Source organism: Ambystoma mexicanum, chromosome 2q (genome assembly GCF_040938575.1).
Source record: "Ambystoma mexicanum isolate Mex_15411 chromosome 2q, UKY_AmexF1_1, whole genome shotgun sequence".
Taxonomy (NCBI): domain Eukaryota; kingdom Metazoa; phylum Chordata; class Amphibia; order Caudata; family Ambystomatidae; genus Ambystoma; species Ambystoma mexicanum.
Window position 1 is genome coordinate 80,076,511 of NC_090924.1, and position 288,358 is coordinate 80,364,868.

The following is a 288,358-nucleotide window of genomic DNA, read 5'->3' on the forward strand; positions in this document are numbered from 1 at the left end:
CAATTCTTCTTGGAGGAGCCGAAAGGAGCTAAACTGGGCAGGATCACCTGATAGAGACGCTGACCCCCCCGTGCCCACTCCAGCACACGGGACAAAGCGCCACCCCCATCACCCCCTGGATATTGGGAGACGGGATTCGAGGACCGGACGAGCAATCTTCACGGTTTGAGGAGTGTGGTAGCTGGGGGTCAGTCCTGAGGTAGCATGTCGGCAGAAAACAAAAGCAGATCCATCAAGGGTGGGGCATTGCAAGTTGAAACATCAGGCCCTCTCATATCCATGTGGGCCACCAAGGACGCACAGGAGGGAAAGAACACCCAACAAGATGAGACATCTGAATGGATCCAATCAGACGGGTCGCAACATGCCTCCTATCTCTCCAGACAAGATCTACATCGGGTAATACTCTCCTTGCAGGACTCACTGGCAAAGACATTTCAGGACCAATTCCAGCTGGTACGGTCTGACTTAAATCAGGCCCTATCTGAGATCAAACAAGAAGTGGGTCAACTAGGCGAGAGAACGGATATGGTGGAGAGAGGCTTGCAGGAAGTGAGCAAAGATGTAAGGGAGAATAGTGAAGCAATTGATCGATTAGATACAGCAACACGGAACCTTGAGATCCGCATGGAAGATCTGGAAAACCGTTCTAGACGGATCAACATTAGACTGAAATTGTTGCCGGAGACGGTTCTAGACAAGGATCTGAAAGAGAAGGTCCAAAAACTTTTTGCAGACATCTTGGGCGAGGACTCGCCGGACAAGATTGAATTGGATAGGGTACACAGAGTGGGCCGTCTCAGCACCACCCGAAACCAACGACCGGGAGATGTACTGGCAGCCTTTTCGAGGTACGCGCAGAAAGAAGCTGTGTTGAGGGCTGCGAGGCTTAAGGAACCAGTAATGTATAATGGACAAAAGGTCGAGCTGTATCAGGATCTTGCGGGCAGCACCCTACTCAAAAGGAAGCAGATGAGCCCTGTACTAGTGAAGCTTCAGCAGCAGGGAATTAAATATAAATGGACCTTCCCTTTCGGGCTTCTGTTCGAGTGGGAGGGGTTCCAAAGGTGGATTACCTCGCTGCAGGAAGGGGCGGCTCCTCTACAGGTTGACTTGGAACAGGACCAAGAGTCGTCAGGCCCGAGGAGGATATCGGGCCTGGGAGATGGCCCCAGATCTCGGCCATGGGAGTGGTCAACTGCCGGGAAGGGAAGCGCCGAAGGCGGACCCAAAGGGACCCCACAGGTCAAGAAGGAGAGAGAGGCTCTGGTTTGGTTGAGGGGGCAGAGGCAAATATGCCCTGACAAGGAGCTAGTTCATCTAATAAGGGGTGGTAGTCTCAGGGGATGATTAAGAGGTGGAGAGGAGTGTGGAGCAAACATCATGGGATTGGTAAAGGCGTTTAGGCCTGAGGGAGGGGTTCGAGAAAGAGGGCCGGTTGGGCCGGCCTCTGGGGGATGGGGGTTGGGTTGGGATGGTTCGCTGAGGGAGGGGTGGAAGGGCAAGGGCGAAGACTCAGGGGAGGGGGGGGTTAGGGTTCAGTTCAGCCACACAGTGTTTTCTTTCTTGAGGCAAGAAATAGTGGAGGAGTATCCCTGAATTGTGGGTGGAAGGGATAGTGTTGTGGGGACATACAAAAGGAGAATTCACTAACCTTTGACATTTAAATGGATCACGCATAATGTCAGGGGGCTTAATTCCCCATTAAAGAGGAAGAAGCTTGAGATTTTCACCAAAAGATACCACCCAGATTTTTTAGGCTTGCAAGGGACGCATTTGTTGCGAGGGGACCACAATAGACTCAGATTAAGGGGCTTTGATCAGATTGTGCACGCCTCAGGAGCTACGAAATCAGGAGGGGTAGCCCTGGCAATAGGAAATTTGACCAACTTTAACATTGGAGAGATTATTAGAGACAAAGAGGGCAGATATATTGGTGCTGGGTTCGATCAGGGATGAATTCTACACGTTAGTTGTGGTCTACGCCCCTAACTTAGGGCAAGACTCCTTCCTTCGGCAATTATTACGGTTAATTGGGGAACGCACAAAGGGTCCAGTAGTTTTAATGGGGGATTTGAATATCGCTTGGGGCAGGTCAAGGAACAGGTCCGGTGGCAAAAATAGGTGTAGAATGTCAGAGATTGGCATACGGGATGTCTGGAGGGAAGTAAAAGGGGAGAAAGAGGGGTTTACTTTCTTTTCGGAAGTTCATGGAACACAATCAAGAATAGATTATTTCTGGGTGTCATCGAACTTGGTGGGGAAGGTCCAGGAGGTGGAAGTGGGCCCTATGGGCATAGCAGACCATAAGATACTCATAATGCTGCTTGATTTAGGGTTCTTGAGAAAGAGATTATGGGGCTGGAAATACCCTGACTATCTACTATGAGACCCGGTGGTTTTGGGAGATGGAGAGCAAGATCACAGAATATTTTGAGAGGAATAAAAGGGGAGAAATGGGAGAGGATGTCAGATGGGATGCATTCAAGGCCACAATGCGGGGCGAAATTATAGCTGCCAATGCACAAAAACAAAAGCAGATGGTAGCCTTAGAATCCCAGCTAGAACTAGAGGTGGAGGAAGCAAGGGGAAGTGTGGCTGAGACTCCCAGTAGACGCAATCATAGGGATTATAGAAGGGCAGTGGGCCAACTACATCTATTGCAAACTAAAAAAGCGTAAGGAGCCCTCTTATCGATTAGGCAGAAATTTTATGCTAAGGCCAATAGAACTGGCACCCTGTTGCCGCGACTTCTCCGAGGGGCGGAGTCGAGAAACACGGTCACAGCCCTACTTACGGGGAAGGGAGATAGAGTTACCCGCCTTGAGGATCTTCAAGAAACCATGACAGAGTACTATGAATCTCTTTACAGATTGCAAAACCCCCAGGAACAACATCAAGAGCGGTATTTAGACTCAATCAAGTTGCCAGTGGTTGAGAAGGAGGCCCAAGATATTTTAAATCAGGACATAACGGAAGATGAGGTTCGGGGGGTGCTAGGGAAATTGCTACGGGGCAATGCCCCCGGCCCTGACGGCTTCCCGGCCGCTTTTTATAAGCAAGTTGCCAGGTCACTGGTGCCACATCTAACCAACCTTTACAACTCTTTCAGAGAAGCCGGGGAAATACCCCTCCATGAAGGGGGCTAAAATCTCCTTGATTCGGAAGCCGGGGAAAGACCCCATGGAGAGATCCTCATATAGACCAATAAGCCTTATTAACGTTGACGCGAAGATCTACACTAAGATATTGGGGAACCGACTAGAGGGGCTTCTTCCTGATCTAATCCATCAGGATCAATCCAGCTTCATTAAGGGCAGACAAATAGCAGACAATACTAGGAGAATAGCACATTTAGTGGAAAAGGTGGGGAAGACGAGCACTCCCACGGCTCTCCTGTCACTCGACGCTGAGAAAGCGTTCGACCGGCTGGAGTGGTCATTTCTCTTCAAGGTTATGGAACGCATGGGACTGGGAGGGGCCTTTTTACAAATGGTCAAAGCCAATTACAATGGACCACGGGCTAGGGTGATGGTCAATGGGGTGGAATCCAGACTATTCTATCTGCAAAGAGGTAAGAAGCAGGGTTGCCCCCGTCCCCTTTATTATTTGCTATATATCTGGAACCTCTACTGCAAGCCATCAGGGAGTCAAGGGATATCCGGGGAATCCCATTTGGGGGTATCCAGCACAAAGTAGCAGCGTTTGCAGACTATATGCTGCTAACTCTCACGGCCCTATTCCAATCTTGTAGAGCTAGTAGATTGCTGCTCGAGAAATTTGGGGAGGGCTCGGGATTGCGCATCAACATGGGCAAATCTGAACTGATGGATCTGGGCCTGGGGAAGGAGGAGCGGCAAGAGCTCAGGAGGTCCTCTTCCTTTGCATGGCGGCCAGGGGGAATTGTGTACTTAGGGGTGAGACTTACCCCGACACTCTCTGGGTGGTTTTCAGCTAACTACCCCCCGCTAATGAAAAGCATTAGAAAAGATCTTCAAAGATGGCGAAATCTCCACGTTTCCTGGCTGGGGAGAATAGCAGCTATAAAAATGGTGATTCTGCCTCGCCTCCTGTACTTGTTCCAGCTGTTCCCCAAAGGGTACCTGAGTGCTTCTTCAAGGAGCTACAAACCTTAACGAACAACTTCATCTGGGAGGGTAAGACAGCCAGGGTCAGTAGACGGCTACTCACAGCCCCAAGGAGAGAGGGTGGACAGGCCTACCTGATTTTAGTCAGTATTACGGAGCCACGTAAATGAGGGTTATAAGGGAGTGGCTCCAACAAGGAGGAGAAAAGCACTGGGTGAAAATGGATAGGGCGGTAACTAAGCACGACCTAGATTTGGTGCTATGGCTCCCAAAACGCTTCAGACCTAACCACATGTACATGAGTTCCATTACTAAATGAATGGCTGATAACTGCGATAGATCAACCAGGCAAAGAGGTATCACTTCCTTCCCGTCTCAGTTTACGCCAATACTTGGAAATGGGGATTTCACTCCAGGGTTGGAGGGGGGGGGCCTTTAGGAAATGGAGGGAAGGGGGGTGTAGGAGGATGTGGGACATGTTTATTGGGAAGGATATGAGCTCCTTCCTCGAATGTAAAAGGGACTTTGCCCTGGTGGAGGAGGAAAGATTGCGGTACTACCAACTACGCCATTGGTTGCTGCATCCAGAGAATAGAGGGGCGGCCACTAGAGATCCTACCAAATTTGAAAAATTCTTAATGTCTAATGATGACTCAAAAGGCCTAATCTCACAGCTATATGGGATCCTTGAGGAGGCTAAACCGAAGAAAAGTTGGGCCTTCTTGGGTAATTGGGAAAAGATACTGGGAAGAGGTATAGAGAAGAAAGAATGGGGGAGGTTATGGAGATTAATCCCGAAAGTAGCACAAGCATCCCAAATTCAGGAGGCTTGGTATAAACTTATATACGGTTGGCACTACACTCCTGCACGCTTGCACAGGTTATATCCTGGGAAATCGAAGGACTGCTGGAGAGGGTGTGGAGCGGTAGGGACTGCTGAGCATATCTGGTGGGAATGTCCCCGGTTAATGCATTTCCAGCGGGAAATTCGGAAAGCTCAACAACAGGCCTTTAGTCCAGGGGAGACCAGGCCCCCGCAGCAGATCTTGCTGGGCATTCAGCACGAAGACATGGAGTATGCTTCAGGCGCTAGGGAAAGGGCACAGGTGATGCTTATCCTGGCTGGTACGATGCTGATCACCCGGAACTGGAAAAGCCCAACAGTCCCAACATTTGAGGACTGGCTCCGGGTGGTCTGGGAGATGGTTGCGGTGGAATGGGCAATGTACGCTATGAACAATGCATTACAGAGCTTTGCAAGCGAGTGGGGCGAGGTATTGGCCTTTTTTAGAGATGATTTTAGAATCGGGTGGCGCCCGCAGCGACTCAGACTGTTGGACCTTTCATGAACAAAGGGGGGGGATCATCAACTCGCTGGAGGTTTATGGGACACTGGGTTGTGGCCTGTTTGTTTTTTCAGGGGGAGGTTGGGGGGATTGTTGGGGGGATGTTTATGTTTTAAAAATGCTAATAAAAAGATGTTTTTTTAAAAAAGCCTATTACTGTCCCTCACACTTTTTAAATAAACCGAAGAAATAGTGGATCTTCTTGGTCCAGAAAAATGGCTCCCTTCTTCTGGACAACGTATCATAGTTCCATTTGACTGGTGGAAACTTGACCTCGGAGAATGACTCCCTTCTACAGGTCTTAGTTCCTTTCCAAGATGCCAAACAAAGTTCCAGCTTGTGGTGCTGTAAAGTTCTTAGTTCAAACTCAAAAGTAAAATTCCAAATCAAACATCATTCCTTATTGCCCATAGTTTTCTTCACTATTGGGTCCCTGGAGAATGTCTCAGATTGCTAGGTATCTGGTTCTTAGTATCTTCACAGTGCCAGGGGAATTATTCCCTTCCCCAGGTATTCCTTGGCTTTGCTTCACAATATGCAGCACAAGGGGATACAGCCTGGCCTTTCTTGGCTTGGAGTTCACCATAGTAGGGAGAATTGTCTCCTCTTCTCCTGACCCGTTTCATGTTCTTTAACCACAGTTTCACAAAAGTTGGGGGAATTACTTCCTTTCCTGGGCTCTCCACAGGCTCCCTTTAAAAGGTTACAGAAACTGGAGGATTGACTTCCTTCCCCTGGCCACTCTCATGCTCTTTATCAAAGTTTACAGAGGCTGGGGCATTGGCTCCCTTCCTCAGGCCCTCCTCAGGCTCTTTATCAAAGTTCACTGAGGGTGGTGGATTGACTCCCTTCCACAGGCCCTCCTCAGGCTCTTTACCAAAGTTCATGGCGGCTAGGGCATTGGCTTCTTTCCCCAGGCTCTCCTCAGGCTCTTTATCAAAGTTCACAGAAGCTGAGGGATTGACTTCCTTCCCCAGACCCTGCTCAGGCTCTTTATCAAAGTTTGCAAACACAGGGGGAATGACTCCCATCCCCGGGCCATGGTGTACCAAGAAAATGTCTCCCTTCTCTTAGCACTGTATTCTTTCACCTTGTTGTCCTGGCCGGTAGATGTGGGTCTCAGACCCTTAGGAGTCTGCTGCTTTCCTTCGGCAGACCTGGTTCACTCTCCTGCCAGGTACTGCACTGCAAAAGGGAATTTGTGATGCTCTTCTCAATTCTGTGTGGGTCCCAGACCTGTACTTCTCTAATTGCCCTGGCCAGAGGGGCTCACCCCTCTGCCAGGTACTGTGCCGAAGAAGAGGATTTGTGATGCTCTTCTCAATTGGATGCGGGTCCCAAACCTGTGTTTCTCTCTCTGACTGCTCTGGCAGTCCTGGCTCAGACCTCTGCCAGGTACTGTGTCAAAGAAGTGGATTTGTGATGCTCTTCTCAATTGGGTTTGGGTCCCAGACCTGTGTTATGTGTCTCGTGAACCCCTCCAAAGCCCCAACAAGTGTCCCCACCAATCCTGTTACCTGTGAGGGCCTTGGCTACACTCTCCCGGTGGTGTGTGGTTTTGTCATGTCTCTGGACGGATTCCTGCAGGCTTTGTGCACCTTTCTGTACACTGCAGCAGCTCCACAGCACTCTGCTCTTCACTGGCAGCGGATCTGCCTCTGACCGCATCATCTATCGTCTTCGAGGTCTGGAGGTTGGCTCCTGTAGCCTTCCGGCCGTCCAACCTCTCTGAATGGTGAATAAGCTTCCCAGCAGGTCAGTAAGCGTCCCAGACACCGTCTTTGAGTTCCTCTGCTTTCCGGCTCTCATGAGCCAGGCCCTTCCAGGGATGACTTCTCTTTGGGTTCCTCCAGGAAGCGTCCAACACTGTTTCGAGTCCCCCCTCACATGTTATGCCCATACAGTGTCCACATTGACTGGAACGCTTACTTTAGTTCTACAGGGCATTCCTCATGGCTCTGCACTTCCTCTTCATTCCAGTATCAATCTCTCTCTACTGGGTTAGTTGGATTCTTCCTCATCCCAGTGTACTTCAGGTGGGTAGTCCCTACTCCTCCTCATCTCAGTGTTTCTGACAAGCGTGTTGTTATCTACCCTACAGAAATACATGCAAGTGTGGGGAACAAGGGTGTCCTGTGTAGGGTAGGAGGATGTAGGATGTTGTGATGAAGTGTGGACATACCCTGTTCTCTCCGAATAGTCGTCCCAAGTCCCATGGGGGGATCCGTCCCCATGAGATCACCTGCTGAGTAACACTCTTAGGGGGACAATCGGGTAGCGGTTTCACCTCCCTGGCCTCACAGGAAGGGGCTCCCCTAGGGGAGAAGGAATGACATCCAAGGATTCGTCACAGTTAGTGGTATTTAAAGACAAACCACAAGATTAGAATACATTTGCATATACTTTAAGCATTATTTGTATCTACATTCTAAGCATCCTACTGGCTATTGCCAATATAAAACCGAAATCAGCAGAAATGGCCCTTTTCTAATAGGTTAGTATATTTCCCCATCTTCACTGGTTTGTGCATTTCCCCACTCCCATTGGTTAGTACAAAAACATATTACATTTTAATGTGCATCCTCAGCAGGTGACCAAATCATGAACGGTCAGCAAGAAGGGCAAAATCTTCAATCCCCAACAATAAACTATATGTAAGGCCATTCTCCTCTTTGAGACCAGATAACTTGGAATCCCGTGTCACTCCCTGCAACTCTCCCACATTAAAGCCTGTGAGTGTTGCTATTGCATTTGTGTCTTTGTATGCCAAGACCCAACCCATGATTTCATAGTGTGCTCAACTCCCTTGGAAGGATTCCATGAGAAAGTGTACAAGAGGCCTAACTCTTACAATAATAGCTGATATTTGTGCTGCCTGGCCATCCTTCCACATATTTGGTAGGTTAAAGGCTCTCTGGGATGCGGTAGAAACAAAACGTAATTCAAAATGGTAGAGACACAAAACTAAAATGGCTGAACGTTGGGAGGCCTACTCCTGGATATAATGGTTAATAAATGTGCGATTAGTTCACTCTGTTGCGTACTTGACAGTCCACAGCCTCTCTAGAGTGATGCAGAAACAAGGCCTAATTTAATCAAATGCAAAGGCCCTTTTGTTAATAGCAATCATGCAGACTGTATTTGAGGACTTTGCACCTGCATATTTACAGAGTGGAACCGGGAGGAAGTACAAGGTGAGCGAGATGCAACAACGGTGGTGGAGGAGGCAGAACGAAGGCTGTTGGAGGGTTTGTAGGGGTTGATAGAAGAGGACATATATGGTATGGCGGTGCCTTATGCATTGATTTATTCGGTAATAGGAGAAATTTGAATTTGGTCCTCTTTTGCATAGCTAGCCAGACAGCATGCTGGCAATAGGAAGATGTAAGGGTGAAGCAAGGGAGTTCAAAGAGAGTCCTGACAGCCAAATTAATAATCTTGTCAAGGGGACAGAATGAATAGCTTGGAAGACCAAAAAGGATACTGGCACAGTAGTCCAGTTTAGAGAAGATAAGAGTGGTTAGGAAATGTTTGGCAGTTTTGAAGAGAAGGGGGTGTCTGATTTTCCTCCTATTTAGGAGGTTGAGGTGAGCCACTGTTGTAGTTTTAGGAATTAAGGTAGAGAATGTGTGTGAAGGGTCGTAAATGACACCAGGGTTTCCAGCTGAAGACGAGTAGGGAAGAGTGTCAGGTGGGAACTTGATAGGCAGAGGAGGAGAAGAAAGGGAGGATTTGGCAGAAAAGAAAAGCAACGCTGTTTTGGAAGAGTTCAACATAAGAGAGTGTGACACCATCCAGTATTTAATAGCAGAGAGACAGGCCTATATTTTGGTAGATCAGTCAGCGAAGAGTTTGGGAAAGAAATAAAAGATGTGGGTGTCATCTGCAAAGAGTTGGTACGAAAAACCAAAGGAGGAAACAAGTGCCCTGAGAGCAGAAGTGTACAGTGTGAACAGGTGGGGATCCAAGAGAGGAGAGCACCTTGTGGAACATCAATAGTAAGAGGAATGAGTTGAGAGGTGCTGTTCCAAGAAACAGAGAAGTGATGAGGTGCCAGGTAGGAGTCGATCCAGAAAAGTACTTGATTATAAATCCCAAACAGAGAGTATTTAGGAGATCAGAGTGATCAATGGTATCAAAGGCAGTGGATAAGTCAAGGAGGATTAGGGTAGAGGAAAGATTGGAATGTTTAGCAGAGGCAATACAGATGGAGACATTCATGAGAGCAGTTTTAGTGGAGTGGCAGGAGCAGGACCCAGCCTGGAGGGATCAAAAATGTTCTTTGTGTCAACAAAGTTAGTAAGGCAGTTGAATACTCTTTCCAACACGTTAGAGTAGTGACACAGGTAGAACGTTTGGATCAGCAGCTTGCTTTTCAGGAGAGGGATGACCATGGCCGTTTTGAACGTAGAGGGAAACCAAGCAGAGTCGAAGGACACGTTGAAGAGATTAGTGAGGTGAGAGGCCACTAGAATGTTTGACAAATCCAAGGTATTTGTCCCTTCTATCCAGGGGGAGCCACCCCCTTTGAAGCTTGGAGGTGAGCTGGGACCTCAGCGCAGTGACTCCCCTTCTCAGGGAAAAAGCTGTGATTCCTATAAGGAATTCCCTATCAAGAATAGACTGTGTATAGGGGAATAGAAAAGACTGATGATACTTCTGTTTTGAATCCTACAAATAGTGAATTGGCTTCAACCTCTTTGGCTTCAGGTAATGCTGGATTCCCCTTGAACTCAACAGTCAAAGAGGAACGACATTCCCCTTTGAAATACGGTGGTGGAAAAAAAGAGAAGTGAAACCTTGAATGGAAGATAAAGAATCGTACGCAGAGGCGAGCCTCTGATGTGGGAACGTTCTGGAGGGGCAGAGCCGTGCTGCAGCGGTAGCCTGGAGGATGAGAGGGAGCAAGGAAGAATGCCAAAAAAGCCGGCACCGAGAGTGGCAGGCCAACTACGACCGAGATGGGGATGGAGGTACCATCTCTTCTGGTGACGTGACTATGCTGAAGCCGTGGTAGGTCTGGGGCCCGCAGAATGATGCCGAAACCAAAGCCACATGGAGGAATGAATCCTCTGCTCCGAATATGAGGAATGAGACTGCCGAAATGCGCAGGTTCCCGAGAGCACGCGCTGACATACCGGAGAAGTCTGAGAGGAGAACAAATGAAAATTGCCATGCTGAGACTATATCCCATTGGAGCAGACCCAACTGTAACAGAATACCTGGGTTGCAGAGGGCGAGAGGAAGGAAGAGAGCAAGTGTTACGCTCACCTGGTATCCACGGGGACGCCACCCAGCCCTGGTTGGATGATTTGCACTCTCGAACCCTCTCCCGGTCCCTTGGTAAGGCCTCTGGTTAAAGATGGGTCTGCAATATAGGAGAGCTGGATTCAATACTAGATTGTCTTTATGTTTTCCCACCTCCCTTGGCCTCAACTCCTTCCTCTCCCTTGGGCCTTCTCCTCACCTTAATATTGTAAAAAGGTGGATTCTCTGTCCTGCTCCTCGTGGCAGGGGCGCGTAGATGTGGGGGGCGAGCAGCGACCAAGTTACTTCACTGGTGCAAGCCCCCTGTGGGAATCCAGGCCTGCTGCGACTCCATAGGTTTGCTGTTGTTTGAAGATGAGCATGGGCCGGTAGGTGAAAGTGCGGTGTGCGCGATGCTGTCCAGTGAGTAAGGCGCGATGCGTGGCGCTGTTTCGCCTTTTATATTGCTAACCTGTGTCTTTTCTCTCCTTGCAGGTCGCAATGTTCCTCGCCGAGCGCCGTGATGTTCCAGTGATGATACTGACCGGGAGATGACTACCCAGGCAAGAATTGTGTGGCTTTCTTCGTTCGGGAGGAAACGTGAATAAACGCTTACTAATGCTGTCTTTCTTTATCCTCTTTCCAGGTTATGGTATTCCAGGATGCATGCGGTGCCGGATGATGGAGTTCGTACCTTCAGGTGAGTGGAACTGAAGTCGGCGATGGATTGAAGACCGGATACTATTCCAGGTACGTTTTGTAGTGTTCTTTCTCTCCCTGCAGGTCCTTGGTTTCAGGTAAACTGGCATCAAAGAACTGGACACGGTGACCGTTACGCTGCCCACAGCACAATAACGCGAAGCATGTTCTGCTGTTTCGGTGTGGTTTAAATAGTCTCAGGTAAAGTAGTCCAGGTAAAATAGTCCCAGGCCTGCGACACCCAAAGTAGTCCAGGTAAAGTAGTCCCCGATCTGCCACACCCAAAAGACTACACCGCATAGCTCAGTTCCTTGTAACTGAGCTATGTGTGTGCTTCCATGTTGGCTGAACCCCCCAAGTTAAATAGTCCCAACTAAATAGTCCCATTCTAATGTTGGCCTACATGGTGGCTATGAGCCTGGTGCCAAAGGCGCCAGGACTGACTCCAAGAGAGTCTTGGATGAGGTTTTAAGGCCTTTGACCTGGCCCTAACAGGAAGGCTGACTTGCCAGTTGAGGGCCAGGGGCAAGAGTCATGACATCAAGATTCTAGAATGGGTTGTGGGAGCCCTAGAAACCTGAGTCCGGAACATTGGCAATGGCCAAACATATCACCTTAGGTAGAGAATCAGAAGGGTCAGGAGAATTCTATTGAGACAAGTGACATTGTACATCATCCGAAGAGAAGCGAACCTGGGGGTTCAGACAAAAGCCAAGTGAAGAGAGCATGAAGCCAAAACAGGTTACAGGAGCCCTAGAAACATGAGTCCTGAACATTGGCCAGGGCCAAAGAGATCGCCCAAGCTAGAGAATCAAAGGAGTCAGGAGACGTTATTGAAACAAGTTATATTGTACATTATCTGAGTAGAAGCGAACCTTGAGGGTTCAAATAGGCAAAACAAAAGCCAAATGGGAACAACCAAAGTTGTGGAAAAATGGATGAAGGAAACACCCCTCCATTAAAAGGATATAAAACGCTGGATTTATATCACGACTTGCAACTTTTAATAAGGAAGTTAAAGGGAGAGTGGAAGGGTCTTCTTTGGTGAACTGATATTGAACATTTTATTTGAAACTGAGAATAATATCCCAAGAGATATTACTGAAAGGAAGGTAGAGGGGTGAACCAACTCCCTCCCTACCTGACCAAATTTCCTTGCCCTTGGTATCGAAACCTTTTTCTCAGGTTTAGGATGAATATCCTTCCAACCAGGGAAGTCCTTCGTCAGAGAAGGATTTTGGGGGTTGACCCTTCGGTTTTGTCATCAATCACCTGGTCCAGGATCGCTTCAACATCTAGTAGTCAAGTGTGGATCTCTGAAAGATCTAAGGAAGAAGTACTTCCTGGATGCTGTAGTGTCAGATGCCTCATTATCCGCACAGGAATGGTGGAATGCTTTTCTGGTTGGTGACAATAAAAAACCTATCCTAGGTATCATGACATTTTTGGAAGATGTCCTTAAACTCCCAAATAATAAGCAACTGAATGAACTCCTCCATAAGAAAAAGAGATAATTAACTGTATCCCAGAAATTGTTAGCTTTGATGTAATTCCTTATTAGATGGATGTTGAATTTGGAATCTTGAGTCTGATTTTAATTTCACTTTGATGGTGTTATGTTTAATTTTTATGTTTGTTCTTTATTTTATGGGAAATGATTGGGGATTCTAAGGCTTTATTTTAGCTTTTTGAAGAGTTGAAGATGTGCTGATTTGCTAATTTAATTATGGAGAAGTATTGATTTAATATGAAAGATTTGAAATAACCAACCATAATAAAATAAAATAAAAACATTTAAAAATAGATATTACCGAAACCTGGGATGACCAAAGCCTGAGCCAGATCCATAGTGCTTTTGTTTAATTAATTTGCTTTTTCACAGTGTTTGGGCCAGATAGCAATTGGGTTTTTGGACTGAGGACTACTTTTAATTTTGACAATATGCGAGCACCCTTGACTTAATTTTGTAGAAAGGGAAATCCTTCTTAGCAGGAGGAATAGTTAGGCATTTTCCTTTTTATTTTAATAAACACATTTGAAATGTTCTCCTTGAGTCCCACTCATTCTTCTGAGTCGCCACAAGGGGGCAATAGGTTTGACAAGCTGAGGTGCAAGAGGGTCTGATGGGCACAGGAGGGGAAACCTTCATCAGAAGTCCAAGGACTTTCTCAGTCTTGGTATGACTGAAGTGTGAGATAGAGGCACTGAACGATGGTAGTGTAGGTGGGGTAAAGAAAGTATGAGGAGGGAGTAAGAGTATGGTTAGGAGAGATTCCCTGATTTTGGAGAATTTGGTAGCAAGGTATTCAGCAACGTCACTAGCTGAAAGAGTAGAGGTAATAGTTGTGGGTTTAGGAGGAGTAAAGGGTACGCTTAGGTTGCTTTTGAATCAGCGAGGATGGTAGGAGTGCATGTCAATGAGAGAACAGTAGAAATTCTTTTTAGCACTATCAAGAGAAGACTTGAGAGAGTCATGGATAGAAAGGCATAGTTGGAGGTCCTCATGAGAGAGAGAGCACCTCCATCTGTGCAGGAGTCGTTGTATGTCAGTACGGTGACCACGTCTGCATGGGGAAACCCAAGGTTGACGACACTGGGATTTAGAGATGATAGTGAGCAGTGTGAAGTGCGACAAGAAGAAGTCATGAAGTAGGGACTGGAAGGTGGAGAAAGTAGTGTCAGGAGAGGAAGGATCTCGAGAGAAGGAGGAAAGTGGGATTTGAAAGTCAGAGAGGAAGGAAGGAATAGCAGATGGTTTACATTTTATCTTGGAAATGGGAGTGGTAGATGGGGAGGAAAGGTTAGAGGGAAGAAAAATAATGGTGGTGGATACAATGGAGTGGTCCAAAAGAGATGGCCTGACAGTAGTGTTAGTTGGTGTGAGAGAGTTTGAGATGAACAGTAGGTCAATAGATTTGCTTGTAGAGTGAGTGGGTAGGTTATGAATAGAGTGGATAGCGGGTTGATTGAGAAAAGATTGATGGTCATATTTCTTCAGAGTGTTAGGAGAAGGAAGGTTAAAGTCACCTAAGCACATCCTGTCTTGCAAGTGGCTCACCGGAGCCTGTGATTCCCTGAGCTATGTATCGGCAGCAACCCGAATTTCCCCTCCAGTTTGGATCGCGTTCGGGTTCTCCTTCTCCACGCTTTGCAGCTTCTCCCCCCGCAGTTCCTCCTCAGATGATCGTTCACACACTGCTTCACAGCTGAGTTCCTTTTGAACTCCTGCATCAGCCAGATGCATTCATTTGAGCGAATGACATCTCGAGATAAGCTAGACCACTCACTGTGCTTCTTCTGAGTGATCCTCAGACTCTCTATGATCTTTTTCTTCTTCCCATTACTTCTTTTCAACTCAGATGTAAGATACTTACTATTCTCTTGTTTTTTAACTTTTTCAAGTATATTTAGATGACTAACCTTGCAACAGAGTACATTAACCCTACCTACAGGGGGAGGCAGAGGCGTTGGCCATTGAGAAGGGATTGGATGTTTAAAGGGGGGAATACTGTGTTGCTTGTGAATAGTCGTCCCCAATCCCGTAGTGGGTTTCCTTCCCCATGTGATCCTCCCGTGGTACACCATCCCCAGGGGACTATTGTACAGTGGACGCACCACCCTGGCCCAATGGGACAGGTCTCCCCTTAGGGAAGAAGGGACGACATCCTCAGATTCGTCACACACCCCATAAATGCATATCACCATTCTGAGCAGTGTCTTTCTCTTTGGCTTTTAGGTGCTCCAACTACAACAACTGTAATGGTACAGTCAGCGAGTACCGAGAGAGGGACCAAGATGAGCAGACAAGAGGCAGAATAAACCATGCAGCAACCTGGACAAAGCAAGCTGCTATAGAATCCGCTCTCATTGAAAGAACACAGTGAGTCAGAAAACAGAGTGCTCCTGCATTTCCACCAACGAGGAGACAGCTACCTGTGCCAGCAGAACACTAGCATGAGTAAGGGCACAGAGGGCCCAGTGTGACTTGTGAATTCTTACCAGCATTGCTGGGACGAAATGTCCAGCAGATAGGATCTCCCTTCAACTGTGTTGAATCCTGCATCTTAATTAAATTATATAATTGTGGGCCCTAGGATTTGGTAGCAGAAGACAAATCTATGTATAAGCCATGTCATGACATGGTGCTCTTTGGGACCTGTGAGAAACCTGAAGGTATTCTCCCTCCTATTCCCTGTGGATCCTCTGCGCAGGTGGCCAGGGAAAGGCCATCACTCTTGGATCCCGACCCTGGGAGGGGGACAAGCGAGGGAGGAACACCTGGGTGGAGTTTCCTTGGGAATCAAGGAGAGAGTGTCTGATGGTGACATGGTATCCCCCTTTCCAAATGTAGAATCACCCTCCTTTCCCTCAGCCTTTATGGGCTATGTTCACTCAGGCCCTATCTCTCCTTATAAATGCCCAGCAAGTACCGGAAAGAGGAAGAGGCAACTAGGAGCAATGTACACTTCCCATGACCAAACATCACTCTAGTACTGAGACGAAGAAGAGAGGTGTACTTATAGGCAGTACTGAAGGCCAGCCATGTCACATTAATTGGGCTCATTATAGCCAGGCAATTCCAGTTTACAACTCACACCTGAGACCCCTTAATAGGGCTCAGGTGTATAGAAGAGGCAGAGAAGAGAAGGAGGAGAAGGAGAATCGGTGTTGGGAGAAGACCAGAGGTTGAGACACTGGCAACAATCCCGGGAGATCTGCAAGAGGGACTTTACAAGACCGAGAGCCTTAACGTTGCAAGGTAGGCAGCAAGCGCTGCCGTACAGCAGAGGAACGAGAAAATCTGTCCGCGCCCAAGGTTTAAAAGGGGACGCAGATCGCAAACAGAGCAGAAAAGCCGGTGTTTGTGCAGAGACATGCCCGACGAACTGGCGTACTGCTTCTCAGATCCAGAGAAGACAAGCGGGAACAGTGGAAGCCGCCGTAAGGAGCCGCAAAGAACCAGTGTGTGAGAGGACACTAGGGAAACATGGAGCGCTCCGAAGGGACAACAAATAAGCAACAGTCCGTAAGCCAAAGTGAGGGCGAATTCTATTGAATGCGGAACTAAATGAAAATGGCTTTTTGAATAAAAGCACATCATATTGAATATCGAACTATATAGGAACTTGTATTTGATTAAGAACAAATGATATTGAGAATCAAATGAACATTTGGAAGTTAAATTGACAAATTGTGAATGTCTAATTATTTATCAACAAGTGAACAAATACTTAAGTATTTGAATTACCACAAGGAGAAAATTAAATAAATACTTGAGTATTCGAATTACAAATGTGAGTAAGATTTGTGATCTTATGCCAAAGACTGGTGCAGAAAAGGGTTACAGTGGCCAAAAGGAAAGACAATTGTGGAAAACCCGAAGCCCAATGCAGAAGAGCCTAGGATTGTATTTATTTATTTAATTGTGCATTTGTAAGGCGCTTATGCATCAAGTAAATTGTGTTTCAAAGCGCCCACAGGGCAACAGGGACGGAGCATTGGAATGAGAGGAAAATATAATAACATTAAGAGAAATAAAGAGGCGGTCCTACTAGGCCTCGTGAGCATTCAGAACATACAAGTGCAGAGAATGAGAATGGACGAGGGTGGTGGGTAAGTGCTAGGAGAGATTTATGCTTGCGTGACCTGTAAAAGGTAGACCGTGCAGTCTGACAACTGCGCCTAGACCAGTGAACTCTCTATTATGAAGATCCCAGTCAACCTGATGCAAGCTAAGCAGCTTCCTGGTTGCGTGACCTGCAATCGGTGGATCGCGGGGTCTGAATACTGCCCCTATACCAGGGAACCTTAAATGATGACCAGCAAAGAACATTAAAAGTAAGCCACTGAGATCTGGGAACCACTTGATAAGGTCAGCCAGAAGGCCGATCAAGTGAACCTGTTGTTTTCCTACATTGAACAAACAACTTTAGAATAAGTGCCACATTGGAATTTTGGGGAAGGGAACCCTGAGATTCGAAAGAACTATGAAACTTTATCTTGGGGAAGGGAAACCTCAAGATTTTCATTTTGTGTGTACTGTATCATATTGAACTTGGGGAAGGGAACCTCAAGGCCTGGTTGGACATTGGTGAAACAAACAGCTGTTGGAACTGTATTGAGCCTGAAATAGAAGGCCCAAGCAGGACTTAAGCTGAGAGCAGCTGGGACTTTCCTTTTTAACACTATTTTGGTTAAGAAGAATCCCCCACTTTATTTCTAGATGTGAGGGCAAGCATAGGTTTTTGGACACAGACAGAACCCTGATTTGGACTTTTAGACACAGACTTCCCATAGTTTCCTTTAGGCAGGATAAATCCCTACCTTAGTTATAGGGCATGTTAGGCATTACACCAACCTGAGATTTTAATAAAGCTCTTTGAAACTTAAATTATGTTTACTGTGTCATCTCTTGATACCATGCCTGTCTCACTGACCCCACAAAGATTATATGAACCAAAACACGTAATGCTATTTTATTGTCAGCTTGGTTTCTGGTGACCCTCCTGGTCAGAGCCTCCTGTGTATTCAATGCCTGGGGGTTTCACCCAAAACTAACCATTTGGGCTCAGCCCTAGCAAAAAGCCTTCGTCATCCCTGAGAAAGGGTTGTAAGCTTCCAGCAAGCCAGGAACTGGCCCCGGGTTAGGGATGGCAGGGCAGGGAGGGGGCAGGGTGAGGGTTCAAAGACAAGGCTCTGGTAGGCCAAAGAAACTCACATCTGACTACTACTCAACAGAGACTCTTTGATGTAGGCAGACAGAGGAAGGGGGCAGTTAGAGTAGCCAAGAGGGACACATCAGACCACAGAAGGGTCCCACCATCTTGCATTCTGCAAGGTTTCCAAAGTTCCTGCAACCACTCCCCCACTTCTTGCAGACAAGGCACCCTAGGTATGACATCACCATGCAGAGAATTCTAAAACAGCGGGCTGGATTGTACTACTTACAGAAAGCTTCTAGGGAACCAATTTGCTGTAGAAAATTGTCTATATAAGGGCGTGACCCTCCGCCCCCTTAGAATGACTCATCTTTGGACACTTGAAGATTAAAGATTCATCTGGGGCCTGGTTGTGAGTACAGTCTTATACACATCCCTTTGCCATAGAGGTGAAGACCAAGATTTCCAGGAAAGAGGCAAGCTCTTTCCCCAACTAGCCCAAGGGGGGAGTCTGCTTGCAGGACAAGACATAGTGAAGCTGAGACCACTGGTATCCAGGAGCCTTCTGAGTGGAAGTAACAGAATCCTGCAAATACTCTCTAAAATCTTCCTGGCTTGCAAGCGCAGAAGAAAGGATTTACCTAGACACTAGCCAAGACCCCACAGAAACCAAAGAACTGAGAAGGTGACCCCTAGCTCTCCCTGCAGGGGTGTTGCTGTCACAGATTTCCCCCTTCTCACCTGTCTGTGTTGCCTGATGTTCTCTTTAGGCAGAGTCTTCTTTCGTATGGTTCGGGACTTAAATAAGCCCGCTCGGCCGTCCTTGGCTTCCAGATTCCGTTCAGCTTCGATGTCCAGGATCAAAGGAAAACTCAGGGAATATTCAAGAAGGAGTAGGGGGGCACGCGGAAGTGACGCAGGGATTCCGGGAAGATTGGATAAGAAGGAAGAAGTCGGGAGAAGGGAATCCAGGGACCAGGGGATAGCAAGTAGCACAAGAGAAGGTACGGAGCACACGTCCAATCACAGCTAGTAGCAGCGTTGAGATGCGTGGGGCCGCGGGGTGTGGTTTCTTTATAGAGGACGCTGCGTAGAACGTGAAGACTGGTGAGCAGCGTTCTGAGCTTGCCGCCATGTTGGTTGTATTATAGAGTGTAAGGCCCGACATGTCAGGGACTAGGAGGACCAGAAGGGGCGAGTTTGATGGTTCATGACAGCATGCCTCCTCCGGAAACTCGTTCCACTGGGTTTGCCCGGGTGTATGAGATGGAACCTTCTGAGTAACCTGGGGGTATTTAGATTTGAGATAGGTTCCCAAGTGCGTTCACTGGGGGGGGTATCCTTTCCATTCCACCAGGTACTGGAGTTTGCCATGTCTATATCTAGAATCGCAAATCCTGGAGACCTCATACTCCAGTTGGTCATTGATGAGTACTGGTTTGGGCCGAAGGTTAGTTCGAGAGGTCTTGACATATGGCTTCATTAAGGACGTGTGAAAGACTGGGTGGATTTTCTTCCAGGAGTCTGGTAACTTGAGTCGGTAGGCCACTGGGTTGATGATTTCCTTTATAAAGAATGGTCCATAATATAGAGGAGCCAATTTGTTTGGTCGCAGATGCCCTGGCAGCAGCTTTGAGGATAGCCAAACCTTATCCCCTATTGTGTAGGAGGGGTTTGGTCTTCGTTTCGAGTCCACATACAGTTTGGTCTGGGTCCTGGCCTTTTCTAATTGTTCTTTGGATTCTCTTTGAACATTAATGAGTGTTTCAATCCAGGAGTCGACTGTTGGAACTGGTGTAGGATGAGGAAGGACGGAGGGTAGAACCGAAGGGTGGAATCCTTGGCTACAGAAAAAAGGACTGGTCTTAACAGCAGAGTGGTCCGAATTATTATAGGCGAATTCAGCCACTGGTATTAAAAGGGACCAATCATCCTGGACCTTGGTAGTGAAGCAACAGAGGTATTGTTCCAAGGTTTGATTTACGAGCTCTGTGGCTCTGTTGGTTTGGGGATGATATCCTGAGGAAAGAGCGCGTTGGATTTCTAGTATTTGGCAAAGATGTTTCCAGAACTGAGAGACGTATTGGGGCCCTCTGTCCGATATAATCTTGGAAGGAAGTCCATGCAGTCGGAATATGTGTTCCAGGAAAATTCCAGCAAGTTCTGACGAGGATGGCAGTTTATACAGAGGTGTAAAATGGACCACATGAGTGAATAAATCAATGGTGACCATGATGGTTGTGCATCCCCTGGAAGGTGGTAATTGCACAATGAAGTCTGTCGCTATGAATTCCCAAGGCCTTGTTGGAAGTGGCGGTTGCTGCAATAGGCCCGCCGGTCTTTTGTTGTCATGTTTGTTTTGATTACAGACAGAGCATGCCTGAATATACAGTTGTATGTCAGCTTTCATTCCAGGCCACCAAAATTGCCTTTGTATTAATCGGAGGGTATTGGTAATACCATGATGCCTGGAGTAAAGAGTATCGTGACAGAGATTTATTATCTTTTGCTGTAGTTTTTGTGTTGGGATGACCAAGGCATTGTCTTTGAACATGTATCCATGTTTGGTCTTCAATTTCCACTGGTTCTTGTCCGAGATATCTTTCCAGAGCTCCGAGGATTGAGTCTGAATGCAGACTTCATCTAGGAGGTTGGTTGCCTGGGCTACAAATATTGTGTGGGGAAACATCTTGGGAAATGTTCGGTCTTCAGGAGGTTCATAGTCAGGGCGCAAGGAGATGATCGGTTGAACAATCACGGAGAAGGATGGTATGAACTTCCGATAGAAATTGGCCAAGCCCAGGAAAAGATTGGATCCGGTTTACGGTGGTCGGAGTTGGCCAGGATAGTATGGCCTTAACCTTGGATTGATCCATTCCTATGCCATATGGGCTAAGGACAAATCCTAGATAGTGAACAGTGGAAACATGAAAAAGGCATTTCTCGGGTTTTGCTAGAAGCTTGTGTTCACGTAGCCGTTGTAACACTGCTTTAACATGTTCTTCATGCTTGAGAGGATCCTTAGAGAATATCAAAATATCGTCCAAGTAGACGATGACGAAAAGAAATAGCATATCCGAAAACACCCAGTCCATAAAGCGTTGGAAGATTGCCGGAGCATTAGAGAGTCCAAAGGGCATGACCAAGTATTCATAATGACCAAAGGGTGTTCTGAAGGCTGTCTTCCATTCGTCTCCTTCTCTAATACGAATTTAAATGATACGCACCCCTGAGATCCAATTTGGTAAATATTACGGCTCCTCTTACGGCTTCCAGGATATCTGAGATCAAGGGTAATGGATAACGATCCTTAAGGGTGCACTGATTAAGACCTCGATAATCAAGACAAGGTCTGAGCTCCTTGGTGTCTTTTTTAGGAACAAAAAATAATGAGGCTCCAGCCGGAGACTTGGATGGGCGTATGGTGCCGTTTTCTAGGTTAGTATCTAGGTATTCACGAAGGGCCTTTTTCTCGGGTTCAGACAGAATAAACATCCTTCCAAAGGGAATCACAGCTGAAGGTTCGGTTTCAATAGCACAGTCCTTAGGCCTATGGGGTGGTAAGGCTTGGACAATAGCAGAAGAGAACACATCGGCGCATTCCTGGTAGGCCTTAGGAACCTGGATGATATTGGAGACCATAAGAGGACCTTGCTGAGTTGTTGAACGTTCTTCTGATGTTGTCGGTGAAGGATCCAGGAGCAGACAATGGGACCTGCAAAATTCGGAACCTAGGAACAGGGAACCTGCTGTCCAATTGATGTATGGGTTGTGGTTTTGTAGCCAGGGCATTCCCAATACCATTGGGTACTGGGAAGATTTTATGATGTCAAACTTTATCTTTTCTTGGTGATGGTGTATAGCAAGCTCAATTTCCTTAGTCTGAAGGGTTATGGGTCCAGAAGAAAGAGGTCTTCCATCAATTGCTTCTACAGGTTGCAAGACGTTCCGGGATCTGTAGGGAATATGATGTTTAAGGACCCCTTCCTGGTCTATGAATATTCCCATGGCCCCACAATCCACTAGTGCCAGAATGGGGTAGGATTGACGATAGGAAGGCCTGTAAGATTACCAGGGAGTTTTGTCCAGGAGAGTTCCAGAATGGTATAGATGTGGAGCCTGCATTTCTCTCCCAAAACTGAGCTCCATGTAGGAACGGGAGCTGGAGTTTCCCAAACGCCGTGGAGGGGCTAAAGGACATTCTCTGACTAAATGCTTGTCCGAGGCACAGTACATGCATAAGCCAGTATGGATCCTTCTCAACCTTTCTTTGGGGGGATATGGGTCCACGGAAGGCCCCTAGCTGCATGGGTTCGGGTTCGTTTGTAGGAACAGGAGAATCTTTGGATTTTGAAGGGCCCACCAGAGGATTTTTTTGGATGGGTGACTTGGTCTTCCTTTTCTCTGCCCTTCTTTCCTGGATGCGAAAATCAATCTGAAGAGCAAGATCCATAAGTGCCTGGTAAGAACTAGGATGTGTTACCCTGGCTAATTCATCCTTAATATCTTCATTTAGCCCTCTTCGAAAGAGGGTGAAGCAAGCTTCAGAAGGCCAACCCGCTTCTTTAGCCAATTGCTTGAATCGAGTTACGTAGGTGAGCATGTCCTGAGAGCCTTGCTGGAAATCGAGTAAACGTTCTTGAGCACTAAAGACCTGTTCTGGGCAGTCAAACATGGTTTTTAGTGCTTGAATGAATCCATCATAATCATCCAAAAGGGGATCTCCGGTGTTAACTAATGGTGTAGCCCAGGCTAAGGCATTCCCGGAAAGGTGAAAAATAATAAAGCCCACTTTAGCACTGGGGGTGGAAAAATAATAAGGTTTAAAGGTAAAGTGGACCAAACAAGAATCCAGGAATCCCCGGAAGGTTTTTGCACAGGCATCATATTTGTGAACAATGCCGCCCAATTGCACACTGTCCTTTGTGGCAGAGTCACGTGAAAGTACCAATTGTTTTAGCGTGGCGTTTTCCGCTTTCAAGTTCTGTACTTCGGTCGTCAGTTCTTGCATGCCACGCATAAGATCCTGGATGGCCGCCTCCATATCTATATCGACTTCAGTCAGGTGGCGTCTCAATCTGTCACAGATTTCCCCCCCTTCTCACCTGTCTGTGTTGCGTGATGTCCTCTTTAGGCGGAGTCTTCTTTCGTATGGTTCGGGACTTAAATAAGCCCGCTTGGCCATCCTTGGCTTCCAGATTACGTTCAGCTTCGATGTCCAGGATCAAAGGAAAACTCCGGGAATATACAAGAAGGAGTGGGGGGGCACGAGGAAGCGACGCAGGGATTCCGGGAAGATTGGATAAGAAGGAAGAAGTCAGGAGAAGGGAATCCAGGGGCCAGGGGATAGCAAGTAGCACAAGAGAAGGTACGGAGCACACGTCTACTCACAGCTAGTAGCAGCGTTGAGATGCGCAGGGCCGCAGGGGTGTGGTTTCTTTATAGGGGATGCTGCGTAGAACGTGAAGACTGGTGAGCAGCGTTCTGAGCTTGCCACCATGTTGGTAGTATTATAGAGTGTAAGGCCCGACGTGTCAAGGACCAGGAGGACCAGAAGGGGCGAGTTTGATGGTTCATGACAGTTGCTAGGTCTGGATAAGATCTGGGGCTACGCTCGCGCCTTGAAACACTTGTGTATGGGCGCGTTATAAATGTCATATCATATCATAATGTCGGAACTCTGGGCTAGCTAGCCTTTTGGTTGCAACCCCTGAGCTTCTATCTGGGACTACATCCGAAAGACCAGGAGGCAGGCCTATAGCCCCTTATGCCCCCCTTCTTAGTAACACTACATCGCTGCTGCCAAACCCTTGTTTGAACTGATAGCACCCAGACTCCCGGTTCAATACCAAAAAGCCTGCAAAGTGAAAAACAAAGGTACTGATCGTGGATTTGTTGTCTTGCCCTGCTTTAAGGACACCTGTGTTACTGCCATCTGAGTGCCTCGGGCCACCTTGCATACAGCACACATGCATTCACACAGAGAGATCCGGAGACGCGTCTGATGCTAACAAGGTCCCGGCGGCAATTGCCGTTCGGGACGTCTTTATTACTTCCGCACATGTGTGAGCCCTAACGAGGCTCGCGCATGCCTATGCACATATTACTTCACAACATCCCTCCTTTTCTTTAAACAGAAACCAAACATTCCATAACAAAACAGAGCTCAGCGTGAGCTGCACAAACTTGTCTGTTGAGGGCTCAGCTCTCCGAGTCCATGACATAGTCTCTGAATCGAGCAGGGGGTTGTCGGCCCTGTCTGCTCAGGTACCGGCTGCTCCTCCCAAAGGTCGGCAGCAGTGCTTCGTCCTCAGGTCCATTTTCCTCAGGGTCGGTGGCCTCTTTCGTGCCTTCCCCTGTTCCCGGTCGACTCGTCTCATCCGGCGGTTCATCACTTGAACTTGCATCGATCTTCTTGAAGAACGATCTGTTCCTGGTTCCCGTTCCTCGCTTGTTGGCCGCCGTAACCATTGACTCTCTCACATGAGTTACCCCAAGCAGTTGCGGCTCGTAGGTGAGCGACATTTTGCCCTCCGGATGACGGTTCTTGACCAACACTGTGTCCCCCACAGCAATGTCCTTCTCTTATAGATGTCTCCTCTCACTCTCTCTCTCATTCTGGGCCGTTCGTTCCTGTTTGACATGTGCATCATCAATTACTCCAGGTGTCCTGCACTCTAGTTCTGGGATGAGACCCCATGGACATCGTTTATATAATGCATCCGCTGGGGGAACCCCCGTGGACTGATGTGGAGTCGTCCGGTATTCTCTGAAAAATTCAAATAGGTTCCGCCTTAGTTCTCCACCACCATTTGCCGAGATCCAAAATGTCTTGTTTAGGGTCCTCATGAATCTCTCTGCCTCTCCATTGGCCCGGGGCCAGAGTGGTGTCACTTTCCTGTGCTCGATTCCCTTTTCCTCCATGTACTTTGCAAACTGACTGCCTTGGAACGGTGGGCCATTGTCCGAGCATAGGATCAGCGGAAACCCGTGGGTTGCAAATTGTCATGATGCCCGCTCCCGGGGAGCCGGTTCAAGCCCTGCGTCCCCGAAAGCGGACATCCAGTCCCCAAGGAAGGACCCAGCAACCCCATATAGGGGCCCTTTGGACAGTGTCCTGGCGCCTATGGCGCCAGGCTCATAAAAGGCATCAGTCCTGGCGCCATAGGCACCAGGCTCATTATGGGAGTGCTTGGGTGCACTTACCTGATGCAGACCATGCTGCAGGATCCCGGCCTCCTTGAGGCCTGACAGGAACTACTTTACCTGTGGGACTAATTTACCATCCGGGCGTGGTCGGGAAAGGATACATACCTGATTGGAGGAAGGATACATACCTGGAACTTCTTCCAAGGCTATTTAAACCCCACCCGAACAGCCACAAGTGCTTTGCGTTGTTCTGCATCTAGCAGCTGGACGCTCACCGTGTCTGCTCCTGCATCCTGACTTCTGCCACGCCTGCCAGCATCCTGGATCACCTGCAAAGGAAGAGAAGAAGAGAACAGAAGAAGGAAAAGTCCTTACCTGCTAAATCCGCATCCCGGAGACATCTCGCCGACAATCCTGAAAAGGAAGACTTTTATTTAAAAGCTCATCGCGTCGATCGCTGCAGCGCCGCATTCCACTCGCCTTTACAGGGCGCCTCCATGTTCAGCAGCGATCATCCGGATACTCAGTCGCGCCCCAGCGCCTAGGGAGAAAAAGACCAGAACAAAAGGTGAGAGAGAGAAGGGAATAAGGAAAGCTAAATCTCCATGTTAAGACTTACCTGTTGATTCATTCCCTCTTCATTTCGGGTCCGCGCCGCATCGTGGCATTTCCGGACCCCGGCCCCTAAGGGGAAAAAGAGACATCAGCGTTAATGAGCGAATGAAAAGACATTACCAAAAAATGCTCATTAAAGACTTACCTGATTTCTACAAGGATTTCACCTCTCATCTCGGGTCGGTGCCTGTTCCCCGGCATTCCGTACCCCGGCCCCTTTGGGGAAAAAGACACTAGCATTAGTACATTAATGCATGGACACAAGGGGAACCTCTTATCAAAAAACTTACCTGGAAGCCAACCAAGTTTGGTTCTCACCAATCCGAAAATCCAGTGAAGTAACTGGATACCAACTCGCCCCTGCATCAGAAGCAGGATGGAGAGCTCGTCCTTCCAGACCCTAATGTGAGACGCTACGAGGAATCACAGAAGGGTTTCGAGGAGGGTCAGAGGGGAAAGTGGGAGGCCGATTGCATTATCCCGCAGACAGTTAATCCCCTATTTTCGCCTACAGAAGGATACTTCTGCGAGCCAGACAAGCCAGATTTGGGGGCCCGATCCAGTCCGTCTTCCGAACCCTGCACATCCCCTTAGAAGAGGTCACAGCAGCGCGAACCAGGCCAGCGCCTCCGTGGGAGTCAGGTGAGCGTTACATAAATATCTTTTCTAGCGCAAGGATTGTGTGGTCACATGCTGTGGATTCTACCAGTTCTACTTCCGGGTACCTCGACCACTGATCAACGACCGCTAGGAAGTACATTCCCCTTCTGGTCGATCCAAAATCCACATGGACAGTCCCCTACGGTTACTCGCTTCTCTCCATGGGCTTGATTGAGGGTGGTCTTTCCGCTGGGCTCGCTGCCTGACATGGTATGCATCTCCGCACATGTTCATCTACTCTCTCCTCCAGGTCAGAAAACCAAACTTTCGGCCTCAGTCGGGCCTTTGTTTTCGCGGACCCCTGGTGTCTTGTGTGTGCAAGCTCTAGTACCGTTGCCACGAGCACCCTTGGGATCCCTATCTGGCGGCCCCGTAGGAGCAGGCCTTCCTCTGACATCGATAGCTCATGTCTCACCCTCCATAACGCTTGCATGTCCCATTGAGCCCTTGTTTCTTGCCTTACGTTGTTGCCAAGGACCTCCTTCCATTCCCCACTACATATGGCTATCTTGATGACCTGGAACACTTCGTCTTTATTTGATGCCGAGATGATGTCTTGATGAGCCAACGCCACGGGCACGGCCACATCCATTACATTGTGCACTATTTCCTGGCACGCTATGACCTCCCCTTGGTCCTGCGCCCTACCTGGGCTAGGGTGGTGGGACAGGTAATCCGCAGGGTTGTTGGTGCCTGGCCGGTACCGCAACTTCACACCATACTGAGTGACAGCATCCAGCATTCAATGCGTGTAGGGGGCTTTGAGGATGCTCTGGCCATGATGGGGATGAGAGGCTTGTGATCGGTGATCACCACCACTGGCTTTCCAAGAATATAGAGGCGGAAGTGCCGACAACCCCACAGTATCGCAAGTGCTTCTCTTTCTATTTGAGAGTATCTTTTCTCTGTCTCTGACAGCACTTTGCTTGCATAGGCGATGGGGCGCATGTTGCCTTGTGAGTTTTCCTTCAGCAGTACGGCACCCAGGCCCACAGGACTAGCATCTACCACAATCTCGGACTCTCTCAAGGGATCAAAGTAGGCCATGGTGTACTGGTCTGACGGTGCAGATTTGATGTCCTGGAATGCTTTCTGTTACCTCTTATCCCATGTCCAGGCCGCATCACATTTCGTTAGTGCTCGTAGGGGTTCTAAGAGTGAAACAAGTCCTTTGATGAAGCCACCGCAGTAGTTTACCATGCCGAGGAAACTGCGGACTTCCGCTGGTCCGCTGGTTACTCCGGGGCCGCTGCGTCGCGAATGTTGTAGACTTTGTCTGGGTCAGGAGAGATCCCATCCAGCATGAAAAATGAACCCAAAGAACTCTGTATGGTCCTTGAAGAATTTGCATTTGCTTCGTTGCAGGGTTAGCCCTAGTTTGCTCAGCCTTTGCAGGATAACTTCTAACCTCTTCATGTGTTCCATTTCAGACGAGGCAAAGACAAGAATGTCGTCACTCATGTTGAGGACCCCTTTTAAACCAGCCAGGGCTCCCCGGATGGTGTTTTGAAATACTTCTGCGGCGGACGATACACCAAAACTCAGTATCTTGAATTGATACAACCCTTTGTGGGTGGTGAAGGTTGTGATGTATCGTGATTCCGGGTGTAATTCAAGCTGGTGGTACCCGAACGCAGGTCCAATTTCGAAAATACCTTGGCTCCCTGTAGTTCACTGATGTCATCCAACATCGGGGTGATGTGACGTTCTCTTTTTATAGCGGCATTGGGCATCCGCATGTCCACACAGATGTGGACTGCACCTGGCTCTTTGGGTTTTGGTGCCACTACGATAGGTGATACCCATGGCGTGGGTCCTTCTACCTTTTCTACTATATCCATGTCTATCAGTGTTTGTAACTCTTTCTCCACCTGCGTTCTCAAATGAAACGGAATCCTCCTGTGTTTGAGAGCGGTAGGCTGCACTGTGTCATTAATGTGCAGGCGTATCGGTTCGGCTTTCAGCTTGCCTACTCCCTGAAAAAGACTTTCAAATCTCACCAGGAGCTTTTCTATGTCCGACTGGTACACAGCAAAAGTAGGCTCCGATGCGGTGCAGCTCAGGAGAGAATGTGGGCTGACGTCCGTCACAAAGAAACAAGCTTTAATCGCATTGGGTCCATGAGTAACCGGTGCAACAAAGACACCCTGTATCGGTAACAGAGTGTTGCCTCCGAATGTGTAAATTCTTGCTTGTGAATTTTCGAGTTTGGGTGGGCCAGGGAGGGCTTTGTAATGTTCAGTGGCCAGGACACATACCAACGCTCCTGTGTCGATCAAAACTGGTGTGGGGGTGCCTTTAATGTCCACAACACAGGTAGGCTGTCTCCTCTTTCTGGCCCCAGTGGCTATATTGGAGATAAAGAAAATGTCTTTCTCGTCTTCTTCTTCTTCAGCCATATTAAGTCTCTGTATGTCTTGTTCCACCGTAGCTACATTCTGTGGCCTCCTGAAGTTGCCACCACTCGCCCTCGCTGGGCCCCTTTGGGGCACCACTGGCATTGCTACTCTGCACATTCTGGCATAGTGTCATGCTGTTTTGCAACTGCCACACACTCTTTTTTTTAAAAACATGTTTATTTTAAACCAAGGGAGGACAGGTTACAAATAACATTGCATGACAACTTTGCTTGTATTTAATAGTTCCTTCAGGACCATAATCAACCCCCCCTTCCCAATTCCCAACTCTGGTCCCCTGTCTCCCTCCCCCAGTTCTCTTAGGCCACAGCTCAGCCCGCTGCCCCGCCTCTTAAGTGGTCTCCTGATCCTTCAGAGCCTATCGGGTGTTGATCGGTTTGAATGTCAAAGCGGGGAATCTCTGGACATAGTCCAGTACTGGGGCACAGATGTTCTGAAAGCGATGCAGGACCTCTGCTCTCGCTGCGGTTACCTTTTCTGCGATCAGGAAGTCCCAACCAGATGTTTTCCCCACCAGTGAGCCATGCAGGGACCGTCCGGGGACTTCCAGAAACGGGCCAGCACAGTTTTGCCTGCGAGGAGGCATTGCGTTAATAGTTTTGCTCTGTTTCCGGAGCGGGGGTAGATCCCGGGGGTCGGGACCCCCAGTAGGAAGGCGGTCCCGGTAATCTGTTCGATAGTCGACAGGCACCTAACCCAGAATTGCTGAATCTTGGGGCAGGTCCACCACATGTGAAAGAAGGAGCCAGGCTGGGCACAGCCCCTCCAGCAGGAGCAGTCCACTTGTGGGTTCATGTGGTGTAACCTGAGAGGGGGGTAGTACCATCGCAGCATGAGCTTGTATGCGTTCCTTGTTCGTGACACAGGTGGATGAGGTGTGGGTGCATGTCCAGATGTCCACCCAAGTTTGATCGTCAATCGGGTGACCTAGGTCTGCCTCCCATTGGGCCATGCATCGAGTTTTTGCCAGTAGGAAGTCCGCCTGTAAGCGTTTGTATAGGGTCGAGGTTCTGCCTCTAGCTGGTAGGTCCTTCAGCGTTAGCTCAAGGAGCATAAGGGGGCGCGTGGCTGCCTGGAGGGTCTGGGGGTGGGAGCACCAGTGGCAGAGCTGGCAGTAAGTGAATCTATGTCCCACTTGGAGTTGAAACACCTCCTTGCACTGTTTGAAGGTGCAGGGTTTGTTCCCAAAGTATAGCTGTTCCAGGGTTTCGAGGCCCCATTTATCCAGTTTTAGAAGTTACGGGGATCAGCCCCCGGCGAGAAGTTCGGGTTATGAAAAATTGGTGAGAGAGGGATTTGGCCTTTCGGCATTCCCTTTCGTTTCAGGGCCCAGTCCCAGGAGCTTAGTGTGTGTTTGGGCATCCGCAAAATGTTCCTCCAGCGCTCCCTGAGGGGGGGCTGGATATGTGGGAGGAATCGCAGGGGGAGCGGGAGTTGAGCCTGCTCCAGTTCTACCCATCTGGGGCTGGCTGTGCTATCTGCCAGGCGTGAATGTGTGCCAGCTGCGCTGCCACCCTATATGCCTGGAGATCGGGGACCCCCAGACACCCGAGCCTGGCGTTGCCAACCAGGGTCTTGTGGGGGGATTCTGGCCTTCATGCCTCTCCATATAAACTTTAGCATTTTCCTCTGTAGATCCTTAAGAGCTGGTGTTGGGATGGCTACTGCGAGGGAGGAGCAGGCATAGAGGAATCTCGGGAGCAAGTTCATTTTGGTGGCCGTGATCCGTCCCATTAGTGAGATTTCCTGCGTGGTCCAGCGCTTCAGGTCCCCCTCCAGTTCTCGAAATAGTCTGGGGAAGTTTGCCTGATAAGTGTCTTTCGGGTTTGCCGAGCTGTGAACTCCCAGGTAGGGGATGGACCCTTCCCGCCACTTGATTGGGCACAGCCTGGTTAGTGCCTCCCGTTCCTCTCATTGGAGGCCGATGACCAGGGCCACTGATTTGGAGAAGTTCACAGTGAAGCCGGTGACCTCCCCGAAATTCTTTATTTCTGCCAAGGCGTGCTTCGCTGAGGTGCTAGCCTCTGAGAGCGTCAGCAATACGTCATCGGCGTATAGTGCAGTTTTGTGTTGGGATGGGCCCACCTGTGGGCCCTTGATGAGTTTGTTCCGCCTGATCCTCTGGGCGAAGGGTTCCATTGTTAGGGCTAAGAGAAGGGGAGGCAGTGGGCAGCCATGTCTTGTCCCGCAGGTCAATGGGATCGGGGTTGAGACGGCGCCATTGATCCTCAGGATGGTTTTAGGGGCTTTGTAGTTGGCCAGAACCATGGACCGGAATGCTGGGCCGAAGCCAAAGGCCTCTAGGGTGCACTCCATGAATGACCAGTCTACCCTGTCGAAAGCTTTGGTGGCGTCTAGGGCCATCAGGGCGAGGCCTTGGGAGTTTCGGTGGGTGATGGCTACCAGGTTCAGGGTTCTCTGGATATTGTCTCCCGCGGTTCTGTGCAGAATGAAGCCCGTCTGGTCGGGGTGGATTATATCTGGAAGTATGTGTGACAGCCGGTTGGCCAGGATCTTGGAGTAAAGGTTGGCGTCTATGTTTAGTAGGGCAATAGGTCTGTACGAGGCTGGGTCTCTCGGGTCCTTCCCTGGTTTAGGAAGGAGGAAAGTTGTGGACTCCTGCATTGAAGGGGTCACCAAGCCCGTCTCCTTGAATGAGTTAAATAGTGTCACCGGTGGGGGACCAGCTGGGGTTTGAATATTTTATATAATCTCGAGGAGAACCTGTCCGGGCCCGAAGCCCGTGATTTAAGAGCTTTGATGCGTTCGTTGACCTCTTCGTCTGTTATTGGTGCCTCCAGCTTCTCTCTCGTGGGATCGGACAGGCGTGGCAAGGCAGCCCTCCGCAGGTATTCCTTTTGTTTGGACCGGTCTCGTGGGGGTGCAGTCATGACGTGGGTTAGGTGGTCCACTGCCAGTTGTTGTTTCTTTATCTCAGAATAGTGGATCACCCCTTATGGGTCTTGGAGCCCTGCGATGGTATTGGTGCGTCTCGTTTTGGCCAGCTTAGCTACCAGTAGCTTCTTAGCCTTGTTGTTCTTGGCATAATAGAATTGTCTGGTCTTGGCCAATAGTTGCGCGGTGTGCTCAGCGTAGTGGGCCTCCAGCTTCTTTCTGGCTGAGCGGAGGGCTCGTTGAGATCTGGGGGACCATCCGTTCTTCTTTTGGGCTTCTTCTGCTGTTTGCAGTTCCTCTTCTAGGGCTTGCTGGATTTGTCTCTGGTCCCGGCGGAATGCCACCCCTTGGGCTATCAGGGCTCCCCTAATCACTGCTTTCATCACGTCCCAGTTGTTAGCAGGGGAGGTGTCTATGACCGGGTTTCCTCGAAGAAGTTCCTAATGGTGGTTGCGATCTTGTCTCTAATTAGCATGTCTTTGAGGATCGGGTCGTAGAGCGACCATCTACGTGGGGTGTTGGCTTTGGGGTCCTGGATTCGAAGCTCCATTATTATAGGAGCATGATCCGATAGGATCCTTGGGCCGATGGATACCTCGTTGGTTAAGGCGAGGGTTTGTGGCGAGGATAGGAGGGGGTCAATTCTAGAGAAAGTTCGATGAACATGGGAGAAAAAGGAATAATCTTTATTGGTGGGGTGGAGCACCTGCCATGAGTCCACTACTTCCAGGGTTCTGAAAAGGCTGAGGAGGCTAAGGGCCTGCGTGAAATCACCAGGGGTGGGGGGTTGGGATTTATCTCTGCTGGGGTCTGGTACTCCGTTGAAGTCTCCTCCTATTATTGTTTGGCCTTCTATGAAGCCAGAGAGGGAGGAACCCAGCGAGTCGTAAAAGCTTGTCTGCCCCGAATTGGGGGCGTATGCTGATACAAAAGTATAAAGGTCACCCAGCAAAAAGCATTTGACAACCACGAAGCTGCCCTCTGGGCAGGTTATAGTGTCCAATATCTGGGGATTTAGGTCTTCTGCCCCCCTTCTTAGGGTCTCCCGAGGCAAAGCACTGGCGTGGGTAAATACGGGATCGTAGGCGTCCGAAGTCTGCTGGAAGGAGGTGAGTTTCTTGGAGCAACGCCACCCCGGCTTCCTCGTCTTGTAATTTCTGTAGGTTCGACTTGCGCTTGGAGGGGGCGTTCAGTCCGTTAATGGTTAGTGAAAGGCATCATAGTGTCTGATGCTCCCGGATCAACGCCTCAATTAGGCCCTGCTCCAGGGGGGGGATTGGAAGAATGCCCATTAGTTGCCATCATAGGGGCGGATTGGAAGCGTGCTGTCCTGCTCTTGGGGTTTTAACACTGGCCCCCAACGGGAGGCCAACTTTTAAACTAGCGGGGTGGGCAACTTTGTGGGTGCAGCCCAACCCCTGGCCAACAGGGCCAATTGAGACATTAAGAATAACATGTGTTTCCAAGGACCCTAAGATGGAACGAACCTTGAAATGGGCATGGGCCGTGAGTGAAGCCCGCCGCAATGGGTGACAGCAAACTTATGCAGGGCCGGAACTGATGCTTTGCATTAGCAAAGGGTTGGGCGCCTAGGCTGATAGTGCAGCAACGGGTCCTTTAGTATGACTTAAGATCTGATTACCTCCTCCTGTTGTTTCGAGATGCCCTCGACCATGAGGACCGCCTGGGTTGCGGGGGAGGGGCTGACTCGGGGTTCCCTGTTGCCTCTGGGCTCGGCGAAGCGGCATCCTTGGGGGAGGACGGTTGCATGATCTTGCTGGCATCTTCCAGGTGAATAATTCTCCGCAGAGAGCCGTTAAATGAAAATTGCAGTGCTGTTGGGAAAAGCCATCTGTACTGGACTTGTTGTTCCTGAAGGAAGAGGGCCAGGGGTTGGAGCGCCCTTCTCCTCTGGAGAGTCAGGAGTGAAAGATCCTGATAGATCTGAAGAGGCGAGCCCTGGAAGGAGAGCTCATCATGATAGCGGCTGATAGTGAAGATGGCTTCTTTTGTGGAGAAGTAATGGACTCTAGTGATGACATCTGGCGGGAAGTCCGAGTCCTCCCCCCGGCGCGGGCGCAGTCTGTGGGTACGATCCAGCAGTAAATGGGATTTGTCCAGTTGCGGGAGGGGGGTCTGGAAGAAGTCCCCCACGTATTCTAGCAGATTTTTGTCTGGGACCGAGGATGGGACTGTGCGGCAGGCTCTGTTCTCCAAGTCCTCCTGCTTGAACTTGAGGATTTCATATTTGTCTTGGAGAGCTCTTACTGCCTGTTGGATGTCCCCCAGTGTGGTTGCCTGGTCCTGGGAGTGGTCCTCGACCTCACCTAGCCTTTGTTCCACCTCAGTTACCCTGTGGTCAGTTTGCTCCAATTTGGTGGTGAGTTCAGACATGCAGGACCTAAATTCGGCTTTAATGTCTGCCATAATAGCCAATAGGTCGCCCCTGGTGGCCTGGGTATCACCCCCCTCCTGGGAAGCCTGTGGGGTGGGCTTGGCAAGATCTGTTTTTTTCCCCTTGTCTGGAGCGGTAAGCATGGTGGCAATGTCTGCGTTTTTGGTTGTTTTCGTTTGCTTGGACATAGTGCCGGCTCGTGGGGCGGAAGAGATATTGGAAAGGCTGATTTAGCGTTCAGCTACAAGGGTGCCGGTTGTGGCTTGGGGGTGCTCGTCCCGGGGACAGCCGGCATAAGGCACCCCAGTTTAGAGGGTCAGGTCCGACAGTTCTGAGGGTTCTGGGTGGAGGAAATGTCTCCCCTGTCTGGTGGGGAGAGGAGGTAAGATACCCCGCCACAGAGAGGCGACAAGTCTAATGGATCCCCACTGGAATCAGATTGGGGGAAGGAGCGTGAGTGGAAAAATGGGCCGGGGCGCCCCAGGAAGTGGGCAGCTGGAGTGATCCGCTTCTGAGCGATGTGGGGTCCGAGCCTCCTCCTTGAAGGGGAGGGGAAGGGGCCGAAGCAGGGCGACCAGTTATAGAGCACAGTCCATCTGTACCCGGGACCGAGAGCACAGCCACCGGGCTGGGGCACCAGGCGGATGGCGACGCTGCTTGGCGGGTCCGCCTACCCCCGCTGAGTGGTAACTGAAAGTTCCAGGGCTTGTGGCTGCAGTTTGAGGGGGCCGTAGGGCTAGAGACAGAGGTCTGTGGACCCCTAGCACTTGCCGGGTGGGGTCTGATGGGCACACAAGACCCCAACTTTATCCAATCAGTTGGGGGAGAAGGAGAAGAGGACCCTCCACTTCCCAGGCCAGAGGAGAGGCACAGAGTGTGGGCATGGGCATGGGCCGGGGTGCCCCAGGAATCAAGAGTGCGGGCACAGAGGTGGATGTACACTCTCCCGCTGGTGTTAATCAGGCACCGAAAGAAAACTGAAGCAAGTTCCAGGGGCCGCCGTGGGGGGGAGCTGCCTCTCTGCACCACATTGGTGCACGCACTGTAAGCTCCTCCGGTAGGGGCCCGGGAAGGGAGAGCAAAAGGCCCCCACCTCTCCCTCCAGCAGCCCTTACCTGAAGGGGCACCGATTGTGCCGTTGTCCCCTCCGCCGCCGGAGCCGACGCTGTGCTCCCGCGTAGAAGGGCGCCGCACCCCGCGGGGGCTGTGGATCGGCCCGTAGTGGGCTGCGGGGGTGCCGCGGACCTCGTTGTGTGGCCCGCCAGGGGCCGCTTGCTGTAGGGTGGTTGTGGGATGGGGATCCGGGGAGAGCACCCGCTCGGCGCCCTCGGCAGGCTCAGGATCCGAGGCCAGCCTCGCAGATGTCGGGGGCCGTCACGGGAGTCGTCAGCAAAACCTCCGGGCTCTGAGGATAGGCGCGGCTGCCATCTTGAATCTTCTGATGCCGTTCAGATCCCGGGGGTTCCGGGCGGATAACTCTGTCCCGCATGAGCGTTAAGCTCCCTTCTTCGGCCCATAGATGCCTCAGGAGTTCCGACGCCCTGGGTGTTAATTGGGCTCCTACTGGGACACAGGGAGCCACATCTTTTCCGTTTTTGCGGCGGGCTTCACACAGCTGGCCTTAGGGGAGCAGCCACATCGATGGCACTCCAAGCCACCCCTGCCACACACTCTTGATTTTGCTGGGCAGTCTTCTCAGTGCGGCAAGTCGTATCCGCAATACTGACATGATGCTGGAGTGCCCTGGGTAGAAGATGCGTCTTGCCGCTTTTGGCTCCACCGAGATTTTGATGTGGTGGCTTTCCATATGGCAAAAGCCTCTTCACTTTTGCCTGGCCGAACTGCGGCATCCATCTTTGTCCCTCTTCGTTCTGCAAGCTCATATACCCTACCAGTGTCTAGAGTCTGCGACAATGTCATTCCGGGTTCACGCAGGGTCTGCCTCCGCAACTTGCTTGAGGTGCACCCCTGTATTATCTGATTTCTCACCATCCCTTCTTCATTTTCCCATCTGCACGTGCTTGATAGTTAGCGCAACCTCGCACAAAATTGGTCGAGAGATTCGTTGTCATGTTGTTTTTCTCCACACATCACGAATCTATCATAGTCCATATTTGACAGTGGGATGAAATGGTTCTGAAGAGCTGCCTTGACTGCAGCATATGTGACTACTTGGAGATTTAATGACTCATAGATCCTGTGCACCTCCCTCAGTCCCTGCTGAGTACAGCAGCGTCGCTACCTTTGCATCATCGTCGTCTTCTCCAGTTGCTTTAAAAAACATGTCCAGTTTCTTGACCCAGACCAACCACTTGGGTCCCAGCTTGGAGGGAGGACCTGATGTGTAGAATTCTAGCATTGGTGCCAGAGTGCCTTGTTGTCGATGTGACCTTCTTATAGGGGGGCTAGCGCACCGTCTTGGTCACTCATCTTCACAGGTCGTACAGGCACCTCACTCAACCGTATGAGGCCGCAAACCTTCCCCACACAGCCTTCACTTTACTTCAGTGACCACTGACCTTCCTTGTTGTATGCAGCAACCTGTAGCAGCCACACCTCCTTGTCTGTACGCCCAAGCTGTATGATTTCTTCCAGGAATGGCACAAAATCTTGGCTTCCCAACTTGGGAAACCATGAAGGTTCCAAAAATTGTTAATGTTCTCCCACGTGGACAGCGCACGAGCACCCTCGCAGGCCGCAAATGTCACACACGAAAATTCAAGATCGCCGACCGTTGCCGTGTCTGAGTTGAGCTGCGTAATGAGAGGGAATACCACCAAATGCGTGTGTAATCTATAGTGGCTCCCGCTCCCTCACCATGTGCTTTATCCTTGTCGCCAATGTTACTGCCATCTGAGTGCCTCGGGCCGCCTTGCATACAGCACACACGCATTCACAGAGAGAGATCCGGAGACACGTCTGATGCTAACAAGGTCCCGGCGGCAACTGCCGTTAGGGACGTCTTTATTACTTCCGCACATGCGTGAGCCCGAACGAGGCTTGCGCATGCGTATGCACATATTACTTCACAACACCCTGTTGACTAGTAAGAGACCGCTCTCCAACTTTTAAACAGACATCTTCAGAGACTTTGAAAATGTTGCTGAATATAGTGTCGGTACATTCCATCTGCAAACCCAGATTGCCCCTTTATCCAAAATCTGAATTCTTTGTGTTGTCTCTTACAGGGGTCGGTCATTAGTATTTTTATTATTTTCCCATATCTTCTATATATATTTTTTTATAGAAATTGGGCTTGAGAATCTTTTATTTTGATACCCCAGTAATGTTGCTGTTTGGATTGCTTTTGTGCCAGGTCACATCCCTCTGGAAGAGTAGCCTGCCCTCTGCATGCGCTACTTCAAGAGATGAAGGAGGTGGTGTCGGGGCAGTGCCTGCCGGCTGTTTTACATTTATGATTGAGATCACAGCTGGGTTATTGTGGGGCTGAATCAAACCTTTATTCACTACTCATCCAACCAGTAGGCCTTTCATCAAACGGGTATTGAACGCGGCCATGTATTTTAAACTCATGAATCCAGCGTCTGTTAATATTGGAATGGCTTTCTAGCATTGAAGCGGTTGCAGTGCGAGTGCCTGCGGTTTCATGGTGACGCATTGTAGAGTTTCGCCCTGAGGGTTACTGTCATAATCTGTGTGGGATTGATTATGGTTATGAGTGTTGTGGTGAAGGGCGGTGATGTCACTAACATTCTAGGTGGAATGTTGGTGTGGGGATGTCACTGGGACTCTAGGTGGAATGTTGGTGTAGGTTTGATTGCAACGTTCTACTGATGGCAGTGGGACCTAAGATACTGGACCAGATGGATGTCCCAGTGCTTTCTCTACGTACTAACTAAGAGAATAAAACCTACATGTAAACTACTTACCTTCTGGTGTTCCTGATTGGTGAAGGAGGCTTAGTTTATGTCACTGGCGACGAGGATGGTTCCGGTGCTGCTGGGAAGGGGCAGCTGGTGAGAAGCGCTGCCTTCCAGGTTGACATCCATCCAGTAACGAGGAGCTGCAGGCCCGGCGGTGCAGTGGAGGTCCAGGTCGGGGTCCAGCTGAAGCAGAGGTGTCCTGCGGGCTGGAGCTGTGCAAGTGCTGGGGCATTGAAGGATTCGGGTGGCCTGTAACAGCTGTGCCAGTGGAGGAGGTGCAGCTGGTGGCGCTGTTATACCTCCGTGTGTGTTCAGCTGTATTGGCTTTTAGTTTAGCCTGAAGGGGTTGCTGTGGAGCCTGCTGGCAGGAGGCCTAGATCGAGGGGGCCAGAGGTTGCAGCCGTTGGACTGCTGGACTGTCGTCGTCGCAGCGGGGGTGTGCAAGCCCCTGGGTCCGAGGATTTTGCTGTCAGACGGGGTGGCAGGGTCCTTGGTCCGGAGCCGGAGGTCGTCTGTTTTTTGGAATTGGTGTTTCGTCAGGGTGCAGGGTCTTAACTTCCCCTGCAAACGATAGGTGGCGCTGTGGTGCGTGGCCATTAGGGGACGGAGAGCACCTGGAAATGCTTTAGAGATTTTTTTTTTTCTCTCTCAGGATGTCGGGTGCAGATATGGTGACGTCGGCAAGGGCTGGGCCAGCATCAGTGGGAGGAGCACTGGCATTACAGCAGGCCCAGCTGGAGCGCAACAACCTCTTGGAACGCAACGTCACCTTGGAACGCGACGTTGTTTGTGAGTGTCTTGCCGGCGCTGGATTAGGAAGCTATTGTTCCGAGGTGCACAGGAATAATATTGGGACATATGCCATGGATGGACACATGCCTTGTCTGGATTGTCCCGGTGTTCATGATGGTCTCGCACAACTGGAGGGCGCTGAGGTTATGCCTGCAGGAAGATGGTTGTCATTGGAGCTGGTGAGAAATGCGGGGATCGTGTTTGCTCTAACAGGAGTTTACAATGTTTATGCTGTAGTGGGTGTTTTGACACCAAGCATGGCAAAGTGGCGAGCGCTGGATCCAGACCTCTGGGGCTCGCATAGCGGGGAGGATCTGTCAGGTCCAGACCTTTTTATGTGGTAGGTGTTGGGGAGGCCCGTGTAATTATAATGCTGTTGTGTCAATGTTTGGCCTCTGGGTTTAGTACAACTATGGTTTGGTCCTGGGTTAATGTTAGCAGTTATGGCCTGTAATTTATTATGTTGTGTTTATGTATGTGGCCTGCTGTCAGGACATATCCTTGGGTTTTCAGTATGGACATGTGGGTGTGGGGTCCATGGGACTTTGTAATGTTGTTTATGCAATGTTTGCTTTGCAGGTTGGCTGAAGTGGAAATGTGGGTGGGGGTATGGCGCTGGGACTTTAGCGCCATGTCACTTCCATCAAAAAAAAAAAAAAAAAAAATTTTTTTGCAATTACAATTGCTTGTCATACATTTGGTGTTTTGCATTTCAGGGACATGTTGGGGTAGGGCGCAGGGACTTTAGCGCCATGCTTTTGATATGGTTATCGCTTACTGTGGGGTTTACATGTTGTCCTGCAGTGCTTTGTTTGTCATGTTCATAGGGGCATGTCCCCTGGTCATGTATGCATGATCCCACTGTTTATGGGTGCAGCGAGATGCTGTCTGGTCATGTTTTAGGGGACAGGTGGTGCTGTCTGGGCTATTTTTAGCGGGCAGTGAGGTGCTGTTTGGTTGTTTTTGGGGACAGTGGGGTGCTGTTTGGCGGGCAGTGTGTGCTGTCTGTGTCAATTTTGGGGCCAGTGTGGTGCTGTCTAGCGGGCAGTGAGGGCTGTCGCTCTTTTGCGGCAGTGGCGTGCTGTCTGGCTATTTTAGGGGGGGCAGTGAGGTGCTGTCTAGTGGGCAGTCAGGTGCCACTTAGCGGGCAGTCAGGTGTTACCTAGGTCACATTGGGGGCAGTGAGGTGCTGTCTGGTTGGTTTCTGGTGTGTTTGGGGGTTTTAGGGTACTGAGGTGGTATTTGTTGGGACCGTGAGGTGCGGTCTGGTTGTGTTCTGGTGTGTTAGGGACAGTCAGGTGCTGTTTGGTTGTTTTAGGGGCGGTGAGGTGCTGTCTGGTCGGTTGTGGGGGCAGTTGGGAGCTGTCTGGTTGTTGTTGGGACTGTGATATGCAATCTGGTTGTTTTGGGTGCTGCCTGGTGTATTTAGGGACCGTGAGGTGCTGCCTGGGTGTTGGTAGGGACTGTGAGGTGCAGTTAGGTGTTGTTTGGTTGTTTTAGGGGCAGGAGGTGCTGTCCACATGTTGGTAGGTGGGGTAGCGAGGTGTTATGTTGGCTTTAGGTTATTGAGGTGCAGTCTGGTGTTTTAAGGGACTGTGGGGTGCAGTTGGTGTGTTTGGGACAGTGAGGTGCTGTCTGGGTCATTTTTGGGGGCAGTATGGTGCTGTCTAGTGGGCAGTCAGGTGCCACTTAGCGGGCAGTCAGGTGTTACCTAGGTCACCTTGGGGGCAGCGAGGTGCTGTCTGGTTGTTGTCAGGGGCAGTGAGGTGCTGTCTGGTTGTTGTAGGGACTGTGAGGTGCGGTTGGTGGTTTTTGGAACAGTGAGGTGCTGTCTGGGTCATTTTAGGGACAGTGTGGTGCTGTCTGGTTGGTTTCTGGTGTATTCAGGGACAGTTCAGTGAGGTGCTGTCTGGTTGTGTTCTGTGTGTTTTGGGTGTTTTAGGGTAGTGAGGTGGTTGTAGGGACTGTGAGGTGCGGTCTGGTGTTTTTAGGGACAGTGAGGTGCTGCCTGGTGTATTTAGGGACAGTAAGGTGCTGTCTGGGTCATTTTTGGGGGCAGTGAGGTGCTGTTCATTAGGCAGTTAGGCGCTGTTTGGTGTTTTAGGGACAATCAGGTGCTGTTTGGTTGTTTTAGGGGCAGTGAGGTGCTGTCTGGTCGTTTGTAGGGGCAGTTGGGAGCTGTCTGATGTCGTTAGGGACTGTGCGGTGCAGTCTGGTTGTTTTGGGCAGTGAGGTGCTGTCTGGGTCGTTTTTGGGGACAGTGAGGTGCTGTCTGGTTGTTGGTAGGGACTGTGAGGTGCAGTTAGGTGCTGATGGTTGTTTTTGGGGCAGTAAGGGCTGTCTGGCGTTTGTAGGGATAGTGAGGTCTTATTTGGTTGTTTTCTGGTGTATTTAGGGACAGTGCGGTGGTGTTTGGTTGTTTTAGGGGCACATGCGTGTGCGCCTTGGGTGTTTTAGAGTTTAGTTAGGTGCTGTTGTTTTTTTGGGGGGACAGTGCTGTCTGGTTGTTTTTGGGGACAGTGGGGTGCTGCTTAGCGGGCAGTGAAGTACTGTCTGTGTCATTTTTTGGGGGTAGTGTGGTGCTGTCTGGTTGGTTTCTGGTGCGTTTTGGGGGTTTTAGGGCACTGAGGTGGTGTTTGTTGGGACTGTGAGGTGCGGTCTGGTTGTGTTCTGGTGTGTTAGGGACAGTCAGGTGCTTTCTGGTTGTTTCAGGGGCAGTGAGGTGCTGTCTGGTTGTGGTAGGGGCAGTTGGGAGCTGTCTGGTGTTGTTGGGGACTGTGCGGTCCAGTCTGGTTGTTTTTGGGGCAGTGAGGTGCTGTCTAGTGTTTGTAGGGATAGTGAGGTTCTTTCTGGATGCTGTCCACATGCTGGTAGGTGGGGTAGCGAGGTGTTGTGTTGGCTTTAGGTTATTGAGGTGCAGTCTGGGGGACCAGCTGGGGTTTGAATATTTTATAGAATCTCGAGGAGAACCTGTCCGGGCCCGAAGCCCGTGATTTAAGAGCTTTGATGCGTTCGTTGACCTCTTCGTCTGTTATTGGTGCCTCCAGCTTCTCTCTCGTGGGGTCGGACAGGCATGGCAAGGCAGCCCTCCGCAGGTATTCCTTTTGTTTGGACCGGTCTCGTGGGGGTGCAGTCATGACGTGGGTTAGGTGGTCCACTGCCAGTTGTTGTTTCTTTATCTCAGAATAGTGGATCACCCCTTATGGGTCTTGGAGCCCTGCGATGGTATTGGTGCGTCTTGTTTTGGCCAGCTTAGCTACCAGTAGCTTGTTAGCCTTGTTGTTCTTGGCATAATAGAATTGTCTGGTCTTGGCCAATAGTTGCGCGGTGTGCTCAGCGTAGTGGGCCTCCAGCTTCTTTCTGGCTGAGCGGAGGGCTCGTTGAGATCTGGGGGACCATCCGTTCTTCTTTTGGGCTTCTTCTGCTGTTTGCAGTTCCTCTTCTAGGGCTTGCTGGATTTGTCTCTGGTCCCGGCGGAATGCCACCCCTTGGGCTATCAGGGCTCCCCTAATCACTGCTTTCATCACGTCCCAGTTGTTAGCAGGGGAGGTGTCTATGACCGTGTTTCCTCGAAGAAGTTCCTAATGGTGGTTGCGATCTTGTCTCTAATTAGCATGTCATTGAGGATCGGGTCGTAGAGCGACCATCTACGTGGGGTGTTGGCTTTGGGGTCCTGGATTCGAAGCTCCATTATTATAGGAGCATGATCCGATAGGATCCTTGGGCCGATGGATACCTCGTTGGTTAAGGCGAGGGTTTGTGGCGAGGATAGGAGGAGGTCAATTCTAGAGAAAGTTCGATGAACATGGGAGAAAAAGGAATAATCTTTATCGGTGGGGTGGAGCACCTGCCATGAGTCCACTACTTCCAGGGTTCTGAAAAGGCTGAGGAGGCTAAGGGCCTGCGTGAAATCACCAGGGGTGGGGGGTTGGGATTTATCTCTGCTGGGGTCTGGTACTCCGTTGAAGTCTCCTCCTATTATTGTTTGGCCTTCTATGAAGCCCGAGAGGGAGGAACCCAGCGAGTCGTAAAAGCTTGTCTGCCCCGAATTGGGGGCGTATGCTGATACAAAGGTATAAAGGTCACCCAGCAAAAAGCATTTGACAACCACGAAGCTGCCCTCTGGGCAGGTTATAGTGTCCAATATCTGGGGATTTAGGTCTTGTGCCCCCCTTCTTAGGGTCTCCCGAGGCAAAGAACTGGCGTGGGTAAATACGGGATCGTAGGCGTCCGAAGTCTGCTGGAAGGAGGTGAGTTTCTTGGAGCAACGCCACCCCGGCTTCCTCGTCTTGTAATTTCTGTAGGTTCGACTTGCGCTTGGAGGGGGCGTTCAGTCCGTTAACGGTTAGTGAAAGGCATCATAGTGTCTGATGCTCCCAGATCAACGCCTCAATTAGGCCCTGCTCCGGGGGGGGGGATTGGAAGAATGCCCATTAGTTGCCATCATAGGGGCGGATTGGAAGCGTGCTGTCCTGCTCTTGGGGTTTTAACACTGGCCCCCAACGGGAGGCCAACTTTTAAACTGGCGGGGTGGGCAACTTTGTGGGTGCAGCCCAACCCCTGGCCAACAGGGCCAATTGAGACATTAAGAATAACATGTGTTTCCAAGGACCCTAAGATGGAACGAACCTTGAAATGGGCATGGGCCGTGAGTGAAGCCCGCCGCAATGGGTGACAGCAAACTTATGCAGGGCCGGAACTGATGCTTTGCATTAGCAAAGGGTTGGGCGCCTAGGCTGATAGTGCAGCAACGGGTCCTTTAGTATGACTTAAGATCTGATTACCTCCTCCTGTTGTTTCGAGATGCCCTCGACCATGAGGACCGCCTGGGTTGCGGGGGAGGGGCTGACTCGGGGTTCCCTGTTGCCTCTGGGCTCGGCGAAGCGGCCTCCTTGGGGGAGGACGGTTGCATGATCTTGCTGGCATCTTCCAGGTGAATAATTCTCTGCAGAGAGCCGTTAAATGAAAATTGCAGTGCTGTTGGGAAAAGCCATCTGTACTGGACTTGTTGTTCCTGAAGGAAGAGGGCCAGGGGTTGGAGCGCCCTTCTCCTCTGGAGAGTCAGGAGTGAAAGATCCTGATAGATCTGAAGAGGCAAGCCCTGGAAGGAGAGCTCATCATGATAGCGGCTGATAGTGAAGATGGCTTCTTTTGTGGAGAAGTAATGGACTCTAGTGATGACATCTGGCGGAAGTCCGAGTCCTCCCCCCGGCACGGGCGCAGTCTGTGGGTACGATCCAGCAGTAAATGGGATTTGTCCAGTTGCGGGAGGGGGGTCTGGAAGAAGTCCCCCACGTATTCTAGCAGATTTTTGTCTGGGACCGAGGATGGGACTCCCCGGATCTGAAGGTTGTTGCGGCAGGCTCTGTTCTCCAAGTCCTCCTGCTTGAACTTGAGGATTTCATATTTGTCTTGGAGAGCTCTTACTGCCTGTTGGATGTCCCCCAGTGTGGTTGCCTGGTCCTGGGAGTGGTCCTCGACCTCACCTAGCCTTTGTTCCACCTCAGTTACCCTGTGGTCAGTTTGCTCCAATTTGGTGGTGAGTTCAGACATGCAGGACCTAAATTCGGCTTTAATGTCTGCCATAATAGCCAATAGGTCGCCCCTGGTGGCCTGGGTATCACCCCCCTCCTGGGAAGCCTGCGGGGTGGGCTTGGCAAGATCTGTTTTTTTCCCCTTGTCTGGAGCGGTAAGCATGGTGGCAATGTCTGCGTTTTTGGTTGTTTTCGTTTGCTTGGACATAGTGCCGGCTCGTGGGGCGGAAGAGATATTGGAAAGGCTGATTTAGCGTTCAGCTACAAGGGTGCCAGTTGTGGCTTGGGGGTGCTCGTCCCGGGGACAGCCGGCATAAGGCACCCCAGTTTAGAGGGTCAGGTCCGACAGTTCTGAGGGTTCTGGGTGGAGGAAATGTCTCCCCTGTCTGGTGGGGAGAGGAGGTAAGATACCCCGCCACAGAGAGGCGACAAGTCTAATGGATCCCCACTGGAATCCGATTGGGGGAAGGAGCGTGAGTGGAAAAATGGGCTGGGGCGCCCCAGGAAGTGGGCAGCTGGAGTGATCCGCCTCTGAGCGATGTGGGGTCCGAGCCTCCTCCTTCAAGGGGAGGGGAAGGGGCCGAAGCAGGGCGACCAGTTATAGAGCACAGTCCATCTGTACCCGGGACCGAGAGCACAGCCACCGGGCTGGGGCACCAGGCGGATGGCGACGCTGCTTGGCGGGTCCGCCTACCCCCGCTGAGTGGTAACTGAAAGTTCCAGGGCTTGTGGCTGCAGGTTGAGGGGTTCCGTAGGGCTAGAGACAGAGGTCTGTGGACCCCTAGCACTTGCCGGGTGGGGTCTGATGGGCACACAAGACCCCAACTTTATCCAATCAGTTGGGGGAGAAGGAGAAGAGGACCCTTCACTTCCCAGGCCAGAGGAGAGGCACAGAGTGTGGGCATGGGCATGGGCCGGGGCGCCCCAGGAATCAAGAGTGCGGGCACAGAGGTGGATGTGCACTCTCCCGCTGGTGTTAATCAGGCACCGAAAGAAAACTGAAGCAAGTTCCAGGGGCCGCCGTGGGGGGGAGCTGCCTCTCTGCACCACATTGGTGCGCGCACTGTAAGCTCCTCCGGTAGGGGCCCGGGAAGGGAGAGCAAAAGGCCCCCACCTCTCCCTCGCCCCCCAGCAGCCCCTACCTGAAGGGGCACAGATTGTGCCGTTGTCCCCTCCGCCGCCGGAGCCGACGCTGTGCTCCCGCGTAGAAGGGCGCCGCACCCCGCGGGGGCTGTGGATCGGCCCGTAGTGGGCTGCGGGGGTGCCGCGGACCTCGTTGTGTGGCCCGCCAGGGGCCGCTTGCTGTAGGGTGGGATGGGGATCCGGGGAGAGCACCCGCTCGGCGCCCTCGGCAGGCTCAGGATCCGAGGCCAGCCTCGCAGATGTCGGGGGCCGTCACGGGAGTCGTCAGCAAAACCTCCGGGCTCTGAGGATAGGCGCGGCTGCCATCTTGAATCTTCTGATGCCGTTCAGAGCCCGGGGGTTCCGGGCGGATAACTCTGTCCCGCATGAGCGTTAAGCTCCCTTCTTCGGCCCATAGATGCCTCAGGAGTTCCGACGCCCTGGGTGTTAATTGGGCTCCTACTGGGACACAGGGAGCCACATCTTTTCCGTTTTTGCGGCGGGCTTCACACAGCTGGCCTTAGGGGAGCAGCCACATCGATGGCACTCCAAGCCACCCCTGCCACACACTCTTGATTTTGCTGGGCAGTCTTCTCAGTGCGGCAAGTCGTATCCGCAATACTGACATGATGCTGGAGTGCCCTGGGTAGAAGATGCGTCTTGCCGCTTTTGGCTCCACCGAGATTTTGATGTGGTGGCTTTCCCTATGGCAAAAGCCTCTTCACGTTTGCCTGGCCGAACTGCGGCATCCATCTTTGTCCCTCTTCGTTCTGCAAGCTCATATACCCTACCAGTGTCTAGAGTCTGCGACAATGTCATTCCGGGTTCACGCAGGGTCTGCCTCCGCAACTTGCTTGAGGTGCACCCCTGTATTATCTGATTTCTCACCATCCCTTCTTCATTTTCCCATCTGCACGTGCTTGATAGTTAGCGCAACCTCGCACAAAATTGGTCGAGAGATTCATTGTCATGTTGTTTTTCTCCACACATCACGAATCTATCATAGTCCATATTTGACAGTGGGATGAAATGGTTCTGAAGAGCTGCCTTGACTGCAGCATATGTGACTACTTGGAGATTTAATGACTCATAGATCCTGTGCACCTCCCTCAGTCCCTGCTGAGTACAGCAGCGTCGCTACCTTTGCATCATCGTCGTCTTCTCCAGTTGCTTTAAAAAACATGTCCAGTTTCTTGACCCAGACCAACCACTTCGGTCCCAGCTTGGAGGGAGGACCTGATGTGTAGAATTCTAGCATTGGTGCCAGAGTGCCTTGTTGTCGATGTGACCTTCTTATAGGGGGGCTAGCGCACCGTCTTGGTCACTCATCTTCACAGGTCGTACAGGCACCTCACTCAACCGTATGAGGCCGCAAACCTTCCCCACACAGCCTTCACTTTACTTCAGTGACCACTGACCTTCCTTGTTGTATGCAGCAACCTGTAGCAGCCACACCTCCTTGTCTGTACGCCCAAGCTGTATGATTTCTTCCAGGAATGGCACAAAATCTTGGCTTCCCAACTTGGGAAACCATGAAGGTTCCAAAAATTGTTAATGTTCTCCCACGTGGACAGCGCACGAGCACCCTCGCAGGCCGCAACTGTCACACACGAAAATTCAAGATCGCCGACCGTTGCCGTGTCTGAGTTGAGCTGCGTAATGAGAGGGAATACCACCAAATGCGGGTGTAATCTATCGTGGCTCCCGCTCCCTCACCATGTGCTTTATCCTTGTCGCCAATGTTACTGCCATCTGAGTGCCTCGGGCCGCCTTGCATACAGCACACACGCATTCACAGAGAGAGATCCGGAGACACGTCTGATGCTAACAAGGTCCCGGCGGCAACTGCCATTAGGGACGTCTTTATTACTTCCGCACATGCGTGAGCCCGAACGAGGCTTGCGCATGCGTATGCACATATTACTTCACAACACTGTGTTGACTAGTAAGAGACCGCTCTCCACCTTTTAAACAGACATCTTCGGAGACTTTGAAAATGTTGCTGAATATAGTGTCGGTACACTCCATCTGCAAACCCAGATTGCTCCTTTATCCAAAATCTGAATTCTTTGTGTTGTCTCTTACAGGGGTCGGTCATTAGTATTTTTATTATTTTCCCATATCTTCTATATATATTTTTTTATAGAAATTGGGCTTGAGAATCTTTTATTTTGATACCCCAGTAATATTGCTGTTTGGATTGCTTTTGTGCCAGGTCACATCCCTCTGGAAGAGTAGCCTGCCCTCTGCATGCGCTACTTCAAGAGATGAAGGAGGTGGTGTCGGGGCAGTGCCTGCCGGCTGTTTTACATTTATGATTGAGATCACAGCTGGGTTATTGTGGGGCTGAATCGAACCTTTATTCACTACTCATCCAACCAGTAGGCCTTTCATCAAACGGGTATTGAACGCGGCCATGTATTTTAAACTCATGAATCCAGCGTCTGTTAATATTGGAATGGCTTTCTAGCATTGAAGCGGTTACAGTGCGAGTGCCTGCGGTTTCATGGTGACGCATTGTAGAGTTTCGCCCTGAGGGTTACTGTCATAATCTGTGTGGGATTGATTATGGTTATGAGTGTTGTGGTGAAGGGCGGTGATGTCACTAATATTCTAGGTGGAATGTTGGTGTGGGGATGTCACTGGGACTCTAGGTGGAATGTTGGTGTAGGTTTGATTGCAACGTTCTACTGATGGCAGTGGGACCTAAGATACTGGACCAGATGGATGTCCCAGTGCTTTCTCTACGTACTAACTAAGAGAATAAAACCTACATGTAAACTACTTACCTTCTGGTGTTCCTGATTGGTGAAGGAGGCTTAGTTTATGTCACTGGCGACGAGGATGGTTCCGGTGCTGCTGGGAAGGGGCAGCTGGTGAGAAGCGCTGCCTTCCAGGTTGACATCCATCCAGTAACGAGGAGCTGCAGGCCGGGCGGTGCAGTGGAGGTCCAGGTCGGGGTCCAGCTGAAGCAGAGGTGTCCTGCGGGCTGGAGCTGTGCAAGTGCTGGGGCATTGAAGGATTCGGGTGGCCCGTAACAGCTGTGCCAGTGGAGGAGGTGCAGCTGGTGGCGCTGTTATACCTCCGTGTGTGTCCAGCTGTATTGGCTTTTAGTTTAGCCTGAAGGGGTTGCTGTGGAGCCTGGGGTTGCTGTGGAGCCTGCTGGCAGGAGGCCTAGATCGAGGGGGCCAGAGGTTGCAGCCGTTGGACTGCTGGACTGTCGTCGTCGCAGCGGGGGTGTGCAAGCCCCTGGGTCCGAGGATTTTGCTGTCAGACGGGGTGGCAGGGTCCTTGGTCCGGAGCCGGAGGTCGTCTGTTTTTTGGAATTGGTGTTTCGTCAGGGTGCAGGGTCTTAACTTCCCCTGCAAACGATAGGTGGCGCTGTGGTGCGCGGCCATCAGGGGACGGAGAGCACCTGGAAATGCTTTAGAGATTATTTTTTTTTTCTCTCTCAGGATGTCGGGTGCAGATATGGTGACGTCGGCAAGGGCTGGGCCAGCATCAGTGGGAGGAGCACTGGCATTACAGCAGGCCCAGCTGGAGCGCAACAACCTCTTGGAACGCAACGTCACCTTGGAACGCGACGTTGTTTGTGAGTGTCTTGCCGGCGCTGGATTAGGAAGCTATTGTTCCGAGGTGCACAGGAATAATATTTGGACATATGCCATGGATGGACACATGCCTTGTCTGGATTGTCCCGGTGTTCATGATGGTCTCGCACAACTGGAGGGCGCTGAGGTTATGCCTGCAGGAAGATGGTTGTCATTGGAGCTGGTGAGAAATGCGGGGATCGTGTTTGCTCTAACGGGAGTTTACAATGTTAATGCTGTAGTGGGTGTTTTGACACCAAGCATGGCAAAGTGGCGAGCGCTGGATCCAGACCTCTGGGGCTCGCATGGCGGGGAGGATCTGTCAGGTCCAGACCTTTTTATGTGGTAGGTGTTGGGGAGGCCCGTGTAATTATAATGCTGTTGTGTCAATGTTTGGCCTCTGGGTTTAGTACAACTATGGTTTGGTCCTGGGTTAATGTTAGCAGTTATGGCCTGTAATTTATTATGTTGTGTTTATGTATGCGGCCTGCTGTCAGGACATATCCTTGGGTTTTCAGTATGGACTTGTGGGTGTGGGGTCCATGGGACTTTGTAATGTTGTTTATGCAATGTTTGCTTTGCAGGTTGGCTGAAGTGGACATGTGGGTGGGGGTATGGCGCTGGGACTTTAGCGCCATGTCACTTCCATCAAAAAAAAAAAAAAAAATTTTTTTTTTGCAATTACAATTGCTTGTCATGCATTTGGTGTTTTGCATTTCAGGGACATGTTGGGGTAGGGCGCAGGGACTTTAGCGCCATGCTTTTGATATGGTTATCGCTTACTGTGGGGTTTACATGTTGTCCTGCAGTGCTTTGTTTGTCATGTTCGTAGGGGCATGTCCCCTGGTCATGTATGCATGATCCCACTGTTTATGGGTGCAGCGAGATGCTGTCTGGTCATGTTTTAGGGGACAGGTGGTGCTGTCTGGGCTATTTTTAGCGGGCAGTGAGGTGCTGTTTGGTTGTTTTGGGGACAGTGGGGTGCTGTTTGACGGGCAGTGTGTGCTGTCTGTGTCAATTTTGGGGCCAGTGTGGTGCTGTCTAGCGGGCAGTGAGGGCTGTCGCTCTTTTGCGGCAGTGGCGTGCTGTCTGGCTATTTTAGGGGGGGCAGTGAGGTGCTGTCTAGTGGGCAGTCAGGTGCCACTTAGCGGGCAGTCAGGTGTTACCTAGGTCACATTGGGGGCAGCGAGGTGCTGTCTGGTTGGTTTCTGGTGTGTTTGGGGGTTTTAGGGCACTGAGGTGGTATTTGTTGGAACCGTGAGGTGCGGTCTGGTTGTGTTCTGGTGTGTTAGGGACAGTCAGGTGTTGTTTGGTTGTTTTAGGGGCGGTGAGGTGCTGTCTGGTCGGTTGTGGGGGCAGTTGGGAGCTGTCTGGTTGTTGTTGGGACTGTGATATGCAGTCTGGTTGTTTTGGGTGCTGCCTGGTGTATTTAGGGACCGTGAGGTGCTGCCTGGGTGTTGGTAGGGACTGTGAGGTGCAGTTAGGTGTTGTTTGGTTGTTTTAGGGGCAGGAGGTGCTGTCCACATGTTGGTAGGTGGGGTAGCGAGGTGTTATGTTGGCTTTAGGTTATTGAGGTGCAGTCTGGTGTTTTAAGGGACTGTGGGGTGCAGTTGGTGTGTTTGGGACAGTGAGGTGCTGTCTGGGTCATTTTTGGGGGCAGTATGGTGCTGTCTAGTGGGCAGTCAGGTGCCACTTAGCGGGCAGTCAGGTGTTACCTAGGTCACCTTGGGGGAAGCGAGGTGCTGTCTGGTTGTTGTCAGGGGCAGTGAGGTGCTGTCTGGTTGTTGTAGGGACTGTGAGGTGCGGTTGGTGGTTTTTGGAACAGTGAGGTGCTGTCTGGGTCATTTTAGGGACAGTGTGGTGCTGTCTAGTTGGTTTCTGGTGTATTCAGGGACAGTTCAGTGAGGTGCTGTCTGGTTGTATTCTGTGTGTTTTGGGTTTTAGGGTAGTGAGGTGGTTGTAGGGACTGTGAGGTGCGGTCTGGTGTTTTTAGGGACAGTGAGGTGCTGCCTGGTGTATTTAGGGACAGTAAGGTGCTGTCTGGGTCATTTTTGGGGGCAGTGAGGTGCTGTTCATTAGGCAGTTAGGCGCTGTTTGGTGTTTTAGGGACAATCAGGTGCTGTTTGGTTGTTTTAGGGGCAGTGAGGTGCTGTCTGGTCGTTTGTAGGGGCAGTTGGGAGCTGTCTGATGTCGTTAGGGACTGTGCGGTGCAGTCTGGTTGTTTTGGGCAGTGAGGTGCTGTCTGGGTCGTTTTTGGGGACAGTGAGGTGCTGTCTGGTTGTTGGTAGGGACTGTGAGGTGCAGTTAGGTGCTGTCTGTTGTTTTTGTGGCAGTAAGGGCTGTCTGGCGTTTGTAGGGATAGTGAGGTCTTGTTTGGTTGTTTTCTGGTGTATTTAGGGACAGTGCGGTGGTGTTTGGTTGTTTTAGGGGCACATGCGTGTGCGCCTTGGGTGTTTTAGAGTTTAGTTAGGTGCTGTTGTTTTTTTTTGGGGACAGTGCTGTCTGGTTGTTTTTGGGGACAGTGGGGTGCTGCTTAGCGGGCAGTGAAGTACTGTCTGTGTCATTTTTTGGGGGTAGTGTGGTGCTGTCTGGTTGGTTTCTGGTGCGTTTTGGGGGTTTTAGGGCACTGAGGTGGTGTTTGTTGGGACTGTGAGGTGCGGTCTGGTTGTGTTCTGGTGTGTTAGGGACAGTCAGGTGCTTTCTGGTTGTTTCAGGGGCAGTGAGGTGCTGTCTGGTTGTGGTAGGGGCAGTTGGGAGCTGTCTGGTGTTGTTGGGGACTGTGCGGTCCAGTCTGGTTGTTTTTGGGGCAGTGAGGTGCTGTCTAGTGTTTGTAGGGATAGTGAGGTGCTTTCTGGATGCTGTCCACATGCTGGTAGGTGGGGTAGTGAGGTGTTGTGTTGGCTTTAGGTTATTGAGGTGCAGTCTGGTGTTTTAAGGGACTGTGGGGTGCAGGTGGTGTGTTTGGGACAGTGAGGTGCTGTCTGGGTCATTCCTGGGGACAGTGAGGTGCTGTCTGTTTGTTTTAGGGGCAGTAAGGTGCTGTATGGTCATTTTCGGGGGCAGTGAGGAGCTGCTGGTGTTTTGGGATAGTGAGGTGTTGTGGGTTGTTTTAGGGGCATTGAGGTGTTGCCTGGGTGTAGAGGGGGGAGTGAGGTGCTGTCCATCAGGCAGTCAGGTGCTGTCTGGTGCTTTTAGGGACAGTCAGGTGCTTTTGGTTGTCGGTTGGGCAGCGAGGTGCTGTTGTTGATTTAAGGTTTATTTAGGTGGTGTATAGGGCCTGGTTAGGAATAATTAGGGTTGTTATGGCGGTACTAAGGGGTTTTTAGATTATTTGTTTGTAGGGACTGTGAGGTGCGGTCGGGGGTTTTTGGATTATATCTATGTTTTGGGTAAGGACAGTTAGGTGAAGTCTGGTCATACAAGGGGCTGCCAGAGCCTGTTTCTAGGTTAAGGGGCAGCCAGATGATGTCATGGGGTTGTGATGTGTCAGTCCAAGGGAGGGAGACATATGTCATGACCTGTTCTGGGCCCGATTATGGCTATTAGTATTGGGTTGGTTTAGAGAGGGACACATATATGTCATAATCTGTGTGGGATGGGTTATTGCTAGGTGTGTTGTATTGGTTGAAGAGAAGGACATATGTCATAATCTGTGTGGGATTGATTATGGTTATGAGTGTTGTGGCGAAGGGCGGTGATGTCACTAACATTCTAGGTGGAATGTTGGTGTGGGGATGTCACTGGGACTCTAGGTGGAATGTTGGTGTAGGTTTGCAACATTCTACTGATGGCAGTGGGACCTAAGATACTGGACCAGATGGATGTCCCAGTGCTTTCTCTACGTACTAAGAGAATAAAACCTACATGTAAACTACTTACCTTCTGGTGTTCCTGATTGGTGAAGGAGGCTTAGTTTATGTCAGTTACGTTGTCTTTACCATGCGTGATCCTACACGCCATCCATGATAAATCGAGAACAAATGTGGATAACATCGTGAAAAGTAAAGGGCTTTTATCTTTAAAAGATACATGTCACATCCACAGAGCACACCGCCCGCACAGAATCCTTCAAAGAAGATGCTGCAAGTTGTTTTTACAGAACCGCTGTGCAAACGTCCAAAAAAAATTCTGTATGTCATGTGGGAGCCAGGGCGGCTTTGAACTTCGAGCAGCAAATACGGAAAATGTTTTATGGACATTGTACTTCACAATGCATATGAACTAAAGTGGAGAAGAAAACAAAAACCGGCAAACCCCTATCCTTGGCGAAGGATGGAAGGAGCCGGCGGCCAGGCCGTGGTGGGTGGGACGGCGGGCCCCAGAGTGGGCGTGCACCGGTGGGCCTCGGGCGGGAGTTGTGTGCAGCTTTAAGTTAAGCTAGAGGACCGGCGCGAAGCTTCCTCCCTCCGGAGAGGGTAGAGGAGGAATCCCTGAGCAGAGCGGGCCATGGTGGCTTACTTCCTCCCGCGCGGGCTGTTGCGGAGCCTCCGGGGAAGTCTGAGCCGGGCCGCGTCCGGAGAGGAGAGGCTGCTGCCGGCAGCAGCAGCCAGGAGGGCTGCCTGGTGCAGGGACTACAGCAGCGGTGAGTGCCAAGGCGAGGGGGTCGCTTGAAAGTTTTAGCTGCGGCAAACAACCGAATACTCCACAGAAATAAATAAAAAAGTCGCTTTTTACCTACCTAGGAAAAAACTGTAGATACCGCAAATGTTAACACCCGCAAGAAGAAGCTTGCAGCGGAAAACCCGCCTCCCCCTCTTTTAAGTTCGGAGTCCCCCCGCCCCCATTGGACTGCCTCATAGTTCTTGAGACATTCAGAGCCTGGACGCCTCTTTAGTAAGTTACCATTTGGCTGGTTAATGATGCATTATGCTGCGCAGTGCTATTCAGGGGCTATGCACAATAGAATTCTGTCAATAGACCGCTACGCTCGTAAAAAAAAAAAACGCGAGTTTTTTTTTTTTTGTAAATGAGGCTAACTCCACCTTCAACCCCTTCTTCCCCAGTGAACGCTCATTTAATTGAGCCTTTAGATCCCACACCAAAGGCAGCCTGCGTGGGGGCAGTTACATCGCGGGGAAGACCTATTATGACACGTGCTTTTTAGCTTCGGTTGCCCGTGTCTGCTGAGCTATGTCTGTTGTTCGGGGGGGGATGTAGTTTGACGTCTTCTGGAAAGAACCCAACCCCCCCGCCTCCTTCCACTGCCTTTCCTGTAACGTGGAGACAGGGTTTTGTGTTATCTACAGACGGGGTGTCCCCTCTTCTCCCCCTCTCTGCCGACCCCTGAGCCTTTCCCTCGCCCACGGAGAGCACGTGGGCAGAAGCTGCCACATCACTTGCAAGTCCCAGGGAGTGCTGCCTGTCACCGGATGGGTCGGGCTCGCCAGTGTTTGGACCCGCCCTGTGCAACTACATAATTCTAAGCAACCCGCGTCTAATTTACACTCTCGCGTTCCTTACCGTGGCTGATGCTTTAATGATCATTTTGCTCTGAGGCGCACATAGTAAGGTTGTGGCATACGATATAATCCAATGCGTAAAGAATCTTTGAAAGCACGCGATGGTTGTAGTTTTTTTTATTATGCCGAAAAAAAAGTTGGCCGCGTGTATCTTTATATATAAAGTTGTATGTATGTTTGTCTGTCCGGCACCGTTGAACCCACGGTTACCAGATGTTGCGTGGGATTGCTCATTTGTCTGGGGTAAGATTGTAGTTTGTTTAGATGCAAAAAATCCACTCCGTAGACACCCTCATTTACTGATGCTCACCCCAATTCACTACAGTAGGAGGCAAAATTTGGTATCTAAGCAAAACGTTCCATATATTGTTTATTCCTTTCAAATGTATTACTACTGCATACTGTTCAATACGGGCAGTACAGTGTCTTCCTAAATATCTTTAATTCTCAAGATTTCCGCCCATCCGCCTCCAACTCCCTTGGGGCCATTCACTTCACCAAGCAACGAGTTGGTGGTAGATCTTTCTTCTGCTGGGGCCTCCCTCTGGATCAACCTCCCTGCCTCTCTGAAACTTGAGGAACCATCTCCGGTTCCGGAAGCACCTTAAGACCTTCCTCTTTGCTTCTGCTTTCTCTCCTCCCCTCCTGTTCTGATCTCCTGTCTGAAACTGCACTGGTTACCTTGCAACCCTCTGATCTCGGGCCCAGGTCCCCTCCCCCGTCATCTGCACACCTGCACTGCCCCCTAGCAGCCCTTGCACTAGGGGACTGTCTCTAGGCCCCTACCATCACTTGACATCTGATGTCACTTTTTATTTAATGTTTTTATATTGTACTGTCCATTTCACCTGGTCTAGTAAGATCGTTGTCTGTCTTCTGTTCCCCCTCCCTTGCCTTGTCGCACCTTGAAACACTTGTTTGGGCGCATTAAAAATGCCTTATCGTATCAAAGCATTTTTAAAAGGAATTAAAAAAACAATTACTTTTTTTATCACCCCACTCCAAATATGGGAAATGGCAAGGTTACAGTTTAAGTTAATTTACGAGAAGAGAGCACAATCAATCTTTCTTTGATATTTTCTCAAATGTGATGAAGCCATTGAGTGACTGAAACATGGCGCACAAAAAACAAACGTCACTAGCTATGATGCTATGATGTGGCATTTATAACGTGCCTATACACAAGTGTTTCAAGGCGCAACGAGGCAAGGGAGGGGGAATAGGGGAAGACCAACAACGATCTTACTAGGCCAAGTGTCATTCAGATTGCGCAAGTGCATGGGAAGGGGAAAGGTAAAAGTGCGAGGGGGAAGGGAGAGGGGAAATTGTGGTACATGGGATAGTTGAATAATAAGATGGTAAACGGCCAGGTGGTGCCAACTGCAAGGTAAGTGCAGACAAAGTGCTGGTAGGGGGACTGTAGAGATACAGAAAACAGTCCCCAGGTGCAAGGGTTGCCAGGGAGGCAGTGCAAGTGTGCAACTGGCGGGGCCTGGGCCCGAGATCAGAGGGTGGCCAGGTAACCAGTGCAGTATCAGCCAGGAATTCAGCAGGGGAGAGGGGGAGAGAAAGCAGAAGCAAAGACAAAGGTTTTGAGGTGCTTCCAGAACCAGAGATGGTTCTCCTTGAGTTTAAGGGAGATAGGAAGGCTATACCAGAGGGAGGCCCCTGCCGACGACAGATATCTACCACCAACTCGTTGCTTGGAGAAGTGACTGACCCTGAGGGAGTTGGAGGCGGATGAGCGAAGAGCTCGAGAAGGAAGATATTTAGGAAGACAGAGTTGAAGTTATTGCGGCCCCAGGCCTTGTGGACAATCCAGAGGGTTTTCAACTTGATCCTGGCAGCCACTGGGAGCCAGTGCAGAGATTTCAGTCCTGGAGAGAGATGATCCCTGGGCTTCAGGTCAAGGACAAGTCTCGCAGTCCTGTTTTGGATAAGTTGCGGAGGGCACAGACTAGAGGCAGGGAGTTTTAGATAGAGGCTGTTACAGTAGTTCAGCCTAGAGAGAACCAGGGCTCTGGAGACAGTGAGCTTCTGGGGGAAGGAGAGGAAAGGAAGAATACCTCTAAGGAGGTGCAGCTGGTAGTGTGACTTCTTAGAGACGTCAGAGATGTGAGGAGAGAAGGAGAGGGTGGAGTCTAAGATGACCCTGAGGTTTTTAGCCTTGCAGGTGGGGGAGCGGGAAGAGGGCCATCTGATGCAAAGCGAAAATCAATATCAAGAACTTCTGAAACACCACAACAAAAAGCACAACCTGCCGACCTGGGGACAAGAGCAACTTTTTCCAGGGCAAATGAGATGCCAGAGCAAACTGAAGCAAGACTTGCTGACATGAGCACAAGAGCAACACCTTCCAGGGCACATGAGACACCACTCGATCAGGACACTGGCAGTGCCGGGTATCCCAGCTAGTGTTTTATATTTCCAAAGTAGACCATTTCTTACTGGGCGCTTTTTTTTCTTTATGGCAATCTTTTTCAAAGCATATTTTGTTTGTATTTTGTTTTTACTGACGCTTGGAAGGACTCATAGAAGGCAGTAGGTGGCGTCATAGGCATCTCTAGAGGAGGAAAAAGGGGGGTCAATGGCCACCCTATTGGTTGCCGCCCCCAACTTTAACTGCTGAGGGTTTTCCCTCCCAGTGCTGAGCCATTTTTTGGATATTTTGGTATGTTGGCATTCATTTCTTGTTACAAGTGATATCCTGGCCAAACATGTAGTTGGTCGTTACACCACCAAAGACGGTTTGTCTAATGGTGATGTTCCTAGCCCTAGTGTGTACCCAGGATGTCTATTCCTAATGTTTGCGCACACTCTTGGGGCGGATAATCGGTAAGTCTTTGTTTTGTAGTCTCGTATCTATGATATTTTATGTCGCCCTGGACATACTTTTTAAACGGTAGGTACTTCAACTAAAGGCTTGTGGCTCATGTTGCTGATAAAGTGCTTCCCCTAATTGAGCCACCTAAAGCATTCCGCTTCTCACACGGCCGCAAGCAACTTTGACCGAGTAGCTAGATTCTGCTTCAGTCACAGACCTCTATGCATGGCAAATGACCCTTCAACATAGTGTTTTCAGAAAGTATGCCATCTAGAGGCTTCCCATTGGTGATGACTGCCTTCCCTGGATCTTTCTCTCCCAAATTGGGAGCTTTACAAATTCTATCCTTTATCATTCTCGCCACATATCATTGAGCACACCATACACATTTGGTCTTTTTGAGCTGGTGGCTGAGTGATGCAGTTTTTTTTTTTTACACCTACTGAAGAACTGAGTCACACCAAGGAAAGGGTACACCTCATCCTTTCTATTTGGGCATTGGAACGTCCTTAATGCCCTTCATAGTTTCCTCTCTGGGTACCTTTTGCCAGCTATCGGATAACCCATGTATTCTACTTCGCACCCTAAACTTGCATTTGTTGGCTTTTATGGTCCACATCCTGGCCTTCAATGTACATAGTGCAGCATGTAACAGATAATCATGGTCCTGACTACTGTAAACTAGGATGCCGTCCTTGTATGCAAAGGTGAGTGAAATCCCTTGAAGGCTGTGGCTCCTTACTCTTTGGAACACTACAGCCACAGATTGCCCAGACTTTGTCCTGCGGTAGCGATGGACTAATGTGTGTATGGAAGAAAGTGATCTTCTCTCCTGCGTCAGTGGTATTTGACGATGACCAGTCATTTACACTTATTTGCACCATACATGCCTGGGACTGTCCATATATATGCCTGGGTAGGACTGTCAGTTTCCTTTCTTAGTACAGGCTTTCTTCTTGAGTAGAATGGTCTTCTTGGCTCCGGGAACATGCACTTTGGTATTGTGGCCCCAGCTGGTCACTTTAATCTTATGGCTTTTCAGTGGCTTTGATTCTATTGGACGTAGCGAGAGCAAATGACTACCACCTCACACTGATCAGATTTCCAGTTAAAATGGTTTATACTATGCCCAGCTGTGCCATAGAAAATATTGTGGAACTTTGGCTGTATGTCAAGGAGTGAAAAGTAGGACAATTGTACTTATCAATAGAATCACCCCAACCTGAAGTCATTAACCAGTTCCAGTATGCAAGTGAAATTTTCTGCATAGCAGCTAACTGGTTTCTAAAACCCCATTGATTTTTATCAACTCGTTCTAGTGTAAATGATGTATAGCTGTTGAACTGTACTGTTAATTACCACTGGGGCAAACGGGTCTGTCAGCGGTGAAGGCAGTTCCTACTTTGGGACAAGCAGGGGCTGACCAAGGACTAACAAAAATACTGAACAATCGATCGACTTATAAAGTACTAACGTGTTAAATGCACAGTTCGTGAACAATTCTGTGCACTATGAGTGATTTCAATCAGGTACACACCCAAGTCTTGTCCAGCATGTAGTGTGCAAATGAAACCCTTATTTATTTTCATCTATGTTCAATATTCTGAATGATATACCACTCCTATCACACCCTCCTGTGATATACCACTCATATCACACCCTCCTCAAAATACCCCCCAGGTTAAACTGAACCAGGAATCAGGCTAGCTGTAAAGGTAATTTGTTTATTTAGAGTTTAAAATCACAATATATCTTTAATAGGTAACAACAAAAACCAATGGGGTGACGGGAAAAATGAATAATATCTTTAATGCACTAGGAATGAAGTAATGAACACAAAAAGAATGCAGCAAAGAAAATAATACTTCAGAGTTGGTTTGGAACAGATAGCACTATGGTTAGGGGTTCCCCTTGCAACACCTATCAAACCACCAATAGGCAATTTAAATAGATATGAGGAGAGAGTAGGTATTCAGGAATAATGCAGACCAAACAGAATATCACTCCCACCTCCCCCCCCACCTTAAACTCAAGAGAAAAACGGATTTTACTTATCACTTATCAGAATGGCTTTGAAATTGGTTGAGCAAAAACACAAAATATGTTCAAAATGCTTAAATTATTATAAATTCCTACAGGAGCCGCTTTGAACAGATGCAAGCATTCACACTTGTAAAACTTTTCCAAATGTCAATTTGCGGCAAACTTTTACCTATGCGATTGATAGAACAGGTCAATCGCACTGTTTCGCAATGCGATTTTGAGTTGTAGATGTAGCAGAGGATGTTGGGTACAAGTGGGCGTTGAAATTTCTCTTCCATCCTAAAAACTGTGGGAGTTTTAGGTTTTAGTGAGAGGTGTTTTTCGAAAATAAAGACACGAATTTGAACAAGGACTTCCGTTTAGAATCAGAAAATATGGCTTATGCTTTCATTCAAGGCTAGAGTGTTCAGGCTAGGCAACCAAGTCGGGACGAAGTAAGCTCTGAGACCGATTCATGACTTCAGTAACATCCTCATCACCTTCCCCCGGCGGCACCAGTCCAAACACTCAAAGTGGGATTTATGGATCAGAGTTGCACAAATAAAGATGACTATGAAAATGGCGCTTTAACAACTAGACAGAATAAGATAGCACTAAAGATTTTTGACACTGTTACTGGTCTTTATAGAAAGGATAGTTCAGAAATATAGGTGGGACAAGATAATGCAAGGTATACAATAGTTCTCTAGCGTCCTATTAATTAACTCACAATCCACTGGGATTTAAGATTTTAGGCCAGTCAAGATTCTCGTCAATGGATTGGGTCTATCAAGGAAAGACAGCACATCAGGCACGGGACAGGATCAGCTAGGATCAGCTAGGCCAGTCGCCAGAACTGCACAGGATCTGCCCCTTTTTGTTTCTGGATATTTCTGATCAGCGGGATTGCGAGTTCATCGGGCAAGCCTTTATGGTAGCAAGCCAGATAGTTTCAGGATGCTCTCCTACACCACAGCGCTTCACTGCATTGTAAGAATTATTTTGAGGATTGAGGCCTAACTGAAAATGGTTCAGCTACTGCTTGGCCTGGTCCTTGGCATCGGGATCTGGAAGAATGTTGAATGCTGGATCAGAGTGCTTCACTGGAATCAGAAGAGTGAGTGTCTGTGTTGTCAATTGTCTCTATTTATCCTTTCAAATGACTTCACAAAAATGGGTGTATGGACCAGCTTAGCTAAACTCACCCCTGTGGATTGGGATTCGATCAGAGCCTCATCTCTGCCTTGCATCTGAGCGATTGGATCAAGGATGGATTTATGGTTTGGCTTTTACAGTCCTTAGAAACCACGCCTCGCCACTAGTATCAAAATCAAATTTTGTCCTAAATACATTTATACATTTGTAACCTCTATGAAAATTACATACAAGGATTCCATATTTTATGTAGTATCTGTTCATCAAAATCCCGCCGCTGTGGGATCTTGTTTCGCCTTTTTGCAGAATTTTGTCAATTTCTTCATGAAAACAATTTCCAGCCTTTCTCAAAATTTCCACAAATGTGTTTACCGTAGGGATGTGTGTATAAAGTTTAACAATTGCAGCATAAATACTGTTCCCATAAAATCACATATCGCCATTCTTGTTCAGAATATGCTACACAGTTCCACCACATTTTGAAATGTAGTGGCAAAATTTAGACTAAATCTGCCCTTTTAATATTTTTCACCATTTCTGATAAGTTATGAGTCTCGAAAAATTGTTCATTACATGTTCTTAGCAACAAATGATCCGCCTTTTGTCTCTCCCTGGAGCTCAAGGAGTAGCCCCCACCTTTGGGAACCTTCTGCAAGCCAAGTTTACGACCTCTTCACACGTCCATTTCCCGGCCTGGAGAATCTGCCATTGTTCAGTCTCTGGCTGCAGACAAGTCTGTCCTACCTCACAATTCTCATATGTCAGTGAGTATCTGCTGAGAGGAATGCCCTCTTTTGCAGCCCAGCCAGGCTAATTTATTCTTGCTTTCTTGACTTAAAATCCAACAGAAAACAAACTTGTTGCATCAAATGACATAGATAAATTACTTTCTTTGATTTTAACCTACGGGATCAAAAACTACTGAATCTGTGTTTCTTTCAGCAACAATCCTTTTATATTTGCTAATCCGGCAAACTTTTACTTTAAATAACTTTGAAGTTTCACCAGGAGAGCCCATTTGACAGGAACCGTCATTCACAGGCAATCCAGTTTTTTTGAAAAATGTTTTGCTCTTAACCTTTCAGGACTTTGTACATTCCCAGTGCATCCTTAGGTTAAATGAATTTTAGCCCTAAGCAAGATTTTGAGTGTTGGGAAGTGTTGTGTACAGGCATTTTGGAGTTTTAGCAGCAAAGTAAATGCCATTTACAGGCGAATTTTGGTGGAGTTTCACTCGAAAGCGCTGTTTTTCCCTCTGCACTCTGTTTGCTTGTCATGGAGCCCACGGGCACTTTTTCTGCAGCATGTGCTCTATTCCATCATACATGCACCATGGGTGGCAGGTGTTGCAGCCATCTTTGTGTGTGTTGAAACGCAGTTTTTGCCGCATAGTATAGCAGAATGGGTCAATGCATCCCACAAATATATGCTTCAACAGATGCACCTGCCCCACAGCCACCCAAGTATTTCAAAACGGGCACAGATGTGTTCACATTAACAAATGTACAAATCACTTGTACCCCCGCACATCATTTTGAAGTGAACACATCAGGAAGAGCAAAACAAGTGTCTGAACGTGATTCATGTGAGTTGCATCATCTTACAAGCCCTGCTAGTAGTACAGGATGAATTGCTAAAGACTGCGGACCAAGGGGAGCTTGCCCTCCTGGTTATTTTAGACTTATCCGCAGCCTTTGATACAGTAAATCATCAAATCCTCCTGGAACAACTACAGGAGGTAGGAAGAGTATCTGATTTAGCATTGAAATGGTTTAGGTCCTTTCTGACCAACCGTCAACAGGGGGTGAGAATGGGGGAGTTCCTGTCGGACCTTATTTGCTTGAACTGTGGGGTTCCACAGGGATCCTCCCTGTCCCCACTGTTGTTCAATTTGTATATTCGGCCATTACTTGAAATTCTGAGACGCTATGGGCTGAATTTTCATTCATATGCCGATGACACCCAGATCTTCATACGAATCGGCAAATTTCAGGAGGCGTTTAACAAACTAGGGCTTTGCCTGGAAGAAATAGGCAGCTGGATGTCCAAGAATTATTTGCAACTCAATGCTGCTAAAACTGAATTAATTCTATTTGGACCTAAAAACCGGTTGCCAGCAGCCAAGAAGCTGCCTATTCTATTACTCTTGGGCAAGAGTCTTAAATTTGTATCCAAAGTAAAAAATCTGGGTTGTATGTGGCAAGAAGACCTGGGCTGTGAAGCTCAGGTGGGAGCCAAGACTAAAGCAGTACATTTTGTCCTCCGAATGCTACGTCAAGCACTCCCCTATATACCAACCAAAGATCATGCATCTGTGGTAGGAGCTTTAACTAGTGCCCACTTAGACTATTGCAATAGTCAATTGTTGGGTAATCCTACCAAACCGCTTCAGAGGGCACAAAATGCGGCCATCAGACTAATATTTAGGTTGAGGAAAACTGATCATGTTTCACCTTTTTGCCAGAAGCTACATTGGCTATCAGTCGATGATCGTATCAAATTCAAGACAGCTTGCATTGTCTATAAATGTGTTAATGGCATTGCTCCCCTGTATTTACAAGAGCTAATACAGCCATATCAACCTATGAGACAACTGCGATATTGTGACGGACATCTCCTTACTATCCCTCACTCGGTTTTCATAACCAGAGGTGACAGAAGATTCTCCGTCTTTAGTCCCAGGTTGTGGAATTCTCTGCCGCTATCACTAAGAACTATAAGCTCACTTCAATTTTGCCAGGCACTGAAGACTTTCCTTTTTAGGTAGATGGTCCTATTTCATCTGGGATCTTTCTCTATTTTTTTAATCTACCTTTAGTTGTGTCATCTGCGCCGATATACGGTTCACTTCGTTTGGTGCGCTTTATAAATGTAAAAAGATCAAAAATCAAATCAAGTAGTGCATAGAGGCAATGGGTGCAATAACTCACTGCACCATGGCTTTGATTTTCAATACTTTAGCCCTCCCTCTCCCATCCCTTCTTCATTGATAGGTTTTCAAGGAGCATTTCCAACACACCCTTTTGACCATTCAGTAACGTCCACGTGGAAACAGTGATCTACCTTCGCCTTCCATTAATGATCTAGACATAACATTGATTTTCCAAATTGGACTCGCTGCTCACTTTGCCAAGCTCTTGCTGGCCACCTGCCAACAAAATGCTGTCACTCTTTTGCCCCCTTTTATTGGTGGGCAGAAAGTATTTGGAATTATTTTGAGAGCACGCCCCAGCTGCTTTAGTCCCCATAATGCTGTTTGTACTGCTGTTCTGCAGTTGTAATAAAAATGTACTCTTCACCTGATTGCCTTCCACCCCTTTCTTGCCTCACTTGCATTCATTTAATCGAAACCATCCTTCGCTCACACTAGAGTATCAGTCAACATGGACACACATTTTGGTTACAATGCATGCACCAGCCTAGGTTTCCAAGTGTCCAGCCAATGTTGTGATGAGGAGTCGAATGATAGGCCCCTATGCAGCCCAGGAGCTCTGTGCTAAGAGGGCCCCTGCATTCTTCATGCATGCAATCAAACCACTTGAGTGCACAGTGATTACCGTGATCATGTGGGCCCAGTTCCAGGGCATTTCCTTGAGAAAATCTGGAAATACTTGGGACACTACGAGTTTAATGGCGTAGAATATTATGAAAGTTGGTTTCAGAATGGAGGTGAGGTTGGATATAAATAGTGATGGAGTCTGAGTATTGCTGAGGGAGAGGAAAATCCTGCCGTAGTAAGGGAGTAAGAGCAGAAACAAGAGGTAGCGCAAGGGGCACAAGACGTGGCAAGGAGGTGAGCTGCGGATGTTTGGAGGGAGTGAGATAGGCGGATAGATTTGGCATGTCTGTGTATCGTTTTCAAGATGATACAAATGAGTTTATACTTTGCCCCTGTCTCATAGATAACCAGCCTAACTGACTATGGGCGGGGTGGGGGAGGTGGAAGTGGAGTGGGGAAGGTTAAAGATTGTATGGAAGGCAAAGTTGAGGACTTTGCAGAGCAGTGAAAAAGCATAATTGGGAAGGCCATAGAGGCGACTGGTATACCTTTCCTCAAGGCACTTATTTTCCATTGTTCGCCATGAGTTTACAGGCAGGTGGAAGACTACACCCCCTAGATTATATTTTCACAATGAATGTGTCTTCTGCCAGACATGGTCATCACTTTTTCCTTTCATTGTTCTTACTGATAATGTGCCTTAGTGCTATATACAGAATCTGCACACTGATGCAAGTCACCACCTCAACTGCTCCTCGCCTCCACAAGATCAATCTGCACATACATCGGTACCGCCAGAGCTATGTTCTGCTCGGATCAGATTGTCGTATACATTGGAGGTTATCCTATCCACCCACACAGCGGTCCTGCCCTTGCCACCACTGTTCAGTACATTCACCAATTGGCTTGCCAAGGTTTCTATGCAGCAATCTTTGCTTCCATGCACCATCTAATATTCCTCTGCAGCCTATGTACAAGTGACGATTTCACGTTAAATCGTGGAGTGTGTAGTCGACTGCATATGAGGAGCAAATGCATCAGCGTGATCCAGATCTTGTGTTGGACACTCCCATGCCATTAGCAGTTGCTTTCACCACGGGCACATAAGCCAGTATGATTCAAAGGGCTTGGATCCTCATTCCCATTAAAAACTTCCCCATGTGAAATAGTGGAGTCAGAATGTCACGCTTTATGGCAAAGATGGGTACAATTCAAAATGTGCATATTTTGCGAAAAGGGTTCAGTTGCTTACATGTCATGTGCATCACTGAGCGTGGCAATTGATCCAGGTCATGACTGATCTCCTTATTTGAGATAATGACTTGCCTCCCGGCGCAAGAACTAGTTGGGTCCTATCCTTTATGAACAATTCCTAAATGAGGCTTGTAGCACCTTTTTGCGATCTTTTCTCGACCTTTTAAATGTGCTTAAGACAGGGGAAAATGAACCCGATTGATTGCGTCCTGAAAGGTAAACCACTGAATGGGTGGGGGCAATTGGTTTGGGCAAAAGTTGAGGGCACAAAAAATGTCTACCAAGAGGTACCTGATGGTACAGGACTGACATTAGTGGAAATCTGCACCTCGGGTTCAGTGAGTTTTGGCAGATAGACTCAACTGAGGCTACAAATAACACTTGTTAACTTTCAACTAAATGAAGGCCAAGTAAAAATATCAGCCAGTGGCTTTCATATCCGTATCCTCCTGCGCGTTTTCAAATTGGTAGATGTCACACTACACGTAAACTTCCAACTTTGTCATGAACTGGCGCACCACACTGCACCTCCTAATTTCATGTTGGAAGCCTTTACGCCCCACTGCATATGCCTATGCATTATCCTCTAGCACGCGTTAGTGTTGCCTATGTCCCCCTTCGGTACTTGCTTTTTGCACTGCTGAGGCCCTCCCATCATTTCGAAACTGCATTCTGCCCTTTGTCACTGTATGCTTTTTAAAAACGTTTGTATTGCCGAAAAATAGTTGCAGAACGGACTCTCCTTGCCATTGGGGTAGTAGGTGAAGTCTGGGCGCACTGAAATGTAGTGGGGGGTGGGAGGGACTAGTCTTTGCTGGGTGTCGGGGTCGTCCCTTAGTCATCCAAAGCGTGAGAGGGTTTGGGATTCCGGGTCGTGATGCTTGTAGAGGGCGGGAATGCAAAACCTGACCTGGCTTATCGCTGCTGAACGAGGCCATGCACCCGCAGGAAACTGCTCTAGTTCTATGGAAGGTGTTGAATGAATCCTAACCTCGGGCATTGCTCTAGGCAACCCCCAGGCCATACTTAGCCGCATTTTCCATTCAAAGGGGAGAAACGGGCAGATGCGCTTTTGTCCCAACCCTGGAAAAACCAGTTCAGCCTGAACTGCGGGGTCACATCCACTGAAATGCTGCACTGACAGAACGTGGAAGGGGAGGGCGTGCATTGTGGAAAGCGGTGTATTAGCACATATTGGGACAATGTGAACTCTTACCCAAAATGTATATTCACTCGTGTATCTTAAATTCCATTGAACTATTTCTGGAAAAATGTGTTGTACTGACCAGTGCCCTGCCCATGAAAGAGCTGATCGTACTTGATTCAATCCAGTAAGTGTTTCTTAACTTTACCGATCATAGCACAATGCACATGGCAGGCAATAGATCCGGTGATCTCACTGTGTGTGTGATCTTAATACGGGCACCACAATGATTTATTTATTTGAAAGGTGCCGAAAGCCTGTGGGCATCGGGGCGCCCAACTGATTAAAACTGAAAGAAAAAACAAATTCCCCAAACCTCTTGCAGGGTTAATATTTCTGGTTGCAACTACTAATCAGACATGCAAGTCACTCACCCCCTGGCATAAATGCCAGTTCTCCAAAAGCACACGACACAATGTTCTCATAAGGAGCGCACCTTTTTATCTTTCCCTATTTGGATTAGAATCTGTTTAAAGCACATCAAGCCCTGTACAAACCACAGGCAGTAACTACCACGTTTCGGGTACAAATCATGTCTATTCTGGACGGACAAGCGAGTTCTCGGTTTGGGGAAAAAGAAACTGCATATATTTTTGTAGAGCTGATTAAAATGGAATTGGGTTCTTATAACACTCTTAATCCCTCTGAGCCTGTGACTGGTATTCGAACCCGTGCTGCTCGGCGTGGTCTTGCTTCCATAGCTATCCTCCCTGTCCAACATGTTTAAAAGGTAACTTCGCAATAATGTGCTTGTTTGGCTTCCTTCAGGAATAAGATTCCCACCGCTTTTGCCCTTGTCCATTCTTGTGAGGATGGTCTTTGAGGAGTGAATCGAGCAAATCCACCCTAAGGGATGTCATCTGCAGTGCTAATTGGCGATCACCATTTCAGTGTTGTAATAGGTTGGTCACCTTTGCTGCGGCAGTTGGGGGGAGGGGGGGGATAACTGCCGCCACGTTTTGGCTGAAATATTCCTTTCTGCAGGGACCAGTCATCAGCTGGTTTGTGTGATGAATCAACTTCTGAGGCACCAGTGGTCCGGAGATTAATATCCATTTCTAAACCATCGAACAGCCCCACACCCCTAGTACACCAGAAGGGATCCGAACAGATTGCAAACACAAGCAAAATATAAATCTCCTTGTGCAATTTTGGTAACGTGGACTGAACAGCAGGCTCTTTTCTGAAAGGTTGTGGATCGCTGATTATTTGCAACAAAGTGAAAATACAATTATTACCAAATGATTAAAGAGACTGTGCAGTTAGTCGTATAAAAATATCTACTTTATTATCACAGCAGACAGTTCTAGCAACACTATGAAATGCAACCCACCTTGTAAAGGAATGCAGAGGACCATTTCAAAGAAGGAAAATGGAGGCACTGGATTCCGGTATAGTAAATAATCGCAATGGTTCAAGGATGCTTGGTTTCATCACCAAGGGAGCAATGGGTCATAAAATGTTCACAATATGACAGAATCACAATGTACCCTGTGCTTGTAGGTGTTCTTGGTGCTCGGCAGGGTCGAGTCGGTTTCAGGGCACTTTGCATCTTCAGGAGACAGCTGTGGGTATCGGGCGGCAACCATTTTGGAGAGTGAGGCTGCAAGCTGGCCTACACGGTGCCTCAGGGGTCGGGAATCTTTGTCTGCGTGCTGGTTGGTGGTTCTGAAGCACTGGCTGAGGTGTCTCCGAGGTCTTCAAGTGACTGCGGCGTAACAACAGTGAGCTTTCATTCGGTTGCAACTGGAGGAACTAGACTGGCTCGAAAATGTCTTTTGCGGCAGACATTGGTAGATGCTGGTCGAGGCATTTCTCCTAGCATCCTTAGTGGGCTTGTGTCCTTTAAGGCAGACAGCCAAAAGCTGAAGTGTTGAAGGCAGCTGCCTTGGTTTGGTTCAGAGACTCTCGGACCCTTCCCACCTAATGAAGCTTTCTGCAGAATCTAGGCGGGCACGCTGTGTGCTGGCTGGGTACCGGCTGTGGAGCTGCTGGAGGGTCCTCGGGATTCGGTATCGCCCTCTTTTCCCTGGAAGATATTTAGGGGAGGGATCTTGCTTCCCTCTTGGAGGTCCTGACCTTCTTCACTGGCGGAAGATGTAAGGCAGACTGTATCTTCAGCCAGGGTCCAATGATGAGTTGCTTCTGCTTCTGATGAAGGCTTTAGATCTGCCATCTTTTAAAGTCAAATGGACCACAGGTATTGGTATAGGCTAAGCCTACCATTCCTGCGCCCCACCATACTACTCTTATCATAGACATATGCTAGCTGCTTCACGCCGCCACTGCACCTCGGTACTAAGCACTTCAACATGACCATGTTGGACTCTGTTCGGCACATCAACTCTACATCGCCACTATCTCAGCTACCTCAGTCACCTCCCTGTCTGTTCTCTGACCCACAGCACAGCCCCAATTCCATATGCTTGCAACCTACATCACTCTTTAATCCTTACCTGAATGCGCCTGCTCTTTGCCTCGAGCACTTTGCTGTCAAACCTACTCCCAATCAACCATGTGCTCTTCACATTAGAAACTCAAGATTGGGCTCCAGATTTGCCCGTCACGCTCACCACTACGCATTTGCTCTGTCCGGCAGAACTAATTACCCACACTTAGGACCACGCACTGCAGTACCATCTCCACCTCATTACACACCTACTCAAGAGTCCCAAGCCACTAACTTACATCACGCCTCCAAAATATCCCCCATCAAGGGTGCCCTTATCAATGCCAGCTCCCTCTCGACTCAAGCACTTGATATAGCGGACTTCATAACGTCTCAAGACCTAGATTTCCTAGCTATCACTGAGACCTGGCTACATGCCGCGTCAGGACCCCACCTCACTTGCCATCCCGAATGACTACACCATTATCAGATGCGACCGCATATCCAATAAGGCCAAAGGTGGTGGTGTTGCGTTTATCCATAAGAAATCACTCGGCATGAGAATCTCATCGAATCAACAAATTCCATCGGCAGAACTCCTGTCGGTTAAACTCCCTATTTCGCATAATCAAACAGTTACCTTGCACCTCATCTACAGGCCACCAGGGCCTATCACTACTTTTGCAAATGACATCACATCTTTACTTGCAGATAAAACCAAAAGTAACTCACAAATCATTCTACTAGGTGACCTTAACTTGGGCCTACTCGACCCTAATGACACTAACGCCTTAGAAATTGCTGATTCACTCACATCTTCATGCTTCACCGACCGCATTTGCGAACCTACTCATAACAAGGGTAGCACTCTCGACTGTTTAGCAGATCTTTACTGCAACATTTCCTCAGTAATAAACTCACTGTGTGCCTGGTCTGACCACCACACCATCACCTTTAACATCTACCAACGCCCTAGTCCTAATATGGCACCACCCACTAGTACTAGAAACAAGATGCATAACTAGAGACAACCTTCTTCCTCACATCATACCCACTCTGAACAAGGTACTACAATCTTGCTCAGACCCTACAGTCCTTCTTGATACCTATAACAGCATCCTCAAAGCACTGGATGCCATTGCCCCTATTAAAACCAGGAAAGCCAAACCACTCGCCCACCTAAACTCGTGGTTAACACCACATCTGAGGATCCTACGCAAAGAAAAAAAGAAACTCCGAAGCCCGTTTGAAAAGTCACCCCTCTGACTCTAACAAGGACAGCTTTCTCATAGCGTCCCTCAACTATATAGAGGCCATCTCTATATAGTTGAGAATGAGACCTATAACAAACGTATCCTTCAAGCCAAATCCAACACAAGAACTTTTCAAGATCCTCAAAGAACTTGAAACCCCTACTACTCCCCCTGACAATTGTAGCAAAGATAGCACATGGTGCTCAAACATTCAAAAAGCACTCCTCGACAAAATGACACTCCGGCCAAAATAAATGCAAAAAAAGACAGTCTCAAATCCAACTCTCATCTTAACTCGCTCCTTAATAAAACTAATCAGACCTCTCACACTTTCAAACCATTCAGCTTCTCGCCCTTCACTATCATCGAGGCAGAGTACATCAACAACCCCAAACCCTCAAACTGCCAGGGTGACACTTGTCCCGCTCCCATCATAAAGGAGGCCTCCCATGAATTAGCCCCTTTCATCACATCACTGATAAACGGCTCATTTAGCTCGGGCATTCTGCCTGACAACTTGAAAGACCCATGGGTCATCCCCCTCCTGAAAAAACCCACCCTTGACCCAAGCATAGCAACCAATTACAGGCCAATCACAAGGGTGCTGTTTTTGCTAAAAATTCTTGACCATGCGGCCTACTTACAGATTCAGGCATACCTGGAACGTAATAACCTCGTCGGCCTTAGACAATCGGGCTTTCGCCCTAAGCACAGGACGGAATCGGCCCTGCTAGACCTAAAGATGCAAATATATGACCTGAAAGATAAGGGCAAAATCGCTCTCGATCTCTCGCCACCTTCGACTTGGTGAATCACCAAATTCTATGTCGACATCTCAAAATGGCAGCCCACTTCTCAGACAACGCTTCCACTTGGATCAGATCCTTCCTGGCCAATCGATCCATGAGGGTCTTTTCCCCTTCAACCTCAGCTCCACCTTTGCCAGTACTGTGTGGAGTCCCACAAGGGTCATGTGTCTCTCCCACGCTCTACAATGTGTTTACTAAACCTCTCTTCAATATCCTTGATTATCTGGGGGTCATTTACACTAATTATGCAGATGACACCAAGATACTCATCCCTATATTGGGAGACCTTGCAGCAGACACCAAAGCGTTTAACGAGGTGTACTTGGTCATTCAGGCCTGGATGGCCCAACATGAACTTTGTCTTAATGATGACAAGACCGAGCTCCTCATCCTGGGATCCACTCATCGACTTGGCAGACTAGATCACTCATTCAAATCCTTTGTCATTGATGGCACCATCAAGGTTTTGAATTATACTAAAACATTAGGTATTTACCTTGACTCTGCCTTATCCCTCTTGAGACAAACTAATGCTGTGGTTTCAGCATCCGCGTACACATGCAAACTGATTACCGCTTGTCGACCTTTCATCAACACATCTAACTGCATTATTCTCGCTAGAGCACTAATCGTGTCTAAGCTAGACTACTGTAACACCCTCTATCTTATTCCAAGCCACTGTAACTTTAGTAAGCATCAGGGCCGTGATGAACTTCCCCAGGAACCAACATATCGGACACCCGACGTAACCTGCGCTGGCTCTCTGTTTCTCAAAGAGTTGCCCTCAAATCCCTGGCCCTCACTCACAAATGCTCGACTAACAATGCACCTCCTTACATTGCCACTCGATTCTCAAGGCAAACATTTAGCAGACCACAAAGAAAAGCCCAAACTCACTGCTTATCTATACCCAGATTTAAACTTCAGAAGTCAGGAGGGGCTAGTTTCCCGGTTCTTGCCGCAAAACTCTGGCAATCTATGCCCCTATCGCTCAGACAAGAACCTTCCTTCTAAGCCTTCAAGAGTAAATCTAAATCATGGCTAATTGACCAAGATGTACATAACTTACCTCTGCATTTCCACTGAAGCATTAACCGATACCTGCACTGTAACTGCCTCAGTCGTGTAATTACTTATTTGTACCTTTGATGTGCCTGTAATATCTTATGTTAATACTTTTCTGTATGTTTGTTTTTCTGTGTGTAACCTCAAATGTGCCCAGATGCCCATGGGCCTGGTTCGCTATATAAATAAAGAAATAATACCAACAATATCCTGTATGCTCGTGATCGGAATCGGAGTGCTTTGCAACAGGAAAGGTAAAGGGGTGAAAACATGTTGTCCCACCTATCTTCCTGTCTGTTGTGCATCAAAGGGTCCCTCTGGTTAATTGAGCTCCCTGTGGATCCTGATTAAAGTGGCAGGTCTCCCTTGAATCTGCAGCAAGACCAGACTTTATGGCTCCGGCAAACCACACTTGTACCTTTTTATGAATGGGTTCCCTTGTGGAGAACTACTGTAAACGCGCAGTCTCAGACATGACTGGTCACTATCGATACTGAGGGTGGTAGCTGGCTTCAGGTTGACTCAGTGCATATGAAAGGTTGTTGGGGTTGGGGGGTGGGGGGTTTCCTGTCTCCTTTGTTAGCCTCTGCAGCCAGCCCCCATGTCAGCCTGTTTTAATTAATCTTATTAGTATGCAAATTGTTGCCACCAGCTATAGGGCCCTACAAAAGACAGGGCGGATCCATGGAGCCTTTGATAGATAATCAGGTTGGCCATTGCAGGGGGAAGGTTTGGCCCCCAAACCCCCCTCCCCCACCCCTCAACTCCCCTCCCTTATGGAGATGCAGATGCATCGTGTGTTCCTCTCATATCCCAACCAAATGATGGGGCACGGGGGGAAAACTGTGCCTGTAGGCTCTGGCCAGACTGAGTTCACGGGTCTACGTGCATGTTGTGCGGTGAGCATAGGAAAGTGTTTGGATTAGCCCCACACTTTTTCCAGAGGTTGATCTACCATCATTCAAATTTTAAAATGAGCGCGCACCCACCGCACGGATATTTTAATTCCTCGCATTATCATTCCTCCTGAATCATTCAAGTATCCCAGTGCCAAATCGAAAACCTCCAGTTTTAAATCTGGAATAATTCGGCTCTTGCAGAGCCAGATATGGTCGATCGTGATCCTCTTTCATGAAATCTTGGATCATGGGCTCTGCACTGTGCAGAACTCTTACTACTTCTCAGAATAATTCACTGATTACAGAGATAAAGCCATTCCATAACCCGTTTCTTTGCAGCCTTGCCTTCCCTCACACCATGCCAAGATCTTGCTCGATTAGTGGTGTATAAGTGTTTGCAGATAGGCCCATTGCTGGTTGGTGTCGCCTATGAGCAGGGTGCTTTTACAAGCCCTGATTCCTTAGCTCAGTGTTCCAGCAACTGCAGTTTTACCCGGACCCTTATTCCTCTGAATCCGGGCCTGACCCTTTGGCTGACCTGCTCCACTTTGTTCTTGATTACTGCACCCCTTTCAAGCCCGAGGCCTGACTTGCTTTCTCCTTGTATCCAGTCTGAAGTTGTGATTGCAAGCTCCCGTTCTCAGTCAGAGGTCGTTTGCATGGCACTGGTATAGGTCTTCCCCAGTCTCCAATGCAGCAACACTTTCCTGTTTCCAGTTATTGGTATTGTATCAATTCAGTTCCCTGTTCTTAAGAATACCCGAGCTCCAGATAATGTGATGGCATTTTATTTTCTCATTTTGGCTGTTCTGAAAACCTTTGCTCCAGGAATAGATTTCTTTTTTTAAACTTTATTTTTGGAATTTAACACACCATACAAAAACACACCCACATTAGGGTGAACTTTAACTTTGCGCCGCCGCTTTGAGCCCTCCCAACCAAACTCTTCCCTCCCCCCCCAACCCGCCTCCCTCACCCGTTACACCCAAACAATGTTATCGAGGGGAATCCTCCTCTCACTCCTGGTCCGTGACTAGAGGAAAATTTGGTCAGGACTGAGATTGCCTCAAAGGTGTGCCGCCGGTCTCCGATGTACCAACTGAAAAGGCCTCCGCTTCGTTCATCAAGAATATTGTCAGTGGGCCCCATATGTCGGGTGGGCGTGCGTGTTGGGGAAGGAGCTTTATAAAATCTGATTCTACATCTTGGTAGTAGAGTAAGTCCTTACAGGCTGCGTAGGATGGAGGGGGACCCCGGCCCCATGCCATAGCGACTCTCCTACGGGCAGGTGTCAGCAGAATACCAGTCAACTTCTTTGATGGGGCGGATAGCAGCCTCGTCATACCTAGCAACCCTGCTGTTTGTCTCGGATGTATTGCTTCTCCTACAATCGCCGTTGTCGTGTCCAACACTCGGTTCCAAAAGGGAGCCACTTCAGGGCACTCCCAGGACAGATGGACAAAGTTTGCGGATAATAATCCGCACCTCTTGCACTCCGCTTGCGTGTCAGGGTGATGTTTGTTGATTTTTTCAGGTGTGTAATAGGTTTGGTGGAGGAAATTAAAGTGGATGAGTTTGAGACGTGAATTGAGTGCAATCTTCTGAGTCTGATTCAGGATGTAGCCCCAATCCTCCTCTGAAATGACTGTTTAGTGCCTTTTCCCATCTGGTCTTTGCCCCTGTATTGGCGGGGGTCGCACTCGGGATTAGTGCTTTGTAAATTTGCGATGCCAGTCTGCCTTCACCTCGTGCCTGAATAACGTCATGCAGCAATTGCCAGGTTGGCGGTTGACACGGGAAGTCCGGCAGAAGGGTCTGCAGAGTGTATCGAGTCCGAAAATAGAGGAATACGTCCAGTGCAGTGTTGCCCCCTTTCATTTTCGCTTGGTCTGGGGTTAGGAAGCCCTCCTCAGTAAAAAGGTCCCCTAAGGATTGTATGTGCAGCTTGTCGGCCCACTGGTGAAAGACAGTTTCTGAAGTTAGGGGGATTCCAGGAATGAACTTGGCTGGTAAGAGTGGAGAGTACCTTGTTTGCACCCCGAGTTAATGGGCTAGGGTCTTCCAGGCCTTGTACGTCACGAGTACCACATTCATCGTGGGGGAAGGCACGGGAATTCGGCCAAAGACCACTGCAGTCAGGAAGTTGGGAGTCGCCAGGGCGCGTTCCACTTGTACATGAGGGCGGACTGCTTGCGTCGCATACCAGTGGCTGAGGTATTGTGCCTGAGCTGCCCAGAAGTATTTCTCCAAGTCCGGAAGGGCTAGCCCCCCATTGGACACGGGAAGTGTCAATATTGAGTGTGCCACCCTGGCTGGTTTGCCCGCCCAGAGCAACTCAAGGGCCAAGCTTTTCAGTCTTTTCAGGAAGGTCTGCGGTATTAACAGAGGAATGTTGTTGAAGAGATACAGAAGTTTAGGCAGGACAACCATCTTAACCAGGGAGGCCCTCCCCCAGAGCGTTAGTGGAAGTGACTTCCAGCGTGAGACCTTGTCTTGAAGGGACTTGACCACTTCCTCGTAATTATAACGAAACACCTCGTACCGATCCAGAGACAGCTGCACCCCCAGGTACCGAACCCTGGCGGACCTCCATGTGAGATTGAATTAGTCTGCAAACTGCTTTGTGGCACGAGTCAGAGGAAAGACGACTGATTTAGCATGATTGATTTTTAAACCACAGGCCGCCCCAAACTTGATGACTTCCCTCATGACTGGGTTCAGGTTAACTTCAGGGTCTAGTATGAAAAGCGCCACGTCGTCAATGTATAGGGAAACGATGAGCCTGTGTGGGCCGATGATGAGACCTCTCTGTTGTCGGAGCTCACGAAGGTTGGAGGCTAGTGGTTCCATTACCAGGGCGAATATTAAAGCTGAAAGTGGGCAGCCTTGTCTTGTTCCCCGCTGCAGGGCTATTGAAGCTGATTTTGCGGTGCCTGCAATATTAGCTTGTGGCTTGGTGTACAGGAGCGAGACGAGCTTGATGAAACGGGCACCCAGTCCCATCCTGGTGAGAACCATGAACATAAAGGGCCACTCCACTGAATCGAACGCTTTTTCGGCGTCTAGCAGGACCGCAATTGCCTGATCTGTGGGGTCTAGTGCCTCGATGATTCCGAACATTCTCCGGATGCCGACGGTCGTATTGCGGCCTGGTATAAATCCGGCTTGGTCTGCTAGTGCAAGGGCAGGCTTCAGGGGCATCAACCTATTGGCTAGAACCTTGGCAAGTATTTTATTGTCGAGGTTGAGCAGGGAGATGGGGCGGTACGAAGCACAATCTTCAGGTGGTTTTCCTGGTTTATGCAAAAGGATGACATTGGCTTCACAAGAGGAGTGAGGGAGAGTCCCCACTTCCAGCGCTTCTTCGTACACAGCCGCCAGGAGAGGAACCAGGGTATCTGCAAAGGCTTTATAGAATTCACCCGTTAGGCCGTCGGGGCCCGGCGCCTTAGAAGAGGGTAGGGTCTTTATGGCCGCTCTAATCTCGTCTTGTGAGATCAGCTCATTCAGTGGTTCGCGTAGGTGTTGTTCGACCCAGTACAGCTCTGTGTCTTCTAGATATTCCAGTGGGGCATTTGAGTCTTTTGGAAGTTTAGCTCTGTAGAGATTCTGGTAGAATCGACTGAATTCCTCTGCAATCTTTTCGTCAGTGTGGAGCACCTCGCCTTGCTTGGTTCGGATCCTTCGATTTGGGACGGTTTTTTGTCGGCTCTGATTAGATTCGCCAGAAGGGCACCTGGTTTTTGGCCCTCGCCGTATTGGCGGACTTGGTTGGGGCGGCTTAAAAATTGGACCTCTCGATCTGCTGCGGCATTGAATTTTTGCAGTTCTATTTTCAGGGCTGCAGCAGACTCCGGGCCGGCCATGTTCGTGTTCTGGGTTTCAAGATGCTTTAATTTGTCTTCGCTGGTTTTGAGCTCGCTCCTTATGAGTTTGAGGATACCATTTTCTTTGGCGTGGCATACTCCTCTAATGAAACATTTTAAAGACTCCCATATGGTGCCTGCAGAGGGGACCGAGCCCAGGTTGGCCTCAAGAAACACGTCCATCTCTTCCTTCAATTCAGAGGCGAAGACTTCACGTAGCGAGCCTCCTTTAAAGCGCCAGCGTTGTAATGGCGGTGTGGGGTTGGATGGCATAAGTTTAAGGAAAAGTGGTGAGTGGTCTGAGAGCGTTCTCGGGTGGATACAACACCAGCCACATGTCAGGGGGCCGTTTTTGGAGGTGAAGAAATAGTCGATCCGGGAGCTTGTGTTGTGGACTGCAGAATGGAAGGTGAAATTTCGCAGCTCCCCATTAGAGACCCTCCATATGTCTTGGAGATCAAACGCTTAGCAAATTTCCTTTATTTGGAGCCAGGCCTTAGAGGGCGGTTGTTGTGAGGCCTTTGATCTATCTCTTGTAGGGTCCAAAGCCGTGTTCATGTCCCCACCCCAGATAATTGTTGCAGGGTCGTGAGTGGAGAGCTGAGTTAGCACCCAACCGAAATTGTCGGTGCCGTCCACATTCGGCGCGTATTTTCTGACCTGCGATGATGCCACACACTAGAATTGCTCTTCCTTCGTTGTCTTTTGCCGTATGAAGTAGCCTGAAACTGAGCCTCCTGTGTATAAGAATCGCGACTCCTCTCGAGTATGTGGAGAAGGATGAGAAGTATCTGTGACAACCCCAGCTCTTGGCCCACTGATGATCCTTCCCTGGGGTGAGATGAGTCTCTTCGATCAAAGCCACGTCCACTTCGTGGCGTCTGAGGTAATGCAGAATTTTTCTGGTTTTAGCGGGGATATTGCCGCCTCTTATATTCCACGTTAAGACATTGAATCGGGTGATTTAGTTTTTATATGGGGCCATTTTGCCATTTCAGTGGACTGCGAAGGACTAGTTATGCTCGGACTGGTGCCAGGGTCAATGCTCAAGGGTGGGGAGCCCGGCTGAGGCGACGGTGCAGATGATGGGCCAAGAGCGGGTGAGAAGCAGGATGGTCGGGATCTGGAGGCGCTGAACTTTCCCAATGAACTCTGAGGGCTAACCCCAACAGGCCCGAGACGTTACTCTCTGAAGGGTGGGCAAACCCCAGCTGGCCCACCGAGAGGTCCCTCATGAACCAACAAACAACCAAAATAACCCCTGGAGCCACCATGCCGGGTGCTCCACTTGGAACGGAACAACTTAACAGTGGCTGTGCTAGGGGCGCTCGGGGCTTCCCAAGTGACCCCAACGGTCGATGTGCTAGGGGCACCAGGGGCTTCCCTGGTGATTCAGCCCCGACTTGCGTATAGTGTATGTGATCCGGTGTATTATGCAACGTGACTATGCCTGCAATGAACCATGTGGTTCCACTGTTTTATGGAGGATTCCTGAGGTTTCTGTCCCTTTGAGGTCTTGGCCGAGCCTGGTTCTGTACTGGACAACCCAGTTGATCCAGAAAAGTATTGGCTTCTTCGGGGGAATGAAAGAAGTGAACTTTCCCCTCATGAAGTATTCTAAGCCTTGCGGGGAATAGCATTGAATAAGTTACTTGACTGTTTCTAAGTCTCTGTTTAACATTGGCGAATGTTTTCCGCTGAGCCTGGACCGCCGGGAGAAGTCGGGATAAAAGTGGATTGTGTCCCCCTCATGCAGTAGTTCGTCTTTTTCTCTGGCCAGCCGAAGGATGGAATCGCGATCCCTGTAGTTAAGAAGTCTCGCTACGATTGGCCTGGGTGGCAAGCCTGGGGCCCATCTGGACGAGGGTACCCTGTGTGCTCTCTCAATTATGAAGGTTTGGGATAGAGCGTCACGACCAAATAGGGATATGCAAAGGGACTCCACGAAGTCCTCCATTTTCCCTTGCACTTGGTGTCCTCTCACTCCCATTATCCGTAGGTTGTTCCTTCTCGATCGGCTCTCCAAATCCTCGCATTTATCAATAATAGATTTCATTTGCCTTTCAAGTTGCGAGACTTTGTTTGTCAGGGTTGAGGAGTGATCATCAAGATTAGACACCCTTTGTTCCATTTCATTCATGCGTTCAGTGTGTGAGTCCATACGATGTTGCATCAAGTCTACTTTGGAAGCTAGACCATCCATTTTGCTATTCAGGCTACCGATGCCGCTCTTCAAGTCCAGAAGAATTTCTTTGATTTCAGACGGATTAACTGATTCCTCTTCTTGGATTGGAGATGCTGAAGAGGGCGCCTGGTCTTCCTGAATGAGGAGTGCTTTTGGGGTTGAGCTGCCGTCAAAGTTTAGTTTCCTCTGGGATTTATCGTATTTTCCCATCTTGACTGAGGGTTTGGAGGGGGCTGGTGGGGCGCGGTCCGCCCTGCCCAGGGTGCTCCGGGGGCTCTTCACTAAATATGAGAGTACTGGTCCCGAGAACCAGATGGGGCGAAGAATCACCTCAAAAAACAAAGCTCTTGCTAAATTCTGTTCCCTCCTGATTGGGAAGAAAGGTGGGGGAGGGTCTCCTGGAACGGGACTCCCGTGTCAGAGGTGATGGAGTGTGCGGTCCCGGGGGGGTCCGTGCTTGTATCAGCGGGTATTTTGAAATATTTATTAAGGTTTATTTACTTGGAAGAGGATGGGGGACCCCCGATATCGCTGATTTGGTGTTCAACTCTCCATGCTGCCGTTGTCAACTGGAGCGTTGGGGCCAGGAGAAAGGTGGGCCGCCTATGGGCTGGCGAAATGCGGTCCCCTGCGGCAATCAGGCGGGCCTGCCCTCCGAGGCGCACAGGAACAGGGATGACTACGACCTCCCTCCCGCTCCTTACCTCCACACGTGGCCGTCCGCTCATACTCCGGGCTGTCCGGATCGTGTCTGCGCTTCGGCCCTCCCGGGTTTCATCGGACCGCCCTGATCGTCACCGCCTCCGACGAATCGCTGGATTCTGGTGCGTATTGTCCGATCTTTGGATGGGGGGCGTGGATGGGGCGACGGTGGCAGGTAGCCTCGCGCCCAGCCTCCCGGGCTCCGGCGACAGTGTCCTCACTGCGACCGGGTCCTGGCGGGAACACCGGATCCTTCACAGCTCTGTCGGGGGGCGTCTCTCTTACGCCTCACTTGTGGAGCACGCCAGGTCTCCGTGCAGGAAGTCTCCGGGCTTCTGTAGGGGGTGCGCCCGGTAGGCCTGCAGGACGCAGCTTGGCCTCCAGACCCTGCCGGCTGTGTAATGTCTTAGAGCGGCCGATTTTCTTCCAAATTTCGCATGCAGGCAGCTGGGGTTCGTCGTTTTACCGGGGACGTGCAAGGAATACGTGGAAACACCGAAAACAACAAGGATTATGCAGGATTGATGCGGGGCTGATCGGGAGCCTACACCAAGGTGGCCATCTTGGTTGGCCCTCTAGCGCCCTCCCAGGAATAGATTTCTAATGTTTCGTGCATCGGTTAGTGCCAATGTCTGGTATTGGACTTCCACCTCATTGTTGGTACCAGCCGGTGTGAGAGGGAGCCTGCTGTCTAAACCGGCTTCCTGCTTGCCCTTGTCTTTCCTTCTTATGCCTTCGCCCTCCTTTGTCCTGTGTTCCCAGCCCCCGACTTGAGGTTCCATTGCCCCGCCCGCTGGCTCTTGAGATCCAACACAGCTTTTCCTTGGAACTCTTGATTCATTCATAGATTTACCCTTCATAATGAGCACTTTGTCTCCTCGTCTGACTTGCCCGCTTCAGAGCACTACTGTGGCTTTTGCCATTGTTGCTAGTGAGTAGATGGTTTGTGTCAACTCTTCATGTACTGTTTATACTGCAGGTTTCCACAGATTCCAGTCACCTACACCAGCCTGATTGTTATCTTGGCCAGTACACTGGTATTGTCCAGCCTAGCTACACCATCCTTCCCACTTCATATTTATCTGCCAGTAGTGAGTCTGGTATTTCTAATTACAGGAGTGTGCAGATGGGGTGGGGGGGGTGGGGGAGGGGCCAGGACACTGAAGGGCATGCTGCTTGCTTGCAGAGACTTTCTGTCTCATGTATTGCCCAAGGTTGAGATATGGCCATAATCAACCACTGCATGTCCCAACAGAAATGGTCAATCGTTTTTTGGATTTCTCCAATTAAAAATATTCTGCAACATTATGATAACCATGCATTGGTTATAAAACCTGTCCATGTTAGTGAAACAGCTGGCATTGTTCTGCAAATCGTCATTTCCAGTCCACATTTTGTGAGTCCCCCCCCACCCCCCACACTGCCCACGTCAGACCTTTTTCAGGAAAGCATCACACAGATTCATTTACTGCTCTTAGCGCGGTATTACGTCAAGGTTCCAAAGTAGGGGTGTGCTATATTTTTCCATAGTGGCATATATCTTGTTAAGCCACACAAATGGGCTGAGGGAAATCTTTACCCGCAATCAATGTACATCTGGTTTAGAGTCCAGCTCCAAGATTTTTTGATTTGTACATTTTGATCAAGCACCTGGAGTGCATGCCATGTCCCTGTCTTGTGATTGCCACTCCAGGACAGCCTGGGTTCTAATATTCTCAAAGCGCCTCCCATGCCACCATCTGTCACCTTGGCCTTGTCTTGGTAGATTCCGAGCTTTTGCCAGTTTTTTAGACTTGTATCATTAGTACCGCAGCACGTTCTCTGTATTCAGCACTTCAAGTAATTGTCATTTGTTTATTGAAAGCACCTGTTTTCCCTGCCCAGGTTTTAGTGTCATCTTAGTCTGTCCGTTTCCATCCTAGAAACTGTGCACCTGCAGTGGCACCCAACTGCCTGGAACCACCCTATTAAGTGAATCGTATGGCCAGAGTGCGCACTCTTGGTAGGGATGTTGGGGGTATAAAATCTTTCCCAGAGCCTTTTATGTTTTCCTTGAATATCTGTTTTCCTTGCATATGTTGTGGTATGTGTGCAATGAATCAAAATCAATGAGTGGTTACCTTCACTCCCGCTATCTCGATATCTACCACTGGTCTGGTGGGACCATCCACTTCCTACTGACCCACTAATCTAGCCCTACTTGGGTCTTATGCTATTGTTCGTCATATTCCTTTTTGTCTTCTAGGAGAGCCACTGCATGACTTCTGTGATTAGGTCGAGCTTGTTAACATACCTGCACAAAATGATTATTCTTACTGCATTCGTCCCATGCTGGGCAATTCCCTGCTTGAGCTTGGTGCACTGTCACCCGAAGCCCCCTTTCAGTAAAATCTTCCTTTAATATCCGTCACCATTTTGCATCCCATTGCTGCAGGAGTTGTTTTTTTCCTAGTTGAATCCTGTACTGCACATGCACTTGTGATTTTTCTTGTTCTGCCTCTGCTCTTCTTTGGCTATGGCAGAGTTCCATGCTGTATCTGTTCTTTGCTATTTCGAACGTTTGGTCTAGCGTGGGATCTGCAGCCTGCCATGATCTCTCGAACTCTTGCTGTGTGTATGCACCGTTATCTGGTCCCTTAGTACGTGTTCTAAGAAACTCCCAAATTGCATGTTGACACAGTAATGCATAATGCTGCCACATATTCTTCCATTGATTCTGTTAGTAATAGGTATCGAATAGGTGCGTCTCCATTTCTACTTTTTGTCAAGTTATACCTGCCCATTTTTCCCTTCTCATCAAATGTTAGCATGACTGTCTGGGCTTGGAGGTAGGTGGCTACACCTTTCTTGCTCTTCTTATTCCAGAAAATGCATGAGCCTTGCTTTGCGTTTTTCAGGGTGATCTTCTAGTCTATCCATCACTTGAGCAGATGCATTAGGAATTCTTCCTTCCACCTTTTTCATAGTGCTACTGGGATGCTCGGGGTTTGGAGGAACATTGATGGTGGTTCCATATGTTGTACATTGATGCATGGTGTGATATTTTGAGTAATGGTTTCATTTATTGCTTCATTGACTGGATCATTTGGCCTCTCCACCCCTGCTATCCTCCCGTGGCATGTTCTTGCATTTCTTCTATTCCTTTAAGTGCTTGTACTACTTTCTTGAGCACGTCAGTTACGTTGTTTTGTATCTGCTGGGAGGGTGTCTGTGGTTAAGTTTAATTTCTGATTGGTGCATCCAGATCATCCCTGAGAGTGCATGTTTTTGGCGAAGCCCCTCTGTCTCTGTTTCATGCAACTACATATGGCTGCTCCTTATGCGTTAGTTTTGTTTATATGGCGAGGCTGTGGTGGTGAGTGGTGTTTGGCCTTGTGTAGCCAGTGTTTTGCTTTGCGTGGTTCGTCGAGTGGAGTTGACCTGTCAAGCTATTCGCCAATGTTTGTATCCTATAAAAGGATACTTGGAGGGGGGTGGGAGGATATGTTGCCTAATAAAACTTTTTTTCAGAGCAAATCCACTTTCCATCCATAGGCGGACTTAGCACTTGGACAAAGACCGAGCTGGTCTCCTGGGGGTCCTGGCCCACCCCCTTAATAATATCCAATTTCTGGCAGCTCAACACATCGGGGATGCCAAGAGCAGTCTTTGCGCTCTTGTGGTCCGGCTAAACATTTTGTCAGGGTTCAAGAGGGCCCTTATCAATGGAATAATTCTCTCTCCCCCTCCACCCTCACTTGCCTTTAGTGATTTTTATGGTCTATTTTGTAATTAATGTATGTTATTTCTTTGTAATGTATTAATTAGTGCAAAAGGTTTAATTCTAAAACCAAAAGCGCTTAGTTATCTATCGATGCCTTGAATATACATATCACATAAGAATCTAACCTGACAGTATATACATGTTCAAGCCAAGCAAAAAGACATTAATTATGTTTGCCACCCTGAATGCAATTTTGCAGTAGCGGCTTGCATAGGTATGTGAACCTAGAACAATCTAGTTGGGTTTTAAAAACTTTCAGCGTGTAAGAAAATGCAATAGGTCATCTGCATGAGACATATACTCCCCGTCCATTATCATCCACCATTTGCACTTCTTCCAGGACAATGACCTTTCTCTAAGTAGTCCTGGGTCATCAAGCTCTGTTTATTGAAATGCTTTGACACAAAGCTGAACCTGGTGGTGCTTGGCAAGCTATGGAAAAAGTGCGGCATTTCCCTGCACTTCTAAATGTTAGTCAGTGTGAGCTGGGAAGGCTTTGGATGACTGATCCTGCTTTAGAGAAGCAAAGTCAGGATTTACTCCTGTTCTGATCAGGCTGTTTGCAAGACACCGGGCATGGCCCATGATAAGGGGACAGTCCTCCAAAATGCAAGGTGGTTGGACACCCTAAAGACGTGCCTTGCCTGCCCTTCTCCTGGGCGTGCAGCCCACTTTGTTTAAGGTGAAAAAGGAGAACTTGTGGAAAGAGATTTTTCTCACTCCTATGTACCTTTTTGGACCACTTCAATCCAACCTCATTTGATTAGCTGCATTGTAATTGTTTCCCTGTCATTTATCTAGTGCATCCTCCTTACGTGTGTAGAAAGCATGCCATGCGCAGTGGAGCAGTTGTGACTTTTACAGTTGGGCAGCTATTCCTTTTGGCCACTTTTTTCCCCCCTTTTTTTTCCAATAGCTCTTTCCTCTTTCCTGATCTGTATGCCTACTAGATCATGTCCTGTTTCTTGTGCTTGCTCAATTTCCTTAATCCTCCTGCCTTTCTCGATGTCTGCCAAGGGTTCTTTTTCTGCACATTTTGTGCCTTCCTTCACACTCCTGTTTTCCCCCCTTGTACCCAATCACGTGCCATTTGCCTTTCTGCTCTCCAGTCGTCACTCTAGCCTCACTTCTCTCCCCTTCTCCAACCCTCCCTCACTCTTCATTTCTCCATCGCTCTTTAGACCTCCTTTACTCCATTCTCTTTAAACTCCTGGCCTACTCCCCATTTCCCCACCCTTTTTTAACCTCCCTATCCCGCATCCTCTTTCTTGTGCCCCATTCCCCCGTCCTCCATTAGGTAACGCCTGGTATTTTCTAGATTGAAAGGTGCACTTTGTGACATTCCATGACCGTGTGGAGGGGGGGTGTGGGAGGGGGGTGAGGGGGGGGGGGTAAGAACCCTGGGGCTATGCCTAAAATGGATCTGTAGAAATGATCCTGTGATGTCACCTCTTAGAATGCCCTTGTTTTTGGCTCATCTTGAAACCCATCGTTTCCAGCATTGGCTTCCGGCTTGGTCTTTCAATATTTCAAACATTGACTGCAAAACCTGGCGAGGAAGGCCCAGCTTTTTCTAGCTAGTCGAACACCTAAATACGCAACCGTAAAAAAAACACAACTTAAAAAGCATGTAGTATTTGTCCCTAAAGTTAATCAATGTGCAGCTCTGCCCACTCTAAGCTCCTCCATGACTCCCCCATTTGGGGCTCTGCCACGGCTCCCATCTCATCTGCGTCACCAACCGTCTGAACTCTGCAGTCAGATTAGAATTTTACAATCAATGGAACGTTCACATGGCGCACCCAACACTCGTGCATATGAGTAAATAAATGTACTGCATCCAATGCCTCATGTTTAATAATAATAATACTCCCCACCGTCCAATTATAACGCCAATCCAAACCGGCTCACTTTATTTTGTTTAAATAATCGTTGCTGTAGTGCCAGGTTCTCTGAAAACTGGTTCTTTTTTTTGGGTTTCTTACGTCGTCCAGGGCCCAAATATTGGTGGGATGAGCCGGGAGATTGCCGTGTGCCCCCTTTCCCACGGTCAGTTCGCTAGATGCCACCCAACACATCAAAGCAGACTTCGCTTCAATATCCCCCCTCGCCCCCCGCCCTTTTTTGAACAGTGACGTCCTCTGTAATTTTAGCCACCAGCCCATTTTATCTTAATCCTTATTTAGTCTCGTGCTGGTTTTTGTCTGTATCCAACGTCCTGTGCCTGGGGATCCGGAGAGAGATGCTGCCGATAGCCTTCTGGGGGGTGGGCATGTTCTTGTAAGACCGGAAAGAACACTTTGCAAGGGAATGTTCTTCCAGCGAAAAATGACTTCCACGTGCAAGTAGGCCACGCGGTTACTGTGGAAAGCTGCTGTTAATTGGGGGTGCTTCGATCATGGGATTGTATCGGCGTAATGGCCTAATTTGATACATGGGCGTGTATAGGTTCTTCCTTGACTTGGTCTTTTTTCCACCACCTAACCTTCATAAAGTCAATCCAGATTGGATGAACCGGTTCCCACCGTGACAGGAAACTGGTCCCGAGGCACTGCAGGGGACTGGGCGCCAATTTCATTAATTCGCTTATGATCATAGCTTGCTCTGCTTGAGGCTTCACTACAGGGATGGAACTGTCTTTTCGTCTTTTGGCTGAAAGACCAGAGGGTGGCCGAGGGGGGGCGGGAGGAGAGTAAGGGGACTACCTGTCGTAAGGATTGCTGTACTGAGGGCTCCTCTTTGGAGGTGGTTGTTAATCTGTAAGGAAGCGTTCGTAGGCCTCGGTCTGTTTGCTGCGACTTGGCACTCATTTCTGCAACTTGTTAATGCAGCCCAAAGGGCCGAGAGACCCTGTGCGGGTTGGTTTCTGTTCCCTTGAAATGTGACCACAACCTACCAGTTGGGACTGAACCCTTTGGTGCTCGGTCTAGACAGATTGGCATAGGATTTCTCTCCCCCTTCCTGCTTCCGTATGTCGAATATAAATTAAAAGCCACGCTGTGTATTTCTATTCAGGGTACTTGTGATTTACCCTTCACTTCAGCATTTCCATTCATCAGTTCTTTTTGGTTTGGTATAGAAAAGTGGGCTAACTCCACCCCGGTGGGATCCAACATTAATCCGATAAACCTGACAAAGTGCAGCTCAGCTAGATGGCGCTGGTTTGTGCTGCTAACTTTGTGGGATCTCCTTGCAGCCCAGTGTGGGGCTTTGCTCCCCGAGGTACCACTGATCCAAGCCCACCCTCTTTTAGGAATGCAGTACTTGGAGAACATGGCCTTCTGGGCTAAAGCAGCGAGATTTACTAGACGCTCTCTGGCGCCGTGTCCGAGTCCAGGGCTGCCCTTTTTCTTCATTCTGGGGTGGCGAGAGGGCGATTGCCATGCAGGGCGTAGCTTATGCTGGTGCATAACCTAATGGCATATGCGCACACTGAAAAGTGCACTGCACCAATGCAGAGATGCATTCAAGAGATGCCGGTCGGTCCTGTTTAGTTTTTTTTCTTCACATCCCGCGACTTGTAGTTTTTACACAAAGTGCCAGAATGCAAGCAACTGGCATGCTGGCCTGTGTGCTGCCTCATGGGTCTATGGCAGCCAGCCTTCTGGATTTACCCTTTAAATCGTTATTGATATACGAAGGACCCCGTTGATGCTTTGTGTTTCATTGCTTTAAATGTTGCAGCTTCAGGCAATGGGTGGTGTTGACAAGAGGATCCTAAAACGGAGGGGTGGGCATCGAGGGGGTGCAGGGGGGGATTCATATGCATGGGAAGTACCCAGAATGGTGGAGTAGTCCACTCACTTTGACCTGGACGTTCTGACCGCAGTATGGCCCCCCCTAGAGTATTTGTATAAACAAATCAATAAAGCGCCTTACACCAAGCGCTGTACAATGGAACAACATAATACATAAAAAATAAACAATATAACGGTTGAAGCAATTACAATATGAATCAATCAAAACAGTGAGAAGAGCAATTAACTGTAGGGGAAAGGGAGGAAAGTGGAGTGTGACTGGATAGGGGGGAGTGGAGGAGAAGAGTAGGGGGGGGAGGGTGGGCGGGAAGGCAGGAGAGGGGAGATAGTTGGGGGGGGGAATAAGAGGGGTAGCAGAAGGGGGAGGGGTTTCAAGGAGGAGAATGGAGGAGGAGAGATTTAAAGGAAGTGCGGAATGAAGTGAAGGTGGGGCTAGAACGGATAACAAGAGGAAGGGAGTTCCAGTGTAGAGGTGCTAGGAGTTGGAAGGAGCGGAAACAGGAGGAGGCACAAGGGGGCAGAGGTACAGTGAGAAGGAAATGGTCAGCGGACCGAAGGGAACGGGAGGGGGAGTAGAAGGAGAGAAGGGAGTAGAGATGAGGGGGGAGCGAGACCATGGAGAGAGTTGAAGACAAGGCAGAGAAATTGAAATTTAAGTTGGGAGTGAAAAGGAAGCCAGCCAAGGTAAGGGAGAGATGGAGTCACGGGAGGTAAGGAGACAGAGGGAGCAAACAGCAGAGTCGTAGATGGATTTAAGAGGGGCAAGATGAGAAGTAGGAAGTCCAAAGAGTAGGGAAGAGCAGTAGAAGAGGCGGGAGAAGATGAGGGAGGAGATTAAGAGTTTGGTAGCATGGAAAGTGAGAGGGACAGATTTTACGGATATTGAAGAGGTGGTAGCGACAGTTGCGAGGTGAGGGAGATATGTTGGGAGAAGGAGAGAGGAGTCAAAGAGCGCCTAAATTACGAGCTTGAAGAGGGATAGGAAGATTGGAGGGAGGAAAGTGAATGAATGGGGGAGGACAGGGAGGGGGAAGGGAGTTAGAGGGAAAGAATACGACTTCGGTCTTGTCGGTGTTAAGAGAGAAAAAGGGAAGACATCCAGTTCTTAATGGCAGTAAGACAGGAAGATAGTTCTCCAGCATGGGGTCTGGCATGGATTCACATGCTCATGAATATTCCCCGTCGTCAGGCTGGGAATCCTCGGTAAAGAAAAAATCAGTATCAGTTTCGTTTCTGATCTGTCTTTCGTAGTAGTAACCAATCACTGATCTCTGCGTCATACTGACCACAGCCAATGACTGCCCTCTACCTAAGCCCCGCCTCTGGCAGCCATCTTCAGATTTTTACCGCACGTTCAAGTGTTGGGATCCTCGTGCTATTGCTCTCGAGCGTTAGTGCTTTTTTTTCACGTTTTTTCTCAGAAAAATTTCTCTTTCTTTCGGTCAAAAGAGCCTCAAGCTCCACTGTTTCTTCATCCGATTAACGGGGACCCGTGTAGGATTAGTCTACGCCCCTCAAGGGTGAAGATTTCGTTGAGCCACGCTTTTGGAGGACTCCAGAAGTTTCTCAGGCCCATCTCGGCCATGGCCCAGGAGAAGGGAAGCTCGACGCCCGGAAAGCTGTTCAGGGTCTGCCCTGGATGCCAGCTTCAGAATGTCTTTAAGGAGGATGAACACTCCCTTTGCCTTTACTGCCTACATGAGGACAAGACGCATGTGGAGAAGGACTGTGCGTTTTGCGGCAATATGTCGGAGCGGACCATGAAGGACCGCCATCAACGTCTCGCCAACTGGCTGGAAGGAAAGAGCCCGTCAGGCGAGAAGAAGTCCGAGCGGTCTTCTAAGACCTTTGAGGGCGCCCCGGCGACGGGGGTCCAACAGAAGGCCAAGCACCGCGAGTCCGCTGGCACCGGGAGCGCCGAACGGTCGGGCTCTACGGGCGCCAGGCAGGGCGCATCCTCCCCGGCGCCATCAACCACGAGCCAACGCTCTGGCTCGGGTAAGAGGAAGGCCGAGCACCCGGCAAAGCTCCTGGAGAGACCCCGGTCGAGCTCGAAGGCCCCATCGGAGGGGGAGCGAGGCGGTGACCCCCCCCCCCCCCCCCCCCCCCAAGGAGAAGGCGGTGAGCGCACCTAAGGTGGTGAAAGCCTTAATCCGCTCGGCCAAGGCCTCTATCGAGACAAGTCGCGGCGGCCCTGGCTCAGCCTGTGGAGGCTACACCAGTGGTGGCGCCCTCGGGGCCCAGAGTCTCCCTGCCACCACGGAGGGAGTCCTCTTTCATGCCCATCGACAGGACCCCCGTGAAACCTCCGACGGAGAAGAAAAAGGGGGGGCAGGCGGCCTCAACCTCTGAGGAGGAGCTGATCGAAGTCTTAAGCCACGGCGTTGGCGTGGAAGACCAGCCCGTCGGGAGGGACCCCGACGTAGGAGACAACGAGAACGTCGAGGGTGCCGACGGGGCTCCTGACCGCCCGTCGGACTCCCCTCAACCAGTGCCGCAAGACAACTTGGCGGCCATTTTGTTGGCTATGCAGTCCTTATGCTCGGAGGTAAGGACGAGACTGCCGTTACCACCAACGGAGGAACCGCTCCCGAAGGAGGAACCCGGAGCCAGGCCCTTCTGGGAGCCCTCCCCCTAAGAGAAGGATTCATCCTCCACCTCCTTTTCAGCCATCGCGCCCTGTTCAGCCCTCCTCCCCGTCCACGACACGTGGGGATGATACGGGGACTGACACGGCCGCGACGGGTACAGACAACGAGGTTTACGACGAGGATCTCCCGTCGTCACCTCCCACCCGGGCTTCCCCGCCCGACGAGATTGGATCGTTTCACTCCATGATCGCCAGGGCATCCGAGCTTTTCCAGCTCTGCCCGGAAGAGAAGAAGGAAGGTTTCCTTTATCACCGGCGCGAGGCCAAGAGAAAGACGGTCCTTGCTGTACCTCTACTAGACGATATTTGGGATGAGGGCCTCGCCCTCCTCAAGAACCCATCCACGACGCCGGCTAGAAGGGATCGGTAGGAGAAGTACCGGGTCCCGGATGCGGCCCCCTTGTGCCTTCAGGCACAGCCGACCCCGGACTCAAGTCGTCTCCGCGGCGGCCAGGAATAAAGCGGGGGGGGCGCGGCTTCTAGGTCGACCTCCCCGCCGGACGGCGAGGGAAAGAAATTAGACACGATGGGACGCAGAGTCATCTCGTCGGCAGAGACGACGATTAAGGCGGCCAACGCCTTGGCTAATGTAGCCCGCTACGACAGGGAGTTGTGGTACAAACTGGCCCCCCTGCTGGACTTCCTACCAGACGACAAGAGGGCGGAAGCCCTAGAGATCTTGCAGGAAGGAGAGGTGGCGTCGGACCACGCCATTACGATGGACATCGCTGACACTGGATTTCGCCAGTTGGGCAACGGCGTGTGCCTTAGGCGGCGTGGATGGCTCAAGGCTACTGACTTCCGTCAGGACGTGCAGACTAGAGTCTTGGACATGCCGTTCGACGGAAATAACCTGTTTGGGAAAACAGTGGGCGATTCCCTTCAAGCCATCAAGGCGGACACGGAGACGGCCCGGGCTCTTGGGGTTCTCCAGCAGCGGCGGCCGCCCTTTCGGAGCGGCGGAGGCAAACAGGGTGCCTCCAAAGGTTCCAGCGGCGGATTTTCCACCTACCGTCAAGCGGCCCGTTCGTCGTCACAGGAAGCTTACAGGGGACGAGGCAAGTCAGGTGGACCCCGCCGTCGTCGCCAAGGAGGATAAGGCGGCAAAGCCTCGTCGAAGCAGGATTGAACCGGCCGTGGGGTCGGGCCCCCACCGAAGCACCCCGTCGGCGTGTGCGAGTCCATCTCTACAGACCGTTGGGTGCTGGACGCCCTAGCTCAGGGTCATGTGCTCGAGTTTCTAAAGAGGTGCCCGCGCGTCCCCCCTGTGGCCAGGAAAGAACATCACGTCCCTCAACTTCTCTTGGAGGTAAAGGAGATGCTCAAGAAGGGCGCCATCGAGCTCGTCCCAAAGAGGCTTTGGGGCTCCGGAGTTTACTCAAGATACTTCCTCGTGAAGAAGACGGGAGGATGGCGTCCCATCCTGGACTTACGACGACTGAACAAATTCATCAAGGCACAGAAGTTCCGGATGGTCACCCTCCAACACGTCCTGGGTCAACTGGAGGAGGGCGATTTCCTGTCGTCGTTGGATTTGGAGGATGCCTACTTCCATATTCCCATCCTAAAGGGACACCGAAGGTTTCTCAGGTTCGTGGTCCAAGGGCGTCACTATCAGTTCAAAGCCCTTCCCTTCGGATTGAGGTCGGCACCGAGGGTGTTCACCAAGTGCCTCGCACCGGTGGCGGCGCAGCTGCGCCGAGAGGGGATCCACGTCTACCCCTACCTGGACGACTGGCTCATCCGAGCAAAGACGACGGAGCTCGCCGTGGAGCACACGGCAAGGACCGTCCAACTACTCACGGACCTGGGATTCTCCATAAACTACGCCAAGTCCCACCTGGTGCCCGCGCAAGACGCACTGTTTCTGGGAGCGAAGCTCGACAGTGTCGCTTCTGGCCTCTCCGTCGGAAAGGACGAGGGCCATCTTGGGCAAGGTGCAGCGGATGCTGGCTGCGGACGCAGCCAGGGTGAGGTCCATCAAGTCCCTCCTCGGAATGATGTCTTCTTGCATTTATCTCATCCGCCTGTGCAGGCTCCGGATGCGCCCGTTGCTGGAGTTCCTGGACGCGCGTTGGATCTAGATGACGGGCAGCTTCGAGGAGAGGATCACACTCGACGACAGTTTCCGACGAGCGATCCGGCGGTGGGGCACCCGCGTGCATCTGACGGCGGGCATGGACTTCCAGACCCCCGGCCACCAGGAGACAGTGACCACAGATGCCTCCCTGGAAGGGTGGGGAGCGCACACCGAAAATCTGCACGCGAGAGGCCTTTGGCTTCCGACGGAGAAGTCCCTCCATATCAACGTCCTGGAGCTCTGTGCAGTGTTTTGGGCCCTCGGGTCCTTTCTTCCGTCCCTCAAGGGCAAGGTGGTGAGGATCTTCACCGACAACACCACCACCATGTTCTACATCAGGAAGCAGGGCGGGACCAGATCCCCCAGCCCTGTCCAAGGAGGCGCAGGATCTGTGGCATTGGGCCGTCGCCCAAGGGATGTTTCTGGTACCGTTTCAACTGGCAGGGATAAAAAAACACCATCGCCGACTCGCTCAGCAGAGAGCTGCACTCGTGCCACGAGTGGGAACTACGACAGGATCTAGTGGACCGCCTCTTCCGACGGTGGGGCACACCCCAGATCGATCTGTTTGCGATGGCGACGAACTCCAAGTGCCGGAGGTTCGCCAGGAGGTTTCCCCAACTGAGGAGGATGGGCGATGCTTTCTCGTTCCCCTGGGAGGGCCTGTTTCTATACGCGTTCCCTCCATTGCCATTGCTGATCCGGCTCATCAACCAGCTCAAGAGGTCACGGTGCAGGATGATCCTCGTCGCTTCAGAATGTTGCCGAGGCAGATATGGTTCCCGGACCTTCTGGACTTGTCAGCGTCCCCGTCAATCAAGCTGCCAGTGGACGCGGATCTTCTCTCCAGGGAAGGAGGCGCCATCCTCCATCACGACCCGAAGTCGCTGAACTTGCAGGCCTGGCTCCTGCAGCGTTAGAGTTTGGAGGATACGACATACCGGCCGACTGCAGAGAGGTTCTTGTAAAGGCCAGGGCGTCCTCAACTCTTAAATGCTATGGGCACAAATGGAAGAGGTTCTCTGTCTGGTGCCACGCACAGAAGATTAACCCTCTACGGATTACGGCTCCCCAGGTACTGCCGTACCTTCTGACGCTGGCCAAGGCTGGACTGGCGCACGCGTCCATCAAGATTCATCTTGCTGCGATCTCCCGATACACCAGAACCACGGGGCGGACGTCTTTGTTGTGTCATCGTCTGGTGAAAGAATTCATGAAGGGACTGTTCAGATCGATCCCGCCGGTGAAGGCTCCGGGCCCGGCGTGGGAGCTCAACGTGGTGCTGACCAAGCTCATGGGACCTCCGTTCGAGTCTCTGCACTCGGCTCCGTTGAAGTTCTTGTCGTGGAAAGCAGCGTTTCTTGTGGCCATCACCTCCGCACGAAGAGTGGGAGAGATCGAGCCCCTTTCCTGCAAGCCCCCGTACTTGACTTTTCACGACACGAGGGTAGTGCTCAGGACGCACCCCTCCTTCATGCCCAAGGTGCCGTCGGACTTCCACCTCAACGAACCCTTGGTGTTGCCTGTTTTCTTCCCGTCGCCTTCGTCGCCGGCCGAAAGGACTTTGCACTCGCTGGATGTGGCTAGAGCGCTGAAGTTCTACGTGGACCGCACAAAGAGTTTTCGGAAGACGTCACAACTTTTTGTGAACTTTGGACCTGTCAATCAGGGGAAGGCTCTCTCAAAGGCCTCCATTTCCAGATGGCTCTCCGGCTGTATCATGTACTGTCATCGGTTGGCAAACCGACCGCTGCCTGGCCGTCCGAGAGCCCATTCCACCAGAGCGATCGCAGCTACCACGGCGTTCCTATCTGGTGTGCCCTTGCTGGACATCTGCAGGGCTGCTACGTGGAGGTCGACGCACACCTTCACGAAATTCTACTGCGTCAATGGGGATTCCAGGGAGGAGTCCAGGGTCGGCCAACCAGTGCTGCGCAACCTGTTCGCCTAAGGTGAGCCTGGTGAGGAGGTAAGAATTGCTTAATGTTGAGTTTGATGTAATGCTTAATGTTGAGCCTTTGCCACCTCCCGTGGTTGTGCATGTGTGTACTGCTATGTATTCTTTATTCATGAGCATGTGAATCCATGCCAGACCCCATGCTGGAGAAGGAACAAGTTACTTACCTGTAACTGTTGTTATCCAGCATGGGTCTGGCATGGATTCACATGCGAAGCCTCCCGCCTACCCCTCTGCGGCTCTTCACTTGGTCATACTGCCACTTCACATGCTACCAAATCTGAAGATGGCTGCCACAGGCGGGGCTTAGATAGAAGGCAGTCATTGGCTGTGGTCAGTATGACGCAGAGATCAGTGATTGGTTACTACTACGAAAGACAGATCAGAAACGAAACTGATACTGATTTTTTTCTTTACCGAGGATTCCCAGCCTGACGACGGGGAATATTCATGAGCATGTGAATCCATGCCAGACCCATGCTGGAGAACAGTTACAGGTAAGTAACTTGTTCCTTGTTGGTGAAGGTCAGATGAGCAGGAGGAGAAAGAGAAAGTTGAGTGTCGTCAGCATAGAAGTGGTGGGAGATGCCAAACGAGGAGATAACGGGAGCATTGAGGGAGGTGTAAAGAGAGGAAAGGACCAAGTACCGAACCTTGGGGTACGCCGTATTCAAGAGGATAGGTAGGAGAGGACCGGCCACCCCAGGAGACGGTAAAGGAATGGGAAGAGAGGAAGAGAGGTAAGAGGATAACCAGTTGAGAACAGAGCCTTTGAAGCCAAAGGAGGAAAGAGTGTGAAGGAGGAGGGGATGATCAACTGTGTCAAAGGCTGCAGAGAGATCAAGGAGAATAAGGATAGACGATTGCTTGGGATGGTGAGCAGAAAGAAGGGAGTTAAGAATAGAGGTGAGAGCAGTTTCAGTGGAATGTTTGGGACGGAAGCCTGATTGGTAGGGTGGTAGGAGAGGAATTGGTGACAAAGGATGAGAGTTGAGAGTAGGCAAGGGGCTCGAGAAGCTTGGAGAGGAATGGGGGAAAAGAGATAGGTCTGAAGTTAGAGGTGAGAAGTGGATCAGCAGGAGGTTTCTTTAGAATAGGGATGATCGTAACATGCTTGAAAGTAGAGGGAAAGGTAGCTGAGGAGAGTACTAAATATTTGCATCCAACAATTTGCCCATGGACAAGCATATTTTTTTGCCCCTTCGAACAAATTGAAACCAGCACACGCACCTCTTTACCAGTGATCAAAATCGGCTGTAACAATTCCGTCGGGTCGATGGGTTGGAGGGGTTGGGGGGGGTCCCTCTTTGGGTGAAGTGGCTAGATCAGGTGGGGAAATTGTCAGGTGTGAAACTAGAATTGCAACAACAGGGTGAGGTTAAAACCTCCAGGGGAATGATTGCCTTCCCTAACCGTTATCAAAAACGGTCTTTTAACACATCAAAAATGGTTCTTTGAGAGAAGTAATTAGTAAGGACTTTATATGTCTAAAACAAAACTGGCTGTCCCTACTGGAAGAACACCCTGTCCCTGTCAGGAGGTCCTTGCCCTAGGTAACGGATGGTGCACCGCCTATCTAATAGGGATAGCGGGCGAAGGAGCTGTCCCTAATCGCTACTGTTCTTAATCCTCGTTTTTCTAAAACCACAAACAAGAGGACGGAGTGAGAAACTTTAAGGTTCCCCAGATGCATGGGACCTTCTAGGTACCAAACAAATTGAGCACAAGCATTATTTTTTGGAATGTTTTGATTGCAGTGGGTGAATAACACTATCTCTAAATGCCCAGCTCGCAATCTTCCATCCAATTAGTTACCCAGACAGGATTTAATAACCAGTCCTGTCTCCAAAATAGTTTTGTCCTCCCTTTTAGGTTTGTGGTTTTAGGAAAAACGAGGTTTGACAGAAATAATAACAGTAGCGATCAGGCACAGCTCCTTCGCCTGCTATCCCTATTAAATGGGCGGTGCACCATCCGTTACCTAGGGCAAGGCACTCCGGACAGGGTGTTCTTCCAGTAGGGACAGCCAGTTCTTTGTTTTAATCATATTAGTCTTGACGAATGAGTGTGAAACTAGAAACCTGAATCGGACCACTTAAGCGATCTGTGCCTTTTGTTCCTTACTCTGCTGCGTTTAGGAACTGGAATTACAAGTTTTAAATGCACACGTGTTGTTCAGAATGCCAGCAGACCTTTGACAACGTCGCAGCTTCGATTCCGAAACTATTGGTGTGTGAATAGGCTGGATGCCATCCCTCGTGCAATGGGGCGGCTCAAGCTTAATGCTGTTACAATAGAAGTGCACAAATAGCGGCATTAATTGACAAATCTGCATACTCTGCAACACAATTTGTAAAGAAATACAGAAGTGCTCCCCTTGGTAGACCATAAACTGAAAAGGGGTTCCTGTGTGTGAGACATGGGAGGGACCAGTGCAGAAAAGAGTAAGGGAAGGGCTCTGGCCATAGATTGAGATCACACCTGGTGTCTGGATTGTGGTGTCACAAACACTAAAATATTACCCGGATGGCGGATAATAATCTGTGGCCTTGATTTTTCCTGAATCTTATGTGATCTTAGATAAGATCCTAAGCTATAGGGAACATAATAGTGCATGGAAAATACCCTTCTTAAGGTGATACATGAACTGCTTGAGTCCTGTCCATCTTGGGATGGGGGAGCTTGAGGGGATGGTATAGTGCTCCCTATTAGGGAGTTTTACTTAAGACACCTTTGGTAGGACTGAAGAAGACTCACTTGGGTGTTCAATTCTTAGATTGTGGCTTGAACTGCCCAAAAGGTTTGGTAGCATTGGACGAGCAGCCGGGCTTTAGTCTAGGTGGGAGAGGGGTTGTGGGCAAGTACAAAAACTCCAGGCACAACCTATAGTCAAGAATACACTTATACACTGTAGTTTTATATAACAAAGGTTTTTTATTACAAATACTAAGGCAACTAACACAATATAGTATCACAAGTAAGGAAACTTATTTACATGTATATACAGAAAGACATTTAAGCATTACTCCAGGCAATAGTGAACTTTAGATGCATGCAGGTAAGTAGTAAGAGTAGCAAATACATTCTTATATCAAACATTTAAAGTAAGCAACATAGGTACTGTAAGTACTTTTAGGCAATTTTTACTTTAGAAAAGTCCCGCCCCATCTGAGAATGAGTGTCAGTGGGGGACACTGGGTGAACTGGGCCCCTGTGCGGAAGACCAAATAAGCAGATGCTAAATGGTCAAAATAGCAGGTTTCTTCTGTTGCAGGTAGGTAAACGGTTTATTTAAAAGGTGATTCAGGAAGGTCGGGCACACCCACCTGGGGGATTGTAGACCAAAGGACCAGTGTTCTTCGGCTGGGAGAACACAGTTGGGTTGTCCACCCCTATGTGTGTGTCTCAAAGTTCATGAGGAGTCTGATTCAACACAGCAAACATCCAGGTAAGTACCTAAGAGTGGGACGGTAACTTTTCATGAAGAAAGAAGGCTGTCGCTGGCGGGTCCCTAGGTGAGACGATAACAGCCGCTGTTCGGATACTTAGCCTGGAGGCTGAAGAAAGAACTTTTGGCAGGAGCAGATGGGCAGCTTCTTGCGATGGGGCCCCCAGCAGACGCTCTTGGCAATACTGGCTCTTTGGTATTCGACACAGGCTTCGGTTCAGTAATGGTTGTCACACGGCAAGCTTCTCGCTATTTCTTGGTCCTGGACCTGAAAGGGTAGATGTCTCAGAGCGGGAAAGAGTCGCTGTAGGCCCAGCAGGATGCCCACTAAGCTCCAGCTGAAACCGTGCTTCAGGAGATGATGCACAGCAAAATGGTCCATGTCCCAGGGTTTTGGGGAGATTTACTACCCAGGACAGTCACAGCTCTTGAAGAGACGGCTTAAAAAACAGCTTCTGTCGACTGGTTAAGCCCACCAGTCCAGGGGAGGAAGTAGTCTGGTCTTCCCTGTTGAGGTTGGAGCAGCAGGGGTTACTCGGCAGTCACTGGCGGCTGCTGGCGGTGGCTGTAGATGCCCTTCTGCCTCTGATTCTTCGTTCCATAGGTCGACTCATTCTGCTCCAGAACCCTTGCCTTTTATGCAGGAGCCCAGCCACTTGGCAGTCCTGCCACATTCAAAAGGCTTCACCATTCTGTCTGGGCATGTCCAGGGGCTTACAGCGCATTGAATGCCCATATTTGATCACTACTTGACCCACATAACGACCATAAGAGGCATAAGGGAACTGACTCTCAAACGATCCCTCAAAAAGGTTCTTGAACCTTTACTAACAAAGCGTTTGTGGGCGGTAAAACCCTAGTGAAGTGAGAGGTTCGTCGTCCAAACTTGACAACAGAAATGCGTCAGTCCAGTCTTTGTCCTATCAAAAAATACGTCTCTTATTAATTTAATGTTTAAAAAGCATACTTTTTCTCTAGCTTCATGCAGCCCTATTGAAGATTGACAGTGCAATGAAACAGACAAGTTAGTTAATGACAGAATGCAAAAACTTAAACCTCCACTAATCTCAATAAGTGTCATGTGCTGTGCAAACAAAACCAATTATACTCAAACTCACATCGGACACACCATGCTCAATTCATTTCACTCATTACAATTCATAAAAGCATTCCAAATTGGAACAGATTTCTTTCCTATTCTGATTTGACAGTGATGCCAGGAAATTCTTCAGGGTCTTCTTGTCTGAAACAGGTGTGCACTGTACAGTACACATCATGGCCACATTTGTATTAACAGTAATTTGTTTGTGTACTATTAGGGTCTTGAATACTGGTCCAATAGTCCTGTGTTTTCTTGGCCTGGAGGACGAAACCTCCCCATAAACGATGACTTTGATTCCAGTCTTTCTGAGCAACTGTCTCTCGGGCGCTTGTGATGGTGGCACACACGAGGAATGCTAAGTTGTTCGACTCGGAACTCGCAGGGTGTGGATCCAGGGGGCTTGTGAATTATCTGTGCTTGCCTTTTGGTAATCAGCGTGGTTGCGCAGAACCTTCACGGAAAATTGCGTGGTCTCAGACTTCACGCTTCCGTCGTCTGGTCTTAAGGGTTAAACTGCATTAGTATGACATCTGGGTCTGTTGCAACATTACAGGCTGTGGTGTGTTCTAAAAACTGCCTCGCCACGGTATCTTTGGGAAGGAAAATCCACTAAGTACCAGAGTTGCTGTTGCGTATTACCCATGCGGTTTGTACTGCATTGGCAGAGTACTGCTGCGTGCTAGAGTATCCCGTCTTGTCTTTTCAGTTCGCATCACTACTTGACTCACCATCAAAAAGATAACACTAGCCGGAAACCCCTGGCCGCGGTTGCCACATCACTGTGCCATCCACTGCAATGAAAGGTGAGGAGACTTGCTTCAGACTCCCTTACCTACTCTACATTTTTTTGCCCAACTTTCTTGGTACAGTATTTGCCACCTGTCTGTACAGTCCTGCTTACAGTGAGAAAACTTCATCCCTTGCTATCACTGATGGCCCACTATCTGCAACGTTTGTGCCTCATTGCACCTACTACTATGATTATTCATACCAGAGGACTGCGACCGAAGTGTTCTCCTTGGGGGTGCCCTAGTTGAACTACCTCTCAGCCTTGTGCTGTATTTATAACCAATATTGTCTGTTTTGAACTGATAGCCCTCTGCTGTATATGTAACATATCTTGTCCGCTTACTTACCTGGCCTGCCTGTTCCTGTATACCTGATGTAGCCCCCCGTAGCATGAGGCGAGGCTTTGCCAGATTATGCACTTTTCCCACCATTTATGATGAGGTAAGGTTGTGTCCTGGAACCTGCAACCCCCTTCTTTCTTTTTTCCTTTTCAGTGTGCTCTCCATGCTTCTCTGCTCTCTCCATTCCCCCTTCCCCACCCGATTCCCTCCCGCAACGTGCCCAGAGCCTCTTGATTGGGCATGGAGCCCTTTTGCTTCATCCTCCCAGGGCAGCCCCACTACCCATGCAGCCCCCTCCAGCTAAGGGCCCGGAGGCAAAGGGCAGATCCTTCAGTAGCAGCGCAAGACTGTTTGCCGGTGTTCACTGTGGGAGAATGCAGCACAGCCGTCAACCAGCAGTGACTGAACAGGTAAGGAAGGTGTGGGCAGGGGCAACTGCCATTACTGCTCCCTTTTAAACTATCTCACCTCTCAATACTTAGTCTGCTGTACAGCCTTTTATTGTGCGCACCCATACTCCACCCAAGTAACAATCCTACCCTTCTTTCTCCTTCATTGGCAATAGTTTGCTGCTCACAGCTTTTTCCAAAGGTGTGCCCATCTCCCTTTTATCATTCCCTCAACAAAATGTCCCCCAAACAATGTGTAGCCCCTCCATTTCACATCTTGCATATGCCCTTTACCTGCTGTTCCAGCGGACACGCCTTTACATCCACCCTATGCTAACCATATGTGGTCTTTCTGACTGCTGCCTTGCTCTTCCAGTTGCACGGCGAGGTGTTGCACCGAACCCATCCACACTTTGTGGTCCCAAAACAAATGGTTGGATACAGGATACAAGATGAAGGCAGGGGATCAATCCTCCCTTCAATTCGTAGACCACCTAAAAGCTGCTGCATTGAGTTACTGCTGAAAGCTAGCATTGAGTTGTAGCTAACAAAGGTTCCCTGAAGGACCGAGTATAAAGACGACAAAATGAGCTTATTATTGGATCTGGATCCAGGCTTAAACTTGTTCCCTTATATGACCAATTTGTTGTCTCTAGATGTGCCATTCAGGATGCCTCACACCCTGGCGGTCTGTTTTGACTCCCAGATCCCAGGTAACATTTTGTAAACTTGTTGAGTCAATTCCTCACGTGTACGTACATCAGTTTTGCATCAGATCAGTCTGTATCTTAGCTTGCAAAACTGCGCTTCACTACCCACTGCTGTTAACAATTCAAGGTTGTACTACTGCAACAGCCTACTTGCTGGCACGTCCAAAAGCAATTTGAAGAAGTTGCAGATGATGCAAAATGGTGCTGTAAGGGCCATTCACTGGCTAAGAAAAGATCTAACCACACTGCAGCATTCACTGCATTGGTTGCCCATGTAACACCGAATTCAGCATAAAGTAAGTTCACTGACTCCAATGTACTGTAGGAACTGGCCCTCAATTCTTGAAGGATCAACTTCACACCAAAATTCCCATGAGTACCCTACGCTCAAATGATAGTACCTAGTTTTAAACTTACCAGCTACAGAGCTACTAGCTTCAATGCTTGGGCACATTACGCATGGAATGATCTCCCTGCTGCCCTTCGCAAACTTTTCGGTTTGAGATTCAAAAAGGACTTGAAGACCTATCTTTTTCATAAAGGGATATATTACCTGTCCCACTAGTCTGGCTTGTCTGTTTTGTCTCTTGTTTTGTGAGCGCTCTGAGGCCTCTGGGTGTGTGGTTCTTTCTAAATATTGGAATAAATCAATAAAGCAGTGCACATGCTACCCCTGCCAACCCTCACACACAACACAGGCACCCCGGAATGTTAAAACACAGAATCTGCAACACTCAGATGCTCTTAACTCTGCACACTTCTCATGATCTCCCGGCCCGATCCCCTCAGATCCCTGCCTGCAACCCTCACTTGCACATTATGGCCTCCTCATCTCAGTAAAATCCCTCTTCAATCCATACAACACCCCCAGCACTGACCCCACTCAGCCCTCTCAACACATCTTTGAAAATCAATACCGCCCCATTCATCTTAATCGCCTGTGTTACCCAATGTTACCCAAGTTGCTGCCCTGCACCTTCACCAGCCCCTCTTCCCACCTGACTCCACACCCCTTACGAGGGACAATACTACAACCCCCTCACACGCACCCTTCCACCACAGCAGACTTCAACCATACACCACAGGCACATTTCTCACACACACACATTGCTTGCAGAACCCCCACAAGACGCACATCCCAAAAACCTCACCCTCCTTTCATCCCTCCCCACCGTGCACTTACTCCCTCCCCCCGCCCCCCAAACCAGGTTCTTGTCCAGGACACAGGACAGCTCCATCCCTGTGCACCCAGAAACTTTCAACTCCAATCTGATATCCACTCTCTGTTCCCCAACCCCTTCCCCACCCACCCATTTTTCCCCCAGACCTGTAATGTGGACTACCACACAGCCATGCTCTTAAACGCACCTGCTCGACTAACACTGGACCATCCACCTTCTTCCCACTGTGGAACAAGGACATAGTAACTCTGGCGCCCTGCTTGCCCACCGTCCCAATCTTCCTCTCCAGGGAGGTCTGCTCTCCATCACTCATTTTGACCTATGGCTCTCCAGTGACCCCAACTACTTGCCACCACCAGATCCTCCTCCCACAGACAAGGCTTCTACCCTAGATGGGTTCACTCCTTCTCTCAAATCCCTCAAAACACTTAACCATACTCTGGAGTACAAACGGCAGGTCCAAACCATCTCCACAGAGCTACCTACGCCAGTCAGATCAAAGCCTACAGGGAACAAATCTGGAAGGCCAAAAAATCCTTTAATGGAACCGAATCAAACGCTTGCAACACCTGCATGGAACTCGACAAGATAATCTCAGAATTGAGGGCCCCTCACTGCCTCCCTCCAACCGAATCTCTCCCAATTAACAAGCCCTCTGTGATGCCATCTCAGACCACTTTGACAACATTTCTGTGGAAAGAAACTGCACAATCAGCGTGAAACTACCAGTGCTCACCCCGCCCGCCCTCTCCTAACCCAAACTCCTGAAGCTACTCGCTAGCAGCCGCCTATCTGGATCCCCAGGAGCTCATGCCCTACTTAAGGGTATCCTTTACTCAACCTGTGCAGGCAGCATTGCTAGATCTATGGACTCTTCCCTCAACTTGGGCATTTCCCCGGTGGCTTTCATGACATCGCACATCAAACCCCTGCTCAAAAACCCTCCCTTAACCCCCACCTTCTGGCCAATTACAAACTCTTTATCTAACAGTTGCTTCGTAGCTAAACCCATACTTCACCATACCCAACCTCCTTGACCCCACCTAGTCTGGCTTCAGACTACTGAAGAATTGAATCATCCCTAATCTCCATCTAGGATTACCTCAGAAGAACCGCAGACTCAGCCGGCTGTGCTGTACTTATCCTCCTCGACCTCTGGATGGCCTTTGACATGATGGCCCACAGCATCCTTACATTCAGACTCCACTCGCTCGACATTAGGGACACAGCGTTAAAGGTGGATCTCCTCCGCCCTCGCTAACAGATCACAAATCACCCTCCACCTCATTCCGCAGCCCCCTGTCATCAACCTTGTCCCACAGGGTGATTCCCTATGCCCCCTACTCTTCAACCTCTACCTGAGCCCTGTCCCTGTTTGCTCACATGATCTAACCTGCTACAAAAACGCAAATGACACCCAGATCAAGATCTCCAAGATCTCTGCCTTCTCTCACCCCAACCCTGCCTCATAATTGATCACTGGATGACTACCACCTCCTCCTCAATTCGGATCTGTGGGATCACTGCCTCGCCCTCCCACCCCCAACCCTTGGATGTCATTCCTAGGCCCTCCCCCACTGGATCCAACTCAGTAAAGAACCTGGGATACACCATGAACGCTGATCTTACAACTCCATATCAACTGTGTCTAAATCTTGCCATCTACACCTCTGAATTCTCCGAAGCATCTCCTACCCTCAGTCATAGCAATCATGGCCATCGTCCTCTCCCGCCTAAACTACGCTAATGCCCTTTACCTAAGCACACCTACATATCCACTCAAAGCTCCAATGGGTCCAAAACACAGCAGCTAGGCCCCAGAAAGCACAGCACACCTGCCCTCCATGTGCTCCACTGGCTCCCTGTCTGGCTACGGGCCACATGTGCCACCTTTAACACAAGCGTACCTGTTACCAACCCAGCTGAAACCTGAGATCTGGCACCACGCTCCTCCTTGTGATCCCTACCTTAAAATGAACTATAGGGGGGAGCTCCCACAATCTGGAACAGAATTCACCTTAGCACCCGGTGCTTGGAGGGTCACCTTGCCTTCCAGAAGGCCCTTAAGGCCTGGCTTCCACCCCCAAACATCCTGACAAACCTATGCCACTCTTTGGATTATTAAACCACATGTCAAGTCGACTGAGGCTGCATTGACCCACTTCTGAAATCTATCGAGCAACTGGGAGAACTCCTGCAGACCACAGTACAATCTGCGCGACATCTACAAAACCAAGAAACCGTCTGGTACATGAGCACGCATCTCACTCCATGTTGATGGATGATATCCACAGACATCGCCACCTAAAATAACCCAGCGTAAGCTGGTTAGCATATCACTCAAAATACCTTTACAGCAAAGTAAAAAGAAAAAGATACAAATAACTACCACTGTATCTCGTTTGACAATAGCATGGAATTTGAAAAACAGCTACTCAGTATATTTCCCAGTTACATGGCATTGCTCTGGTCGTCTTGTATACAAAAAAATACAATATAAATGTTGGTAAGGGGGAGGGGATATTGAATACTTCACGCTTGATCTCAAAAGCGCAGATTGTGTAAATCTGCTTAACCTGAAGTACAAACCTCTTGCAGCAGTTGTAACCCCTTGCCGCTGCCCAGAGTGGTCTTGCGTGATCTTTCACATCATACGTGTGCCACTTGGCTCATCTGTGACCTGTTCAGAAGCATATCAAATGTGATATATACTTGCAAAATGACATTGTGGCGGAAGGGGTGCACAATTCCAGCCTGGCGGAAGTATTGAAAGCAATACAGGCCAGTTATAGGAACTTGTGCAGCGACAAAACTCGGTTCTTGGGTTCATTAATTGAATGCTTGGACTTCACCATATCCAGCAGGTGTTGAACCTAAATACTCCTTGAAGCCACCTGACCAGCTCCTTGACCTACTTCAAAGATCATTTGTTGATGGGCCCTACCGACTATTGCTCTGATTTGTGGTGCGGGTCATAGACTAACATCTATGTAACTGTTGTGTTTGGCTGGATGTGGATGGAATTGGTAGGTAGAGATGGAATGTAGATTGTGGAGTGTTGGGAGGGGGGGTGTATTAGAAGTTCAACATTTAGCAGTTGGCTGAGGAAGGATTTGGGGCTGCAATTACTTATTGTGGTGTTAATAAATGGTAATGTAGAAGTCTTACCGGCTCCAGCTACTTTATTTCATCTATTAAAGGTAATACTTTTCATTTGGTTGATCAATGCTAATCTACCTTTGACTCCATTAGCCACAGTACACTATCTATTTTGATAGATGCTAGTGCCCATATGTGTTGTGCTCCATATGCATCACAAACTTCATATTGGAACTAGAAAAAGAAATGTCCAGATGGTCTAGGAGGGGGGCGCAGAAGCTGCCTGTGGTGTAGGCATGCTGATTGTTCTTTGTAAACAGCACCCTAGCTGGCAATGAAGCTCGCAAAAGCTGGTGCAAGTCTGTTCTCCAGCATTGGATGGTTCATAGATTCACATGCTGTGAATGTTCATTGCCAGGCTGGGAATCCTCGATTAACCTTTTTTCCATGTCTGTGGTCTATCAGATTATCCTTGGTATGTGTGCTTTTGGTCCCCACCAATGGGACATATATGTAGCCCCTCCCCTGCAGCCTCTCTTCAGATTCTAACCACATGTCATGCTGGAAGTAGTCCTCCCTGTTTTTCTCCTCCGCTCTTCAGAACCCATTGGATTAGCAATTGTTTGTTCACAAAATGTCGTCTTCAGGAAAGGGACATCCACCTATTGCCACAGATACGTTTCTGTTGGGTGGTAAGGGTTGGAAGGGAAGAAATCCCTGTTCCGGGCCTGCTCCACATGCGGCAGTGCTCAGACATTCAGGTAAAACAGGTCCAGGCACCAAAAAGATAAGGTCTGATGAAAAGACCTAGGCTGTAGGTGGAAAAAGGCCCTAGCGTGCCATCTACCAGCCAGGCTGCACAAAGCCAGAGACCGCCGACCGTAAGTGCTCTGGGCACTGGAACTCTGCTGGCGCCAGTAAAGAAATCAGTTAAACCACTGTCCACGACAAAGCAGCCGGTCATGGCCTTGACACGCCTCCCGTCGGCACCCTCATCTACGACTCGGTTCGGCGAAGCAAACCTCAACGACCACACGCTCGTCTCACAAAGATGTTGGCACTCTTCGCTGGAGGAGAAATGGTTCCTTGTTACCGGAGGAGAAACTCTGCAGCAGTTCCCACGTCAGCACCCCCAGGAAATGGGGTGCACAAGGAATGCACAGAATCATCCACAATCCTACAAGCATCGTGCATGATTCACTGCCTGCAGCACCTGAAGAGGCCACTATACATAGAATTCAACCTGTTACTTCACCGGTTTCTCCCATTACATAATCTCATGTCATGCCAGAAGACATTTTACAGTATGAAAGGCGCAACAAAGGTGTCCCCTGTCTTTTCAGACTCTGACTCCATAATGGAGGACGCATTGCACGGGAAACCGCTGCCACTGTTGTGGTCCCCATGCCTCCAACAGCAGGCGCGCAGCATGAAGAGCACCCCTTCACAAAGCCTGCCATCGAAGGCACACTATAAAAAAAAGAAATGTAAGGCCCCGCCGAAATGCCCAGCCTGCACCTGAATTTGTGGTCTCTGCCGCAGCGAGCAGGAAAGGCCACAAACTCAGGCAAAAATGCAGTGCCACTGGAAAATAAGGGTTCAAAGCTGGGTGCCTTTGGGGAAAAAGGTGCTAACAATCTGGGCCACTATGGCGAAAGCGGCCAGCGCGTTGGCGATAATGGCCAGGTATGATGTGAAAAGTGGCACTGATTAGCTCCCATCCTACAGAACTTGCCTGAAGAGAAGCATAGCGAAGCCAGGGGCTATTCTAAAGGAGGGTGAAGAAGCCTATTGCTGTTGATTTTATAGAAACCGGGTTTAAACGGGCAATGGAGTGGTGAATACAGGCAGCCACAACGCTGAATAGGATCTTCTGGCTCCCAGATACTCAATACAAGTAGGAGGGAAGGCCACACGTCACATCCTTCAGTGACCCAACATAACTGACGCATGGATATTGCAAGTCGTTCAGCGGGAGCACCTGCTAGAATTCACCACAAAGCCAAAAAATAGCCCTCCATTAAAATGTTGAACACTACATCGAAGGGTGCTGTGGCAAGAAGTAAAGCAGATGCTGGCAAAAAACGCAATACAAAGGGTGCCAAATCATCTTCAGGGCAAAGGAGTTTACTAATGATACTTTTGTAGTAGAGAAGGCAGATGGAAAGTGGCACCCCATACATTTAACTGCAAAAATTAAATGCATCAAAAGCGTTTCAAGAACTTAATGCTGCAGCAGGTCATATGAGCAGTACAACCGCACGACTACCTGGTGTCCCTGACTTAGACACCTACTTCCATATCCTAATACATCAGAAACGTACAGTACCTGTGTTTTGTGATGGGCAACCAGCAATACAAGGTGGGCCCTTTCGGGCTGGAGACGGTGCCCCAAACATTCACCAAATGCCTAGCACCAGTTGCTGCAGCCCTCAAAGAGGCCACCACAAATCCATATTTGGGCCATTGCCTAGTACGGGTGCCAAGCATCACAGGAGCACAGCAGTCCATCTTTGAAACCCAAATTCTACTTCAGCAGCTCGGCTGTGCAATAAACTTCAAGAAGTCTTAATTGGTCATCAAGCTTAGATTTCTTTGGAGCACACTTCTCCACAGTCAGAGCTCTAGTCAGGCCCTCCCAAGAGTGAAAACGCTCACATATCTGATGGCCACTTTCAGGTCTGGAAGGTGGATGTCGGCCAGGAATTGCATGGAGCTGCTGGGGACCATGTCGTCTTTCACCATCCTCATCCCACATTGCAGGCTGCACATGAGGACCCTACAGGAGTTTCTTGCCAACAACTGGTCCCAAGTCACAGGACCCTGGGAAGACCGTACAAAGGACGCCCCAGCTCACACGCAAGCAACAATGGTGGTCACACGCACGAAGCATAACCATATTTTGCCTGTTCCAGGAACCAGTACTGCAGAATACTCGGACAGTTGCCTCACTGTCCGGCTGGGGACCACACGTGGAGTGTCTTCATGTAAAAGGGCATTGCTTACCCGGCAAAGCTGCCCTGCACATAAGTCTTCTGGGTGGGCTCTCAAATCGTTCTTGCCTGTACTCTGCAACTCCTCAGTCCCGAGTCCTCACAGACAACACCACAACAAAGTACTACCTCAGAAAGCTGGGAGGAACAAGGTTGTCTACCCTGTCCCAAGAGGCACAGTAGATATGGTGCTGGGCCATTGCCAACAGGATTATGCTGCAAGCGTTTCACCTTTCATGGGTTCACAATTCAGTGCCAGACATCCTCAGCAGGGCAGCCACACAATGCCACAAGTGGGAGCTAAACGTCAGTCTGCTAAACCAGCTATTTGCTCAGTGAGGTCACCCATCGGTGGGCCTCTTTGCAACCAAGCAAAATGTCAGTTTGCAAGCCGAACGCAGCAGCAAGGGTTGATGTGAGATGCCTTCTCCTTTACATGGAAGAATCTATTTGCCTATGCCTTCACGCGGAAACTGTTTTCTTAGCAAAATAATTCAAATGCTGCGTGCGTCCCACTACACAGTGATCCTGATGGCCCCCAACTGGTTGCGCCAAATGTGGTATTCAGACCTCCTACAACTGTCCCAATGCTGTCAATTCACCTTAAAGGCCACACCAACGTGATCTCACAAAGCCATGGCAGAGTGCTATGCCATGATCCACAGTCACTCAATATGGCCCTGTGGCTCCTGTCTTCACAGAATTGGGTCATCTGACCAGATATTGAGTTTGCGAACATTCAAGCAGCGAGGGCACCATCCGACCATGATGCGTAGATTATAGCTCCTTCAAACCTTGGCTGCCAGATTAGCCTCTTCCACCCACTATGAGCCCGACCTTGGCCCAGTCCCTCGATTCTTGCACTGGTTCCCAGTGGCCAAGAGGATTAATTTTTATCTCTGTGCTTGGTTCATAGAGCTTTTTATGGCTTAGGTGTTGATTATCCGTGAGAATAATTTAAACCCTATGTCCCGGGTCGGGACCTCTGTTCTGGGAGGGCACTTTTAGTGGTTATTACTAGATTCCGCTTCTCTAGTATTGGAGGCCAGGCCTTTTCAGTCAACGCAGCAAAACTGGAATTACTTGCCCTATTGCCCTCCGACGTATAGAGAATCATTTCCACTTTCATCGACTTTTGAAAATCTAGGTATTTTAGGCAATAAGATCTATTCATTAGTCTGTGTTCTCCTCACGCCATGATGCCCTTGGGTGAATGTACGTGTTCTGATAACATCCACCCAATCGCTCCTATCGTAACAAGTGGAGAAGTTTCTGCTGGGGTGCACAGCAACCCAACTTACAAACTCTATGCACGTCCGTAGAGCGGCCTGCCTTGTATTCTATTGTTAGCACAAGGCCTCTCCCATGCATCATTCGAGGTACAACCAAGCAGCCATCTCAAGCTATAACAGGAGAAGGGCCAAGCCCCCCTTCAGCGACAGGTTAATCACTTCCTGCAAGGGTTGTTTGGTTCTTTCCCTCCAGCAAAGAGTACTTCCACAATGGAGTCTCAATATAGTCCTTTGGGGTCTCATGAAGTCACAGTTCGAGCCGTTGGCTACAGCTTACCTAAAATTATGATTGTGGAAGGTTGCTTTAATAGCAAGAAGAGTCTGAATTACAAGCACTTCTGATAACAGAACCGTATATTTGGTTCTACAAAGATGAGGTCTTCCTTAGAACCAACCCCCACTTTATACCTAAAGTGCCCTCAGAGCTCCATAAACATTTGTCTGTCACACTGCCTACACACAAACCCCAGCAGAGTTGTGCTGTACTTTATGGACGTCAGGAGGACGCTCCAGTACTACGTGGACAGGACGAGTCCTTCAGACGTTCCACGAACTGTTTCTTCCTTATGGACCTTCAAACAAAGGGAAAGAGATTTCCTTACCAGGTATAGCCAGATGGATTTCTTTAGCCATCTCCTTTTGTCACACCACGGCATACATTCGTTTTCCAAACTTGATTAGTTAAGATTGGTAAGTAAAATAATTTTGATTAGCAATCAAACCTGCATAATTGACAATTTTGTTAGATCGTTATTTTCAGTGGAATGAGAAGTTAATGGCAATCAATGCAGATTATTTTGCTGTTGCTTTGTTTCACACTAATTGGGTTTTGTTGTAATGACTTGGCTTTTTGCTTTTGTCACTCATTTTGAATTCGTTATGCACTTCATATTGTCCTCCATTTTCAATATGAAACTACAAATACCAGAATGCAAAGTGATGTGAAGTTACTCTACTACTGCGTTAGCGACATATGGCACTGTCATCTAGTTGAACACTTTAGTCCTATGCCATTGAGGGTCAGCTTGCTCATGTGCACGCTGTACTTCAGCCAAAGCAATTATTTTTGTGACTAAAATCGGTCCAGTATGGAAATGGAACACTGTTCTTTTTTGGAGATTGGATTTTTATTTTTTATGAAGGTTAACATTAAGCAGCCAACATAGCTGTGTGCGGTTTTTGATTTGGAAAGATGTGCGGACAGCCAGCACAGTTTAAAAACAAAGACCAACTCCATGTCCAGCAAGCCAATCGTATACTGTTCTTTCATCGGCTATTTTTTCGATGATTTTTTTTTTTAACGAAAACGTTTCGCCGAAAAACATGGGGGGGTGGGAAAGGGCATATAAAGGGTTGGGGGTTTGGCAATAGGAAAAATAAATGGGGGAAGGAGGCCTGGGGGTTTGGGGGAAGAAGAGGGCTTCACCAGCATGTTATCTTGCACCGTTTGCTCAGTTTCCTGTGTTTATGCGTGAAAAGACCAAGCAGTTCCTTTTTATTCTGGGACTTCTTGCAGTTTAATTACATTTTAAATGGGAGCGAAAAAACAGGGCCCAGAATCCAAAGAGAAAAACAGGACTGGATGACGTTCACATATATTGTCACGGGGAAATTGAGAGGTCTGTGATCCTGACCTCAGAATAACCTGAAGCTCGCCCATTAAATGTTCTCATTTTCATTCAGGAAAGCAAAATGTCACTGCTGTTTTATCCAAGTTTCGATCACATACGTGTAAGTATTATACAACACACCACACCCATTTGACTTCCTAAACTTTGATGTCCACTTGGAGCACTATGAAACCGCAGTAGAGGATTGAGTCTGGGATCGGTTCTACAAGCCACGTTGCGTGCAGGGCAGGGCGATGGTAATTCTGTTGCGAGCCTGACACGATTTCCTCGGCCTGCAGGCCCAAAAACAAGGTTAACTCTAATAACGTATCTTCTAAGACCAATCAGTCGGCATTACTGGCCTGAAAACTATGCAGCAGTTTTTGCAACAGTCAATAAAACAAAAATGTAGTGGTTTTCCTTTGCAAATTGCGATGCCGTTTATTTTATGCATTGCACACAAAAGCAAACCAGCCCTTAAGGGGAGCGGCTCATGCCCATTCAACAAGGGTGACGGGAGCATTTGCCAGGCAGCCCCCTGGGTCGTTCTGGACACATTTACTGCCTCCAGGAGCAACGCGCTGTGACACAAGAACAGGAAGTGCAGTCCTTCAGCGTCTATTTCAGCAAGGTAGGTTTTTCCAACAATACCGTGTTGGAAAAAACGAATTGCCCGCTATATATTCTATTCACATCATGTGAATCTATGAAAGAATGCTGGAGAAGGGGTACGTTTCTTACGTGTAACTCATTTCTCCAGCGTTGTGAATCTTTCATAGATTCTCACACGCCCTCCAGTAAAAGCCTATTTCGAACAGATCGGGTACCAGCATGCACTGGTTAAATCTGAAGAGAGGCTGCAGGGTAGGGCTACATACTCTGTCCCATTGGTGTGGGGACCAAAAGTACTCATAAGGAGGGTAATGGGCTACATAATTGACACAACCTTTTCATTTTTTTTATTACGATGGAAAACGGGTTAACTGAGGATTCCCAGCCTGACAGGGAATATTCACAGCATGTGAATCTATGAAAGATGCCAATCCTGGAGAAATGGAGTTAAGAAACATACCCATTCCAATTCCTGTGTGCCCCTCTATACCAGTGCTGTAATGACTGTGCCTATGGACCAGTGGAAGTCTGGAGCTCAACATTTTAGTGTCCCATACTATGGAGATCACAGGTGGCAAGTCCAAAATCTGCTTGAGCAGACTGGATTAGTCCAAGTGCTTAAGCACTTATGGTGATGGTGGAGAAGGTGGGGTGTTAGGGAGGCAGCAACCTGCAATTCAACCCAGGTTGTTCATTTTCACAGGAGCAATAGCTTCAGTATACTGACTGGCACCAGTACTGCTGGTCTTCTACTTGGCTTTTTTTGTAGTGAGTCCCCGGGTTCAGTCGGCAGCTCCAGTCTGTATCTTAATGTAGTCTGCCTTTCTGTGCCTAGACGTCTTGCCTCCCAGACCATGGCTGACCTTTCTGTTTGTGTAGGATGTGTCACTTCGTACAAATCTTGTTCCATGTATGGCCGCCTCTATTTTCCTTTAACAGAGGTCACTCATGGTTACTTCAAACCGACTGCCTTGACCACCAGGAACCTTCAAGGAATTGGGTTCAAGTTCTGTCAACATCTTCCTGGTCTTCAACCCCTTGGTCTCCTAGCTTGCTTAAAAGGGCGGCTGGCCTTAACTCTAGGTGCTCACTGCTTCTGCTGACCCTCACTGGTACAAGATTACCCTGGCGTCCTGTTCCCCCAGAGTGGAGTTCCTTAAACTCTTGGTGTTGCATCTTCCCGAGAAACGTCAAATGCGATTTGAGTCTCCCCACTGTAAAGTATTTGAGTAAAGGGTACCGTTTTGAACAGAAATTTCATACTAAAGTATCAGTACAGGAAACGGAGGCAGGACCTGGCTATGGTGCTTTTACAATAGATCCAGATGTTTGACTTGAGTAGGTTGGTGATGGGGGTCGGATGATGGGGACTTAAACCAGTGATTTCTGAAGAGATCCAACATAAATAGCCCATATTACCCTGATTGCACTTTGTAACACATTTGCGTATTTGTATTTTACCTATTCTTTTATAAATGTCTGTTTTGCTCTGTGGACTTTTTGACATCATTGCACAATACATTACAAACGCAATGGGCTTAAGTGTCCAATTAATCTCAACGCCCTGCCCAATACCCAGACCTTCTGAAAAACTGTGCTTCACTGATCCTGTTTGGAAAGATCTTAAGCGTCTGAAAGGCAAAATCGCACAGGAAGAGAATCTGTTTCAGCAAGACGTCTGCACCTTTTTCCAATAGACTGCAATTTGCTGACCTGGACAGACTGGCACACCCAAAAACACTAAAATTACACCGCACACATACAATCTTGCTCAGACATTTCCTGCAGCCCCCATCCTCCCTCGGAGACCCTGAAAATGGAAAAGCTACTGCCACCCGTTCAACTGAACAATTGCCTCATATAGTTGCAATTTATTAATCGGTGAAAAGGCAAAAAGATTATTGCAATCCTTGGCTCTCATGAAAAGGACTTAAAGGATTTTCGAATAGCAAGTGATGTGATGACTACAAATGTTTTATCCTAGCTTCTATAGAAGATAACTACCAATGACACTATGAAATGAAAATCCTTGCATCCCAACCCCCACCTCTCACCCCTTACCAGTGCCTTCTCATTTGGCATGGAATAGGGTAGCTGTCAGACTGTATATATCTAAACATGTTATGTTAGATGAGACCTGTTCGGACCCAGCTTTTTTGGATGTGCACCTTACTGGTGCTCACATTGCTTTGGGGGCCGGAGTTTGATATGCCTACCTAATCCTTGCCTGTTGCCATATCTCCCATGGGTTGATGAATAACTGGGGGTGTATCAGCTGAGAGGTCATTTTATCCTGTGAATACAGATGCAACTAAATGGCAGAGGAAGTAAACTGAATTCTATTTATGCCCACAGTGCCACCCCAAGTGACCTAGATTTATTTGGCTGGCTGAAAAGCTGAAGGTGTTACCCTTGTAAACATAATATACCCTTTCTTGGTGCAACACTAAGCAGCCTCCCGGACCAGGCTCCTTCACCCGCCAAAAGCCACACTTAATTGGAAAGTGTGTGGTGGCCATCATTCAGGATGTTGCACTCTAAATTGATCGGTGGGGGGGGTCACCAAATCCAATGGCTGGATCATATTGGTGTGGATCTGATGTGTTAACCTCTAAAGATGCTTTCAATACAGGGGCAGCCTCTTTAAAAATCTCCAACACTCTCCATCCTTGCTACTTAATTACCCTCGACTTCTGTAATATCACCTATTGGTGAAAGACGGCAAACTCCTCTCGCCAATGAGCCTTTGCTATACACTTGCCACCTGGCACATGACTGACACCATGGCATCACGTTAACCAAGTGGAGGCTGTGAAAAGTGCCCACACCTTCCCAGGCCATTCTATGCTGCTCATTTTAGGGATATGCATGAGTCTGGTGAATGCTGTGAAGCAAAGTCTGTGTAGACTTCATTGGGCCGATGGGCTACATGCCCAAGAATGAATATGCTGTGGTAAAGACTTGACGCGTTAACGGATTGGGCCTCCTGTTCTGAAAAATCACCACTACCAACCACAACCCTCACCCACCTTACAAATGCTTAGCAAAATACTCCAAATGAAAGTGTATCACAGATAAATTTAAGCTTTATTGACCTATGCCGAGAGCTGTACTGGGAGTTATGGGCCCTGAACACTGAGTTAAAGACCCAAGTGCAGCAAGGGCGTTAAGTGAGATTTACAGGCCCAGAACTTCATGTGCAGGCCGAGGGCAGGATCTGAAGTTTGGGCAGGGGGTGGAGTTTAAAAAAAATGCAACTGGTTCTCAAGAACCACTTAGAAGTGTAATGAAGAAGGGTGTGGCTTAGAAATCTGCCAGGTGCAGAAGAGCGAAGATTTTTTCATCACTTAAGATAAGGAGCCAGGGGGTGGGGGAATGCTTGGGTGCCCCGGCCGCGCCTGCCATGTGTGGCCCAGGCAACACTGAATGGGGTGGGTGAGGAGGAGGGGAGGTTGGGATCTTAGCGCTCCTGTGATTAGAGGGTGCTCTGTGTCGAGTCCTTGCCTGTGGTTGTGCTTTGAGCACAGTACTTCCCTTCTTCACGGGAGTGCCACGCTGACCGCCCTGCTGGTGGCAGTGACTGGTGTAGTCACGCAGGCCCCCCTGCCATTGACCAATTTCCGATCCATATGGAATTTGAGTCATACGGCTCATATGGCCTGAAAACTGGCCAATGGGTGAGTGCCATAACACACTCGCAGGACCTAATATGTTTTGAAGTACAAACCACAGCATAGACTATAGTCGGCACACCCGGATTCAACACTGCCAATAAGCCAAATACTTATTGCAATTTGTGACTGTGATGTGACAAACCGTTTGTGGCACTAGGTACAGAAGCGTGAATTTAAGGCTATGGAGCAGAATCTTTTTCCAGTTCTTGAAATAGATGGGTTGGCGGTATTCCAGCTTCCAGAAGCTGCCGGGAATGGGATTTAGCTTCGCTGTGCATGTAGTTTGTGATTTTGTCAAGCTCTGCATAAGGCATCGGGCCTTTTTTTTTTATTGTTGTAGGGCCTCACATTTTATCTCCCAAACCTGCCATTACTGGACTGTCATAAATGGCGCCTCTTCTGCACTGTCTCCACACAAATCAATTGGTAATACAGCACTTAACATTACTATGTTGCATTTTTATCCTTGAGAGATGGCCAAAGAGAGCTGGTTACCCTCTGACACCACAGACTAAAAAAGCTATGGCACACGAAGCTGTAAACCCCCGAATAAAGAACATTTAATTCTCCAGGATTTTTTAAGAGTACGTCGGTGCTGCCACTGTATCCTTTACATTTCAAACTCCTGTGTCCTGCGAAGCATTTGCTCGAGTTAAATCGGCAACATTTTACCAAGTGTTAAGTGATACCACCTCTATAGTGCACAGTGTTTAAAAGAATCGGCACCTGACGCAGTTAGCATTTTTTTGCAGAACTAATGCACAGTAATTTCACCTGGACTCGGGTATCAATCAGCATGATGGCACCCAGTCCATCTGTTGGTCCCCAATTGGCCTCCGGACATTAGGCAGCGTGCTTCCTCGGGCAGTGTGGTTCCTGAGATGGAGAACATTTTTTATTTCCACTTCATTGCCACTGTCGGGGGTGGAGGCTTGAAGCCTGGCAATGCTGCAAAGCAGAAGAGGCCACGAAGTTCCAGGAGAGGATGCAGAGGGGCAGCTCTTCGGGCCATCACATGTATGCCTCCGTCCCACCTGCGTGCTTTGCCAGGTTTCAGAGAGGTCTATGCCCCATCTGCCTGGGAGCACAGACCGTTTCAGACATGTTTTTGCCTTATTGGGTCACATGCATTAGTTCCTGTCTCCACGTGTGTATCTCTCTGCCTCTAAGATTTCCTGCTCATTGGCCCAAACCTAACATCGCCTGCTGTGTGCAGAGGGACCATGGCCTGGCATTTTACCCTGAGCTGGTTCTTTTGGAGGCATGACTAAGACCAATTTGCTTTTGGTTCCCCTTCGCACAAGACAAGGGAAAGGTGCATGCTGTTTATGATTAATTCAGAGCTTTCCATCTATCACTCACATCACTCCTTCAAGGCACCTGCTGCAGAACTCTTACTATTGGAACACTTTACAGTTGCTTACAATGCACCTTCACATTCCAGCTGCAGGCACCTCTGTGTCACCTACAAGTCATTGCCTCGCCCCACCTTGACGTGAAATTGAACGATTATCGCAAATTGTATTCTTGGGAAGTTTGTCTCCATGCTTCTCCCACTTGGCTAAATCGTCTAGTAAGCAAATAATTCTCTCATGAGTGAAGCCCTTAGAAACGGGCCTTTTATTTGCAGTAGGTACTATATAAAACAGCACTACCCTAAACAAGCTGCCCCCTCCCGTGTGATGTAATGCATGCGTTGTCTGCTTCATTTTGTCAAATTGTACAGCCTTGGCCCGATTCCTAGCTTCCATCTTTCTGACCTAACCAAATGGTGTTTATCCGAGACTAATACAAAGACCAAGTGCACAACCCCTACTCAAATAAGCCTCAAACTTGCAATGAGACGTGAATTACCTTTTTCTCGACATTTGGTATTTTAGCTTTTAAATGCCAGTGCTAGGGTTTTTGGCAACGCTTATGCTGGTAGTGTTCTCCGCTTACTTGTAGTTGGAATGTCTGCCATTGATCACGCAGCTTTAATTTTGGATTCAGAAATTCTAGTGTGGCCTCGGTATCTGACATCGCACCCTCATTGTCCTCACATTCGTATGCGTTGTGATAATTCAGGGGTCTGCTGGTTAGTATGATCCTTAATGAAGAGAACCACTGACGTTGGCGACGAGCAGTGTCTTTAGAATTTGCATTACCCGGTTGTAATAGTGGTTGATATTTATAGAGTTCTTTTGCCAAAGCGCTTTACATAAAAAATAGACCTACAATATACCCCACCTAAAGTTGGTACTCATTTACTGTGGTCCTGGATAATCAAACATTGCCACTATAAAGATTACCTGTTCATTTTGTGTAAGTTTGCAATACCTCATACTCCCAATATATTTCCCCAGTTGGAGGCCCACCAAGTAGGACACTGCTTGGGTAAAAATGCATATTGAATAGTTAAGAATGGTCAAAACCTCTAGATGCACAGTGCACCAAGTCCTCAAATTAAATGTCCCTGGCCCGATGGGCAGATGCATGCAACACTGAAGATTGACGGTTTTGAATTCATGTAAACCACTGGTAATTGCTCGGGATAAAGCTCAGACCATTGTTTTCAGCCTGCGAAGGGGCAGTCCCATATGCAGATCACGCTTTATCCCACCCCAAAAGGGGCAGTCAAGCCTGTTCGGTTTTATTGCATCCCTTCTGCAGAACTGCCACAAATGAGCCTAAGACTTATGTGGTGGCTCAGAGGTTGCTTTTTCAGATTGCAGTATTCCTTCTGCCCTGATGTCCTTTGTTGGGGCATGTGTTGCTTTGGGTACCCTTTGTAAGGTTTGGGGGGTAGGTTTGGATGCATTTGATGGCAGTGGATCCAGAATAAGCCATAGTTTTCTCCCTCCACTAGGTATGTGTTCTATGGCAGTTTTAAATTGTGTTTCTGCCCCTTCTGGATGGAGAGGGAGAGGTATGTGTGGTAGGAGCTGGTGTAGATGTAAATGAGCGAATTACTTGTCCTCTGTGAGATGTTTTAAGCCCCCTCTGATGGAGCGGGAGCTTAAACCACCTGTAGCTCAGGGAGGGTTGCTAAAGGTTTGGTGACTCTAGGCTTAGTTGGGGTCTCGAAGAACTGCTGGACACACGGGTAGATAGCTACACGGGGAAAGCGTTGGTCTCAGACATGAAGGCAGCCTGCATTTGGCAAGTTCGGGCCAACTTGGTCTTTCCTCCCTGGGGTGATGAATAAAGTATCATTTTTTAAATAAAAAAAAAAACGAAAACGGTACTACCCGTTTAACAGCACTTGGAAGCTGCACAAGTCTGGCAGGAATCGCAGAATGACACTATAATATGCTTTGGGAGGTTGACACTGGCTTTGTGTACAATGAGTGAGATTGGCATGGTCGCGAAATTGTGGCTCGGACCACTCTGTGATTGGCGAGGGGCAGGGCGGAGAGCCTTACGGGAAGCTGGGTGGTAGTGGTTTCATTTACCATCTTCTGTGGGACGGGGGGAGCATGGCTCTAAGCATCCCGTGTGGGTGGTGGTTGTATCTGTGAGTGAGTTTGGGAGATATGGTAGTAGCGGTCTTGTTTTTTGAGGCAAAGCTTTGCATCTGAATTACCTCTGTTGTCCGTGGCGGTGTGATACAGGGGTTCTGTAATTCAAAAGCCGTTTTGCTGGCCAACCAGCAAATTTGGCATTGAGTGGGGAAAAAGGTTCTGATCCAGGTCCCGTTATTAATTTCAATACTATATTTTGGATCCGCTAGATGGTGAGGGTTGGTCCCAGCTGCCAAATAGCTTTGATTTGGGCCAGTCTGGACAATTTATAGGACGCAGGTGGTGATTCTGAAATGAGAAATGTTCACTTTGCTCATGAGATTTAAAGGGCTGCGTCGGAGATTAGTCTTTTTGAAAATGGGTAGGTGCCCAAAGTATTCCCAGAGACATTTCATGGCGATGGGGAAAGCAGTGTGGTCAATAGATGCCTTTTTAATTTCTTTTATGTTGTTCCATGGGTCACTCATTGGACATTACGTCTTTCTATTAGCCAGACAAAGCCAGTTCAAATAACTTTTTTTTTAATGCCATTGAACTATTTGGTGTTTCATTGCTTGACGGGTTTCAATTATTGGGCGTTGAAGTCCAAGAAATGTTGGCGTTTAAGAGAAAATAAGATGGAACTAAACTATGGGGTATGAATGGTTGGTGGTTGTTGGGGAAAGGGAGTGAAGGGGGCGGGGGGAGGTTGAGCCGATTAGGGCTGAGGGTCACTGATTGGGTTCTGGTGTAACTATAGAGCACAAGGCCTGAATAATGCCATGCTTAAAATAGATTCTCCTCTGTTGAAACCCCTACCCAGCCCCACTTTCGACTGGCTTATTTTCAGGTTTGCAGGGCACAAGTCAGTGAATCACGCGGTGGACGACCTCCCCACTGTGCTTTAAGGCATTTAAAGAAATTGCTGTACACACTGAAGCCAGCAGCCGAATGCGGGTCCTATTGCTGAGAGTGGAGAGGCGTAGACACAAGGATACACGAGTTGCTTATCACAGTGCCGTAAAAGCTCATTTTGACATCCTGCAATACAGGACCCAATTTGTTAGTCTTGTTACTAATGTTGCCTACTTTTTTTTTATATTTAGCCAGTAATTAAATGGAAAAAATTCTTCTCTTGGCATATGCTGATTTTGCCTGTGCAGTTTTTTCAATTGTGAAATAAGTATTTATTGGACAATTGTAAGGCGCCTAGACACAAGTGTTTCCAGGTGCCGTAAGACTGGAAAAGTGTGCGAGGGAGGTTGAGGGGCGAAGGGGGAGACGACAAAAAAAGTTTCTATTAGGCCTTGTGACATTCGTACCATGCAAGTGCAGTGAACAATAAGTGCGGGGGGGCATTTTGGTCGTCGTGCTGGGATAAGGGGAGGGGAGCTAGGGGGAGCCCAAGGAAGGCAAGTACCAGGGGTTAGGGTCCGCAAGAGCGAGGAAGGGGTAGACCAGATCCAGGCTAGTCAGGGAAGGGTGCCCAAGGGCAAGTGCTGGCTAGGGGTGCTGGGGAAGACTGGTAGACGAGGGCCTGGTCCCTGTAAGACTCATAAGGGGCTAGGCACCAGTCGCAGCGGCAGGGTGGACATTAAGAAATGTGTATTTATCATGCCCTCCAAGATGCGGTATGACAGTACCGTGAATAGCACTCCCAAGACCAGGCAGCAAACCAAAGACCAAATGGACACTGTCTTAAAATGACAGTCTCTTTATTTTTTGATCCCCAATTCATAACTGACAATCACATAACTGTAGTACGACACATTTCGCAACTGACTTGTTGCTTGATCATACAATTTACATTCTCTGTGGAGTTGGCATTCACAGGGTGCTGGCTCGCTTTCCATTTTTCCTTCTGTGCTGAGACTGTTTAATGAGGCTGGAGCGACTCTTCCATCTATAAATCAGCAGGGACGGGGGAAATATTTTCACGGCCAAGACCCTGTGAAACAGCCTTACTGTGACAAGTCCACATAGACCATGGAGAAATCCTAAAACGTGAAGAGGTGAGGTGCACTACCGTAATTTTTCGAGTGTAATTAGGTACATTATAAGTAGTCAATGCAATCACTCTTATTCAATTTCAGGTGCAACTGGGCATGGTCCACTGGCCAAGTGGAACCTAATAGACACAATGAAGAAAATAGCCTGTTGCCAACAGGTAACCCCAAATGCACTCCTGCGGGAGCTAGTCCCACTGTTTAATTAATGGTGTTCCTTGAATAACGAGACCAACTATTCTGGAAAATCAACATGTAGGGTTTTTAATTTCACACTACAATGATATTTTAACAAAAAATTTTCATACGTGAATGTAACGTGAAATTTACATGTCAAGTCACACATAATGTAAAACATTTTCCTATAACAGTTTTACAATAAGTCCATCTTCGGTGTACAAATGGATGACTCCCAAGTGTCGACGTGTTTCAGATCAATTTTCAAGGATTTCAAGCTCTTTTTCTGTGGTACATTCAAATTCCTCTGTAAAACTATAAAGAACAGTATGTTAAATTATAATTTTCAATTAATGTCTGTTCAAACACTTACTGATCTCTTGGATTCACTTATGTACCTGAAACCAAAATAACAAAGCTAATGTCAGAGACTAAGTCCTAGGTGAAATTAAAAGGCTCAAATGCGCAGTGGGACTAGCAATGAAGATATGAAGACACTTGCCCACTTAAATTCCTCAGACTGCACCGGGTAATGTAGCAGATTTGTGAAGCTTCAAGATAACTGAAGTATTTCTGCTGTTGAAAAGCGTAAAAGGAGGTTACCCTCCGTCCATTGTATATATGGCCAGCCTCTCCTCACGTATTCACTTGGTGTCTGTGTTATCAAGCCAAGCTCAGCTCGTATCCACCCACTAAGTGTGACGGGAGATGTGTCGGAAAACTTAGCGGCCATCTTGGACTGCCCTAACATGGCATCTCCACTGAAAATCAACCAGGAAAAACGTTGGTAGTTTTCAGTTGCCACTTGAAGCCTTCAAAAAAATTGGCGAGACTTAATTCCATTGCATCTCCCATGTGGGGGATATTTAAAAAGATTTCAACCCTGATATCAAATCAGACGTGGATCTCACCAATATTCTTAATAACCAAAGCCGGCAAGCATTCTATTTTGCGTATGTCTAGGCAATAGGCCGATGGCTCGAGAAGACGGTAGTGTGCTCCATGTATGGCATATCAATCTTCATGCACAAACTCCTTCCAAAACGATCCGATTTCATATGAAGTTCCTAATGTGCAGTGTATAAAGTACCAACCAAAACAAATGTCCACTCCTGCTGCCAATATACTCTTGGAACTGTAAGACTTCTGGTGGTAAACCTACCAAGTGTCCAGGTAAACGTCAGATCTCACTGTGAAACATAGTGCAAGTACATGTCCGTCTGCCATATTAATGGCGAATTCACCAATGACCTCAATGTGTAGTCATTTTTTCACATATAACTTCTTTCTGTGGCATATACAATGTACGGTGACTTGTATCTCACACTACACACTCAACCCAGGAAGATGGAGCAATGAGGCTCAACCTTGGTGTACAATAATCACTGCTGATGGATAAAATCTGTCGGCGAGAAGAAGCCGCCGCAGTGGTGAAGTGCACTGGGGGATGAGGGCTCTGGGTGTTGGCACTCTCCGGGTGTTTGCCTGCCATCAGTGTTTTTTTCTCCTTGCCCTCCCCGAGTAAGGTGAGTATAAGGCGCAGAGTGCTTGGTTGTGGTGCTCTAGAATGAAACTGCTGTTCATTCAATTTTCTTTTTTTTTGCATTGCATCCTGGCTTGCTTAACGACCCTTTACCCCACTTGTTTGTATCTGCTTCCATTTGTTTCTGCCAGCTGAAGTCTGAGGTGGTACTTGCGCTGGTTGCCTTTTTCGTTAAGCCTTGGAACGTTCGCTGATACACGTCTAGTTTGATGGGTTGATCAAACTTGGTGTTGTATCAGCTTGAATGGATAGATAATGAGGCTGAGCTGAAGCCCTGTTTTCAGCACAAAAATACTGATTTTTCCATACTAAACGTTGTAGAAGGTCAAGATTCTATTAAAGACACTGAGGCAAAGGATTATGCTTTCTCCCTTTTACATCAAACTCGGGTAACATTATAAGCATAACACTAACAATTTCAGTCTTTTTGTTTTGTAGACCAATTTTTGATACGATAACTTTGACCTCCTTAGCCAATCCTCTCTGCTAGTCCATAACCATCTTTTCCTCTTGTCCTTCCTTTGTCTCGAATGAGACGCTGAAGCGAAGTGTATCCTCCTCTTGTCCTAGGATCCAGCTGTCTTTGATTTGTTCCTGCTAAATCAAATGAGCAAAGCAGAGGCTTGCTACGATGGGGTGAGCAATCGTTAAAAATAGATTCTCACCAATATTCCATATGCATTACATCCGAATTTCATTTGGCTATATGATTGACTGGATGGGGATAATCCTTCACCACTGTGTCTTTAATAGAATCTTGACTTTCTATAACGTTACTATGGAAAATCGGTATTCTATGTCAAGACCACCACCACCAATGTAGACATTTGATCTTTCGGTCTAAAATAAAACAGTTTGAACGTTACTCTTTTGACCAGTCCGCTTCTTTTCTAACCTAGCCACTGTTGCATGCTTTTGACCCCATATCTCCTCTAATTGAATGGGCAGGGTTGGATTGGCCCCTTGGCCATTCCCGTGGTGTGGCTGAAATCGTCTGGACAACAAATATTTTGAAAAGTTTGGAAAAAATATATTGGGGGGGGGGGGGGGGGGGAAAATACCTGCAACGGCATAATTTATCAAAGCAAGGTTTTTGCAAATTTATTTGCATGCATGTGTGCATCATACATTATGATGCATGCATCATTCACATGTTGCTGCAGCATGCAAAGTTGAGGGGCATGGTCCCCCTTGAGTTTGTGCTGTTTTAGAAGGGATAAATATGTATTAGTGATATTGGCGATAAACAACCAATTTTAGAGTAGAATAAGCATCCATTTCGGACTATGTATTTTACCTTTCGCAAGTTGCAGTAATAGCATGTTTTTTTTCTGCCGTTGTCCGTTATGATAATCACAAGACATTCCATCTTGGTGTCCTCGGTCACTTGACAAAATCCTTGTGCCTAAAAGCTTCTGTACAGTGTACAAATATTTGACCATAGCACATCAAGTGGCCATTGACTTCATTGTGCCACAATGAATGCTTTGTTGTAATGTCTCTTTCCCATCTCACTGGCATGCTGTTCAGGATGTTTGTTTGCATGTATGCGGTAACAAGTGATCCGAGTATGGGATGTCATGCGAGTGTGCCAATTTACCGATTTTGCCAACCTCTGTAGCCTGAAAGTAGACGCATGCATGCTTGACATGCAGCCAACTTTGCACCAGACCTGCAGATGAACTTTACTGGTCTGCTGTTAAATATCAGTCACCAGTTTAATGGTATCCACTACAGAATAATTGCTCATTTTACTATACTCGATATGATAGTTCAGTGGGTTGAGCGCTTGCTGCTGCGATGTGTATGTGATCTGCAGGTTCGAATCCCAGCAAGGCCATCGGTCGATAAATGAGTACAAACACAGGCTGGGTGAAGTATGCATTATTTGTTCGATAAAAAAGAGCTTAAGCGAAAGTGCTATACAACAACTTTGTCATTTGGCCTTGGACGTCTGCTTCCATTCACAGTAATTTGGCAATATGGATCTGTACACATATAAATGATAGATATGGTGATCCATTCTTGTATGAAATGTTTCACATTTAAATCATAACCATATTTTTCGCAATGTACTTACGAACAATGCTATTTGATGCCACTTCCTGTTTAGTCAAGGGGTGAAAGGTCGTGTTTCATCGCTTCCTGGGATGTAACTTTGAGGTGGGGTCAAATGAGGTCAAGGGTCGCGAGGCGTGGGCCACCTTCTTTTGGGCTGTCTGGGCCTGTTTCTTGTCCCAGTCCGACCCTGTGAATGGGTCCCCTAAGTTCCAGTGTCCATGCCAGCCAGTAGCATACACAATTTGACCCATCTGGCTAGAGTTGCCACAGCTGTGAAAGGTTTACTTAGTGCGATGAACGATTGTTACCCCTGCCAGTCATCTCATAAACCTTCAAACAACAAACCGGACATAACCCAGGTTGGTCTGGAAAAGCTGACTAAGCAACTGTTTTGATACCAGTCTTAGTCCTCTTGTTAATCTAGAATGTGACCCCCCGAAGGGTTAAAAGACTTTTGGTCCAGAGTGCTTTCACGTCAGACTCTTACAAGATGAGGCAAAACAGTGTTGTGAGCTTTGCCGATGATGCTTTCCTAGTCTGTTCAGTATCTGGCCAGCTATTAAACAAATTTAGAACTGTATTAAAGTCCAAGGTCTGTGTATTTGGGCATCCGTGGCTTCAAAAGTGTTATCCTACTGAGGAGTTTGCATGCTACAGGGTGTTCACATACTTGCACATTCTCGAGCTTGAGATGACTGTCTGAAATGGCGGATCTATAAGTGTTCACTGTCCTGTATGCTTGCAGTGAGCAGCCAAAGCCGCTAGAAATTTCACTATTTAAATTACATTTGCTCCGGTGGGATGTATGTGTCGTTCCACACACCAGCTGTGCCAGCGTGCCCAAGCGGATCTATAGGCTTTCCTGGTACCTGGCGCCCAAGCCTCATCTAATTTCGCAGCATCTCCTGAAAGTCCTGATTTCTGCCAGGCACCCCAGAAATCACCCAAGCTATTAGTCTCAAGTTGCCTTCCTGAATCGGGGGATGTATCGCTCTCACTGGATTCGGAATCAACTTTCCGAATTGGGGAAGTAACAGAGAATTGTCGATTGAAAATTCCAGAAGGTCCGTGAACCACTCCCGACTCCTCCAGTCTGGTGTCACTAAAATTACGGTTTCATTCTGTCTCCTGACATGAGCTACCATTCGCTGAATCCTTGCGAACGGAGGAAAGGCGTACTCCCTCTCCAGACCCCACTTCTGTAGAAATGCGTCCGTTGCTTCCGCTGCTGGGTCTGGTCTCCAGCTGAAGAAACAAGTTAGTTGAGCATTCAATATAGATGCAAATGGGTCTATCTTGCGTGGTCCCCTCATCTTCATTAGGGTTAGAAATACTGTTCTGTCTAGCTGCCAAACGCTGACATCTCTCAAATGTCTTGAATTCCAGTCTGCCACCTCGTTCTTTCTGCAGGCCTGGGATATATTCCGCTGTGATGCTGTTCTGTATGCACATGTGCCAGAAATCTTTTGCTAGTTCTGCCATCCGAGCCTGTTAATGTAGCGTACCGGAGAAGTCAATTTTCGGGAATGCGCAACAGTTCACTTTGTCTTGGGTCCAACACCTTACTGTGACTGACCCTGCCATCGGCTCTAGCCAATTGATATGGAGCTCTAGCTCCTTACCTGAACCCCTGCCTCCCGATCCAACAGCTGGCACCTGATTCTATGATGGGTCTGGGGATGAGCCAAATATTGCTCTCCCGTTCCAGGCCTCCATGTGTCTGAAGCACCACCCGTAGTTCTGTCCTCACCTCTGTGGAGATCAGTACTTTGTTGGAACAATGACACTCTTCGTAATGTTGAATTATTAGGTCTTGTAGTGCCCTGTAATGTAGTGCCCCCGTAAAGATCGCCTGAATGGATTGCTAGTGTCTCTACCAATCTGGCCAGTTCTGAGTGATCTCTTCCCGCACTAGTATTGACCTGATCTCCTCCTTGATCAGATTAATCTTTGCTTATTGGTAGGCTGAGCATGGCTGCTTTTGTGTCTATCACGAACTCCAGGGACACTAATGATTGAGCCGGTTTCAATTAAAATGTTTCCCAATTAAAAATTCCAAGCTCTGCAATAGTTGGATTGCTACTTCTGCTTGTTGTTCCAGCCTTACTTTGTCCTGCTCAGACAGAAGTAGTCTAAATATACTATCAACCGGATGCCCTTTTCTCTCAGGTGACTGAGCATCAGTTTCGTAAAAGCCCAAGGTGCTGATGCTAGGCCGAACGGGAGGCATGTGAATTCCCACTTCTGACTTCACCGCCAGAATTGACCAAAACTTTGATGTTCCCTTGCGATTGGGATCGTAAAAGTGGGCGCTTTGAGGTCTATCATCACCAGCCAATCCCCCGATTGTAGTAAGTCTCTTAAAAGAGGTCTGTATATGATTGCGTTTAAACTTCTCAAGTTTATCACTGGTCTTTCTTTTTGCCTTTTACAAAGAACATATTGCTTATAAACCTGTTCCAGCAGTTGGACACCAGTGAGCAGGGCCCCCGTTCTCTATATATCTGATATCTTTTGTCTAACAAAGCTTCTTCCTTGATGAACCTTACAGGTCTTGGGTACTCAGTTTGTACTGATTCTTGCCAGAATTCTAGTAGGAAACCCTGCACTGTTTGTTCGACCCATGCATCTCCTCATAATCTAAGAATAGTGCAGTCCTCCTGCCCCCTATATCTGGGGGTCCCTGTCTCTGCTGGTCGATTCAGCACTTTTGTGAACAGTCAACTCATTGCCTGCTGGCCTCTGTTGCTGCCTCTGTAGCCTCTGCCTACACCCCCTTCATTTCGACCTGTATGAGGAATAGTGGCTGGCCGTGTGGCTCCTTCCTCTGCCATCCCTTCCAAAAACCTTCTGCCCAAAGACACTCTTCAATGAGACCTAGACTTTGTCTATAGCAGCATAAGTATTTGTTCGACTCTGAGGTGGCCAGCGTGCTCATTTTGGGGTCTATTTTGACCAAGATAGACCTCTGCCCCTCTGTCAGGGCGCTGTTGGCATTGGCGCCTCGGTCCTCATCCAGCTAGAATCTCAGGGTCCACTTTTTGATCCTGCCGTTTTGCCTCTTCTGCCATATGCCAGATCTTAGAGGGCCAAGGACATCTAGAAGTTTATCCTGACATGATCGGCAGGATCCATCTATGCCCTTCTTGATGTCTTTGCCATGCCGTCCCATGAAGGACAACATCTTTTCATAGATGTCTGGCGTTTCCGCTACACCCTCTGGCACTTGGGGCCTGGGGCATTCTGCCATGTTTTTGCTCCTGGCCGATTTTCGAATCCTCCTCTTGATTTAATTGGCAATCTTGGTGGGGGGGCTCCCGCTCAGCTGACCTTGGCTGGATGAGGGAGTCTAGGTTGAATATCTTGCCCATCTCTTCCTCCTCCCTTTTGCCTTTTCCTTTTCTTAGAAGCCTTATGCTTATTATGAGGGCTGAGTGATCTATGTTGCTCCTTCGGCTTTCTTCATACGTTTTGTCCCACTGTCCTTGTCCAGTTCTGAATTGGACTCATCTGTCTACCTTTTGCCTCACCTTAACCGTGACCTCACTCCTTTTTTTTTTTTTCTCACCATCTTTCTTTGTGGTGTGGCGGGGGTGTGGCTGCTGTGGGCCTTGCAGACTTTCCTCCTCCTTGCCCCTCCTGATACCAGCATAAACCACTGGCTCTCCACTAAGTTACTGCTATCTTGCTTTTGCTCTTATAATATGTATGATATTGACTCAATGTATGTAACCATTTCTCTGTTATCCATGGCTTCCTCGGACCCATATGTAACCAGGGTCCTACGTATTTACTGTCTTCATGCCTGATTGTATTTTTTTGCCTGTTCATGTATGTAACACTAAGTTTCTTAAGCGCCCAGCTACCTCAGGGTTTGGTGCGCAATATAAATAATAAAACAAATACAAAATAAAATCTCTCTGGGGCCTCTCTCAGGGCCTGCATCCGATGGGAGAAAGTGATCAAGTCCTCCACCAAGCTCCTTCCCTGAGACAATCTCCCAATCCTGCATCCAGTACTCTTTATATCAAAGATCTTTCCTGCCTACTCGACTGGATATTGCCATCAGGTTTAGCACTCAAATTTCGGCAACAAAGGGTAACGAGCATTGACTGAGGGGTTCGGCAGTAGTACTCAAAGTATTTGCATATAGTTCTGGGTTTGAGAAAAATATCTGCAATTTGGGTTAGCAATGGGTAGTAGGCATTCGGATAGCACCATGATTGTCCCCGGAGGCAAGATGACATGAAGCAGCAGGTTCGATCTCTGGGTCTGCGCTTAGAAACCTCTGGGTATTTAAGCACGTTATAAATATGCAACTAAGACAACAAAAAAAACAACAAAAAAGTTCTGTAACAGCGCCTCGATTCCCGCGGGCTGTGTGAGCGCTTTAAAAAGGTAAATTAAAAAATGAGGGGGGAGCCTGACCCTTTAAGTCATCCTGTTGGGCGGACCAACTTTAGATTAAAAATGGTAAACTGGATGGATGCTGGCCGGGCATACTATGCCATGACACATGCCCCGATTTCAATTGCAGAGGATGTGGACTGACCGAATGGGCACCCAGCCCATGGGAGTGGTCCTTTGAGGGATATTGGCTGCCTTCTGTGACCCAGCCTGTGCCCAAGGTGCACATTCTCTTGGAACATGGGAGTTAGCAAGCATCTCTGATGATTGGTTGGGATTTATCAGTCTACCTGATCTAAGCTGCTTGCACGAAACGTGGGCCCTGGAGGTTCCACACATCCAGGGCTACCTAACCTTTGCCAATCCAGCCAGGTAAGGGAGAGGTGGAGAGTCGAGTTGGGGAATTTTTAATTTGGGCGAAGGCCTCCATTTTCTGTGACTGTTGGGTGTTTGAATAATGCAATGGTATGCTAGAATTACAATTTTGGTAGGGGGGCAGGACACATTTTGGGTTATTAATCTACAATCGCTTGTGTAAAACGGGTGACCTGAAGATTCACCATACTCTAAGAGAGGCTGGATTGGTGGAGAGTGAAAAGACTGTTCAATTTGAAGTCCTTAGTTGCAGGGGATTTTAACCTGCAACTAGAACTGTTAGAAATAATGGATGTTTATGAAGATGATCTAGCTTGTGGGATTGGGGCCTTTGATGCCCCCAAGGCAAAAAGGAAATGTGGCAAGTCTATAGAGACCGCAGTCTCTGGATGGCCTGTAAACGTAGGTTCCCAGCGGACAGCCCAGCTGCTGTTACATTTTGAAAATGGAGTGGGCAGTGGTCTAATTGATGATACACTGTTGAATCTTGGCCTTTTTTTATTTTTTTTGAGATCTCAAAATGACCATCAGTGACCATCATCCGTCCGCTTGTGTTGACTGCTTGTAGCTCTGATTAACATTGACCACATGTGATGGTTCAGGCATTATAGTTGAAGGTCATGTGAGACGTGTAGTTGGGTAAGCTTGACACTGCAAAAATATTGACAAGCCTATAGTGGTGTTTTGCTAATTCTTGAATCTGTGCTAACTGTGGTGGGATGCTCTGCAGTCTCCATAATAGATATGCATGCTGAAATTACACCTAGCCTGGGGACAGTTTTTTTTGTTCGTGCTGAAAGCGAAGAGCAGGCTTGTCTCGGACAAATCCCTGGTATGACAGTGTAGAAAAGCAAAGGGTCTATTGGTCCATAGAGCGAAGGAGGTTTCCACTAGAAGACTGGGATCACTCCAGGAGGCCAGGGTGATGTACAGGAAATTCCAGGTCAAAAACAGATGAATAGACATTTATGGGCTAACCTCTTGTCTGCCATAAAGACTAATGATAGCCAGGGATTTTGAAAACTGGTGGAAGCAGGAGGCGCACCAGGCCAGGCATTGCTTGTGGGGTTTATTACAGAAATGACTTGGCGAAACCAGTTTAAGGGTTTATATCATGAGGATACAACCAAGTGGGTTTTGTGTCGTGGCCCCGATCATCTCTTAGGTCCTGAAAGGACAATGGCTACAATGATTATCCTAACCCATGAAAGATGTAATGGCATAGGCTCCACCTGGTAAAGCACTGGGACCAGATAAAATCCCAGTGGACCTCTGCTTTATGGAACCTTTGGCCTGGGTTCAGTATCTGGTTAAACTTTTTAATGCAATCTTGGAGTCCAATGTAGTACCGATGTCGTGGACCAAATCAGAGATTGTTCCTGTATTTGAAAAGGGGATAGGGACTACCTGGGAAATGCAGGCCAATATCCTTGCTAGACGCAAATGGGAAGATTTTTTGCTTTGGTCTTATTGAGTAACCTAGAGGACTGGTTTGAGGAACACCCTGCCATCCATTACTTGTCGGCTGGTTTCCTAATACTAGCACTATCGAGCAAAGCTTAAGGCTTCAATTGTTCGCAAGTATGTGACCTTGTGGAAGATGTTTGTTCTGTTTTCATTAACCTCAAGACAACCCTCGACAGAGTCCCCAGGGGTAGAGACTGGGAGGTTATGGAAGGTCTGAATATTTTCCCACTTTTACTCTGGGTCATTCAGGGCCTCTATCAGAATAACAGGACTGTGGTCGGATGGAAACTGGATGAGGGCACGACTCAGCCTTTTGGGGCTGAGATGGGAGTAAGGCAAGGTTGTGTACTCTTATTTTGCCTTTTTATTAATGGGAATCTGTAAGAAATTATTGAATGCCCCCTCGTTGGTTTCAAGTCAAAATGTCTGTTTCTATTCGTCGAATAGAAAAGACAGATTTTTAGAAAGACTGCACAGAGCAGTCTTTTTAAATCAGACTGTCATGCCCCTGCTGCACAGGAGTGAGAGCAGGCTCTGACAGGTACTCCATGACTCGGAAGCGCCGTTGCGGGAGAACAGGTAAGTGTTAGTGTGTTTTTTGGGTTTTGGGAATTCTTGGATGGGGATGGGAGGGGCTGTGGAAGGAGGGTTCGTGGGTGAACACCCCCAATTTCAAATGCATCCTGCCTGAGAGGGTGGGGGTAGAGAGGGCGGAGGGGGCAAAGCAATGCGATTTTGCTTTTTGCGGCCTGCCTAAAATCGGCTGAAAAAAATTGGTCTTTTTGTTAGGCGACCTACAAAAATAACACATAGAACCCCCTCGTTCACGGGGAATAAGATCCCAATACTTGCTCATGCGGTTTCAAAGTCCCTTATCCCCGGGTTGGTTGAAGCTGCATTTGGCAAGTTTTATTGGATTTTGCAAAGCAAATCTAATTGCCAGCAAAACTAAGTGCCTGGTGATCGGGTGGAACCGGGCCATACCTAAAGCAAGGATAAATTGGAGCTAAAGGGGAAGTCATTGAACATGCAAATTCCTATAATTATCTAGGCTTGAGGGCAACAGATAATTGTTGCTGGTCCACCCAATAAAACCTAAACCAGTTTGTCCCTCGAGGCATTCTGGGGCGATATCAAGTTTAATTATGATCATGGGTGCGGACCAATTAGTGTGTTGGTATAGGCCACTAAGTTGCAGGCCAGGTAGCTCGCACTGTTTGGGGCAGAGCGTTGGGGGATGGAAGTGCTATCAGTAGTCGAAAATAAATGTATTAAGCAGATACTAGGGCTGCCGAGTAGCACACAGTTTGTACGTTTTATTTTTTTTTGTTGAACTAGGGTTTGAGAGAAATGATTTGGATATGCAGTTTTAAGCCTTTGTTTTATTCGGGAAGGCTGTGGACGACTGAAAACTTGGTGAGTTACATGGATGCAGTGCTCGACTAGTGGGCACTTTGCTCCCCTGGTTTAAGTCTGGTCTGCCAGACCTGGGTCCACCGGCTCTATAGTCTGAACCTGACCGAATGAATTCCCCAACATGGACATCTTTGAAAGAAGCGCTGAAAGCTAAAGTATAGTGGAATGTCTGATTTGTGTTCTAAGCCAAGAGCTCTGCAGTACCGGGATTGTAAGGGCTTCTTTTGGCTATGAACCCTATTTAGATGTTATGCAGCCGAAGTTTGTAAGATTGTATATTAAATTCTGCTTGGGGGAATTTTAGCTACCAGAAGCTGGACGAGTCAGTGGAGCACTGGATGGGAAGTCACCTGCCCAATTTCTGGGGCAGAATCTGAAATAATCTGACATTTCTCCTAATCTGTGATGGCGTTAAGGATTTTAGCCAGTCTTTATACACCAATTCGGACATTTAATGAGGCTAATGGATTGTGTCTGGCGGTGTACTCTGTATGCTGGTATTTATATAGAGCTTGGAAAATGTGTGATATTGAAGGCACAAACTGTTAGCTGCGAGTGTAATATTCCATTGATGTCTCAGATGTAATTTATTCTGGTCCCCTCCCCTTTTATGCTCTGATACTTTTAGAAAGGAGTTATTTATTTTCCTGACTATCTGAAGGTTTGCACAGCTTGCACAAACTGGCCAGCATGTAGGAAGGTATTACTGTTTTACCATTCTGTGTTTTCAATTTAAGGTCTTAAAAGTTGTCTGTTTTTAAAAGTGTACAGATTGCACAACACTTTGTTTTTGTATGCCGTTTTGTTTCTCTGCTTTGTACAGGCTGCACAAATTGTTTGGTGTTTTATGTATGAAGCACTGGTTATATTATTGCAGGCTTATCTGTGTAGTTTTAGTATTGTATGTTATGTATTGCATTTTCTTTTTATGGCTTTGGCCGTAAAAAATAGATGACGTTGCTTCCAAATGTTTGTATGAGTCAGTCCCCAGACCTTTTTGTTTGTGCAATAAGCTGAAACTGTTGCATTAAAATTCAGATGTGGAGGAGTTGCATATGAAGGACACTCGGCTTGTAGGTGTGGTTATTTTTCCACTAATCTACTGACCATGGTCACTGCAATCTCTGTAACAATTCCCACCCAGCTCCTGCCCAAAACACCGCCTCATGGGAACTCTTTCAGCTCTTTAATCGAGTCTTGCAGTCAAATTTTGCACCAAGTGCCTGCCAGTTTTTTCAAAGCAGTCTTCTAAGAGTTAATGACTTGGAGCTGTAAGCACGCTACTGGTGTAATACAATTTCTGATGTTTGTTAATCTGCGTAGCATCACATGCTGTGCATAGGTCCGACATCCAGTGGTCACTGCGGAGTATTGCATTTTGTTTTTCGTAGTCGAATAGGGACGTCAAGGCGTGTCTGAAATACTATCCCTATAGTGACGTGCGTTGTACCCACAATCCCTCACGTGTCGAGGTCCCTCAGATTGTTTTTTTCCGCCCAGCTACTGGTCGCCTTTACGCAGAGCTCCTCGAGAGACATTGCAGATTTCATCTCCTCGACCTTTGGTCGTTTTCCTATTTAATATATAACATATCGATCCCTCCCTCGACGCAGTTGTGAAGCGGTCTCCGCCGAGCAAGATCTTCGACGGAGGGGACGAGCGGAGGAGATCCTTCGGCGTTGCCGAACACGTGGCCTGGCAGGCCATATACAGTAGGGAGAGTGGGGTCGTGGGACATCTCTGGTTCTTTTCTGAGAATGCCTTTCCTTTTCCCCTTCCTTTCCCTTGGGGTCGTCATCACGATTTATTGCCTCGGCTATGGAGAGGACACCCTTTAGGTTTTGCCCGCGTTGCAAGGGCAAGTTTACTTGGAAGGACAAGCATTCACGGTGTAACCGCTGCTTGCCCCTCGATCACAAAGAGGAGGGTTGCACGGCTTGTCGGCTGCTTAAGCCAAAGACTCTAAAAGACCGTAGGGTCAAGAGGTGGGCGGCCTACGCTATGTCGAAGGCCGATTCCTCACCCGCCGCTGCTACCACCGACAGTGACGAGGAACGTGATAACACGACCGCCGCTACGGAAGTCGTAGACCCCTCTAAAGAGCGCTCGTGCTCTTTGTCGTCTGTCCCCGGCCCCGACGGGCTCGGCTCACGCCCTGCTTATGGGGATGAACACCCCGGCGACACTGACGCACACGATACCACACATAAGCACACAACCCACGGCTCTTCTTCGTCAAAGACGAAGAAAGCATCAGCGCCCAAGGAGACGCAGGTTCCACCGGCGGCCTCCTCGGACCGTTCAGGTTCGAAGCCCCTCTCGCAACCGCAGCCGCGACCAGCAGAGAGCGCATGCCGCCGTAGAACGATCGACACCCGTAACGTCGAAACCACAGCCCTCCGCTGACAAACGAGTCGCAGATAGCTTGGCGAGGATCATTGTAGCCGACGCCCAGAAGCGTACGCCAAAGGACACGTCGAGCGCTACGCAGAGGTCGAAAGACACGCTGAAAAAGCCCAAAGAAAGACAGGGACTACCCCCTTCAGTCGGGGGGACCCCCAGCACACCAGAAGGCTTTTCGGAAGGCGACGGGACACTTGAGAGGTCGAGCCGTTTTCAGCTAGATGACACTAATTTTCCCCCGCTAGACCGCTCAGGGGTACCCCATGAAACCATGGAAAGGCTCCATCTCTGCATGGAGAGAATGGAGAGGTTTATGAAGACCCAGAACCCTCACACTCCCAAGAGAACAAGAGAAGGGCCTCAGGAGGACCCCAGGGCCAAATATCCGAGACTAGTCAATCCCCAGCAGGACACAGCCTCAGACTTCCATAATGTGTATGACCTCACTGGTGAGGAACAATACTTGGAGGAGGAGGAGGAGGATGAATTTGTGGATGATGAAGAGGGACAGAACCAGGAGGAAGGTCTGGAAGACAGCCCAGACATGGTAGGAGAAAGATTCTGAGAAAATCCAGAAGAAGGACCTTCTCAATCCCCATCAGTATATTCGGACACTGATGTCCTGAACCTAAATCCTCCTGACAATTCACCGGTTAAAAACACGTCTCCCATTGACGATCAGTCCACATTCAATGCCCTGTTGCGCAGAGCAGCAGCACATTTCGAACTGGACACTGGGGAGATCTCTCCTGAAATAGACTTTGTGGAAAGAGTAATTAAGGAGAAACCCCAGGTCAGCCAGACCATTCCCCTCCTCGATTCAGTGAAGAGAAGAATCATCCCTTCGCTATCCACACCCGCAATAATCAGAGGAGTTAATCCAAGAATTGAAAAACTTCACTCCTTCACTCTCAGACCCGCTGTACATCAGGGGACATTTCATTCTGGATTCCCTTGTAGTAACTAATACAAGGAAAAGGGCAGGGGTGCCGCTGTCCACCAGCGAGGCACCACCTGACAAGGAGGGCAAGAGGTTATATGCTCTTGCGAAGAGAGTCAGATCTTCGGCTGCCTTTTCGGCAAGAATTGCGAACAACAATTCTTTGCTAGCTAGCTGCGCAGTGGGCCAAACTGCGCAAAGACGCCGAAGAAGCGCCGGAACCACTACGTACACGCCTGCTATCAACTATTGGCGAAGGAACCCAGGTCAACCAGAGTATTGTAAAGAACTCTCTGGATGCTGCAGAGACAGCGGGACGTTCCCTGGTTCAGGGAATACTCCTAAAACGCCATGTATGGCTGCACAACTCAGGCTTCAAATCGGAGACACAGGCGTCTTTAATAAATAAACCTGCTGAAGACTCAAACCTCTTCGGGAAAGCGGTGGATGAGGCTCTGGAGATGGCTAAAAAAGAGTTCGATACTATCAAAACTCTTGACCAGATCTCTAAGCCCACTACCAGATGCGGCTATGGCAACAAACGCTTTTTTCGTGGCCAACGCCAACAGCAGAATCAGCAGCAACAGTACCCTGCCACCAATTACCAGACCAATAGTGGGCAGTACAGCCAAAGAGGCCAGCGCCGGGGCAAAGGGAGAGGTTGGGGGTCCACCCCCAGAGGCTCCCAAGCCCCCAACAACACCAAGTGACGCGAAGATTCGCGTCCCCTCCCATGCAACACCGGTCGGGGGCCGGATAACATCCTTTCTTCCAGCATGGGAGGGAATAACGTCAGACCGCTGGGTACTTTCCACCGTAGCCCACGGATACTGCATCGAATTCAACAGTTCCCCAACATACAGACCCCCGAGGGGACGACGCATGACACCGGAACACCTTGCCATCCTTCTCCAAGAAGTACAACAACTGCTGGAAAAAGGAGCCATAGAGGTCGTGCCTCTATCTCAGGTAACGGAAGGTATTTATTCAGTGTACTTCCTTGCACCCAAAAAGGATCTAACCATGCGCCCTGTATTAGATCTGCGCCCAGCGAACAAGTTTATCAAACCCCAGAAGTTTCGTATGGTGACCTTACAGAAAGTGATCCCACTGCTATCACAGGGAGATTACATGACAACATTGGACATGAAAGATGCATACTTTCATATTTTAATGTTGCCAGCGCACAGAAGATACCTCAGGTTCATGATAGAGGGCAAACACTACCAGTTCAGAGTGCTACCCTTCGGCATAGCATCAGCACCAAGGGTATTCACGAAAGTACTGGCAGTGGCAGCGGCCCACCTGCGCAGGTTGTCCATCCCAGTTTACCCTTACCTCGACGACTGGCTCATAACAGGGGATTCTTACGAAACATGCTTCTCCAATACCCAAAAGACGGTAGACCTTTTGTTCCAGTTGGGCTTCTCCATCAACGAAAAGAAGTCCAGCCTAGACCCCAGCCAAATCAAACAATTCCTAGGGGCTCTAATTCAAACAAAGGACGGCCTTTTTCCCCTCCAATGAGAGGGTCCAAAACATGCGGTTTCAGATTCCTCAATATGTGACCGGTCGAGAGGTGACGGTACGCAAAGCAATGCGCTTGCTAGGCATGGCGTCGTGTATTTATTTGGTACCTCACGCGCGCCTGCGCATGCGCCCTATGCAAGAGTGGCTCAACAGCCAGTGGTGTCAGGCCAGCGGACTATGGGACGATCTAGTGGTGGTCTCGCAGGCCTTGGTTCTCTCGCTACGGTGGTGGACAAAGGAAAACCTGAAAAGAGGGAAACCTTTTGCCACACCCGCGGCGGAAGCCACTCTAACCACAGACGCATCCCTCACAGGATGGGGGGCTCACCTATCCCATCAGACTGCTCACAGAGTGTGGACTCCGAACGTAGCATCCAAACACATAAATCTACTCGAGCTACTAGCTGTGTTCAAGGCGCTAAAGGCCTTCCAGGAACACCTACAAGGCAAGACTGTGTTGGTCCTTACAGACAGCACCACAGCCATGTACTACATCAACAAGTAGGGGGGCACCCACTCCAGGACTGTCCAAACTGGCCCAAAATATATGGAAGTGGGCTCTCAAACAAAACATGTTCCTACTGTCACAACATGTACCAGGGGAACTCAATCTGCTGGCAGACAAACTCAGCAGAGATTTCCCCCTGCCCGAAGAGTACGAATGGCGACTGCACGAAGACTTCGTCTTCGATGTCTTCACACAATGGGGATTCCCAGAAATAGACCTGTTCGCAACCCTGGAGAACTCACAATGCCTAAGTTACGCCTCCAGGTACCCCCAGAACCAATCCAAGGGGAAAGGTCTGTCGATGCAATGGTCGGGGAAATCTGTTTACGCTTCCCCCCCCCCCCGACTCCCCTTCTCAACAAGGTGGTGCACAAGATGCACCAGGAACAGGTGACCATGATACTGGTGGCCCCAATGTGGGCCCGACAGCCATGGTTCGCTCACTTGATGGAGATGTCTCTATCTCCCCCAGTGAAACTCCCCTGCCCGTACAACATGCTGTCACAAGACAAGGGCAGGACTCTGCATCCATGCCCCCAGAACATGAACTTAGCAGCTTGGCTCCTGAGATCATAGAATTCGGACATCTACAGCTCCCGCAGAGATGCATGGACATCCTCAGGGAAGCCAGAAAACCTAACACTCGCCACTACTATTCTAGCAAGTGGAAGAGATTTGTGATCTGGTGCAGAGGGAAAAGCATCAACCCGATTGACTGCTCTCCCACACATATTATTCTATACCTGACCCACTTATTGGATTCAGATCTAGTGTTCAATTCCATTAAAGTCCACCTAGTGGCACTTTCTGCATACACCACTTCCCAACTCAAGGTGTCGTGGTGGAAGATCCCTGTTATAAAGGCCTTCATGGAGGGAGTAAAGGGAATACACCCCCCGATAGCTGACCGAGCTCCCGGATGGGACCTTAACGTGGTACTTACCAGACTCATGGGCTCACCATTCGAACCCATGCACAAAGCAGCTCTTAAACACCTCACTCTTAAGACTGCTTTTTTAATAGCGATCACTTCCATCAGGAGAGTGTGAACTACAGGCTCTTTCTGTTCTAGACCCCTTTGTTACAGTTCACAGAGATAAGGTGGTTCTACGCACACACCCAAGGTTTGCTCCGAAATTCATCTCGAAATTCCACGTAAACCAGTCTATAGAACTGCCAACGTTCTTTCAAAATCCTTCCAACTTGGGAGAAAAAACTCTGCACACACTAGATGTGCGCAGAGCGGTCATGTTCTACATGGAAAGAACCAGACCACTGAGGAAGACTAATCAGTTCTTTGTCTCGGTGGCAGCAGGAAGAGAAGGGGATGCAGTTTCAAAGTCCACTATTTCTAGATGGATTGTTCAATGCATCACTCTCTGCTATACTCTTGCTAAGAGAGAACTGCCCTTTAAGCCAAGAGCACACTCTACTCGAGGCACAGGGGCGTCCATAGCATTCATTGCAAATGTTCCCCTTGAGTCGATCTGCAAAGCGGCTACCTGGAGTTCTGTGCACACCTTTACAAAACACTACGGTCTAGATGCACACTCGAGATCTGACTCCCAGGTGGGACAAGCAGTATTAAGACATCTTTTCTCTACTGTTCCTTCTCATAACCCACCGCCAACTCCGGGTACTGCTCGCTAGTCTATGCACAGCATGTGAATCTAAGCAGATTAACAAACGTCAAAGACAATGCATTACTTACCGTAAAAGCATTTCTGATGGTTGTATCTGCTTAGATTCACATGCGCCCACCCTTCCTCCCCGTTCGGATGGAAGGAACATAAACTTCCTTTTATATCTCTCGCTTTTCTGTACTCACTCACGTCTAGAAGGCTCCCTCAGGGCAGAAAAATACAAACAGAGGGACCTCGACGCGTGAGGGATTGTGGGTACAACGCACGTCACTATAGGGATAATATTTCAGACACGCCTTGTCGAGGTCCCTTTTCGACTACGAAAAACAAAATGCAATACTCGGCAGTGACCACTGGATGTCGGACCTATGCACAGCATGTGAATCTAAGCAGATACAACCATCAGAAATGCTTTTACGGTAAGTAATGCATTGTCGTCTTGACCTAGTCTGCCTTCATCCACTCTAAGCACCACCCGTGTCCTTTACTCGAGTCCTGTTAAAAAAAAGATTTGGCAACGCCAACAGTTTAGGTTTGTGTATAAGCATTATGCAAGTGCTTGTCCCATGCCTACACAAAAGCCCACACTGTTGGCATTGCCAATACTTGTTTTGTAGGGTTCGAGCCCCGTTACTAACCTTGTCTTCCTGATAGAGATGCTCTGCAGTCCTCTTAAGCCAACATTCCTGCTCACACATTTCTCTCATATTTCAGTTCTTCCTGGAATCCAGGAGAGGACGCTGATTGCAGTGAAGCCGGACGGGGTGCAAAGGCGGCTGGTCGGTGACATCATCTCTCGCTTTGAAAAGCGTGGCTTCAAGCTGGTGGGCCTGAAGCTTCTGCAGGTACGTACTGGCCAAGTAATTGGCCCAATTTCCCATGTGCCAGGATTTCCATAATTTCAGAGCTGCCACCGAAGGCACCCTAGAAAGGGTACCAGTCCATTACATGGAGAAGTTTGGACTGGAAACCACGTACCGTGGCAGGGGGCTTGCGTTGTGTGGATTGTACAGACAGGATGAACATGTTTTTTGGTGTGCCGTACCCACAGCCACTGAGAATGGTAGGAAACGGGTACAATGATTAGGGAGCACGCTCAGGATTTGCAACGTTTTTTTGGAAGGCTCCCAATACAGCGCATGCCAATAACACGAAGTGTTAGTAATATAATTGTGCCTAGAAAATACAACAATGGAAACCTACGTTTACGAATATGGTTTGATTAGAGGTAAGGAGACCTAAGCATCTCCAGTGTTTCTAACCCTGAATGTGTGAGATGTTCCACAACCGATGAAAGCAATGTGTCCCTCAGCGGTGCTTTCAAAGCTCAACCTTGAATGGTCATGCGTTGGTAGGCAGTAATAAAATCGTGGCAAAAATGCAGTGGTTTGACCCGGTAAAGGTGTACCCCTTTATACCATTTAAGAGGAGTGGGGATTGTGTGGGTCCCCCCTCCACTTAAATGGTATAATGGGTCTGGGAGTTGCGGGGGTGTCCCCCCCGCATCCGTTACATGGATTGCGGTGGCAAAACCACAGCCTTTTTGCCGCAAGTTTTTTGTGTAAATGGCCATTTTTGCCACGATTCTAACACATGGAGCACATGCGTTGTGTTCGGGTGTACACATGTGCAATGGAGCTGCGGAGTGGGGCGTACCTTGACTGGTGTCTCTCCAGCAATAATGACGCTCCAGCCTGGACACTCTTTAATTATTGGGCGAGCATATTCATTCCCTGTTGCAGCGTACTGGAAAAAATGGCAACTTCCATTTGAATGGAACCCCTTATGTCCTTAATCTGTAATGTTGACTTTTCAGCTCAAATCTGTCTCTTCACAAGCTGTGTGTTTTTCACGACTGCATGGTCAGATGTCCTTTTTCAAAATAGGAATCTGCTTGGGTCTCTCTAGTAAGACCACTATAGGATGTCAAGCCGCCTTCCAAAGTAACCCTTTGTACAATCAGTTCTTTTTTTTTTTTAAAAAAAACATTTTTATTTTTTATACCAGGCTTTGATCCCAGAGAACGGACAATAACATTGGTTGTGGATCCATAACAGCAGAGAAGATTGGCCATGTTTTGTATTACCTAGCTACGGAATAGATTTGGCAATTTGGCACTTGCACAAAAGATGTGCACGAGGAACACTGGTGAGGGAGGACAGGGTGACTGTTACCTACTCCATCTCCAAAAGAGCCGGCTGGTCTAATTAGAATATGGACATGTTATTTTGTGTGAATTTCTTGGTTCTCTGCCTGGACTAGAAGATTCTTTTTATATTTATATATATATTTCTGAGGCTTGTGGAATCTGCTTAGATCACATGCTGTGCATAGGCCGACATCTAGTGGAAGCTGCGGAGTATTACAGTTTGTTTTTCGAAACTCGAAAATGGGCGTCGACACAGGCGTGCCAGTAATACTATCCCTAGTGTGACGTCCACTGTACCCAAGATCCCTCACGCGTCTAGGATCCTCAGATTGTTTTTTTCCGCCATACTGGTCGGAAGCATCTTGCGGAGTCCCCTGGCCTTAGCCATACTTTTGCTAATTATTGAAGTTAAAAATTATTTATTGACATCCTTCCCCACCCCAACGTCGACATTCGACGACGCTGGAGAAGACATTGACCGTCGGCTGCTGCACGACGGATCTGGGCCTCGGAAGGCCGCTGGCCTCGGCCCGGGCCTAGTAGGCCGCTGGCCTCGGCCCTTAAGTAGGGAGAGTGGGGGGGTGGTACATACTCTTCACTCTGGGTATATAGGTACACCTTATATATTTCCTACACTTACCAGCCCGCTGCCTCAAGGTGCGTATGGAGGGTACCCCTTTCCAATTCTGCCCCAAGTGCAACCGCAAATACCCTTGGGTCGACAGGCACGCCACGTGCAATCTCTGCTTGCCGAGGGACCACCCCGAAGCGTACTGCAGAGCGTGTAGTAGGTTTAAGCCTAAGACACTTAAGGACCGTTCGACAAAGCGTTGGGCCCACCACGCCAGGCAGGCGGCCATGGCAGCGGAGGGCACCTTCAGCGATGGCAGCGACGCCGTACTTTCGGACGGCGAGGGCATTACGGCGTCGAAAGACTGCCGAGCGCAGGTCCCCGACCTCGGAAGGTTGTCCGGCAGGGCGGCTATGGGGAAGACCCCCGGCGACGCAAGCGCTACACACCCTACACACACAAAGCACACTAAGTCCAACCGAACCTCGACGACGTCGACTTCTCGGAAAGAGGCACAGATAGAACGGTCCGACTCGGTGTCCTCTGGGCGCTCTCGATCGAGATCGCCTCATGACGCAAGGCAATCATCCACTCTTGCCAAGAGTGCCTCGCTCCCTAGATTAACGGAAGTTCGATCATTGGAAGACGAAGACGACTTCCACCCCCAGGCCGCGCTCCAGGAGACCGAGGCCGCAGTTAACACCAGCGAGGCCCCACGCTCGAAACACACAGATACCTCTCCCGACCCTCGACGCCAGGCGTCGAAAGTCTCTGGGGCCTCCAAGGGGCAGGGAAAACATTTTTCCACGCACGGGGAGGGGGGGGAAACAGCGGAAAGCACAGCCTTCCACTCCTAAGCAGACAGACAAACACAAATCTACTGGGACATCAACATCCAGCAAGGGGTACCCTTGTTAAGTCCTCTAAGTTGCCTACTAAAGTCATACCCTGTTCCAAAGAATGGTCCAGTGAAGACATAGACAGGGTCATGTCAAGGATGTCTTCCTTAGCTGATTTTTATGACAAAAACCCAGAACATTTCCTTTCGTATGACCCTCAAGGGGCCACACCCTCAGGCTCCTCTGATCCTATCCCCCTAAGTAAAAAGGCCCGGTTCGAAAGACCTGAACGCTTAGAGGTGCAGCATTATTCTACTCCATACTCTACTCCACACCCCAGATACCAAGGACAGCCTTTCCCTGAAAGGGACCAGGAGATTGAAATTATGGAGGAACAAACCGGGACTGAATACTATGCAGAGGATGAGGACCTGGAGGAGGTAGAAGATGAGCAGGAAATTTACAGAGTAGATTCCCCGGTAGAGAGCGAAGCCCCAGTTACCGACTCGCCAGTTGATAACCAGCCCCTCCTTAATGAAGTTCTCGCTCGCGCAGCAGAACACTTTCACATCGACACCCACGGTGTACAGGAGGAAAGGGACTTCGCAGAAGAGTTGGTGGGAGAGAGGAGGCCGGTCGCTCAGACCATCCCTATCCTTAAATCCATCCAACGTAGAATAGATCCATCCCTGGTGAATCCTAACCTCACCAGAGCCGTCAACCCCAGAGTTGAAAAACTTTTTTGGGCAGCCCAGTCTGACCCTCTTTATATAAGAGGACATCTTAAACCAGACTCCCTAGTGGTTACCAACACTCGGAAGAGGGCTGGGACACCCTTATCGTCGTCAGAAACTCCTCCCGACAAGGAGAGCAAAAAACTGTACGGGTTTGGCAGGAAGGTAGCCTCAACGTCCGCCTACCAAGCAAGGATTGCAAACTCCACCACCCTGTTGGCAAGTTACAACTGCCATCAATGGGAAGAGGTCGCGGCGCTCATAGCCTCTGCTCCTGAACCGTTAAAGGGCCACTTGGCTCGGATCTCGGCAGAAGGGAGAGCCGTGTCTGGTTGCATATTAAAAGCAACTTTCGACGCCGCGGACAACGCAGGAAGATTGATAGCAGAAGGTACTGTTATCAAGAGACATGCGTGGTTACGGCAGTCGGGGTTCAAAACAGAAACCCAGGCTTCATTAATAGACAAGCCGGTGGAACCCGATCTATTGTTTGGGAAAGCGGTCGAAGACGCACTTAAAAATGCCAAGGACGAATACGAGACTCTCAAATCCCTTGGCCAGCTTACCAACAAACCCCCTAACCAGAGGGGGAACAGTAATTTTCGTCGCCCACGCGGCCAAAATTCACAAAGGACAGGGTACACAATGGAACAACAACCAGCAGTCTACCCAGAGTTACGGCAGGGGTAACAAGAGAGGTCGTGGAAGAGGCAGAGGCAGCCCCAACAAGGGAGGTGGCACGCCTCCACCAAAGCAGTGACGCTCAGTTCAGGGTCCCTTCTCACGCAACCCCAGTAGGGGGACGCATTTCCAACTTCACCCAGGCTTGGGAAGGGATCACCTCAGACAGATGGGTGCTGTCAACAGTGTCCACAGGATATTGTATAGAATTACTGCAGCGTCCCCGGAACCACCCTCCACGATAAAGAATACACTCCTTAGAACATCAGAAGATCCTTCTCGAGGAGATCGCCATTCTGCTAGAAAAGGACGCGATAGAACTCGTCCCAGGACACCAGGTAAACAAGGGTATCTATTCAACTTACTTCCTTGTGCCAAAGAAAGATTTGACAATGCGCCCAGTATTGGACTTACGGCCTGCCAACAAGTATGTCAAGCCCCAAAAATTCCGTATGACCACGCTACAAGAGGTAATCCCCCTCCTAAAAAAGGGGGATTACATGGCAACCTTGGATATGAAAGATGCTTATTTTCATATTTCCATGCTCCCAGCGCACAGAAAATACTTGCGCTTCAAGGTGGACAGTCGCCACTACCAATTCAAGGTACTGCCCTTCGGGATAGCTTCAGCACCCAAGGATATTCACCAAGGTACTGGCGGTGGCAGCTGCACACCTACGCAGGGAGGCAATCCCAGTGTACCCTTATCTGGACGACTGGCTCATAATGGGGGAAACCCCAGGAATTTGCAGGTCAAACATTCAGAGGACTATCGACCTCCTCCACGAATTAGGCTTCTCTATCAACGAGAAGAAGTCAAGTCTGGTGCCAAGCACCTCAAAACAGTTCCTAGGAGCAATCCTAGATACTCAGAAAGGGTTGACCTTCCCTTCGGAAGAGAGAATTCGGAATATACTACTGCAAATTCCACATCAGTCAGGTCAACAAATAACGATATGCAAAGCAATGCGGTTACTGGGCATGATGGCGTCATGCATTTACCTGGTCCCCCACGCGCGTCTGCGCATGCGTCCCATGCAGGAATGGTTGGCGAAACAGTGGTCTCAGGCAAGTGGTCAGTGGGACGATCTAGTGGTCGTTTCGCCAACACTCGTACAGAGCTTACACTGGTGGACAAGAGAGAATCTCGCAAGGGGAAAACCCTTTTACGATCCCGAAGTACAGGCAGTGGTAACTACAGATGCATGCCTGACTGGGTGGGGAGCTCACCTTCTCCACCGCACAGCTCAGGGTCTCTGGTCTCACTCAGTAGCCAAGAACCACATCAACCTGCTAGAGCTTCTGGCAGTATTCCGAGCGCTTCGGGCGTTCGAGCCCCATCTGCTAAACTTGTCGGTGCAGATCCAGACGGACAGCACGACAGCCATGTTCTATCTGAACAAACAAGGAGGGACTCGTTCGCCAAATCTGTCCAAGCTTGCCCAGAAAATCTGGATATGGGCACTCAGACGGAACATCTTCCTGTCATCACAACATATTCCAGGGGAGCTTAATTCCCTAGCGGATGCCCCAAGCAGAGACTCCCTCCCAGAAGAACACGAATGGGTCCTTCACAGAGATATCGTAGAAGATCTCTTCTCTCAGTGGGGTTTCCCCACTATAGACCTATTCGCCACAAGCGAAAACAAACAATGCCCAAGATTTGCATCCAGGTTCCCCCAGCCAGACTCCCAAGGGAACGCCCTGTGGATGAACTGGTCAGGGATGTTTGCGTACGCTTTTCCACCAACTCCTCTCATCAGGAAGGTGGTGTACAAGATGAACAAGGAATCGATGACGCTCATTCTAGTTGCTCCCATGTGGGCGAGACAACCATGGTTTCCACACCTACGCAGGATGGCGGTGTGCGAACCCATCAAACTCCCAGCCTGGTATAACCTACTGTCCCAGCAGCAAGGTCAAACAGTGCACCAGGAACCCAACTCAATGAACCTGGCAGCATGGCTCCTGAGGTCATAGAGTTTGGGCATCTCAAATTACCACAGAGGTGTATGGACATCCTAAAAGAATCCAGGAAACCAAACACAAGGCACTGTTACTTTGACAAGTGGAAGAGATTTGTTATTTGGTGCCAGAATAAACAAATCAACCCAGTTGATTGCACTCCTTCCAACGTTGTAACATACATGCTCCACCTGCTGGACGCAGGTTTGGTTTTTAACTCTCTGAAGGTACACCTGGCAGCCCTCTCGGCTTACACCACATCCCATAACAAAGTATCGTGGTGGAAAGTACCAGTAGTTAAAGCCTTCATGGAAGGAGTAAAGAGACTTCACCCTCCTATTTCGAACCCACCGCCAGGATGGGACCTCAATGTGGTGCTAGCTAAGCTCATGGGCCCCCCTTTCGAACCCATGCATAAAAGTAGTCTCAAACACCTGACTTATAAAACGGCCTTCTTAGTAGCCATTACCTCTATAAGAAGGGTCAGTGAAATTCAGGCTCTGTCAGTGCAGGATCCTTTCTTTACTATCCACAAAGACAAACTGGTTTTACGCACACACCCTAGGTTCTCACCTAAATTTATATCTAAGTTCCATGTAAACCAGTCCATCGAACTTCCGGCTTTCTTCCAGAACCCGCAAAGCTCAGCTGAGGTGAAACTACACACCCTTGATGTGCGTAGGGCGGTCCTCTACTATGTAAATAAAACCAGACCGCTAAGGAAAACAGATCAACTGTTTGTCTCCGTAGCTACAAGGCAGAGAGCGGGATCACGTCTCTAAAGGCGCGATCTCGAAGTGGATTATCAACTGTATACAGCTGTTACTCTCTTTCTGAAAAAACTCTGCCTTTTACGCCAAGGGCCCATTCTACTAGAGGCATTGTGGCCACTCTGGCTTTCATTGCAAATGTTCCCCTCGACACCATTTGCAAAGCAGCTACTTGGAGCTCTATTCACACTTTTACTCAGCATTACTGCATTGACACTCATTCCAAGACAGATACACAAGTGGGAAAAGCGGTTCTAAGACACCTGTTTGCTCATGACCCTTCTCACATCCCACCTCCTTCTGCTGGTACTGCTCGCTAATCTATGCACAGCATGTGATCTAAGCAGATTCCACAAGCCTCAGAAGGGATACATTACTCACCGTAATCGTATTTCTGATGCTTGTATCTGCTTAGATTCACATGCGACCCACCCTTCCTCCCCTCCGAGAGAAGGCGCATGATTGCTTGTAGTCTTACCTTTCTGTCTATCTGCTTGGATTATCTGTACTCACGCTACTCCTCATGCTTCCTCATGTCAGAAAAAATACAATCTGAGGATCCTAGACGCGTGAGGGATCTTGGGTACAGTGGACGTCACACTAGGGATAGTATTACTGGCACGCCGGTGTCGACGCCCATTTTCGAGTTTCGAAAAACAAACTAATACTCCGCAGCTTCCACTAGATGTCGGCCTATGCACAGCATGTGAATCTAAGCAGATACAAGCATCAGAAATACGATTACGGTGAGTAATGTATCCCATATATATTTATTTTTTTTTCCTTGGAGTGTAGTCATTGATTCCTTTTGAATTGATTAGCACCAAGATTGTGAACCTGCATTCATGGGCTCCTCAGTGACCCCACATGCACAGATGGAAGTTTTGAGCATAAAACGTGCTTGCAGGGAAATATGGGTGGGTGGTGTATGTCATGAAAACTGGGAGGAACTCGGCTTGGACATAATGGAGCAGATAGTCGGGACTTATCGGCAAGATCCATAGTCAGTACATAGTCCCCTAAAGGTCTCGGAAACATGGTCTTGATTCACGAGTCCATTCTGGATATTCCATAGTCATGAATGATCATCCCAAAACCCAGCACTTGAAAACCCTAGAGTACGGCACCACTGCAGCAAGCAAAGACTACTTTTGAATTTAAATGAATAACTTTACTAAGAGCCAGACTTGGAATGTTGCTTGTGTTAAGGATTTCAATCAGGCGACACACACCTTGGTCTCAGCCTAGTATGTAGCACACAACTGAGATGCCTTTCTCTTTATTGTATGCAGATTCAATTTGAGATGGTACACAACTCCACTCGCACCCCCTTTTAAAATACCCGATGGTCACAATGGAACATGAACCAGGATGGTTGGTGACAATGCAATATTTTATTTACTTTAAGATTCAAAGGAGATCTTACAATTTTAATATGGGGCAGCAATAACCAATGGGGTGATAATTACAATGAAAATGGAAGCGATGCACTTGGTTAACCTTTTCCTAGAACATATACAGAGCACAAGTGAATAGGAGCACTTTTTGAATCGGGATAGATGGCACCCAAGGTAAGGTTTTCCCCTGCAATGTTCCCTCAACCCCCAATTAGATTGAGTGGATTGAAAGAAGCAGCAGGTAGTCGGGGAAATGGGGGCAGACCATCTGACCTTCCCTCACAGAATGAGAGGCATGAAATGACACTCGGAAATGGACAAATAATGTGTGGTTAAATGTTTGAGGCAAATGATTTCTCCCAACAGGAATGCCAAACCACTAGCAATCACAATGCAATGGATCAACAAGAATACAATTCGAAAATTAGTGGAAAGTTAGAACATGCTGCAGCCAAATGACACGTTGGAAAGTTGCAATTTTCTCAATTCCCGTTTAAAATGACCCAAACTTTTTTTATATAAACGGGTGAAACACTGAAAATTGCAATGCGGTTTTTGGTCTGGGGGACAGATGTATATTCCAGGGACAATATCAAAGTGAATGAATGGTGGTAGCTGAAGATTTGGATGAGATTTCCAGGGTGGAATGGGGTTCAGTTTTAGGAAAAATGGAGCACTTAAAATGAAAACTTAGGTTTTGAAAGAAAGGCAAATGTTACTTAAAACAAATTATCCAGACTATATTGAAGAGGAACACAGTAAGCTCCAAGGTTGATTCGCGAGGTCAACCTTATCACCCCAGTTTGCAACTTTAACTGGAAATTAGTTTGATTACTGAAAATATAACTAAGGGCTTATGATTTACACCAGACAGAAATGAAAAGAATGAAAAGAGAGATGGTGCTAGCACTTAGAAATCGAGGACAGGGTGCACAGAGAATTCTAACAGTTTTTAACAAGCTATCAGGGTATAAATAGGCATGCTTAAGAGAGTGTAATACAGACAAAAGGGTCAAGATGGGGATACTATGTTTCTCTGTGATGGGGAGATACTCCCATTCCACACTTAGGTTTGGAATTATGGAACAGCCAACTGGGTCTGGTCACAAAACGGCGGGCGCACCTTACAGCAAAAAGCTGGGCAATTCTGGTCACTGGATGGCAAGGACAGCTGGATGGCAGGGTTGACGCGGGCATGCAGGTAGTGGGCAGCAAGCTGGTCTGATTTCAGGATGCAAAAGGTACCACAGCTTTTCCCTTTCTTAATGGATCCCTTAGTGGGATTTTTCTGGATCAATGGCCTTACTGGGACAAGATCATCAATGCTTTGGCCTTGCTGGAGTAGGGCAAGCAATGCTTTGGCCTTGTGAGATCTGGAGTCGGCAAGATGAATGGAGCAGATCAGGGGCGCAGCCGCAGGAAATTCAGGAGTGTCGAGTCCTGTCAGGGACTCTTATTTATAATCCATAGTGACATCATAGAAGTATTGGTGGGCAGAACTGAGCTAGGCCTACCTCCAAGAAGCAGGTAGGACAATCAATGTTGGTTGCCTCCTCGAGGAGTCCTAGTTTATGAGGTTGCATTTTATGAGGTAAAAAGCCAACCCACAGTCCTTTTTGCCAAAAATCAGTCATAACCTAATGTACACATTTATACATGTGCCACTTTAACAAATCATATGGACAGATTACATATTGTAGGTAGAGCATAGTCCAATCCTCACGGTTGTTTGGACCTTGTTTCGCCCTTCTACCAATTTTTCTGCGCTTTTCGGTGAGCATTATATTACTTAAAATTCTATAACTTAATACATGGGTGTGGCTTATTAGGTAAGTATTAAAATTTGCAATGGCATCATGGATGCTTTCCTTATAATACCCAATTCTCTGCCATTTTTATTCCCTATGTGTCTGTGAAGTCCGACGTCTTAAATGTAAGCCCATAAAATCATTTAAACTACATTTTTGCAAGGTCCTGTGGCAAAGATAAGTCTTCCAAGTTTTATTTATAAAATAGTCTTGGGAAACAAATGTTCAGTATTGTTCCCCATACACGGGCATAGCTTCCAAGCTGCACCGCCCCATCCCTGAAGTCCGGGGTTTGCCAACGAGTTTTTCTTTGAAGCTTCTTGTAGAAGTCACAGGGAGGTGTTTTTTTTTTTTCTTTTTCTTTTTCTTTTTCTTTTTTTACTTTTTTGCACATCCGTGTCCTAGAAGTTCCATTGTAAGATGGCTCAGCCCAGACCCAAGTCTGATTAGTATGTGAAGTTTTTGTCCTGGTCTATCAAAGTTTTCCAACCTAGCAATTATCACTTTCGTGTCCTGGAAGTTTATGTTGGTTCCATTAGGGGGGGAGTCTTAGCTTAGCCTGCAGGGAAAAACCTGTTCTGGAGCTTGCAAAATTCAGCCAATGCAGTTTAATTCCTTTTTGTTTTATTTTCTTTTGTCCTGGATCAAAACAAACCTGTTGGATAAAACATCCCCTATGTGTTTCCAGAGCAACAAACCCCTTTACATTGCTAGGCACAGACACTTTTTTTTGTTCAACATGGTACTTTTTAAAACAGGCATTTTTTTTTCTGGTTTGCACAAGCCCATTTATTTTGACACATGCTAAATGTTGCTGGGATTTCTCTTCCATCAGATTCCCAATATTCTGTAGCTGTAGCCCGCTTACTTTTCAAGCTGTGATTTTATACATTTTGTAGTAGCAAAAGTAAGCGTTTTTCCGTGCAGCTGAAGTAAAGCTTTTGTTTTCCTCAGATTTGGCTGGCACAGCCTGCCATTCAGGAATGAGGCTCGTTTCTGATGGAGCACAATGTGAATATGGCTGGGCATGACAGGGTCTTTTTGATAAAGGTAGTGTGCTGAAGAACAGGGGAAAATAGCATCAGAGCGGCATCATTTTAAAGGTGAAATATTCCCTTTTCCAATGGGAATTTTAGGCTTGCAGCAAAACAGCGCTGCTTTTTCACTCCATTTCTTTAAGACAAACAAGCGCACCCTAATAGCCTTTCTCGGGGTGCTCCCTGTTCCATCTTGCCCAATGGCGCTTGGCAAAACAGTGTAGCCATCCTTTTGTCGCTGCAAAACGCAGTTTGGGTGCAATGGTGCTCAAAGGAGCCAACGCAGCGATTTTGCTGGTTCTGCTGAAGTGCAGTTTAGTGATGTGGGGAAGTACTGCTGAGTGGGTATATATATCCCACACATGCCATTTTACATTGGCATGACAGCTGGCAGAGGATATAGTCCCATTAATCCTGGTACATCGCTTGAGAATCTGCTGTAAAACATCCCTAGTGGCTAATTTCTTGGAACACCAACATTCTGAAGACCAACTAGGACTGAATGACGCCACAGATTAGACCATTTTTCTGTAATGTATATTCTTCTGAAAAACGTAATGAATATCTTATTTCTCAATTTGCTTGTACAAAAAGAAAATTAGTAAACGGATGTTTAAAAAAGGGGTTACTGGCCATACATTATGTACTGAGTGTGTAGACTCAATTTATTGGATCATGCATTAACATTTACGAATTGTGCAGATTCGAAATCCAACTTATTTCTACCAGGATGTTAATCACTTTGCACATTTGTCCCTCAATCACACTATTGGAATAAAGTAACCTTTTTTTTCGATCTCATCAATTTCTCATTTTCTTTTAGGTGCATCGCTTTGGTAAACAAGATATTCATTATATCCTTTCCCTGGCAATTAAGGGTATACATGCCGCCTGTGCCAAATCAACTTCCAGGGCACACGTGGTCCACGGATGAATAACTGTTTCTAAACCATCATTCAGCTCCACACCTCTGGTACACCAGAAGGGATCCCAAACAGATTGGAAACACAAGCAAATTATAAACCTCCATGTCAAATTTTGTTAACTTGGACGGAAAGGCAGGCTTATGCCCTAGTTCGTGGATCGTTGGTTAGTTTCAGTATAGCGGAACTGCAGTTATTACACAATGATGAAAGGGACTGGCCAGACAAGGTTGTATAAAAAAGATATGCTTCATCACAATAGACAATTCTAGCACACTACAAAATACAACCCACCCTGAAAAGGAATGCAGAGGATGTAAAGTTTCAAAGAAGGAAAAGGGATGCACTCTGGATGCTGACAGGAGGGTAGTTTGTATATTTATTTATTCACATTTATTGGGTGTGCAGCAGCCCAGGGGCATTTTGGCGCTAGTTAGACATTTTATTTCTTAGTTACAGAGATTGTTCATGGTTAACAGTTCAATTAGTTCTTTTCACTGGTTAGACAATTTATAAAGTAACCTATAATACTTCTTAGTTACAGTTAGATTGAACTTTTGCATGTGCTGGAATGAGAGAAGGCGAGGAGGTACGTTTTCAGCTCTATTGTCAGCTGGTAGAGAGTTCCAGGACATGGCGGCAATGTAAGGGAAACTTAACTCTCGCTTTGTGTATGTTGGGGATGTCGATTTGGTTGGTGTAGCGAGTCCTGACTGGTCGCGTGGATTTGGTAATGGTATCCGATAGATATGAGGGTGCAGTGCGGGTGAGGCATTTGTGGGTGAGAGTGAGGATTTTGAAAGTGATGCATTCTTTTACTGGGAGCCAATGTGCTTCTTGTCTGGCGTGGGTAATGTGGTCTTTTAGGGATGCTAAGTGCTGCCCTGTGATTTGGAGTCAGTTTGTTTTGCAGATGTATCAGCTAGGAGGGCGTTACAATAGTTAGTTTGGCACCAATGGTTGCTCTTGCTATAGTTAGGCAGTTGGGTTTGGAAAGGTATGGCTTAATTGCATTTATACGTTTAGTGGTGTGTGCTGAGGCGGAAGAGATGGCCCTGACCTGCTTTGTCATGGATAGTGTAGAGTCTGTGTACTCCTAGGGTCTTAACAGAGGTAGACACAGGGATGATGGTATTATCAATGATGAAATTAGAGTATGGTTTGTCTAATTTAGCTAGGGTGGCTTTTAGACCTAGTATGATAATGTCGGTCTTCTCTCCGTTGAGGCAGAGACCGTTGGCCGCCATCCATGCCTGGATGGTGGAGTAGATTTTGTGGAGTGCTTCAGCATCTTTGTGGTATACTCCAGAGAGTGGTAGGAGTTATCTGGGTATCGTCCGCGTAGTTGGTGTACGCGATACCCAAGGCGTCAAGCTTATTGAAGAGGGGCTTCGTAAACAGATTGTAAAGCGTCTGTGCAGTGCATGAGCCCTGTGGGACTCCACAGTGGATGGTGGTGGGGGCTGCGTTGGCAATGTTGGAAAAGACTTTCATGGCTGTACCCTCCAAGAAGGATGTGACCCAGAGCGCTGCTTCTTTAGTGAAGTTGGCTGATTGGGTGAGGTGTGAGGGGAGTCTTGTGGTCCACGAGATCGAACGCAGCCGAGAGATCTATGAGTAGTAGGAGGGCTGGTTTTCCTGTGTCCTGTGTCCATGATTTGTGTGATCTGATTTTTTTAGATCTACTAAGGTAGTTTCAGTACTGTGTCCTCTTGAGTTATCTTGAAGGAATTGTTGGATTTGGCAATGGGCAGCTTTGTCTAGAATCTTGAGGAGGAAGGGTACAGTGGTTATTGGTCGGTAGTTATTCAGTTGGGTGGGGGTAAAGTGTGGTAAAGTGTGGGTTTTTTGAGGAGTGGGCGAACCCAAGCCTCTTTGAGGCTCGCAGGGATGATGCCGGTTCTGAAAGAGGGATTGATGAAGGCTGTTAGTAGAGGGGCAAGGCTGTTGGTGCAGTCCTTGATGAGCTTCGGGGGGCATATATCTCCTTTGCACAGAAGGTTTTCGGTTTTTGAGGATTTTTTTGACTTCAGGCTCGGAGATGTCCATAAAGGAGAAGAGCGATTTGTTGGGAGGAGTGGATTGGGGCTGTGAGAGTGGGTAGAGCATTGTGGTGGTCCTTAATTTTTTTTTGCAGAAGATTTATCTTATTCAGCATGGGAGCCTGGATACTAGCACACCATGCTTAATCTTTGATGATCTCATCTGGTGTGATGGGGGGGGAGGCGAGTTCCTTAAATATCACGAAGATTTCTTTGGATTGCGAGTTTGCATTAGTGATACGGGTGTTGAAGGCGTTGGCTTTCGCTTCAGTGATGACCTCTTTGTATTGTTTGGAGATGAGGTTGAAGGAGTTCTTGGTGTTGTCGCAAGGGTTGATTTGCCAGTTTTTTAAAGCCTCTTTTACAAGAGCGCATGGATTGTAGTTCCTCCGTGAACCAGGAGTTTTTGTTTTCCAGCGGTGCTATGGCGTTGATGGCATTGGATAGTGTGTCTTTGTAGATGTCAGCTAAGGTGTTGGGATCATCTGAGAAAGGGTGGGCAAGTGCTGGGATGCTTATATACGGACGTAGATTGTCTGAGAGTGTTTTAGAGAATTCAATTAGGTTGTGGTCGGCCCAGGGTAGGGCAGTGTTAAAGGTGATGGTGGTGAGACAGTTATGGTGAGCGACCCAGTCTAGGGTGCGGCCTTTATGTGTGGGGGGTGGAGATTTTGTGTGAACCCTAGGTCATTCAGTTCTTTGGCAAGGGTGGCAGCAGCCTTGTCTTTGGGGTCGCGAGTCCTGGGTTCAATTCTCTGAGGAGGGTGGTCCTGGTGGATGCTTTGATGTTATTGCTGAGTAAGTGAGTGAGGTGTCCCTGAATGTCTGATGGGAGTCCCGGGGGGCAGTATAGCCTGTGTATATAGATGGTGCAATTGGGGGACAGCGAGAGCTTGACAGAGAGCATATTAGAGTTGCTCTGCCATGGGTGGCTGATGGATCTGAGGGAGAGAGTTTCTCAATGTGAGGGCTGCTCCTCCTAGGCGTGCTGGTCTGTGTTCCAAGGATGGTGTATGCTTCTGGGAGTGCCAGGGTGATGGCAGGGACGGATGCCTCATGTAGCCAGGTTTTGGTGGTGGCTAGTAGGTCAATGTTGTTGTTGGTAAGGAGATCATTTATTTCTAGGGCATGAGCAGTGAGTGATCTAACGTTGAGGAGGGCACAATTAAGATGAGGCGGCTGTCTAGCGGTGGTATTGAGGAGGCTATGTGTATGGACGGCGGTGGATGTGTTGATGAGGTGGAGTGTATGGCTGGGTGATGTGTGATTAGGAGTGAGAGGGTGTTTGATGTGCAGAGTGTATTTGTGGGTAAATCGGGAGCCTAAACGAAGATTGTGTGAAGTGGTGGAGGAAGCGTGGCATGTGTGTTCTAGTGTACAAGTTTGTGCTCCGAGACTGGTGCTTCTGCTGGACGGGGCAGAGAGGTTCTGTATGTGGGGTGAGCTTGTTGTGTGTGGACCTTGGGGTTCTAGCATAGTGTTGTAAGAGGGTGAGGTGGTGTTTGGATGGATTCTGGGTGGTAAGGTGCATAGAAGCTGGAGAGGTAGGTTTTGATTTATTGAGCGCCTTACACCAAGGCGCTGTACAATGGAACAACAAATACAGAGAAATAACAACAATTAACATTGTGAGCAAGAATACAACTTGAATCATTCTACAAAACAGTGCAAGGAGCAATTAACTGAGTGGGGATAGGAGTGTTGAGGGGGCAGGAGAAGGATAGAATAAGTGTAGAAGAAAGGGGAGAAAGAATGTAATGGGAGAGGGGAGAGGAATTAAGAGGGGAGAAACAGGGGGGAATGGAGAGGGTAGTGGGGGGGCTTCAAGGTGGGGAATGGAGAAGGAGGGATTTAAGGGAAGTGCGAAATGAGGTGAAGGTAGAGGAAGAGCGGATTGGGAGGGGGAGAGAGTTCCAGTGCAGTGGAGCAAGAAGGTGGAAGGAGCGGAACCGGGAGGAAGCACAGGGGGAAGGAGGTACAGTGAGAAGGAAGCGGTCAGCGGAACGAAGGGAGCGAGAGGGGGGAGTAGAAGGAGAGAAGGGAGGAGAGATCAGGAGGAGCAATACCATGGAGGGATTTGAAAACAAGGCAGAGAAAATGGAATTTTAGTTGTAGGTGGAAGGGTAGCCAGCCAAGGTGAGAGAGCGAAGAGGAGATGGAGTCGCGGGTGGTAAGGAGACAAAGGGTACGAATGGCAGAGTGGTATATGGATTTAAGAGGGGCAAGCTGAGAAGAGGGAAGTCCGAAGAATAGAGTGGAGCAGTAGAAGAGGCGGGAAAAAATGAGCGAGGAAATTAGTAGTTTGGTAGCATGGACTGTGAGAGGGGCGAATTTTGCGAATATTGTAGAGGTGGTATCGGCAGGTGCGGGAAGTGAATGAAATGTGTTGCGAGAAGGAGAGGGAGTCAAATAGAATGCCTAGATTGCGAGCATGGGAGGAGATGGGACGATCGGAGGGAGGAAAGTGGATAAAAGGGGGAGGAAAAGGAGGGGGAAGAGTATTGGAGGGGAAGAAAAGGGCTTCGGTTTTATCGGTGTTGAGGGAAAGAAAGCGGGAGGACATCCAGTTCATGATGGCTGTGAGACAAGAGGAGAGTTTAACATGGAGGTCAGGTGTGAAGGAGGAGAAAGAGAGAAAGAGCTGAGTATCATCAGCATAGAAATGATGGGAGATGCCAAAGGAGGAGATAACGGGGGCGATAAGGGAGGTGTAGAGGGAGAAGAGGAAAGGACCAAGTACAGAGCTTTGAGGAACACCACAAGTTGGAGGGAAGGAAGGAGAGGTCTGGCCTCCCCATGAAACAGCAAAGGAACGGGAAGAAAGATGAGAGGATAGCCATTTTAGAACAGGTCCTTTGAATCCAAAGGAGGAGAGAGTGAGGAGCAGGAGTGGGTGATCGACCGTGTCAAAAGCGGCAGAGAGATCAAGGAGAATAAGAATGGAGGATTGTTTAGCGTGACGAGCGGAGTGAGTTGAGAATAGAGGTGAGAGCAATTTCAGTGGAATGTTTGGGACGGAAGCCAGATTGGAAAGGGGGAAGGAGAGAGGAAGTAGAGACAAAGGAAGAGTTGAGAGTAGGCAAGGCGTTCAAGGAGTTTAGAAAGGAAAGGCAGAAGAGAGATAGGTCTGTAGTTAGCAGTGATCAGTGGATCAGCAGAGGGTTTCTTAAGAATAGGAATAATCGTTGCGTGTTTGAAGGCAGAGGGAAAGGTAGATGAGGAGAGGCAGGAGTTGAAGAAAGTGGTAGGGTAAGGGATAATGAGAGGATACATCTTAGGAATGAGCGGAGGGGAGAGGGTCAGAGGGGGCGGACGTGGGGTGGGCTTTGGAAAGAAGAGAGGAGACAGCAGAGAAGACAGACATGATGGAGGGAGGAGAGGGGGGAGGAGGAGGGAGGGAGTCGGAGAGGGGGTTACATTTTTGCCTGAGTGTGATTTTGGAGGAAAAGTAGTTGGCAAAGTCAGAGGGAGAAAGTGTGGAATTGGATGAGGGATCAGGAGTGGGAGGAGATAGAAGGCGGGAAAGAGTTTGAAAAATCCGACGAGGATGGGAAGCTTGAGACTGAAGAAGGTTGGAGAAGTAGGTGGATTTGGCCGTTGCAAGACAAGAATTGTAAAGTGCGTGGTAGGAGAAGTAAGAGGATTGATTTGAAAGCGAGGGAGTTTTGAGCCAGAGTGTCTCTAATCGCCTGAGAAGGCGCCGCATAAGGCGGAGATGGGAAGTAAGCCAGGGTTGAGAAGGTTTCTGAGTAGGGCGGAAGAGAGAAAGGGGGTAGAGATGGTCAAGGGTAGTGGTGATAGAGGATGAGAGGGAAGAGAGAGCGTCGTCGGGAGAGAGTAGTGCAAAGTTTTGGAGAGATGGAAGAGAAGAGGAGGAAGTGTCGGAGAAGAGAGTAGTGTCAAAATCGCACAGGTCACGACGTGAGTAGATCGGAGGGGAGGGATTAGACTTAGTGGGGGGGAGAGAGGAGAAAGGGAGAACGAAAGTAAGGCATGGTCAGAGGGATAAACAGGAAGAGAGAAGGAGGGATAGAGGAGTTACAGATGAGGTCAAGAGTGGAACCAGAGGAGTGCGTCGGGGATGAAGGAAGGGGGGAGAGGAGGTAGGAATCAAGGATGGAGAGGAGAAGATTGGGGGGGGGAAGAGGGAAGATGAATATTAAAGTCACCAAGAACAGTTAGAGGAGAGGGGGAGGGAGAAATAAGTGATAGGTGATCTAGGTCATCAAAGGAGGAGAGAGGACCAGGGGGACGATAGATAATCAGGAAGGAAATAGGGTGGGGAGAGGAGAATGACTTGCATAGGAATTCAAAGGAAGGGAAAGAGGGGAGAGTAGGGGAAGAAGAGGAGATGTATTTGGAGTGGTACAGGAGACCAACGCCACCACCACGACCAGAGGGACGAGGAGTATGGAGGAAAGAGGAAGAGGAAGAGGAAGTCGTAAAGGAAGCGGGGACAGAGATGTTATGAGGAGGAATCCAGGTTTCAGTGAGGCAGAGGAAATGAAGGTTGAGACGGAAGAATAGATCAAGGGTAGCCGCGTTTTTGTTACAGATGGATCTGGCGTTCCAGAGAGCAATGTTCATGAGGGTAGCGTGGTTGGCAGTGGGGGGGGGGGGTAGAGAAGGTAAGGACGGGGGGGGAGGGGAAGGGGAGTGGGGGAGAGGATAGTGAAGTGGACTAGGCATAAGGAGGAAAGAGGAGAGTAGAAGGGAGAGGAGGAGGGGGAATGGAGAGGGGAGGGCGAAGAAGGCAAGGGCGAAGGGAGATATGGCGGATCACATAAGGTCAGCGGGAGCAGGTGTAGGGGATTCAAGTTGGGGAGTCCAAATTGGGGATGGCATCCAAGGTGGACTAGAAACAGTGGTGAGAGACAGCTGGAAGGAGTCAAGAATCTGGGGGTGTAGGTACTCTAGTCAGTGGTTCGAGGAGTCCAGATGCTTTAGGCCGCAAAATGAGGTGGTAGATCTGAATTGTAGTAAGGAGGTCACGGGCTCAAAGCTGAGGGAAGATTGGCAGGAAACAATAGGGTCAAAGGCAGTAGGCACTCCGGTCGTGGCTGGAGGAGAAGAGGCGCCTGAGGCAAGAGAAGAGAAGCTGATATGGGCTGATGTGTGAGAGTGGGGGATAAAACGGGCTCCAGGAGGGTCCGACTCGGGGTCGGTCTGTAAGTGATAAAAGGCCCGTAGAGTGGAGAGGGGGTTGGTAGAGGAACGGAGAGCTACGAAGCCACAGAGTGGACACACTGAGCTGACCAGGTCAGACCCTGCTTAGTGCAGTGGGGGGCTCAGCAGCGATGCAGGTCCTCCGGGACCCCGTGTGAGAAAAAGGAGAGACCAGATCCTGTGTGGTGAAGAGGGGCTCCAAGGGCTTAGTGGAGCACAGTGTACATAGGGGGATCACAAAGCTCGTCAATGGTTGCTGGACACGTGGATGGCTGCAGCGGCGTCCAAACACTGATCCAAGGAGAGGGGCTCCGGGGGCAGAATCGGGTGAACGGAGGTTTCGAGTACAATCCTCAATGCTCACCAGGATCCCATGTGCAAAAGAGGAGGGCCAGATCTGGAAGAAGGTGGGCTCCAGGGGCAGCGCAGGGTCTGGCAGCTGGGAGAGACTCCTACGCTTGTCCGATGGCAGCTCTGTGGACGGCTGAAGCCGCTCCCAGGACCTGATCCAGGAGGGGGGGCTCGGAGGCTGCGCAGGTTGGCTGGCTGCACGGGGACTGGCAGCCTGGGGAGACCCCAACGACGCTCAGATACTGGCTCCGTGGGCGGCCGCACTCAGTCCTCAAATCAGGAGAGGGGGCTGCGTAGGGTGGGCAGAGGATCCAGGGGCCGCCGCCGAGGCCGGGTGTGTAGTGGCAGGAGTGGAAGGATCCTGTAAAGCCGGCCCGAAGGTAGAGCGGGAGGAGGCTGTCTAGGCCGCAGACAGAAGACTCCAGCGCCGGCCCGACGCAGGCCCTGTGGGCAGCTCCAGCTACACCCCGAACAGGAGAGTAGGCCCGGGGCTGTACAGAGCGGGCGGAGGATCAGAGGGCCGCCGCTGGTGCTGGGTGCAAGGCGGTAGGAGACGACAGCCGCCCAGGATGTTAGCAAGGCGGGAAGGCCTCCGAAGGACCGGACCAATGGAAGAGCTGCAGAAGCACCGGCCCGACGCTGGCCAAGTGGGCAGCTCCAGCTGCTCCCCGACCCGAACAAGGAGAGGGGGCCCGGGGCTTTACAGGGTGGGCGGGGGATCAGAAGGCTGCCGCTGGTGCTGGGTCCAAGGCGGTAAAAGACAGCCGCACAGGATGTTGGCAAGGCCGGAAGGCCTCCGAAGGACCGGACCGATGGAAGAGCTGCAGAAGGCCGTTCCGAGGCTGGAGTCTATGTTGCACAAGGTGGATCCGATTCTTGCCAAAAATGCAGCCAGAGGGGCCCCAGAAGGTAAGTCACAGGAACGGAGAAAGGAAAACTTTAGAATTGCAGTTTAAACTGTTTTAGTATAAGAATTATTCAGCCTGAATGAGGAGACGCTGGCTCAGGCAGCCATGCTCATCCATGCTCGGGTAAGATCTAGTATGCTAATTGCAATGGCACAGTATGGTGGTGGTTATGAAATTTGTATAGGATCTCACTAATGGGCTGCATGGTGTGTGTGTGTGGAAGGCATGAAGCTGATCCTTTGGAACAAATTCAATATGTTGCAAGATGTGGGAGGCAGTGCGCTTTCAATTAGTGCAAATGCAAACAATATTTAAACTAGCGGCAGGGCACTTCTAGTCGGGGCAAAAATGCAAACAATATTTAAACCAGTGGCAGGGTGCTTCTAGTCTGGGCAAATGCAGACAGCGGCAGTGCGTTTCTAGTCAGGGCAAAATGCAAGCATGAACGATAAGAAGATGGCATATCAACGTTAGTCAGTCAACATGGGTTTAGCGGAAGGTGCTGTGGAGCAGAGCTAATACTTTGGGCTAATGGCTTACAGGCAGAGAGTAGAACAAAGTACAGGCAATGCACAAACCTGACTGGAGCAGGACAGAACCAGTTGTATCAGCGTTATTTGTGGATACGAGTGTGGGGTATAGTGGCGTCGCCTAGCCGTAGCGTCCCAGGGCGAACAGGGGTGAACCGGGGCCTTTTTCCACAGGCATTCTTCCGGGAGCCGGCTTCCGCCTGCCAGTGTCGAGGATTGGATAAGGCTAAAGCTAGTTGCTCAGCAACTAATGGCAGCCTTGTTTCTGTGCCGCGTTGCGAACGCCATTTTGGGGTCAGGCAGGAAATGGAGACACGATGGTGCACCTCCGGTGCAAAGGTGTGCAAAAGCAGATGAATCTGGGCAGGAAAAAGAGCAGCTTGTAGGTGCTGCTGGCCTCTAGTGGGCTAGAGGGACGGTACGTCCCGTGTGGGCCCGTTTGAATTAAACTCTGATTAGTATGTGAATGCTGCCACCAGCTTCAGGGCTATACAAAGACACGCCCGATCCATGGAGCCTTTGTTAGTAAATTAGGCTGGCCATGGCAGGGGGAAGGTTTGGCCCTTCCCCTTTTGAGATCTGGTGCACTCCTGGCTGTTGTATCCCAACTAAATGACAGGGTGGCGGGGTGGGTAGTACACAGGCCTAGTGCACGTTGTGCAGTGAGCATAGGAAAATGTGTGCGGATAAGCCACACACATTTTCCGGTGGTTGAGCTACCATCATTCAATATCATTTAAAAACAGGCCAGGGCACACACCCCATGCGGATGGTCTAATTCATAACAGCTCATGCTGCAGTAATCTGATAATAATCCGGTAGACCTTGGCATATATTACAGCCATCAGGTAAATCATTTTCTGGTAGTACTAGAACTTCCTCTGCCAACTATCCTCGCCTTCTGGAAAAACACTTATCTGTAAACCTGTATCTATTATGAACTAACAATATAAAAGAATACTTTCCTATAGTGCAGCTGAAATCCTTTGATAGTTTTCGAGTGCAATATTAATGTTGAACCCTATTTGCACTCTGTGTAGCAATAGAGCGTTGATCATTCCAAGATGGTGTATGATCGATCCATGTTGATACTTTCCAATGGCAAGTTACTATATGGGCTGTTACATTAAAGTATGTCCTATGTTTTACCTGGCTGATCAGAGCCATTATATAATGGAACATCTTCAAAACCACAAAACAGTTGCAGAGATGTAGTCGGAGGTAGGTGAGAATTCAGCAGCTTTTTTTTTATTTTATTTTTTTAATTTCTTTATTGGTTTATCAACAAAGTGTAACAAGAAATCATTGATTAATCATTGTGGTATGCTTAATTCATAAAACATAACGTTCCCCAACTTTCCCTCCCCCTCCCTCCCTCCGAGACCACAGTTGGATGCTCAGTCCTCTTTTGGGCCACGTCCCGGGCCGGGTCTATCTGTACTGTCTGAGGCGCTGTCCTGCGCCGCCGGGTAGAGCAATGGCACAGTTAACGCCACCCACCGGAGTAGTTCCTCGCTGGAGTCTAGTCTCTGGACCTGGATTGCTGTTTCCCATGCAGCAGTCTCAGCGGCAATCCATCGTTTGAGGTCTCCCCACCAAAGGGCCTCGCTCAGGCCTCTGGCGTTTTTCCATCCCATAGCTATGCATCTTTTCGCCGTAATGTATATCAAGTCTCTGAGTTTATTTAGGGGCTTGTTCTTGCTGCTTCGCTTGTATCTTCCCAATATGCAGGTTGCTGGCTCGTGAATTTCCACTTCAATCTCCACGTTCGCCACCCTATCTTTCACCTGGGCCCAAAACCTTTGAATCGCCGGACAGCCCCAGAACATGTGGGTTATTCCCGCCTTCGGCTCGTTGCATTTGGGGCATGTCTGGATTGCAGCTCCTTTGAACCTTGATATGGCTTCGGGTGTAAGGTAGGCCCTATTGGCAATGTATATTTGAATGAGTTGGAGACTGGCATTTCTAGAGATTTTCTTGTGGTAGTGAGTTATTTTCTCCCATGCTTTGTCTTCAAATTCTAGGCCCAATTCAGTCTCCCACCTCCCTTTGCATTTGAGTTTGTTCCTGGTCGTGCCCTGCATTAAGGCCTCGTATAGTATGGAAGTTTCGTGGCCTCCCTCGGCAGTGTCCAGCATTGACTCCATGATCTCATTCTCCATGACCTGGTCTGCGGCCTACGGCCATCTATTCTTTATGGTCTGTATTACTGCTCTGTGGAGCAAAAACTGGCCTGCGGGCAGACCTGTGGGTTCGCTGAGGTCAGTGAATGTCATACACTCCTGTTTTGAGTGAGGTCTCCTAGTACCGCCACACCACAGGGTTCCCACTGGGTGCGTGTTTCTATTTGTACCCATGAAAGCTTAGCCATGATTGCCGCAATGGGGATCTGCGGAGAGAACGGGTCCGTTGACCCAACTGTTCTGCAGGCCCGATTCCAGAGCTGGGCCCCAAGCTTAACCAGGTCTGGGTAATGTCGCAGAGCTCCCTTCTCAACCCATAGTAAGTCTTGGAGTAACAATCGGGACAGGGCTGGTTGGAGAAGTCGGGTGTCTGTGGTGGTTTCATCGGCCATCCATTGCGTCACGTGCCTCAGTTGGCTAGCCAGGTAGTATAGCTCGAAGTTAGGGACTTTCAATCCACCCTTCTCGTAGGGTCTTTGGAGAATATCCAGCGCCACCCTATGCCTTCCTCCCTGCCAAAGGAATCCCCTACAGAGTTTGTTTATGTCTCTGAAAAATGGGGGGGGATGTTAAAGGGGATGTTGAAGTAGTGCAGTAATTGGGGGAGTGCCACCATTTTGAGGAGACCCGCCCGCCCAGCCACCGAGAGGGGGAGCTTACCCCAAAATTACATAGACTTTGCAAGGGAATCCTTGGCCCTGACTGTGTTAAGAATGTGTTCGGTACTAGGGTTACGGTGTATGATGATACCCAAGTATCTGAAGGATGTCACCTGCCATTTAAGTTCTAGGGGGGGAGGGTAGGGATCGATGTTCCTCACTGTACAATGCAGCTAGGAGGTAGAGGCAAGACTTGTCTTTGTTTCCATAGACATACGGGCATTCAGATTAACAATCTAAGGTCTCTAAAATGTAGGGCAGAAGGTGCTCAGGATTGTGCAGGTACAGCAGCATGTCATCTGCGTACATGGAGACGAGGTGAGTCACCCCGTCTATTTCAATGCCTCCGTCTCCGTACTCCTGTCAGAGATATGCGGCTACGGGCTCTACGGCAATAATATATAGCATAGGGGACAGTGGGCATCCCTGCCGGGTGCCTCTGTGGAGGGGCCACTTATTAGAATATGTCTTGTTAGTGCGCACCCTGGTGGTGGGATTGGTGTAGACTAATTGGGTCCATTTAAGGAAGGCGGGTCCGATCCCCATCTAAACCATAGTGGCATATAACAATTACCATCTCACCGAATTGAAGGCCTTGGTGACGTCTAGTGATGGAACAGCGTATTTGAGGCCCTCACTCCGTGCTGTATATGATATGGTGTAACCTGCGCAAGTTATCAGTAATAGAGCGCCCTGGCACGTAGCCAGTCTGGTCTTGGTGAATCGCCCGGGGGATTACTCTGCGTAATTTATTTGCAAGGAGTGCGGTCAGTATCTTGCTATCAACGTTTACCATTGAAAGTGGTCTATATGACCGGCAGTCCGTCCCATCTTTTCCAGGCTTCAGTAAAGGGATTATTATGGCTTCTCTCATGGAGTCTGGGAGGACACCTTGATCGTAAGCCTCGTTAAATACTTGTGCTAGCAGTGGGGCAAGGGTCTCTTCATAAGACTTATAGAATTCCCTGGGTAGGCCATCCATGCCCAGTGCTTTCCCAGATGGTAAGGATCTAATTATTGCCATCACTTCGTCGGGGGTAATTGGATCGTCTAGGGCTTCAGCCATCTGTGCATCTAATTTAGGTAGCTCTATGCTATCTAGGACATCCTCAATCCCGGTGTCGGTGGGGGGGTGCGGGGTCTTGGAGTATAGGCCACGATAGAACTTTGAGAAGACAGAGTTGATCTCTGCTTGAGTGTGTGCAGTGGTGCCATCAGGTCTGAGCATATGGCAAATGGAGCGAAGAGTCTACTGGGTTTATCACCCAAAGCGTGCGCGTTCTTTCAGTGTGCTTTGCATAACTCAATTTCCCCAAAGATTCCCAGTGTGATAGACAAGCCTGTCGCAGTTTGGTTATTTCCTGTAGCCGTTCTGGGGTCGAATCGGCCCTACTCTCCAGCTCCCCTAGCTCTTTTTCAGCGCCCTCTAGGGAATGCATAATGGACTTCTGGGCACCCCCCACCGTAGCCATCATCTCCCCCCTCATAACTACCTTGTACGCTTCACAAGCTGTGCTGATATGTTCTACGCTGTCTAGGTTATTTTGCCAGTATTCCTCAGTACTGTCCCTAATGTGTTCGCGGAAGGCTGCGTCAAGCAGGGCCTCAGCCCCAAGTCTCCACGTGGGAACTGGGGGTCTGGGCGGGTACACCTCCCAGGAGGCCAACATGGGGGAGTGGTCTGACAGCACCCTAGGCAAAAAGTGTGCGTCTCTAAACATGGCTTGCTGCCCCTGACTAACCAAGATGTAGTCCAGCTTAGTGTGGACGTTGTGTGGCGGGGAGAAGGCGTATTCCCATTGCTCAGGGTTCTGTTACCTCCACAGGTCACAGAGTGACCAGTGACATATTAATTTAGACAATATTTTGGCTGGGGGGGATGGGCGGCAGTGCTTGGTGTCGGACCTGTCTGAGGGGGTCTAGGGTGCAATTGTGCTTTCCCCCCACCCCCAAATCGTAGTGCAGTTTACATGAGGGCCGAGTCGAGAATACAGGGAGTGGAAGAAAGCTAAGGCGTCCTGATTAGGTGCGTAGGTGCTAATCGGGCATAGTTCCCTCCCTTCAATGGTACCATGCACAAGTACCATCCTGCCCATGTCATCTGTCTTGGTGCTCACTACCTTGAAGGGGATGGTCGGGTCGATCCAGATCAGGACCGCTCTAGCGTAGGAGGATCCAATCGGGGTCCCTCGCCATGTCTTGGCCAGTGCCTCCAGTTTTTTCCCTGTTAGGCGTCTCTCCTGGAGCATAGCGATTCCAGCCTTACATCCTCGCAGGTATGCGTATATCCGGCGTTGTTTAACGAAGCTATTCATGCCTCGGGCGTTCGACGTCATAACTTTTATTCTTTCAGCCATAGGTGTCGTGGCGTCCGTTGCTCATTCCCGGCCTCGATCGAGGTCCCATTAGTGATGTGTCCGTCATGGAGTTTTTCTGTGGTCTGTGTTTTTCAATCAAAATTCCCAACATTAATGCTAACTCCCCGTTTCCCTCCCCCCTTTAACTTCAAACTCCCCAAACATAGAACTGGTCCAGCGAGGTGACCCTCGTTATGACTGTCCCGTTTCCGCTTCGTTGGACCAAACATGGTCTTCAGGTGCCCTACGGGCGGGTAAACGTACCCTGAAAGGAAACACCTGGGGGTAGAGAGCTCTGGCTTCGGCGTACCGCTTAGTAGGATCATATCAGCTGCGTTTTAGGCCCGGTCCCTCTATTGTTAAGCAGCTGAGTTAAGAAAATACTCCTGCATTCCTTGGTAGGCGGTTCAGTGCGGCTTCCGCCTCTTGTCTTCAATGTCAGGTAGTTGCTGCCCGTCCATCCAGTCCCGGGCCTGTGCCGGGGTATCAGAGGTGGGCCCTGTTATGTATTACCTTCAATCGTGAGGGGTACAGAAGCATGTATCGCAATCCTGCCGCTTTCAATCTGGCTTTAGTATGTATGAACTGTGCTCTGTTCATTTGAACCTGAAAGGTATAATCAGGATAAATCGCAATTTTATAAGAGTTCCTCTGAATCTGGCCACCTGATCGTGAATACGCTAAAATTACCTCTCGTACCCTGTAGTTCAATACTTTAGCTATCATGGGCCTGGGTGGGTCGTCTGGTGGTGGTTTCTTAGCAAGAGACCTATGGGCCCTCTCAATGGAGAAGCACTGCGACAGCTTTTCTGCACCGATTTCCTGCAATAGGAGGTTCTCTACATAGTGGGGTCTGGGCCTTCAATGCCCTCTGGCAAGCCGAGGAGACGGATATTGTTCCGGCGAGCCCTCCCTTCTGCCTCCTCCGCTCTGTCCTCCAAGTTCTTGACTCTCTGCTGGAGGCCGTCCATGTCGTGGAGGAGCTGGCTTTTTGCCTCTGTATTTTCGCCCACCTGGGTCTCCAGCGCTTCGGTTCTACCAGCCAAGGAATGCACGTCCTGGCGTAGGAGGCCCATATCCGTGGCCATGGTGTCGATTTTGTTTACCATTGTTGCTTGGAACAACTTAATGGCCTCAAGGAGCTGGGTGTTGCTGGGTTCGGTCGCCGCTACAGCGGGATCAGTTTCCTTCTCTGCTGTTGCCATGTATGGTCTGTCAGGGTCAGGAAATCCGCAGGCCGTAAAAGCGTCTATGGTGGTCTGGCGCTATCTTCCAGTGCAGCGGGGACCAGAGTGCGAGGTCTCACCTGATTGCCAGTATGTGGCGTGATGGGTGGCTCATGTGGAGGGTCTTCGGCCAGTGCCCATCAGTGCCACGACTCCAGTTGGTGGGGCCTCCACCTCTGCCGCCCACCGCCCCAATCCCTCGATGTGGACTGTCGCTTCACCCTGGGCCTCCGGCAGGAAGAGGAGCAGGAAGGGGAGCCAGGTATCCTCCCAGAGGGGCGACCCGCTTCCCAGCCAGGGACCCGATCAGGTCTTTGTAGTTCGTATCATAGGCCTCAGTTCAGCTCCCGTGCGCCCTCCTCCGCCTAAAGGGCTGCTAAGTTGTTGGAGGTGAGCGGGCGGCGTCCACGATATGGCCCCAGCTGGGTGACCTGTGTCCTCTGCCCACCGGCAGGACTCGGAGCAGAGCGGGGTGAGGCAGCGGGATGTCTGCGCTTGGTTCGGTGCGCAGACCCCTGATCAAGCCCCCCCCCCCGCTCCCCTCTCGCCTCGTCCGGTGGGCCTGTTCCTGGCCTCAGCTCAGCACAACTCCCCACCGCAGGACGGGTGGACACCTCCGGGGGCTCGTGTGTCTCAGCAGCCCGCACAATGCCGCTGATGCTCCCTCTGGCAGCTGCACACCAGGCTCAGCAGGACTCTGTCTGGACGGGACTCCAAATCGCTCTGTTTCGCTCTCGTCCAAGGCAGTCCTGCCCGATTTCACAAGCGAATGTGCAGGTCCATTGTTTCGCGGTCTGTCAGGCAGGCGCTGGGCTCCGGGGGAATCGGTGTGCGGGAGCCGCCATCTTGGCATTCGTTCGGGCCATTTTCTGCGGGCAGCAATACGGGTCTTTCGCCGATGTGTGTGAAGAGTCACAGAACTTCTAGTTGGCGTCTGCAGCAGGCGTGATAGTTTGCAGGTTCTGGAGATACCTTAAAGCCTTAGAAAACAGCTTATGGATGGCACAAAGTCGCGTCCTCTACATGGCGGTTAGCCACGCCCCCCATTCAGCAGCTCTTCTCATTGCAAAATAGTTCCCAACTCTGCTTGTACGGGCCCGAGGGTGGCACGTTTTCAGATGGTCCTCATTTTTGCATCTTCCTGGACTTTTGTTGGACCCATAACCATTGTTGAATGGCAATACGTTGAATGGCGCATTTATTTGCTACCCAGTGTGAGAATTTATACCATTCAGATATTAGGCTAGCTCAGGGGGCCACATGTATATCTTAAATGCAAGACCACGTAGAATGTCTCTGGTTTTATTCCTGGTCCTGTGCTTGGAGGCTGGTCTCCAGCATTAAGACCAGTGAGTGGAGATTTGTACGAGAGCCAGAGGGGTGGCAGAGCAGCATTGAGCCAGAGGGCCCAGGGATTGGAAGCTGGTGGTGAGTGAAGTTAAAGAGGCTCACCGTTGCAGCTTGTGGGAGCTCACCCCAACAATCCACAGAACAGCGATCCCTTGAGTGAGGAGCCACATGGGTGGCGGATATGCTCAGCGCTTCCTCGCTCTGCTCTTCTGTTTTTTTCCAGTGGTCTCAAATGCCTACTGGATTGTTACTTTTATCCTGGCTCTTCTGATTTGTCCGCATCTGTTGCTGTAGGAGTGCGCATACATTCAGTTGGTGCCAGAGAGGCAAGGGTTACCTAGGGCACTATAGTGCTGAAGAGGGCACGTGGAACGCAGAGGCACTGGGCTTTACTGGTGACAGCGCCCATATATTTGCCCCCTAGTAATCCAATCCTGGAGAAGTCTCGGCTGACTGAAAGGGTCCAGTCACGCGGTTTGATTACCACCAGGGAGGCGTAATGAGCCTACTCTGAGGGTCTCTCCAAAGTGATGTGCGCAGTGGGGAAGACATGGCTAACTCCACTCTAAGGAAACACTCCTGCCTAGTGGTGATTTCATCTTGATGTCGACAAATATCAAAGAAAATGTTTAGGCCAAGAAGTGGTGATCTCTCCTTTTCAGCCTTTCCCAGGCTCTCCCCGAAACCTGAGAAATGATTCCTTAATTGCTCATGTAGAGTGTAATAAGGACTTGCTGCCTTTGGCGCACAAATCGGGAGCCTTACATGTTTCTAGACCCCTCTGAGACGCGGGCACTGTTCAAAACTCAATAGATGTGGTCTTTGGATTCAACCGACTCTTCATTGTCTACTCACTCGACCTATAATTCCCTGCAAGGAGAGGAGTTGTCCTTCTCTTGTGGCATTAAACTTCATGCTAAATGCGTTGGTTCAAGTATACGAATTGGTACAGAAAGAAGTCTCATACCTCGCAGATGGTAAAATTCAAGAGGCTAGATGTCTGCATATCTTATATTGAAAACAGTACAATGCCAAAGATGGCGAGCCTTCTTGGCCTGGATGTGCAGTGGCTTGCAGTTCCTCTGCTCTAGTGCCGGTTTTGGGATGTCCTCGGCCACCTCCCACCATTGCCTGTGTCCTGGTGCCATTTCTTGCTGGTCGAACCCTCCTGTGACCCTTTCTGGGCTCTTATTGTGCATATGTCGCAGTTTTCATGGCTGCTGAGTTTTCTGCTTTTTTGGTTGTCACTGTGACTTACTTGTTCTACATCTAGATATTGGGTGGGTTGTGGGTTCACATCCCTCTACTTAGCTCCCAACCGCTGCTAGCCCGACCAACACCCAAACTCTTATGTGCATTTGCTGTTCTGGGCTGAATTCTCTGCAACCAGCACCAGTAGTACTTGTCCCTGGGTCCTGATCTAGTAGTTTGCTCTGCTGCCCCACTATCCTTGATCACTATGGTCTGAAGTGGTTTTGTGCGAGCTCTACAACAGGTCTCCCTGGCCAGCTGGTTCTGAATCCTGGGCTAGGATCTTTTTCGGGGAGTCCTCTCTTGCTGGTTGCCTCTCCTTTTACACCTGTTGGGTAAAACTTAGTGTCTGTGGGTGGAAAAAACTTTTTTACTGACTTTACTTTCTTCCATCATTCACACACCTTAGGACTCTGCTCTTATGGCTGGTAAAAAAAAACTACTTTTATAACTTCATTGTGTGATTCTCACCCTCTGCGTCTTTCAACTTCTTAATCCTGTTCCCCTCCACCTCTCTTGACCCATCTTCGCTAATCTATTTTTTTAATTTCTAAGGTTGCACTCCTTCGTGCCGCCTCCTACTAGCATCACATCATCCTGTATCACTCCTTCATTCCTTTCTTGCAATTTCTCCTACATCTGATTCGGATACTGCTTCTTACCTTGCACAACCTCACCTTACTGCTTCTCATGATCACGTTCTGGCTCCTCTTATTACTAAGCTTTCCTCACTTATTGCCTTATCCAACCTCCGCTAATCAATCTTTCCTTCTGCTACTTTACCATATCTTGCTAAAATCTTGGAACAAATTTTCATTCTATCTTGATTATAGCGCTCTCCTTCCTCCAATTCAATTAGATTTTCATCCATTTAATTCTACTGAAACAGCTCCTCTGTTTTGAACTCTTTGCACTCAACTCTATTTTCATTCTTCTCAATCTCTCAGCAGCCTTCAAGACTGTGGACCACTTATTTTTTCATGTTTTAAAGCGTGGACCTAGCTCAAGAGCAGCAGAGCGCTGTACAGTGTATGTGAGTTGCCAGCATTTGGGCTTGCTTTTTTTAATAGCACAGTACTGAGGCCTGTGCGTTGATATGTGCAGCCATTGGAATGAGTCCTTGATCAGGTGTTGGAAGAGCAATGTTTTGAGATTTGCGAAATTGGAGAATTGTGCAGGCATTCAGAGCAGTCGCCAGGATAAGCTCCAGATGGTGGGTGCATGAAAAAGAGCAGGATTGTTTTGTTAGTCCCCTTTTTGCGACGAGTTGTGATTCATTGTACTCTACTTTCCACTCCCTAGGATTCTGTGTAATTTATTTCTTGGTTTAGGTCTTCTGTCGGAACAGTGGTTCTCTATTGCTTTGAGTGGCTCTAAATCCCCTCCTTGCTCATGGAGTCTCCCATGGCTCAGTCCGGAGTCCTTAGTTTCTCACTGTACACTTCTCCTTTGGCCTTTATTATCCCATCCCTTGGTATGTCGGCAGACTCCTAGATGATTCTATATTGACTTCTTTTGTGTTTTTGATACTTCACACATCTATTTCCGATTGTTTTCTCTCAATTGAAACTTGAGATGCACTGGTGTACACCTCAAAGCCTCTAAGACAACCGCTCCGACTTCCTGCCACTACCGTTTCTCTTTGGATTCTTCTATCTCCCATCAACTTTCTGCCTTTCTCTTCTCGTCTTTTGCCTGGAACATAGGTGTTCGTTGATATTCCCTCTCCTTTTCACATATTTCTAATATTGCTCGTTCCTGTTGTTTTTTACTTTAGTATTTGTAAAGCTCATCCCTTCCACACAATCCATGCGACTAAATCTTAGCACTACATTAGACCATGTCTTGACTACTGTTCCTGTTGTCTTGTTCGTCTCCCTGCTTCCTATCTTGCTCCCTTGTTCCATTCACACTTTGTGGTATCCCCCTTCCTTCTTCCAGTTCCCCCCCCCCTCTTCACTATATGCTGATTATATTTTGAATCTGGTCTGCAGTTTTGTTTTCTTTGTTTTACTATTCAAATGTGTCCATGGACCTGCCCCTGGTTACCTTTTGTGCACTGCTTTCTTTGTATGCCCACTCCACTTAATTCCCAGCTTCTTCGAACTGTTCCCAGGCCCCCCTGTGCCTAATCTCGTTTTTGCTCCTGTCATCTTGTTACCAAGTTATGAAATACTTTGCCACTTCACATCGGATGTATTCCTGCTTCTGTTTGACACACCTCAAAAACCATCTGCTATCCATTATCATTTTGGTTCATACATTGATGCATTCATTTAAACATGATTTTTTAACTCTTTATTTTGTTTAACCAACAACAAACCAAGTGGACAGGTACAGTCATGAGGCAACAAGGACAGGTACAATACAGGTCTGTGGGCATATATCACGTGTAAAGTCACCGGGCTTCATATTTTAACAGGGTTCTATTGCGATATCACTATTCTGCGAGCATATGGCCTGAGAAAAGTTGTTAGGCGTTACATTCGTACATGGTCACTTCCCCTTCATCCTGCCAGCCGACTGTTCCTCATTCTCCGACTCCCATCTGCCGAGTTACATGTCACCTGCCCAGGTGGGCGCAGTCCCCTTCTGCGTGCCCAGTCTTGCTGTGGTCATCCTCGCTGGGGGTAACATCATCCGGGGCAAACATCCTATGCGTCAATGCATTCCAGGCCTCCACCCCTACAGTATTCTCATGCCCACCTCTCCCGAGGGCCCTATACCACACTGCAGTTTCCGCTAGTGCCCATCTCTGCAAATCGCCCACCAGGCTTCCACCCTTGGGCCTTCCGCTGCTTTCCAGGCCATTGCTATTCTACGTTTTGCAAGTATGCAAATCAAAACTTTCATTTTGGCCATATGTTTGTGCTATCGCTGACCTCTCGGGGAATTACACCAACAAACCATACTCTGGGAGGGCAGGGGGGGGGGGCACAAATGCATTGGAATCCCTCATTTCTCTGCTTTGTCTATGACTGCCTTCCAGAATCCCTAAATCTGTGGACAGTTCCAAAACATGTGCATCAAGTCTGCCCCTACTCGCGCACACCGCGGGCAGACCTGGGTTTCCTTCCTTGCCATGTGTGATAACTGGCGTCGGGTCATGTATGCTGTTACATACAGCTGTGTAGCTCTAAATCGCGCGTTCCTGGAGACCTGTTTGGTGTATGCGAGAACCCTTCCCCATTCTGCATCAGTAAATGCCTTCCCCATATCTGTTTTCCAATTGCCTCATACTTTCAGGCCTGTCACACTCCACCCTCCCAGGAGCGCATCAGTCTAGAGACCATATGCCCTCCTTCCGATATGTCATACATGATGTCTAATATTCCATTAGTCACTGTCTGTGCTTGTGGGTTCCCCCCCATTTCCTCCTGATCCTTTGGGTCATTCCCAGGTAAAGCAGGAATTGGCCACTATGAATGCCTTGCTTGCTAACCAGGGTGTGAAAGTCAATAATATCATCCCGCAGCAGGTTCCCTACTGTTGCCACCCATTTGTCCTCCCAGTGTCGCCTGTACTGTCCCAGCACTTTCTGTAGTCCTACAATGGCACATGTCAGGGAGATGTGTCCAGAGTAAGGTTCCGGAGCTCCTAAGTGCCTCCATGTTATACGCCATATATATCCCTGGCCAGTTTCGGGAGCCCAGATAGTATAGTCAGTTCGGTGTCCTCCACCCATAAAAATTTTTTCAAACAAATATCGTCAGTATTGGCTGTAGCAGCAGTGTCCTGGGAAGGCTCATCTCCCAGCCAGGCCGTCACAAACTGCAGTTGCCCCATCAGATAATAGCGCTCAAAGTGTGGCACTCCTATCCCACCCTCCGTCCTTCTAATCGCTCCATAGGGTACTCAGTGCTATCCTTTTCCTCCCCCTAGCCCCGCTCACAGGAATAATCTAGTCAATGCGTCCAATTGTTGAAAGAATGCGTGGGGTATGTTGTATGGGATGTTAGTGAAATGATATAAAAGGCTGGGGGTGTACCACCATTTTCAGAAGGGTGAATCCCCAGGGGCAGTTTCTCCCGGAACCTCATGGGGTTCTGCACCCCCTCCAGAGCCCTCCAGTGTGTTGCCCTTATGCATGTCTGTCGTACTGTGCCTCACGTTGATGGCCAAATATCTCAACGAGTCAGTCTCCCACTGTAAGCCGAGGTGTGGTGGTAGTTCAGTGCGGAGCCCTTTGAGGGCCGCCAATGGAAACCGGCAAGACTTCCCACGGTGTATCGTGATCCGCGAGAGCGTGGCAAATGGTCAAGAACATCTAGAAGATGTGGTAAATTATCCTCTGGTTGGCTTATACACAAAATAATCAGCGTACAGGGATATCCAGTGAACCACCCAATCTACCACTATCCCAGCTGTGCTGTACTCTCCTCTAAGGAATACTGCCAGTGGTTCTAGCACCAGGAGGAATAACATAGGCGGCGGCCCTGTGTGGTGCCCCTATGTACCTCCCAGGGCTCCATGTCTGCACATTTTAACTCTTGTCGTAGGTCTCGAGTGTATTAATGTAACCCAATTGACGTAATATTTCCCGACCCCAAAGCTTTCTAGGGTCACCAGTAGAAGTCACAACGGACCGAGTCAAAGGCCTTAACCTCATCCGCGAGGCAATGGTTTACTCTCTGTGCCTCTGATTTGTGCCATCTATGACATGGTGTAACCTCCTGATGTTCCACCTGGTGTTGCGCTTGGGAACATACCCGGTCTGGTCTACGTGTATCAACCCCCCCGATACCCGATAGGTATCAAGTAGACACTTGATACCTCATTGATCCCTTGTGTCCTAACTATATCCCCACCACCACCATCCATAATGGTGCTTATGTCCCTGGGTGTTTTCTCGATTGCATAACCAGGTGAGAAATTTCCCTGGCTTGTCCCACTCTGCCTGCAATCGCTGTGTGTATTTCGCGAAGTCCAGTCTTCCCAGGCTTTCCCATTCATCTATGCACTTCTGCCTCAATTCTATCATCTCCTCCGGTTCTGCTTCTTCTGCCCCCTCTGCATTCTCCCTCGATGCTATGTCTCCGATGCTTTCCAAGCTATCTAGTATTACTTTCCTAAGGCCTCCCATCTTCCATATCTCTGTCAGTCTTGGGGCACGCTGTCCACGTAAAAGGAAGTAGCCAGCTGTCTGTTCCCCCAGATATTCGCTAAAGGTGTCATCCTGTAACGCCTCCGCCCTCGGTCTCCAAGTGGGGATTCTGGGTCGTGATTGTGCGCCTTGCCATGTTACAAACTCTCCCGAGTGTTCTTCACCGGTGAAGATGTAATCGATTTGTGTGTACCCCGTGTGGGGCCGAAAGTGAGTACCCCTGTATTGTGCCATGCATTTTCCTCTAAACATCTACCAATAGGTCCCATAGGGGGGTGCCCACTGCTTTGGCTGGTGGTGCTGGCTTATTGTGTTTCTGACCTGTCGAGGGTAGGGTCCAAAGGGCAGTTAAAATTGCCCCCCCCCCCCAACCCATGTGGATGTTCTGTACGCGGGGCGCTTAGTGTATATTGATTTAAAGAATGCTGCGGCGTTGTGAGCTGGGGCGTAGGTGTTGATAAAAACCTGTCGTCCCTCCTCGTCCCTTCTCTCCAGTAGCTGAAGGAGCACAGTAGGCGCCACCCAGATAAGGACTCCGCTGGCATACGCAGAGTATGCTGAGCCATAGAAGCTGCTTCCCCATTTCCTAGCCAGCACCATTTTCCTATCCACTGTAAAATGTTTCCTGCAGCATCGCCACATGGATGCCTTTCTTGATCAGATGTGTGCATCCTAAGTCTCGATGTAATTATTGAGCCCCCTAACATTCCAGGTGATCACTCGCAGCCAGCTAGAAGCCATTGCATTGTCTAGGTCCCAGGCCCCTCGCCCCATTGTCATACTCTGATCCAAAGCAGACCCTCCAGACCTGCACCTCTGCATATTGCCTGTCCCGTTCACGTGCCTCATGCCGCCACCCCCCTCTCCAGGTCGAACATTACCCTCCGGACCGCCCAGCACCCCATAACACCCATTGTAGCTTAACCAACCCATCCCTCCCCTTGCCTACCCACCACTGCCTCCCTCCCTCCCACTCCGCTCCTTCTCTTGCAATACCAACCCACCAAGCAAGTATAAAAATAAAAAGGCAAACCAAACAATAATATCCCAGCAGTACAGTCTCTGCTCGGGCCCAGCTGCTTCTCTTGCTCGACTCCTTCCCATCAGGCGGCGCGAAGCAGCTAGACGCCTTGAAAGTACGGTCCAAAAAATGTGGCTGAGACTTGTGGCCACCTCCTTGGTTGGCCTCGCCCCTAGCCCGAGGCTTCTTACGGGGTATCGGTGTTCGTGCTCCCGCAGATTTGCCACTATTTGTTCTTGCCCCCTTTTCCAGTCTTTTGTGGTGCAGCAGCTTCTAGAGGCAGGTTCATTTTCAAGCCAGTATTCCCCCGCTAGGGCCCTTCATTGTTCCTGTGTGGGAGTTGTGATATTCCCTGTGCATCCATCCAGGATTGTGCTTCTGGTGTGCCTTCGAAAAAGTGCAATCTCCCGTTGTGCAGTATCTTGAGCTTGGCTGGGTAGATGAGCATAGAGTGAATCTACTCATTTGTCGGGCCGAACATTGTTCTTGGCTGGACTGGAGCTGTATAGTTGGGGTAAATTGCCAATTTAGAGGATCCTCTCGTGATGGTCCCTTTTCTAGAGAAAGCTAGCAGTCTTTATAGTTCAGGATCCTGGCTCTGATCGGCCACTGGGGAGCTCCCGGCGGCGGCTGCCTCGCCAGTGATCTGTTTGTTTGTTTGTTTGTTTATATATTTGTATAGCGCTCTTGACCCAGGGGTATATGTGCGCTTTAACATCATGTTACAAGTAACGGACAATAGTACAGTAGTAATAGGGCATAGGAGAGTTGAACAGGAAGGCAGTTAATGCATAGATAATAATAGGCAAATAACATAGGAAAACAATTGGACATTGGGAATGCATACATATATGGTAGGAAGGTTATTTGTTAAGTAACCAGGAGATGATCTTGGTTCTGAAGGGTTGGAAAGTGGGTGTGGATTTGATATCCAGTGGGATAGTGTTCCAAAGTTGTGAGGCCAGAGCTGGGAAGCTGGATCCACCGGCTCTTTTGAGGGAGTATTTGGGTACTGTTAGTTGTAATGTGTTAGACGATCTGGTGGTTCTAGTATTCTGTCTTAATGTAAATTTGTTAGAGAGGTAGGGCGGGGCAAGATGATTAAGGGCTTTGTATGTAAGGCATATAGTTTTTAGGTCTATTTTTTGTTGGATGGACAGCCATTTACAAGCAGTTCTGGTGGCGGAGATGTGTTCTCTTCTGGGGATATTGAGGGCGGCACGGAGTGCGTTGTTTTGTAGGACTTGCAATTTATTGATTACTGTTTTGTTGGCACCTACATAGAGGCTATTACAGTAATCCAGTTTGGATTGAATGAGTGCTCTGGCTAGGATGAGACAGTTGTTAGGGGAGATCAATGGTCTGCAGGCCCTAATTAATTTACCAGTGTAGGCAGTGGCTGAGGCAGTCATGTTGATTTGTTTAGCTAGGTTGGTGTTCGTGTCTAGGTAAAAGCCGAGGGTTTTTACGCTCTTGGCGATGGGTATGGTGTTACCGTCAATAGTAAAGCTAGTGTAGCCGGGACAGAGTTTTCGGATGGTGTTAGGTGAACCGACAAGGAGCAGTTCAGTCTTATCATTCAGGCACAGGCCATGTGTGGCCATCCATGCCTCAATGATGGAGAAGACTTCGTTGATCCATTTGGCGTCCTTGTTGTAGTTACCTGATAAGGTGAGGAGTATCTGGGTGTCATCTGCGTAGTTCGTGTAGGTGACACCCAAATTGTCCAGCTTATCGAATAGGGGCTTAGTGAATATATTGTATAGGGTGGGTGAGACACAGGAACCTTGTGGGACACCGCAGGTAATGGGGATAGGGTCAGCCGCTGCTAAGGGAGAGAAGACCCGCATGGTCCTATTGTCCAGGAAAGATTGGATCCATGTGACCGCAGAGTGGGAGAAGTGTGCTGCCAGAGACAAATGGTTGCACAGGATTTTATGGTCGACCAGGTCAAAGGCAGCGGAGAGGTCGAGGAGTAGAAGGATGGCAGCCTTACCTTTGTCTTTGAGTTCGTCTATCTGGCATTTGAGATCAACAAGGGCCGTTTCTGTCCCGTGTTGTGGTCGAAAGCCAGATTGGCGAGTTCCTAGTAAATGATTTGCCTCGAGGTAGTCCTGGATTTGTAAATGGGCCACTCTGTCCAAGATTTTTAGTAAGAATGGGACGGTGGTAATGGGTCTATAATTCGTGGGAATGTCAGGGTTGAGCGTAGTTTTTTTTAGTAGAGGTAAGACCCAGGACTGTTTCAGATTGCTGGGGACCATGTTATTGGCGAAAGACAGGTTTATTAGTTTAGTGATGAATGGGGAGAGATCCCTAGCTGCATCTTTTATGATCTGTGCGGGGCAGCTGTCCCCCTTGCAGTTAGATGGTTTCAAGGATGCTATAATTTTCTGAACCTCCGATATGGATACCTTTTTGAAGGTGAAGCCTGAGCTGATGGCAGTAAGTGGAGGGGGAATGGGGATGGAGGTAGGATCAAGAGTAAGTTGTTGTCGTTTGTTGTTGATTTTGGTTTGGAGCCCTGAGATTTTGTTAGCTAGGGCATTCTGGATCCCTGTGCACCACGGTTTGTCCTTAGTGCAAGCGTCGGTGCGAGTAATGGGGTTTTCTAATTCCTTTAGTATGTTAAAGAGCTCCTTTGTGCTGGAGCTTGCCTGGGAGATTCTAGTGTTGAGAGATTCTTTCTTGGCACGTGTAATCTCGTTTTTGTAGAGAGTGGAGATGTTGGTGAGATTAGTTCTGTTATTTACAGAAGGCACTGATTTCCATAGTGCTTCGAGTTTATTTTTTTGTTGACGGAGGGTTTTGAGCTCCGGGGTGTACCATGTGTTCAGGTGCGCTTTAGGTTTCCCTTTACACAGTTTCAGTGGGGCAATGATGTCGATGGCTTTGGCCATGGAATCATTGTAGACGTTGACCAATTGGTTCAAGTCCGTTATAGCAGGTAGTGCGTTCAAAGTAGGGATCACCAAAGGTATTAAGGCTTCCGCTGTAATGTTGCTCTTTTTCTTGGTTGGGCAGGCAGGTGCAATGATAGGCCTTTTATGCGCTAAGTTGCTAGTGTGAATGTCAAAAGGGAGGAAGTAGTGGTCAGTCCAAATAAGTTGTGTTGGATCTTTCACAGTAATGTTGCAATTAAGGGCCGTTATCCAGTCGAGGATTCTGCCCTTCGAGTGGGTGGGTTTGGAGCAAAGTTGTTGGAGGCCATGCTCCTCTAATGCCATGGCCAGGGCAGTGGCTGGGGTGTCGAGGGGGTCGTTCAACCCAAGATCTGTGCGCTTTTTCAACTGTGAAGCCTTATGTTAGAGCCCCTGGGCCCACCTCCTGCAGTAGCATGTTCTCAACTTATTCAATAGGGTTTCTACCTTCTTCCCCTATGGAAGTCTGAGTATTCTGATGTTTTGGCAGGCCCTCCCCTCCGTGTCTTCCACTTTATGCTGCAGAACTCACTTGTCTACCAGGTCTGCCACCTGTGTCTCGGCACTGACAATGTTTGCTCCAGTCAGTCCGCAAGCACTCCTGCGTCCTGTCGGAGCAGGCCCACATCCACTATCACTGCGTCTATTTTGTATTCCAACGCAGTCTTGAGCTCTGACATGGCAGCCAAAATGGGGCCCTCCTGTACTACATTCACTTTTGTTCTTATCTTTGTGCAGCTCTTTGGCGAAAGCGCCTTTATAAATTAATAACAAACTACATCACCAATCTGCCCAGGATTCGAAATATTCTATAAACTGGAGCTAAAGGCCGTTCCTGGGTCCAGCATTAACCAGTGACAAGAAGCTACAACTGGGGAAGGAGTTGGTACATATCATTTAACAAATCTAACTTTCATATAAGGTACAAATGTATCATTGTCCCCGATTTATGACTCCTTATGCATTAGATGTGCCCTTGTGTTTTATAGGTTGTCCCATAGGCACCGTGTTAAGCGCATATAGGTGTGTGTGTTCTGCATCAGTTGGTATAGGAGCCAAAAGCAACTCCTGGTAGCTGTTGGTGCCAAGCTAACCAGACTCCGGTAGGCTACAAGCAGGAGCTTAAATGGCACCCAGCTCCACTCAATTTCTAACTTTGCCGTCTGTGATCAATTTGTCATCAGAAATATATTTAACAACTTTTTAACTCAATATGAAGTGCCTACGCTATGCAAGTAAATCCATCAAGGGCATATCATATTGAGACAAAATAGAGCATGGAAGTCGCCGTCCCAAGAATCTGAAGGAAAATCTTCCATAGAGACAGTATTTAGGCATTCGTAGAAACTGCACCCAAACAGCATGCTGAATACTTCGAGAAAAGACAGATCTAGAGGATACCATTAAACCGTTGAAGAACTACCAGAAGAGAGCCAGATTTACACCCAGAGACCCTGTTGACGCTCAGAGGTATACACAGCACTAAAAATGAAATTGGCTCTAGTTTATTTTTTTGTTACAAATTTGTTGTTGCTGGAAATGTTGGAAATCCTAAGACATTCATTGTAATTTTGGTTAATACATAAATGGACACCTATGTGCTTAGGGAATTGAACTATTAGGGCACTCTGTATTTTAACCCTAGGTCCTAATACATATAGAGGGTTTCCCTCCTGTTAAAATAGACATGTCCATCTAAAACTCTAAAAGAGATCTAAAGTTGAAACGGTTACAGAGAAGTATATTTGTCCCTAGTCACTGGACGATGTTTTGTCACCCTTTTTCTATCAGTGTGTTTTAGACCTTTAGTGTCTGGCAATTGGTGTGGGGGTCCATTGGATCACTGATAAGTTGGGGAAAATGGGAGCTATGTGATTATTGCGAGAACTAAAATGTACAGTACAAACATGTTGGGTTTTTTTCACCTAAATTATATGCGTGGGGAGTCCCCTGGCAGCCCCGCCCTCTCCATAACTCCCTTACCTTATTTATTACCTTGACCCCACCCCTATATACTTGCTTAGTAAAATGTTCCACATTTTTGCATTCAGTATTTTGACATGACACAGAATATAGGGGCTGGATGGGGCTGGGTGTGTTGCATTTACATGTGCGGGAAGCTCTGCTGTCCGACTTCTAGCATTGTGGGATTGCTGCAGGCAAGCCTGCATTGAAGTTTATGTTCTGCTGACAATAAGACTTGGGTCCCCTTTATGTTCACCTTTTTATACTTTCCAAATCTTCTTTTTCAGGTTCCCGAAGGGATTCTGGCAGATCACTATCATGACTTGAGGAGGAAGCCTTTCTACCCTGCCCTCATCCGCTACATGAGCTCTGGTCCAGTCATCGCCATGGTAATGCTAAGTGCCAGTGGCATGATTGAGACCCGTAGGCCCCTGCAGCACACAGCTGTTAGCTAAAGACCTTGTTCTATGCTTGTGTATGGTGTAAAATATTTATGGTGGTGTAAAATATTTATTTCTGCTGAGCTCCTAAATTGTTGCGAATCCTTTACTAGCAGCAGTTTCATCTTACTTTTTTGTGCAAGGATACTTGCTCTTTAGCTCTGCCCGTTTCATACTAGCAGCCGTTTCCTAGTCTGCTGTGCAAGTTTATTATTCTTGATCAAACCTGGACTTTGACATGTATCGTTCTAGCGCTTCTTGAGTGTTTCGAAAGAATATTTCTGGATAAGCCAGAGTAGACGTACCTGTACTGTCACTTTCACATTTACAGCATTAAAGGGATAGTTCACTCTTAAATTTTATTGGCTAAAAAGATGGCCCATAATTAAATATATATATATATATAAAAATATTTTTAAACCAAGTTCCTATGTAACGTTTTGAGCAAATGACTTTTCAAGCACTAGGAGGCATCAATTTTGTGAAATGGATGAGCCTCCTGTGCTTGTCTGCCCTAGCGGTACTAATGAACCAAAAGCCAGCCAGCTGTAATAAACAAAAGCTACCAGCAGGTTGCTTTTGCTTCATTATTGCCGGAGAACAGAGAATGCATGCAGGAAGGCTGCATGCCAGTAAGTGCTTTTTAATTTCTTTTCCTTACTTATAAAATCAGGGCAATTATAAATACAACCGTGTTGTATTTATGATTGCCGTGGTTTTCTTTCTAAGTTTCCCTGGCTCCTCACAGCCCGGGAAACTTAAAGAAAACCACAGCATTTATAAATATGTTTTATGATTGCGGCGGCTTCTGCTTTGAGTCTTCCAGGCTCCCCCTGACTTTAAGCTGAAGCCATCGTAATCATAAATGCAACCTTGTTGTATTTATAATTGCTGCGCCTTTTCTTGTAGGCAAATCCAGGCAATTTTGAATACTTGCCGGCATCCGGCAGAGTATTCATAATTGCTGCGACTTTCTTTTCTAGTTTAAAGAAAGTAGCAGCAATTATGAACACTCTGCCAGCAGCTGGCTCTGCCTTTCATTTTACGTGTTCTGTGCTTCCCTGGGCTTGGGGAGCACAGAAAATGTACAATGAACTGAAGGCAGCCTCCGCTCAATGTTCAGCTCTGCTCTGGCTGCAGTAAGCAAAAGCTCCCAGTAGGAGGCTTTTGCTGCTTGATTAGTGCCGCCAGAGCAGAGCTTAACATGCACAGAGGAGGTTGCTTGAAGATCACAAAATGGATGACCCCATGTAAACACGTTGAGCCTGATTTGCTCAAAACCTTACATAGGAACTTTCTTTAAAAATAGGTTTTACATGTTTTTGATTATTGCCCATCTTTTGGGACAATACAGTTTTAGAGTGAACTATCCCTTTAAGGGGATTTTTTTTCTTTCAGCTTTTTAGCCTCCCTTTGAGAGACTGCAAGTCTGTTAGTGTTTTTGCTTTTGAGTGAGGTTCTTCAGAAGCCTCACTTACCACTGTAAATCCACTTTTCTGAGAAGTAATTTTGGACCCTATGGCCTGGTGCCACTTTTCTTGACCTTGGTTGAGTCTTCTTGCCCAGGTAGTAATTTTGACACTGGCTTGTGGCAGTGTTTTCTTTTAATATTGACGCTACCGTGGCCCTTTTTTTACTGCGAGTCAGCCTCCTTTGGCAGTGTAGCAGCCAAAATGGGTACCTCATTTAAGTCCTGAAGCCCAAACTGGCGTTGGTAGTCTTATTGCTGGAAATTGGCATATACTGTTACACAGGCTCTGGCTGTACACAAAGGAAGGTTGAGAGAATGGAACTGATATAGGCTGGGCAGAGGTCAGTAAGACACCTGAATCCATATTTTAATGTCACAAATTGCTGCCAATCCAGGTTTTGATGGCTGCTAAAACTTTGAATGCTGCATGCTTTGAAAGTACTGAGTAGCCCTGAGCCCTCAATTTGTGTAGATGGGAATGGTCTGCGGTGGGGGTGTACCGATTTTCGGCTTTGTATGTATGTATCACTCGAAGCTGAATAGTTTCACTTGCAAAATACATCAAGTACTGCTTTGACTGCATGCCTGGAATCATTCAGGCAGATCAGGTTTATCTCAATGCTGCTGTCATTTTTTTGAATGGATACAGCCAAATCAGAGGTAAAGTGCTAATAAAGTACCTGCCCTTCATGTGCTGGACACTTTAATCTGGTGGTTTGCTGAAGCAAAACTCTCAATCCTTGGAACGGATCTCTGGTCTCCCCTGTATTTTGCAATTGAAAATTGAGTTGGAACAATAGTCTATGAAGTCTCTTTTGTTTGTATTTTCTTTAGGCGCTCATTGATTTGCTGGGGACATGTGTGAGAAATCTGAAAGTTGCAGGTTCCAATGCCATCCCTTCTAAACCCAAATAATGAAATAAAAAATATAAAACAAATATTAACTGAATATGAAATTGGGGTTTGGCCTCTTAAATTGACTAAGGAGTTAGTCAAAGCGATTAATTTGAAAAACTCCTGATCACCAGGCCCAAATAACTTGGCAAACATTGTACTTAAGAAAACCCAGACCAGTGGTCCCTGGTTTTATTTGAGGTCTGCCATACTCTGCACATTACTCTTATCGTGGCAAGAGGCGATATAATTATCAGTTTACAAAAAGGGGGATCGGAACCTCACCGAAAACTATAGATTATCTATGTTAGACGTAACCGGTCAAATATTCTCTACCTTTGTGTTGGAAGCATTAAAGTATGGGTGAAAGAATTTAAGATATTACTTTCACTCTGACTGGGTTTCGGGCCGGGTCGGGCACGAGCCACAATCTTGAGTCCTTGATGCAGTTATTAGAAGCACACTGGACTCTGGGAGCCAGACTTTGTATTTAATATGTATGGGCTTTAAGGCCGCTTTTGATAGCGTAGATGGGGCACGCCTGTGGGAGAAAATACTTGCGGGGGGGGGGTTGCCCGTCCTGGTTGATCAATATTCTGAAGGTCCTGCACCAGCACACTGAGGCCGGTGTTAGGCTTACAGATGAAGGCATGGTAACGGCTATGGTAGAAATGCAGAGGGAAGTGAAACAGGGTTGTACCCTAGCACCAACCTTGTATAATTTAAACATGTCTGATCTTCCAGAATGGTTAAAGCCAGAGGTGGGATGTTGTCAGATGGTGGGTGCCTGCCCTATACCTTGCCTCTCATATGCAGACAACCTCGTACTTTTAAACCACACTTACTCTGGTGCAAAGACCATGTTCGGGACTTTGTGTAATTATGCAACTCTTAAACGCACCATCAATATGGGGGAAGGCTAAAGTATTGGCTGTATCTGCAAAAAAGTAATATGTCCTGTCTTTAGTACATCTCTAGGAAAGCTAGAATATGTCGATTTGTATGCTTATTTAGATTCTTATTTAGGACTAAACATAAGAGTTGCTAAAACATATAAAAGAATCCTAGAAGCCAAGAAGACGAAAGCTTCAAGGCTGATGGTGCAGATATTGAAATTTGCAAGAGATGCAGCTGGATACTCCCTAGAGGGTATATTAAACGTATACAAACAATGCTTTGCCCCTATGGTGCTTTATGGACTCTAGGCTCTTGCCATATGAGCTATACCTTGGCTAGATAAGATTGAAGGTGGCTTTTGGAAACTTATGATGAGACTCCAGATTGGGGGGGGGTCTATACAATATATTAGATTAGAACTGGGTCTGACATTGAGCGCTGAACTACGGAGAAAACTGGACATATTATATATTAAAATTCATGTAGACCCCAGATGTGAGTTACTTGGTCTATTGGCCGATCTCGGCCATCGCAAAGACAGTTCTGAAGGTTTGGTTAATGACCTCTTAGATCAAATAGGTTGGCAGCCGGATTTTTCTAGGGGCACCTCCTACTAAACAGTGCAGCGTGTTTTACAAAACAAACAAAGCAATGCGACTGGGTGGCAAATCTCTCACGTGGAGACCCTGGGTAGCCATATTTATACGAGGGAGGTATCTCATAGTTCTCTTAAACCGCAATTGTATATTGGACAATGCCTGTGCTTGAAGGTGCATGCCTTTAGGCTGAGGTTGGGGATAAATTGGCTCCAAGTACTGGCTCTAGTGGGACCACAATCTGGTCTAAATCGTAGTGAGAGATATTGTCGACTCTGTAAATTACCTGAATACGTTGAGATACCAAGGCATAATCCTGATGGAGTGTGCTACCATGGGTAGGGTTTTATGACTTTGTTGGGATTCTTTGTGTCAAACTACGATTGCATTAAGAGTGACTTTTGGGTATACTGCTTGAATACAGATAACCAAAAGATACATATTGCCCTTTATCAGGTTTGGGAAATAGCCAGAAAGAGATTTGAGCTAGTTACCAGAGACAATGCATATGTATCACAACCAAGCAGAATTAAATAGAAGTTGGACCTCCACCGATGAGGTTTTTTTGATAGTGTTGGTTGCTTAGTTAATTATTAGATTTTAATAGAATGCGTGGTATTTTACACTTTTATGAAACTAAAGAATGTTATTCAGAATATGTGAGACCAGATGTATAGATACACCGTCAGCATAAAGGAATTAATACAGAAATTACATTGCGGAAACTTAATTACTATTTTACTAGATGTACAATGTATTTTAAACCATTTGAACTATTTTAATACTAATATTTTGACATGTTAATATTTTAAGACATTGGATTGTTGTATGATATATTGATTGCAGATGTTTTCGTTTTGGTGTTTGGAATGTTTTATGAAGATTTTCTTTATTTTTTTTCTTTTTTTTTTTTAGAACTTTTAATTTATTTTCAACAACAAAAAAGAAAGCAGGTTCCTGAGCCTCCCCTACCTCCTGCCAAAAGGGCTTGATTGCCGGACAGTCCCACCAAATATGTTGTGCCGTACCCTCCAACCCGCAACCCCTCCAGCACATCCCTGACGTGTTAGGATAGATCTCCCGAAGGCGTGCTGGGGTATAATGCCACCCAAACGGAATCTTGTACCATGTTTCCTGTAGTTGTGATGCCTTCGCTAATTTGGGGATTTTCCTCCATAGCATCTCCCACTCTTCTCGCTCAATTTCCCTCCCTATGATCTGCTCCCACCTCCGCATATATCGCCATTGGCCCCTGGTGGTGGCCTCGTCCAAAATTTTATATAGGTTGGATATCAGCCCCTTGGATCCATCATTGGACAAGAGGAACTTCTCAAAGCGCGTCTTTTCTCTTGTTGCTGCCTGCTTGTTCACCGGGTTCAGAACCCAGTGCTGCAGTTGCGCGTATCTGAGCCTTTCCCCCTCTTTTATCCCGTTCTCCCCCTTGCACTCCTCGAATGAGAGAATTCTCCCCCCACGGAACAGACTGCTCAGCCACTTACACCCCCCCTCCTGCCACTGCATAAACACGCCCGCTTCCAACCCTGGCGTGAAGTCCCCGTTACCAAACAAGGGTGTGAAAGGAGACGGAAAGGTTGTGGTCCCTTTTGTTCTTACCAGTTTGCCCCAATTTTCTGCCATTAATTTCGTTGTGGAACTCTCATAAAGGTGCTTAGGCCTAAGTTGCTTTGGGAGCCACAATACCTCCGCCTGAATACGGTGTGCCACCGCTCTATCCATTTTCACCCACTGTTTGTCCTGTGTGGCCTCCCCTTCCCGAAGCCATTCTCTAATTAAACGCAGCTGCGCAGCTTCATAATACTGTTGGAAATTCGGTAGTGCAAGTTCCCCCTCCTGTCTGGATGCCATCATCAACTGCCTGCTAACTCGCGCCTTCCTTCTCGCCCACAAGAATTCACTGGTCAAAGTTCCCATCTCCTTAAAGCTTACAGGTACTGCTTGGGGTATTGCCTGGAAGAGGTATAGAAGGCGCGACAAAGTTACCATTTTAACCGCTGCCACCCTGCCCAGCCACAACACACGGAGGTCCCTCCACCTCCAGAAATCCCGCTTGACATCCCTCAGCAGTGGCGGATAGTTAGCTTGATACCAGCCAGCTAAGGTTGGTGTGATTTTCACGGATTTAATGCCGCCCAGGCTCCACAGAAAAGGTGAAGCCACCCTAAGCGACTCCGGATCCCCTGGGTTTAGAGTGAGATTCACAAGTTCTGATTTGCTGGCATTAATCTTCAAGCCGGATGCTTCCCCAAATTCCTCCAGCAAAGCCCTGCTTGCTTGAATAGACTCCCGGGGCGCCGTCTGTGTTGGTAACATATCACCAGCGAATGCAGCTACGTTTTGTTCCCTCCCCCCAAATGGAATGCCCTGCTCCCTAATTGCCTGCAAGAGAGGCTCCAAATAAATTGCATAAAGCATAGGAGACAAGGGGCAGCCCTGCTTGGTGCCCCTGCACTGTCTAAAGGACCGCGACATGACCCTGTTCACAGCTATTCTCATGGTTGGTGCCTGATAATTAGCCCGAACCATACGTAAGAACTCCATCAAAGCCCATTTTTTGCATAGTCCTGAATAAAAAGGACCACTCCACGCGGTCAAACGCTTTTTGTGCGTCCAGCAATAGGAGGACCGCGGGAGTGTCCGTCCTATTGGCTTTTTCCACCAGATGGGCCACCCTCCTGATGTTGTCCGCGGTTTGTCAGCCTTTTATAAACCCTGCTTGATCTGGATGGATCAATCCTGGGAGAAAGCCCTCCAGCCTATTGGCCAAGATTTTAGTGAATATTTTGGCATCGATATTGATTATCGCTATAGGCCTGTAAGATGTCCTCTCTTCCGGATCCTTATTTGGTTTCAAAGTGAGGGGCAGCCTTGCCTCCTCCATAGTCTGTGTTGCTCTCCCCGTCGATCTAAATGTGTTAAAAAGGCTAGTCAAGTGAGGAACCAATGTGGATCTGAAAGTTTTGTAAAAAGCCGCAGTATAACCATCCGGGCCCGGGGCCTGGTACGGTTTAGATTGCAAATCACCTTTCTCACTTCCTCCTCTGAGATCTCCCTGTTAAGTAGATCGAGCACCTCCTTCCCGATCTTTCCCATCTCCACCCTTTCCAATAACTCTACCTGTGAGCAGACCCGGGGCTCCTGCGACGCGTAAAGGGACTCATAAAATTGTACTAACGTTTCCTGCATCTCCCCTACTCGCGTCACCCGCTCCCCTGAGCCTGTTTTTAGGGCTGTAATTGCATTTCTAGAGTGGGCTCCTCTCAATAAGCGTGCAAGAAGTGAATCGGCCTTATTCGCTTAGCGTAAAATTTCTGGCGGACACGAAGCAGCGCCCCTTCGGCCTTTTTTAGTGCAGAGAATTTCCAGCTGCCCCATTGCTCTGCGATATTCCCTCATGGCCATCCTGGTCGGGGCAGCTCCCGCCTGTTGCCTGGCTTTTTCACGTTCCCCCTCTAGCTGCGTTTCCAGCACCGCCAGTTGCCTCTTCCTCTGTGCCGCGGCCGCTATGAGTTCCCCCCCCCCTTAGCGTAACCTTAAAGGCATCCCATCTTGTCTCTTCCCTAGTGTCCCCCTTTTTATTAAGCTCGAAAAAGTTCTTGACCTTTTCTTTCATTTCCTGCCGAATAACAGGATCTCTAAGGAGATATGTCGGGTACTTCCAGGACCACACCCCTTTCTCCCTGTGCCCTAGAGGCATCCGCATTGAGACCACCTTGTGGTCTGCTATGCCGATGGGGCCCATTACCACCTCTTTAATCCTGCCCACCAAACTGGACGTGACCCATATGTAGTCAATCCTAGATTGAGACCCATGGACCATAGCCTTCATCTCCCTTCAGCTCCCGCCACACATCCTTCAGGCCTGCTCCGCCTATTCTTTCTTTGAGGCCTGCCGACGTCACAGTCCCCCCTCCTCTCGTGGGATCCCCCGACCTATCCCGCCCCCTCTCCCAAGCTATGTTGAGGTCTCCCAGCAGAATTATTTGCCCCCAGGCCTCGTCTTCCAATGCCCCAACACACGCCTCAAAAACTGCTCCTGGCCGGAGTTTGGAGCATATACCGCCGCTAAAGTATATGGGTTGTCCTGATGAGTCCCCTTGACTATGATGTACCTTCCCTCCTTGTCCCTTATAGTTTCTATGACCCTAAAGTCCACCGATGGCTAAGGCGACCCCCCACCGACTTGCTTCTCCCCGATGCATGAAGGATCTGGCCAAACCCCCTTAGTTTTAGACGTCCCTGGTCTTTCAGCCTGTGATGCGTTTCTTGGAGGCCTAAGATGTCTGGACTCTCCTTTCTCCTGAACTGCTCCAGTTTCTTCCTCTTGAGAGGGGTATTCAAACCTCAAACGCGGCTTGCACTGTCCCAGCTCACCGATGTGCTTCCAACCTCCCTCTCCCCCTGCCACCATGCCCACCAGACATAGGACTTCTAGTGTTCCCGCTCGAGCCCTCCTGCCCCCTCTTGCGTTGATGTGACTCTCCGCCTCCCATCCCTAGGGTCTAAACCGAGCCGCCGCTGCCCGCCCCTCCCCCTGCCCATCTCTCCCCTCCACCAACACATCCCCCCCACCCACCTATCCCTCCTCCTCCCCTCAAAAAGGGCTTGTCCTTCCCGCCCCCTCCCCCCTTCCTCTCGGGTATACCCACCCTTTCCGATTCATAGATGATCGTTCCCCCCTCCCCCTTGCCACATACTCCTTTAGAGGCCCACCACCGTAGTATCGCTCTGTGGCTTATGAATCTTCTCGGACACTCCTCCCCTCTTCGTCCGAGCTATTTTTGTTCCTCTCCTTGGGTGGTTTTCCGCTCAGCTTCGCCCCCCTTCTCTTATCCCCCACCGTTGACCACAGCCAGGGCTTTGGCCGTGTCCCTGCCTGCTTGGGCCGCCCCTCCGCACTAGTAGAAGCCTCATTGAGATCCAGGTGGAGGACGTCCGCACCTTCCTGCAACGTGGTTATTCGCTTTTGGGTCCCCTCCCACTCAAACAAACGTCTGAAAGGGAAGGTCCATTTGTATTTGACCCCCTTGCCGTTGAGCTCCTTGAGGACCGGGCCCATTTGGCGTCTCTTTAGCAGTGTGCTGCTCGCCAGGTCCTGGAACAAGGCGATATGGTGGTCATTATACTTTATTGGCTCTTGCTTTCTTGCCTCTTCGAGAACTGCTTCCTTTTGGGCATATCTGGCAAAGGCCGCTAGAACATCTCTAGGCCTTTGCACAGCTCCTCTGCCCCCTCTACCCACCCTGTGCACCCGGTCTAGCTCCACTGCATCCGGGGGCGAAATTCCCAAAATCCTAGCGAAGATGGCTTGGACCACTCCCTTTAGTTCCTTGTCCTGAACAGTTTCCGGCAGCATTTTGATCCGTATATTAACCCTTCGGGACCTATTTTCCATGTCCTCCATCTGAATCTCCAAATTCTGCATGGCCACATCAAGCCTCTCGATTGCCTCGCTATGAGCCGTGGCTTCCTTATCCATCTCCTGCAATTCTCTCTCCAGGAGGTCTGTTCGCTCGCCCTGCTGCCGCAGTTCCTGCTTGATCTCCCCCAAGGCCGAGTTAAGATCCGCTCGTAGAAGTTGAAATTATTCCTGAAACGTTTTCGTCAAGCTGGTTTGCAGGGCAAGCATCTCTCCCCTTGTCTTGATATTGCGGCTGATTTCTCCCCTTTGGGAGTTGTAGCTGCATCCTCTGTGCACTCCCGCACGCTTTTGGCCGTCTCTCCTCTCCTGCAATGACCAAATAGTAGGGAGAGTGCCTGAAACCTCCCCCAAGGTCTGCAGAGCTCTCCCGCTCTTTCCTTTGTGGCCATCCCAGCGCGGGGCTTATGCATAAGTTTCTCACCCCTGCTCGCCGCTGACCCCTTCCCTGGAGCCCGGCGCAGTCGCCCCAGAGGTTTTAATGGCTTATCTCCTGTTGCCCCGCTTCCTTTACTGCCTTTCCTTGGGCGCTTAATTCACTAACTGCTGCACCCTCCACAGAGTCCTACGGGCTCCTGGGCTGCCCTACCGGACATCACATGTGCTGAGTCCCTGCTCCTCCTGGACGAGGGCACCTCCTGGAGCACCCCCCGGGTGGCAAGAGTAGTGCCCCCCTCCCCTCCGGGTGCCACCTGGGGCCCCGATGATCGAGGGGACCTCTCACCGTGGATCCTGGGCCGGGCCGCTCACCAATCTTTCCCCACGTGGAGTGTGCCCACCGCAGTGTGCAACACTGGCTCCTCTCACAGCTTTGCAAAGCGCTGCTTCCCAGTCCGTGGTTGCCAACTGCAGGGTGTCTACCACCTTACTGGCCGCTGCCCATTCAGCACGTCTGCCAGCAGCCTCCTACAGCCCTGGGGGGGTCCCACTTTCAATCCTCACTGGGGCTCTCCCAGAGTCCTCTGCATCCAGCCTCTCCGGGCGCCGTAGACCTCTGTGCCTCTCCTACTGGAGCGCGAACTCCTCCTGCACCGTCAGCGGGCCTCTCGGGCAGCACGCAGGCCCCCACCCTACGTGGCCGCCCGCCGCCAGGAGAGGCGATCGCCGCACCGCCTCCTTTACTTCCAAGCGCGGGTGCTCCCACCACAGCCCCTCCTCGCCTCGGCTGGCCACCCGGCGCTTCCAGGAGGTCAGATGCTGTGCCGACTGCCGCTGCTGCTCCTCCTTCCCGGGCAAGGGTGAGCCACAGGTCTGCCCGCTCGCGCCTCAGCTGCCTCTCGCTCACAGGTCCTCGCCACCTCCGACGTCGGGGCGGCCGCTGCAGAGTCGCCCCGCCAAGGCAGCCCCCAGGCCAACCCGGGGCTGCGCCGCTGTATCTCCCCCGCAGTCGGATGCTGAGCCTCCCCCGCCGTGGGTGGTCCTCCTCTGCCACGGGCGAGCTCGACTCCGCTCGCCAGGCCGCAGCTGTCCCTCCTGCCCTCAGGCTCGGGACCGACTCGGCGGTCTCCACAGAGGGTGAGTCACGGCTCTCCTCGCTGTCTCGCCCGGTGCCCCGTGCACCGGGATCCCTTCCAGCCACTTGTCTCCACAAAAGTCAGCCCATAGACCGGGTGGTGGGCATGTTCCCAGGTCCAGGGTATGGGAGCTCCGCCGGCACGTCTACTCCCTGCAGGAGGCCATCTTGAAAATCCCTTATGAAGATTTTCTAAGTTTCGTATGAAACTAATTTCAGCTTCCAGGCCAAGGTTATAAAGCAAGTAAGATGGTTCAGTGCTTGTAATATAGAAACGTGGGTTACTATTCCTGCCCTCTGTCTCATGATGCCAAAATTAGTCCCTTTTTTAATTGAATACAATTGACAGATGTTACTAAAGAACATGGTTATATATTTGTAATCAAAATGCCCCAGTCTGGCAGAAATATTCCTTCCAACATTAGGGTTAGAAAAGATGGATATTTGTGTAATAAAGCAAAGGATATACATCTGACCAAATTGTTGTACAAGTGAAACATGTAAAATAAATATGCTGTTAGGATAAACTACCAGGTAGGCAGGAGGGCTACTAGTTCTCGCGCCCCAAACTAATGGAAGGCCTAACTCCTTCCCAAAGGAACGCAGGCCCAGACAGCAAGTTCAAACTGTTTTTTTGGGGCGGTGTTTTTTTTTTTAAATCGGCCAAAACGGGGATCAGAATAAGGAACAGGCTCCTGGATCGTCTCCGTGATCTCTGGCTCGCAGACCAGTTTTTAGTCGAATCCATGTCACAATGATGATACGACCTGGGCCCTTCTCCAGCAAACCTATCGAGCGTGCGGATTGGGCGCTGAGTGGTAGTCCACCTATGGCAGACATTATAGCTGTTAGTTCATTGGCTTTCCCATGTCAGATGGCTGGCCTTGTTCCTCCCCGAAAAATGCTACTTCTACAATGTTGCAGTGTGAGGGTCTGATCATTGGTTCTTGCCCATCGCTACCCACCCATAGTCATAAACTGTGATTGATTAGCTAGAGCTGTCGCCCCTAGGCCTGGGACCCAAGTTGGTTCTCAGCTATGAGTGTACCTTTTCAAGGTAATAACTATGCGTCTGCATGTTAACGTGTGTGTACTACCTAATACTAAGAGTGCTCATTCCCACCAACGAACCTTTGTCTTCTGTAACAACTTTGTTGCAAGCAATTGTCTGGCTGCGTGAGAATGCTCCGCTTCCTAGCGGGCAGTTTTGGTCCATCGACTCGGCCGGTCACTTGTCCAGACACCGTGTTTTTGAGTTTTGCACCCCTGAATTAGTCTGAATTATGAGGATATATTAGCATTTATTGTAGCCGGTGTTCTTGTAGTTCAGGGAATGGAATGTGCTCTAGTCTTGGTGGCCTTGGCAGCAGGCCCTGTCCCACACGTTCGCTCCTTTGCAGAGCCTGAACTCGCTCACCTCCGCTCTAGCAGAGGGTCTGCAACCTGTTGTAATTTTCCTTAGCCATAACATGGCTCCTACATCGTGGTGGTCTATGGTGTCCATAAGTTAGTTGTTCACGGCTCTGTCTGGTTTCTCAGGTGCTCCTGCGGTTCGATGCTTATTTGCATATAAGCATCTGCACGCCTTTACACAGGATCTCTTGCTTCTTGAAGTTTCTGTGCTGCTGTGGTCAAGCTAATGACAAAATGAGAAACGCAAAGACAGTATGTATGTGTCTCGGTCCTCTAACTTGGAGAGCTGCATGCATGTGTTTGTGTATTTCGGGTGCGTGATTGTCCCGATGTGTTGCTCTAACGAGGCAATGCACGGCTTCTTGGTGCATTAATCGAGACTGTCAATAGAGGTGCCTTTGGTCGTGTCTTGTGGCTATTGTTTTCGCTGCTCCTGGGCTATAGAGTTGACTGAGTGGATAGCTCTCGACGTACTTGTCTATAATTGGGGCGGTGGGAATCTGTTCGAACTGGAATGATCGGTCATGGTGCCTTTTTGTTCCGGTTTGTGCGTCTGGTGGTAGGGGAACTAGGGGTAGATTTCGACCTCCCCTCTTCAATGAACATGCCCATTAAAGAACTGAAAATCAGCACTGTCCCTGCTCTATAGGGTCAGTCGAGAGCCATGGAGAGCTCCATTTCCTATATATTTTTGGCTGGTGTCTTTTACCATGCCCCAAAACATTACACACATGCCCTTCCCGAAAAAGAAAAGTATTTCTCTTAATGTCAAGGCATTGTTCAAATACCTCATCCCCATTCAGTACCACAGGTAGAAAGCATGGCTTTCACATCCCAAAGGTTTGTATTCAGTAACACATCAGCAGGGTGCTAACTGATGTAATCACTGCTTTTGTGTTTCGGTGCCCTGCTGCAGCCAATAAGGCTCTGGACAGGCCCAAAAGGAACATTTGAACGAATAAGTAGACCCATCCCAGTCTCACTCACAGTGAATGCATACTAGACTTTTATGTTGAGTTACTTGGGCCCTTCCCAACAAGTGACATCTAGGAATGCACAAATATAGAAACTGTGCTGTTATTGAATAGTTTATTTGCTGATAATGTATTCCTTTCATGGTTTACACACAAACCTTTCATAGACAACAAAGGAAAGAAATGCAAAAAAGAATGGATGTACAAATATTAGTGCGTTTTTAACTTACTAAGTGTTTTTCTTGTCAACATAACTTTATTAAAAGGCACCTATTCGGCTCTGGCCGAACACTTGTCCAACTATTTGGTATTCAGCCAAATACTCCAATCGGTACCCCCCTAGCCTGCAGTCGATCACTGGACCTGAAATCTGAGGAAGCAGGGAGCCACATGGGCGCAGAAGGCTGTCTGGAAGCTTTATTTCTCCCCGTTGCCCTACTTGAAGAGCTCTCGCCAAACAGGGGAAGCCTGCCAAAGGTGATTCTCTTCCTTGAATCAGTGGGCAGTCTATTCCCAAAAATCTCTGCACTTTGACATTTCCTCTTTCCCTTTCTGCTCACTCCTTTGAAGGGCATCCTTCCTGCCTCATGGCTCTGCTTCTGCTGTCTTGATCAAGCTGGCTGCTAATATCTTTGTCAGCTCCTTTGCAAGGGTTAATCAAAGTCTGCTCAAGGGCTGCTGCTATCCCTTTAATCATTGTGGGTTTCTGGACGAAGTTGTCCTTAATCGGGGATCCTGAAGTCCTGGTACAGTCAACTTGTGTTGTCGCCACCTTACCATCTGAGAAAGTAAACTATGCTAGTCGGAACTAATCCTGCCACCAAAACCTACCTTTGCGCCTGCTACTCCTGGGCCTCCATACCAGTAAACCTGTGTGCGCTTACCCAGGCCCTCCTGAAGTAGTTATTGCCCATTGATGGGCTTCTGGGGAACAGTTTGGGTCACCCTGAACACTGCATTTCTCCATAGTGCTTGAAGTACTGTACTGCAGCTATCCTCTTCGCCACCTTGGATGGAAACTGGCCTGTCCTCAACATGGGGACGGGGGCAGAAGAGGGGAGGCTTTGCTGCAGAAACCCCCACGTGTGAACTTAACCGTGCTGTAACCAGAACCACGACTGAGCTACTGTTCCGTCTCCTATGGGAAGGAAACTCAAACTGACACTCTTCCAAAGTAACTTAGAAATGTACGTACCAGTGAACTTTATCTGCTTAAATCATTTCGTTTTGGAACACATTGGTGAGACAGTCCAGGGGACCACCAGTGTCGCCTATTGAAAGCTATGGCGCAGTACTGCTACTACCGCCCTTAAAGCGTATCCAGTCAATCAAGCGGCAAAAAATCCACTGTTTTAAAAAGGCACTTTTGAACGCATTTATGTGAGTTGGGGGGCGGGGGGGGTAATGTTTTGATAAAGGGGAGTGTGGGAGGCAGAGGTCTGGGGGAGCTCTCCCCTGCATATAAATGCGTTCAAAATTGCATTTTGAAACGGTGGCTTTTTCTGCCGCTGGATTTTGCCCGTCGAGATTCTCACAGCATTCCCAGGTTATTCAGTCCTGAAAACGCAGAAGGGCGTCATGCTTAGGTTTGTATGTTCCCAACTTTTTTTTGGCTGTCAGTGCGGCCTTCAAGTTTGGAAACCTTGTTAATTACGTTGTTCCTTTATATTACTTTTTGGAACAGGGCATGGAGTGGCTCTGGTGGGTAGTTTCTATTTTTGTTTTTTCCATAATGGATTGCTCTTCCATATCCTTGTTAGTTTGGGGAATTATAAGAGGATAGTGGGCACTTTAAGGTAGAACTAAGCTGTCTGTGAACCTACATTGCTAGGATAGAGGTTCTTCATGGTCACCTTATTTTGAAGACTTTTAGTTGGTTTGTTCCAGTCCAGAGCTTGCAGTAAAATTGGCTTTCTTAAAGCCTACACTATAATGGACACTAGACCGGTCTTCATAGTTCCCTGTGATCTTGGAACAATGCAAATTTCAAAATGAATGGTACATTTGGTAGAGAATGTTTGCCAAGCTCACTATCCCATGATTGACGTGAAGCTAGTTCTGATATTATGTTGCTCTTCACATTTCTGGAAGTCCATTTTGTATCTGCAATCCAGTTCAGAAAAATCTTGGTGACTGGGCTCTTCCATGGCTAATCTGGGCATCCCTTGGCACTGTATCACCCAGCCATCTTGCTGGCATGCTGGGAAGCTAGACTGTTAAGAAACAATTAGTCCTAGAAGCTCCCCAGGGCCAACACGGGGTCCTGTCTTAGAAAGCGGAGTATATACTGGCTTGGTTTCGTTATGCCACCTTGTTTTGCATAAAACGCAAATTAAGCGTGTGTAAAGAATGGTGCAATACTAGGATAATTCTCAGTAAACCAGGGTTCAGTGAGACTCCTGTCCCACAGCCACCCACATAAACATCTATATGGACTCCAGAGCAGCTAGTGTTATATTATCCCTGCGTGTCCAAAAAAGAACGTGTTGAACTAGAACTAGATAGGAATGGCTGAGGCCACCGATGACAAACTATCTATTGAGCCTATAGAACGTAGTGCTGGGACTGGCAGGGTGAATAGGTGGAGTGGGCGAAGCATGGTATTTGCTGATGGCCCTTTCTTGAGACTGAGTAAAGGTCCTCCTTACAGCACTCGTTTTGAGCATTGAGGTTTACAGCATTTACTCTGGCAGTACAACACATCGTGCCCTCAGCAACTGTTTGCAGTGTTGATCATTAGTATGTGCTGCTTTGCGCTATTGGACATGTGAAGCGCACAGCGGTGGAAGTGTGGCTGGAAAATCTTGGTACACACCCCTCCACTATGTCTGCATTCCCCACACGTTTTCTCTATCCTTAGTGTTTTTATATAGCACTCAAACTATACGGTAGTACTTCTGTGTATCTTTGGCCCAGGTAAGAGCATTCCTCCTGTTCTGGTAAATGTAGGTGCAAGCTCTTTTAGTAGGCAATGTGTTTTGAGGTTTTGGTTCTACATTGGCTTCACTTTGATGGCTACCTATTAACAGCATATTCTCTGTTCAGGTATGGGAAGGTTACAACGTTGTCCGGTCATCCAGAGCCATGGTTGGGGAGACAAACTCTGCTGAGGCAAAGCCGGGCACAATCCGGGGTGACTTCAGTGTTCACATCAGCCGGTGAGTTATTCATTCTGTGCGGATAGGGCTGTGAGGTACTGCAAGTGTGTACACTGATGCGTGAGTGAAGGGGGGTGTCATTCTAACCTGCTGCACGTGAGTTTGGGGGCGGGGGAAATTGGTACATCTGATGGTATGTGGGAACTGTTGCGGCTGAATCTGAACAGTCTGCAGTGATCTACATGTATGTAAGCAACTGCATTTTTCTGTGGAACGGTACATGTGGCATGTAAGGCAACAGTATGGGACTGGCATCTGTATGGTGTGTATTTGGGACAGACCAGTCAGCTCATCATGTTGAAGGGCCCCATGATTTCTAGGTCGTGGGTCTGCGAATGCATCAGTGGCTCCAATACCCACATCTCTCCATTGGTTTTCTGACTTGCTTCAAGATTTAGTTGACAGGGCCTTTTCTTGTCTAAATCTACTTTTCACACGTTTAAAAAAAAAAAAACAAAACAAAAGACGTGATCAGGGGTGTAAATGTAGTTTGTCCGGCGAGGGATGGCGAAACTGTGGGAATACCCATTTGATCAGCACTGGATCCCAGTTAAGTGTTAGTCTTGGTCCAATCCCAGGGCATATAGGGGGGCTCAAACTTGAGAACTTGAACATACTTGGCCATTGTTTGGTTGTGAGCTATGAGAGGTGGCTCAGTGATGGGTGCCGGGCCCCCTCCAGGCCCATCACACATTGAAAGGTAGACCAGGCAATCCTTAAGGGTGTTGGCTACCTCTGGTATACATACTATGTGGGAGGTCCCACTGCCCGGCTATAATAATTGGTGAGGATCCCGAGAGGATGTGGACCCTATCGGTTATGGATCTCCGATCCATTATTGAATGCCAATTTCAACCACACATGAACACTAGTAAAGTGACGTCACGCGATTGGAGTCAGATGTGCGAGCAGGGATGCTTCTTTATCTTTCACCTGATTGGGCTTCCCAGATTGTGGGTAAATCTGCCCGAACTACATGGTTCTGTATGCCACCTGATATCGCCTGTGCCCCCTGCCAAGCTTTACCGGCAGCAGGATAGTGTCTGCTGAAGTCTGTGGTGGTATGCCTGATGGAATCTGTGGGGCTGCAGCATTACTGGAGGTGTGGAGCAGGGAGGTGGCTGCATGCTACTGGGACTTGTAGGCTGAAACTCCAGTCTAATTCAAAAAATGTCCACTGGGTACTTCTACAGCTTCAGATCCGCCTGGAGACCAATACAGCGATAATGTGGACAGAACCTCTAACCAGTACTCTGGGACAGAACTTGGGCCAAATGAGGATAGCCTATAAAATGCTAAGGGAATTTTGTGAAAAATTACTAGAGCAGACGGTAGGAGAGGGATCCCGTCAATGGAAGCACAGACACCTCACAGATCACTCACAGGGAGGATACCTGTGGCAACTATGCCAGCTGGCCAACCTGTAAGCCTTAAGGGCAAAGGGCTTTGAAGATGCTCAAAAGGGTTGATTAAGTTAAGGGAATACAGTCCTGAAACTGCTGCCAAGTGAAGTGTGCACAAGCAAAGGATGTATGGGTGGTGTGATAGTGGGTGGGGGGGCTGTTTCTTTTCTCATTGGGGCACAGCTTGAGGAACTAGGGAGGCGGCTGTGTAGGGAAAATGGATTATGTGGTTGAAGGCGTTTGTGTTGCCATAGTCGCGCCTTGAAACACTTGTGTATAGGTGTGTTATAAATGCCATGTCATAGTTGCCAACAGGCTTCTTTTGCAGGCATGGGTAGATATTCTTGGTGTGCATGGGTGTAAAGTGTGTTGGATGCCTTTTCTGCAGTCAAAGGCAAGCCCTGTTTTAGCATGGGAGTTCCCTGTACATGTAGTGCAAAAACTGGGGTTATATGATGTGGGTAGAGTGGAATCTAATTTTGTTGAGAAAGAAGCATGGTGTGGAGTCGTTTTGCTTTTTGTGAGTGGAAAACCTGTTGAAGACGGAGCCCCTCTTGTGTAGTTGGAATGACCGTGTGAAGAGCTAGGCTGGAAAGTCTCTCCACGGTGAGAAGGGCAACCTTGTTGGAGCAATGGGGAAGTTTGAGGGAAGCATTAATTGCGCTTGGGCAAAGGAGTAGCCTGTTTTGTGTGGTGGACCCTATTTTAAAGGGATTGAGGGTCTGGAAAGTACCAGTTTGTGGGTTGGTAGTTGGGGTGTGGCGGGCAGATGCACAAGGGTACCTAGTTTGTACAAGAGCAATGAGTGCAGGGATCCTGGTTTTGGTGCAGGGTTTGAGGATTCAAGTTTGTGTGTGCATAGGGGTGACCTTTCTTTAAGTTTGGGAGATGCTAGGAGAGAGAAATGTTCCGTTTATGTTGAAAGGGGTGGGGTGCATATTTTACACTTTAGGGCTGGTGTGCAAAGGGATTGGTCTGCCTAGTTTGGGTGTTGCAGGGCTGTGTGCGCGAGGCATGTAGGAGTTGAGGCTACAAAGATGGGGGAGGAAGAATTATGTCTGGTATGGGCAGGTGAAAGAAAGGAGGTAGGTTTTCAAAGGTGATTAAACTGGTTTTCTCACAATAGGAAGGGCAGTCGGGTTTATGCAGGGGGCGGGATGGCGGATCAGGGGGTGGGGGTACCTTCCTTGTGCAGGTATAGGGCAGAAATAACTTTTGTGGCAGGGAGCGTAGAGGTGGGGCCAGCTCTTGAGGGGGAGCGACCCTTTCCGAAAGTGAGCTAGTTTGTTAGAAGGGTGGGGCCAAATTGGGGAGCCTGGTTTTGTGAATGGGGGCGGGGGGAGGGTTGCACAGTTGGTGAATAAATGATTGTTTCCCTATGGTTGTATTGTGGAGACACAGTTGAGGCGATAAGTGATGGGGCCATCATTGTTCTGTAATGGGACAGCGGTGACTGGTTACTATTGTGGGAAGGGCTTGCATTCAGGTGAAGGGGCAGGCTTGTGCACGGGAGAAATATTAACCCCGTTTGTCTAGGGTAGTGGTAGACTTAATGTACACGGTGGGTAAGGAGCAGTGACGACCCTAGTATGTCGGGGTGGGGGTCAAGATGGAGAGGTTCTGGTTTATGCAGGGGGGTTAGAGGGGTATATGTGTAAGGAGGGACCTTAGAATGTTGGAGGGTGTAGGGGGAATGGTGGAACCTTGGTTTGTTTCTGGGAGGGCTGAAGGTCCAGTACATACAAGAGAAAGGGGACGGTGCAAAATGTGCAGAAGATACCCAGTTTGTGCAAGGTACCTATCCTGGTTTGGGTGGGAGGAGAACCAATGTGGAAAAAGCATGGAAGGGCTTGGCTGTGTAGTAGGTCTTTGTGAGCTAACGACCTCAGTTGCAAAGTGATTTGTTCACAACTGGAGTTAGTGGAATCTGTGGGGAGGCTTTTTAATGTAGCAGTAGTCTGGGTTGTACAGGTTACCACTTCAGTGGGTATGTCGAGTTGTGCCTGTGCAAGGGACCTGCAGCAAATACTGCTTCCATATTGTATTCAGGCAGCATGTCTTATTGAAATGCTTTCTCTTGATGTTGAACAGGAATGTGATTCATGCCAGCGACTCTGTGGAAGTGGCCCAGAAAGAGATCAGCATGTGGTTCCACAGTGGTGAGCTGGTGGACTGGGAGCCTTTGGACTACAGCAACTTGTACCAGGATTGAGCATGCTGGCAGAGGCGTAGACTGGGTAGGGCCTGAGCGGGCAAGGCCCACCCAAAATCTGTGAATGCCCACCCGGCAAGCACTGTGTGGGCATTTACAGATAATGGCACTACATTGGGCCCAACTACATGGCTTCAGGCCCCACTTGTTCTACAATCCTTGCTACGCCTCTGCACGCTGGTGCGGTTAGGATGTCCTCCTCCCCCCTCTCCCTCTAAAGGCACAAAGCGTGGGAGATCTAAACTACCTCTGACAGCACAACTACCTCCTGCGTGTAAGCACCCTGCAATAGATGAGGGTTGCCGCTCAAGCCAGTCATCCTGCACACAGAGACATAAGACTAAGCTGGGCTATTGCCCGCGGTGCTGCATGGTCCATGCCAGTCGAGCTTCAGTGTGACCTAAAAGGAAGGATGTTGAGTCAAAAGAATTCCAAATAAAGACTTTTGTTGTAAACATGTCTGGTTTCCTGTTTGTACTAATTCATTGTTTGATCTACCCTTGGCAGACCCTTAACTTGTTAATACCCATCTGCAGGTTTGAAACCACTCTTGAATCCATGGGCGAGGGTGGCTTTCAGTGGTTTAACATGCATGTTGAACTTGATGGGGTGACATTTTCTTTGTAAAGTCTTAAAAAAAAAAAATCAAAATGGCATTAGAAAGTATAGGTGGCATGTCTACCCTTACCATTATATAATCCTATAAAACCAATGACACAGCGATATTGGTGTCAATGCACACGTTAGGCACCAAGATCCCGAAGTAGATCTTCATCAGGCTTCTGGCACAATGGCGTGCCAATGATAAGCACACGTTTATTATATACTTGGAACTAAAATAAAGAGCCCAGGGCCCGACCAGAACATGTGCAACACACTTGCATCCAAGGCTCCACCTCCAGGGTAGTTTCCCACGTTCAATAGCTAGAGCTTGAAGGAGGTATACAATGTTCTGCTTCTATAATGCGCAGAAATGACGAATCAATATCCATGTCCACTGAACATATCGCTACAGGGAAAATAGACACAGGTCAGATGTTTGGTGCAAAAAAAGTGACCCGGGAATCTTAATACTAGAATGCATGTTTTTCTTCCATGTTTCAAAATGTGCAAGCTTCTATACATTTTTCATTTTAAACTGGCCAGTTAGACCGAGGAGAGTATCGGCATGCAGTTGGGTAGCATCGCACTCGGGGATGTGGATCATCCTCCGACTTCGGCTCCTTGCCTAAAATATTTGGTAGATTTCCCTCTTAACCGGGCCAGTCTCGTTATGAAGGACCTGCCATGGTGCATGTCCAAAATGGCGCAGTATATTGGTAATGACAATGTTATTCCTTTAGGCGCTATTAGCTAAACCAACATCTGCTAGATTGGGCACCGACTAGTTCCGTTGTAAAATCGTATTAAACTAGATTAACTGGCCTCGGAGACGGTTTTGATACATCAACTTTAAAAGCTTCAGAAGTTGGATGGCACGATATCCGAATTGCATTTGGCAGATGGTAAAAACTGTGCTGATGTCCGATTGTCACGTTTTATATCAAACCAATCAAATAGTCCATAGGTGCCCCATGCGAGAACGAACGCAGCTAAATGACCCGTTGTTTGGGAAGGTACCCACTCGAGAGTCCGCAGCCACACTTTAGCTCCTGTAACTTTCACAGAAGGGAAATACCTATTTGCATACATCAGTCTTTGTCCCGCCCACATGGGCAGTCCAGTACCAAAATGCTATGGCAATTCCCTTCTGAACATGAGTACCAACAGCAACCCCATACACGTGTTTCAGCCTTGTTGAGCCTCATCAGTGAGGTGGAGCTGTGCTGAAACACGTGTATGGGGTTGCTGTTTGATTTCAGAGATTCTTGCATTAATGTCACACTCTGGAATGCTTGGTCCGTCTCAAGAAAACTCATTCTATTCTTGACATACTTACTGAGACTTGGATTTCATCTTAACACTATTCCTGCTTCCTTATTCACATCTGACATTGTTTTCACTCACACCCCACATTCACATTGGTTTCACTCACCCCTAGTTCGCTGGGTCGTGGAGAGGTACTGGTATTCTTTACCGGCCTTCCTCCGATTCGTTCTAATTTGTTTTGTTAACTACTTCCTTTGACTACTCTCCGCTTTTTCGAAGTCTTGTGCTGTGACCTGTCCTGGTCCTGTTTCTACTTTCTGTGACAACATTGATGCTTTAGTGTCGTCCTGCCTTGCTCTAATTCTTTCTTACTAGTGAGTGACTTTAATCTACATCTCTCGTCTATTCATGCCACCTCTCCATTTCTTGCTATTGACTCTTGTCTCTCCCCTTCCTTCTCACATCTATGGATCCTTTTTGGATCTTATTTTTACTTCTAGGTCTGCCTATGATGTTTCGATTTATCCTGTTTATTCCCCTGATCATCATTTGCTTTTGTTCTCTATTTATCTTCCTGTTTTTGACACTTCCTTACCCCCTCTGCTCCTACTCCTTTTTCCCGTTGAAATCTTCTACTTTCCAATTCCCTGCTTATCCCATTCTACTTTATCAGCGCTCTCAATGGATAATGCTGCCTCAGCTTTCAACACTTTTCTTTCTACCTCTTGATGATCTATATCCTCTCTAAATTGCCTCCTTCTTGTAAGCCTTCCCAGTCCAGCCTACTCCTCACCTTCGCTCCATGCAAATGGTTCTCTGTCGCCTTGAGCGCCATTGGCATTATTCCCGGTCTGTCTGATGGTGTCCTCCTCTTCTCGTGCTCTATATGTTATGTTACTTTGCATTTATATAGTGCCTTATGTACCATTGGTATGGTCTGAAGGCGCTGGTAGGTTGAACGCCCTTGGGAACCGAAGTTCAAGTCAGTAGAGAGAGTAGAGGGAGTCAAAGGTGCGTGTAAGCACCGGATATGTGTGCAGCTGGTGTGGCATTCGTGTAAAGCTGCTTCTTAGCTGTAGGTGTGGTGGTTGAGAGATCAGGAGTATGTGTTCGTCCTGGCAGGATTTATCCAGACTGACTGTGGCTGTGTTAGGCCTGAGGAGAACGCCTGGCTGGGGTGTGTGTAACCAGCAGTGTTTAGTTGGAGTGATGGGGAGTATGAGGCGGATGTTGGTATGAGAACAGCTATACTGAATGGTGTCATAGTATCACTGTGTTCTAGTTGAGTGGTGGTGTAAAGAAGAGAGTAAGGGTGGTGATGTGATATGATGGGTTACATGCTTTTCAAATGCTCCATGCATTCCAAACCATTCCATGCAAGTCGCGCTATTCCATGCACTCTAGTCCGCTCTGTGTACATCAGTCTGCTCCATGCACTCCCGCCTGTTCCACCCACATACGTCACCCGTTCCATCCACGTACTTTGCCCTTTCCGTCCGCTCTACACACTCACCCTTCTCTACGCACTCACCCACTCTACGCACTAATTCGTTCTTACGCACTCGTCTGCTCCATACACTCGTCCGATCTACTTCCTGGTAGGTTTTGTTTTTATATACAGGCGCAACAATGCTCTTTTGATCACAAAAGAATGCTCAATAGATGAGACATCTGACTGGAAGCAGTGAGCTCCTTACAATGGGGTGAGTGAGGGACATTCTGACCAGGTTGTGGAGGGGAGTAAATGGAACAGTCCCGGGGACAATACATAAGATTAGGGAGAACCAACACTGGACATTTTTAAGTGCAGGTAAGCGGTATATGATGATGATGATGATGCACTCCAGTCTTCTAAACATCTCTATTACTCTGATCTTTTGCACTCTATCATCCCACCCCTGCTGTCTTTTCCAATACCTTTCTGGTCTATTGTCTCGCCCTCTGCCCGATCCCTCCCTTCGCCACACTTACTGCATCTGACTTTTCTAATTTCTTCACTTTTGAAGTGATTTCTTTGTTTTGCTATTTCTCCTAATTCTTTGTTTTCCTCTTTCCCTGTGTCCCCTTCTACTGTGGTTCTTTCTTCATTTGTGCTGATCTCTAATTCAGATGCTTCCTTACTCATTTCTGGAGCTCATCCTAATGCTTCTCCCAAAGATCCTGTTCCTTCTACTCTTATTTCTAAAGTCTACCCTCCTCAATTCCTATGTTAGCAGTCTTCTTAATATTTCTCTGAACACTTCTACTTTTCCTCTTCTATTCAAACATGCTATTCTACGTGTTCTGGTAAAATCCTCCTTGGATCCTGCCATTCCCTCTAACTTTCGTACTATTTTTCTTGTTCTTCATTCTGAACTGTTGGAATGTCTAGTCTACTTCCAGGTTTCTTCCTTTGCCACTCTTAATTCTATTTTACCTCGCTTCCAGTCTGGCTTTCGGCCCCTTCATTCCACAGAAACTGCTCTTTCTATCTGACTCTTCTTTCTGCCTGCTAAGCTAAACACTCTTCTATTCTTATACTCTTGGACTTATCAGCTGCTTTTGATACAGTGGATCACACACTACTGCAATTGCTTTCCTCCTCTGGTTTTTCCGGCTCTTAGCACAATCTATCTAATCGCACTTACTCAGTATGCTGGGCTGGTGTTGGCTCTGATTACCTTCCTCTTTCACACGGTATTCCACAAGGGTCTGTTATTGACCAATTTATTTTCTCTTTATACCTCTCCCTTGGCTGCTAATATCGGAATCGTACCATAATGTCGCCAGAGTGCGGTACTAAAATCCTGACCCCCGTTACTGTGCCCAAGCAGACCTGGGTTGCGCAGTAACGGTAAGTGGGGGTGTGCGGTTTTCGGGATTGTGGCTCGGGCAGGCAGCAGAAGTGATCTATCTGATCACTGCTTTGCACCATGCTTGCAGTTGACATTTTCGTCTGTGGAGCTACGGGCGATGCATTGATCATACATTCCTAATAGCTCTTCTTTTGGGTTGTCATCACTTTTATGCTGATGACACCCAACTAGTTTTTTTTTCTTTTACACCTACTATACACGCAAACCTTTCTGCCTGTCTCCCTGCTTTCAAAATCTGGATGTCGGACCACATTCTTGTCTGTAATCCATCGTAGACTGAAGTCCTTTTTTTTTTTTAAATCTTCTTTTTAATACTGTTCCTCTGCCTGTTTCTCGCTGCTTTGTCCAATTCCCCCCACCCTCCCGTTCTCCCCCATATAACTTTTTTTCTCTTACTGCCTGCAACCTTGGCCCTCCATCTTGACACTAATCTATCGATCGTGTTTTGATCACATCCTGTTCCTGTCATTTCCATCTTTTCAATATTCGTTAAGTTAGATCTTTGCACTTTCAGTGCCACTAATCTTCCAATCTCTTCTTTAATCTTTTCCCAATTATTCTATTCTGTACTCTTGCTGTCATTTTGTCTAGCTCCTCTATCTGTCGCCTATACTCCTTACCTATGTGCAACTCTCTCTGCCCCAGTGGCCTTTCTTCGATGGCTACCCTTCCACTCTCAGCAACTTTCTCTGCATAGTATTTACATCCCTTTATGGACTTGCTCCTATTTATCTTCTCTTGTTTCCTTATATGACCCTACTCGTACTCTTTGCTCTGAACCCACTTACTTTTAACTGTATCTCGTCCTCCATGTGCTTCTTTTCGGATCTGTTTTTCTTTACTGGTTTATCTGCACTGGAATGCTCTCTCTTTGAGGTCTATTCACTCCTAAACTACTTTCCGTGCTGCCCTAAAAACTGTCTTACTGCAATCTTAATTGTGTTTTAAGTCTCATTGTAAGTTTTATTGTACTACCCCTTTTCACTTCAATTGCACTGTCTCTGTACAGCGCCTTGGCGTAAGGCGCTATATGAATAACAAAGAAATTGGTAGCTTCTATCCTCCTGATCCATGTTGGTCTCATATCCTGAACCCGATCCCCACCTGTTTGCAATTCTGTATTTGGCACTTGTAACATCTTCAACTGATGGCAAGTCATTCGAGGCCTTAGAAGTAAAAATGGTCATGGATGCAGAAATCTCCATTGTACATCCTGTTCACTATTTGACCACTTTATTCCCCCCAAAGGGTTGTCTGAAAGGGTACAGGCCATTTATTTCGTTCTACCAGCTGACTTGGGGGAATACATGGCTGTCTGACCGGTTTCATAGATATGGACATGGCCGGAACATCGTGGGTACTGCATAAACCAGTAGCTAAAACTGACCATTGCTCCACTTCACCTTCATTTCACCAGGTTTAGACTCAGTTAAGTAGAGCCCCACTCGTTAAATTTGATTGTGCAAATCCAGCCCATGTTATACTGAATTATACAAAGACGTCTGTACCCCAATGACTGTACAATGCACTGAATGCATGGGTGTTGGGGACTCCTCTGTATAGGTGAGATACTTAGCTTCAGAAATCCCTCATGCCATTAGTACTGTTGCATAGTTGGACCATTGTTGCCTAGGTTTAGTAAGAATATGTAAGGGATACACTTTTAGCCCATGGTCTTAATGCTTGTTTCCTCCCATGCAGTTTGCAAAGCTGTCTAATGTAGGCAAAATATCTGAAGCCGCCTATCCCCTCCAAACCCCCCGACCCCCACCTCAGAATTGGATACCCTTCTATTGTATTATGACAAGGATGTAGAACTGATCAATAAAATCAAACCTGGATGGCAACCCACGGTTTGTGCCTCAATGATGAGAAGACTGAGCTCTTAATCATTGGCTCCACCACCAAACTGAATAAACTTTCCCCTCAATATAATGCCATCACTATTTATTTTTTTATTTCTCACAGTTTAAACAAACTTTTGAAATCTAAAAATCTAACACAATTAATCACAGTAAAAACTTATCCAAAACTAAAGTGGAGAAAAAGAGAACGCCACAAGGACCAGCACTCTTGATGTCAATTCTCAATTGCTACAAGGAAATATTTATTTCATTTCTGGACAGCTGGCACCATCTCCATCTTTTGTAGCTGATCTAAGAACCTCATTGGCGCTAGCAAGAGTGATTTGCACTCTGTTATGCATTTGCCTCCACCAATGGTCCATGTCGTAAGTCAGATATTTTTCCCGCTCTTTCCTTAGGAATTTCTCATGTTGGTCCCTTAGATTATGGCAAAAAAGGACTAGATGTTTTAAGTTTTCCTCCTCAGTTAAGTAGAATCTGCAGTTTGTTTCCGGGCTGAATCATTTGTCTTTGCCTTTTGTTTCAAAAATGTTTAGATGAAATTTCAGGTAGGGTCTTCTTAGACGCTGAAGACTTACATGGTGAGATGATCCTATATTTAGGAAGAGTGTCGCGTCCGTTAGCTTCAAATGGTGAATTTTTCATGCATTGGTGGTTTGCTCTTTGCTCTCCAGTTTTAATCCAATCAAGTTTGAGAAACACTTTCTTTACTGCGTTTGGGGTATTCCACAGTGTTTCATCTGAGTCCAACTGCTTAAGGATGTCTTTACATTGTTGCATCCATTCTGACAATGCTCTTCTCCTTCGTGATTTCTGCTCGATTAGCATTTCAAAGGGTGGTGGATTTGCTGCTTTGTTGGTTTTTCGGAATAATGTTGGCTTGTTCCAGATCAATCTAGCATTTAATGTAGAGGCCCCCACTTCATACAATATGCATGCAGTTGGACAACTTTGAGGGACTTGTAGGATTCGCTTCCAAAAGGAACCCTCACATCTTGCCCATATCTTTGCGTTGCACCCAAACATATTCTCAGCTCCATATGTTAATATAGGAGTAACCTTGCTCTGGTAGAATTTCCTTATTGGAACTTAAGAGAATTTTCCAAATGTTTTGGCAGAATTATTCCTTGTGATGTTAGATGTTTACAGTTGCTTAGGAGTTTTTTCTTCATTGGTTCATCATTTATACTGGAGTTAACTACTCTTCCTAGATATCGCGTATGTGGAACTTTATTCAGATTCTTTGTTCCAAGAGCCCAACTTGACTTATTTTTACCTGATGGCCTACCTCGTTTGTTTTCAAACACTAAAATTTCAGATTTGGCCACATTTATCTCCAACCCTAGATCTTCTGTGTAGGTTTTTTAGTGCGGTTAATTTTCTTTGGATGCCAATGGGTGTGAGATCTAGAATTACCATGTCATCTGCACAGAGGATATGGTTTATATGAATTCTATTCATCATTGGAGGAAATGACACAACACACTCTAATGCTGAACCAATTTCTGATATATAAAAGTTAGAGTGGCTCTGAGGGGGCATTCTTGCTTCACCCCCTTACTGTAGGTATAGGGTTTGTTAGGTTTCCCGAGCTATCCAGCCGAACTTTTATAAAGGTGTCCAGGTACAGCTCTTTGATTGCTTGAATTAGGCTAACAGCACACCCTCTTTCCTTGAGTTTTGCCCATAGCTTTTCTCTATCTACACCATCGAATGCATTTGCCATATTGATGAACGCTAGGTAAATTTTCTGGCCTGTTCTGATTGCATCTATTTTCAGCAGGTTTAATATCAGGAGGTTTAGGCTGCAACCTACTCCTTTTATAAAGCTGGATTGTCGTTCATCAAAGATCTTCTGTTGTCTAATCCATTTCTTTAATTGAGCAAGCATCAAGCTTGCAAAGACTTTCCCCACCACATCCAGAAAGGCTATTGGCCGATAGTTTGCTGGATTGGTGCGGATACCCTTTTTAAAAATCTGTACTATAATACCAGATTTCCAGGTTGATGGAATACGTCCTTCTTTGAATATGTTGTGAAATAGGATATCGCAGAATTCTGTCCACTCCTCTATGTTGGTTTCAAGTCTGCGTTCGAGAGGCCATCTGGTCCAGCTGCTCTAGAGGAGCTACTTTTTTGGATGCATGATCGAATATCATCTCGGTCAATGCCGAGCTCCCACGGTTGACTTGTTTGTAGGGAGGAGCCGGTTGATTTTGTTTTTCTTTCTTTTTGAAATAGTTGAGTATGTCTCTTCCATTCTTTCTCATGTACCCTGTTCGTTAGTACTGCATTTTCTGGATTCGTTGACTCATTTATTATTGTCCAGCAGCCTCTTGAGTTTCTTTTATTTAACATGGTCAGCATTATCTCTGCATCTCTCTGTTCGAGCATCGCTCTGTGCACTTTACACCTGTTATTGTATTTGTTTTTCACTTTCCTTATCGCACACTTCAGGCTCATTTGATGCATGAATTCTTCTTGGGTCCTTCCTGAGTTCTCTTTTTTTAGTGCCACTTGAGGATCATGCTTGTGCTTTCGGTAGTTAGGTTTATTTTGGGCATTCTTCGTTGTTATTTTGTAGATTTCAAACAAAAGATGGAATTCTTTCGCATCTATTTGACTTTTCTCATACTTTGGTCTCATAATTTCTGTTACTGTTATGTCATTTCTTAATCGTAATCTGTTGTGCCCTGGTTCAACAGCAATTTGTTGGTTCCATTGTTTGCGTTGTTGGAATTTTTTCTTCTGCCACTCCATGGAAACTACATTGTGGTTGCTTTGTTTAGTCTTTGTGACTTTGAAGAGTGTAATTTCTTTTGCCATCGCTTCAGATGCGAAAATATAATCATTATAGATTTTTGGGGGTCTCTTTTCCTAGTCGGGCTTGGAGGAATGTCTCCCATTATCGATCCGTTCAGCAGTGCTAGATTCCTGTTCATCACTTCCTCTAGCCATCTTTCACTTTTCGACCTCTCCTTATGATTTTCCACTTCTATCAGCTTCATATTGAAGTCTCCACATAATATAATCTTGAGCGTTTGGCTCTCCTATTAAGATGTTATCGATCACGTCTAGGAGGTCATCCTCAAATTTTTGGTGGGTTGCTTGAGATGTATTCCAGTAGACATTTATCACGTGAAGAGCTTCCAGAGTGGTTGTTGATGGTTCGAGGCATGCCATCTGGAGATACGGTGAGACAATCTGCTATGACTTAATTTGTAAGCCACAGTTTCTTTTGACGAGGATTAGTTGGCCTGACATTGGGCGACTTTTTTTTTTTGCTTATAGCTGGATTTATGCGACCTCAAAACCTTCAACACATGGTGTTTTTGATAACCATGTTTCCTGCAAGCATATGTCAGCCGCCACTAGGATTTCAGGGAGGGACATGAGGAGATGCGAAAACCCCCTCGTGTTCCAAGTGGCGAGCACAACATTATTCGGTTGATCTTGGCGTTAACTCTTTGGTGATGCATTTAGCGATTTTGCTATCCATGCCCGGCTGTTTGTTTCGTCTTCTGTTTTTTGCACTTTCTCTTGCATGGTTGAATTCGTTTTCCTGTACAATGGGTTCTCTACAGTTATTTTGATTTTCTTTTGTCTTATTTCCTCAGTTGAAATCGAGGCTTGAGGGACTGCTTCCTCTACGATAGCATTTACAATCGCCTGGTCTGCTGGTCGTTCTTCCCTCAATTGTGATTTGATGTGCGAATTTGCTTTCTCATTATTATTTGGAGGGTTTGGTTCTGTGGATTTAGGAAGCTCCTTCGCTAGGGCGTTATCCACTTCATACACTTGATATCCTGCATCCAGCAGCTGTCTCTCGCACATCATCACTGCTTGAACATCTTTCTTGTCCCCAATATGTAGCAGAACAAATTTTCGATTCATGTTGGCGATAATCTTGACACGGTCGATTCGTGAGCTTTTTAATGCTCTCAGAACAGGAATCAATTGCAATAACTGTAATATAGTTTCTGAGGCTTGTGGAATCTGCTTAGATCACATGCTGTGCATAGGCCGACATCTAGTGGAAGCTGCGGAGTATTAGTTTGTTTTTCGAAACTCGAAAATGGGCGTCGACACAGGCGTGCCAGTAATACTATCCCTAGTGTGACGTCCACTGTACCCAAGATCCCTCACGCGTCTAGGATCCTCAGATTGTTTTTTTCCGCCATACTGGTCGGAAGCATCTTGCGGAGTCCCCTGGCCTTAGCCATACTTTTGCTAATTATTGAAGTTTAAAATTATTTATTGACATCCTTCCCCACCCCAACGTCGACCCTCGACGACGGCTGGAGAAGACATCGACCGTCGGCTGCTGCACGACGGATCTGGGCCTTGGAAGGCCGCTGGCCTCGGCCCGGGCCTAGTAGGCCGCTGGCCTCGGCCCTGCAAGTAGGGAGAGTGGGGGGTGGTACATACTCTTCACTCTTGGTATATAGGTACACCTTATATATTTCCTACACTTACCAGCCCGCTGCCTCAAGGTGCGTATGGAGGGTACCCCTTTCCAATTCTTCCCCAAGTGCAACCGCAAATACCCTTGGGTCGACAGGCACGCCACGTGCAATCTCTGCTTGCCAAGGGACCACCCCGAAGCGAACTGCAGAGCGTGTAGTAGGTTTAAGCCTAAGACACTTAAGGACCGTTCGACAAAGCGTTGGGCCCACCACGCCAGGCAGGCGGCCATGGCAGCGGAGGGTGCCTTCAGCGATGGCAGCGACGCCGTACTTTCGGACGGCGAGGGCATTACGGCGTCGAAAGACTGCCGAGCGCAGGTCCCCGACCTCGGAAGGTTGTCCGGCAGGGCGGCTATGGGGAAGACCCCCGGCGACGCAAGCGCTACACACCCTACACACACTAAACACACTAAGCCCAACCGAACCTCGACGACGTCGATTTCTCGGAAAGAGGCACAGATAGAACGGTCCGACTCGGTGTCCTCTGGGCACTCTCGATCGAGATCGCCTCATGACGCAAGGCAATCATCCACTCTTGCCAAGAGTGCCTCGCTCCCTAGATTAACGGAAGTTCGATCGTCGGAAGACGAAGACGACTTCCACCCCCAGGCCGCGCTCCAGGAGACCGAGGCCGCAGTTAACACCAGCGAGGCCCCACGCTCGAAACAAGTTACCTCTCCCGACCCTCGACGCCAGGCGTCGAAAGTCTCTGGGGCCTCCAAGGGGCAGGGAAAACATTTTTCCACGCACGGGGAGGGTGGGGGAAACAGCGGAAAGCACAGCCTTCCACTCATGTAAGACCATCCTTCCACCCTAAGCAAACAGACGCACATAAATCTACTGGGACATCAACATCCAGCAAGGGTACCCTTGATAAGTCCTCTAAGTTGCCTACTAAAGTCATACCCTGTTCCAAAGAATGGTCCAGTGAAGACATAGACAGGGTCATGTCAAGGATGTCTTCCTTAGCTGATTTTTATGACAAAAACCCAGAACATTTCCTTTCGTATGACCCTCAAGGGGCCACACCCTCAGGCTCCTCTGATCCTATCCCCCTAAGTAAAAAGGCCCGGTTCGAAAGACCTGAACCCTTCGAGGTGCAGCCTTACTCTACTCCATACTCTACTCCACACCCCAGATACCAAGGACAGCCTTTCCCTGAAGGGGACCAGGAGTTTACAATTATGGAGGACCGAACCGGGACTGAATACTATGCGGATGATGAGGACCTGGAGGAGGTAGAAGATGTGCAGGAAATTTACAGAGTAGATTCCCCGGTAGAGAGCGAAGCCCCAGTTACCGACTCGCCGGTTGATAACCAGCCCCTCCTTAATGAAGTTCTCGCTCGCGCAGCAGAACATTTTCACATCGACACCCACGGTGTACAGGAGGAAAGGGACTTCGCAGAAGAGTTGGTGGGAGAGAGGAGGCCGGTCGCTCAGACCATCCCTATCCTTAAATCCATCCAACGTAGAATAGATCCATCCCTGGTGAATCCTAACCTCACCAGAGCCGTCAACCCCAGAGTCGAAAAACTTTTTCGGGCAGCCCAGTCTGACCCTCTTTATATAAGAGGACATCTTAAACCAGACTCCCTAGTGGTTACCAACACTCGGAAGAGGGCTGGGACACCCTTGTCGTCGTCAGAAGCTCCTCCCGACAAGGAGAGCAAAAGACTGTACGGGTTTGGCAGGAAGGTAGCCTCAACGTCCGCCTACCAAGCAAGGATCGCAAACTCCACCACCCTGTTGGCAAGTTACAACTGCCATCAATGGGAAGAGGTCGCGGCGCTCATAGCCTCTGCTCCTGAACCGTTAAAGGGCCAGTTGGCTCGGATCTCGGCAGAAGGGAGAGCCGTGTCTGGTTGCATATTAAAAGCAACTTTCGACGCCGCGGACAACGCAGGAAGATTGATAGCAGAAGGTACGGTTATCAAGAGACATGCGTGGTTACGGCAGTCGGGGTTCAAAACAGAAACCCAGGCTTCATTAATAGACAAGCCGGTGGAACCCGATCTATTGTTTGGGAAAGCGGTCGAAGACGCACTTAAGAATGCCAAGGACGAGTACGAGACTCTCAAATCCCTTGGCCAGTTTACCAACAAACCCCCTAACCAGAGGGGGAATACTAATTTTCGTCGCCCACGCGGCCAAAATTCACAAAGAGGCAACTATGCCCAAGGACAGGGTACACAATGGAACAACAACCAGCAGTCTACCCAAAGTTACGGCAGGGGTAACAAGAGAGGTCGTGGAAGAGGCAGAGGCAGCCCCAACAAGGGAGGGGGCACGCCTCCACCAAAGCAGTGACGCTCAGTTCAGGGTCCCTTCTCACGCAACCCCAGTAGGGGGACGCATTTCCAACTTCACCCAGGCTTGGGAAGGGATTACCTCAGACAGATGGGTGCTGTCAACAGTGTCCACAGGATATTGTATAGAATTACTGCAGCGTCCCCGGAACCACCCTCCACGACACAGAATACACTCCTTAGAACATCAGAAGATCCTTCTCGAGGAGATCGCCATTCTGCTAGAAAAGGACGCGATAGAACTCGTCCCAGGACACCAGGTAAACAAGGGTATCTATTCAACTTACTTCCTTGTGCCAAAGAAAGATTTGACAATGCGCCCAGTATTGGACTTACGGCCTGCCAACAAGTATGTCAAGCCCCAAAAATTCCGTATGACCACGCTACAAGAGGTAATCCCCCTCCTAAAAAAGGGGGAGTACATGGCAACCTTGGATATGAAAGATGCTTATTTTCATATTTCCATGCTCCCAGCCCACAGAAAATACTTGCGCTTCAAGGTAGACAGTCGCCACTACCAATTCAAGGTACTGCCCTTCGGGATAGCTTCAGCACCAAGGGTATTCACCAAGGTACTGGCGGTGGCAGCTGCACACCTACGCAGGGAGGCAATCCCAGTGTACCCTTATCTGGACGACTGGCTCATAACGGGGGAAACCCCAGGAATTTGCAGGTCAAACATTCAGAGGACTATCGACCTCCTCCACGAATTAGGCTTCTCTATCAACGAGAAGTAGTCAAGTCTGGTGCCAAGCACCTCAAAACAGTTCCTAGGAGCAATCCTAGATACTCAGAAAGGGTTGACCTTCCCTTCGGAAGAGAGAATTCGGACTATACTACTGCAGATTCCACATTATCAGTCAGGTCAACAAATAACGGTACGCAAAGCAATGCGGTTACTGGGCATGATGGCGTCATGCATTTACCTGGTCCCCCACGCGCATCTGCGCATGCGTCCCATGCAGGAATGGTTGGCGAAACAGTGGTCTCAGGCAAGTGGTCAGTGGGACGATCTAGTGGTCGTTTCGCCAACAATCGTACAGAGCTTACACTGGTGGACAAGAGAGAATCTCGCAAGGGGAAAACCCTTTTACGATCCCGAAGTACAAGCAGTGGTGACTACAGATGCATGCCTGACTGGGTGGGGAGCTCACCATCTCCACCACACAGCTCAGGGTCTCTGGTCTCACTCAGTAGCCAAGAACCACATCAACCTGCTGGAACTTCTGGCAGTATTCCGAGCGCTTCGGGCGTTCGAGCCCCATCTGCTAAACTTGTCGGTGCAGATCCGGACGGACAGCACGACAGCCATGTTCTATCTGAACAAACAAGGAGGGACTCGTTCGCCAAATCTGTCCAAGCTTGCCCAGAAAATCTGGATATGGGCACTCAGACGGAACATCTTCCTGTCATCACAACATGTTCCAGGGGAGCTCAATTCCCTAGCGGATGCCCTAAGCAGAGACTCCCTCCCAGAAGAACACGAATGGGTCCTTCACAGAGATATCGTAGAGGATCTCTTCTCTCAGTGGGGTTTCCCCACTATAGACCTATTCGCCACAAGCGAAAACAAACAATGCCCAGGATTTGCATCCAGGTTCCCCCAGCCAGACTCCCAAGGGAACGCCCTGTGGATGAACTGGTCAGGGATGTTTGCGTACGCTTTTCCACCAACTCCTCATCAGGAAGGTGGTGTACAAGATGAACAAGGAATCAATGACGCTCATCCTAGTTGCTCCCATGTGGGCGAGACAACCATGGTTTCCACACCTACGCAGGATGGCGGTGTGCGAGCCCATCAAACTCCCAGCCTGGTACAACCTACTGTCCCAGCAACAAGGTCAAACAGTGCACCAGGAACCCAACTCAATGAAACTGGCAGCATGGCTCCTGAAGTCATAGAGTTTGGCCATCTCAATTTACCACAGAGGTGTATGGACATCCTAAAAGAATCCAGGAAACCAAACACAAGGCACTGTTACTTTGACAAGTGGAAGAGATTCGTTATTTGGTGCCAGAATAAACAAATCAACCCAGTTGATTGCACTCCTTCCAACGTTGTAACATACATGCTCCACCTGCTGGACGCAGGTTTGGTTTTTAACTCTCTGAAAGTACACCTGGCAGCCCTCTCGGCTTACACCACATCCCATAACAAGGTATCGTGGTGGAAAGTACCAGTAGTTAAAGCCTTCATGGAAGGAGTAAAGAGACTTCACCCTCCTATTTCGAACCCACCGCCAGGATGGGACCTCAATGTGGTGCTAGCTAAGCTCATGGGCCCCCCTTTCGGACCCATGCATAAAAGTAGTCTCAAACACCTGACTTATAAAACGGCCTTCTTAGTAGCCATTACCTCTATAAGAAATGTCAGTGAAATTCAGGCTCTGTCAGTGCAGGATCCTTTCTTTACTATCCACAAAGACAAACTGGTTTTACGCACACACCCTAGGTTCTCACCTAAATTTATATCTAAATTCCATGTAAACCAGTCCATCGAGCTTCCGGCTTTCTTCCAGAACCCGCAAAGCTCGGCTGAGGTGAAACTACACACCCTAGATGTGCGTAGGGCGGTCCTCTACTATGTAAACAAAACCAGACCGCTAAGGAAAACAGATCAACTGTTTGTCTCCGTAGCTACAGGCAGAGAGGGAGATCGCGTCTCTAAGGGCGCTATCTCGAAGTGGATTATCAACTGTATACAGCTGTTACTCTCTTTCTGAAAAAACTCTGCCTTTTACGCCAAGAGCCCACTCTACTAGAGGCATTGGGGCCACTCTGGCTTTCATTGCAAATGTTCCCCTCAACACCATTTGCAAAGCAGCTACTTGGAGCTCTATTCACACTTTTACTCAGCATTACTGCATTGACACTCATTCCAAGACAGATACACAAGTGGGACAAGCGGTTCTGAGACACCTGTTTGCTCATGACTCTTCTCACATCCCACCTCCTTCTTCTGGTACTGCTTGCTAATCTATGCACAGCATGTGATCTAAGCAGATTCCACAAGCCTCAGAAGGGATACATTACTCACCGTAATCGTATTTCTGATGCTTGTATCTGCTTAGATTCACATGCGACCCACCCTTCCTCCCCTCCGAGAGAAGGCGCATGATTGCTGGTAGTCTTACCTTTCTGTCTATCTGCTTGGATTATCAGTACTCGCGCTACTCCTCATGCTTCCTCATGTCAGAAAAAATACAATCTGAGGATCCTAGACGCGTGAGGGATCTTGGGTACAGTGGACGTCACACTAGGGATAGTATTACTGGCACGCCTGTGTCGACGCCCATTTTCGAGTTTTGAAAAACAAACTGTAATACTCCGCAGCTTCCACTAGATGTCGGCCTATGCACAGCATGTGAATCTAAGCAGATACAAGCATCAGAAATACGATTACGGTGAGGAATGTATCCCATATCTGTTCAGTGCTGCATTTTTCCTGCACTCAATTCTCTCCACCAAGATTCTGTATGGCTGTAATGCCTTTGAGGTAATCGGAGTTGGGGGGGGGGGGGGGAGATTAATGGACCTATGTCGGTCTACCTCCTTGATCTTTTTCACATGCACGTCTTTCCCGTTTCGGGGACCTTCAACTTATCTTTTCGGGGCTCGTCGCCGATGTTAATATGGGGTTGGACTTCAATATGCACTTGTAAACTTTCTTTGTCTTTGCATATCTGAAATTCCATGTTCAGCAGGCTTACGCCACGCCACGTTTTTCTTCTAATCTGAGGAAGGGCTGGATTACCACTGCCTTCTCTCGATCACTCACATTTTTGTTAGTTTTTTTTTGGCGTCAAGGGCCACGAGATCACTGTTTTCATGGAGAGGTTCTCCTCTTATCCAGTCTCTTTTGTGGCGACGGCGGTGTACAGTTCTGACCGATCAAAATTATGTTTGCTGGACTTTGGCTCCTTTTCCTGCTCTAGCACAGCTGGATTAACCCTGTCATCCACATCTGTGGGACTGCTGTAGGTCGACATAATCAGCAGTTCCTCAGTCTCGTGGTCTTCATCTTCGATCACTAAGGTGTCTATGCTCTCTTTCGTTGATCCACCAGCCTTTGCTCCACTACTAGTTGGATCTTTATTGGTTGATTCTGCTGTAGCACCTATGTCTTTGTTTTTCAAATGCTGTGTTATTAACTGTGATGTTCAAGGCTTTATATTTCTAAAGAAGTTAGCAGAGTTTCGAGTTTTTTTTGTGCTTGCAGGTAGGTTTTTGCTTTTGTGCTTGCAGGGTTTTTTATTTTTGCATTTACCTTGCTTTGAATCGATGACCAAGCTATTGTTTGATTTCGGAGGTCCTGGCAACGTTTTAGGCTTTTCAAATATATCAAACCATTCTCCATCTTTCTTATTCATCACAGATGCTGTAGGCTTATTTTTTGGTAATTACTTTTGGGTGTCCGAGCATTCTGGTTCTACCACATGATCGATTCCCAAGAGATGTTCTGCTTCTTGGTCTTTTGAGTTTACTGGCTCTTCAGTTGTGGGCACATTTTGCTCTTCACTGGTGCCAGCCAATCTCTCTCTCAGTACCTCATCTTTATCGATTTTCTTCTGTGGGCTGTTCTTTTGAACAGGACTGATAGTTAGATCTTTCTCAAAGCAGCAGTTTTGCTGCCGATTTTTCTTTGTTGCCTCAGCCATCTCGACAGCGTGATATTTTTGTTTGACTTTTTGTGATGTCGGGCACTTCCAGATCGATCACCATTTCAGTGGGAAGCAGATTGTCAGCTCTGCTTTGAGTTGGCTATAACCTTTCCATCTACTTTTTGCAGTAGGAGAGCTTGCCTCGTGACTTCAGCTAAGAGTCTTTTGTCTTCTCGAATTTTTTAGTGACTTTCAATGCTATTAAGGAGATGTCATTACCTCTTCTAGTTATCACGAGTTGTGACATCATCTCGACCAAGTCAGCTTCCAGCTTTACTATTTTGGACTGAAGTAGAGTGATCAGAGTCGTTTGGTCACAAGTTTTCATTTAGATTGTCGTACAGTTTTGTCAGTGGCGCCACTGCTATTGTAGTAGCAGACATCAAGATTGGGCTTAATTCAGAGATTATCTTCTCTAATAAACCGGGTATTATTTGATGACTTCTTACGCCTTTCATCCGTGAGTTATTTATTTTTTTTTTCTAGATGGCTCGTATTTCTTTTCACTGGGAGCTAGCTTCATCGAATGAGTCGGTGGAAGAGGATGACTCAATCACTTGTGTCTTTCTGGGGTATTGGATGACCACACTCGTCTTCACTTGCATTTGGGTTCGTTTTTTCCCAGCTTTTAAAACGTTTGTTGGGGCTGCTAGCCTCGTTGTCTAAACTTGCCACCCATCTTAATCTTTTTTGGGAGGATAAAATCTCATCATTTCGGGCCTCAAAGGGCGGCGTGTTCAGTTCAAAGTTCATCACTTCACTAATGCTTTTATTCCTATGAAGTGACCACACAAATGGTGGCATAGTTCTTCCGCAAGCAATTTGGGGTGGTGCTCTCGTAGGTTGCATTAGTTTAAGATTGAGAGCTGCTAGATCTTTAATCACTTGGTTAGCGATCACGGCGACCGGGGTGGGGGGGGGGGCTGAATAGATGCCTCTTGTCCGTCATTCCAGGAGTCAACTAGTCCATCCGTCGCAGAGGATGATCTTATAACCTCTGATTCCAGCACCTGCTGTTGGATATCCACCGACACTTTGCCATCCTTTGGGATCTGTTCTTCGTTTCTTGCATTTTTTTCTTTTTATTTTTTTTCTCCTGATCTGGCTTGTGCATCGCAGCGACCCTTAACCATGCCAATAACTTTAATGGAGGGGCTGGCCTTCTCGTTTCTGCAGCATTACATGGATGACTCTGGAGTGTTGCGTTCACTGTTGAACTCCTTGCATGTGAATAAGTCTTTTAAATGTTCCGTAGGCAGCCTAACTTCCCCTGAGCTATAACCAATTGTATTCGTCTCTATATTGGGGGTACAGCAGTTATTATTTTGGTTTTGTGATTTTATTTTTTATTTCTTTATTTTTTTGCTGGTATTTTTTCCTCATGCTTGTTTTTTCCTGTTAGGAGGTGGCACATTGCCGCAGAGTGTAGGGGGACAGTGAAGCACAGCAAAACACGTGATTTCTGGGGGGGCATGCAGCATGGCTTGGCAAACACAATGATTTTGCTTTTGTTGCAGAGGGCGGGAGCCCCGACTGCGGAGTGTATTCCCCTTCCCCCACCTCTTTCACCACTGAACTCTCCAGTCTCTTGTTCAGATGAGACCTCTCACCTGTGGTATTCGGTGTGTGCAGAGTACAGCAGAGGCATCATTCGGACTCGTGGCACGATTGTCTGCGAGGGGGATTGTCAGACCTTCTCCACCCCGCAACACAGCGTCTGCTTGAGGATTGATTGAGGGGTGTGGCTTTAAAAAGCACACGTTTCACCTGCGCGCAAGTCTTTCAGGGATTCTGGTCCTCATGCTTGCCACATTTACAGGTTCCAGTTTCTCAGGCAAAGTCAGGAGACAAAGGCACTCCACGCCCCACAGGAAACACACTCTGCGTAGTGCAAGGCTTTTTATGGTTACGCTCCACCTTCTAGTAGCAGCAGAAATGGCAAACAGACTGCTCCACAGGAAACACACTACTGCACACTCCGCCATCACTATTGTTGGAATCCAAATCAGTCACGAAGGAAGTTTACTTCGACCCTGCACTCAACCTTAAACAAATAAATGCCACTGCATCTGCAGCGAGCTACACATGCAAACTGATATACGCATGCAAACTGATATATGCATGCAAACCATTCTTAACTGCTGAAAGCTGCACTACTATAGCGCATGCTTTAATACGTTCTAAGTTGCACTACTACAATGCATTATCTGGGTACCAACGAATGCAATACTAAAAAACTTCAGACACTCCAAAGTAATGCCCTAAGATCTGCCCTAGGCATCCCTAAAATCACAGCACATCTCCCGGAAGAGACGTTCTATCCACTGGCTGGCCATTAATGATAGAATTAAGTTTAAATCCTTAAACCTTACCTACAAATGCCTCCCCAACAAAGCACCTATATACTTGAGGAACGGATTAAGCAAACACACCAGAACGACCTAACGAAAAGGTGCAAGGCTCTAGTTTTCCAGTGAGAGCGGCCCAACTTTGGAACTGACACTTTAAGAGCACTACCCTCCCTCGGTCCACTCCTTCAAAACTGTTAAACTTTGGCTGCGCTCATGTGATCAGTGATGGTCCCCTTCATATGAATCCTAAATATCCCAGAGCACGGTCACATGATATTGCATAAAATATTCTATGTATATGAACGTACATTCTATACAAAATGTGTATATATACGCTAAATAGTTCATCTAATATGTAATTCCTCCTTTTTATGCATATGTCCTTATGTAACCAAAAACATTGTAAGCGCCCAGATGTCGAGGGCCTGGAGCGCTCTATAAATATACAATACAACAATTGTAATTGACCTGCATTGTAGTCATGCCTCGTTTCTAAGGTCATGCACCAGGGGCAACGTGCTGGCCTTGGAAGCAAGAAGAAATGGAGCAACACAGGTTTGATTCCCGGGTCTGCGCTTAGAACCCTCAGGTTATTTATAATGCGCTTAATACCCAATCATAGTGGCTGCACATGATGGCTGAACCATATTGTGCATTCTAGCTCCACTTGGGACACGTGGTAGCTTCCTTTCTGGGTCTTCCATTAACTAACCATTTGGGCGGGGAATATTAAGTCCAGGGCCTCAATGCAACTTGATCATGGGGTCTGGTCACAGCAGACCAATTCATTCTTTAGGGTCCAGGAGAGAACACCCTTTTGGCAATTGCACTTTGAAGTGTAGTTAGCACACAGTGATATAGACGTTTTGATTAGTATTTATTTTTTGGAGTCAAATGATACATATTTGACATCGGTATATAGACCAACTTTAAAATGTAACCAGCAGAACAGACCAGTTCAACAGCCAACCTAAGGCAGATGTGTGTGCCTTGAACCACTACAGCCAGTGGCTAAGAGCAAACCTGAAGGATAAAGGGTGGCAATGGCTAGAACCTGGACTAGCGGCGTTAAAGGGGCGAGCATCCTTTTACTATATTGCCTGGCAATGGGTACCAGAGGTGTTGCTAAAGGGGGGGGTGGTGGTGGGGGGGGGGCTTAGGGTGCTGTAGCCCTGGATAGATCAGGTGCTACAACCAAATGACTAACTAGCCCCGAGTCCCGACAATCCTGACATTAGCGTAGCCCCGGGTCTTTTTCAGACCTAGCAACACCCCCCTGATGGGTACAGTATAAAATAAGATGCATGCAGTAAAGTACAGACCAAGGCAAACCTCAGAGCCATGCAGTGATCGCCCAAAGAAATGAAATCAATAGATTTTCCAACGGCTACTTTGCTGCCACTGCCTTAATTAAGGGATCCCGCTGAGACCTAAAACACATCTGTACTATGGCAGGTTGACTTCCTGACCTGCTTAAAGTGGACTAGTCATGGTGTATCCAATGGGCATGTGCGGCAGTAGAGGACTCAGAATACTGGCACATACCTTGGTATCATTAAAGAGCTGTCCATATGGTCTGCAATGCTGCCTTGTTAGGCTTTAGCAGGAGAGTAATTATTGCTTCCCTCAGTGTCGTGGGCAGTAAGCCTCGCTTGAACACAAGCATGAATCTAGCAAACCGCACAATGATCTGAGCAGGGCACTTAACACTAGGCACAGCAATGGCCCACCCCTCGTCTATAAAGGGGGGGGGGCTCAGTGGAGACCCTTGAGGGACTAATGCAAAGATGCAAGAAATAGTCTACTCCAAATACTGTATTTATGACCTTTGGAATAGTATGGACTCTACCAAAGAAACTGCGCAGCACTTAAGTGTTCCCGGCACTTTCCTGCTGCACAAAGTGCTCCATAGGTTTTCTGGGCTCACCAGTCTGGCAAGGAATGCAGGTCACCTTCTGAGGCTGTGTGAAATGACCAGGGTTACCCTTACATGCGTAAATCTATTTAGGAGAGGTGTATCAGCCTCCTGTTTAGTTGGTATGGTTTTCAGTATGGTCTCCGATGTGGAATCCTTTGTGTGAAGTGTGCTGGATGTTACAGAACCATTATTGATTTTAAAATACAGTAACAGAATTAAAGCTGCAAGGATCTTCCACGACGTGACCCTTCCTAAGCAAGCGGGACACAATCCAAATGTGTCCATCATGCACTGTAGAATAAAACTTCTGTTATGGTTTATCACGTTGAACACATCCATGCTTCTAGATTTAGGTGTGGCACACCTCCAGTGACAGCGTGGCTTTGGAGCGTGTCCGGGGTATTGTAGTAGTGCAATCTAATAGTACATCAAGAATCCCATTAAATCCCCTCCCCAAACTATATTAATATCCTATGTTGGCATACAGTGTCTACATTTGGGAGTATAAATCCGCTTTCTTTGAATCTCATAGTGTTAACTAGTGCAATCCTTTGCCTCATGTGGCCAGTAGGATTAGCTTCCCGCCTAATGAATCACTCGAAACTTCCTTCTACTGGAATCCTAATGAGTGATTTATTAGGGTGAGGACATCCCTGGCTTATGACCACAGAATCTGCATGCATTTCTGGTAGTGTAATCTTCATAAGGTATCACGGTTCATGCTTTATTTCGGTTAATGCCCCCATTGGTCCAAAAGAGCTGGTCACCGCAGTTGGGCCTTCTACGTCAGTGTGGGCGAGTTTGGGGCTTTCTTAAAATAAAAGTAACGGGACCATAATTTTAAACCGCTGGGGCATCATATCATGAACACACTATATCGAATAGTTGCTAACTTTGGGATAGGCGCTTCACCCAGGATCCCAACTCCTAACTGTGCTCGGAGCATGGAGGGTAGCAGTGGTTTAGGAGTGCCCCTGCCCACTCTACTCCATGTATACTTCCACTCACCCCTTAAACTTCTCCAGCACATAGACCATTTTCCATCAGTGTTGGCCTTGGTCACGTTGCCTCTCCAGCCTGTGTTCCTTAAAAAGGGTTTTTGGGAGTGCATGGGACCTGGCTGAAGTGGTGATGTGTCCAACAGGTCCTTTATGTTCATCTTAACCTCCCATGATCCCACATCTACACAATTCAGCTGCCATAGGCCACCACGGTTACATCGTAACTTAAAAGGCCTCTACCCCAGCAAAGATTTACTTTGAGGCCAGCCTGTCTCACTCATCGCAGTCCCTGTTGGTCTGTCTCTTACCCCCACTCTGCCATGGGCATCAAGGGCAGGTGTGTAGGAGACGCCAACGTTATTGGGGGACACAGTGGAGGCTGGTGCATGGTTTTTTGGGTGGGAAATGCTTCTTTCTGGAGTGTGTAGGAGAAAGAGCAGCGAGTGTAGCTGAACCAGTTAGACATATTTGGGGGGTGGGGAGGGACGGGAGAGGGTTGGCAGAGGTTCCAAGGGAGAATATTTTAAAGTGGTTTGTTGGAATGATGCATTTGCAGTACACATTTAAACGCTGGGCAAAAAAGAAGCAATATCATTTTTAGAATTGGTTGTGTAACGGAGCGAATAATAAACTCCAATAGATACCGGGACACAACAATAATTCATGGGGACATATATTTAACACCTTTCATGCTGGCTGTGTTCATAGACAGTCTAGGCCAGCATTGGCCTGTAAAAAACATTTCTATCCTCACTGTGCCCAAAATGATATCCCAGTATTGCCACTGCAAGAAATAATTGAAGTTGGCTGTGACCAATATAGCCCAGCATGCTACTGTTGGAACACTTTAATGCTGACTGTGCCCAATGTATGTCCGCATGCCACTGTAAGGAGAATGTTCCTTCTGTCTAGAATATACCTCCTTTCTCTAAGAGCACGTTAAAGCTGTATGTGCCCAAAAATCTGCCAGCATTCCTTGTAATCAGGATGCATACCCCCCTCTGCTCACACATGCACTCGCATACACACCCGCTCATACTTTCACATACTCTGTATTGTTGATGCTTCATCTTCTAACCAGTCACTCATATGATTAATCATCCCCACCACACTGGCTGCACTTTTCCACCAAACCGAAATTCAAGCTGTGATGAATCCGGTCAATTCGTTCTTTATCACCAAAGGGGAGCCCCACCCACTGTGAGGTAGGGAGGTGAGCCTGCTTTCCAAGAACCTACTTAGGGGTCTGGCAAGTGGCCCTTGTGAATCAGAATGAGAGAGGGATGAACTCTTTGAAGCAAGGCTAGAAAAGCAGACAAGGTTACGGGAACCTGAGGAAACCCAAGTGGGCCTGCATCCTACATGAATTATGTTGATTGTGAGAACGCAAGTCTGCCAGAGGACTTCACGAAACTGTTAGAAAGAGATTTGTGTTAAATGGGAATCTGCAGAGGTTCCGAAAAACCCTGGTTTTCTTGAGGAAGAGCGGAACATACAATTGATTATTTCTTTGAGCAAGGGGGGTGAGCATGTAGTAAATCCTTTCTTTTAAACAGCAAAGTCTACAGGAAAGTTGTGAACTGATTTAGCATATTGACAAACTTGAATCAAATGACAAGCCATCCAAGGGACTGGGCCAGACAAAAGCCTAACCTAGAGAACATTGCTCCAGTCTCTTTTAGTTCCGTTTTTCAAAGTGGTAGTCCTTGGTCCAACATCCTAACAAATTTATCTGAGCTGGGTTTCTTTTGACTAGCACCATTAATTTGTTTCCAGGTAGGAAACTTCTCTCATAGAAATGGGTTAAGCTAGAAGTTTTAATTGACTTTTTAATAAACATCCTTGAAACAGGTGAATCACTGTGTCCTCCTCCTGGTTTGCCACAAAGCTCTACTCGGACCAATTGATTTCCTACCAAGCTCTGCTTGAGGTAAACACTGCTTTGGCTAGTCACTGTGATACTATCCAGCCTGCTCTTTCACCATCTCCCAAACCCATAACTGTGGACCTCACCAATGTGAGACACATGTCTGACACCCGTGTCTTCTGAAAAAGTTCTTCTGACAAATGCTAAAGGTACAAAGTGCTATTTTGGTGAATATAAGGGGAAATGGGCAAACAGCCAAGTGGGCGAGTGTCACGAAAGCACTCTACTGTTGTCCAGGCCTGCTGCTCCTAATGTGTATAACATGACACTTTAGAAAATGACTTGACAGGTCTGCTCTAGTTGCAGCTCTATTCTGGACCTGGGGCACCAGCTATGATGGTAGCCAATCACTAACAAAAAAAAAAGTGACTGCCTTTAATGGTTTAAACAAACGAACAAAATATACGCATCTTGCAATCTCTACTCCTCTTGCTTGCTAATCCCATGCACTTGCGCGGTTTGAATGACACCAGGCCTAGTAAGATTGTTGTCTGTCCCCCCTTTGTTCCCGCTCCCTTGCCTCGTCGCGCCTTGAAACACTTGTGTAGAGGTGCGTTCTAAATGCCAAATCATTTCATAATAGGTGCTTGGAGACTGGCTGCTAGCGAACTAACGTGCTATACAAGCAACTAACGATCGACATGGTTGTGGAAGGATTCTGCATCCAGACATCTGAGGCTATGTTTCTGCAGAGTGGCAGACAGGTGGCCAGACAGCACAGGCTAGCTGTAAAGTAGTGCCAAGAGACCACCAGACCCTGCACTGTACAAGACCACTGGTCTACATATAACCTCCTTTTATATTTATAAGTTTTATAATTTTTGTTTTGCAGCACATGTTGCATAGGGTGTTTACTTTACAAGGAGGTCATTAGTTGGTTAATGGCTTTAAAGAAAATGGTAAGAAACTGTGATAAACTTGTTGTGGTTTATGCTGGCCGAATAAGGGTATACACATCAGTTGCAACCTTCTCATCTTTAGAGGGGCTTCTGTAACTATAGTAAATAAACATTTTGTGGTAGCAGTTAACAGAACTTGCAGAGATGTTGTCACATTCAAATCTATATTTGTTTTTTATGGTTGCCATTTGTGTGCTAAGTAAGATCAGCATGCTTCGATGTTTCCTAGGAGACTTGGAACCTTCTTGCCCTCATTAATGGAAATAAATACTTAAGGAAAAGGTACCAGTTTCCTGGACCGCCTTCACTTCAGAATGGCGACGAGCTGCACACGTGGAGGCCCTCCTGCTCTCTTCTAGCCTGCTCCTTTATCCTCTGCAGCCAGAGTGCCTTCTCCTCGGTTTTCCTACTGCCTTCTGTTCTTGGGCTCCCTGTCCCCGGTGGGAAAGCCTGCCCTTCTCAAGAGTTTGCATACTACCCAGCCCCATATTTGCTGAACTGGTAAAAGGAGCTCTAGGCGCAAGAGGCAAAGAAAACGCACAAACACATCTTTGGGTTGAGTTTTTGGGGGTCCTGACCACACACCTGTAACATGATTGATATTGCCTAATAGTGTGTGGGCATCTGACAGGGGTTTGCTGCATTTGGTGCACGGGAGTAGTTCACATTTATTTTATTTAGTAGCCATTGCTCATCAGTTGGTGAGGTCCTTAACCTGCAGCAGAGAAAGGCAGGTGTGATTAGGTGTGGCACTCGCATGCTACTTCACTTGACCTATACAAAGGGTGCACGTAGAGTACGATTTTCTTTTTTGGGGGTTATGGGGGATGGGGGCGGTTACTTCGTATATACTTCAGAGACTGGGGGGCGGAAACGTACTTGTATGGGACCATTCTCTGTTAGGGCGTGTTTGTGGGAACTTGTCACGTTAGCAGCACATTGTGCAATTCAGTACCACATCGGGCCACTGACGCTGCCTCTAATCATAACGGGATTGAAGGACTTGCCAGCATGCTAATGCTCTAGTTGGAATTGATAATAGTATTTTCCAAGGATCACACGCTTTAGTTAAGCAAAGAAGCCATGGTTTGAACCCAGCAATTTAGGCCCCTTGCAACATACCGTCCAAGCTGTAGTTGGTACAAATGTTTTGTTTACGTGTTTCGAGAACCGCAATAATACGGCATTCGTGTTTACAGCAGACATCATCCAGAGCAATCTTACCATATGTAAGGCCTAATATTAAGCCAACGGAGTTTCTTTGTAGCTGTATTTGTTGAACCCTGAATGGTGGGCTAAAAGTCCAAGAATATAAAGCTACTTTTAATCTTAAACATAGGTTTGTTTATATTCAAGTGGTGTACTGGTTTATTTTGTTAATCACTTTCTTTCTGTTGGCATTCTTGACCAAATATGGTGCTTGGTGTATTTAACTTTTTACACATTATGGTGAACATCTTTTGTTGAAGCTTCAATTCTAAAAGCAGCCATAATTTTTCCTTTCACACCTGCAACCAGATAAGTGCCAACATCCCCTCCTAAAGCCCCAGTTGCACAATGGAAGCGGCTGTCACAGATCATTGATCAACAGGTGGTCTGTTGGATTAATCAGACTTCATTTGTTCTCATTCATTTTCACTAGTACAATTGGAATAGTAAACTGCTTTTTTCCTTTTTAAATACAGCTTTAACTTTTGCAATTGCTGTAGTGCAGCAGCATTAGGGTTCTTTCACCCGACACACACATCTGGGAGATGGAGGGGGCGGGGGGTTAAAACATAATTTATCCCCTCCGCTTAGGAATGTGGGGTGGATATACCACCCTCATCCCCTGCAGTTTCTACACCGGTGAGCAAGGGCTTCTTCTGGCAGTCGCTCCACCTGCTTGCGCTGCTTCTAGTGGTGTGGTGACATCCTGTGCATCGCCACTCAAGGCACTGCCTGCAGTGATGGGGATACTGCATCATCTTGCTTAAGGGAGACTCCACCCCTGCGCCCCGCAAAGAGATGTGACCACCTTCCATCTACTCGGGCCACGTCGCAGTTTCACCCCTCCTCCCCCCACCTGGGTGATGACCATGCTGGTCATGCTGCTTCCCCTGCATCCGCCCTTTCTGGCTCTGGGGCAGGAGGATATTTCTCTGACCACATGGCTTGTGACCAGAGCAAGGACACTGCCTCTAGTCACATTGGCAGTATCTGGTGCCACTTCTGCTCGTGGCCACCCTGCCAATATGGCATGTGGTTGGGTCCTCACTGCCAATCTCATTCAAGGCAGGGCAGCCACTGGGAGTACTGCTCTTTGCTTTGTCATCCGTGCTGCTTAATGCATAGTTCCCTCAGGATGAGACTAGATGCTACACCTTTGCTCCTTCCGGGTGGTGCAGCTTGTGCAATCCAGACCTTCTGGGACTTGTGCTTTGTTGTGGCCCTTTACCCTAGGTGGACCTACATCTGCCATGCCCAGCAGGGCTGCCTGAGGCATTGGCTCTTCAGGGATCCATGCTGATCCCTAATGTCCTTACTTTCAAAAGGTGCCTTCTCTTCTCGACGCCCCCCCCTTGTATTTTTCCCCCCTACATCAGAACCTTTTAGAATGGCTCCGTTCCTAAATTGGGGTATCCTGCCCATAGACCGTGCCTTGCATCAAGATGGTACTCACAGATGTTAGATAGAATTCTGCCACAAGCAACATATAAAAAAAAATCAGACCATCTTTTTTTTATTATTAAAGAGATCTAAAATACAGTAAGACTTAAAAGGCCGTGTTTTGGGCCGGGGGTTATACACTGCATCCCACAAACAGTAATGTAATATCTTATCTGTTCAACTGTATGGCTGGTTGACGGATATACTTCTGGGTGAGTGCTGGCCAGGACTTGCCACCAGAATGTTGTATTCAGTAAATGCTGAAGTGCCAGAAAAAGCGCAGATTAAAAAACTTCGTATTGTAGCATAGCCTTTGTACGTAACATCATGTGGTCTGGGAAATGCTTCTTGCAGAGCAGATGTTAAGAGCAGGAATGGCTTGCATGCTGTCTGGACTGAAGATGGAAACATCTGGGTAAATGAACCCTTTGTTGCGAGCCATTCTGCAGTGCACCCCTTTTCTCCTGCACAGTTCCACGTTTACGCCCTATGCGGTTAAGGATCAATGCAATCATTTGATACAATGGAACCCCAGGCCAGGTCTGGCCACCAGGGAGCAATATGCTCTTTAGAGAAGGAAGGGTTCTCGTATTTCCTGACGTCTACAAGAAATCACTCCATGTTTCTTTTTATGGACTTTTCAGGTATCCCCAATATGAGCTTACTATTGTATCGACAACTGGAATGTCGCTCTTCACACTTACTCTTAATGAATTTCAGATCCTTTGACCATTTCACCATGGCATTCTGCACTGAAAGACGATCATTCAATGGTATTGTCTTGACTTCTGTGATCCCACATCTTTCTTGAGCAATGCCATGCTAAGCATTTTGTACCCTGGTACAATGAAGGACGCGACACAGGTATAGGGAGCTCCTTCCCTTTAACCTCCTTGTACTCAATGCAACTGCTGTTTCCACATGGCTCTGCTTCCTTCTCCTCGTCCCACTCTGCTTTTCCCTGCTCCCTCAAAGGCACAGTAGCCTCCAACACCACCCCCTGGACAGTCCTGGTTTAACATTCTTCTACCAATCAGGTGGGCTGCTTGATGACCTGGTTGGAGTGGCATCCTTCGGTATCCTTGCCAGTTCGCCCTGCTTTCTGCTACTAGCACCTCCTCCCTGACCACAAATTCCTTTGGTGCTGCTCTCTGTCGAGTAAGTGTTTTGTTTGGTGTGCTCCTTCCTCTCTGTGTCTCTCATAGCTATGTCCTCTGGTTCTCACTGGCCTGTACCTGGTAGCTCATTTATTCAGCTGGTGTTCTGCCAGTTGCTTTGTGGGGGGGGGGGGGGGGTGTTGCAGTAGCCCCTGAGCATTCTGCACAGTGCTTGGTGGAGGTCTTTTTGATGGATGCCATGAACCGCTCTGCCATCCCATTGGCTTGTGGCCATCTGGAGGTGATCTTTTGTTGCTGAAAACACATGTGTTTTGCAAATGTGGTGAAGTCGTGGCTGCTGAATGGGGGCCCATTGTCGGATTTGATTGTGTGGGGTATGCCCCATTCACTCAGCAAATCGTCAAATGTGGCGGCTACTTGTGGGTATGCTGTCGTGCCCATCTTCTTGATGATAGGAGTATTCATTGATGAATAGTAACGGGTAGTCACCTGTGTCCATTGGGCCATAGAAATCGACGGCCATGCAGTCCCATGGTCTGTACGGGATCTGTGGGTTGTAGCAGTATGGCAGTTTCTTTCTCTTGCGGTGCATTGGCAGGGCAGGCAGTTTTTTTAATCCATTCTTCTAAGGGAACCAGATGTGGCACCTCAGTTGTTTCTTTGTATTGTCTGCCCCCCTGTGTCCTTCGTGAGCTGCTTTTAAGACCGGCGCACTGAGTGTGGGACGGATGACTAGCTTAAATCCCCTCAGTATTATTGAATTGTCCTTGACGGCTAGTTCAGTGTGAATTTTGCCCAGCCGATTGATCTCGTGTCTGCTAGCACCTGGGTGGCTTGCTAGCTGTCGCAGATAGTCTCTCCACCTGTTGTTGGTGGTCAGTCGTATGGGCAGCCTCATGGATGTGTTGGCTGCTGACGCTGAAGTCACTGCATCAAGCAAGTGCAGGTGGTAGTATGTTCACGTGATGCAGTTGAGGTATTCTATGTCTCTCTGCCTTGTTGTTTGGTTACCTGTGGGGGTGGCGTGAGCTGTAGTCCGATGGGTTCTGGTCAACCCCCCCCCCCCCCCCCCCAGGTCTGTGGATGATTGAGTAGTCTTATTCCTGGAGGCATATGCCCGACCTCTCAATCCTCCGTGGCATTTTGGTCCTGGGATTCTCGAAGATCGAGAGGAGAGCAAGTTTCAAAAATAGTAACTAGCAGAATGATGATATCCCATGAAATGATGTTGCATGAAAAGACAGCCTAGTGTGGCCTATCAAAAAATCCTCTGACCTATCAGAAAGAAATGTACCAAATAAGTGAGCTGTGAGCAGTGTGACCAGCTTCCTCCTCATTAACACATATTTTCCTCTTCAACCATACCCACTGATAATCACGAGATGGCCAGCCAGCAGGGAGCTGAAACACAAAATACCCACTGAAAAGCTATAAATCCTTCTATTTGAACAAGTGCCTGCTGTGGAGGATCCGGTGTGAAGAGACAACAAGGTGAGAACACTTGTGTATACCCCAAGGGAAGTGACGGCCGCAAGGACTCCCGCAAATGCAGCTTGTAAGGCAAGCCCCAGAATAAAAGTAATATAGAGAAAAATATATTGCTGTGTTATACAACTGCTGACTGGCAACATGCGGCAGTTGCTGGTGGCCTCCCTCAGGCTCATGGCCACTTTCAACTAAAAGGTTGAAAGGCCCTGATGACTTTCATGCCCTTGATACATCAAATATTTCAAAAAGTTACTAATTAAACCTGCCTCATTGCAATGGAAGTGACAGCTGCAAGGGCTCCGACAAATACAGCTTGTAAGGCAAGCCCCATCTGAACAAAAGTAATATACAGATAAATATATTGTCAGGTTATGAGACTGCTAAATGGCCAACATGGGGAAGTTGCTGGGGGGGGGGGGGGGTTCCCTTATTCACTGCTTGGTTTTTTAACAGTTGTTCTCATGTCCCCTCAGTGTCTCCTGCCCTCCTTTTCATCTTTCTCATCCATCTGCCTTTTTTTTTTTCCTCGTGTCCCCTCAGTGCCTCCTGCCTTCCTCGCATCTTTCTCACCCACCTGCCTGTTTCCTCTCCCCCTTACAGCCTCCTTGATCCTTTCATTTTTCCCATCGCTTTGCTTAACTTCCGGATTTCTTCTCTCCCCCCTCCCACCTCTTGAGGCTTCTCTTGTACAATCACTCGCTCATTGCCTTCCTATTGACCCCCCTGCTTACCTCTCTCACCCCTACCCCACTCTCCATCTCCCCCATTTCTCCTTAACTGCCGCCCCAGATCTCGTTGCTCTGCTCTTTCAGTCAAGCTTTTCCTCCTAAGTTTCAATCTACGTCATGGAGCTAATGGGTCTGTCCCGGGCCCTGGAGGGAAGGCCGCACTGACATGATTCTACCCCATGCCCCCAGATGACAGGACACTGGGCTTTCGGACATGGCCCCCCACCCAAAAGCCTTGCTATTCAAGCGACCAGGCGCCTCCATTCATGAAGTTGCTTCTGCACAAGTGTGGGGCATTCTTGCACTAACCCAAGTCCTTTTTCCATCTCTAGGTCAGGAGCCAAAACACATTAGTGAGAGCCAGTCACGAGAGGCTGTTGGCTCAAACATCAATACGGAAAAGTGTGTGTGTGTGTGTGTGTGTGTGTGTGTGTGTGTGTGTGTGTGTGTGTGTAATTGTTTCACAAGAGTTGAAACACATTTACTGCGGAGTGTGTGTTTTTTTTTCCTTTTCGAGTGCCTCCGGATGATGAGTGGGTTGTGAATGAGATGGAGGAAGGTGTTGACTGAGCAACTGATGTGCACCAGAGTGTGGAAATTGTCCTATGGCGTTTAGTGGCTGGGCAGCTTCCCACTGGAAGATTCTTGACAAGGTCTTTGTGAGGGGCGACTTTTTGGCCATGAAATGTTAAAGGTATTTGTACCGCACACTGTCACCAACAGAATTGGTCCCCAGGCGCTCTGGCGGATCTGTAAATGATAAGGTGGGATGGGTTAGTAAGGTGAAGAGGGAGTAGGTTAGTGAGAGGAGTGGTGTTATGTTGGCAGCTTCAGCTCGGTATACACCAGATACTGAGCTTTGGTGCAGTTATTGGATCGGTGTCAGTCCACGTGTGCTGTTGCTCCGGCTTATGTGTTGTTGCAGTGTTGTGAAGTGCGTGCGGCTTGTTGCGCGAGAGATGGTTGTGTGAGATTTTTGAGTGAGATAAGTATGCAGAGTTTGAGGTTATATTGGTTAGTGGGTTACCTGACCTTTAGCATGCTAACATCCACAGTTCTACCCAAGTCTGGACATGCTAGTATTCACAATTCCATCCAAGTCTGAACATGCTAATATTCACAATTCTATCTAATTGTCGACATGCCAACATTCACAATTCTGTTTAAGTGTGGACATGCTAATATTCACAATTCCTGTTCCCCCATTATGTTGACTGTTGCTCCAGAGTCCAACAAGAAACAGTGATGTCTGTTCCCCAGGTTGACAGTGGCCCTGGGTGCCTCCTTCGCTTCCTGATCATCTCTAATGAAGTTGACATATTCATCTGCTTGAGCGTGATCATAATCATAGGCGAAGTCCTAAGAGAACCGTGGTGGTGGTGGTTGTTGATGCTGCTGGTCTCCAAAGTACTGACACTGGTGTGGGGGCTCGTACTAGTTTCCAAACCGTATGCTCAAATAACAATGATCATAATTTTGCTCTGGGTCCTGACATGTCATTTTGTCTATGGCTCTTAAGAACCGCCACTGACCCTGAAACGTCCGCTGGGGTGTGGTGCGTAATGTGGATGTTGAAACGTCCTGTTGACATTTCTTTCCTGGGGTGGATGTTTCATTCTTGGGGTGGGACATGGCTTCCCTTCCCAACGTATGGATTGGAAATGCCCTTCTTCTGCAGTTAGGAAAATGCCCGGTGCTCAGCCAAAAATGCTGTGTGGGAAATTAATTATGCACCGATAGCATTGTCTTTGAATGCGTTGGAACGTTTGATTGTTGGGTCTTCCTGCGGGAGGACCCTGCTCTGTGATTTGCTGGGGGCAGATTGCTGCAATTGATTAACTTTGTTCCCCTTTGTCCCTTGGTGCGTTCTCAATGGATGCCACTTCTGCATCAACTCCCAAATATTCAACTCTCAAATATTCTTGCAAGCTTGCTTACTTCGTCGATCGGATAGTGCTTTCAGGAGGAGTTGCTTCCTGTGTATTGGTGAGAGGCTCCCTTTGATCACTCGTAGTCTGATCGCCTCTTCTACTAAGAATTCATGAAACCGGCAGTGTGTACTCTTTAGTCGCAGGTGTGTGATGAATTAGTCTATGGTTTCGTCTGTCCTTTGAGAACACTTGTTGTAGACGTAAAGCTTGTAGTCTCGATTGGGTGAGATGATGAGTTTCTTGTTGAGTGCTGAGATGAGTGATGCGTAGGTGTCTTTCTCACTTGGAGGATTTGTCTTGAGTGTTTTTATTTCTCCCCCTGCAAGGTTGATGAACATGTCACACAGCCTTGGTGATTGCTCCTCTCCTGCTGCCTTGACAAAGTAGTTGAAATAATTGACCCATTCAACTCACCTGGGACCTTAGTCACTTTGTGGAACCAGTGTGAATGGGAGTGGCTTCCTCAGCAGTGCAGCCTTGGACGTCAAGGTCATGACTGGAGGCTGAGTTCCCTGTTGCGTGGGTCAACTTGGGCCGCTCATGGAGGATTTAGATCGCTGGTGGGGCCTGTGGTGTCCTGAGTGTAAGACTGGTTGTATTTCCTTTCACCGCCACCAGGTGGTGGTGTGGCATCACTCTGTCGCTGTAGCCTGAGAGAGAGAGAGATATGGTGTGCCAGATTGCGCAGACCCTGCCACGTGGCTTATGTGGAGCTGCTTGTTTTTGGCAGGATCAATATGTAGTTGAAATGTTGAGCAGGGCGGCAGAGATGCCATGGAGGAACAGGTCAGCGGGAGCGCTCTACCCTTGATGACGACGGACTGCCGTGAGGATTTGGCTGGAATGGGGAGGATGGCGGATTGCCTGCCAGTGCTTCTGACCCACAGTGGGATCAGCGGGGTAGGTCGGATGCTAGTGCGTGGGACAAACCTCGTCACCAGATGTTTTACCCTGGTACAATGAAGGCTGCAACACCAGATTAGGGAGATCCTATTACTTCCTTGCACACAATATAATTGCCAACTGATGTTTCCCTGTGGCTCTGCCCCTTTCTCCTCCCTCTTACAGCTCTGCTTTCCACCGCTCCCTTAAAAGCACAGTAGCCTCCAACAGCATTCATGTCAAGCTTGTCATTGTAGGAATCCCCTCTCCTGCGGAGCCTGCTGCATTTTGGCTGGGAAACCAGATACCCCACAGGACCAATACTCTTCATGGGGACAGTGACTTGTTCAGGGACCGTGTTGGCACAGTGGTCCATGTTCCCCTTATGATCTAGGCCAGTTTATGAGCAGACGCCACTGGCAACACATAATGGTGACGCAGAAGGGTCCTCCACCCAACGTGGAGTTGATCTGAAGCTGGCAGTCACTTGGTGTAACCAAGTCCAGCTGCCCAATTAAAGACAGTTATTTTCTGTTCAAGGCAGCCGGGACCCAGCAGTGTGAGGCAGTTACTTGGGTTGAAGCCCAATGTACAGGCATCAAATGGCACAATTCACTTGAAAACTAGTGGTTATTTTCCTATGCCATGTACAGCAGCCATTTCCAAAATATTCTGCAGTCAAATGTAGTGGTAGCCCCTACCACGTTCAGCAATTGCACTCCACTTGCATGCCTTTAAGCACTTGTCGAATAGTTTTGTTAAATCTGTTTCCTGGAAGAAGATGGAGGCATGGCCAACTGAGCAGATGGGCCGGCCGTGAGTTACTCCGTTCCACTTTCCCCTAGGTCCGCTGTCCACAGAAGGTGAAGGTGACCAGGTGCACAGCTACATGGTCCACGGCTGCTGCAGAGTGTCAGTAGCCCTGGGGAATGACAGCTCGGACTGCCTTTTTGTGAGGTAATGAGATACTGCGGTGGGCGAGGAGGGGAGCCCTCCAGATGGTGGCCTACTCTTGTTGAGTCGAGTGGAGGCCAGGAGCACGTGGGGTGAGCAGTGCTCTGGCCCATGATCAGGAGCGGCTGGTGATGCTGTGCAGGGAGTGGTGGAGGAGAGAAGCTGGGCAGCACTCCGTTGGCTGACTACCTTGATTTATTTTTGTTTGCCTGTCGTTGTGATGGCGGCTGCCACAATTGCCCAGTGAGTCCCGGGGCAGGCAGGCTGGCCAGCCAGCCAGAATCTGTGACAAGCCCCCAATATGAAGCTGCCCAGAAATAACTGGTGAGCAGGTGGGGGGTGTGAGGGAGGCCTGCATAGCTCCAGCGGGCCCCGTGAAGGGCGCAAAGGAGTGCAGCTCACACAAGAAAGGCACATTGAGCTGGTGGGGAACCCACAGGCTGAAGAGGCACTTTAGGTGGCCAAGTTTGAGGTAGCAGATGGTGTTTGAGGAAGACTTGCAACACACTAGCAGCACATTTTTCATAATGCTTCATGCCCACCACCTGGATGATTGAAGGACATTTCAAATTGCTTTGTGTCCACCTGGAAGACTGAAGGAGGTTGGGAGGTTTGTAGTAGTGGGGGTGGGGGGGCAAATTTGCCTCAGACTGAGGGTGACCAATCTGAGGCAAAAGTCTGTGTTGTGGGCTGATCTGTAACCAGGCTGGTAGTGCGCAGCCCATGTCTCAAGCTATACTGCACTGATTTGGAGGCTTGAAGATTGGGGAGTGTGGAACTTGCCCCCTGGATGATGCCATGGCGAAAGGCCTCAAGCAGATCAAAGTGTCATCTCTAAAAGTATACCTCCAGGGCACGTCTGGTACTGAGAAGGGAGGCTTGATGGCGCCCCACTGACGAATGGAATGATGCTCTCCATTGCCACTAGTCTACGTGAGGATATAGTTGTCCTGCTGTGAGCCGAATTGTCTGCTGTCAAAGAGGAACTCCCCAAGGAGATCTCTGATATTGAGGCGATTGGGATCTAGGGCTTTAGAGTGACAGAAAATGAAACAGCGGTTAAAGTACTGGATGAGAGCTGCAACACAGAAACAAGACCTGTAGACCTTTACGGATCAATGCAAGGTCCTGCAAAATAGGTGTGATGACCTGGAAAACCGCTCACGCAGGGATACTCTTTGGATTACATTTCTGCCAGATGGATATCGGAGGTTGTATCATGGAGTTGTCAGTCCTCTGCCCCGAGAATGAGAGACTGCCCCAAGAATTGACAGTCCACAGGGAGGGCATGAGGCGAGACCGATGGTCCAGCCAGGTACATTCTGGTCAAACTCCATAATTTCCACACAAAGGAAGCTATCATTAAAGAAGGCAGAAAGCGGAGGGACATAGACTTTAAAGGATCATCAATCCAAATTTTCCAGGATGTTACTTGGCGAACGCTAGCAATGAGGAGGGCTATGAGAAAGCTCACGCAGAAATTGAATGCTAACAGTACGTGATACCGCTGGACCTATCCTTTGGGGTTGCAATTTCAATGAAAGAACAAGGTGGTTACGGTCTTCACTGTGGAAGAGTGGGGCCTCTCTCCACAGTTTTGAGTTGGGAGGATAGTGGTAAGGTGGAAGGAGCTCCCAGAGAGAAGAAAAACATGGGATGGATCAGGAGATTGAAGGGGAGACAGCGCTGTGGGAGCTTAGTGTCAGCAAAGTGAAGCTGGATTTGAGGGTGCTGACTCAGTTGAGCTAGTCAGGCATGTGAAATTGGGTTAGTGGTTGTCTAGCAATTGAGCCAGTGAGGCATTTATATTGGGGCATTTGTTTGGGGGGAAGTTGCAGAAGACTATAGTGGATGTCGGAGGTGGTGCTTGCGGGTGGAGGTGCGTGAGAGGGATAAGGTGAGCTGCGTGGGCTATGGGCACACTTATGAGGTTTGTTTGATGGTCCTTCGCTCAAGGAGATTATAGTAAGGGAAGGAAGGAGACTGGTGAGGGCGGAAGATGAAGGTTTTACCAAAGGATGACGCGGTTTGTTGTGTGTGAGTGTGGGTTTGGTTTCATGACGGGTCCAAGGGCGAAGATCTGGAGTTTATGTGGCTGGGGAGTGGTTGGGGGGGACTACTTTTCCACGTGTCAAGGTCTGGGGGCTCAATATGCTGAATAAATTGGTGCAGTTCTTGAGTTGCGGCGGAAGGGTGCGGATATAGTAGCGCTGCAGGAAACACATTTATTGCAACAGGTCCAGAATAGAAGTGAGAACAAAGTTTCCACAGCAGTTGCACACTAGTGCAGCTACCAAACGTCCAGGAGCACGATCCTAATTCATAAGCGTCTTAATTTCTTGGTTAAGGGCTTCACCAAAGATTGGGTAAGCCGAATTTGTCATTAAGGGGACAGTTGGTGGCACTAAACTGACTGTAGCATCCATGTTTACGCGCCAAATAGGGGGCAGGAGCACTTCATGTTAAATTTCTTGCAGGCAGTGGAGAATTTTGGAGAAGGGACCTGTCTGGTAGTAGGGGACTGCAATGCAGTAATGGAAGGGGATAAGGCCAGCTAGTCTGCCTCGAAGTTCCCGAATGTGGGGGAGATTACTGGGAAAGTTAAAACTGGCCTAGGGAAATGGGCGTGGGCATGTATTGAGGCACCTGCACCTGGGAGATGGGCACTACAACCACTACTCCGTGGAACATCCATCATACTTGAGGATCAATGTCTTCCTTTCAGCGGCATCTTGCAGTGATGAATAGGCGTGTAGCATTCAAATGAACACAATGTCTGATCATTTGCCACTATTGATGGAACTGAGTGGAGGGGAAGCTGCATACACTGTCACTATGGAGGCTCAATGCGTGTCTCTTGCAGGACAGACTAGTGAGGGATAATCTTGAGAGTCCTGGGGGACTATATGCATCTTAATAATGTGGGTGACACATCATAAGGGGTTAACTGGGATGCCCTAAAAGCAGTTGCACAGGGGAGCATGATTGCCTCAGCGGCTGCTCAGCACACAATTGGGACATGACGGGAAATTGAGTTGCTTGGGGAAATTGAAAATTTGGAGGAGCAGTGTAAAACCATTAATGGGAAGGTACAGAGGGAGCTCAAAGCAAGAAGGGGGGGTGGTGGACAAGGCAGTGCAAATACTATTGAGAACCATGCAGAGATTTTATGAGAGGCGATAAAGCGGACATGCTATTGGCCAATAGGTTGGGAGCAAGGAGAAATAGGAGCTTTATCGAGCAGATATTGGACAATGAGGAGAACCGCGGGGGGGGGGGGGGCATATACAGACAGCCTTCCAGACCTTCAATCCAGATCTATGTACAGGAGACTATGTAGAAGAGTGGGACCAGGTGGCATATTTTACACACAGTGGTTCTGCCAATAATACAAGAGAATAATGGGATATGGCTGGATAGGCCAATAGAAATACAGGAAGTGTTGGATGCCATTAAAGGGATGGAGGGGGGCAAAAGTATGGTGCATTTACTTGTTGAAGCCTAGTCCCTGCTGACCTCATCCAAAGGTGACCAGCCTGGCTTGTGAGGAGTTAAGTTGGTTTATAAACATTTGTGCAATTTAAACCAAAAGATTTTTGACATAATAATCATTCAATCTGACAATGTAAAGAGAAAAAAATAATTTATCAAGTGGCCCAACACATTTCGAGTTTTTTTCCACTCATCGGGGCAAGTAGTATTTTCAAAACATTCTACAAGAGAAAACATTGAAGAAATAATCTGTTAAACCACTCTTGTTTTTACATAATTCTGACATGTAATACAATTTATCAAATTACTATATACATTTTCTTTGTCACATTTTGAACAGCCCATGTAAGGAAAAGCAAAACAATGCTTATATCACTGGCTTCATGGTTAGAACTCAACATTATCAATCAGTCATGTTATCCCTAACAGAGAAGTATCAAATGCTTTCAGGATTATTCTAATGTAGAACAAAAAGTAAGCCTGCTAATGTAAGTGATGGCCATGCCAGATGACCGTCCTGTTGGTAATATTAATGCTGCATAACGTTTGTTACATGTGCATTCCATTAGCGTTTATAGCTGTTGTGTTAAGTGGCGAAGAAGTATACGAAGCCGGAACAATTAATAGATAATAAGCTAATAGTTGAATCGGGAAGACTCATTACACAGAGGCTCAGAGGAGAGGAAGAAATATATGGCGTGCTAACCTTCCTGTGGATCCTAAGTGAACGAAAATGAGGGACTTTCTCGTACATTATGACAAAAATATTTTGGTTTAAATTGCACAAATGTTTATAAACCAATTTAATTCCTCACAAGCAAGGCCTGTCCCCTTTGGATGAGGATGGCAAGGACTAGGCTTCAAAATACTTTAAGGACTAGGCCATATACAATGTGCAGCGGATGTGAGTTCCCTAATGGGGAACTTTTTGCTAGGTTTATTTCCTCCCCAGCTTAGATGCCAAGGCTGAGACTTTCTGCCCCGCACCTAGAACTCGTTTGAAAATTAAGGCTCCAAATTTCAAACAAATCAAGAGTAAATAACCATAAACAAAACTGTAACCAGGTGTGCTCAGTGTTTACTTGTTGACCCATTATTCCATCGCTTTAATTCGACTAGGCAAAAGGGGTATTGGTGACAGACTTAATGACTGAGGCCCAAATAGTTTTGATCCCCAAGCCCAGCAAGGAACCCGCCCACATCACATCTTGCAGGCCTATATCTCTACTTAATGCACACATGAACATCTTTACCAAAATAATGACCAATTGCTTGGGACCATTCATGCAATCCCTGATTGATCCTGATCAGACGGGCTTTGTAACTAATGGGGGGGGGCTGGCGACAACTTTGGGAAAATTATACTATTGATAGGGTGAATAGCAGGAAGGAGCAAACCGTTTTGCTGGCATTGGATGCTGAAAAGGCATTTAACAGAGTTAACTGGCCTTTTTTAGAGAAGGTATTGCATAAGGTGGGACTTGGTGGTATGATCATGGTGAATTATTGTGCCCGAAAGCCAGGGTCCATGTGAATGGGGTACTTACAGATCCCATCTTACTGGGTAGAGGTAGGAGACAGGGTTGCCCTTTGTCCCCCATCCTGTTCGCTCTAGTGATGGAGCCGCTTGCGCAGTGCATCAGGAAATGAAAGCAAATTGAGGATCGCAGTAGGGGAAGGGGAATATATGCAAGATTGTCATCCTTTTGCTAACAGACCCCATAAACTCTTAAGGCAATCATGGGGGAATTGGACAGTTATGGGACGGTGTTCAGGTTCAGAATCAATATTGTTCTGAAATATTGCATATAATTGGCTCCCAACACTCCCCCCCCCCCCCCTGTGCAGCCTCAGTAAGTACCTCCATTTAGGCATGTGAAAGGGAACCTGTGCTATCTGTGTATTAAGATCATTAGAGGGGGAGATCTCGAGGGAGCCAACCACCCTCCCCTAATTAGGGAAATCTAGATTGATGAAGTAGGTTATTAGTCTTGTGGTTGGGGATACTAGAAGTTGTCAAAATGAATAGCCTCCTGACACTTTTATATCTCTTCCAGAACGTCCCACTATCGAATCATGGGGGGAAACTACGTGCCCTTCAGGGGATCATCTCAAAGTTTATTTGGGGGTTGGGGGGAGAGGGTGTGGATCGGTCATAAAAGAATGGTGGCCTTTAAATCCAAGGGAAGGATGGCTTGCCCCCAGACATATTAAACTATTTAGCGGCCCAAGTTTGGGTCCGGGCAGACTGGCTTCAACCCGAGTCAGGGAAGCATAGGTTCTTCTTAGAACAAGCCACTGTGGGGGAGCACTTATGGAAACAGCCCTGGTTTGCCAGAACTTAAAGGGCCAAACCTGTGTACCTAAATGGGATCTCTAGGGTCATTATGGAAGCGTGGTACATGATATCCAAAAGAGGCAACCAAATCCCATTCCCCTTTCCATTTACACCTATTCATGGGAACAAAGATTTTACACCAGCCCTCGGGGATAGGGAGTTTGGGAGGTGGGCAGCTGTAGGAAGCTAGGGCACAAGGGGAGACCATCAAAATGTTTACTGACTGCAAGACCTCCTTTGGGCTAGGTGAGAGGAAAGATTTTGCTACAACTAGCTGCAGCATTGGCTTCAGAGCCCGGCTATGAAAGTAGGGGTGACAAGTCCTCCCACAGCGCTGGAGAGTATCCTCTTGGAGGCAGATGGGGTGAAAGGGCTCATAGGGGATTGGCAAGGTGTTTGTCGACTCCCTGTCTGGATGAGAAGTGGCCATCTAAGCATCACTGGGAAACAGAACTTGGGAGGACCCTTTTGCCGACTTGAGCCATGCTGTTGGCGCAAAATTAGTAAGTCTCAAGGTAGGGTAAGGCTGAACCCACATCATTAGGTCAGTGGCTGCAAAGGTTGTGGGAAATGATGGCCATGAAAAAAGCAAAATGCCGTAGATAGGGGTGTAGGCATGCAGTTTGAGACAACATGGTCTGCTATAGGCCTAGAACATTTCAGTGATTGAGTGTTTTTGGGATGAAATCTTGGGACAGAAGTGAAAGAGTTGGGGTATGGTTTTTGGAATTGACTAGTATGAGGAGGACTGGATCTGCTCTCCCTGGCATTGAAGGGGGTGGGCTAAGGAGGGATTGGGGGGGGGGGGTTTGTTTCCATTATTATTGTTCAGTGTTCCTGCTATATAAAAACGCAATAAAGTTATAATTTAAAAGAAATGTGTTTCTTGAGGGCCAACCACACGTTCGAAGATCAAGGGAGCACGGACCACAAAGTATAAGTTGTCTCAGCAGCCAAAAAGCATGCTCTGGCTTTGAAATTCCACCTGTACTGTTGAGAAAACCTCCTTCAGGGGGCAGTTGCCTAGACTGACACAGAATGAAGGGAAACTCTGGGTTGTTGCTGGAATCTGGGACCGGGAGCAAGCCTATACTTGGGGCACCTGCAACAGCAGTGGTTCTCTTCATACCAAATACCAGCCCAGTGGAACACAGTACAGGTACATACCCTGATGGGAGGCCACTGCGGCCATAAAGAACTGTATGATGACAGCAGAAACTCAAAGGTGACCAGACCCCTAGAAAACGAGCCCTACTGTGGCCCCTGACCTGCTCCAGAGACCCAGATGTTATTTTGTTTAAGATCTTTTTATTAAGACCAGAGAAGAGCACAATGAAAGTAGTCTCTCAGTACAACTTCCTCAATGAGAAAAAGCATACCACCAGGAGCTGAACATAACGGGCAGTGCGCTTTACCCTTAACTAGCCAACCTCTCCAACTATTGTATTAATGTGGAGTGTGGTACATGGGGTGCAATTGGATCAGCATCTCGGTCACAGGGACAACACTCGACTAAGTGCAAGCATAAAACTGGAGCAGACTCTCAACCCCTCCATTCGCTCCCCCCACCCTCTTCGAAAACCTATAAAGTTAAGAAACGTGCTCCTCATTTCAGATACCCTATAGAAAGGCCAGAGCAGCTACCAACTGTGCAAAGTTGAATTCATGTCTCTCTGATCCACTCTTAACAGGTTACCCTGCACTCCCCTTGCCACAAGTGTTCTTTACTTCTAGGAATGCTTTCTTCCTGACTGTTAAATCAGTAACTAAGAAGTTTTTCCTCTACATTGCAGTATTTAAATACCACCACAGCATAGTATGTTACTGGATTTTAGAACTACCATTAGTGCCTGCCCCCCCTGAAGTTGCATTAGAGGATGGGCTTTTAATAGATGGATTCTATGGATGCTGAATAACTTGCCCGCTTGCCCCCATGCTTAATCCGTCTGAGCCAGCATATACACAAACAGTGGTTCTAAATCAGTGTGGAATACGTCCACACACTCCACAGCCTAATATGTAACTGTCATTGGAGCAGAACGATTGTTCAGTTGCTATGGAGCAATGTTCAATGCAGAAGAGCAGAGGATTATCAGCTTTGGACTACTTCCTCCGGTTTAACCCCAAGTGAGTGGACTCCTTTTTTTCAAGTCCGAATGAAAGCCAGTGAGAGACCTGAGCGGACCTTGTTACCAATCTCCTCACAGTGGTCTGTTCTCTGTAGATCTGCCTGCCTATTCTTGGAGGCTGATACTTTTAGTGCAAAAAAAGCTCCCTTAACATCATCAATCTTTGGTCTTACTTTGACATATCCAACCTCCAGGTTAAACAAATAACGCACCGTGGTATGGCAGGCACTCCTCTTCCCAGAGGGATCATGCTTAAGAACAGTGGTAGTGAAAGTACCTGATTTGTGGGTTGCATTCGAGCCACTGGTAGTACCTAAGGGCAACCCCTCCATCAAGAGTCCTTCATGTCCGGGAGGGTTAGGCAGAGGGGGCAGGCAGGTTGCTTTCATGGGGGGATGGCCAGTTGGTGTGATCTTCCACGGCAACAGACGGGTTGCAAAAAAGAAACCAAAGTAAAAGAACAAAAGCCAGGAAGAAAAAGGTGCGAGAGGTGCAGCAGGGAGGCAGGCAGAGTCCCAGCCCCCAATGGCAGAACAAAGGGAAAAGCTTACATAAAAATGGCAGACACAGAGGCAGGGATCACTTGAGAAAACAAGCGCATCCTAAACTGATATGCTTGTGGAAGGGCGACCAGGGTACGATTCTAGTTTCCAAACCACCCCAAAAGGTGGTACAGGTTAGGGGGATCGGGGGGGGAGGGGTAGAGTGGCAGAAGAAGAAAAGGAGTGATAAGTATAATAGAAAGAATGAAAAATGCTGTATAGCAAGATGGTACCCGGGCAAGTCATACGAGGTACGTGTCAAAGGAGAGAATGCAATGTGGATATATAAGAGGCACCAACCAAGAATAGAAGGAAATAAGTCTGTAGAGGCAAAAGTCCAGCTGGCAAAATGCAAAAAGAGACTTGCCAGCAGAGCTCAAAGAACAGTGGGAAGGCCACTGACCGGGATCGAGGAAGAGCTCTGGAGAACGACATGGCTGGTGGCAGGCATCACTCCCCCTGGACACGAGGTGTCCAAAAGCGCGCATTAGGGTCTGTTGTAAATAATAAAGCCTATGGCTAATATTTATTCCACACGAAATATAGTACAGCATGTTTATTACAGGTGTAGGAAGTGGGGATTAGGGAGCAATGGGTGCCTGCGCTAATGGTTCTCTACCGTCTTCTCCTGACTAGCATCACGCCTCCCGTTGGCCCCGTCATGGCCTCTCCAATATGTACACAGCTGCGCATGCAGAGGCTGTTCTGTTCAACAATCTTAAACCTTTTGTGCTGCAAGCTGGTGTTCTGCTTGTACCTGTCGTGACTTGCCACGTAGTGAAGAGTATTGAGCCTCTGTCCACAAATCACCCACAGGGAGAGAAAGATAAACACTCCCTGTGCGAGCTTTGAGGCCACAGGTGGTTGATGGTTCGCTGAATCAGATGGCGCCGAGGACCCCAGAGGCTGTTGGGAGGGAATCAGGGTTAGTACAGGCAAAGACAGTGCTTTAGTGAAATGCAAATCAATGATACTCTCTTACCTAAGTTCCGTGAAAGGGAGCCTGAGGATTTGGTGCAGGGGAGTGCCGATGATTCAAACAGTCAAGTACCTGGAGGCAGGTACGGGCTGACCACCCGTAACCCTTAGGTTAAACGTAATGATTTCCAAGAAAGCGGAAGGAAGGTCGTAAACAATCTCAAGGTCACAAATCCAGGTTGTAGAAAGCGAGCAGATAGGAAATCCAAAGCAGTCCGTTATGCGTAAACCAAAGGTCCAAAGTACCAGTATCTATGCAAAGTTCCAGCAAACTTATCCAAGGAGCAAGAGTTTAACCAATCCGTTAAGTGGAAGCCTGAAGTCGAAATCCGATGTAACCAAAGAACAAGAGTCAAGAACGCCGAACAGTGTTGTGAAAACAGCTGTGAAGCGGCGAGTGAATCGAAGCTCCCGGCTTTTATGCGAGCCGCCTCCCAATCACGTGAGCGGGGCTTCGTGCACGTGATCGGGAAGCTGATGTGAAACCCGGAAGCAATCGCGATCGGCTGTTCCAGCCCGATCGCAATCTCCATGGCAGTTGCCATTGGAGACGAGGAAACAAACAACGCCGTCCTCTGCGTCTGACTTGAAACCATCGGTGATGGCGACTCCCCTGCACCCTAGGTGATGGGACAACTGGAGGGTTTGACCGAGAACCGGGGAGCCTGACAGCACTGTGTGTTGGAGTGTTATGCAAGGTGTTGTATGGGCGTGTAACTGACCTATTGCGCATAACAGTACCAGTCCGAAACCAAATATGGCCATTTTAGGAGCATGGAAGACTCGCCAGAGCTACAAAGACTGCCTGAAATATGGAGTCTGCATTTGCGGGAAACATGGCTGCCCTGGACTTCATTTAGCTCTACCGCTCTGGGTACATATTTTTGATACACTGACCTTCATCTAGGAAACCGGATCCAAGTAGTAGTCTGCAGGCAGTGTCACCAAGATGCAATGGTGTCTCCACAAAACCACAGGTTGCTATTTGAGGGTGGGCAGGTGCCTTTCCAGGGGCCTACATAAAGAGGTGCTAATGTGGTCAAAGTTGTGGAGTGGATCCACAGAAACAGGATCACTTGCAAATCGGAGGAGCCACAGTGTAGACTGTGATGCCATGCCAAATGAAGGAGGAATTGAATTTTTTTTGATGTGTTTTAAGCGGCCACCACAGGTTACAAGAATGGTGCTGGCTGTGACCGTTTCTCTACAGAATATTGTAAGTATGCTCGAATTTGAACTCCTTTTGGTAGCCTCAAAGTGTTTCACGTCTTTGGCTCTCGATTACTATTGTTACTGAAGTAAGCAAAACAATGTTGATGGCTGGAAGGTTTTGAATTAATCAAACACTGACATTGATCTAGGGCAACTCTCCATGCAGTTGTTTTTCAGCCTCTCAGGCCATCAGAGAAGGCGAAAGACTATATGCATATTAGGGTTGCTCGTACCCCAAAAGGGTACTGTAGCATTTAATTGTGTAGCAATCATCCTCCTCTTAGCCACATCTATGTTCCATATTAAATCTCTGTAATATAGGGAGGGAGATTAGAATATGGAACGTTGGAGGAATGGTGTTTAGGTCTAGTATGGAACAAGGAACATAGAATTCTCTGTGTAAGATGCACAGTTTGTTCAGTTGCTGTTTTGATGTTGAAGTGTCTGGTGGGCCAATCCTATACTTAAATAAATTCCTTACTACAACAAACCTTGTGAGCGAATACTTCAGTGATGATGAGGATGGGATTACCCCAAGAACGGCAGCCCACCGAGTAGCTGTTCAGCTACCATGTTTTCAACTGCGTACGTCACATCCTTATATCCGGATAACTGTGAGTGGATAACAGTTGCCGTACCACTGTGGCAGGAGACTGCTTCGAGAGGTTAAATGTTAAAGGTATTTGTACAGCGCACCGTCACCAACGGAATTGGTCACCAGGCGCTCAGGCGGATCTGTGAACGATAAAGGTGGGATGGGCTAGTAAGGTGAAGAAGGGAGTAGGATAGTGAGAGGAGTGGTGTTCTGTTGGTAGCTTCAACTGGCTATACACCGGGTGCTGAGCTTTGGTGCGGGTATCGGATCGGAGTCAGTCCGCGTGTGCTGTTGTTCCGGCTTATGTGTTGTTGCAGTGTTGTGAAGTGCGTGCGGCTTGTTGTGCGAGAGATGGTTGTGTGAGTTTTTTTGAGTGAGATAAGTATGCAGAGTTTGAGCTTATATTGGTTAGTGGGTTACCTGACCTTTACCATGCTAACATTTACAGTTCTGTCCGAGTGCGGCATTTGTTGGCCCTCACATTTGTTGGCCCTCACATTCCCATCTAGACGCGGTGCAGGCCAACACCCAGGACACCATCCAGGTGTGGTCATGCCAACATTCACACTCCCACCCAGATGCGGCGCAGGCTAGTGTCTAGAGACCCGTCCAGGTGTGGGCATGCTATCATTCACAACTCCATCCGAGCGCCACTCAGGCCGGTGTTCACAACTCTAGGTGTGGCACATGTTAGCATTCACGTTTTTTCTAGGTGCGGGCATGTTATCCTTCAATCGTTCCTATCCAGATGCGACGCAGGCCAACGTCTATCTAGATGCGTCTGCCGGTCTGGATATGTTTGTCCGGTGCGTACCAGTGGGAGAGTGAATTGGGCTTTTGTGTGGGTCTAGGTATGTGGTCAGTCTCTGCAGCCTTCCTTTGTGGCTATTTTCCATGATGTCTTATGCTCTGGTTGGTTCTTCGGTTTGAGTGTTTGTCCAATTTGAGAGTAGTCGAGGTTGGAGTTATTTTCATCATTGTTTTAATGTCTGGGAATTCTAGTGCGTCTCCGTTGTGGTTACGCTTTGAAGAGCCATGATTTGAGGAATTTCCTGAATGCTAGGTGGTTTGTTGTATTCCGTATATTCTTAGGTAGGTCGTTCCAGGTGATGAAGTGTCAACTTCCAACCACTTCACCAGTTCCATTCTGAGCATGAGGTGAGCCGTGAAACAAAGACACCTCTGGATGGAAAGGTAAGTGCGCACAGTCAAATCTAAAGCAAGAAATAGTTGCACGCAATCAAAGGCAGAGTTGTCATTTTACTAAGCTGCTGTAACGCTCACCTGGTTCCCCCGGAGGCGCAGGTCTTGATCTGGCGAGGATACTGTCTTCAGTGTTAGGCGCAGGGTTCGTTTTGCTCCCGGACTGGGCCCCCTTCCCACCGACAGTTTAAGCTGGAGAGTGAGATGTCTGCAAGGGTAAACCAAGGTATTAGTGTTTGGAAGGTTTGGAAAGTTCCTTGCCCCTCTCGCCCTTTCTTTCCCCGTGGAACTGGGTTGATATTGCGCTTACCTTATATAGGTAATTGCCGGGCTCTCCATCCTGCGTCTTGATCAGGGGCGCTGAGTCCAGTTGCTTCACTGGATGCGAGCTCTGCCTCTTGATAGCAGAGGATTTGCTGAGAGCGAAGACGCCGTTAATGCACGAGCGTGCCTTGTAAGTAATAAAGTTCCTTTTAGATTGTTCTCTTCTCTTTCAAAAGTCTTAAGTCTTTAAAGTCTATGTCTTTTCCCTTTTCAGATGCTGTGGCGATGAAGATCATCCTTCTAATGGCACGTAAGTAGAAAGACTGTTCTAGCGCTGTAGAATGCACCGTAATGTCTCTTTTGTCTTTGCAGGTGCCGAGGAGCCGCGCGAACAGATTGGAAGCAAACGTAACACAGGTGAGCAGTCTTGTAACTAAGCGTTACTAACCGAAGTACCTTGCCTTGCAGGTGCCGGAATGCAGCGCGAGCTGAGTTGGTATGGGCGTAACACAGGTAAGCAGGCTCTGTAGTTAAATATTACTGACCGATGTTCTTTCTCTTTGCAGATGTCGGATGCCGGAAGAGAAAGGCAGAAAAAGGCGCTTCGGATGCTGCCGTTGGATTAGGTAAGTAGATTCGCTGCCTTTGCTTTAGCCTAACCTGTGCCCTTGTCTTGCAGGAGCTGCAGAAGACTGAAGAAGACTGAAGGTTGGATCCCAGCAGGTTATTTCGTATTCACAGGATCTGGAGCTGGAGGTTTCCTGGAGCTGACACGGTGAGCGTCCTGCTGCAGATGCAGAATAACGCGAAGCACGTGAAACCAATCGGGTGTGATTTAAATAGCCTTCTGTAGTGCTTAGGCGTCTTCTTCCACGGCCCCACCCAGGTAAGAAAAGAGTTCCAGATTTCTAGAAGAGTTCCTGTGTTCTGCTTCCAGGGAGTGGCTCCTGCTCCACCCAGACAGAAAAGTAGTCCCAGGCAGAGAAGGATCAGGAGACCAGTTAGCTGGTAAGTAAGCAGCATGGTCTGCTACAGGTAGGTCCACCAAGCACTCTTACCTAATATGAGATATGAGCCCGGCGCTTCCAGTGCCGGGACCGGTCACCATCATGAGCCTGGCGCCACTGGTCCAAAAGGTCCCAATCGGGACTGGCTGGTTCCTGGGATCAGAGTTATGGGCCTGCTTCCAAGGTCGTGGGGCCAGTCCTGACCCCTTGGAAGCAGGGATCATGACAGCTGCATTGTAGTCGTCAGATAATTTGACTTTGAAAGTGAAGCGTGAGAGAACAATATCTCCAGACAAAAGTTGTTGCGCATATCTAACGCAGAGCTAAGAAACATAGTCGCCTGTATCCATATCTAAGGATCCAGTGCTGCCAGCATATTAATTGACTTTATCAAGGACACCAAACCACTGTATTAAGTGCTTCTAGGCAACATTACTCACTGAGAGCGAGTCAGCACATTTTTTGGATCACTCCAGTGTTCCATATCTGCAATGAGACTGATGCACTGGGTGTGTTAAGAGGAAAGAACCCTCCGACATCCAGAAACATGCCTCCATTTTGGTTTCCATAGTAACCAATGTTATTGTTACTGATTTAAGCGCTGCACTCACAAACTAATTTCAATTTGCTGTGCGAAGACATTGCAAGTTAAGAGACACGCAAAAACAAAGTTACTTAAATCATAACACTGCTTACAACAGAAAAGCTGACAGAAGAAAGCAACCACAGAACTGAATGTATTAAATACAGATACTTGTAAGAAACAAATCACTATCGTTTTAATTAAAGGCACAGCAACAAAACAATTAAAAGGAAACCAATACAATTGCATATGCATAACCATTCACAAAGGTGTTGTTTGGAAACAATCCAGTAAGCTTTAACAAACTACCAGTCGTTGAAGATTTTCACCAAATATTATCAGTTAAGAGTGATTCTGTACAATGTATGTTAACATTAAAGAAACCTGAAGAAAGGCATTATCAAGCTAACACAAAACCAAGATTTAGATTTCCAAACATGCAAAGAATAGTGCCACCAAACTATTTTCTAGATACTAAGGGTGAACCATTGGTGTCATGGAAACGATGGAAAAAGCGTTTTGATCATTGCCTGTTTGCGGCCCATGGTTTAAACTTCTCCAGTGAACGGAAAAAGTGTTTACTCGTACATTGTTTAGGAAATTACAGGCAAGAACAGTTTGAGAATCTTCTGCTTTTATCTGATGCGGAAGCATCAGTTCTTACCGAATATGAGAAATGCATTAAAATGTTAAGACTTAATTATGAAAAATCTGTGAGTATCATTCTGAACACCTAGATATGAAACAAAAAAGTAGAAGGAAAGAAGCAATTTGGTGCATTACCATAGGATATCTAGAATAAAAAGTAATGGTATAAAAGGATCCCGCTGCCACCATTGGAGAGCACTCGAGATGCGAAGAACAGAATTTGCTGAAGGGGCCAGAGGAAGGAGCGAGCATAATGCTGTGGGAGTTATGTCAAGGAGTGCCCAAAATAAAAATAAATCATTTGTATGCTGTAAACTTTAGATATGGATTGGTGCAACTGAATAAAAAAGGAACTTATTATTGGTGGTAGCACTTAGTAGGAGTAAAGTAAGGAGGGAGCACAGTCATACAGGATATGGGCGGGGGAGGCGGACTGCATAGACACAGCAACAAGGTTTCAAATGGAGACAGAAGGGAATGGTGACCACAGGACAACTGAGGTTCACACATCATTTTTTGGTGCAACATCACAGAAGGGGGCCCTTATTGTGCGGAGCCCACACTAGTAGGAGCAATGAAGGGTTAAGGGTGGTTCTGATTAGTGAGTCTGCAGCGGGTTGATAAGGGTTAATTACAGACAATTTTGGTTCACGAACAGGGATAATCTAAGAGATGGTGGTAAGGAAGGAATCAGTGGGGAGAGATGGGAAAGAGGTTATTAATGGTACATTTGAGAAGATCCTTATAAGAATCTGAAAGATGGTGGACTCTATGTAGTGCGGGTTCTGTAGGGTGACTGCAGCAAGATGACCATTGGCACATTTGGGTTATACTGGAAAGTCCGACATGCCACCAAATGGGAGTGTGGGAGGAGCAACAGGATATGTACAGCATGGTTTATTAGGAAATAAAATGAAGAAGGCCCTCCGCAAAGGGTTTACTAAAGTGGAATGGGAGGAGAATACAAGGGTAAGTAGGGAAGAAGATGCACAGAAATGGTATATATATTGGTCAGCAGTCTAGGCATGAAGAGTTACAGCTGCATCCAAACTGAGTTCATGAAGATGTATTTGCAATAGGGAGTGCTGGTGGGGGGATTGGGGCAGAGGGGAAAGGGAAGAGGGAAATCGCAGATACAGTGGTAAAGTTCCAGCAGCAAAGTTCCTCTGAGCAAGGGGACCTATTACTGGAACCCAAGACTAGATAAATAATTTAATGTATGCGGAATGGGTGTGTTTAACTGCATAGACAATGCAACACTGTCAGATATTGTATGCATAAGGTAAGCCTGTGCTGAACGATTTACAAACCAAGGCAAGGTATACAAGTCTAGAACATATGTGGTTTGTAAATTGTTCAACTGAAGTGTAGCTTATGCATACAATATATGGCAGTTTTGCATTGTCCATGCAGTTGAACCCACCCAATAACATATTGTTCTTGACACGTTTAAGCTGCAGCAAAGACAGAAACTGAAGCTTTTGTGGATCCTTTATTATTGGGTTTAGCACAAACTATAATTGAAACCAACACATCACACAAACAAATGTGAAACTGTTTCATTTCAATTGCATTTGATGCATTGTTAGGGTTGAAGCATTGTTACGTTTAAAATACTTTTCTTCTTACAAAGCACACAAAGACAAACAAGGTTTTAATTTATTATCCATTCTGTATTTTACACATCGCAATGTAAAAAAACACTGCTCAAAGTATTATGCTCAGCGATTTCCACATTGAACAAATATCGACAAATTACAGAATCAAAACAATTGTAACGCTCACCTGATTCCCGCAGAGGCGCCGGTCTTGACTGGGTGAATGCCGTACCTTCAAAGGTGATGTGTAACACATGGTTGGCTCTTTGGGCTGGACCTCTGTGCACAGTATGTCTGACTCGAAGAGTAAGATGTCTGCAGATAGAAAATATGGGATTAATGAACTGGGGTTATTGGGTGCCTCTCTCCTCTTACCTTTCTCTTCTCCTGTAGAACCCCAAAGGTTAACACCCTCACCTTAGGTAAGTGAACGCCGAGCTCTCCATCTGCCTCGGGGCAGGGTGCCGTAACCAGTTTCTTCACTGGATAAGGGTGCAGGCCTCTTGACCTCAGAGGACTGCTGTCCGTCGTTAACTGCACGAACGGTAAGTTCTGGGCACTTCAAATGTCTTAAAAGTCTTTTGTAATGATATCTCTTGTTTTGCAGGGTTCCGGCGATGGCGGGCTGATGAGAGTTGAGGATCGAACCCGCGTGAGGAATAGAAGCGCCTGGAAGCACGTAAGTAAGCGCTTGTAGCCTGCTTCACGATGCGCACTAACTGTCCCTTTTATCTTGCAGGTACAAGTTCGGAGCTTTAGAGAAGCTGAAGGGTGCTGGAATACCCACTGGATTCGGCGTGGGAAGGAGTAATGGCACGTGAGTAATAAAGTTGCCCAATGTCTTTAAACGCACCTTCTTTTGTCTTTCAGATGCGGGATGCAGCGCCGAAGGCCTCCGGAGTGTGCGAAGAGCTGGTAAGCTTTTGTCTTTCAGATGCCGGAATGCAGTGCGAAGACCTCCGGAGCATGCGAAGAGTAGGTAAGCCTTTGTCTTTCAGATGCCGGAATGCAGCGCGAGGCGTTGGTGACAGCCGATGGACCAGGTAAGAGATGCGCTGCCACTGAAGACCGTACTGCTAACCTGTTCTTTCTTTGTCTTTACAGATGCTGCTGAAGACTGGATTCCAGGATGGTAAGCCTTTGTTCCATTAGGCCCAGGATCAGAAGCAGAAGACACGATGAGCGTTCTGCTGCAGAGAATGCAGAATAACGCAAAGCAAGATTCATCCATCGGGTGTGGTTTAAATAGCCTCCTGTAGTGCTTAGGTGTCTCCGTCCACAGCCACGCCTAGGTAAGAAAAGAGTTCCTGCTTTCCAGAAGAGTTCCAGTGTTCTGAACCTAGGGAGTGGTTCCTGCCCCAGCCAACAGGAAAAGTAGTCCCAAACAGAAGAGGATCAGGGGTTCAACTGGCAGGTAAGTAAGCGGCATGGTCTGCTGCAGGTAAGTCCACCCAAGCATTATGAGCCCGGCGCTTCCAGCGCTGGGACTGGGCATCTTTATGAGCCTGGTGCCACTGGCGCCAGGACAGGGTCCAAAAGGTCCCAATTGGGACTGGTTGGCACTCGGAACCGGGGTTATGGGTCTGCTTCCAAGGGAGTCGGGCAAGTCCTGATCTTTTGGAAGCAGAGATCATGACAACAATCCAATGCTATTTTCTAAACTCAAATGTGTAATTTTGATACGATTTCACGGCATAATGAGGTTTATATTGTCAGAAAGAGCACGTTCTTGAAACATGAAAAGTTATTTGGCAATGTCTCATTGAACAAGATCCACTTTACTCTCATATTTGAGAATCAGCCCTATTGTAAATCTGACTGCATGAAAGAATAGTGTATAGTCATGGCTGGTAGTCCTAAGAAGCAGATACAGATGGGCTGTAATTATAATGAGAGAATGTCTTTGCATTTGTCAGAGATGTGCAGGCTCATTTTTGCAAAAGCAATTAGACTGTGAGAAACAGAGGTTTGCATTTAAGTATTTTTTCCTCTGCAGATGGGGAGATGCAGTATGCTGTGGGAAGGCACTATTCTGTGCACATTTTTTTGCAGAGCCATTTTTTTCATAAAATATCTATCTATGAAAAACTGAGGCTCCTGTTTAGGTCCACTGATCAAAAATGGAGATTAAGACAAAAATCCTATAAATTAGAACTGGCTGGCAAGGAAATGGGGGTCGCTTAGGTGGGCTGGTGAGCCTGCCTTTAGACTATATAATTAGCTGCACTGAAGGAACCACACAGACCACAGGAGAACATGAGGGAGACTAATACTACATTCCCGACGAGAAGCCAGGAGGGGCAGAGCTAAGAGGCCTAGCTTTATCTCAAGGCAAGCAAGTACCTTTTAATTCATTTTCAATAGCAGAGTAAATCTACTAATGGGCCTAAAAAATGTTTGTTTGCTTCAATATTGTTGAGGCAGAATTGAACCACAATGTTGGGCTGCTTTAATGAGAGGAAGCAAACCTCTTTCAAATGCCTTCACTATAATGAAGTAAATCTGCCTATGGTGCTAAAACTTAGCACACTGCCAATTTGCCTAAATTCTAGTTTGTTGATTGTTAAAGCAAGGCCATCCTTACAGCTTATTTTTCTTTTCCTACAGTTAAACCAGTACGAGCAACATTTATATATTTTTGTCAGGTAGCAATTCTACTTTCTCTGTCAGTTAGAGACTGAGTTTATTGTGATACTGGGTTTGGGCACAGTACATTAAGACCTATGGCTCCCTTCTCTGGCCCGGATAATTTGACCCATCAAAGCATGTAGAGAAGAGAGGAATATTTACAGGGAAATGTTTTACCTTTACTTAAACAACCTAAGCCCATGGATTTGTTGGGAAGAAATCTGGGTCCCCCCCGCACCCCAAGCGCTTTAGAGTTAGGCAAAACCTCTCTTAGGCACTACAATGGATTAGGGTAGGAAGGGCACTGGGAAGGTTATCTTATGCAAATATAATCACATACACAGACATGGGCAGGCACTGAAAAAGGGCAGTTATTGTTTAAATATAAAGCACAAGTAATTATTAGTTGGATAGATTTGTAACCTCAGACCCTATGCATTTGTAAAATCTTAGCACAGTAGATGCAAACTCTCTCCCAGAAAGAATGCAGCCTGTGCTAAAAATGGACTACAGGCTTCCGCAGTGTTCGTGCTTGCACTAGTAGCACAAATTCAACCACCAGCTGTTTACTGTCTGTCAAGGGTTCAGGCAGGCTTTCTGGGCGACAAAATACAGGATGGGACATATTATAAAAATAAATGTGTAAAACTACAGGGGCCAGATAACATTAGCAGGAGGAGTGAAATATGGATAGAGTTAATGAAAATTATGTACAAAAATGTTTCGTTTTTCCAGGGGCTAGGCCTCAAGGTTTGTAAAAGTTTGCAGAGCTGCGGTGCGTTTCTATGTAAGGTAGCAAAATATAGAGCAGCATGTTCTGACAGAAAACGCTAACAATGAAGAAAGGAAGGCTTTGGAGCATCCCTTGTATGGAAGAAGGATGGATTGAGATGGAGCAATAGCCTGTATCCAGTGATGCCACCACAGCAAGACTGAACTATATAAACTGCTGCCTGGCACCAGTTTGGCAGGAGAAAGGAAGAGATGAGGGATAGGTGCAGACCGTTCAGGCAGCAGTGTCCTTTGCTACCATCCTCAGTTTCGTAAGATTATACGTAGTAATTTGGAACACCCTTACAATTAGGGCCACCCTTACAGATTAAAAAAAATAAACTGTCATTAGATGCCATGGACGTTTAACAGAGTTTTGTTTAGCCCTTTCCATTTCATAGGTTTACAATGGCTGGTATAACCTCACTGGTCTCCTCACCAGCCAATCTTAACAGCACTACTGTGGGTACAATTTGAAATGTTACTGTGCCACAATTTTAGATGGCTACACACATTGCTGATTGATTGTAGGTTGCTTTAACATTTTAGAAGTTAACAGGAGAAGCATAAGATGCTAGAGCTACATTGAACATATTATTGCTAATATTGGAAACTGCATATTATTTTACTATACTATTGTAATGTTTATCTCCTGTTAGAAACCCAATGGTATTCTCCCACCTACTCCCTCAGGATCTTCCATTCAGGTGGCCAGGGAAGGGCCATCGTATTCGATGCAGACCGTGGGGGCGGTCAAGCAAGGGGGATCACCTGAGTGGAGGGTCATGAGGGAATGCCCAAGGGCAAAAGATGGTATTCCCCCATTCCCAATAATACCCCAACCCACTCTCCTCACTTTTCATGTGGCATTTTCAATCACAACCCATCTCCCCTTCCCCAACAAATACTGAGGCGGGGGAGATACAACTAAGATCAATGAGAATTACCCATAGGAATAGCATTGGGAAACAAGACAGGGCCTACTACAACCTACCACTAGGCTCTTTAATTTATCCCAACTGTGCACACCTGACTCCACTTGACTCTTCCCTACACTATAAAAGGTGGAGTTCTGCCAGAAGCAGCAAGCAAGCTTGGGATGCTGTCCAGACCAGAGAAGCCAAGGAGCAAAGAGCAGCAGGAGTTGAAGCCTGGAGGAGAGAAGAGTGCTGATACTCCGGCCTGGTGGTTGTGAGGAGCTGCTGTTACGCTCACCTTGTCTCTGAGGGGACGTTGGGTGCTGATGCCTGGAATGTGTGCTTCCCTGGTTAGAGGCGCTGCATGTCTCTTGTTCCTTGGACTGGCCTTGGCTCATCTCCTACGACAGGGGAAAGGGTGGTGAGACTGTCTGTGCCTGCCACCTGTGACCCCCACCCTGCTCCTTCCACACGTGTTCCCCACTCCGGGGCGCTCTCACCTTGTGTATTTGGTTGGTGGGCCCTCCTTCCTGCTTAGTCTCAGCAGGGGTGCAATGTCCTGTAGGATCCAGTAACTTCACTGATATTTGAAGTCGAGTGGCAACCCAGTACTGCTGTGGTCGCAACTCATGTTGCTCTGCTTGTTATTGTCCGTGTAATCCGTTTTATTGTATGTTGTCCGTGTCCAGTTATCTGTGTTGTCCTTTGCTGCGTGCCGCAGTCCGTGCCCGTTTCACTGTTGTGACTCGTGTCACTGTTGTGGCACTAAGCCCTCCTCGGTGTGCGTTGGTTTGGTGCAACGCATGTGAGCGGCTGAGCCAGTGGGTCAGGGTGGCCTGCCTTGTGTCTAGGGGGCCAGCGCGAGCTCAGGTGCGGTTTGCGTGATCTAACCTGTTCTTTCTTTCTCTTTTCCAGGTACCTGTGAGCCAGCGTGATGAATGAATCTGGTCGATGGCGACGGAAGCGGTGAGTGATGCGTGGCCGTGACAGGGTGCGATGAATGAGCTCAGCGGTTAACCGGTTTTCCTTCTCTTGCTTCTGCAGGTGCCGGCGACCGATGAAAGCTGGAGTCCTCGATGAAAGCTTGAGTCCTCGACGAACAACCGTGTTGTTGGTGGAGGCCCAGGTAAGTCGGAGCAGGTGAGTATGCGAGGCCCGATGGTCTCCGGCTTTTCTTTGCAGGTTTGTAGAAGATTGCTAGCAGGAGTTCCTCGGAGAGGGTTGCGCTGCTAACTGCAGAATAACGCGAAGCATGCCTTAGGGCTTGGGTGGGGCTTATACAGCCAACCAAGCCCTGCCACTGCCATTGTACAATTAATTCCAGAAGCTCTCTGCCACACCCATGATTGTAGCCTAATGCACAAGCTAATGGCTTAGAGCCACACCCTTAACTGCAATTAGCACAGAAGTCAATCACTCAGTGGCAGACCGACTATACCTGTGTTTTCCTTGAGGTTCGCTCCATGAGCCTGGCGCCAGAGGTGGCCCTCTTTTCAAGCTTGATCCAGTCAGGGCCCTTAATGTGCCCCAATGTTCCCACTGCTGCTGGGCTGGGGCGATCCGGTCTGCTCATCGCGACAGCTGCAGCATGGCTAGGCAGCCGTGCCTCCTTGGAGATGGAGTGAGGCAGCCTGCATCCTGCTGGCGACGTTCAGCCAAGTACTCATTCCCTTGGGACCTGTGCCGGCCCCAAGGATGTTTGAGGGGCAGGTGGTGAGACCCTGACCTCAACCCTCCGTATTCAGAGGGAGACCGCCTGTCAACGCAACGCTGCCCACTGAGTTTCGTGAAAGTCAGAGAGAGAAACTCTGGAGCATACTTTTGACTGGAGCAGGAAAAAGGCACAGTTTGCAAAGCGGCACAGAACGGAAAGAGAGAGAAAACATAAGACGTACAGAAAGTGTATGAAAAAATTGAAATAGGGAAGACAGAAGGAATGAAAGGGGCTGAAGGAAAGTAAAGCAGAGTAAAGGCATGTGAAGTGTGCAAGAGTCACGAGAAACAAGCAGACAGGTGCAAGTGTGCACGATAAAGAAAGGAAAGTGTGCGAGAGGCACAATATGATATGTCATTTATAACATGCCTGTACACAAGTGTTTCTATTCATGACCAGAAAAGGGAGGGAAGACAGAGGTAGAACAAGACAAACAATGTAACTAGGCCTTGTGTCATTCAGATCGTGCAAGGGGAAAGGGAGGGGGGCATGCAAGGGAGAGGGCAGGGGAAAAAGAGGGCAGCAATGCTCTGAATAAGTGCAGCCAGGGCAGTGCGGCTCTGGGTAGTGCAAGGAGACAGGGACTTGGGGTTACAATTGGAGCCCCTACGTGCATGGTATGCCCGGAGACAGTGCAAGGGTGACTGATCAAGAAAGAGCCTGGTACCCATTGAGGCTCTGAGGATGCAAAAGCAACCAGTCGGAACAGCAGACAGGTAGGTCAGCAGGGGAGGGGAGGGAGAGGGAGAAAGCAGAGGAAAAGAGGACAGTTTTGAGCTGTTTCTGGAACTTCAGGTGGTCCGGCTCAGGTTTGAGGGGGGCAGGTAGGCCATTTCAGAGGGAGGCACCGGCAGAGGGGAGAGATCTACCCCCCACTCTCTGCCTGGAGAAGCGTCTGACCCTTAGAGAGTTGGAGGTAGCTGAGCAAAGGGCTCGAGAAGGAAGGTATTTTGGAAGAGAGCAGTGGATGAAGTTTGGGCCCTGCCCCCAGAAAGCTTTGTGGACAATGCAAAAGGTATTGAACTTTATCCTTGCAGCCACTGCTAGCCAATGGAGAGACTACAGGGCTGGAGAAATATGGTCCCTGGGCTTGAGGCCAAGGATAAGTCTTGCAGTCCTGTTCTGGATTAGTTGCAGAAGGTGGAGAGTGGAGTGGAGGAAGGCAGATTGAGAAAGAGGCTGTTGCAGTAGTCCAGCCTAGAGCGAACCAGGGCTCCGGCTACAGTGAGCCTCTGGGGGAAAGTGAGAAAGGGAAGAGTCCCTTTGAGGAGGTGCAGCTGGAAGTGGGACTTCTTGGCGACGTCTGAGATGTGAGGAGAGAAAGAGAGAGTGGAGTCAAAGATGACATCAAGTTTTTTGCCTCACAGGAAGGCAAAGGAAGAGGGACCAAGGTGGGCGGCAAAAGTCGTAGAGGGAAAGCAGGAGTGTGAATAAGAAGGATCTCCGTCTTACTGTCATTAAGGCAGAGGTTGTTGGAGGTGCACCAATCCGGAATAGTGCATAGACAGGAATAAGCGAAATAGGAGAGGAGGCTGAGGGGAGCCTGAAGGAAAGCCGTGTGTCATCTGCATAACACTGAAAATTAGAGAAGGTAGAGATCTGGTTGGCCATAGGGTCCAGTAGAGGTTGAAAAACCAATTTGAAGGGAATGGAGCCCTGGGGGATGCCACAGGTAAAGAGACAGGTGGCTGAGAGAAAGGGACCAAGTTGGACCTGGGAGAGGCACTCCAAGAGGAAGGAGGCCAACCACTCCAAGGCCTGATCCTTGATTCCCAGTATCTTATGGAGTCGATTGAGCAGGATGGCGAGGTTGTCATGTCGAAAGCGGAGGAAAGATCAAGGAGGATGAGGACAGAAGGAATGCTGGAATCCAGGTTAGAGAGCAGATCTTCACAGGTGTTCAGGAGAGAAGTTTCTGTGCCTCTGGCAGCTGTGAAGCCAGACTGGTGGTCATGGAGACAACCAACAGATTCAGTGTGGTGAGTAAGCTGGGAGATGGCCAGCTTTTCCAAGAGTTCGCCCAGGAAAAAGGGTGATGGAGATCGGGTGATAGTTTACCAGGCAGGTAGGATCATCAGAAGGCTTCTTGAGGAGGGGGTGCACATGAGAGTGCTTAAGGAGAAGAAGGGAAAGTTCCATTGGCGAAAGAGTGAATACGGAAATCGGCCAAGGCTGGAGTGAGTGTCAATATGGTCCTTGATATTTCTGGATCAGCAGGGAAGCACCTGTTTGGATGACACTTTCATAGATTGGACTTTTCCAGAAACGTCGTCAGGTGTTGTCGCAGAGAAAGAGGAGAAAGGAGGAGGAGAAGGAGAGATGGCCAAAGAGGGGCAGAGAAAGGGGAAGAGGAGATGGAGGACAGGCTATGCTGCATTTTAGAGGCGAAATGAGAGGCCAGTCTCATGCAGAAGGCCTAGGAGGGAACAGGAGAGGCAGAGATTGCAACAGGATTGGCCAGTTCACCGCAGATTTTAAAGAGTTCAGCAGTGTTCTTAGAGGTCACAGCGAAGCAGGCTTGAATGTGTGCTCTCTTCCTGGACAGGACAGAGAATCTGTATGGCCTTTGGAGCAGGCGCCCAAAACCCTCTACTTCCTCTCAGCCATCCTGCACTTACATTTCAGGACGGCGAGGTCGGAATCATAACAAGAGTTGCATTTGGAGGTAGGATTCAGCCGGATTTTCATGACGGGGGCAAGGATGTCCAGGGTGTTGGAAATAGAAAGATGAAGATTAGAAAGGGCTGTGTTAGTGTGTGAGTCAGTCGCAGGAGTGGGAGGAGCTTCGGTTTGTGCCTGGCCGACAGTGAGTGCTTCATCATGTTGTGGAGCTCCACAAGGTATATTGAACCAATTGCCTATTGCAGAGTTGTCACTTACATCTAAGACTGCCGTATCTGACACTTCCGAGCCCGGCGTTCTCTTGCGGGGATTGGAGCCTTTGATGGGGGATTCGCTCAGGGATGAGATTACATTTCACGGGATAGCTAGTGTTAACAAGCAAATACTGGTGGGTGAAATTATCATGAAACCTACTGCTCGCCTTGTTACCCCAGTTCAAAATCTATCATGCATGTTATTGAATACAAGATCCCTTATTAAACATGCCCATATTGAACATAACGATATAGACGTATGTGCTTTGACAGAAACCTGTCTCTGACCAGCCTCTAATGCTGCCGGTCCCTCTCTCCATCTAGCTATTCCTGAGGGCTATGCAATGATACGCCAGGACAGATTGAAGGCAGGGGGTGTGGGGTTGCTTTGATTTTTTAAATCAGATCTACGTATTTGGGAAATGCAAAGCCAAATTATGGGAGGCATAGAGTCGTTACACGTTAAGTTGGGTCTTAACGCGGAATCGAATCTCAATCTTCTTTTAATTTATAGACCTCCATCTCTTACAGAGGATTTATTAGCAGCTCTTTCGAACTACTTGTTGGCCATCCTCAAGCCTATTTCTAGATTTCTTTTAATGGGGGAATTTTAATTTTTGGTTGGGTCAACCGGAAGATGTCTTGGCAGCAGATCTGGAGTCAGCCCCATTACAACTGAGTTTTGAACACAAAGTTACATCCCAATGCACCTTCTGGGTCATACCCTCGATTGGATCTCCACTAGTAATATTCGGACAGAGGACCTCCGGTTTTCCCATGCCCATGGTCCGATACATTTCTCTATTATAGCAGACCTTACAACGAAAATAAAGGACAGGTGTATATCCGGTTTCATGGTTGGAAATCCCAAGTCTCTCACAAGGGACTGAATTGATCCGTTATTAGATCCTTTGATTAATTTCTCCCCTGCGGATGAAGTAGCATTTATGTCCCATACTACCGCAAATGTGGACCTTATTACTAATGCACTCGCTCCGCTAAAGCAGAGGAAATCTGTCACTGGAAGAATAAGCACAGCATGGTTTTCACCGGAATTACAAAAGAAGTAAATCTTTGACGCTTAAACTGTTCTACCACTGGAAAAAAAATCCCTCACCTGATGCTCTGTCTGCGTATAAATCTGCTGCCAAATCATGTAAACTAACGATTGTGGTGGCGAAAAAAAACTTCCACAATTCTAGAATTATAATTGCCAAATCAGATGTCATAATTATTTAAAATCTTAAAAGAACATGAAACTACTAAACAATCCAGGGTTTGCCCATCAAAGAGGGATGCAGCGTGGTGCCAATACATACAGAATGAAATGCAAAATAAATTAAATGGCATCAGGGCCAATATAGCTGAAAAAAACAATAAGCTTCCTTTGGCCTCTAATAACATTGGGAAGGGCTCATTCTCAAAATGTCCCTCTATTCCTCAATTTCATTTTTCTTCTATCTCTGTGTAGGAATTGTCAGTAGTGGTGGAACGATTAAAAATCATGAGCTGTAAAGGCGATCCATGTTCCTCCATGATTATTAAATCCGGTCCTCCCATTTTACTTAACGCCATATGTAAATTTGTGAATGCCTCTTTTCTGGAGGGCCATGTACCATCCGATATCAGAGGCTTGGGTCACTCCGATTTAAAAATAAAAAATAAAAAAAAGTCTTGCAATTGATGACCCTCTTAATTATAGGCCCATAACAAATACTCCCTTTCTGTTAAAATTTTTAGATCGTGTTACCAATAGTCAGATCTCCCAACACCTAAATCAGTGCCCTTTTCTTAATGGCAGTCAATCAGGCTTTAGAAAGGGCTTTGGAACTGAGACCTCGCTCTTCGAGCTGAAATGAAGACTTTTTGAACGAAAGGACAAGGGGCTTTCTTCTATGCTAATGCTACTAGACCGATTGGCCACGTTCGACTTGGTCGACCATGCCATTTTGGTCGACAGGCTAGGTGAAGTAGTACATTTTTCCCCTGGGGCAGCTCAATGGACTAACTCTTTTTTTAAAAACAGAGTTAGTCGAGTCTTTTTTGAAGAAGCGGAGGCTAATCCCTTATCAGTTGCCTTTGGAGTCCTGCAGAGAGCATGTATCTTCCCTTGTGTGTATATATACTATCTTTATGACCCCGTTCTTTGCCACCTTGGAACAGGAGGGAGTGTTGTTTCTAATTACGCAGACGACACTCAGTTTGTCGTTCCCATTGTGGGCTCCCATTCTCTTGATGAGGATGAACTAAATAGCAATTAGACATGAAATCTCATGTGGGGAGCTGGGTCTCCTCTGCAGCCTATTTCATTAAATGGTTGGGTCGCCTTTGTCCCTTTATTTCTCAGGCTAATGCTGAAACGATAGCAATTATCAGATCTAAATTAGACTACTGTGGTAGTCTCTTGGTTGGGATTAGTAAAGCCACTACTAATAGGCTTCAAGTGGTGCAAAATGGTGCCATAAGAGTGGTGGTGGGATTATCCCATTGCGATCATGTAACGGTCGGTAGAAGGTCATTGCACTGGCTCCCTGTAGCTTCCCGGATTCTCTATCGTCTTTTGGTGATCACCTTTAAAAGCAGACTTGGCGTAATGTCTATGTACCTGCAAGATCTTATTTCAAACAAGGTGAACAACCGATCCTTGAGGTCTAGTAATCAGAATTATTTGACCCTGCCTAGAAGTTGGAAAATGCTGCATTTTCTATAGTAGCCCCTAAAGCCTGGAATTTGCTTCCTACGTATCTCTGCGGTCAGGCGTCTCTAGCATGTTTTAAGAAAAAACTGAAAACATGGTTGTTTACTTAATTTCTGGTAAAGCAATGTTTGAGAAGTCTCTGCGTTAGTTAGGGCCTTTAATTATGTTTGCGTCTTGTCTGCGCCTTAACACCCTTGGGTCCATGGTTGTGCTATACAAATGTTTTAAAGTAAAGAGGAGCAGATAAAGTTGAGGCAAAGGCATCCACTGACCGGGAAGGTAGGTGGCAGTGCTGGGGGTGCTTTGCCTGAGGGTTAGAGAGTTTCAGATGAGAGGTGAGTAGAAAGTGGTCAGTCCAAGAGAGAGGAGTGTTGAGAGGTTTGGAGAGGGGGATGTCTGAGGGGATGAGAACATCCAGAGTATGTCCGGCAGAGTGTGTCAGGTCAGAGGGCAGAATGGAAAGAGAGCGGCGCAGAGGTTGTGGAAAAGCACAGAGGAGGGATTAGAAGCATCCAGGTGGATGTTGAGATCTCAGAGGAGGAGAAGTTGAGTAGTAGAGATAAGGCGAGGAGAGAAGAGGAGAGGTCATCCCATTCAGATTGGAAGAGGGCAACCTGGCCAGGTGGCCTGTTGATGGTATCCACTGTTAAAGAAAGGCCTGGAGAGATAGAGAGCCTGTAGATCAGGCATTGAAAGGAGAAGTAGGCCTGTGTAGGGATGACAGAGGCCGGGACCCTATCTGGCAAGATCAGGGGTACTCCACCTCCATGACAGTTGGTTCTGGGTTTGGAGAGGATCTTGTAGCCCAAAGGGAGGAGAGTTTCTAAACTTGTGACAGAAATGGCCACAAACAAGGTCTTGGTGAGAGAAAGGACATCTAGGTTGAGTTCTTTGAGGAGGTGACAGATGTCAGAGAAGTGTTTGACCGTAGAATGAGAGTTGAGAGTAGTGGCATGGAGCATGTTGCCACATTTGAAAGACTTCTACAGAGGGGTACAGGCTTGAGGTACACCCTGATGAGGTGGTAGAGGGGGCCCGAGGGTTGGCAGAGGAGGAAAATGAGGGCGTCTGAGAGGTGAAGAGGTGGCGAAGGAGTAGCAAGAGAAGGGAGAAAGATTGGGCTGAGTGCCGTGAACCAATACAGTGCCATTCAGATAGACATTAATGATGGACTTGGAGGAGTGGAAGGGGGCCAAAAGGACCTCCCACTGAGTGCCACCATTAATGGGAGAGGAAGAAAATGGAGAGAGAACAGAGACCATATGCAGGGTACATAGGTCTGGGGAGGGGACAACAAAGAAGATATCAGTGAGAGTCTGCCTGGAGGAAGCATTGGTGTAGGTATCAGCGATAGGGACGCCTGGGTGGGAGACCACAATGTCCCTCTTGAATTTCTTCCTACCAGTGAGAGGCATAGGGTAGGTGATAGAGTAGTGTCAGTCTAGAAATCTAATTCGAGACCGCAAACGTATTTTGGTGGCCGTGGGCCAACCGTCTCATGCACGATACGACAGAATATAGGTTTTTCGAGTGTTCCAATGAACAGCCATTTTGATGTAACAAGAATCGCCATTTTGTTTTCTAACCATTGCTCATTGCTTTCTGTTCCTATTGTTTCGCAGTATATTTTCCGCTTACACTGCTCGACTGTGGAACATTGCTGTCTGTATATGAAAAGGACAAGGCCATAGGGCCGAGAGGATAACAAGACTTTCGCTGAAACACAAACGTAGGCAGCGCCAGGAAGAATGCCCGGCTCCCTCCTTAATGTGGCCTTGAAGCAGAGCCGCAGGGCATTTAATCATTTCACAGCTGCCAGCCAGTCTCGTTATATGGTAGAATATGTTAGAATAATACCGCTAAAGGCTTGAATTATGCTTTTCTAACGGCCCCCCTTTGCTGAGCCTCTAAGAGCATGTCGGCTCCCAGGACGCAAATAGCACCTGATGGATAGCAAGGTCCGGAATGCAACCCCCTCTGCATGTAGCTCGCTTCCAAGAACATAAGCCCCATGTTCTATTCAATAACCGAAAGATGCCTAGGCACTCACAAATTGCAAATTGTTACTAGAATAGATGTTTGAAGGTGTCATAGTGGCCGGAGATGTCCATCGTCACACCAAGTTCAAAGGAACCCAATGAAGAGGGGTGTTAACCATGACATAGCTGATTGTTTGATATGCATTTTGTATATATGTAACTGATGTACGTAATTCGCTCTCTTGTGTCCCTCGAGGTCTAGAGATACACGTCGCAGGACGTTGAGACCGAGTTGGCCAACTGAGACTTTTGCTTTGCAATAAAACCCTAGCTTTGGGAATACAACCTTGTGTCTGGCGTCTCTATTGTGTGTGGTGACCCGCCCTGTTTCCATAGACGTCAGGGCCCCCTAGGGGCCCCTTTCAGTAGCAGTTAGAGACGATTAGAGGTTAGAGACCACCATGGGGGGGATGTAAAGGCGGTAGGTGGAGAAGGGCGTGAGAGAAGAGACACACGGCCCTGTGCCACAAACAGTCAGAAAAAGCAGGGGGAGGAGGAAGAGGGGGTAGGGGTCACAACAAAGGAAGACACAGGAGGGGAGCACGTAACTCACAACAATGAACGGTCAGCCTTTAGAGAGCCAGCAACAATGCCAGTTACCGGAATGCGAAACACCCAGATTCGACTTTCCTAGAAGGGGGGGAAAAAGGCTAAGATTCTTTGAGCACAGCACAATACTACACACCCAAATTCGACTTACCTGAATTATTGGTCACAGCAGGTTGACGGCTGCAGTCTATGTACTACCACGACGGACACCGGCAGGCGCCATCTGGAGCTGCCACAGTGGAGCGGTCCTTAACCTTTGGGTCCTTTGCCAAGGAACTGTCAGGAAGCCAACCTGGAAAAGGGCCCAGTTCTCCAATAGGAGGCAGTGGGTGGGAGGCACAAACCGGGAAGCTGGGGAGGGAAAGCAGGAAGCCAGGTGCTGAGGGGCGCAACAAATACAATTTTAAATTAAATTAGGTAAATGAGGGTGGAAGCCCAAAAAACAAGCGGTGCTGTGCTATAACGCGGATAGCAAAATAAATTAGGTTGGAGCCCTGAGCGAGCCTCCACTGTGCGAAGCACTCACCCCAGCCACGAGGATCCAGGAATGGAGAACAGCGACCGTGGGGAAACGGGACAGCACACAGACAAAGGCCCGTTCTCCAATGGGAGGCAGTGGGTTGGAGGGAGGAGGAGGAGGAGGAGGAGGGGGGGGAAACGAACAGGGAAGCTGGGGAGTGGGAGCAGGAAGCCAGGTGGCTAGGCATGCAACAAATAATGCAATTTTAAATTGGGAGCGTGGAGAGGGAACAAACATGGACGCTGGGAAGGGGGAGCAGGAAGCCAGGCGCTGAGCAGCACAAAACAAATAATACAATTTTAAATTAAATTAGGTAAATGAGGGTGGAAGCTGAACAACTAGCGCTGCAGCGCTATAACGCTGATAACAAAATCAATTAGGTTGGAGCCCTGTGCCTCCACTGTGCTAAGCACTGCCCACCCCCCCTCCCCCACTCCCCAGCCACAAGGATCCAGGAATGGGATACAAGGAACCAAAGGAAGGTGCAAGTGTGCACAGTGAACAAAAGGGTGCAAGTGTGCACTGTGCAATAAAAGGGAAACAAAGGAAAGAAGTGCAAGTCTGCACAGTGAAGATAAGGGTGCAAGGGTGCACAGTGAAAAAGGAAAGCAAGAAGTGGTGCAGGAAGCCCCGGAAAGTGAAAGGTTGGAAAAAAAGAAACGGATGGGTGCATATCTGACAATAAAGCTAAGGAAAGAAAGGCGAGCAACAAGGGTTACAGGAAACAACTGAAGGTGAATTATTAAAAAGGAAGAGCAAGGACTAAGGAGAGGGGTTAAAGGTCAGAGTGGTCACGCTTGGGAGGAGCAAAGAGTCCAGCATTCTCGAAAGTCTGATACTACCCATGTAAGAACTGTACAGTCAAAAGTACATCCTAACTAGGAGAACTTTTGTTTGTTTAAAGACGAAAAGGGGCCTAAGCCTGGGGAAGGGAATCCTGAGAGGCCTGACCAGAGCTGTGTATTTCTTTTTTTGGAACTGGAAGAGTCAGAGCTTGGGGAAGGGAAACCTAAGGGACCCAAGGATATTGTGAACGTTGTTGATTTGCTGCAAAACCCTGCTTGCAAGCTTCTAAGGGCTCTTCTTTTTTAATTGAGCTATCTTGCACTGGCTGAACTACACCCATTGGTAAGACTATCTGAAACCAGCTGTGGTTTACAATTCCTTTTCTTTAAACCGCTATTTTTTATTTCTTTAAACGCTTCCAAACACATTATTGTAAAGAGCAGGGGCAAGCATAGGTTTAGACACAGATAATTATTTTGGACTTTTGAGACATCGACGGCCCTTAGAAAAATCAGTTAAGGGAACCATCCCTTTAGACTTTGGGCCAGTTAGGCATTATACCAACTCCGGAAACTTAGTAAATAAAGGTTTTGAAACAAACATCTTTGAGTCTGTGTGTCTCTCTTGATACTATGCCTGTCTCACATATGGTGTCAGGATTGGGATTTGACTCCACTGAAACAAGTTGGGGAACCCATTCACATGAGAAAAGACCATAGTTAAGGCCCAAAGCCTCACCAAGAGAATACATCTACATAACTGCAAAATAGTAACGCACCCAACTAGCAAAGAAATAATGCAGGAAGGCAGGACTCGAGATCTTGATAACCAGATTTGATTGTAGAGCTCGGGCTATGTTGGAGCCCGAGCCTCCTCTCTTGAGGGATAAACTCTTTTCTATGATATGCCCCTTTGCTGAACCAATTAGGCAGACAAGGGGGCTGATCACTTAAAAGAGCAGGGAGAGCACACCTCCACGGACCCAGCTAAAACGGAAAAAAATGCACAGGTCAGTAATGTGGTAAATGTCAAAGACCATTAGCGGAGAGTAGCAGTTTAGTGAATACCTGAGTCAAGCTCCCCTCCCTCCTAGGGGACAGCAACCATTGGTCTCCCTATGATGTAGAGATATAGAATGAATACTAACGTGCTACAAATGTACCACAATACAAATGTCTAAGGATTAAGGAGTGGTTGAACACGAGGAAGGGCATACTGAAGGAGAGTCCACACACACACAACAGCAGGATAAAACAAGAAAAAGGAATGTTAGTATGGGAAGTCTTGACCCGGGTGGCACAAGGGGCGCACTAGGTACAAGTGGGTGCACTGACTGCAGAGCGTCCAAAAGTGCATGGAGGCAGCATCCACGAGTAAGCAAGCAATCCAGGTAGGTGAAGGAATAGTGCAGAGCAGAACAGTACTTATAATCTGTGATGTGAAGCAGGAATGGATAGTGTCGGATGCACGCAGGAAAACAGAACACTGGGTTACCAGGTGGCAATGATAATGCAAAAACAGTTCACTTTGAGCAAGGCAGGATTCGGTTCGCAGGTATTCAAGACAGAACGTAATACAAAGGCCGTCTGCGTAAGGAAAGCTGGTTTCGGTTCATGGGTAAGCAAGGTAGACAGAACGTTGTGCAAAAGCAGTCTGTGTAAGGCAAGCAGGTTTAGGGATATGAGAATTCAAGCAGACCGAACGTTTAGCAAAAGTCCGGGAAAACAGGAACCACGAGTCGGTACACGGGCAATCAAGAATAAGGACCAGGTAAACCAGGTAACGAAGACGGAATTTCAAATGCCGGGAGCTACTTCAAACAGAAGCAGCGTCTGGCGGGTTGACATAGTTTAAAACCATAAGCTGAAGGCGAGGCTCTGATCACTCATTGGTGACGCTCATTAGGTGACAATCCGAGGACTATGGGAAATGTAGGAATTCTTTGGCCACAAGCAGCCGCTGTACCCAGTCTCCATGGCAACCTCAAACGCCAGAGGAACGGAGTGGAGAAGCGCCTTCTGTTATGTCGAACAGCTGGAAGTCTGCTTTTACCGAGTCTAGCAGACGTGTGTCTGCTGCTAGAGTGTAACGTGCGAGTTGGAAAGGCCTGGCTTAGCTTCCGAGGTGGAACATAAATAAAAAGTGGAAAAACAGTCTTAATGTGTTTGTTTGGGAGTATAAACAACACCATATTGCAAGTATAAATAATTGTTTTTTTTTAGTGATGAAATTGTATAGGGATTACATCTAAAAATTGGTTCTTAAATGCTCTAGAGGTAGTCCAAAGACAATTTTGCTGTCCAAATGTAAACCGGTCATGTGCTATGGGGTAGTAGTGGCTGCTCTTGCAGCAAGTGCAAAGATCCAACTCTCTCTAGAATTTTTTGTTTGTGTAAAGTGCTATTTTCTGCCCCAAAACCAACCACAGTTCCTGCTGCGCATTTAGACAGTTGACTGGGTGGAGGTTGGGCTCTTCCATGCAGGGAACATTGAAAATCATTACTTTACTGAGTGGAGTTGTGCTTACAGAAGTTGCAATGGGTGTTGAGGCACAAGTTGGAATGTGCTGGATGGGGAAATGGAAGCCGAAGGGCAAGGTCATCTTTCATTTGGGGCCGGTATGTAGGGCTGGGTGAGGGGAGTTGATGTTGAAGCATGGGGAAGGGATAATTAATGGCAAGTTGAGGATGCTGGGGAAATAAAGAGGATGTGAATTGAGAAGTATGTAACAGTGGATTGAAGAACCTGAAATGTAAGGCACAGTGACAAGTATTTGGCAGATCTTTGGCAGGATGATAAACTATGTACTAATCAAAGGAATTCATACTGAACTGGAGAAACACAAATTAATTAAAGGATCTGAAGGTACTCTCACAACCACTCCCCGGGGATCTTCTGCTCGGAGGGAACAGCCATTGCTTTTGGATTCCGACCCTGGGGGTGGACAAATGAGGGAGGATCACCTTTGTTGAGGATACTTGGGAATTGGGGAGAGGGGGGCCGGACGGCGAGATAAGGTATCCCCCCTTTCCTCACACCGACTTACCCACCCTTCCCTCAACCTTCATGGGATATTTCCATTCATGCCCTATCCTATCCTGTAAGTACCCACGAAGTAGTGGAAAAAGCAGCTAGGAGCAATACACACTTCCTATTACAAACACCACTACTATTGGGATGAAGAAGAAAGGTATGAAGATATCCAATACTGAAAGTCGGGCATGCCCCATTGATTGGATTAAGTATGGTCAGGCAAAACAACTCACACCTGAGGCCCAAACAAGAAAGAGATGGAGAAGGAAAAGGAGAAGCTGAGCCGCCATAGTGGGAAGAGACACAGAAGTCTGGACGCTGGTGGGTTGTGAGAAACCCGAGTGTATTCTCTCAAGCGTGCCACGAGAAACCCTTATTCAGGGGGCCAAAACGCTATGATCCTAACCCTGGGACCGAAAGAGTGAGAATAGATCCTCTGGGTAGGTGTCACGCCTGTCACTCCTGTTAAAGCTCTTCCCAGGGCTCCACGCCTTGAAAGGACACATTTTGCATATAGAACGGCTAGACCGTTCTATATGCGATGGAGATTGTTTAGTTCACTCCCTGGGAAGCAGCTTTGTCAATCTGTGCGCCGTTAACATCACGTGATTCATATCAAGTCACGTGTTCTTTTGTTAAGTATTTATCAGTGCTTGAACTTATGCTCGCTGCTTCTGATTGTTTCTACGATGTTTTCGAAGCTTTGGTTCCTCCGAACCCATCTGAACTATTCTCTGCAGCATTCCTTCATGGTTCCAGCGTTCCACCAGCCGCTCTATCCAGAAGTGGTATGTTGATCTTTCGTTTCCGCCCCGAAAAGGAACTTCAGAGACTTTGGCTGCTCTATTTTATAGCGGACCTTGGACTTCCATCTTGATCCTCGCTCCCAGTCTACAAGCAAGGCATTTCCTGCTGTTTCTGCGAACGGCTACCGGCTTCCTGAGGTTTGCTACTTTCCTAGCGAATTGCTTCCCTTTTAGCTGTTTTCAGACGGCAAATGCTCAGGTCCTCCAGACTCATTTACGTGACGCACGAATGGAGCTTGCTATATTACCTCTCTGAGCCCATGCGTTGTTTTGTATTTGCTGAAGTGCATGTTCTGTTCCACACCATCCTGCTACCTCACAGTAGGATTTCCTTTGGCTGATTCATTAGCAATTACTTTTCAAGGAATTTGATCACTTTAACTCAAGGGCATTGGATATTCCATTTCTCCCGTTCAAGAACAAATTACATCAGGTTTCATTTTTTCCCTTTATTTTATTTGTGTATGCGTGCACAGGACTATATGGACGCTATCCAGAAGTGCACCAACCCGGTACTAGTGTGACCCTCATGCCGTTCGGGATTAGTTCCTATACTAACCTCCCTTTCCCTGTCAGTGTTCTATACTTGGATTTACCTGGTGGTTCTACATACGCCATCAGGTTAGTGGGATATTCAGTACTGGGATAGCATCTAATAGGTTCTAGTGCATTCACTAATGTCGTTTTTATTTTCTCATAAAGCCTGGCGAGTGTTTTGTGTTCCACGCCCTTTCCATTGATTCCTCTCTCTGGCTGAATCTATAACAGTCAGAGAGTGCCATCAATTGGAAGGTCTTATATTTACCAGATTTGTTCTATCCAAGACTGTGTTTGAATCATCAAGACCAGGAGACTGCCCTCACAACTTGTATCCTTTAAGGTGGTCATACGACCTGTATCCTTTTGTCATACTCCAATTGAAACTTACCTGATAAAGTGTTTTAATCATGACAGTAGGGGAGCCCAGGGTTATGCTCAGGAGAATAACCCAAGGGAGACGCAGTATTGTACCGGAGAGGAAGGAGAGGAGGGCGGTATCCCTGAAATCTTTGTAGGCTGTACCACATCTACCTACCTTCCTCCCATTAGACCTCTCCTGTCCCAATCCGGTAAATACTCTAGGAGCCCAAACCCTGCTGCACTTCAAAACCACACATCCCAGAATACGTTTTTCTGTTCCCTACCTGCATACTCCCGGTCATTCTTTTCCACGCCCCTCTAGTCGCCATTTCCTGCACTCCCCATCTGCTCAGACAAAACACTACCAATCCCACAATTCCTCCTGTTCACTTCATGCTAATAGTTCATACTAACCCCCCCACCTCCCTTTCCCACACGAACACTTTCTCACGACACACAAGAGAACAGACCAACACCAGAGCCGTTTACCCTACATGTCCCAATACAAGGGTCAGGCAAAGTCAGGCAACTGATCAGAATCGCAGACACCCGACAGCCCTTTCCCTTCCCCATAGGGATAAAAGGTGTAGAAAGAGGGCACAGTAGGAGCAAGGCAGACCGCCATATGCCACTTTTTCATAGGTCGCTCTCCATTCAATTGTCTGGACTAGCACGAGGAGGCTACATTTCTGTTGGATGCAGCATAATAGACTCACACCACACTAACCAGGTATGCAGCCCTTAATTGTATTACCCCTCTCTCTTTAGGGCCTGAGAGGAGACAACTACAAACTCTCTACACCTTGAAATCTGTAGCATTTTCTTTCAAACATCTGATTATTCTGGACTTTCCAAAACGAATCCATTCCCTCTCCCCACATACAAGCTTGGAACTGTACCTAAGAGGCCACCTACGGTACTCGCCACCCATCATCACCCACAAATGTAATGGGTAAGTTTTGGGGTTTTGCGAATCTCTGGGCAGTTCTCCACAACCTAACTAGTGACTGTTTTTTTTTTGTCTGCTTCCCCCTAGGGTCCAGTTCAAATTCGCCCTGAGGAAGGCTTTAATATTTGCCAAGCAGGTGGCAAGATGCTGAAACATGTACAAGTGCCTCACAAACCCATAGCGGCACTCCAATGAAATGATTGTGTGCATACACGTAGGCAGACAGACCTGCATATGGATGTTGGATTAGCATGTCGTATGTTTAAAGACATTTCATACAGTTTTAGATGTCAATAAGCTAAAATTGATGATTGAAATTGTATTTTGTTCACCCTCGTCAATGGGATTAGATGTTACTAACTGTATCTCTATCATCCTGAAGCAAACATTGAGGATTGACATTGTATTTTGTTTACCCTCTTCACTGTGATCAGGATGTGGTCCCTCTTTCTATCCAAAACTCTTTTTGCTGATCTCACTTTCTTCTTTTACATGAATTCAGGATTCTTTGTCCTGTTCTCCCCTCTCTTTCATCAATCCATAGCCCGTTTTAAATTCTGTTTGTTTATGAAACAGAGTGACCCTTGGGTTTTTTCAAGGGCAGATATGTATTGTAATAATGTTTAGCTTCAAACCTCTTCTCATTATGTGCTTTTCTTTCTTTGTTTGAATAAAACATTCCAGTATGAGTAAAGATGTGACTGCATTCAGGTTTGTGCTGGGATACTACCACGTGATATCCAGATTGATACACGTAACAGATGAAAATATTAATTCATGTATTGATGAATCATTCCAATTGCAGCTTGTGCCATATTACTATTTTTTAGCTTCATGACCCCAAACATGGCTGCCCCTAGGGGTGCCCCTGTATGCGTATACAGACCGCACAATGAGACGGCTCCACACCTGGCAGGTCAAGAGGAGGAGAAAGGCGGAAAATATCCAAAGGCTGACAAGGAGAGACACAACCTTGCCCTTTTCGACAAAACCCAGTGAAACCTCTGCAGAAGGAATCGTAAGACTAAGGACTGAAAGGGGCCCCTAGGGGACCCTGACGTCTATGGAAACAAGGCAGGTCACCACACACGATAGAGACGCCAGACACGAGGTTGTATTCCCAAAGTTAGGGTTTTATTGCAAAGCAAAAGTCTCAGTTGGCCAACTCGGTCTCACGCCCCGCGACGTGTATCTCTAGACCTCGAGGGACGCAAGAGAGCGAATTACGTACATCAGTTACATATATACAAAATGCATATCAAACAATCAACTATGACATGTATAACACCCCTCTTCTTTGGGTTTCTTTGAACTTGGTGTGATGATGGACATCTGCAACCACTATGACACCTTCAAACATCTATTCTAGTAACAATTTGCAATTCGTGAGTGCGTAGGCATCTTTCGTTTTTTTAATAGAACATGGTGCTTCTGTTCTTGGAAGCGAACTACATACAGAGGGAGTTGCATTCCAGACCTTGCTATCTATCAGGTGCTATTCGTGCCCTGGGAGCCGACATGCTCTTATCGGGCTCAGCAAAGGGGGGCATAATTCAAGCCTTTAGCGGTATTATTCTAACATATTCTACCATATAACGAGACTGGCTGGCAGCTGTGAAATGATTAAATGCCCTGCGGCTCTGCTTCAAGGCTACATTAAGGAGGGAGCCGGGCATTCTTCCTGGCGCTGCCTACGTTTGTGTTTCAGCGAAACTCTTGTTATCTTCTCGGCCCTGTGGCCTTGTCCTTTTCATATACAACAACAATGTTCCACAGTCGAGCAGTCTAAGCGGAAAATATACTGCGAAGCAATAGGAACAGAAAGCAATGAGCAATGGTTAGAAAACAAAATGGCGATTCTTGTTACATCAAAATGGCCAAAATAGCCCAAGTGTGTTGCAGCAGATGTCAACGGTACACGCAGTGATGGAGACGCCTGCTACTGTGGTATGGCCTACAGATACCAGAAGGCTGTAGGAGAGCCGTCAAAGTGGTCCTACAGAAGGTCAAGCAAAATCCCAGTACAGTCGAAAGCCTTTGACCTAAGAACTGTAGAGAAAGCAAGAGAAGCGAATCCCGCAAACATTAAGAGAAAAAGTTAATGTGAAGTTGGCAAGAGTGAACCTGGACGAGGGATGCTGACGAAGAGGGGGAAAAGTCTAAAGTCCCAAGAAACAGTGTGTTGACAAACATGAACCCGGCCGGGGGATGTCCACTGGAACTGTTTAAAAAGACATTAAGATTATTGACGAGAAAAGCCATAGTGAACTCAGTGGAGGGAGGCTGAAAGTAAAGAGGGGTCCGCGCCCTGAAGAGGGGTCCTCACCCAAAGCAAAACCAGGAAACAAACTTTCATTTTTGTTGAAGGAACTTTTGTTATTGAATATATCGGGCCCTAGAAGGCAAGAGACTTTCAAGAGGAACGAGACTTGGCCATCGACTGCCATGATAGCTGCAAGTGGAACTGTCGTCTCGTGCTGGGGAAGCTCAAGAGTGTACTGAGCTCCAAGATCCCACTTTACCTCATGCTCAAAACTTGGGGAAGAGAGACCGAAGCTATATATTATTTGCTGATATATTATTTGTGAACACTTTCTTTTCTTGAAAACCATCCCACACCCTTTTTGTATTTGTTGTAAGGTTTGGCAATAGGTTTCTTACTATGCGTTCTTTTTTATTTGACATGATGCAACTAAGACTGCCTTATTTTCATTTGATGGTCTACGCTTGCGCCCATCTTAGATTTAGGTTTAGATTAGGCATTTATCTCACCCATTATAAAGTTCAATAAACACGCTTGAACTGTGATCACTTGTGTCTGTCTTTACTGTTGCCATCATGAGTTCCTTACATGGGTGCAGGACCAGGAGCCTTCAAACTGGAAGGCGGACAGCTGGGGCTGCCAAACTGAAGCGCGAGAGAAAGAGACACTGTTTGTGCCGAGACCCGGTCCGTGTCCATTGTAAAGTAATAAGCCGAGAAGTGTGGTCGGGACGTGCCCGACGAACGTGTTGGTCTGCTTCCCCGAAACTACTAATTAAGTATATTGAACACCGAATTGAAACTACTAATTGAGTATATTGAACACCAACATTAATGGAAAGTGCTATTTAAATGAGATTACAGCATATTAAACACTGACCCAACATTTGAAGTTCAGACTTACTGAATGTCAGACTGTATGTAAGCAGCACTGTGGGCAAAATGAAAAGCATATGGAATATTGAACAATCCTTTAAGTATTCTAAAAAACAGTGTGAGAAAGGCCCATAAGTCTATGGTAAAACAAAAGACTGATGCAGAAGAGTGTTACCATAACCAAAGTGTACACAAATGTGAGAAGTCACAAGCCTGAGGTAGAAGAGCCTGAGAAGGGACCAAAGAAGGTTAAGGGAACTCATGGTTGGGCGACGGGTGGACCATCTGGTCTGACAACTGCGCCTAGACCGGGGAGTTCTCCACTGTGAAGATCACAGACATCACAAATAAAGTCAAGGTGAAGCTTAGGGTTCCTGGTTGCGTGACCTCTAGTGGGTGGACCGTGTGGTCCGTCAACTGCGCCTAGACCAAAGACCCCTAAATGATGACAATCAAAGAACATTGGAGTCAGAATGTGGGCCAAGTAGACCTATTGTTTTCTTGTATTGAACATTGAGCGGATGAAAGCAGCATAACTGCTGCAGTGAAATCTTGGGGAAGATTTGAAAGAACTAAGAAATGCTGTCTTGGGAAAGGAACCCAAAGACATCCTTTTTGTGTAAAATATATTGTATTGAATTTGGGGAAAGGGAACCTCAAGATTTGACAGAACATTGTGGAGACAAGCAGTCACGTGGAGCTGTGTTGAACTTGGAATAGGGAACCCAAGGACAACTCTGAGCTAAGAACAGCTGAGACTTTGCTTTTGAAAACTATTCTGTTGGCTAAAACCCCATACTACGTTTTCTCTCTATGTGAGGACAAGCATAGATTTTTGACACAGACTTCCCTTAGATTTACTTAGGCAGGAGAAATCTCTACCTTAGTTATAGGACAAGTTAAGCCTTACACACTGATATTTGAAATAAAACCTTCTTTGAAACTTGAAATCTGTGTTATTCCTTGATACCATGCCTATCTCACATCTGTCACGCCACTTACCTCCTGGGTACGCAGTCTAAAGGTCCAGACATGGCAGTTGTATCCCCACTGGTGCCTGACATGGGCGCACTCGATCAGAGCATCAAGCTCTATGGGCGCAGCCATATTTACCGGATGGTGCATTTGCGGAGGTCTGTGTTCAGCACATGCGCAGTCCTTCTGGCCCTGCGGCTGTGACCGCTTGCGTTCCAAGCCTCATTTTCACCATGCACCCTTTTTCAGGCATGCAGAGCTACTGGTCCGCCACGTCTCAAAGCAGTTTCATTCCGGACAGTGCCTCGCCCCTGGAATTAGCTCCTGCTTCTTCCTCTGCTCTTCCTTGTTGTTGGTTCTGTTCCTCCGTTTCCATTGTCTTGGCCGCTTGCTACCCCAGACCCCATCTACCTTTCCCTCCAGCTGGTTCTGCACTGCTTCCTTTCTCTTGCCTGCCGATTCCCTGCTCCCTGTTCTGGGTGCCTTGTGCTCTGTGCCTCCGCTGGGAGTCATCGTCCTGGTTGCTGTGTACTTGCCTAACAGATCCCTACGATATCAAGTCTTCTTCTGTGGACTTCTGGACAATCTGCATGGCCTTCCTTGCCAGTTCTTCCACTGTTTCTATGCCACACAAATCAGGGAGGCCCCGTCCCGTGGCATGGGGTGCTGACGCAGGGCCCCCCTGTTTCTATGAGGGAGGTGTTGGGTTGGTACCACGCACTGCGTAATCTTCTGTATTTCACTTCTTGGCAGTCTGGCTTCCTCACCGCTGCAACAAACATGAAGGACAGGTACGCAGCGCCAGCAGTACACTTTGTATAACAGATTGCGACACTTGCCTATCATCTCCCAAAATGGAGGCCTCTAAGAGCTCAGTGATGAACTTCAGGCTCTTCGCTTGGAAATCATCACCCTGTGCCAAAAAAAGTCACTCTATGACATATGGTGGTTGAAGGCACTGTAAGGTGCTGGAGCCGCACCTCAGGCTGATAGCGCCATGGCTCAAACCTCTCCTAAAAGGTTTGATGGGGATCCAAGACACTTGGCAGAGTTCTGTAACCATTGTAAGGTACATTACCTTTTCTGCACGTCACATTTCAAATCAAGACACGGCCAAGATTGACTACATCCTGGGTAACTTGACAGGAAGTGTACTAGCCTAAGCAGCCCCATATGTGTCCCCGAAAAGTCCAATCCTTGACGATTTCGCTGCATTCAAGAAGACCTTTTTGGAAGTCTTTAAATCCCCTAATTTGGCCTCTGCAGCCCAGAATCAACTGCTAATTTGGCAAGGTGCCAATGATATAACCACCCATATAAGTAGATTCCCGGCAGTTGGCCTTTTGGATTCACAGACTTCAAACTATGTTTCCAGTGGGGATGAATGAGGAATGGTCTTTGAGCAGCTTTCTTTAAATATAGTACCTGTGTAGGTTCTTGGGCACATTAGTGAATGCAGAGGGTAGTATTGACACTCTCACTGAAAGTGTGTGAAGGTGTCACAGTTCGAGACTGGGTGGATACACTGGTTTATGTATCTTTAGCATGGTAGAAGATTCACTAATTTTAACTAATAATAGGAGAACTAGTGTCATACCAAATTACGAGACGAAAGAAAGGGATGGTTTAACATTTGGTGGGCGCCAGATCCAATACGGTCAATCACTTTTTATTTTTTTAAACTTAAGGAGGTTTCACTGCACACAATTGAAATCTGGTCCTTACTTAGTTGGTGGGCTTATGACTCGGGCAAGGGCTGTTCGTGCTTTGGACACATGATGAGTTTATATGAGCAGGCAGTGTTGTAACATGGCTGCCATGTGAGTATATTGTATCATACTAGTACACAAGTTTACAGCGTAAATTTAGCTGCCATGAAGTATGTATAGATGCAGTCCTTTGTTTATGTTGGATGGATCGTGTGACCACGGGCTGAGTTTTCGAACAGCGCGGATCGCTGTGATGTGTTAACATTTGAAAGGTAGGAGAGCTTATAGGGTCTAGGAGATCACACTAAGTGAGACATGGGAAACCTACTGTTGCAGTTCAATGTACATGGTGTACGTGCATGACCGGTATCACCGATACTGTTACATGCAGCGCCGGCTTAAGGTGCGCTCAGAGGGTGCAGCCGCACAATGGTGCACCCACATTAAAGGGCGCATTGCCTCCAGATTAGTATCATGTAAATATCACCTATTTTTGAATCACGTCGTGATTCTTTGATAGACACTATTTAGATGGCACCGAGCTGGCGGCAAGGCGTCCTTAAATACACTTTACAAGAGCAGCAGAGGTCACAGCCGACAACAGAACGGAGACCCCTGATGTTGTGCAATTGTGGTGAACGGAGCGGGGAGCGCACACATTTCGTACAGGGGGCTGGCAGACCTGGGCTGGCACTGGTTGCATGCCGGCAAGAGCGATGCAGTAGGGGTCTCGCATGTTCGAGATCAGAGAGAAGAGAGACCATATGTGACACTGTGGCAGGAATGGGCTGTGTCCGCAGTATCTTTTATCCCGTTAATACTGGTCATGGACACTGAGTGTGCAGCATGTTGAATAATAAAGTAATGCAATGCATGATGTCTATTAGTAGGTATTTGAGCTACGTGGATAGATTGAGCAGAATTGATGCCAGGAAAGGGTATATAATGGCTTTGGTTATTCAGACATTTTCAGTTTGTTTTCTCTTATGGTTTATATTTTGTGTTAATTTGTTTAGGTTTGATTATATGATTTTGCTACATGATGACGATCAGCAGTGATTGAAGCATGCACGTGTTGTGTCTGTTACATTAAATGTTGCCTTTCAAGCAAGTAGTTTGGAATTATTTCAACATGCACATTTTATAACTGTCTGAAAAGTGTATAATAAAATACACAATGTGAAAAAAAGAGCGAAGAAGTTATTTACAGAAGGCAGGGTGTTGCATCCTTGGAGTAAAATTCTGTCTCATCAAACAGCAGGTTTAGAAGATGCATTGCACATGGAATTCATGTATCCCCGACTGGGAGATATGACGGAGACAAGGTCATTTGGGAATCGGGAGTGCTCCTGAACTTGGAGAAATTTCCAGAATCCACTGATTGACACTCAGCAAGGTGCCAGTGATATAATCACCTATATAAGTCTATTCTAGCAGTTGGCAACGTGCTTCCAATGGCCAGAAAGTACACAGAAGACCCTGTTTTGTAGCAGACTACGTGACGAATACGAGGATGAGTTTATGCATTTCTCAGAACCAGACAGGTTACAGGCTATTCTGGATCAAGTGATTGGCACATACCATCAGTAGACAGGAGAAAGACATGGATCTGAATGCTTTTCCTAGACCCCAGCAGTACTAGGAGGACCTACTTAACCAGGTCCAGAATCAATGCAATTGGGAGCGATTCGGGCCCATTGTCTGAAACCTGAAAGGAAGAGATGGCATACTTGTCTGTCTGTATTGTGGAGCTGCAGTACATTATCTGGGTTCATGTCCTCTACGTCCTTCAAGAAAGTCGGATAAACTATAAGGATTGTCGTTAGGTGAGAAGGCAACAACAGGCCCTCCCAACGTTCCAGCCCTTCTTAAGCAACCCTACACTATTCAACTGATGCAACCGGTAGCGCTTCTGGTTTTGAAATTTCAGATTGTTTGGAAGAACAGGAGTGAAGACAACCTGGCTCTTTTAGATTGCAGTGCCTCAGGTAATTATATTGATGAAGCGTATGTGGACAGCATTGACATTCCCCTGAACAACAAGGAGAATGTGACGGTAGTAGAGGTAATTGATGGGACTCTTCGTTCTTCGGGACCCATTCGTCAAAGCGCTGTGGTGCTTCATCTTTAGATAAATGGACACCGAGAGAGCAACTCTTTGGATGTCATTAAATCACTTTCATACTGGGTTTACCCTGGTTATTGTTCCACAATCTGCACATCAATTGGGAGACCCGCACTTTGGTGTTTGCATATACTCGCTGTACACAGAACTGCTGTTCCTCAGGGACACCTTCGGCCTCCTTGACATCCATTGCATCTCCCCAAAATAGGCAAGTCACTACACTTATGTTCCCTGAAGTCTGTGCCCACAGACTACATGGACTACAACCACATTGGTACATTGCCCTTTCCCCAGATTCAATCAGGATTTCAATCAATGATTCAAAAAGGATTAGGAAATTCGGCAGTATAACAAAGTTCAAATAAAGTTCCTCTTGTGTGATAAGTCTTCCACTTGTGAGTAACCAATAGTTCAAACTTGCCTCTCCCCTGGTGGTAGAGAGTCCCCCGTCTTACCCCACCCACCCCCCATCAACTTCTTGGCAACAAATGGGTATAATTCCACAGTGTATAAATGTCCACACAAAGACTTCTGTTAGATGATTCTTCAATAGTTCACAATGCACTCTCATCAGCAATTACTTCTTTGCAACAAAAGTATGTGCTTCCATAGTGAATTTATGTCCATGAAAAATACTTCTGTCAGGACGATTCTGCAATAGTTGATAATGCACTCTCCTCAATAATGTTGATTAGCCAACAGAATTCCACAAAAATGAATCATGAGCTTTGGTAGTCCTGCCTCGGCTTCAACACTTTTAGTAATACAACAGTATTTCAAAGAGTTCTGCCTGGTTTACTCACCTGCCAGGCCTATACTACAAAGTTCCTTTGCCCTGGTGTATTCTTCTCACAATGTGAAACTACTACTACAAGTACTTATGTGGCACGGTTAAACTTTGTACAACTTATAAAGTCTTATGTTTTCCTAGAATAAGTAGTCAACACTGAGGTTGTGGAAAGTCAGAGACTCATTGGTGCTGGTTGTTCTGCACTTTTAACTGCCCCTTGCGACGCATGTTATGCTCCTCTCCTTCTGAACATCATCTATCAGAATGGTAGCCTTCCTGCCACTCTTGTTCTCCCACTCTGGTTTTAACCAAGTACTGTTACTGGGTTTCTCCCACTCCTGCTCTTAGTTGGCTTAGGAAATGCTTAAATGCTTCTTCAGGTTATTTCTTTCTATTGCTTCGGTTTCTCTTTTACAATAGGGTTTGTAAACAGCTGGATGCTTAACTTCCCCTTTTGGCTTTGGCAAATCTTCAATTAGTTTCACTATTGCCCTATCTTGGCTTTGGCAATTGTTGTTTGCATTAGGTTTTAGAAATATTGCCCTGAAGTGTTGTTGGCAATTGTTCTGAACTTAACACTCACAATGGTTCTGCCACTTCTTCCCTTTTGTATCAACGTGACATTTAACATAAATATCTTTCAGCTTTTCACCAGTTCGATTCGCACAGTATTTACCTTTCTGCCACTTAGTTGCTTTCACATTAGTTCAGTATTCAAAAGGCCCGAGTACAACTAGTGGGCGGTCACGGAGTGCTCCGGGGGTCACAGTATTCAAGTGAACTCACCGGGTCTGGCTTGCGTGTCCGCTCGCTCCGCTGCCGAAGCTTCTTCTGCTTCTTTCAGACTGGAAAACTGCCCTGGTTGGGTTTTCTTTGTGCAACGCTTTTCAAATTTGGAGTGAGTGTGACTTGCTCCACAGGCTGTCAGGCGCTCACCAGCCACCCAAGCCTGTTCTTCTTTGGAGAGAGCTTCCCCACTTCACTCTTCCAGCTGCACAATCTCTGCAAACATGATCCCTGAAGGAAGAGACCCTTGCCAAAACCGCCATCCGTACAGCACAAGTTGGCAGTTCCGGCGTCTCTGCTTTCCCTCAGCTGCAATCTTGCTGTGGAGTCAAGGCAAGCAATCCACCTTCCACCACTGCTGCTACTCCATTACCTGCACCTGAGGGGGCCTTTAATGCCTCTAAGCCTCCTTCAGGTGTGTGTCATTAACCTTAATGAACTGCAACCTGCAGCAGTTCAAAGCCTCTGCATCTCTCTTCTTCGTCCCAGTACTTTTGCCATTGTGGAACTTCCCCAATGTTTAATTCACTCCTCCTCACAGCTTAAATTTTACAATAAGCCATTAGGACAATGGGATCTCTGGTAAAGGTATTGAAGGGGGTTTCCCATTCTTCCTGGCATGCTTCCCCCCCCGCTCATGTGATCCTCCCGCAGAACACCACCCCCAGGGTCAGGATCAGGAAGTGTCTGCCTTTCTCTGGCCACATCAGAAGTGTCCCAGGCAAGGTTTTCCGGGGGAAATCATCTCAGATTCATCACACCACCCTCTTGGCGCAATCACCCTGTGTTTCATGTCTAGAAGCCCTACATACTCAATTCTCATGGTTGTTCCTGCTCATCCTGCTTAGCTCCTGCCCTACAGCATAGAGTCCCAGAGTTCGTGGTGCAGGAGATCTGCAATATGCAAATCCAGCGTGGGGTTCTTCAGTTTTTGGCTGACGAAGAGTTTCTCGGCCAGTGATCGCACTTGGGAACCTCGCTCTCATGTCAATGCCCCAAGTTTGGTGCATGAGTTCTTCCAGCATCCATGGAAACCTGGGGCTCCAGGCCATACTGGGAGGGGGCATAGTGTCACGCCACTTACCTCCTCAGTACGTGGTCTCTGTGGTCCCAACATAGCGGTTGTATCCCCACTGGTGCCTGTCACGGGCGCACTCGATCCGAGTATCACACGCTATAGGCGTGGCCATCTTTACTAGACGGTGCATGTGTGGATGTCTGTGTTCGGCCCTCTGTGCATGTGCAGTCCTTCTGGCACTGCGACAGCGACCGCTTACATTCCAAGCCTCATTCTCACTGCGTGCCCTATTTCAGGCACGCACAGCTACCGGTTTGCTGTGTCTCAACGCAGCTTCGTTCCGGACAGTGCCTCGCCCCTGGAACTAGCTTCTGTTTGTTCCTCTGCTCTCCCTTGTTCTTGGTTCTGTTCCTCCCTTTCCCTTGTCCTGGCCCTTTGCTTCCCTCTCTCTCTCCTTCCAGCTGGCTCTGCACTGCCTTTTTCCTTTTGCCTGCTCCTTTCCTTATCCCTGTTCTGGGTGCCTTGTGTGCTGGGCCTCCGCTGGGTGTCATCGTCCTGGTTGCTCTGTACTTGCCAGTCATCTCTCCGACCTTGCGGATCCCTACAATCTCAAGTTTTCTGTTGTGGACTTCTGGACAATCTGCGTGGCCTTCCCTGCCAGTGCTTGCACTGTTCCTACGCCACACAAATCAGGTAAGCGCCATCCCGTGGCATGGGGAGCTGATCCAGGGACCCTGTTTCTATCGGGAGGTGTTGGGTTGGTACCCCGCACTGCGTTATCTTCTGTACCGCACTTCTTGGCAGTCTGGCTTCCTCACTGCAGCAACAACCACCAAATACATGTATGCAGCGCCAGCGAGACGCCTTGTATAACAAGATTCCCCAATCACCCTCATTTAGTCCACGCTATAAGGCAGGGGACAGTCACAGTAACAGTCACAAGGGTTACTTTATTAAAGATGCTGCACATTTAAGGAAGTTGAGGAATGCCAGGCAAGCAGAACCAGCAGAGACTTATGCTCGGCACCCCTGATGCAGGTTCTTGAATTCCCCTATAAAACTACAGAGTGAAAGATAGGGACTGGAATTGATTCTGATTTTTTTAATTTGAGCATTTATACCACGGTGCGAAATGATTGTATACAGGTGCAGATGGTCACCAAAACCTTAGAAAAAGGGTGCAGAACAATTTGTACACAAATGCTAGCCCCAAACTGGGCAGAACTATTTAAACAAGTGTGTTTTCAGAGCCCTCTGAAACCGGGACAGTGACTGGCAGGATCCGATAGCCATAGGGAGGTTGTTCCATAGTTTGGGTCCGTAGACTCCAAATCTCCTATCGCCTCTGGAGACGAACTTTGTGCGTGGGATGTTCAACAACGGGTTTATCTTCTGAGCGTAATGCTCTGACAGGCTGATATTGACAGACTTTGGCAATGAGATACTCTGGGGCCAGCACATTGACACATTTAAAAATTAAACAGGCTACTTTAAATTTAATTCGCTCCTCGACTGCCAGCCAGTGCAGAGTTCTTCGAAGCGGTGAGACCTGGTCCTTTTTTTCCCCCAACCGCCCGACAGCCTAACCGCAGCATTCTGGGCCTTCTGCAGTATGTATATCTGCTTGCCGGTACACTCGCCATCAGACTGTTGCAGTAGCAATCCAGGTGGGAGTTTGTCAAAGCTCCCGCGACAACTGTGTATTCTTCCTTTATTAAGAATGGCAACACATTCCTAAGCATCTGCAGCAAATAATACACTGCTTTGATCTTAGTCCCCACCTTGGCTTCACTGACGAGATTCTCCAGCTAAATACAGCCCAACTTCTTAATTTTATGGGGCAAATTGTAGCTTCTCGCAAAGGATATGAGGGGAGAAAGATTCCTTGGCATTTACAACTTGCTGCTTGGGACCAAACAAAATAATTTCGGTTTTTGCTGCATTCAGCTGCAACTGGTTGTTGGCCATCCATCTATCAATGTCTACCAAACACTGGTTATCTCTAGTAAATGTGTCCTCGATATTCTTAGTCTCAATATAGATTTGAGTGTCATTGGCATATAAGTGAAAGTTCAAACCGTGACACCTCTCTATATATAAGACTGGGCGCATATAGAGATTAAAAATCAAAAGGCCCCTGCACCTCAGAACAATAGCTTCAGAGGTAAATCCCCCGGATAACAGCTGCTGAGACCTGTCTAAACCACTTCAGGGCATGTTCAGAGACCTATCCCACTCTCATAAGATGATCCAGCAAGATTCCACGGTCAACTGGATCGAAGGCCGCAGAGAGTTCCAGCATCAACAAAAGTGTTGATCTGCCACCATCTGTGACCTCCAACCGATCGTCATGCACTGCCAACAGAGCAATCTCAGTTCCATGACTTGGCCGAAATCCCGATTGGAAAGCGTCCAGCAATCCTTCTTTAATCCACAAATGCTTGAAATTGGGAAGTGACTAATTTCTCCAACACTTTCGCTGGCCAAATCTGGCCGTCGACTGGCCGGTAGTTTATTTTAAATGGCTGGGTCCAAAGTAGGTTTTTTTAAGAGTGGCTTCAATATTACGTTTTTTTAGGACACAAAACTCGACAGGCAGTTAGCTAGCTATCACAGAAGACTTTTCACTCTCATACCGTTAAGAACAGGTAAGCTAGGGGAGTCCACACCAGTGGGAGGGTTAGGGCGAGAGAAAGCACCACACAAGAGCAGGGACTAGCCATGCCCAGCAGTAGGTTGCAGTGGCCAATCCTTATACCATCTGCGTGAAATA

General features: G+C 47.9%; 1 protein-coding gene across 1 annotated transcript; it reads left to right on the forward strand.

Moving 5' to 3' along the window:
* Nucleotides 1–53,361: 53,361 nt before the first annotated feature.
* Nucleotides 53,362–201,858, forward strand: NME4 (NME/NM23 nucleoside diphosphate kinase 4). The gene is made up of 5 exons (XM_069646884.1): nucleotides 53,362–53,674; nucleotides 139,798–139,928; nucleotides 181,279–181,380; nucleotides 197,672–197,784; nucleotides 201,279–201,858. Exons 1-5 carry the CDS (start codon nucleotides 53,539–53,541, stop codon nucleotides 201,397–201,399), a joined length of 603 nt encoding a protein of 200 aa, XP_069502985.1. The 5' UTR covers nucleotides 53,362–53,538; the 3' UTR covers nucleotides 201,400–201,858.
* The last annotated feature ends 86,500 nt before the right edge of the window (nucleotides 201,859–288,358 follow it).

Excerpts from the sequence above, each read along its gene's own strand:
- NME4 (XM_069646884.1), top strand. The coding sequence starts at position 53,539 with ATGGTGGCTTACTTCCTCCCGCGCGGGCTGTTGCGGAGCCTCCGGGGA. Across the intron at positions 139,929-181,278 it reads TGGGCCTGAAGCTTCTGCAG|GTTCCCGAAGGGATTCTGGC; the intron begins GTACGTACTGGC and ends CTTCTTTTTCAG. Across the intron at positions 181,381-197,671 it reads CTGGTCCAGTCATCGCCATG|GTATGGGAAGGTTACAACGT; the intron begins GTAATGCTAAGT and ends TTCTCTGTTCAG.